This window comes from Liolophura sinensis, chromosome 1 (assembly GCF_032854445.1).
Source record: "Liolophura sinensis isolate JHLJ2023 chromosome 1, CUHK_Ljap_v2, whole genome shotgun sequence".
Taxonomy (NCBI): Eukaryota; Metazoa; Mollusca; class Polyplacophora; order Chitonida; family Chitonidae; genus Liolophura; species Liolophura sinensis.
Window position 1 is genome coordinate 48,261,722 of NC_088295.1, and position 283,534 is coordinate 48,545,255.

A 283,534-nucleotide genomic window follows, 5' to 3' on the forward strand; every position below is an offset into this window, starting at 1 on the left:
CCATTCAGGTCTATGGAATCACCATTCGGGGACCATTCAGGTCTATGGAATCACCATGCAGGTCTATTGAATCACCATTCAGGTCTATGGAATCACCATTCAGATCTATTGAATCACCATTCAGGTCTAATCTGAAAGTATTCCCCGGAACTTCTTATGCGTGTTTACATACTTGTGGTTTGTTATGTTCGTGTTTTGTTGAAAAACCTGAAAACCATTGGAGAGAAACCATGTTTTGTTTTCATGTGTGAAGCAGGACTTCAAGTGATTTTTGCGCTGAAAATTGATGGTAAATCAATGTCCAGACTGTTACAATGTATCTGTTTCTACTGTAATGTTACAGTTTATTTAATGTGACGTCTGGAGGGAATGGTGGCACACCGCTGGTGCAATTGTAGTCCTAACACTGGCGGGAATGTAGTCCTACCACTGGTGGGAATGTAGTCCTAACACTATTGGGAATGTAATCATTACACAGGTGGGCAATCAAACCACATGTGTGAATACAGTAACACTGGTGGTCATGCAGTCATAACAGTGGCGGAAATGCAGTTGTAACAAGTGGGAATGCAATCATAACACAGTTGGGAATGCAATCATGACACAGTTGGGAATGCAATCATGACACAGTTGGGAATGCAATCATAACACAGTTGGGAATGCAATCATAACACAGTTAGGAATGCAATCATGACACAGTTGGGAATGCAATCATGACACAAATGGGAATGTTGTCATAACAGGGGTAGGAAGGTGATCATTGTTTATTTGATTGGTGTTTCACACCGTATTCAAGAATATTTCACTTATACAATGGTGGCCAGCATTATAGTGGGAGGAAAAGAGGGGATAGCCTGGGGAAAACTCACAACTGTCTGCAGGTTGCTGGCAGACCTTCCCACTTACGGCCGGAGAGGAAGCCAGCATGAGCTGGACTTTAACTCACAGCAATGCATACATAGTTCCGCTCACTGTAAATCAGGGATGTTGTTGCTGTCATTGTGAAACAAGTACTCTGTATGAAATAAAAGGTCTCAAAGGTATGAAAACTAAGCAACTTAAATCTTATAGGTGATCAGCAGAGTGCAGTGCTATCCCTTCTAATCTTCTCCATGTGTTGTTTTACGTTGAAATTTTTTTGGAATGATGAAGGCAAAATGACATTGTTTTTGTGTTAAAGAAACACAATGATCAAATAAATAAATACCATATTTTGGTATGAATATTCATGATAGTGCGTATTGTTGTTCAGTTAGATACTAATTGTCTTCATTGTGTTCATGGTTATTCTCTGATCAACAGTTTAATGTTATCAGATAGACTGGTGTTCAGGTGTCAGTACAAGCGCATGCCCTTCTTGCATGGTGTCTACCCCATAAGCGACATTCGCATTTCAGGATATGTGCCACTACACTCGCCACAACAAAGCAGCCATGATCAAATTAGCACCCATTTGTGGACGGTGGCTCTTCACTGCCAATAAAATGGCAAGCTTTCAAAGTAACAGTTTTTACTTGGTGTTTTCAGTTTCTTCATTATTTTTACTATAAGTTACAGCGGATTGGGACATGATTACCAATGCAGAATTTCAATGAAACAGATATTTAATGTAGCAATGGCAGCGTTCTGAAATGCAAAAGTGACTTATTATAGCAGTACTGTACCATGACAACAATGACGTGTATATATTACAGCTAGGATACATATGCTACAAGAGCAGGCACCTGTGGTGGGAGTCCTTTCAGTTTGAAGGAAAGGGGATTACGCACTAAAGGAACTATATCCACCAGAAAGGCTTTGAATTTCTTGAAATGTAAGTTACACTGCCAATCACCCAATGTCAGGAACCCTTTAGTAATATGCAGAGAGCTAAATTAATGGTTTGCTGCGACTTACCCTCTACCAATGAGGTCATGTGTTTGAGTGAACAGAACTCTCACTGATCTGGCTGCAGAGTCAGGAGGTTTGTGAGGTATTTAGTTAACGTTGATGGTTTACTGCGGGCACCCGACTGCTCTCATATACGTGAAAAATTCTTAATTACATTGATAAACATCAGTCAATGTATACATCAACGTGAAATGATCATGTGGTTTACAGGACAAGCCTTGGTGAAACTAAGCTGTCAATACCCCTAGTCAGTATCATGCAGTCTTACATGAAGCCCGACACCAATATGGCATACACACTGAGCTAGCTCTTGTGGTGAGACTCTTTGCATCGCAAACCAATGCAGTCTCTTTGAGATCATGTCCAACTCATAATGGCTTCCTGCCAGAAATGTGAAGATGGTCGTAGGTGTCCCGCGGGTTCTACTTAGTTTCCCCTCACCATACAGCTGGCCCCCGTCCTATAAGTGAAATATTCTTGAGTACAGCATGAAACACCAATCAGCACAGTGTTAAACCTTAAACAAATGAATCATAAATACATAAGTAGGTTACAAACCCGAAATAACATTGTTTACTGAGTCTGCCCCAGAAATGATAGGCCCATTGTCCTACTCCTAATGCAAAAAAGATTCTCCTCTCTCTTCGAACGTAACGCTGGCTTTAAAATAGCTACGCTGAGTCCCCAGGCCCCAGGATCACAAAGTGACCTTAGACTTAAGAATTTATGATGTCAAGCAAAATTGGGGCCTCCGTGGCTCAGTCGGTTAGCGCGCTAGCGCAGCGTAATGACCCAGAAGCCTCTCACCAATGCGGTCGCTGTGAGTTCAAGACCAGGTCATGCTGCCTTCCTCTTCGGCCGTACGTGGGAAGGTCTGCCAGCAACCTGTGGATGGTCTTGGGTTTCCCCCGGGCTCTGCCCGGTTTCCACCCACCATAATGCTGGCCGCCGTCGTATAAGTGAAATATTCTTGAGTACGGCATAAAACACCAATCAAAAAAAAAAAAAAAAAAAAAAATCAAGCAAAATTTTGAAAGTTTTACATCAGAAACAACAATTTTAAAGTAATTTAAAATTCTGCCTTCAGTCTAAGATCATTTCTTTATCCCAGGGCAAGTGGTCAGTTGAGAAGTTAAGTAGCCTTCAGTGGTGACATAAACGATGATAGCTGTCGAAACAACTCTGTCGAGGGTAGAGCCCAAATTCAGGATGCTAGACCAGTACCCAACAAGTTCACTGATATCATCTCTGACATCAAATTTCTGGCCAGTGTCAGCCTTTCCACTGAAAATATAATCTTTGTTTTAGAGTTCCTTTTCATGTATCCTTCAGCAGTGAAACCAAAGGAGACACTGGTCGACTTCTGGTATGGAAGAAATGGTATGTCTGCTGAAGCTAAACCAGAAGTCTTGTTCAAATCGTTAAGGCACCGAGTCCCACTACATCCATGTGTCCATTGACCATTGAGGTCATGTCAGGGGCCGAAGAGCCAAGCCATGCCCCCCCCCCCACTTTCAAAAAGGGGGGTGGGGGGGGTTTTGGCTTTTCAGGTTCCGGAAATTATACATATATATATGTATATATACTTCTAACACAAACCCCTTCGCCGAATAAAACATCACACTAGCGCAAATATATTTTCTCGGTAAACTAAACATGGTGAACTGCAATTTTCCCAGTGCACATTACTACTGATATAGGGCCTACATGTTTTTTCCATCCTTGGGCCTACATATTTATATATGTTCATGAGTTAGCTCCCTTAAATGGGACTCGTCATTCGAATGAAATGGAGCCGCCTGACAAAAATTGTCGAGTTCAACTGTCGATAGATTCGAAGTTATATATACCTGTTTTTCCAAACTAATGTGCCAAAATTACATAGGTTTATGTAGGTTTGCTTGTTTTCACTTTCAGTACACATATAGGAGTAGTATATATTAATACATACAATTCTCCAACGGAAGGGCAAATCATCTATAGTGTAATGTGACAAAAGTGGACTCATTTGTCTCCAAGCACAATCTTTTTTTCTAATTTAGTGACTTTCAATGCGATGACGTTGCAGTTCTATTCATCCAAAAAGCAGAATAATTAATATATTTGAACAATATATGCGCTCACTGGTGTTGAGTTATTTCATTATGGTTTATCGTCATTCCAAGACCATTTCACTTTGGACGGGTTGCAAGATTCATCAGTGAAGGAAACATAAGTAACTGTTGTAACCACCGACTTTGGCGCGTTACTGACTATTCCCCTAAATCAGACGCACGCCATTTTCTGAGCCAAGGCTTGATCAAAAAGTGGATGTATACATGTGAATGACATTCAATCGAAAGCAAGCCAGCAAGAATAGGCTGGCAAGTTTACCACCAATCCCCAGTGAAAACATGGATGTTTCTTTCCACTGATTCTCCTCCATACGAGTTAAATGCTTGTATTAGTCAATCCACACCAACCTTTCTCCAACATGCATAAATTTTATGTTTAATTCTGGATAAATTGTTACAATGTTCTTTGTTGACCCGTGGTTCTCCAGGCAAAGCGTCAACAATTGGGCTAAACGTCTATTTCAATTTTTTCAGGCAGGCTTAAATAGTCAATAACACCTCAATTGGCATATCTAAGATACGGCAAATCATCTCTAAGGCAATATAGCCCCTTCAGAGCTTCTGGGGCCTTGGCGTCCCCTGGACCCTCGCCTTTTTTGCTGGGACTCTAGGCCCCCTACTTTGAAATTGTTTCCTACGCCCCTGCATGTTTTAATACAGCTCTCTCTGGTTTGGCCGCAATTTTACGGAAACACAAATGTTGGTGTTGTTATCATTTGACCAGATTGTCAAAGTGGAAATTTCTTCAGTAGAGCAAAAAACAAACAAATAAATAATAAACCAGAATCAAACACAAGAGTTAGAGAGTTAAATTTTCTTTTTTTTTCAAATCTCATCACTAGTTTCAGAAATACACGTATGATAGAATCCTGCCTAAGGTACATGATACAAATGTACACTGCAATTTTACACTATGATACATTTATGGTGTATAAAAAATACACTGTACAAATAAATACACTGTACAAAACATACATCCTGTGTATTGTGTGGTACATAGATGAATATTACGCCCTACACTAAAATACAGTACAGAATATACTAAATGACACATGGATGTCTCAACAGGCCACTTCACAATGGTAAAATTTCACGTTTACTTTCAGCAAACAACTAACGGAAGAATTTCAGAATATGGACGGTAAATACAAACAACGCTCACTGGTAAGGCAGCATTTGAATTACATGAGTAATGGGATAAACATCTGCACCTACAACACCGAATCCGCATGCATTTACAAATAATGCCCACCTAACATAATTAATAATAATAATAATTGTTGGTTTAAGTATTCATAAACAACCATATCACAGCTTCGTTCACTATTAAATTTATGTAAAAGTTAACACATATAATGAAGACACATATATGAAACACAATGAGATAACATACCATATATAACACTTTCAATAACGATGGATAACAAAAAAATGCATCCTTCTCCAACAGAATGAGGGGAATATCAAAAGGAAGTACTTATTATTATTATGTCAGTTGTAACAGGTTAAAAATTTCATGAAATTACAACAATGTTTAACGGTGATAATTATTCAGTCACATCTTAATTCATGCACACTGTATGTTTACAAATATGCGGGTATTTATTTTGAACAAATTACACTGAATTGTAGACCTTTGCAATAAACGACAGCTGCTCCATTTGACATTTTAATTCTTGACCTTCCTGTGTCATTGCAAGCACTGTGGAATGATGTTGTCATCCAGAAGGCTATCATGCCATGACAGAAGCAGAACATCATGAAGTCTGTTATGTCATTGCATATGAAAACTTGTATTTATTCTTATAAATGTTTAGAAAGGTTATTATTAATTTTACTATCAATTCATAATGTTTACATAAATGTCTACAATACTTGTAAGTAATGATAGAACAGAGTTGCCTATTAATAGTTACACTAGCAACAAGCATCAAAATGTTGAATAGTCCTTATTTAACATTCAGTTTAACAACATAAAGTATTATGCCTTCGTATTAGTAACAACCAGAAAGTTAATACAATAAACAAAGTAACAGTGCCCGGTTAGAAGCATGTAAAGGATGCAACAAGATTGTTCGTATAATCAATTTACAGTAAACTTGTTTACTTGTTTAAAAACCTACTGATTTGTCTTCAAGGTGAGTGAGAAAGATGCATAAACTGTACTTAAGCATATGTCAAATTGCAACAAATCTGAGGGATCAAAGTATTAACTTACATAAACCTACAATACAACGGTAACTGCTTCTAGAACACCAGTTCAATATCAGGTCTGATAGCCAGAAGCTGCGCTGACTTGTCACTCCCGATATCTAAATATCCACCTGTGGTTATATTAACTACAGTAACTTTCATTCTTCCCAGCACGGCTTTCGGATATTCAGTTCATGTGGAGGTTACACTGGGAACATGGCCAACTGATCTCAGACCTAAAGGTGAACTGTAGGTATTTGAAGTGAAACATTTTAGTCATCAGAGTAAATGAGTGTGTTGCATTATTGTAATATTTTGCATATCTGTACGCAATGTAGAGCCTATGTTCAGCCATACCTGAATTACACATATCAGGACAGTCTACAATTTCCTCAACACGCCATGCCTTGCTTCCCTTGGATTTTGAAACATCATTACATTTACGCTGCCCTAGTTCGCTCATACAACAGTCAATGTCGTCCCAGAAACGGTTACATTTTTGTTAAACATGAATGCTGGGTAATATGAGCTAGCATTGAAAATACCTAATGAATTATTATCACAAAGACAACTTCCACAAACTTATATATTGACCGGGAAAGACTGTTTACATGAAATTTTACAAAAATTTAAACCTTTGCAGTTGGGCCTCCCCTAATTGGTGAGAAAGGTCAACCCTTAGTACAAATCTGAATCAGAGTCGTATTCCAAAAACAAAACAGTAAGAATCTGCTGAGACGAAGTGCAGACAACATACATGTATTATAGAGTACAATGTAGGTGTTCTTCACATCCAATCAGGGGCAAGTCAGTCTGGGGAGTCATTGCTATATCTGACTTCAGTGAGACCAGAGGTGATCAATTCATGTGCTGTTATAAGCATGTAAGATTTTCAGTGAATAGACCTATCAGTAAAATGCAAATATATCAGTACATAATCAACCTAGGGTCAGTTTCATGAAGCATGCTTAGTGTTAATTAGCACTTAGCTAAGTGCACTTTATCTCTCCACAACATATGTTGTCATCGTAGTTAAGAGCATACTTAGCTTAGTGAGCTTCATGAAACCGGCCCCAAGATTCATGTAAAGGGATTCAATCAACTGGTTTCACCACAGAGCTTGATTCCAGTTTATGAAGCATGCTTTCTCAACTTGACACCAGTGTCTTAATGCAGACACAATTCATAGCCTTATGATATAGAATGGACATGGGCTAAGTACGAAGGAATATTTTTAACTATCTGCGGTTTTAACCACAAATACCACAATGACACCAAATACTACTGGAATATGATTAATAATCAAACTGTCAAAACAAGATAGGCACTTTTTCAAAATCTGTATGTATGCAACTAACAAATGTTAAAATGCTTAAGAAAGCTGATTTCTGAGGAAGTTGAATGAATGCAGAATTGTCAAAATAATTTTGTCTCATTATTATTATTATTATTAGGCAACGGGTGATCTATGATTAGTAAATCAGGCAAAGACAAATATGAGAAACAATTTCAATCAAAACATTTCTCACAAAATATGATGACGTGTATGATTTCTACACTTTCATAAAAATATATATATAACCTCATGAAAAGCGAAGTGATAAGAGACAATATGTCAATCAATAAGAATTTGTCAGGCAAGATGACAAAACCAAAACCCCCAGTCTAAACTAAGGAGTCCTGATGTATGTCAACAACCAACAGCCAGATGGGTAAACCATTGGTGTAAATGCTGAAAGATTATCAACCTCCCTGCAACAGTGTTACTTTTGCCTGAAAAAAAAAGCCTGAAAATGCCAATTAAACTAACAATTCTAAACAAAAACTGAAACCAATACTGTATTTCACCTAAATGCTGTATGTAAAGCTACACTTTCAGAAGCACATAAAGCCCATAAAAATGACACTTTATTATGATACCAACTTAATATGTTTTTCTGGGAAGGAATTAATCAACCTACATTAAAACTCTAAAGTGGTGGATGGATCAATAAGATTCAAGCAAATGTGTGACTTTAAAAATGCTAAACTTAAGGTGAAATACAGTAGTTTCTGTCATTGTATATATTGTCCAATGCTAAACTAAACAGATTAGCTCCACACGCTCTGTTCTAAAGGGAGGCCACTCTGTTACAACTCTGAAACACATGTATTAGCTTACTGGTATACGTATGTAGAGGTTGAAAACACCACCATCATGACTATGGCCTAGGTTCACTTTTTAGCCCTTCCCACTGACTGCATGTTATACGTTTACAAAAATCACTCAGAAAATAAAGGTTAATTTATGAGAGACTGTTTAAACTGAAATGCATATTCTTCAGAATTTTGTATATGAAAAAGCCAAAGTTATAAAATGAAACTTTAGTAAGTGAACAGGTGATCTAATTAGTTATAATGTCAAATTTGGAATTAGAAAAGTGTAGCTTTTTTTTTAAACTATTGACATATTTACTTATTAGACTGGTGTTTTAAACCTTACTCAAGTTGGGAAGAAACCAAGGTTGGGGAAACTCATGGCCATCCCCAGGTTTTTACAATTATTGAAGTATATGCTATCAGACAAAATATTTGTATAATGTGTCTAGTTACTAAATAAAGTATATGTTAAATGTGAATTCAACAGATCAAAATAAAGGCATCACATCAGATCCAAAACAGCTTACAGTGACAGCAAAAAAGGTCAGAAAAGAACAGAAATCTGCAGGTTAAAAATGTGACAATAGTCTGGTAATTGTATACCTTCAAAATCATTTTATAACAAGCATGCATAAACCATCAATCAAAAAAAACCTAAAATAACAAAGGATCTAAAAACAACTGAACGCATAACTGAGCAACTGAAGTAGTATATATACACATGAAGTGTACATTGTAAGTCCTAGCAAACATGTGCTCCATGTACAAGGCTTAAATAAATACTACCAACTGAAAAATATATTACTGATATACTTGCAAAGACATATACATGTACATTATCATTACATGTAAACTGGACGGTTTCTTCAATGATCTCCAATACCACATAGCAGCAGCTCACGGTTGCTGGCAGGTCTAGAGGCACATACTGGAGGCACGCTGGATCACAATATGGTACAGGTCCGAGACTGAAATGAAAGAATAAAAAATAGAATAACTGAGAACAGCCATGTCAGAAAGATATATGTACTTGTGATGAAAGCAATTTGAAAAACGACTGACTTAATTTTTGATGACACATATTATAATTTTCTCCTCAGCATTGTTCATGAAAGCAGCAGTGTCATCATGTAGAGGCAGATTTTTGGTTATGTTGAGGCAGAGCGGATTTGACTAAGAAAATTTGAAGCTGAAACAAAAAATGATCACCTTCTTCACTGGTTTCTTTTCTTCTTCTTGCTTCTTATCCTTATCATCTTTGTTTTCTTCCTTCATATCCTTCTTGTGTTCTTCATTGTCTTTGTCATCGTTGTCTTTGTCACCTTCCTCTTCTTCATCTTCTTGATCTTCATCCTTATTCTTCTTGTCTTCATCCTTCTTTTCCTTATCCTTTTTATCCTTCACCTTGTTCTTTTTGTCCTTATCCTTTTTGTCTTTATCCTTATCTTTATCCTTTTTGTCCTTTGATTTCTTATCCTTCTTATCCTTATCTTTCTTCTTTTTCACATCGTTGTCATCCTCTTCCTGAATCATACAATAGAATAAATTTGAGAAAATCATATTGATGAACAGCCATCATTTCACTCTTTCTCAACAAACCTTTTTTTTATTAAAACACTGAAGTTTGTTTAAGGAAAATACAGAAAAATGGAGGTCTTCATTATCAGACACAACAAAGAGAACCTTTATTTATTTTTCTAAACTTTCTTCAATAAAATTAAATACATTGTAATATTTTAATTCTATGGTGGGCATTATGGACATATTTATATTACAGAGTGTGAATGATGTCAAAGGGCAATTATTTCCCTTATAAATTTGTTTACAAGACAAACTGCTAGTGAGTGGATTGTGTATCGTACACCAATATATAAAAAGTGCATGACACATACTTTTAACCCATGTGACATATACATTATATAAACTCTAAAGAGCCAATTCCCCAATGCCACAACAATCAAGGACTTATCCAAGATTCTTACATCTTCTTCATCTTCCTCTTCCTCTTTCTTCTTATTTTTCTTTTTATCCTTCCCTTTGTCCTTCTTTTTGTCTTTCTTCTTTTTGGCTGAAAAGTTCAATACAAAATATTAAAACCACAACACATATCCATAAGGAGGTGGCTGGCAGACTTTCCTACTTACCACCGGAGGTGAAGCCAGCATGAGCTGGGCTTGAACTCACAGCAACTGCATTGGTGAGAGTCATTGTGTGGTGCAGGCATGCTAACCACTCAGCCACATGTCTTCTCTTATGACTTTTGGTTAAATGACCAGCATGTGAACAAGTTATGCAGAAGATTCCCACACATATGTTGTTTCTATCTTCCAAAGATAAACAAGCTGTAGTTGTTACAATACCTTTATCATCCTCTTCTTCATCCTCATCTTTTTCATCCTCTTCTTCATCTTCATCAACTTTGACTTTTCCCTTCTTCTCTTTCTTGTCCTTTTTATCTTTCTCTTTTTGTTTTCCATTTTCCTTCTTCTTATCCTTCTTTTCCTCTTCTTCTTCATCCTCCTCCTCTTCATCTTCGTCTTCTTCCTCATCTTCAGATTCTATTTTTTTCCTTCCAAAAATGCCACCTGTTTTCTTTTTGTCTGAGAACAAGTTAGCGAGAAGATATGCCACATACTGGTGTCAGTTACAGCTCAACTGTGGTTACTCATGTAGAAAAGGCAATTAACAGATCTATAAGTATCGCATGGATACTTCAATTGTTTCAGTATGATATCCATGTAAGTTAATAAATAAAGGCAAAACAAACAAGACTTGGCAGATACATCAATATCAGACATACAATCATAGGTCTTAACTGAAAACATTTCAGAAGAGAAAAGAATACACTGAAACCCTAAATACTGTTTATTTCTCACTCAGCTATGGGCTAACCATGACATAGCAATGGGGAAAATTTCCCGGCTAAGCTACAGTGCTACACTGCTTGCGAACTACTTCTTCATTTACAACTACACAGAAACAGTGTAAGGGTGTGCCACCTGAATTAACTTCAATTAGTCAGGTTCACTCAATTTATGGGGGAAAATCAATGAGGTCACAGAACCACTTTCCATTACCAGCACTGAATTATTGTTAAACAATCCAATTATTGTTAAACAAGCCAATAAAGCCTTAGAATGAAACCCTCATGGAAATAAAATCATCCAGTTACTGTGTATTTCACAATATTGCTGCTGTTTTAGTTAGACTCCAATCATCATCACATTTTACCTCTGCCAGGGAGGTTATGATTTTGCCAGCCCTGAATTGCTTGTCTGCCAGCAACTTTATATAAAAAGTTAACAAAACATTTTAGAACATTTTGGGTACAGCTTACGACAATGCCAGACAGGACATATATTCCCTTTTTTTTTTTTTGCCTTGTAATGGTGCCTAGCAGAGTACTGTCCCTTTGTTGGTACTCGCCGTGCGGTCAAGATGTGTGTGCTTTCGGATACCTAATTCTGCTTAAACTATGGTGCTAGGAGTTGTATCAGTTGCTACTAAGCACTGACGAGCAGCTGGAATAAAACCTTCAGGAGTAAACTGACAAGAGGCTGGGTTTTGCCAGTAGCATTTGACCATGTGTCAACCATCATATTTTCGTAACTGCTCTAGTTTTACTCTCAATGCTGAAGTCGTACCTTTTTTCTTTTTCTCTTTCTTCTTTTTCTTCTTGTCCTTCTCTTTGCTTTTCTGTTCCCTTTCCTCCTCCTCCTCCTCCTCTTCATCTTCCGACAACTCCTCTAATTCCTCCTTGTCTTTCTTCTTTTCATCCTTTTTCTTGGTTTCGTCATCACCATCATCATCCTTCTTGCCTCTGTCAGATCTGGGTGAAGGTATTGGAGTTTCTACCGTGTCCTATCACAAGATTTCAAAGTGAGCTAAAGCCGTTATCTAACCTACTGTGTTTTACCTAAAATTTCATCCATGGCTGTGTTACCCATTCTGCCTCGTTCCAAGAATTCTATTCATCTTGGAAACGTGTTTTGAGATTTTCCTAAATGTAGGATGACATCCCAGGAAAACTGTCAGTTTCACCAGCAAAAGTCATATTTTATGTATTATGATTTTAATTTGCCCCTAAAAATGCACTTTCAGGATATCTACTGAATAAAAAAAGATTTCCATGTACAGGATTAACATTTACATGCTCATTCACTGCAATCTTGAAGTGACTGAACTGATTATTCTGTATCTTGGCTTGAACAAGATACTAATTATTTATCCAAGCTCTGTAAACTTTGATTCACAATTATAAATCACCTTAATAAGCCACAAATTAAGCCATAAATTCCATCTGTTTAGAAGTCCAAACTCAGAACAGGAAAGAACCAAATACTGTGCTTGATACATTGTTCTGCAGCAAAGAATCAAGATTCTGATCTCACGTCATGTCACTTTTGGGGTCTTCAATGACACAGTGTCAGAGATGGATAAGATTGCCAGTATACATGTAGCCTGTCTACAGTGACATTATCTGGGATTCCATTTGCTCCACTCTTCATATACTGGCCCTCATGATATAAGTGCAAAATTCTTGAGTACACTGTTACACAATAATTAAAAAAAGAATCAAACTGGTCAACTGCTTCACCTTATCACTGGAATGGCCATCCTCTCCATTCTCCCTGATGTCAGAATTAGCCCTGCTGTCTTCAGAACCTCTCTGCAAACATAAGCAAACTTTCTTATTTTCTTACATTATTTCATGTGACACCAGTCAGGTTTATGGGCAGAGGAAATCCAGAGAAACACTCCAGAGAAAGAATTTTGTCAGCAAAAAACTGGAGATAAGCAATCCGATGTTTGAGCAACAGACATGTATATTGGACCAAGACTAATCAACGCTTCTAGTGGCTAGATCAACAGTTTCACATTGCCATATTTTCACTTCTGCAACATACGAAAGATCGCGAAAGCATCAAGTCAAATCCTTGTAATATTGTACCAGCAAAAAAAGACAGGATTAAACTGGGATATTTGAGTTTGATCGCTTTCACCAATAAAGGTAAAAAAAAAAAAAAAAAAAAAAAGAGTCCTCCTGAATCATGTGACTTGTGAAAAATGAAAGCAAGTTTCATTGGCAATAATATTTTGATTTAGCCGGTTCAATGTGTTCTGGAGGCAGACTTGACATCTCATTCCATCAGGAACATATCAAGTTCACAAATGTTTAGCTTCTCAATTTTCTCCCTTGTCTATCTAATCTGAATAAGCTTTTGTTTTGGTATATGTAATCAAAAACTGTTGCCTAACATTTTCAACAGATCACATGGTACACTAGGCCTTTTTTTACCTTCGGTGATAAAAGAGCTCAAAACCAAACTCCTCTATAGTAAATTCCTGTAGAGATTAAAACTGAAGAGATTAAAGGGTCATGACTTGCTCATATTGTCAGACGGTCAAAGTTATTCAGCTTCACCACAAGAATACTGCATGTATTATAACTTTTGTATCTTTATAGTTTATTTCTTTTAGCGAGTGACCTACATTAAGCTGTCTGTAAAATCAGTCATATTCGCAACCAAAATTGCCTTTAGTCAGTGAAACCTAACAACACAAGCTCTACACATGGGTATGTTCGAAGTTTATGTTCTTGCAAGGAAAATGAAGTTAGAACACTTTTTTCTAATTCTTAATGTTAAAGTCCATAAGCTTAGTTTAGACACCAAGGAATCGTTGACCATAACTGAGCTTATGGTCTCAATTTCCAGTTGGCCACTTCATGAATTACTTTATATTTTAGCTTTCCTTCACTTTTAACAATAAACCTTAACTTATGCCTCATTCATATCATTTTAATGTGTCAACTGTAAATACTTGTGAGAATACACTATCAAAGCATTCTGACCTTCTGATCCAGCCTTCTCCTGGGCAGTGGTTTAGGCTGTGACCTGGGAGCGCTGTGCACATCTGCTGTGGTCACCTTCTGAAGAAGTAATCATATAAATGTGTATTTATATATTATATGATTAATCTTTCATTCACTAGCAAAGAATATTTTCCTTTATATGTTACATCAGTCAGCTTTAATAGGTGAAGGAATCTAGACTCCCAGCAAATTTCAATGCCAAGAAACTTATTTATTTGATTTATTTGATTGGTGTTTTACGCCGTACTAAGGAATATTTCACTTTTATGATGGTGGCCAGCATTATGGTGGGAGAAAATTGGGCAGAGCCCAGGGGAAACCCATGCAAATCTGCAGGTTGCTGGCATGCCTACCCACATACCGCCAGAGAGGTGGCCAGCATCAGCTGGGCTTGAACTCACAGCAACTGCATTGGTGGGAGACTCCTGGCCTTGCCGGCGAGCTAATCCCCTCGGCCATGGAGCATTACCTAGTTGACTGCATCAGGTTATATCACTATCACAGTATTTTGAAATTTTGGAAAAAAAAAATACAAGCCCTAACACCTGGAAAAATGAAGTCTTTGAATTATGATAAATTAAAGGATGATATATCATAGCAGATATGGTTGGAACAAAATCCAAACAACATGGAACTCTGACTGCTGAAACCTGAAGTGTCAAAATAGATCTCAGCTGGGTATTAAAGATGTCTAACCTGAATAGAGTCATTGACTCCACCATCTTCATCACTGTCAGATTCTACCTGTTCTGTTTGCTGTTGTCTCTTTAGACCTGAAGGACAAGAAAACAAAACAAGTTTATAGAACGTAAGAATGTTAAGCTCTAAAATTTTCCATGAAGTTGAATGATGAAACTCATACCACAATTTTAATCATGATGTAAAGAATTCAATACAGTAATCAAAATGTCAGAAATACTGTGCAGTCAGTGACCTTCAACGTGTATTAAATATCACGACATACTATCATTCAATGGAGAAAGACGATGAGGATTTAAAAGTTAGCACTTTGGTGGACAATCTATTCATTACCTAGGAACACAACAGATGAAACAAATCTGTGTAGAAATACAAATCCAACAGATAAAAAGTAAGAAGTGCTAAAATGCAGTTGTGTTTCAATAGCACACAAATACATCACAAGAAACTGTGCACTGAACGCAGAGGTTGAAAATTGAGAATCTAAGAGTTAGCACTTTGGTAAAACAGTGGCCAAGCTATCATGTATGAAACTTAACAAAAGATGAAAGCTGTTTGTGATAGAACAAATGTGTGTAAAAAAAATCCACACAGGGCTCACACATTAAAAGTATTTTTTTGAAAGGATACGAAAACATCAAAACATCAAAAACATTATGCATGTTAAGGGGGCTAACCTTTATCCTTGCTTATATCAATGTGAGGTAGTAAAGACTTGCTGAGAGGATCGTTGGAGTTTGGACCATTGCCCATGGTGGGTAACGTAGAGTTTAGGGGTGGTAGACTTTTCATGGAGGCAAGAGTTGGAAGAGTGCGATTAAATGATGGCATAGGACTCTGAAAAATGACAAAACAAATCCAACACATTCAATGCCTTATCGTCTACAAGACACTAAAATTATGTGAAATATACAATGTTACAAGACAATTCTTTGATCATAGTAAGCACAGTCTTCTTGTATACATGCTATTTAACACAACAATAGCTATAATTATTATAATATCTGGTTAAAACATTTATTTATTATAAATTTGATTACAGTTTTGTGCTGAACTCTAGAATATCTCACTTCTAAGATAGAGAGTAAGCTGAAAAACTACGGGGCATTCCTCTTGCTTTTATCGAAAGTGTCTGCACATCAACCCTCTATAACTTGTACATAGTACACACATTTACACATCACAGAACTGTGCTGTGATCTGGGCAGATAATTTATGTATTTCTGTTAACACGTTAATGGCCCCTACCAAAGGATTTTAGTCTTCAAAATGTCTTCAGCTTTCCTCTCTTGCTTCAGTTTAATTGTTTGATTTAATGAGGATTTAGGGTATGTCATACTTGCAGAACATATGCAGCACACAACTTGATACGTGCAAATCACAGCATGTACACAAAAATTATCAACTATCTTTTATGGACATTTCATTAACACTCACAAGAAAAGGATTATTAAATTTGGAAATAGGAAATGTCTGAGTGATAATTCCACGCTATTATTTACAATCTGTCGTCGCCTATCCCTGGCTGATATACTGCCATTCAGGTCAAGCGAGTCGGCTTTCAGGTTGTCGATTCTGGGTGATTTTTTCAACTCCGTTTCCTCTTCCTCCTCATCATCTTCATCACTGACTGTGTTACCATTCTGCAACTTCGGGTGTGCCAGGGCTAACATGTGACAGCCTCCACACGATACCTGACGACACAAAACATGGCAAACTATACATGAAGAGGGTGGTTACTCTGGCAAAACAGTGCGAAAACTTGTCCAGTTCAGATTGATCTCTTACTTTCTGCATTGCACCAAAGCATGGAACGGTTAATCGCACGCTTAATCTGTTTTCATTTATTCATTTACTTGATTGGTGTTTTATGCTGTACTCAAATTATTTCACGTCTATGCTGGCAGACCTTCCCACATACAACCAGCTGACCAGACAGGAAGCTAGCATAAGCTGTACTTGAACTCACTAACCACTGGGCCACAGAGGCCCCACTTAATCTGAGTGCCTGGGTAAACCAAAAGGCAATCAAATTGTAAAACTTTCCCCGAAATGAAGTAATTCCGGTCTAAGCTGTGTAGAGTATAGTTCGATCTTGTCTTTTCAAAGATATTTTGCAGGCAAACTGCTACCGTATTATAGCATTCGTCACTGCATGAGAACAGTGTATAATATTCATCCTGGACCCAAGTCTCCATTTCTCAAGGAAAAAGCATTCACAGGCCTATCTTTGAACAGTATAGTAGTGCTGCCCTTACATTTGTATATCTAATCATCTTGAAACAAGTCTGATTTCTTGTGAAGAAGTATGCTGGTCTTGAACTTTAGTAACATTCTCAACCCTGTGGTGTAACACAGGTGCACTTCCCTCAACCACATAAATACAACCTGGTTTAAACACTGTGCCCTGAAGACCCATGTTAAAAACCTGACAATCAATACATCAGTGTACAAGTAAATGTTTCCCTCATACTGTAAACATACATACGTTCAGTCAACAATCACACAATCAATACAGCGTTGATTTGGTTTGAAGTTATTTTTGTTTTTTTGGCCTTAATTTTTTTTTTCTTTTTTCAAAATACAAAACACATTGCCTTGAGCACAATTTTCATCTTAGAGGTTTAGATATTTACTAGCAGTCTATATAAAATATTAAATACATCTTTTTGCAACAGAATGTTTTCAGTAATTTAACTGTTGTTTTTTTTTTTTGAAAAGCCATCAATAAAGTTAAGGTACCCGGCCAAGTGTTGCTGTTTTATATCCAGTTACCTCTCCAGACGCAAAACTAACTGTTATCAAAACTAGTGTAAATGAAAACTGCTAGAATATGATAAACATCAATTGAATACATAACAAAAATGCAAGCTACTCTCAAATGTCATGCATACATACCTTTTCCACAAAAAGCTTCTCAAACCTCTTCACTCTACAGGGTTTGAACTGGTTTGCAAAACTCTCCATACCCAGGGCAAGTTTTCCATGTCTGCCATCTCCAAATGAATACAAGTGACCTTTCTCTGAAAATGAAACTCTCACATTTGAATCTGGATTTTAACGGTGGCCAATAATGTATTTTACCTGAATGTGAACTCGGAAACATGATATGAAAGAAATATAAATACCCGTAGTCATGATTGTCATGCACATTTTTTATTTCAATGCAATTGAATATGCAATTTATATCTACATATGTTTGGCCAAATCTGGACTGTACACTTCTGCTCAATATACCATACCATGTTCACAATTGATTTTGGCATGTCAAACTGTTTCCTTTTTGTGAAATATGAATGTCATGGACCACTATGATGTCATGGCATTCTAAAAACGTTCAACGATGACACGTGACATTTTCCATAAAATGTTACCTTGAACAATTTATTTATTTGTGTTGATTTTATACCAAAACTAATTAACTATTTTCAAGAAGAAAACTTCTATAATCTAAGACAACAAGTTTTGTGCTAACTGAAAACGTTACAGTTCACCTTTAAAAATACGGCTAACACCGGTCATAACACCATAGGGTATTTCACTTGGATTAAGGCTCAAAAACTTTCCTCATCGTCCTATGACTGAAAAATTGTTAAGTACGACATTAAACCACAAGCATGCACTCACTCACTCACTCACTCCAAAACTTTTCACTTATACAACGGTGATCAAAATTTTGGGTGGAGGAAACCAGAGCGCCCAATGTAAACCACCAACCTTAAAAGTTACTGATATGCTTTCTCACGTGTGATGTACAGATTAGCACTCCACATTGGTGGAGGAAACCAGAGTGCCCAATGTAAACCACCAACCTTACAAGTTACTGACATGCTTTCTGACGTGTGATATACAGATAAGCACTCCACACTGGTGGAGGACACCAGAGTGCCCAATGTAAACCACCAACCTTAAAAGTTACTGATATTCTTTCTCACGTGTGATGTACAGATAAACACTCCACATTGGTGGAGGAAACCAGAGTGCCCAACGTAAACCACCAACCTTAAAAGTTACTGATATGCTTTCTCACGTGTGATGTACAGATTAGCACTTCACATTGGTGGAGGAAACCAGAGTGCCCAATGTAAACCACCAACCTTACAAGTTACTGACATGCTTTCTGACGTGTGATATACAGATAAGCACTCCACATTGGTGGAGGACACCAGAGTGCCCAATGTAAACCACCAACCTTAAAAGTTACTGATATTCTTTCTCACGTGTGATGTACAGATAAACACTCCACATTGGTGGAGGAAACCAGAGTGCCCAATGTAAACCACCAACCTTACAAGTTACTGACATTCTTTCTCACGTGTGATGTACAGATAAGCACACCACACTGGTGGAAGACAGGAGGTCTTCAACAAATGTCGTCAGCCTCTTCACGGTGATATTTTCAATTTGAATGGAATGCATATACTCTAATCAACAGACAAAGCGGTGGAATCCAAACTGTGTAGAAATCTTGACAGCGGATCATTACCTGTGACTAGCGCTGTATGGTTCTCTCCACACGATGAGTACGCCACCTTGAATTCAGGGGAGGTAAGCATCTGGGGTAGGGACAACTCCAGAACCATAGTACCATGCCCTAGCTGACCGTTAGCACCATTTCCAAATGTGTACACCTTGCCATTTTCTGAGGGTAAAGCATGTTTAATACAATATTACAACGTTTACTCACCAGCAGTCAGAATACAAAATGCATACAATAAAATATCATAAAGAAGACATCAGAAAGCATTTATAATTTTAAACAAATTGTTGAATGACTGTGAGGCAGGAATAAAGTCTGAGCGAACTTGTTCTGTTGTTCTGTCCCATTTAAGTTAAATTTATATTTATCTATAGTATATTACTGGACAGGCATGCATATATTATAACATACTGTAATTCTTCAACCTTTTCACATGTTTGCAAGGTGTTATTTCAAGCCTATTCTCAAAACATTACTCTGTGTATACTGATAAAATTATACTTTTCGTGAAGTCCTGAAACTTGTCAACTCAACCAATGTATATTTATCTCTGAAAATTAATTTGGAAATAAAGAGAGTTGATAGTTTTAAGATATTGGGGAAGTTTGTTCCATTCTCGAATGGATTGAATATGTGATCTATACATATATATGTATAGAGGAGTTTGTTCTTGTAAATGGTCCATGGGGATTTAAAGTGAACATAAAGTCAGCCACTAAAGCTGAATTAATTAATAAAGTATTATTCCAGAAATGTTCTGAAAATTTTTTAAAAATTCTACACTGCTTATTAACAAAATAAATAGCAAACAATCTTTAAGCACCTCGCCGCTTATTTGGTGAAACCATTTTGCCACGTTACAGCTATCTAGAGTGAAGTCACAAAACCTAGGAGCTCTCCCGTATGATTGGTATTAAACAATGTGACAATGAGAAAATGATAACAAAAACACCGGATACCCAACCAGAGTATCAGCTCTGTTCTGTGTTCAAAGGAGCGATGTTTTTTTTTACTTTGGCGCTCGGTCAGAGCGATGTTTTAATTTCATTTTTACCTGCTTGCAAACTTATATCTTAGCTCTTTCAGAAGATTTATTTTACCATAAGACATCACAGGAAGGGACCTGTTCCATGAAACAACCATAGCCAATGCTGAATGTAACTACCATGGCAACATCTGTCTTTACCATGTGTTACCATGGAAGTTACAACAAACTTGGCCAGCGACTGCCTTTTAGAACAGCTCCCAGACAATGTTATCCAGCACATACATACACACGATTCACACTACCCTTACAGACTTACCTGTGACAGCGACAGTATGTGACCCCCCACACGACACCCACTTGACCCTCTCGGAGATGGTACTAACGTGCTGTGGGGTGTCATATTCATCTGGGTCCTCCCCCAGCCCTAACTTCCCTCCCTCACTCTCCCCAAATGTGTACAGCTCACCGTCTTCTGCAATGCACAGATCATACTTGGGTTCAATGACTGGCAAATCTAGATTACGCAAGAACCATCAAATCTTGGAGTACCTAATTCAATAATGTACATGCATATCATCACTATTTACAGCGACATTCAGTTACATTCAGCATATTGCTTGGCAGGAAAATGTGACAAATATTGAAATGGACAAGCTATTTCAACACAAATTGGTCGTTGTCGGAACGGTAGCTATGTTGTAGTATTACTCAGAAAACAAAACATGACAATTAATTTTAAAAAATGATTCATTAAATTAATCACAATGATTAATAGGCATTAGGATATATTACACACCTGACATCAGCTAAAAAGCAAACATATCAAAAAAAAAAAAACATCATGGGAGGCAAATTTCTGTTCTAGTAGATCAGCTAAACTTTCTCCTTTTGTCTATTTAAATTTGTCAAATGCACTGCACATGTGTGATAATAAATATCTCAGCTTTGTCAACACCCAGGGAAAATAATTCATGTACAGTAAATAGATACTAGAAATTACGCCACAAAATGGCACAGCCAACTTACTGAGGACCCTACTCAGCAGACAATGATTAAGTCTAGCTATGCCTACATGTAAGCAACAAAAACGAAAACTGTATCACAACAGGTTCTTGTTTGTATCGCTCACTAACCAAAGGCTTATCCTAAATGTTTAACCTACCTGTAACCAGTGCTGAATGGTAATAGCCACAGGCGATACACACCACCCGTTTGTCAAAGAGTAGCCATTTGGGTTTGGGGCACTCTGTCTCTGCACCCAGCCCCAGCTGGCCTTCACTGCCTGACCCCCACACCAATACACGGCCCTCCGCTGTAACAGGCATTAGCAAATGGGGAGTTGAAACAGTCAGACAGAGTCACAAAATAATAAGCGTAAAATCAGTAGTAGCTGTGACCTCCTGCAAAACATTAATGCTATCTTACACAATCTTACACCAACGGATTGACTTCATACACCGCTACTTCTCACACCTGACAACACTGATACGCTTACAGCAATAGTCATACACAGGGACCCAGAAGACATTCACCAATGCAGTCGCTGTGAGGTCAAGTCCAGCTCATGCTGGTTTCCCCGGTGCTCTGCCGGGTTTCCTCCCACCATAATGCTGGCCGCTGTGGTATAAGTGAAATATTCTTGAGTACGGCGTAAAACACCAATCAAATAAATCAAATAAATCATACACAGGGTAAGTTCTGCAGTTTATCTCTGAAATAACACAAACTGAGACTGGTATTAGAAACTTTAGCTCGCGTTAGCATTCCAAGATGGCCAACAAACTGCACCAGTTATGACAGCACATGACAAGGTAACATTCATGCACAGAGCACTGCACACAGACTTACATCCACAATTCACTAGGTATTTAACATTATCCCTTCAGATATAGCACAATCTAGACCACAATTTTGAAATGCTAGTTTTAGTTCACCCTAGTCCAAATCAGCAATTAACATTGGTTTCAGTTCATCCAAACAATAGAATATCTACAGTATAAAGTATCCTCACATATCATATCACCTTCTGAGATACTTTACATATGCCATTCTATTTTTTTTCTTTTGGGTATTCTTTTATCCTTTGCAAACCTGTTAGTGCCATTGAGTGGTCTGCCCCTGCTGCTAACATCTTGTACTTTGTAGGTTCTAGTGTGTCTATTCTTTTAGGGTCATTCGTTCCTGGCACATCATCCACTCCCAACTGGTGTTCACTGTTAGCCCCAAATGAGTAAAGCAACCCTGATTCTGCATATAAAGAAAAAGCACATCCATTAAATCAGTGATTCTATATAAAGAGATTTGTACAAAACGATACACAGCACATCAGTCCGAACAATTCTAATCTATGGTCTTGGCATATCATCCACTCCCAACTGGTGTTCACTGTTTTGCCCCAAATGAATAAAGCAACCCTTGTTCCGCATAGTTACGAAAAAGCACATTCATTAAATCAGTGATTGTATCCAAAACTGAAAACGATAATACACAGCACAAAAGTACTGTTCAGTTTTGAAAAATATGCTAGTGTTCAAAAGTAAACTAGGCTGCTGCTGAGTATCATCTGGCAATTTTATGTCGGCACTGCACAGCCAATGACCTCAGGGTACCGCACCATCAGGAACCTTGCACTACTACACAGTATTCCAGTATTCCAGTACAGCCACTTAGTGCCGTATAAGCAGCTTTTCTATACAGTGAGGCCATGAACTACACAGTAACGTGCACCAGTTAAACAGCAGCGCATGGTAACCGTGGACAAATGTGCAGCTAACAAAATCATTATCAGAAGACAACATTTTAAGTCATGGTTTCTTGTGGGTTATATTGTTGAGTGTATCACTCTATACCACTCTGCCTGCAATGACCCATTAAGGAAGTTCGCTACAATTAACTCAAAACTCTCAGATTATTTTTAAAATTTGTTATGATAAGAACAAATAATATGAAATTAAAAATAGTAGTCACAAAAATACTATTTTTTTTGTCTATACCTGAACACGTTATGTGTCCTCACATAACAAAAATATCAAAAAATAGGGGGCACAGAGTTACTTTTTGTCTCGCATGAGATCAAACCATAGCAGTTACATAGGATGTCTGTAGACGTATGGCATTATCTTAATGACACTTATAACATTATTTTAGTGACACTTGCCATTCAGCTTCTATATGCATGTTAATTTGATTATAAAAAGACAGAATCTCCTGCCTGCATGCAGATGAAAGTATCTTAAAATTGCTACCTTCCAATGAGACAAGACTCAATGCTCTGTCTGTAACACTATAGTATATTAACACTTGGCTGAACGGCATGCTGGTCTATCATAATAAGTACCAAGATTACTAAGTACAGTGTGGTACAGTGAGTCTGAACTGAATTATGATCCATCACTTTAACAAGAGGCAAACACTTTATTCTCTCAGTTATCACATTTCAGTTAATAGAAAGTTTTCCCTACCTGTAGCTACAATTGTATGTGTTCTCCCACACGCCGCTAATTTCACTTTTTCATGCTTGAGAGCTGTAAGAGAGTGATAAAACAAAATGTGAGATGTACACTCTGGTTAGTTATAATAACAAATTGCATCAAATGTGCTTGATTTATCTTCTTATGCGGTTTCATAAAAAATGTCACAAAGAAACATGTAAGGATTTTATTTATCTAATACAAATGCAAATGAAAGTGTTAGGTGAAAAAATGTGACCAAGCACTGACCACTGACCCTCACTGGTGACAGACTCAGTTGCCACCAGATGACACAGTGTCACATCCCAATGTTCTGAGAGTCGTGTCAAGTTACAACACATGCCACCGACTCAACCGAAGTTGGGCAGCGGTGTCACTGGTCTTGTTCAGTGGCCAATGGAAGGACACATCGGTGGTCACAACCTCCCTCAAGTGGCCCAGAAGATAATCTAAACACATTCAGAACAAAATTCAGAACAAAATATACAATGTCTTACATTTAACACAGCTGGGTTTAGTAGCTGGTTTTGTGTGACCCAGTCCCAACTGGCCCCAATCATTGCTCCCAAATGTAAATATACGTCCACTTTCTGAAAAACCACAAAAAACAAAAGTTGCCAGATTAACCATGCCAGCTCAGCAGTGGGGCTGTTTCAGAATACTGCACTTCTGGAGAGATACACATGTGAATGTTCTTTTCTCTAAAAATCAATTTAACTTTTTATGACAGCTGCTAATGGGAGAAGAAAACTGGGCAGAGCCTGAAGAAAACTACATGTACATGTGCCTCTATTTATCAGGCACGTGACAAAGTCCCTGATATGCATGTAGCTAGACTGAAATATGTAACAGCATTGGTCAGGGGCTTGGACTTCAACGGTTTCAATTCTTAACCTTTATAACTGTACAGGATTATCACAAACCATATATAAGGAGACATGGTCAAACTATTACAGGGATCTTTATAGTCATGCAACAAGTGTCACATCTTCACAACATTTGTACGCATAAAACCTATACACTGAATTATCTTCTTTTTTTCTTTTTTTTGGCATGTGATTTTGAAGACATGTTTTCCAATCTGGCATATGTTCACAACAGAATTAAATGTACTTATGAAAATGTTTCAATAATTATAAATTTATCCGCTTGAGCACAAAAAAAAAAAAACATTTGTGCGGAACAGAAATGTCAGGAAGGTTGACGAATGGTATTGTGAACATTAACACGTCTAATATGTACTTACCTGCCACAAGGGCTGTGTGTTCGTCGCCACAGGCTGTGAGAAAAACTTTATCATTTCGCACCCAGAATTTGTTTGGGACATTTTCGGCAAACTTACTCTTCCCAAATGTAAATACTGCCCCAGTTTCTGGACACAAGAACAAAAAAAAAAATAAATACATGGATTACAAATATAAACTATGAACTGGTTTCCGCATACATTTATACTCATGACCTCTTTAAATATTTCATGAGGCCTCCATGGCCAAGGAGGTTAGCATGCATTTAACAATGTTTTGCCGAGTTTTTTTGCCATTTTCCTCATTCTTTCTCGCTGGTTCTATCAATTCCGATTTGAAAGTATGTTTTGTTTGGGGCTGTTCTTCTAATCTTATTTTTAAGAAGATTATTTTAAGTCACAAATATTTGATTTCTTGTCAACCACACCCATGTCTCTGCTTTTTGGGGATCACAAATAGAAAGGTCAAGATACCCCTGGTTTATATATATATTGCTTTATTTTCTGAGGGTGACAAATGATAAACATTTACTCTGTCAGTTATAAAAACTGTTCTTCCCAGAGGCCCTCTGACAGGGTGACAAAACAAACACGACATTTACAAGTAAATATTAACAGTGACCAGACAAATAGTTTACACACATAACAGTATCAAAATTACGCATAGATTCAGTAATTATGCTATACAAAGCAAAACAAAAGGAACACAATCAGCAACGGAGAGATTAAAATCAAGATATTAACTGTGTATATATTTAAAATGGGTGTTCAAGCATTATACAAAAACGACTCGGAGATAATACATCTTAATCTACAATTATCTCATGTAAAGTGTTATCAGGTACACCACACTCTCTGATAGGCTAATGCATCACATTATGTTGAGTAATTTCAAGTACGAAACGCTGAAGTGTCATCTCAGTCAAACTCTTAACTTATCTCACCAGAGATATTTCCCTGAATCTTCCACTGTATACACTATATTTAGCCTTCTGCAAACTAATAAGCTCTAGGCTTATCTTGAGATAAAAGATACTGCTTCACAATATTGTGCTACATTCATCCTCAATGAAAAATGTCTGTCAAATACTTATTATCGCACCCGATGTACTAGATACAATAGTGTAACTCTCTTTTTCACATGTATGCATGCTGATGGACGGAGAGAAAGCTGTAGACATTGGACGCACCCAGTCAGCTATAAAGCTAGGCTAAATGGTGATATGGTGGGTTTCAGCTTCAAGAAGAGGGTATCTTATGTGGGTTAGTAATATAAGCAATACATGTATATGGAAGCTGCATAGTCACAATTTAGGGGCCTCCGTGGCTCAGTTGGTTAGCACTCTAGCGCAGCGTAATGACCCAGGAGTCTCTCACCAATGCTGTCGCTGTGAGTTCAAGTCCAGCTCATTCTGGCTTCCTCTTCGGCCGTACGTGTCAGCAACCTGCAGATGGTGGTAGGTTTCCCCGGGGCTCTGTCAGGTTTCCTCCCACCATAATGCTGTCCGCCGTCGTATAAGTGAAATATTCTTGAGTACAGTGTAAAACACCAATCAAATAAATAAATAAAATAGTCACAGCTTTGAGTCACCAATCACTTAGCAGAATCACCAAACGCAGATTTCACCCCTGGTTAACAGAAATAAAAGACTTGACTCTTAGGTTGTTTACAAACAATATGGAGACACCATAATTTCAAATTCAGCTGACGCTCCTGATAGCTTCGTGCGTGTGTATTAATAAATTGTACAATATCTTTTGAATTAGCATCCGTAAGTCTGACTGTTTATATAACTCTACAAAATTAAAACACATGCTCGGAGTTCTGAGTCAAGTTCCTAACATTTTTTGAATGTGCAGGCTTGTCTGGTTTGGGTTATGCTTTCTACCTGTTTCAGCTTTAAACTTACCCAGAAACTCTGGTAATAACAGCTGGCCCTACCCCTTACAATGCATGCATGTAAGGAGTACGACAGCCAACGATCAAATGATTTGACTTATCAGGTATATGATAACAGTAGATTTCAAAATGAAGCCAGGCAATGTTCTTTTAGCCACAGAGACAAATACTAGTGCTACCTAAGGTAACTTTATTACATTCATGATTTGCTGCTGCAATATGGTTTATTGGGGTTAAGTTGACAAAATGTGTCTTGTCAAGCTGGAGGTGATTAATAGAAAACTGTGCATGCATGCATCTAGGCAGTGTCTTGGTAGGCGATCAGGATCTGGATGAAGATTTGTATTTCATCAGCTTGAAACAGCGGCGCTTCACCATGATGGAAGAAAAGGCTGACTAGGATTGATACTTTATATATCTGACTTTACCACAGTACCAAATTTATGGTGTTTTGGGCGATATTGTAAAGCACTACATAAGTGATATAGGCCTTGACTAAAATTTTACCACCAAAAATGAAAAATAAAGCTTTCAGATAAGAAACTCTAATCTAATATGAATGTGTCTAACCTTCAAATATGATAGTTTAAATGATCTGTATCACATAAAACTTTAGAAATCGGCAAACATCAAAATTTTACAGTTTATCTATCCACACTCCTTGTTACAAACTTCAATGCCCAAAACTATAAATAGTTATCCTGGGCTCATCATACTGATCTCTACCAAGTGAATTAATGATAAACTCTACCGATGTAAAACATGAAGGGATGCACTATGCAACTGCATGACAGCTGATCAGTGTGTTATTTTAACATTTTTACATTTCCCATAACAACGAGTCCATCCCCATCTCTCAAAAACATGGTGCAGATTTTAAACTCCATCTCCTTCCCACTCAAGGCAATCTAACTCACCTTCTCCATCCATTTCTATGTAATTCTCAAACAGTCTCATCTTACATGTAATTTAGTATACTCATCAATGAAACTAATTAGCTTACAGCCTTTTGGTCACATGGACTGCTAGAACAGTCTAAAGTGCCATGCCGCCATTTTGAAGTGTCATGTGACTTACTTGTTGGTTTGAAAACTACTCTAAAGTACTTATTATTCACTGCAATTTATTTTCACGGATTTTCTCCAAAAATATCTTCGCGGGAGTTATTTTTCGCGAATTTAAGTGACTCCTGAAAAAAAATCTTGAAATTTTAAATTTTTCCAAGATATAATATGCCCGAAATTATTCAAGCACATCAAACAAGTATCATCATGGCTGGCTTTAATCCTCCTTTGTTTCCTGCAGTGTCACTAATCCTTGTGATCTGGGTCAGAGATTAAAACAATGGGGGATGGATTATCACTGCGTAAGACGATAACTTTCGCACCGACCATAAGCAGTACTCAAACATGTGTCACTTCTTTTCGAACGACTGATGAGTACTTTTAAACACCTGGCAAAGTGACCTGTCACCTTTTGAGCAGTTCAACGCAAAACATATGAATTCACTATTATCAGCGCCAGTCACCCAGTTTTTTTTATCAAGCAACACAGTAAGTTTTGCATTGTTTTCAGTTTTAATCGTCCTCTGTAGCAGGTCAGACATTGCAAACATTGCCGTAGCTGTCAAACGGCCATTGTGTTGTTATACACACACCACAGTTTGTTAGAAGCTCACACGCTGGTAAATAGGAGAGACACAGCCAATGACATGGCATGTATCAGAGCGACATTCATTAGAAGCCAGCATGTGCTGGTATCTACTTTTCTTTCGCTTCACCGGCAGTGACCACTAATCAAACTAACGTCAAATGAACTCCCACTTTGTTTTATACCCACCAAGCCTTAGCACCAGAGTGTGTATATATTTAAACCATAATTTTCCTTCCCTGCTGGCCCGTTAAGGTTTTCTTAGCGCAGTTCCCGTCAGCCTGGCTAAGATTTCATTCCATTATTACTGCTACCTGTAGTATATGATTTAATATTGGACACTTTTCACTGGAATTATTTTTTGCGGTAAAATATTGACTGCAAAATCCGCGAAAGTCAGTTCCACGCAAAAATTAAGTACTTCACAGTATTATATCTCCATTGCTATCTGTAAGCACACCTTCAATCCTCTTAACTAATCCCAGAATGGCATAAATAAGAACCTGTATTTTTAGTGCAGGTAAGTTAGGGTCCTGTCAGCATGGACTTCATTGGTCTATTTATTTATTTGATTGGTGTTTTACACCATACTCAAGAACATTTCACTTTATACAACGGTAGACAGTCTGCGGGTAAACCCACAACCATCCACAGGTTGCTGACAGACCTCTCCACATATGGTCAGAGAGGAAGTCAGCATGAGTTGGATTCACTGTGACAGCATTGCTGGGAGGCTCACACTTTTCCTTGCGCCATGCTGGCACACTAACCATATCTGACACGGGGGCCCCCAGACCTCACTGGATTCGGTTTCATCAAGTCCGAATTCGGGAATATGCAGTGCTTTTTTTGTTCAGAGGATGGGATGGACTCAGCGTCGAGATGAAAAACAAAATATTAACATTGGATCTAGACGAATCAAAATCAAGACAGCTGGCATTTTGACAGTTCATTTTTTTTGTAAGAACTTTATGCATGTATCTGTTGTTATTAAAACTGAAGCGTCGAGCATATGTGAAAACACCTGCAGAATCAGCTAAGGGAAACTCCATGTCAAATCATATAGACCAGCTAATCGCAGTAACGTGGTGACATTTATCGACAATATGATGTTGTTGTTGTTGTTGTTGTTCCTTGATAATGCAAGTTTGAGCGAGTCAACAATCGACGAACTCATCCAGAAGCTTCTACGGGAAGAAATCTTACGAAACAACCATAGTGTAGTGTTAGATGAGACACAACTGCGACGTCTGAACTCATAACACGCAATTCGAGCGGAATTTAAGCGTGAAAACACGCAAAAATCATTACACGTACCGGGAACTTCTGAATCGTCTTCGGGCGCCATGTTGGTTTCCTAAACAACATCAACAAGTACCCGGATAAACAATAGCTAGCTCACCTGAGGTCGCTGCGGACGCTAGCCATGTGCGTGTGTTTACATTTCTAATTACCCGCTTAACACATGACAACCGCAGCGTAGTTGTTGTACCAGTTTGACTTCATGAGCAAAAATTCTGAAAAACAAGTGTGACAGTCTAGAAGGAAAATACTCATTTCTATTCCGTCATGCTTGGGGAACTTTAATCCGTCAGCGGTTACAAGACAGTTAATCAGAACAAATATAGTTTGACATTAATATACGACAATAACTAATGCATTTAATCTCACAGATAATATTATCAATTTAAAGTGTCATATTGCAATTATATCTTTCGTTAGAAATGGTCTGTTTGGTGCACAGGGAAATTCATCACACACGGAGGTGCTTAAGTTTAAATCTTAATAGGTGCGGGGCGTTTTTTTACGACAAATTTTGATTTACACGGTCCCCATCTTGGTAAACTAAATATTGCTCACTGGCCTCGGTATAAAGAATATACGCTAAGACTATTAATTTTAGGAAAGACATTAGTAGTGCTGAAAGCAAAGAATTACGTTTCTCTCCTGGTGTAGGAAAAGTAAGGATATGAATGTGTTATTCATTAAATGGACTAACAATGTGAAAAAAAGAAACTAAAGCTACATGTATATTGGTTTAAAAGAGCAGATCAGATGCTCCCAAAATGACAAGATTTAGGGTAGTGTGATGACATCAAAAAGCCCGAATTAGCTTCATATATAAATGCTGGTGAAATTCAAACAAGAACCGGCATGTGATCTCATTCGTGATTTGTTCTGGATGTACATAGAAAATGTAGCTTTAACTTTTGTATCTGTAAAGGACCAAGTCGTTTACAGTTAGGACTATGCATGCCCTATAGGTTTTACCATCCATGTATGTAGCCCACATTAGCTTTAAATTTACCGGCTGAATGGGTTGTCGATGAGCCTAACAAGATGTTGGACAGCATGTCAATTATTTGGCCATAAATAAAAACAACACCTGAATAGATTTCTACATCAGTTGTCTGTTGGCTGTACATAGGTTTTCTATAAATACTTTACATTTACTGCGGACCTGACCACAAAAAAAAAACAGAAAAATCAAACTATATTCGGTATCCTTTGTGGGTGGGAGGGGGGAGTCTTAACCCTATTTCTTAACCATGTAATTCTGTTTTATTAATAACCCTTTGTTTCATTTTCTGCTTATTAATTATTTCCTGTTATTCTTGTTCTGGATTTTTTGTTCAACAAAATTTTATACAAATATCTAAATAATGTTTGTATATCTATTATAAATCTTAATTTGTATACATACATCCCATGAACCAGCAGGGTGGTTTTTATGCTTTTGCTCTGTCGAGGGAAGAACTGCCTTCGTCGGCTGTAAACAAGCATGCCTATCTTAATTCATGGTTGATTGATTTGGAGGACACACACAGACGTGTACGAATGTAAAGATAACCTTTACCTCAGTAATAAGCGCAATCAAACACATCATGTGTTACAGCATCAGTGATACGTTATTAGAGGCGGGCTAATTAACCTATCCTTTTGTATATATTCTTTTGTATCTGAACAAACATATTTGCATTAACACAGGTAAGCCTGTAGTATTATGTATAGGAAGTACAAAAAATAATAACTATATGCGTGTACCGATTTAACACCGAATGGTGTTAACAGCCGCACTAAAGAATTTTTCATTTATACTAGTATATTGCATAATGGCTGTCAGGTTTATGAGTATGGGAACTGGAGTACTGGGTACAGGTATGCTCATCTTCAAGTACCCGACAACAAAGCCTTTGTCGAATGCGTCAGCGAGGCCCCCACTCATTATTTTCCCGCACGTGACTTGTTTTATTTATTTCAGATAAGATAATTAATAAATCAATACTTAAATTTGTTGTATAGCACGAGATTTTGTGTCACTTTCAACATTATAATTCCATTATATATAGCACTATAGTGTTTCCTTATAAATTACAGCAGTTATTAAGGTGTTAGTTTGGACGTCTTTGTGATACAGCCGAATCTCCGAAGTACCAGAACATCAGACAAGACATCCTTACCATCGATTTTTTAAGTAAACGGTATAATAATAATACTGATGTCTGTCAGTAAAGTGAAGTAATAATAATTGTATTTCGCATACATGGAAGATAACTTTATATGCGGGATGAATGTTTTTCATTTTATCTCCTGTTAGGCCTATTCATTCAGAACTGGTAGGACGGGATCTGTGGGTTGTGTACACCACTCAAGCATGCTGCACTCAGAACACCGCATCAAGTATACCTGACAAACTACCCCGTTTGCATTAAGCCAAATTGTAGTCAGCATAAGATGGTTTCGAACTCGCGACCGAGCACATCTTTAAGCAACAGGTTATGATGTATTTAAATAACAACTTAGTGGTCATTTGGTCTGTAATACATGTACTTAGATCCATATAAAGATTATATGGCATAAAACATCAAATAAATAAAGAAATAATAAATAAATAAATAAATATCATCTCTTATCCTGAATCGCGCAATGTGATGTGTGCTTTATAGAGTCTAGGATATTTTCAATCAAGAAAGCTGTTTTCTGTAATAATGCTTTTAGGTAATCTTATCGTATTTATATTCTTCATCGACGTAAAACAATACAATCATAAGAAGAAAAAGGTGGAGAACCAGTACTGCCTCCTATACAATTTAGTAAAATTCGAATTAGTAATAATGCACATAAACAAATGGGTCAAGTATAACAAGTCTGGTTATAGCTTTTAATCTTAATTTAAATGTAATTTATGACCCTTAGGGTTTCCATGACTTATTCATTTAAACATGTATGGTTTGCTATATTTGTGGCTTTTTGTTACACAATACAAATAAGGAAGTGGGGCGGGGGAGGGGACCATAGAAGAAACCATAAAATGACAGTTTAATGGTGACAGATTCGCAGTTAATTTCCCCACGTCTTGGCCGTCGAGTTCGTGTTACCGCACTTGTGTAGCAAGGGTGACAACACAACGTCCGACTACAGTTATAGCACGGTTTCAAAACAATTTCAAGACCACCCTTATTCCTTTACATGCCATCCAAGTTTCTGTTTTAGCAAAGCCTTGAGCGTATACGGTTATATCGTTCCAGATGAACGCTTTGGTTACATTCAACATGCAGTTATCGCAGGCTTGAAATCCGTGCATGACCTTTACAAGAAAACCAACCGCCTTGTTTCACGCCTCCGGCCGTGTACCTGAAATGAACTTCTGAGCGTACATGACTATCTTTCTGCGATTTTGCGTCCGCTTTGTTTGTCATGTTACATAGTTTTTGTTAATTTTTTTAAAATTTAGATTGCTAATTGGTTTTTGAGCTTTTGAACTAGAGGTGAACAAGGCTATTACACAACAAAAACAGGTTTCAAGATAGAGTTTTGTATGAATCAAGGTGAAGACAAATATTTATGTGATTATAGGCATGTATATTTTCGATTCATATAATGTTCTATGATGTACTTTACTGATATATCGTTTGTATCAAGCGGCCTGCTGCATGATCATGAAAGAAACAATGCTTCTTGCAAATTTTAGACTATCGGTATATAAAAACGATAAAACTGATATTTAAAAACCTTAAAAATATTCTCCAAATATTCTTCATAAAATATACTATGGCAGGAAGCGATGACAAGTTGGCGCGAATCGAAGGTACTGTACTAGCATAGTGTCATCGCTTCGTGCCATCGTCTCAACGCTTCATGCTATCGTGTTTTTACTTCGCGCCATGGTGTCATCGTGCCATCGCTTTGCATCATCGTGTCATCACTTCGTGCCATGGTGCAATAATTCGATGGTGCCATCGCTTTGCATCATCGTGCCATCGTTTCGTGCCATTGTGCAATGGTGCCATCGCTTTACATCATCGTGCCATCGTTTCGTGCCATCTCCGGGTGATGGTACGATGATGGCCTTAACCGGCTTCCGTAATGAAGCCCTCCGGAGACGCTTTGTAGAGAACATGACATCAAGCGTGTAACATTTGTTAAGAGCAGGCATGACGCCATAAATCACAAAATTCAGTATAAAAGCAGTACAGGTTATACTTTAAAAAGATAGTTAAAAGGGTGAAAAATAAACCATTTTAGAAGTCTACTGAACCTTAATTAGCTACAAATGAAATATGCGGTTAGAATTCCATACACAATCATACGGCAAGAAACATAACATGAACCACGGCATATATAGCTGAATCATATCTTGCACTTGCTGTGCATGCATCAGATAAGGGGAGTTTTTTTTTCTGTTTTTCTTGAATATTAATCATCTTTCCTATATACTGAACAAAAACAAACGATTTCTTTGAAATCATATATACATACCCTTTAATTAATTTGAGGCTCTATTAAGTAATGTAACCTTATCAATGAATGTGTAGCACGATAAAATTTCGCGTTTTTTTTTTTTTTTTTTTTCTTTCTTTCTTTTTTAGCCATTTTGAAATATATCCTGCAGGTATAAAAGATGTTGATGTAATCCTGGTAAGTAGGTTTTATACAAGCTCGCGTGTTCTGAACGTGTAATTGACGAGTTCTGGTGTAGCGCTTTGCTCACATCAATTATAAGGGACCCATCCACCTATAGCGATATAGACCAGACCTAAAAAATAGTTTAAAAAAGCCTTGCCGGTATTATTTATGGTATTTACTACTTCTATACGTAAGCCCCAGGGTAGATTTTTCTTTTATAGATGATGAATATTTAGTTGCTTGAAAAATACACACAACAGCACTGTATACAGATCTTATCGAGAAAGATAAGTGCGCTGGCTACAGTCTGCCTTAACAATCGCATTACAGCATGTCATAAGCTGTTGTCCACTTAATTTGTCAGCGATATGCATTGCTCTCTATAAAGGCTGTACACAATGAAATCCTATTTACCCTTCGGCTTGAAAATTTCAAAATCAAAAGATTCACACCCCAAGCCAGGAAATGTATTTATATATCGGTGCACTATAGTTGTCATGCCTTGTTACCTTGGAATAGGTTAAAGCCGGTGGAAACAATCAAAATAAAATTTAATTATAAAGACGCCTTTTTCTCATTTGTTCATGCAGGTAGAGTTTTTCAGAAAGCCTTGTACAGCGATGTCAAATGAGTAAAACAAAGGATTCAAACCAATTTATTTTCTTTAAGTTGACCAAACAGTGTTCGCATGGATTGTTCGTTAAATGTGTGTAAAAGTAGCCGCAGGTTTAAGATATTATAAATAAACATGAGAGTTCCCTTGATCAGTTTGTGGGTTGGGGATTTTGGGGAGGGGGGTGGGGTAGGGTGAGAGTCATCGTCGAGTGATTGTGGAGCTTGTTGTTGAACACTGTCCCGGCTTTGATGTGTCGAATTTCTCCGCACCCAATGCATGCTCTCTGGGTAGGGTGGCACTAAACGGCCCACAGAGGTCCTATGGCACTTCAAGTGTTCTTTCATCAAGTTACTTGAGGATCACACTTACATTGAGTTTGTTGCTGCGATGAAAAATCTGTGTAACCGACGTCTCACGATGGTTTGTCAACAGTTTTGTTGTGCATTCGATTGTCACACGTGCTACTATGTTTCTGTCACTGGATTAATTATTTATCACATCTATTGTCATACGTGTCACAGTGGTTTTGTCGCCAATTTCATTCTTTGTGTATCAACTGTGATATGTGCCACGATTGTTACAATAACATGATTTTCGGTGTTTTGGGGTTTTTTTTAAACTTCCTTCGTCATACGTGTGCTTTCCTGAAATGTGTACCTGCATAGGACAGGAATATATATCGATTGACTTATGAACTATTTCGATCATCTTCTTCGAAGCGATTGAAAGTTGCATGTATTAATTCATCTACAGGTATTTCCCGCGTAATGCCCCCAATAGGCCATTTTGATCTTTCAATGTCTGTTAAAATACATTTACGTTCCTTTGTGAAAATGCAAACCTATACTGATGACATTTTCCCTTAGCCAGACTGTGGTATTTTGCACTAACGGGAGAGCATCTTAACCTATATTTTAATGTTGGAAAGGCTTCCACATGGGAATGTTGACAAGACGCTTTGGTTGAAAACTTTAGCTTACAATCAATAGGAAAAAAAGACTTGTTTTGTTAATTTTAAGCCTCACCCAGTCACATTTCAAGACTTTAGACCCCTTTACACAAAATGCCTATTATGTAATCACACTGAACTGTATTATTTATTCATTTATTTGATCGGTATTTTACGCCTTACTGAAGAGTAAGACTTATACGACAGCAGCCATGCAGTATTATGGTTGGAGAAATCCACGACCATCCCGTAGTTTTCCAGCTGACCTTCCCACATACGACCGAGATGAAGCCAACAAAAGCTGGATTTGAACTCACAGCCGGCATTATATACATTGCATCTCATTATATACTAACACCTTTATAATATACATGCATATATACATGTATAATTATTTTCTGGCTTGTCGGAACATCCGAGGCGAGAGGATTCACTGGAATCCAAATACACTCCGTAAATGTGTCTTTTGTTTGAATAGTTAGGCTTATACATGTAAGCCTTTCCTGAGTTTCAAACTGTCGAGTTACCGTAGTTCACGTGTTATGCGCGTGTGTCTTTGGTTTATAATTCGCATCGCAACATATGTATTCTCCTTCAACTGTATATGTACTGCGCATGTCAGCGTAATGTTGCAATGAATACCGGAAGTCTAATCTCTCTCCAAAATGTTCCTGCCTCTTTGCATGTTATGAATATTTCTAATACTGAACGTTTCCGCCAAAACTAATTCGAGCTCCGATATTTGTGTAGAATATTAAATGTTTATTCCTGCCCTCGCCATGACAATTTCTTGGCAAGCTGGTAATGTAGTACTCATGTCCTAAGGGAAGAATGGTCAATCCACTTTGGAGCCGAGTCGCCAATGTGCGGGAAAATGTACCCAGCTGACATCATATCCACCACTCCAAAAACTGGTGGGAGAAATGCCATGTCATGTATACATTATCCAGGCATTTATCTAAATGTATGACATGTATACGATTTTCTCCGTATTACGAATCTAACTTAGGATTTATTTGTTTATTTATATGATTGGTGTTTGACGCCGTACTGAAGAATATTTCGCATATACGACCGCGGCCAATATTATGGTGGCGAGAAATCGGGCATGCAGAGCCCGCCGGAAACCCACGACCATCTGGAGGTTTCTATCTAAGGACACTATATGCCCACAAATAGTCGGCCATTTGGCTACGGTTAGTTATGTACTTAGCTGATTGGTGATTAACTTCATGAAAAAGTTTTCTTCAAGAATTTTTCACTTGTGTTGCGATGTAAACCACTGCACTTCGCCATGCAATCCGGAACAGAGAAATCTGGATTCGAACACGCGACAATCCAGCGTGTTAACCACGTTTGAACCAGCAGTTGCCTAGTTATAGTAAAGTTAGCTTACGACGTGCTCAAGAACTTTTCATTTAGACGTTAGTCAAGTTTATAACAATATAACATCCGTGTCATTCGAATCAGGCTGAACACGGTCTCGATGCATGGTATAACACAGGAACAGAGTTCTCAGACAGGTGGTGCTTGTAGCATGCAATTACATGCCAAGCTGGAATTTTAATTAAATATTTCAGTGATGTATATGTAAGTGCTATCAGTCGAATCTAAACCTCGACGCAGAATGCATTTCATCACTAAGGTTAAGTATTTATCATCGCTTCGGAGCAAGTACTCCTAGCACGTATACGGCAGCCCTAATTAAATCCTTGGGAACTATATAGACAGCTGTCATGAGTATCTAATGATATTTGCCATTGTACTCTGAATTAGTCCCCTGAATATGTATACATATCACAGAGTGTCTAATTAATATGCATAGAATGTCTAACAGCTAATAGTCTTTAACATGCTACACATGGTAGATGTAATTAATGAAGAAATCAGTCCGTCAACAGATTTTTTTTGCTGGTCCTGCTGAGAAAAGTTACAAACCAAGGTGAAAGCTGTCTTTATTTATTCAATCAACGCCAACAGTAATGAATGTATTCATTACCGACCCATTCACTTCTTTAATTACTCGATCGTTCATTCACGTGTGACGTTTTTTCTCTTTTTTCTGTTTTTTGCTTGTGTATAGATTCATATAAGAGACTTAAGTCGTCCGCATGTCGCATATCCTCTTTTACGGCTCTTTACAATCACGGTTAATATACAGTTCCCGTTTATTGGTAAAAACGTTACTTTCTCGTATTTCCTTTCAAACACTTCATTCAATCAGTCAATCAGTCGTTCCTTCATTCTTTTTTCTTTTCACAAACTAATTCAAATCGTCTTTCATTAACTATATGTATATTTATCCTGGTCCAAAAATGGAAAAGGACGTGACTGTGATTTATACATAGCGGTGATCACATACCATCACCCCTCAGTCCCGTCCCTCGTCGTCAGTATGTTCATGCCTGTACATATACAGCGACGAGTTTTCCTAAATATAAATATGACTGCAATCATATGAGTATGGCGTGAAACAATAACCAAATAAATAAATAAATATCACGGTAGACATTCCGACAGATACATGTATCAAGTAGCTCAATATCGCGTTAGTGAGAGTTCGCAGTTTTTTGAAGGATGCTCACGTTAACAGTCGTCCTATCCAATGACTAGCTTTGATACCCTTGGTATTAGTCCCACTACCCTTAGTTTTGGCCCCACTACTATTGTTTTTGGTCGCCCTACCCTTGGCTTTGATCAAAGTCCCACTGCCCTTGACTTTGGCCCCATAACCCCTGACTTTGGCTCCACTACCCTTGGCTTTGGTCCCACTACCTTTGACTTTGGTCCCACTACCCCTGACTTTGGCTCCACTACCCTTGGCTTTGGTCCCACTACCTTTGACTTTGGTCCCACGACCCCTGACTTTGGCTCCACTACCCTATGCTTTGGTCCCACTACCTTTGACTTTGGTCCCACTACCTTTGACTTTGGTCCCACTACCCTTGACTTTGGTCCCATTACCTTTGACTTTGGTCCCACTACCCTTGAATTTGGCCACACGCACAGTTTGGTTTTCCTTACTATTTATACTATGTAGCATTTCGTAAAAGTCAACTAAAAAGAAATTAACAAAACTCAGTGAGAGACAAATGCAAATAAAATCATCAAAAATTGGCGTGAAATACTCAACCCTAATACAAGTTCAACTATCACCTGTATTGCTCCTTGAATCGAATAGATTAATTTATTTTAATTTGATTGATAGTTCACGCAGTAGGTGATAGTATTTGTTCACCACGATAACCTCCAGGGTACAGGAAAGTGTTCAGAAAATCTTAATTCTTAAAACAAATAATAAAAAAACGTAAACAATAACGGGCGTATTTTAAATGGTTACAAAATAACAGAACAGAAATAACAGAACCAGTATTCTTCAGTCCTTCTGCAGATCTAAACTGCTTTGGGCATGTGTATACTATTATCTAGCTTATCCCATGCTGAAAACTTATGTCATGTATGCTCTAAAGCTAAACCCTTGTGTGTTTAGGTTTGTATTGTATGGTGGTCTTTTCTGACCATATAACTGTTTGACATTTAATATATACGGTTTGTCATAGATTTCTGAATTTAAAATGCATGTGGGCCTACATAAAGAGCAATGAACGCAGTCGCCGAATATATTTTGAAATGTATACCCCTTCAAATAAAAAAAATACTGACATGAGGCGGGTGTTTTGAAAGTAATTTGTTAGATTTGAAAAATTACTTTATAAAAAAAAATAGATAAATCGAATTATTTTTCTAAGTGTTGAATAGTCTTTCATCTGCATGGTACGTACTTCATTTTAAATTGACAAATTTTATATCAAGTCGCCTTTCTGGTAACATAACCTTAAAACGGTCTTGTGCCATTAGTTGAAATATACACGAGGTATCGCTGTTGTCACACCAGATGTGGCAAAGGTCAACTCACCCTTTGTTTATGATCATCAAATTGACTGCATGGTTAAACTCCACAATATACTGCAAATGGGGGATTACCCAGGCAAAGCACCATCGTGATTCCGCCATATACAGAGACTAATAGCACAGAACATTCCGCCTTCATGGCTAAGCTCAAGGTGATAAAAGTCTAAAGAAATGAAATTTAAAATGGCATCTTTTACATTATGCTCATGTTTGTAGTTTTAGGACACTCTATAAGCCTTTTGTAATGTATGCATGCGAGATACTTTTGTCGGATTTGTGCAAAATATAAATCATTTCTTCCCGCAAACAAACAATCTTAGTTTGACTTTGCTAACAAACAGTCTATAATGAAACGTACATGACTGTGGTAAAACACTCGGGTAAAATGATGAGGAGATTTGCTCCTCTGGAATACAGCAACGTCTTAACTACGCAGACCACATCAATTAACATAACACATTCAGACGTAGAATCAGACTTTCATAAGTACTACAACCTTCAGCAGTTAATCACAAATTTCAGATTAAAAACAAGATCAAATAAATAAATAGTTTAAGCCTATACCTCACGAACTCGTTGGCTCAGCTGTTTAAAGCGTTATTCAGGTCATAGCTGGTTGGCCTTATACCAATAATACAAGTACCCCCCAATTTTGTCCATGCAGGTGTCGCTGCTTAGGCTGAGCCTTTAAGTGAGTTTTCTCAGATAGTGAACAAAGCGAAGTCCTTCAGCATAAACCTGACTCTCTTGAAAGCAAGATAGTTTTAATTTTGAACGATGTTAACCCCTATACATGAAAAGATCAGATAAAAAAATTCTAAGAAAATGTTCAACAAAACTACGAGGGCTTATATAATGCAAGAGGAAGCGGATCGTGATGATTACCTTTCAATGTCCAGGTCCCACGAAACACGGACTGAATTCTGTGTGGAATATAAGTATCTGTATATCCATGTTTCACTTTTAATATGCCTTTATCGCAAAGTCGCGAGAGTACATTCCAGAGCAGGTAAAAAGGGGACTATTGATTTAAATATAGCGTATGTACCTAAATTTCCCCTCAAACTTCGCCATAGAATTCTATGTTCATTGTAAACTACAGAATGAATAAAGGAACTTGGAGTTAAGGATCACTTATTCAAATAACATGCATTTCAAGTCCATAATTATCATACACTTGGTCCGTGACTCTAAGACACAGAGCAGTTTTACGTGAGTAATGCCGTCAGACGTCAAACCAATTTCCAAACTTATAAGGCGGTGATCAATTTTCTGTGTGAAGAAGTCAAAATGCCTTATACAATGTTCATAGAAACATATACAGTCAGATGTATATGTATTCCCAAACGAAACAGCTAACATCTTTAATGAAAACCTGAGCGAAATATCTCCATCCATCAACTACAGGACGTGGCACTATGCGACGACTATGCAGGGATATAAAAGGGTGCCGCATGCGCATTAAACCAGAACAACTGGCAGAGGGTCACACATAACCGGTAAAATCAAACCTGCCGTCAGTTTACCTCAGTTAGGAAATTAATTCTAAATGTTCATGTAAATTCTTTAAAAAGTATCGACATAAAATTCTCCTGGCATGATGGTTTAAGCAGAGTAAGAAGAAAAAACCCTGCAGAGATGGTATCTGACTCCTGGTTATAGGTATAGAATTCCTGAACTTACATATTTTATATTTGGTTTCAAATGGTTTTAGAGCCCCGCCCCCGCCCCCCCCCCCCCCATCCCCCGCCCCCGTCATTTCTTCACTCACAAAAGAATAAAATAAAACCCGCACAGATCATACGTGGTCCTTTCAGGCTTCTGCATTTGTCGATCGACATTTAACAAAATGGATAAGCTTAAGGACTGCTCGGTGTGGTTTTGTTTGCTATAATGCGTGCTGTTTTAGTGAGGAAGCACTATACAAACTACAAAATTCCATCCCTCTTCCGTAAAAGACGCCGGGAACTGATGCTAAAACAGACAAGCGCAACTACAACTCGAGACCAAAACCGTCAAAGTCGATCCGGAAAGTCGATACAAACTTTCTTGTGGGCCTCCATGGCTCAGTTAGTTAGCGCGCTGGCGCAGCGTAATAACCCAGGAGTCTCTCGCCAATGCGATCGCAAGTCCAGCTCATGCTAGCTTCCTCTCCGGCAGAAAAAGGTACGCCAGCAACCTGCGGATGGTCGTGGGTTTCCCCCAGGCTCTATTCTTGATATACGGCGTAAAACACCAATCGAATAAATAAATAATAAATAAACATTCTTAGAAGATATGTCCAGTGTATTCTATATAGGAAGACGAAATTTGTAAAAAGTGGGAAAGATTTTCAAAACTTGATCTTTTCTGAGTCACCTCTCATATCTTTTATCTAATATCACTCTGTGGATTACAAAGACTGAAGTCTTTTTGATCAGAATTTCAATCAAATAAATAAATTTAATTTTTTGAACTACAAAGCTTTTTTTCACCTATGATGCATCAGCATTATTTAAGTTCTATCATGATGGTGTCTCATAGTACAGCGGATCAGTTCTAATGCCACCATATTTATACCGTTGCCTCACTGAAGTTTCAAACCGAAGAAACCAGACACGACACGATCCACCCTGTGCCAATGTATTACGACTACATGGGGCGTTATATCTGGTGTCTGCGCTTCGCAATCTTTGCATGAATGAAACCATGTTGGGCGTGGCGGTATAAATCAGTCAAAGAACCAGGTCGGTAACAGGTCAGTGGCTCATGATTGATGTACATATTTGCGGGACTAAACACTTTTTTATCTGAAGCCTGTAGGTGTTATACCATAGCATTTATTTTTATAAATAACAAAAAATCGATTCCCTTTCTGTCATTTAATTAGGTGGCATTTTAAAATGTTTTCACACTCTAAAACGAAAAGGACTTATAAAATTGGGCTGATAAGACAAACGGACTTAGTTAGATCACGAGATACTGGTAATAATTCAAGATAAGTTCATAGCTCTGCACACTATTTTAAATACGGCGTGTTTATTTTTATCGCTTTTGGCGAAAGTCAGCAAAGCGGAACATCCTTCTTGCCCTAGTCTCTCTAGCTCTCCCCCACACTCGTCACGTTAGCCTGTCGACTCTCCCCCTCGGGACAAGAAAACATCAGACAACACTGGCTGATCTAAGCGGTAGATGGGTCTGAGTCGTGGATGAGGTCTTCTCGGTGTGCTACTGCTATAAGTACAAACCACATGACGATATCTTCAAGATGCTTGCTCACGTAAGACGACTTTGTCTCGTGGAGTCACGGAAGGCACGCCAAGGAATACCGGTGCTCTGTTCCCAAAGCTACCACGCGATGCATTCCTGAAGGATCGTTGTTTCTAGAGGAAGCGGTTCCTTTGAGGAATGTGCTAGGTCAGTGACGCCATGTTGTTTTGACTCCAGGTTGAACCAGAGAAAAGTTCAACCTACGGGGACGGCCGTTTCACAAACCTTCTTCAAAAAAAAAAAAACCGTTCAGTATGTCAAACTGGTGGATCAGGTCGCACAGAAACTTGTTATTTTGTCGAATCTGGATAATCCTGAGTTTAAAATGGACGACAGAAGCCTCTCGAGGCCAGGCTTATCTAGGTAAGTATACATTTCTTACTAGCTTTTCACCATGTTATCAGTATCAGCTAGTGATACTGCTGTGTAGTGCGCTTTGTGATACACACTGTATAGTGAGCTTCGTGATACAGACTGTATAGTGCGCTTTGTGACACAGACTGTATAGTGCGCTTCGTGATATAGGCTGTATAGTGCGCATAAAAAAAACCACGGCACGGTGGCATTCATTTTGTGTTAGACGCTCATAGCAACAATCTCTTATCAACTTTAATCAACTCCCCGTGCTGACATTCCATTTAAAAATAAATAAACTTTAATCCGCTAATCCATTGTGTCGCTCCCATGCCAACGCACGAATTCATTATTTAACAATTTATAAAGTATTTCTCGCAACGAGGTCCAAATAGCACCCTAAGGTGACTTTCAGTGTTAATATGGTTTTATGATTCATAAAACCTCGCATAACAAAAAGGAAGTCGAGGATATCACGTGTGCACATGTTTTAATTGTATGCCTCAAAGGAAACTTACACCTCGACCGCACAAAACTAAACCACTCTATAAATCTATAAATGGTGCAGATTTGCGTTATTTCGCTTTCGGCTGAATATCATTCCGTTAACATAGCTATTAAATTCTACCCCTGGCTGTACTTATACTAATGGAAATTCAGATATAAGTTAAATTTAGTGGAACAATACAGGCATAAAACTGTCCCCTGCTAGACACAATCGCTGAGCCCTTAAAGCCAGTTCTGTGAAACACCGTTTAATGATATACGGTGAAACATTAAAATATTCATGATCCGCACTTATGGCCGGATGAATTCAGAAGAAAAAATGCAAAGATGTTTTAAGACACACTTTTAATGACCTCGGCGGTTACAAGGTCATTCATTTCCGCAAGTATTAGAGCTAACGTACAATCAACCGAAAATGTAAAATAATTGCAAGAATTTGTAAACTCTTCTAAATTTGTAGCAGCATTACAATTGCTTTACCCGAAAATGTAAAAAAAAAAACACCTCATAGAAAAGTGTAAACGGGTAAACCTATGCATTAGCAATTGTAAAAAGGTACCTGAAAATGTAAAGTCTAGCGGTTTAAAAAGTTTAGAATCTAATGGTAAAATCAAGCAATCGCTTTCAGTTCCATCATCCAAAATGAACGTGTGAAATAACCATTAAAACGACAGAAAAAAGAGTGTAATGAAAAGCTCCTAAACACAGATAATCTCACGTCCGGTTCGGATCCAGTAATCGCCAAGGATTAGTGTGCAGGAACTAGATACTGGCATTGACCTTTGACCTTGATTTGTACGTTACAGGGTCCAGTTTCACAAAGACGTCGTTCGATAATCACAGATCGCATGGTAATAGTCACGTACAAAATATCGTATGACATATGTGTGATAAAAAAATATGTCACAAGGGAATTTATCCTCTTACTTGTTGTTAAAAACGGATTACTTGGCTCACGCAATAAACTCAGCATGTCTGTTGGAAAGACGTCAGGAAACGTTTCATACAATATTCCGGTGCCGCAAGAAAACACCATGATGGTTAAACATTTTCGAGAAAAATTTGGACAACGTTGCCTGTTTGCATTTTCGGGTATATACTATACAGTTTTAAGAGACAAACATTTTATTCTTGTCCGGTCATAAGGTTTTTTTTTTTTTTAACTAATTCTATGATTTTACGAATTCTTTTACATTGTTATTATCATCTTTATTGTTATCTTTTGTAATTTTTTTTTTACATTTTTGGTTTGTACCAAGTATCTCCAAGAAAATTTCCTGAAGAAAAACATGTGTTAATGTAATGACTTTATCATTACGTTTAACAGGATACTCCAAGAATGTTCTGTCATTTTGAGATAATGTGCAAGCTCATCCTTTCAAAATAAAATGATTCTACATAACGCATGTGATCAAATCCGGGTCGGGTCATACCAAAAATGGTATAGTTGCTACATCGCTTGGCGCTCAGCACTGAGAGATTAGAGCAAGGAAACGGGACTGGTTGGCCCCTTGTCAGTATTATGTGACTGGGTGAGGTGTCATGTCTGGTGTCTTCGGCTTGATACTTCAGTGACGGCAAAGTTTTGGCGGCATGGAGTCGCCATGCCAAAAGAAGACAAAGAATATGTACACGACTCTTCATTGTCTGATAATATAAAAAATGAGTACGACATTAAACCCCAAGCATAATATAAAACGCATGAAATTGATTGCATTTCAGATATCCCTGTACAATGGAGTACATCTGATGTCTGTTGTTTATTCGTTTCCATTAATACGGTTAAGTGAGATTATATAAAAGACTCTTGCCTGCAGGGGGTCTAAAGTTTAAGTCTTGAAATACATAATTACGTAATTGTGTGTCATGCAACAACTGGCAGGGAACATAAATGGCATAATTGAATGCATTGTAAGTTAATTAAATGGAAATTTTGATTAGATTTATTGAGACAGTTTTAATTTGTTTACGTGAAATCCAAATATAGACCTATCAAAGACAGCGAGAGTAATTTCTGACGTAGGGACAAAAATGGCCTGTCGAATCCAGGAATCCACACATTTTAATGTTATTTTAATAATTACGTTTCCTTATTGATCCGTTTAAAGACTTTGTTAAGTCGGGTTTGCCATTTTCAAAAATTTTTCATGAGCCTTCAGACTTACATGTAATTAATAAAACGGATATATTACTTCTGTAAACATGTAATTGTACTTTTAATAGTTCAAAAGAACACATTTATAGACTTAACAATCTCATTTGGAACTTTGGGAAGTTCATTTAATTAGTATAATTGTCGTTCCTTGGAGTATCAGTTTCAGCATATGGGTATAGATATACAAAGATTTGTCAGTTATGCACGGAGATATGACTGCTCACAAACTGTAATGAGTCGCAATAAATAATATATATATAAATATGGGACGCTACTGTGAGCAACCCCAGATTGATGTACATAGGTTCAAAGCTCATCGCATTGTTTTAGGCTAGAGACGATATTGCGAAACTTATTTACCTCCAAATGATAAATACATATAAATAACTATATATGGATATATGAATGTATATGTTCAGGCTCTCTGCATGCGTAATGGCTTTGTAAGAACTTGGATGTATAAAACCCGGACCTTAGTGTTACATATATGCCTTTGGTAATCCGATGTTAATTCTTTATAATGCATCTGCCAACGAAACAAATCATCAAACATTCGATGTTCATTCTTTAGGATGGGTCTGCCATCGAAACAAATCATCACCATCATCAAACACCCGATGATCATTCTTTAAGATATCTACCATCGAAACAAATTATCAAACGTCCGATGTTCATTCCCTTAAAATGGATCTGCCATCGAAGCAAATCATCACCAGCTTCAAAGATCCGAAGTACTTTCTTTAAGATGGATCTACCATCGAAACAAATCATCAAACATCCGATGTTCATTCTTTAGTATGGGTCTGCCATCGAAACAAATCATCACCATCATCAAACACCCGATGATCATTCTTTAAGATATCTACCATCGAAACAAATTATCAAACGTCCGATGTTCATTCCCTTAAAATGGATCTGCCATCGAAGCAAATCATCACCAGCTTCAAACATCTGAAGTTCATTCTTTAAGATGGATCTACCATCGAAACAAATCATCAAACATCCGATATTCATTCTTTAGTTTGGGTCTGCCATCGAAGCAAGTCATCACCATCATCGGACATCCGATGGTCTTTCTGTAAAATGGACCTACCATCGAAACAAATCATCAAACATCCGATATTCATTCTTTAATTTGGGTCTGCCATCGAAGCAAGTCATCACCATCATCGAACATCCGATGGTCTTTCTGTAAAATGGATCTACCATCGAAACAAATCATCAAACATCCGATATTCATTCTTTAGTTTGGGTCTGCCATCGAAGCAAGTCATCACCATCATCAAACACCCGATATTCATTCTTTAGCAAGAGTGTGCCATCGAAGCAAGTCATCATCATCATCGAACATCCGATGGTCTTGCTGTAAAATGGACCTACCATCGATACAAATCCTCACCACCCTCAAACATCCGATGTTAAGACTTTAGTATGGATCTGTCGTCCAAACAAATCATCACCATCCTCAAACATCCCATGTTAAGACTTTAATATGGATCTGTCGTCGAAACAAATCATCACCATCCTCAAACATCCCATGTTTTTTTCTTTAAGATAGATCTACCATCGAAACAAATCATCGCCATCATCAAACACCCGATATTCATTCTTTATATGCCATTCTTTATGCCAACGAAACAAATCATCAAACACCCGATATTCATTCTTTAGAATGGATCTACAAAATGGAACAAATCATCGCCATAACCAAACATCCGATATTCATTCTTTGTTACTGAGGGTGGGGTGGGTGGGGGTCGGAGGTCGGACAAACGAACAATAAAATTGTTGGGGCGGACACAAATAAGGAGCTGAAAATACAGGTTGTAAAATATACAACTGCTCGGGATATGTCGATGTTATCTATATGTGAAAAGAAAAAACAACTGTATATATATATATATGCATGACAAATTCATGCAGCGTCGAGATAAGGGATAACAAAAAGGCAAGAAAATGTCTTTATTTGTATTATGTGCTGACACGTGGCCCTCGCCGCCATTTAACGATGAAACATAAATATCGTTTGTCTTGCAAAATATGGTGAACAAAAGAAATAAGCTGTAAGTCCTTGAGGACAGAGTATATATGCTATGGCAAGACATGTTGGGGTACGGATCATACACGATGTAGGATGTGTTTTCATCATACAAGATATGATATATTCTATATTTGCAAAGAATGATTGGTTTATGGCTCAAAAATGCTTCCCACGGTTCCATACAAGGTATAGGAATTTGTATTTTATGCCAGGTATGTAATGGTTCTGTGTGTACAAAGAATGGAAATTTGTAACTCTAAAAAAGAAATGACTCCGGTTCTATTTATGCAAGATATATACGTTGTGATTTTATGTTACAGGTATAAAGTGCAATACCGTAGGCCTCCCGTGCGCTTTAGTTAGTTCATATTTACGAAAGTTAATTATCTGACCCATGCATGACATACATTAGAAATCGTTCAATGTTGGGGTTTTTTTCACGCTTTTTACGCGACATTCCAATCCGTAAACATCAGTAGAGCGGTCACTAATGCGCACTGTACTGGAACGCATACAAATTATTAGGGTATACCGGCAGTAAATGGGCAACGCTATACACACAATAAAAAAAAACATTTTATTTTTCTTATTAATTTTTTTATGTTATCATTTTCATCACATTAATAGGCTACTAAGATGATGCAAATACAAGTGAGGGAAGTGTCTTTTGAATAGTTATTAGCTATACCTGATAAAATTTATTTATTTAAGTGTTTGACCGGTGCTTTACGCCGTATTAAGAATATTTCACTTATGAGACGGACAGCATTATATTTGTTTGAGGAAATCGGGCAGAGCATAAGGGATAACCCACGACCGTCTGCAGGTTGCCGCAAGAAACCTTCCCACGCATTGATAAAAATGTAACTTCCGAGATATATACGGTTGAATCTTGCAATTGTGTGTGATCCTTTTAACAGAATCTGTGACATTTTTATTATAGATAATCTTAATATAGAATCTGTAACATTCTTGATCATAGATTTTCCGGCCGTCCTAAAAGAATCTGTAACATTTTTGATTATAGATATTCTGGTCATCCTAATGTAATTGTGACATTCTTGATTATTGATGGTGTAGCCGTTCTAAAAGAATCTGTAACTTTCTTGATTATAGATATTCTGGCCATCCTAATGTAATTGTGACATTCTTGATTATTGATAGTGTAGCCGTTCTAAAAGAACCTGTAACTTTCTTGATTATAGATATTCTGGTCATCCTAATGTAATTGTGACATTCTTGATTATAGATGGTGTGACCATCCTATTCGATTCTGTAACACACTTGTTAAAAGATATCCCGGCCGTTTTAATAGATTGTGTAGCGTTCTTGATTATAGATACTTCGGTCATCCTAATAGATTCTGTAATATTCTTGATTATACAGATAATCCAGACACCCTAATAGATTCTGTAAGATTTTTGATTATAGATAATTTGGCAATCATGTAAAGCAATCTGACATTCTTTAGCATGGGGAGAAATACTAATCAATCAAACCATTTTAAATGCCAAGCTGCATACAAGCACACGCGATGAACATTCCAAACTTAAGTCGCACTTATGAAAAGAGTTTTCAGTGTGTTTGCTTTCGCACTTTCTGAAACATTTGTTAGAAAACTTAATTCAGTTTAACGATATTCACCGAGGCATGAGGTGGTTCTGTTATATCCCTGGTGTGCACCGAGTTAAACCCGTGTTAATAAAGCACATATATAACAGTAAATAATAATAGCTGGTAAACTGTTTAACCGTAGATCTGAAACTCGGCGCTTCCAGCTATGTACATATATGGTATCTGTATATATGTTAACACAAAATGCTTTGTCGGTAGAAAAAAAAACAGAAAGCCCCAAATCTTTCGGGTGGAAAATTGTAGATTTTGACACCCTTACAGTTCGATAAACATGATTGTAGTTGGTCTTTAATCAGTAATATCGTACATTAACTTAAAATCCGTTTGACTGTGAAGATTAGCCGACTTAATTAGAAAATGGATACAATCTAAAGCAGATGCAGCTTTGTCTGGTGTTTTCTCATCATTGTTGATGGAGACAACATCAAAATCGAAGACAACGTATTCAGAACTTTTTGAATCTATAATAGCTTATGCCAGATAATATTTTAAATCTTAAACTAAAAGCCTCGATTCAGACATTCGCGTAAATACAACCTGCAAGCTGTTGAATAATTCACTGTGGCTAATGACTGCGGTTGGCAGCTAATATTTCAACCACATCGTGGCGATACGGTTATTTTTTAAATGATAAGCGATCGAAACTCATCAATCGTAATAATGGAATGATATAAACGTTAACTTTTTCTGACATTACATGATCATACTTGTATCGGAACACAGTAAACAAAAAAAAACACAGTAAACTCCTCATTTACACGAATTCGTCTAAATATACGATATATTCAGGAGAACAAGTACATGTGTATATATGTATATAGCATTGCTAACAGTATGATAAATAGTGGGTTTTTGGGGATTTTTTAGGGGGGGGGGCTCTGGACTATATGCCCAATGCAGCTTTTATCGAACAACTTTCGGATTGACTTCAGTACAACCATGGTACAAATACTCAGTGCAGCTTTCATCGAACGATTTGCAGATTCACAAGTGTTAATGTCTAATTGTTCATATAACAATGCTTAAACTAAAGTTTTGAGCACGCCCTTTACCATTATGGCTTGCATGTAAAAGACTAATATGTATTCTAATAAGCAAACATCTGACATGAAATATGTGGTATAAATATAGCAGGGAAATTTGGTGCATGCTGTCATACAAACTAGGAACCAACGTACTGTTAATTACGGCTGAAAAATTTTTACTGTTGTATATAATTTCCTATAAAAGTAATGCAGTCATATGATTCCACTGCTGCCAGAAAGAAACAAATATATTATATATAATGAATATATATGGGATATTATTTTACATAAACGAACACAGCCAGTAGTATTCAATATCTGTGAAGAGATAAAAAGTTTAACTGAAATGTCTAATGGAGGAAACGATATACCGCGACAAGTTTTATTGCCGCGATTTTTATCAGTCAGATGTATGGAAATTGGATGAAAAGTTTGCGTGCAACGAGATGAAACCAAACCAGGATCACCGGCATGTTAAGCAAAATGACATTGCATGGTGTTTTAGCGAGTATGATGTCGTGGACGGGCAGTCTAACTGTTTCTTACAGACACAAAACGCGTGTTGACATCTAACACAACAACTTGTAATGTTTTCATTCAACACAGAGATTTATTACCCCAACACAAACATGTGTTAAATAAATGTGAAGTACACATGTTTCTGCTACAAAGTAATAAAACACAAACTTGTGTTGAGAGCCAGAGTGAGGTCATTTATGAATATCGTATAGTATTCTGTATAACATCCAATACATCGTGTGTTCAATTCTTTCAACATAAGAAGATAGAGTTGTTCAAATATGACACAAGGCTTTTGTTGGAAAGAGCACAGGTTTGTGTTCATACAACACAAGTGTTTGTTGTGTGTATTTATTTGTTTATTTGTTTATTTGATTGGTGTGTTACGCGGTACTCAAGAATATTTCACTCATATACACGACAGTGGCCAGCATTAGTTGTCGTAGTTTCGTGAAAAATCAGCACGAATTGAATATACCGATACTTTTCGTGAATCTTATAATGACTGTGCCATTTTCAATCTGGTCTTCCTTGACCTCGTATATAGCATGCATGTAGTTGTGTATCTTTGATACTGTATATGACATCCATTAGGGAAAGAATTTTTCAACTTAATATATACTGTTTTACACAGAAACCGTTATATCGAAACTTCCATCTATGCTCTTTTTGCAGATAGGAACAAAAGATGTTCTAAAACAATAATATATTTGTGTTAAAAAGGCTGTCGGCAAAATAAACAGACGTTTGAAGATTTTGATCTTTGGGGAAGGAACTTTCGACTTACATATTCTGTTACAAAGAAACAGTTATATCGAAAATTATATCTATGCTCTTTTTTGCAGACAGGAACAAAAAATGTTCTAAAACAATAATACATTTGTTTTAAAAGGATGTCGGCAAAAGTAAATACGCGTTTTAAGATTTTGATCCCAATGATGTCCTCTTTTGACAATTTGCGTTTAATAAACAGAAGAAATATAACTTATTGTTGACAATACATTTATCAGCGTTGACAGCAAATATTCCTATAATAGAAAACGCTGGTTTATTAAAATCTCACACAAAAGAGCAACATGTGCATATAAGTGGTCAATCAAGGTAGTCTGGCTTCTGTTATTTTGTCTATTTTTCTTCTGGGAGGCTTTTTTATCCCACTACTTTCTAGGTCAGGCGTATCACTGGTTTGAGTTGTTTGTGGTTTTGATAATGTACGTAATTATATTACATGATTGACTGAGAATGCACATACACGTGCAAATGTATAGGTGATATAATGACGGTGATTAAATTCTGACTTCCTTTGAGTACAAAAATAAAGAGCCAATGAACAAACACAATATGACCCTTATGTCTACATCGCCTTCTCGACCTGCGCTAATCAGTGACTAGATCAGCAATAAACAATTAGCTAAGGGTTGACAGAACAATGTATCATCCTTATGCATCATGCGCTGCTATCATTGACCTTTTAAAGGTCAAAAATATATTTCATTGTTTTATAATTTACTTACTTGCGAATAGAAGTGACATGTGGCGAATTAAATTAATTAGGCCTACCACGAACAGAAACGAATGGAGAAGTTCGTACAAGCGTGAAATGCCCACACAAAAGCGGTCTCTAAACATACCCCTAGCTTCTTCATAGAATGGTACCGGTATGACCTTTGAAGATGTACCGTAACCACTGTATCTCTATACTGTTTGCTATCTCCTGGGGTTATAGAACTCTTCAATTAACACTTTGGTCAGCAAAGGTGTCCGTAGATGATAAACCTATATTTCTGTGTGAAAATAAAAAAAAAACAAAAAAACAAAAAAAACAACGAAGAAATAAAAATAGAAAAAATGAAACATTAAAATATGCAACAGCATTTGAAATAAATGTACCTTACACGATATAGTGTCGGCATCCTGTAGGCGATAAAAATAAGCACTTACAATAAATGAGGGCGTGTTAAGAGAGATCAGTGGAAGAGGGCGTGGTCACTTTGTCACCACTTTTGTCGCGACAAGTGCTATTATCTGTTAACTACACTGCAGATCTCAGCCATGCGGAATAAGGGTGCGTGTCAAATTACTCTTGCTATTTTAAAACTAACGATTTCAAAAGACGTCTGTCTTATATTGCCAGTCTAGCAGTATGACATAAATCCTATAAAACTTTGTGGGAGCAACATTTTCACACCTTTTATTTCCACATCAATTATTTTCACATTTTTAAAAATATGTTTCACATTACAATGGCCTGTTTTCACAACTTTCATGTTCCGCATAATTGACAAGAGACAACTTCCACCAAACTTGAATGGCATAGTAAGCGTTATAGCGTCATAAGGCGATGCTATTCATGAGAAGTTTTCTGAAAGTGGACCTTGTCTAGTACACATTGTTGCCGTCAACTAACCAAATGTATGTTATATGCATATATGTAATTTATACATATTATACATAAACCCTGATATTCAAGAAAAGGGTGCTCTCTATGAACAGGAACAATTACTAACACTACCATTAATTCATGCTATTAAAAAAAAATTAACAGTTTTTTTGTTTTTGACTTTCGTTTTTCAGCAATTCGAGGAATTGAAGTCTCCAATGCTTGCTTCGGTGTTGACGGGCTGGACAGGACAACCAATAAGATCCACTGTAACAGCGACGAGAAGATCTGTATCTGGGATGTGGACTACGGCATGAAGAAAGTGCTCCCCAACATGACATGTCCCCACGCCGCGGCCCACAATGTCCCCGAAGAATGCTGCTCCCCTGATATCGAGGACTGTGTGGTGAAAGCGGGGTTCAGAAGAAAACAGGATTTGATCATAGAATGTCAGTACTTGTCCACAACCAGCTGTGATCTCCACGTGGATCGGATTGATGTAGAAGGGAGCTGTACCGTGCGTCCAGGGCTAACATTTACGACGTTCAGGTCCATCACCTATGTGTGTGCACCAAGTAAGTATAACAACGGTCTGATCTATCTACAAATCAGGAGCTACTTTATCAAACTTTGTAAATGAAACTTTGCATATGGCATAACTTTTTCATCGATCTATTCACAAATATGATGCTATATCTTAAACAAGATCATTTACGAAAATGGCTACGCGAACGTTATTTACAAAATTTGGAAAGCTTCGTAAATGCATTTCTCGAAAACTGTTTTCATCCTAAATGATGCTGTAAGGTTTATAATATTAAAAAAAAAAACAAAGTGATTAACGATAAATGCATTTCCTGATAACGTTTTTCTTTCTAAATGATATTGCTTGTAATAATAATAATCAAACGACAAATTGATTTGCGATTAAGTTACTAACTAGGAAGTTTGTACGAAGTTTGGTTAAAATGGCCGTTAAGTAGAAAATACACGACTGTTGTCCACAACGTCGAATTTTGTTAAAAAATATATACGTGTGTCAAAAAACTTGAGAGATCAAATTACATTTGATCACATGTATTTATTTATGATTATGTAACATTCCAGAAAAAATCTAACGGGCGATTTAAGTACAGACCCATTTTAAAGTATTTTTCATGCACGTGACCCTCGATTTTCCCAGACGCCCTCGCCGAGCCTGATGAGGACCCGTGTAAATTTTTGCCCGACCCTGACAGTACGTTCTGGTTGGATTTAGAGGAGCGGAAGAGTGAGAGAGAGGAGGCCATGAGACGGATGGCTCTGGCTGGGTCGGGGGAGGGTAAGTGCCGTCACGTCGTCAACTGTCCCTTCGGGTGCATACGTAATACATTGTCTCCGTCTAGACGGCCAGAAAAGTTGGCTTAAACAAGGGCGTATATTATAGACCAAAGCTAAGGCTATACTGCATGCCTATTCCATCGCCCCACAGTCAAAACGTATGGAATATGTAAATGAAAACAGTGAGATATAGCAATGAGACAAGCAAACATAGACATTTTTTTTTAAAAATATGATTGATTCGAAGGAACTGATCTCATGTGATGTGATTTCTACTGATTATAAGATAGTGGTAGTTTGTACAGACACTACGCAATCCCAAAAGCTTGTGAAATTCAAACATGTAGTAAAGTTATTAAACCAAAGGAAAATTTTGTATATTTGGATTTATTGGATTTATTTGATTTATTTGATTTATAACGCTAGCTTCAATGCCCTAATTTAACAGTATAGCCATGACATCCGTCATGACGATTTTTCTCACACTGATTTTCTGGGCTTATTACATTGCAGAATCAGCGACGGTTCTCATTGCCAGCATCATCGGTTTCTCGGTTTTCCTCGTCGTCTTCATCCTTTTGATGATTCTTGCATTTAGGTGCACGGGATGGTATGTATACCAGTTCCAGTCTATACAACACCAGTTGCTACTAAAGAGGCGCGTATATTTGGGTTGAATTAATATGCCCTGGATGTGATACCCTTAATATGTCATGAATCAGCCGAAAAAATGCCGAAAGTCCACTGTTGATTATCACAAGATTATAGGCCTTGATACAAACTATCAACAACAATTTTGTTACAAAAAAGTTACAGTTTGGAATCTGAATGTAAACTGGGAATCTTTCCCGCCTAAAACAATTCAAGCCACTACTGCGAAGTCTGCTGTTCACTTCTACTGTTGCAATGGCGATTGGTGGGCCAACTGGTCATGTGGTACTCGAGTATTACAAGATAACAATGGCCAGTCCAGCTTGAACCCGAATACTGAATTTTTGTAAGAAGTATCAGGGAAAAAACTGGTATGTGATTAATGGAATTCCCACAACTATTTAAAGTCAAAGTAGACGTGAAGAAAAAGAATGGTAGGTTTATTGTATTTGTCACTGGTGTTGTAGCTATTGCATGTTTTTTTCTGTTTGACGGCAAAGTAACCATTAAATTTTTTGTTTCTTTATTAGGCCTGGTTATGATCTGGTAATATATCAAAAATAAAAATCGGAGAATAAATGTACGAAAAATATTATTACATTTATAAAAATAAATAAACTGTTTTTTGGTTCAAATCCCTTTTCAATCACCCAAACACCAAACACTTATTTGTGCATAAGTCATGGTGACAAGGGATGTGTAATTTGCTACTATTTATGCATTTAAGTGAGCAGTTAAAATAACCCCCCAACCGAGGTAAACTGTATTTCATCGGTTACAAATGACCATTTGCCAGCTACTAGTATCACACTGTCGTCCCTGGTCTGATTTTGCTCTCTATGTTGTACGTCTTTGATTATATTAGTAAAGTACTTTGTATGGTTCCGCTCTGTCAACTAAGATGGAAGTTGACAAAATATTTTGAGTATTAGCTGATTGATGACTTGCCACCCTGAAGCAGTGGGCTAAAACGCATCACTTTTATCCATCTTGCAGGATGGTCGACCCTCAGGATGACGTGCGCAAGTCGTCAGAGCGGGAAGCTGCCTTTAGCTATGGTCTGCACAGCGTTGACTACGGTTGGAAGCCATTTCATCAGACTTACAATGTCTATGTGCCATATCCTCGATATCACGAACATAAACCAAAAAACACTGTGTTCAGCAGCAACAACGAAGCCAAAGCCAACAAACGCTTTTACTACCAGACGAAGTACCAGTCATCTTACATCAGCGATGAAGCGTCTGTGAAAGGGCTCAATCCGAAGAAAAATCAGCTCCAATCCAGCGAAGGTAGTCGGGAAACCAGCGGAAGGTCGTCACCGCCATCTTACAGATCACGCATCGATAGTCCCACAAACCGAACGGATCAGTCCGAGAGCGAATGCACGGCTGGGTCGAGCCGGGAGCTTTGTGACCACAACCGAGCTCTTAGCATCCAAGAACGATTCCAGAAGATGTTCTATGGGGACTATTTCGCACCGCGTCGATTTCAGTTATAACAAAAGTCTTGGGTGTATGAATACGTTGTCATGGGACTTCATCGCGTATGATGATAAAAGAAACAAACTACTGTGATTTTAGTTTTATACGTCACATCGGGTTAATGTTCTCAGTGACGACACTAACCATTTGTTCATTATTATGAAAACAGTATTGGAAAAGTTTTCTGTCGTTTGCAACGAACAGTGAAGTGATCTTACGCGCGTGTAGAGTTACCCTACACAGAAAAGCTAAAAGAATATAGTACAGCTAAAGGGAAGCAAAGGTATTTTGTGCTACTCCCTGGTTACACCCCACAGAGTGGTTTCTAACGGCAGTAAATGGCTGAGAAACCGCATGGAAGTAAATAAGAAATCAATAACCCACGACAGACTGTTGTGAAAGGATGTAATTTTACATAATGGTGTCAAGGGGGAATAATCTGAATATCGTATATGAAGGTCTGTGCTCACAACGATCTCCACATATCTATAAGAGTTAGGCCTCGTATTCTACACTGCACAGAAGACACCCTAGATACGTCATCTAGTCTGAGACACCAACGGTTCAGAGAAGATACACCGTTCGTTTGATTCCCAGCATCCGAGACATGCAACTGGCTGACATTTGTGAGCTGAAAGATATAGGACAATTTCCGTTTGACAAGTGTTATCACTTTAAAACCTATTTGGTTTGGCAATATATTCCTTGGCCAAAATGACATTGAATGTATATGATAATTGCATTACAAATTTAATACATGTATGGTTGTAGCCTCTTTGAACAAGTTCTTGGACCCATGTATGCATATGTGCATGTGTATATTTGTTGACTGATAATAATTCAGGTTAATTGGTAAAACTGTTATGTTTACCTTAAAAAAAAAACACCGAGAGCTTCAAGATACGAGGGAACAGTTCCCCCCACGTTTTTCTTGGCTTTGATTTATAGTTTTATTGGATTGTTTGATGTGAAGCCATATTCAAGCGAACATTTCACCAATTGTACGACGGAAGTCAGCTTTTCAGGCTCAGGAATTAAAGCAGTTAGTTTCGGAAGCAAAGCACCGCATATCTCCAGGTACGTGAGGATCCTACTGACGTAAAGCCACATCCGGACAACTGGGGACTGTATTATTACACGCTCGGGCTAAATCTTGCTTTTCTTGCGACATTTTATTCAACTTGCGACATTTTATTCAACTTGTGACATGTAGGTTATTGCTTTCAGCACTACGTTAATCTTCATACGCATACGTTACGTATATTTATTTCCCTTTCAGTGTAAAACGTATATGAATGTGTAATTTATTCCACGTTTATGGTTGCCCTATATAATTACTGTTTTGGTCTTAGCTTCCTTGTGAATGCTTGTATTTGGACTTTTTATTTAGGTTTTAAAAGTATTGTAAGAGTTATACCTAATTTACATGCATGCTAATTTACATGCATGCGCAACAAATATTGTATAACATTGAATCAAGTCCACTCTGAATAAAATTTGTCAAGTTTGTATATATGCTTGGGGTTTTCCATCGAGGTTTTGCCCAGTTTCTTCTGTATATATATATATATATATATATATATATATATATATATATATATATATATATATATATATATATATATATATATATATATATATATATATATACGCCGCGGGGGTTTACGTCAAACTGTTTCGGTCAATGTTTCAGTCATATGACGACGAGTAGTCATTTAGGGTGTGTTCATACGTTGTGTCTTCTTGTGGCAGGGCGAGTCCATGCCGTCTAAGTGCTGTAGCCACTGAAATGACTATCAAGGCACCCAGTCACATGAAGAATCATGTCGTCGAAGGCCCTAGGCAGGACACCCCAATCTGTTACATTATACTGATACGGGACCAACCAGACCTGTTTCCTTGCCCTAACCTCTCAGCGCTGAGCTCCAAACGAGGAAGCAAAAAGTATAAATTTTGAAGTCTTTGGTGTGACCCGAGACGGGGTTTGATCCCAAATCACTAAAGCTCTAAACACTAGGCCACCGAAGGTGACAAATTTGTCAAGTGTTTAGCCCTTCATTCTATGACTGAATTCTAACACAAATACTGGTATTCGTTTTCCTCTAGTATGCCCTACAACTGTTTGATTGAGGAGGGCATATCTCTCTACTGGGGCATAGTGTACCACGCTTTCAGTAAGAAATCAAATTAATATTTTACTTCACGCTCAAATTATGAAATCACCGTTATATAGTTATTCACCCTATGTATCTTCACGGACTACTTTCCCATAATCTGTTTCAGTATGTGTACTGTCTTTGTTACTGAAAGATATTCAAGAGAATGGGCTACTATATCTTACAGTCCAAGATGTTCTTGGTAACATTAAAATTAAATTGTTATATGTAAAAATAAAATAACAAGAAAATATCTGGCAAGAAGAGTAACGGGTTTTCATAATAAAATAAATTGTAATTTACATCATTACGTATAAGTTGCCAATATTTCAACTTTTGCATGGTCGGTTAGACAATGATCTTCCAGATACTGGTGTAAATATTCTCATGTAAAAATGAGGTACTTCGAACTAAGTGAGCGGGACGTGGCATAGTCTTTACAACATTTGAATCTCAATCGCTAGGACACAAGAGATGCGGGTTCGATCCTGGCTGTGGAAAGATAATTTGTAGAATCGCGAGCTCTCACTGTTCGTTAGAGCTTGGTGACAACACGTGGCCGTTTGTACCGTCTAATATCCCTTTATTGTCACGTCCTCTAAATAAATATGGTGTGTCTGTGTGCACATCACGCTTGGAAAAGTTCGTCAATAGCTTGACAAAGATCGGTTGGTTTACTACGGGTTTCGGTATAAACGTTAAACAACAACCAAATGAATATATATGCATGGTCTTAAAGTTATGGATATGGTTGAGAAACGGCTTAGAGCGACGAAAAAATATAAAAAAATAACACTTAAAATAGCTACCACCATATATGTAGTTTGAAAATAGTAATCAGGTGTGAACAAAAGATTTTAGAACAGATTGTCGAGTTAAGTTCTCGTACCTTTAGGCTAGTCGTAAGGTGTCAACGTTCAAACTCCCCGTGGGCAGTTGAAGGGGACAACTTCCTGTTTTGAGAGGGTGGGACGAATTAAACCTTATGGCTATCCAGCAGGCAGTATTAGACATATTCTACTTACCGTAGATAACCTATTTAAATAATATGATTTCGTCTGGAATTTCCTGACATTCTAGACTGACTACAGTTAACCGGTGGTGTTGGCAACCTTTGTTTATCTCACGAACAAAATCTCGTAAATTTACTCCTACTTATTATAAACTGAGCGTTGCAATGGCAAGGCTGTTTGTTATCGCTCTTTAATAGGAAAAAAAGGATTTATACCCTATGTCCAGATTGGCGTTAACTCTGACAGTGTTCACCTTGCCAGAAAACGTACATGTTCGTTACCTACCCACTTTCACAATTAAATACTTCGCGTTAATCGTTTGATTATTTGAAACAAAATTTTGGTCGCGAGACTTCAACCGAAACAAATTCTTTCTTTCCAAAAAAGAAAATCCATGAATTTCTGAATGTTTTTACCTTTGGGCCTGTGGGCGAAGAAAGTTATAACATAAGATAAAATATTATGATTATTTTCGCATTACTTAACTTTACTTTCAGCAAATACTTTCATTTTTTTTATTTATTTGATTGGTGTTTAACACCCTACTCAAGAACATTATACAACGGTGGCACTTTATCCATAAACATGAACAGTTGAGATAAATTGGTAAGAGACCAGATATCACCGGTAATACCGAATATCATCAAGTATCACACTCTCGTGACTACCCTGGTTTTAATCTCTGTGGTGTCGTCTTTTATATTTACTAACTTGACAATTGCTCTCACACATACTGTACTTCTTACGCTAGGTGTTATCTCACTAATACTAATTAAGTGATAAAGGATGCGAATATTTGACAAACATGAAGATAACGAAGTGTTCAACGCCTTCGGTATACAGGAATTACGACTTTTGTTTTAGGAGACCAAATTTATATCTTGTTAAGTATGGTGAAAACCAGGTGTCAACTCTTGGCCTTGAGGAAGCAGAAAAGTGCTTGTTGTCCTCCTTCGCAAAAAAACAAAAACAAAAAAAAAAACAGTAGCTCCCCAAGACGATTTCAGTGGTATGCGACGAGTTTAGCTACTTGAATGTGAGCATTTAAATGTTTGGTAATGTTACGTCTTTATATAGGTTACACTCATAGGCCTATCATTTCACTTTAGGCAAGGAATGTATGAACGAAGAAGGGGTTAAATAAACACTGTTTTGTTGAAATAAGTCATTACAATAAAGCGTAAACTATGTATTACGTTTATGTATATGCGACGAGAAGATATTCTCATTAGTATACAACTATAACCAGCCAAAACGAGGGAAGGTCTCTCAGCAACCTGCGGATAGTCGTGTGTTTTCCCCCGGGCCCTACGGGTTTCTCCCCGGGTTTCTTCCACCATAATGCCGGTCGCCGTGGTGTAAGTAAAATATTCTTGAGTACGTCGTAAAACACCAATCAAACAAATAAATAAATAAATAAATATGTAAAATAAAAGGCAAGTTTTTCGAAATCTGGCTTATCTGGAAAACTCAGTGCTATTTACTATGTAGAGGCATAATTTTTAGAAAGCCCGAAGGAACATAAAATGTCATCTAGAATTACCGCAGATCTATAAAACATATAGGCCTGCATACATAACAACTTCAAATACAGTCTCCCATCCAGAACAACAACCAAAAATCTCGACTCATGTTTCAGACCTAAAATTATTATCCAGCGCGTAAATCGTTTTGATAGTTCAATACTTAAACCTACATGATTTTACAATTACAATGACGAATAAGAAGGGCAGAGGTTGACTACCAGAGGAATTTTACGAGGTTTGATGGTGTGCAATCCTTCGGTGGTCAAGGGGACACTACTCGGTCAAATTTTAGTAAAAGTTATCTCCACTTGGCCATTATATTTAGTTATTTCATTAATAACTGATGTTTAAACAGGATGAGCAAAAAATTGAGGCAATAAAAGAGGAAAAAATTCTTATATACCATAGGCTTATTAGAGTCCACACGACTTGGGCCTTTCGTGTCTGTACACCATAAAAAAAAAAGATATAGCTCTAGATCTACAGCTTTCATAGATGTATTCATTTTGTCATAGATTGTTTTTCTTGTTCAGTGTTATCTCGATGTCTGGAGTCATCGGTATGACGTTTTTATTGTTGGGTGTATTAGGCCTAAATAAAAGATGTAAATTCAAGTGCGAAACGCCCCAGCCGAGCCTCATTTTAAGATAACTATGTTCCTAATGCATGGATCTGTTCTATCAAAAAAAAAAATAATTCAAGTCAGGTAGGACAAAAAGCGGTGGTGTTTTATTCTTTTACCATTTTGCTCGATCCACGGGCTTTTTCAACACTTAGAACTACCTGGCAATCCATAATTCGATAGTCCTAAACGTGATTTTCCGATAGAAGGCGCACATTTTTGGGGTTCCTGTTTTTACATTTTTTTACATGTTCCATTGGGCCTATCGTCTAGTCAGTGGGGCTCAGTAGAACCTATTGCTTGGAACGTCAGTGTATCGTTAGATCAGCTGTTCCACATTTATTTATTTATTATTTATTGGTGTTTTATGCCGTACTCGAGGATATTTCACTTCTACAACGGTGGCCATAATAATGGTCAAAGGTAACAGGGCAGAGCCTGGGGGAAACACACTACCATGCGCAGGTTCCCACGTGCGTGAGAAGGTTTGCAACAACCTGCGGATGGTCCAGGGTTTCCTCCCACCATAATGCTGGCTGCCGTCGTATAAGTGAAATATTATTGAGTATGGCGTAAAACATTAAACAAATTTGTGAAATAAATAAATCAATTTTACCTCAATCAAGTGATGACCACCTGGCATTTTCCGATCCATATGAGATTGTAAATGGCATTTTAACAGACCAACGATTTTCAACTGGGTTTCAGTTGTTTCTAAATGCTTTTTCATAAACAGAACACCAGCGCCCATTTAAATCAGTTTTATTATAAGCGAGTAATTAATTAACCCTAAAACGAAAGTGAAGAATGTGGTGTATGTAGGCAGAACAACAACAACATAATACCATACTGTCAGCATGCATACAGTGTCTGGTGATGTAATGCTGGTCTGTGTTGTAGCTATTTGCCAAAATCTATATGCATCGGTCATGTGAAAGACTTGTTCCCAACACCTACGTCATTCACATATTCTGGATGCGTGTAGTGTTATTCAGGCCTACATATAAACCTGCATAATTCCACATTTTACCCAGGATGGACTCTACACGGGATTTAGGCCTGTAACCCGCTGGGGTAGTGTTTGTAGCGTTTCGAATGTTTACTTGCAAACGGTTGGATATAGGCCTATACCGCAGGCCGTCAAATCAGTTTTATTAGACATACATGTGCATAGGTTCGAAACACTGGATCAGACAGCATTTGACTTGCTGACTGTTTAGAATCATACTAGGCCCATAAGTCTTTTGGTGTATGGCACGGCATTTCATGCCAGGCCATATTTCATTAGAGTAGGAAGCCTAGCCTGAATTTTATATGCTTCGGTTTCATATCTGCCCGTTCACAGTGCACACGTTCACAGTGCACACGTTCACAGTGCACACATCTTATGACGAAGTGACAAACTCATATCCACAGTTTGAAATATAGTAGTGACCGGTGAGGTGGGTGAAGTGGATAAAGCGTCATTTTAGGTACTCAAACGTATGGTAGGAATTGTTATATGACATTTAACTTTTTGTCTATGTGACATATAAAGGTATATATATATATATATATATATATATATATATATATATATATATATATATATATATATATATATATATATATATATATATTATCACCCACCTTTTGGATATCTCGCTTCCACTGCATGCGCACTATCATTTTACATTTGTTCATCTGATCATACACATGTACCCAATATCCATAAAGCAAATCATGGGGAGGCTCAAAATTTAAGTATCACATAGGGGCCTATCTCAGGAAAGTGACTAACCCTGTCTCACAGTGACTGAGAAATGAAAAAAAATAAATAAATACAACGTCTTTGTGGTGAAAATGTGGTGAAATCGATGTAAATCAGGTATGACTGTGTAGTACTTTACTGAAGTTGGATAATTCCTATACGATTGTCAGATATGCGATTTGGTTGAATAAGAGTTGACCATATTTCGCTGAAATAACGTAGGTTAAACTTTCTGACACTAAGTACCTACATGTACCCTTCTACATAACATAGAAAAGACAGCTGTGCGGCTAGCATATACTGAGCAACGTAAACCGTATTGGGTTTCGCCAGTAAAATGATCAGCTATATCATAATACATTATAATCTACAGGTCTGTAGCTGTATGTATCAGATCGGTTACACGTAATGAGCAAGATGTGAATTTTTGCAATTTTTACAATCAACTGTATATACACATCCTCATGATGGACGTTCTTTTAAGTACAAGGAAATGTTCGATATGAGTGACGCATATAGGTCTATATTTTCGCAAATAGCTACAACACAGTTCTAATTTATCAGATTGTGTGTGCTGACAGTAGTTTTATGTTGTTGTTTCACTGTCTATATGCACGACACGCGTCCTTGTTAGCGTTTATCAATTACTCGCTTATATTTAAACTGATTTACGTGGGCGCCGGTCTTTTGTTTACGAGAACGCATCTAGAGACAACTGAAGCCCAGTCGAAATTCGTTGGTCTCGTCCTTTCAAACAGCATCACAAAATAATCCTTTGTGAATAATATCATGATTGCAATAAATATAAATTACACTTACAGACTGTGTGAACGAATACATAAATGGACAAATAATTGGGTACAGTGACAAACAAGACGAAGGATCAGCAACGGGAGAAAAAATTCAGACGTATTATTTCAAAAGAATAATAACCATCTCTTTTAGTATGTCAGATGCAGTAATCTCCCTTTGCACACATTTTCTGCGATGTTAAATCGTTATTCACAAAATGTGCTACCAGTAATACTCTAACAGATGCACTGGCTTGTTCCCATGGAAATTAAATCAGTATTACCTGGTACAGATCACGTGCTTTCAGAACATCTAATAAAGTTTTCATCCTTCGGACTTCAGCAATTATGTGTCTGACTGGGATAAATTTTAATTTGGATTTTAGAATTAACGGGACAAAATCCGTTCCCTGGAACAGTATTTTGTAAATGGTACGAGATGCTGTACCAAAGTAATCATTTACTTAATCATGGTAGGTGTTTTGTTAAGAAATTTGAAATTTGTTTATAGGACTCACTGGGAATAAAACTATGCACAATACTGAACTTGTAAATTTTGACTTCAGCCAAAAATCGTTTTGTAGAATGCGCTTGTGACTGGTTTCGGGCAGCGTACGTATATAACAAACTAGGCCTTTGCCCTATCTACACCATGACAATGCGCATGCCTGTTCTACAGATATATGAAGTGCACTTGTCTACCGGTTACTTACACTCTAAGTACGCTTTATGAAACTAATCCCTAATACTTACAGTTTCAAACAAGCCCAAATGTACCAGTATATATCGTATGTAACTAGCTGTACGTTTCCAGGTACACTTATATCATTCTGCTACTATACGTGAAAGTAACGGCTACTGTTTACACAGTCTTCCATGTAGCGTCTTCTGATTCATGAAAAAAATTAGCAGATATTGTACATGTATATTTAGAAGTTACCGCTATGTGGTCATTTAGACTATATTTCGTGCAGTACCCTAAGATTTTTACTTACAAATGGGCGATCATGTTTGTGGATGTGTGTGTGTGGGCGGCGGGGGGGGGGGGGGAGGTCGTCCATACGTGGTCAGGTATGTGACAAATTTCCTGACGGAAAGTCGCAGCGGTCATCGATAAATTTAAACGCGCAGTCTAACTGACCAAGTGCCAGTTGCCCTCAAGGATAATCGACATTGATTACACGATGCGGTCAAGCCTCTCAATTACAACCATATATACTTATTCTGTTGAGTCTAGGTGAAGTGAAGAAATGATATTAAAACTGGTGAAGGTGTGGTTAGAGGCGCTAGCCTTTGCGTTGGTAGAAGAACACGAGGTAAGGATTCAATCCCAGACTTGGATTGGGAATTTATCGGCCGCTCTTGTGTTCATGAAAACTTGGTGGCAATAGACGATCTAAAATATCGACCATGCTCCTGTGGCCGCTTGTATAGTATACCAATATTATGTTACACGTGCGAAAGCTAGTCAGCAGCTCGCCAACGGTCGATGGTTCACGGTTTCGCCCACGATTATAGCTGACCGCCATCGTATATAAGGTTAAAATCTGGCATACGACGATTAAGTAAGAATAAAGTTAATAAACAAACAGAAATTTGTGAATAAAGGTCATCTGTGTTTGGGCGTTCCGTAACCTGACGTCATGTCTATCGTACGTGAGTGCAATAACTCAACGTACTGCGTGCTTCGTGATCTTCGTGACAAACACAATCGATGCTGTTGACAGACACACGCCATATCCCTCTCAGCGACGTTTTACACGGACACTTATACAAAGCATTTTTTAAAAATTACGATATACATGATATAAATAGGCCTGGTTGATCTCTTGACCACGCAAATTCAGCGTGTGTCAACTGCGTTTTTTTTTTCTCTAATCTTTGCTTGCATTACAAAGCAGAAACTTTATGAACATCATTAGCTAAACACAGATGACAACGGTAGTTTTTCTATTAATCTTTCGTCACAGTGATGCGCGTGATGGGTTATTTAACCGGTGAGCAGATTTAATACATATATAGTAAATGGCAAAACAAAATTAGCACAAGCTGGGTAACAATGACTTACTATAATGTGTAAATATAGGCCAGTAATGTGCATGACATCCATGATGGTCAGTTGTTACTTTACGAAATTTGTGTTTATACATACCTAATATAATAATTTACAATACATGTATAACTCCCATGGCTGTTAAGTAATACTATGTGTACACTCAAATAATTTCCCCTTACAGGATGCAATAAGGTCGATGTTGTGTGTGAAGAACACCGAATTTCCTAGGGTGTAATACTTTACCATATAATGCACCAAATACATGTACATGGTGCATTTTGATCGCCTCGGTGGCCTAATGGTTAGAGTATCGTAGAAAGCGGCAGACTCCGGGATCAAACCCAGGTCGGGCCATACCAAAGGCTTGCTGCTGCCTCGCTTGGCGCTCAATGCTGAGAGGTTAGAGCAAGGAAACAGGACGTTGGTGTCAGTATAATGTGACTCGGTGGGGTGTCACGTCTGGGGTATTCGGCATGATACTTCAGTGGCGGCAGGACGTTGGTGGAATGGACTCGCCCTGCCACAAGACGACACAGTATCCGTACACACACCATTTCGCCAGGGTCAACCCTGGGTCGAATCACAGACTTTAAAAGAGGAATGTTGTAACTTCCTCGCATGCGTTAAGCATTAAGAGCATGGTGCAACGACTGGTTGACCCGTATCAGTATAATGGCTCGGGCGGGGCCGCTTACTTGCCTTCGGTTAGTCATCTTAGTGAAGCCGCACTAGATAACAGAGCGGTGGAAATCCGTCCTGCAACAAGTAGGCACATGACATGCACTCTAAGGATTCCTTCGTCGTCATATGACTGAAAGATTGTTAAGTACGACATTAAACCTCAAGCTCTCACTCGCTCACTCAAATGACTGAAAAACTGTTACGACGTTAGCACGACGTTAAACCCCAAGCATTCACTCACTCACTCACTCACTATAGAGGTCCATAAAAGCAGTTGTGCAGCTGACAAATACAGTGAGGTCAGCATAGAACCTGGAATCAGATTACAAGAAAAAGTTCTGACTTATTTTCACAACCGCTTAATTTATACAGGTGCACTCTGTTATAAGTTGATAAAGTAAGATTTGATTCATTTTGATATTTTCCATTTCACCATATTTCATTTGGATTATTTTGCAATGTCGCGCAACAAATTTAGGTTGATGGATAGCACGCGTGAGAAATGGGGTTTTGGTATCACATTATGACAAGCTACGCAGGTAAACTTATCTTTAATTAGATTGTGTGATCATTTCACAAGTTACGTAATATACGCCCCACAAGTTCAAACAATCACCAAGAATATAAGCGACATTATTCGGTTACGTGACTATTTATACTTGTATCAGTGCACACAGCTGACGTCTTTGTAAAAACATTTCCAGTGTGCGAAACATTTGTTTTGCGTGATAATATCATTGGTACATGAATATATTCTCGTCCTGAGCACATATTTCATTTCACAATATTATGTGTGAAGCCAAAAAATCTGATGATGGCAGTATAAACCAAATTAACACTTGCAACAGACACACATGCAGGTCTTTAGACCTCGCGTTAATCGCTCTTCTTCTCATTCTTTGTCACAATGGAGTACACGTGACGAAACCATGGTTTCACGCGAGAATCACACATCCAGTATCCGGAATAAACCAGACATACTTTGGCGTAGTCGACTCTTTTGTAAGGTAGACCTTAACGACCAGTAAAGCCTTTGAAAAGATGCAACAGGTTGAAAAGGGGTTGGTTTGGTTTACACGGTAAACTGAGGACGTGCAAAAGCTTTATACATGTTAACCATAGCACCGCTGACGCCTTTTGCAAACATCTCCTCGACCGTGATGTAACGATGGGACTAGACTTATAGTAGGCCCGAGCAAATACAACATGCCTGCGCTCTGTGTGAATACTTTGGAGAGAGAGAAAAAAACACGTAGTGATGCTGAATAATTGCAATGCTTCAATTCAATTACAATTCAAGATATCGCTTGAATATCGCTTGAAAATTGACTTCAACTCTAAAGCACACAAAAAAACCCACTATCTATTCGAAGTGAAGACCTCACATATATACTTATAAAAGATAACAATGTGAAGAGTAAACGAAGAGTAAACGGAGAGCAGCGACGGCAGCGTGATAGTTGCCCAGTGGTGAAATCTGGCCTCTGATTCAATTTACCTGAATTAACTTTTTTCCATCTGTTTATGTAATGGTTATATTGTATGATGCACCTTATACGAACCCCCCATAGCACCATGACTTAAGCAAGATTAAGTGAGTGAGTGAATGCTTGGGGTTTAACGTCGTACTTAACAATTTTTCAGTCATATGACGACGAAGGATTCCTTAGGGTGCATGTATGTGTAATGTACCTCCTTGTTGCAGGACGGGTTTCCACCGCTCCTTTATCTAGTGCGGCTTCACTATACGACTAACCGAAGGCAAGAAAGCAGCCCCACCCGAGCCATTATACTGATACACGTCAACCAGTCGTTGCACTATCCCCTTCATGCTGAACGCCCAGCGAGGAAGTTACAACTTCCTCTTTTTTAGGTCTTAGGTGGGACTCGACCCAGGACTGACCCTGGATCTACCGCCTCCCGAAGCGGATGCTCTACCAACTGTGCTATTGGGGTCTGTCAAGTAGGATTAAGGTAAAAAGCGTACAGTGATGTTAATTGTAATTTATTAGACGTCAATGGTCTTTATTACTCAAAATGCTGTGTTGTGATCACATTTGATAAGCAATAACAGGAAAACAATGTAAAGCCTTACAAAAGCAATAGGTGTTCTTGGTGAAGACGTCTGTACAAATAACTGTTCTTAGTGAAGACTTCAAAGCCTGTACAAATAACTGTTCTTAGTGAAGACTTCAAAGCCTGTACAAATAACTGTTCTTAGTGAAGACTTCAAAGCCTGTAAAAATAACTGTTCTTAGTGAAGACTTCAAAGCTTGTACAAATAACTGTTCTTAGTGAAGACCCCCAAAATAATAAGTATTATTTACAAAAGATTTCAAAAGTTCAGGCCATTCAACCGTTTATCCACATATTGGTTTCAGAGTAGCAACTTTCTGATTGGGTAAGAAATACGGTCTGTCTATGCGTCGAAACAGAAATTCATATACCAGACATGAACAAATATGAACGTTACAGGTCAATAATATCAAGTCCAATTCCCAAAACGACGTTTAACACAAACCACCAAAGTCTATAAATTGTTAAATTAGGGCGGAATCCTGCAACTAGAAGCGGTCGATAGTTTTCAATGATGTTAGAAAGAGGCAAGAAATGTCCTATGAGTGAATGAGTGAATGAGTGGAATCAATAAGCAAATCGTGTACCATGCTAGTATGTAAGATGTCGATAATAAACCATTTATCTCAGTTGCGCTTTCATAGCAATAGATCATTTATCCAATGTGGCGGTTTAATTGAACACAATGATTTATTTTATTTATTTGATTGGTGTTTTACGCTGTACTCGGGAACATTTCACTTATACGACGGCGGCCAGCATTAAGGTGGGAGGAAACCGGGCAGAGCCTGGGGGAAACCCACGACCATCCGCAGGTTGCTGGCAGACCTTCCTGCTTACGGGCGGAGAGGAAGCCAGCATGAGGTGGACTTGAACTCATAGCGACCGCATTGATGAGAGACTCCTGGGTCATTACAGTGCGCTAGCGGGCTAACCGACTGAGCCACAGAGGCTCCTTGAACACAAGGAATATACGTCCCCTAGCACCGGGTTAAGCGGAATTAAACACAGTCATGAAGCACAGTGCCAAAGATTCTAGACGCACTGTCCACATTTACTTACAACAGAATTACACTCATGGTAAAACTTAACAAACGTAGAGTGAAGGCTTTTGATGGAATAACCTTGACACACTAGTTTTTGTATTAATACGTTGTGGTGATGATCGGAATCCTCACATCACACACAGGGTCTAACAAATGGTACTACGTGTAATGACACACTGCTTGGTTGGTTTACCTGCTTTAAAAATTGACCTAGTCCCAGAGATTGTAGTTATTTCTGTAGTAGTATTTTCTGATTGTAGTTCATCGCCATACTCGAGAATACAGAAAGTGCACTTCGCTAGGTAATGCTGGAATGTATTATAACATAGCAATGTGTCATATTCAACATAATATCCTGTTATTCTAATATAATCTTTATGTTTAATAAACAGAATAGGTGTGCTATATTTAACAGAAGGATTACTATATTTAACACAATAATCTGCTGGAATAAGAGAATATATTCTAGCATCACTCAAACAACAAACTTTTTGTTAAATTGTTATATTTCTAGAGCAGGCTTAGAAGCCAAATTCTCTTGTTCTAAGTAAACTTTCATGCAAGCGGCCCCTGGAACGTCCATATTGGTTGAAGACTGGAATTCGAATGTCTATTTCGAAGCATAGATTTGTTTCATTGGAAACGCTGTGTTTCTTTCTGAACATGGCCAACCAAACGCAGGATTCTGCGATTAAAAGTTTTATATTTGCTGATCTTGAACAAAAACATTTGATAGAAATGACCTGATCTTGTGTGACCAATTATTGCACAACATGCATAAGTGAGGGTGGACGAAAAAAGGCAAATTCTCAGTAGCTATGAAAATACGTTGACGCCCTGTTGCACGGACGCCTCTCGTTAAGTGAATGGCTCGTGTTTAACGTCAAGGATACGGTGTTCAAAGTTTGATCGATCGGTATATATAGTTGTTGGAATGCTTTAAAGTGCGGGCTTTTCCACTGAGAAAAGTGGAACTTTTACACGGCATATGCAAGTGGTGTTACTCAAATTGATTACAGTGCTGTTTGTATTTAGGATCCAAACTTTAAGCTTCATTGTTGGCATTCGTATACAAACCCGTCCAGCTAAAGAAAAGGTGCTGCAAATCAACAGTGATATATAATACAACCAATTCAATCACAGCTTTTATAATTACACTAATTCTCGTACAAACACGTAATGATAAAACAACGCTACTTATCCACATAAGCTAAAGAGACGTTATGAATAAGAGGTCAGGAAGAGCTTGTCGATGACTTTACAATTACATAATCAAAGTCAGATATTTGACTACAAGTCCTCGTTTCAGCTAAGGTGTCGTTCTCGTCACAGTTGATTGGTCTCTGACCAGTGATGTACCAGGAATCCCAAATTTACAACTCTCCCATTACACACAAAGGGACAAAACTCAGACAAAGGGACAGCACTCTACATTTATGTCGTTTTTCCGCCATTGATGTTTTAGGCCTCAGTCATGAATACGGTCAGGCTTGGTTTGAGAAAACCTGGTAGGGTCAAAAAGAAATCGGTGCTCATCACCAGCTAGCAAATAAATTTCCTGATACGTTATAGTAAGCCGCGCTGCTGAAAATTTCATTTATGTATACATATGATGACGAGTGAGGTTATGGCTGGTGGAAACATGGCAGATTCAAGAGGAAACCGCTGCTCGTCACCAGCTAACAAATAAATTTCGTGATACGTTTTGGTAAGCTGCGTTACTGAATATTTCCCACATATTATGCATGATGAAGGTCAGCTTTATAACTGGAGAAAACTTGGCAAAATCAAGAAGAAACCAGTTCACCTGACCAAGTCTAGCAAACAGATCTCCTGATAGGTGAGGCCGTGTTAAATATTCATATTTCTCTTAAATATGATGACGGTGAGGTTTATGGCTGGAGGAAACCCGGCAGAATCACGGAAAAGGAAACCACTGCACCTCGCTGCGGACGGCAGCGAATAAATCTCCTCATATCGTAATCAAACCGAATCCCAAATGCCGATGAAAAGCTTAAATATGCATTAATTCATACTGTCCAGATTGTTATTAAAATAGGCTATAAACGATCTTTCATGGCCACATGTAATTTAACTTTAGACTTCACAAAATATACTTACCGGTAAATATAATTACCATATATTCTGTGATAAAACTGCGTTGTCTGTCAGGCCGTTTGTCAATTTAGAGGCTTCACACAGCGAGGCTGTCAGATCGTGTAGAAATATATTCAGAGGGTGGGAGCGGAGACGAAAAAAGCATGGCCTTTTGGCTCAAATGAAACACAGGATGGGGACGGGCGAGAAAGTGAGTACAATGGCGTAGTTGTGCCCGACCCTTCTTCAAAAAAAAATATGGCGATTTTATGGAGATTAGATTTATTCTTACACCGTAATCACATCAAGGCTATGCCTTAAATCATATTTGTCTATAGCACAAGCCCAAGGTATTTCTAAGGTTTACAGGAAACTTATCGTGAAATCGGTATTGTCTGGCAAACATACGAATCCTTCAAGCCACATAGAAACTATCTGTTTTTCATAAATAAAATATGCCAAAGCGAATTCCAGTAAGAAATCAACAAACGATTGGCCCTCGACAGCGGAGGTTCAAAAGTGAAGCTTCGAGATTGTGAGATTTCTCGTGAATAAAATATCTTACGGACCATTTCGATCACGATATATAACACTAAAACCCGACGAAAAGCGAAATGGTATTATATTTTATCGCAGGACACTAATTAAATAGTATTATAAAGACACAATCAAAAAACATTTCTTGTGTAACTTACTTTCCTCGCACCATGTAGAGCCTCATAGAGTAAAGTCCCAGACATTGTCAAAGGCCCAAACAAACTCGGTTCTCCTTTTTTGTTGCTGCTTTATCGTGCTGTGTGTGTGCATGCGTGCATGTGTGTACCGAATAGCCCGTTCAAACTGGCTAACACAAGCTGGATGTATAATCGCAGTGGCCCGTGACACAGTCAAAGTGGTAGGCTGATAACTAGTGAAGACAGTTCAACCTTAACGGTTCCCGCACCTACCTCCTCCAGAGCTCTGATGAGTTGCGGTGACCGTAGACTAGGAGAAATACAAGGGCTTATTTACAGGGGACGAGAGAGTATCGTTCACGGAAAGAATTCTTCGTTTACACGGGACTAGCCTCGATCTGGCCCCTCACCTGTATCTATACCTGTTGCGGGGAGAAACGTACATAGCCCCTTGGATGTGATATCGACAAGACCAAGGCGATACAAGTAACTGCTTTGATCGTCGCTGAATATACACGGTCGATCGTATACAGTTGTTAAACGGGAAGTGTGAGATCACTAACTGATTTTCATCCTACTCAGGTTTTGTCGTCACTTTTATTTTTATTACATGGAAATAGCTGTGGCAGGTATTTGAATTTAACTCAAGCCGTGCGTCAAGTAAAAAACGAAGCTGAACGTGGATTCGCGTAACCAACACGTGAATACCTGATTGAGATCAAGCCAGGTGTGCTGTGCCGGCCAGGTGCACGTACGTACGTGGGTTACAGCGGGCACTTCGTACTGTGTCCAATTCATATCATGTGTTTTATGTGATTAGCTTCACAGGTGCAACCGCGTCATGTGAAAGTTACGTGAAACCAACAACGACAAGTGAGCCAAGTAGAAATCTACATGGCAGGACTATGACAACAGGCGCATGTCACCCATGTTCATTTCATCGCTTGCAGTTTGTAAAATCATCATCATTGTAGTCAGTTTAAAGATTCATGGCATAGACGGAGGGATTCCAGGTAAGAGATAATTGTTTACTGTTTTTTTTTTCTTTCTTATTTTCTTATTCGTCTGTGCAAAACTATAGCCACTTCTACACTAGGAAAGTCGCATTTCTATACCTGTAAATTTTTGTCGCTCAAGTTAAACTCAGTGCAAGGATAGCCACTGTATTTGCATATATAATTGTATGTATGTTTGTACGAGTGAACAGTTGAAGTGGACTTGATCGTATTTAAAAACCGGTTTATTTCAACACGAAATCATGTGGAGTCCAATCCGTACACGTCTTGATGTTTGTAAAGCCAGTGTTTACATGAAAAGCGACGGGTGAAACGTCGTATAGCGCAGGACATCCTATTTAGAAATCAACTGACTCAGAGAATTTGGAGCGTTTGTTCCGCTTGAACTGGTTCACTCTCTTTCTTTCTCTCTTGCCGGTGTCCAGCCTTATTGTCTCGTTATAGACACAACATTTAACAGGTTGAGACGAAACTGGGTGGCGATTAAAGTCTATATATTTGCCCGTAGTCCATGTGCGAAGATGTCGACCATGGAAATATATCTGGCTGACCAGTGAAAATATTGGCCAATTCAGATGCCCGGAACATATACATATAATACATAAACATGATAGAAAACATACACATTTTCATCACAAGTTACTTTCAATCAATTCCCTATGATGAAAAAGACATATGTTAAATTCTGTGTATTAACTGCGTACAAAAGGTATACGTCCTTGGGGTATTAAAATGAGCTATCGATTTAAGATCATTTGCTAACCTCTCGAATTATAATATCTAATAATAAATGTGATAAAAGTGATAAAATTTACATATGCCACTAACACCTATTTCAGTGAGTCTCTTCATAACGCCCAGGAAGGTGAGAATGGTGCGTATTGTGTGGAGTACATGATTATTTTTGATAACGCCGAAATAATCCTTAGATAAAATGATTTTGAATTGTAACACCCATCACACTTCGGCTATTTTTCTCAACTTTTTACGCGTGCTATTCCAACAAGACAAACCCACCCAACCCGACCCAACCCGACCCAACCCGACCTTAAAGATGTTTTGACGTTTGTATTATAGAGTATTATATTTGTATTATGTTGAAGCACTGTCTATTTGACGTAACAAGCAATTCCCACTCTATCATTCCATTTCTAAGAGAAGAAAAAAAAAACAGCGATGGTATATTGAGCTGTAACATTGGTGGAAGTGAATATTAAAACTTTTAAAACCCTTTCACAAGTTCAGCCACCCTACCCCCATCACGTTCTTTCTTCAACTAGGATATATGAAGCAAAGTCCTTACTGACAAAACAGATTTTTTCTTGTTTTTAAAGTTTTTGTTGATGTTTTAGACTAGGGTCTTGGATACGGTGTGTATACCAGTTAGTAGCATTTATATATTGCGCACATCTTCTTGCGAACTACTCGTCTTTTTCAACGTTTTACTTTATTACAGATGGTTATCTGGCGTGTTATATGTTTATTAATATGACAAGGTGTGGGATAACACCAATGACTAAGCAAATGTTTCCACATTTGTATGTATTGTATTCATGTAGTATATTTATACTACTTGTATGTCTGTATACCGCTGTGGCCTACCGAAACGTTATAATCCTCTCAGTGGGGCAAATACTCCGTTGTGGCTACCCGCTTTCCTTTTTCTTTTCAAATGTATTAAGAGTTCGTGACATAGTTTTCAATGGCCCTGTCTTGTTCATTATACTTAAATGAAGGTTATGCAGGTATTATAATGGCATGAATGCTCATAGTAATCGTGGGGCTTTAAAAAAATTACATAAATCGGATTGCTATATGCAGAAAGGTCGCCTGTAAGATGTATGGGTTAAGGTTAAAGGAATTATAGTACGATATCACGCGACAAAAACTTTTCAGTTAAAGCGTTTTAACACGTATAAGGTTGCTTGTTTTCGTTTTTATAAGGTAGAATGTTTTCAGGGATTTTCAAGGTTTGCGCCAGGTAATGTTTTCTCGCTAATAGAGTAAATGGCATTTGTTTGCATATAAAATGCTATTTTGTAGCATTCAAAAACTTCAAGAAGCGAAGGCCAGATATTTAATTGCGTATGCCACGCACGTAATGAAAATAACAAAAGTGAGTATGTATGTATATATGGGCACGGATATACAATTGTTGCTCTCAGTCGCTGATACACACGATGCGGGTTCAAACCCGGAATTTGTCAATTTCCCTGATCCCACCGTTCAGGGGGCATTGGTGATCGCATGAATTGGTCAACGGCGCCCATGTGACCGTTTGCACAGGTAGAAGGCCTCTTGTGTTGTGTAATATGATTTGCATATACCTGTACATCACACGTGGGAAACTATCTTGCCAAAGGTCGATGGTTTTCCCCGAGCACTTCAATTTCGTCTATCCATAAAACTGGCTGGGGACGTATAAAGTGAAAAATTTTGAAATTTAACAACAGTTCTTTAAATAAAAAAACATTACAATTGTTGCAACTATCGAATGCACCTTTTTCAAATCTAATTACATTGACCTAGAAATGAGCATCGTCAGACTCGACCCTATAATCTGTCCACGCGTTTAAGTCTCGGCAGAGTAAGATTACAATTTGCCTCCAGACTGTATATATATATATAAGCATATCTTGTTTACTTAACAGTCATTTTAGTGTATTCTCATTTTTTGTTATGACGTGTTTAAACTGTGCAGATGAGAGATAAAGCTATTCGTGTGTGTGTAAAATAAGCACGTATATATGTGCCTGAGACTGTAGGGCCAGATAGCTGAGTATTTCATTTTCCCCGTAGCGCAGTTTGGCTTAGTTTTCATCTTGAACTTGTCAAAATGATTAAAGAACGTAATTAAGCAAACTAAAGTATATTCTTACATTTAACTAATATACATGTCCCGAGCTTCGCGCGCTTTTACACGTTTATACATAAACAAAACCAATATATTTGTCTCGTGCCGTAAGGCCAATATAAATCTTTTTTTTTAAAACTGTTTACAAAAATCTTATTGTTTTAACATGATATGGAACTGTGAAACTGTCCACTGACTTATACTGTTGAAAACTGAATTGCCCCATGACCTCATGACCAACTAACAAACGTGGTGTAAATCTACGCATATTAAACGTTCATAGTAATATTACCTCTAGATTTACTGTAGCTTAGCTTGGGAAATTACGTTTATCTACTATTTTTATGTGTGTTTTTTTTGTTGGAATGATGACTTGTTTGATCGGCCAGAAAGCGTGTGTCCACTTATGGGGCGTGTGGCGTTAGAATGTGTTTAGATATACACGGGTAGAAAATTTTGCAATTCTATTCTGTCCTATTTCGCTCCGTATTTACTAACTCGCGACGCTGAAACTTTCAAATCTGGAATTTACTAATTGCTTCGTTTTGACGCTGGATTCAGTGTGAGGCCCGCTGGCAGATAATTACCCTTTAGCACCTAATTCAGATAGCGTCCCACGTAAACAGTCATTTGTTTGAGGCAGCCTGTGAGATTTACCTTTGACATTTAGTTTATCGAATTGGACAGGTTTTCTACAGATACGTGGGAAATACTTTCAAATCTGCTTCAGTTAGGATCAGGTGATCACGTGAAGAACCCTATCTTAAGAAAGTCGGAAGACACCTGTGTTTTTGTCTCTCTACGTGCAATAAAAGTCTGGCTACACCAGTTACCGACGACACACTGTCACCTGTCAATTATAGACAGTTACACCATTTATCATCGACATGATCAGGAGGTGATATCTATAGATGTACATTTCAAGATGTCAAGAAGAATAACGCTCAACACCCGAGGCGTCTTTGTTGGAACTAGCCATCTGGATTTTGCAAGGGAACCGGATAAAAACCGGACCAAGTATAGCTACCCTTTCACAAATGGAAATTGTGTGCTCACTTTGTAGCTACTGCATATGTGTGAGCATTTTTTCGGCTGCTTTCATACAAAACATGTGGCCTGTGAAAATTGTACGCTAGATACTAGTAGCTGTGTTCGCATGTACGATACCATGACGAGTATCTTAGAAAACAGACTGAAATTTGATGTTTTTTATGCATGATCATCACGTCTCCGGGACTTACAGGCGGTAATTCTTGTAGTATAGTTATAGTATGACATTTGAAATGGCTTCTGAAGTGCTCTTCAAGCACTTTTGTTTCTTGGCCAGATTTATACCCTAAATCAAGGAAAAAAACCAAGATAGTAAATCTATTGGAACGTAAGCTACCGAAAGCAATAAGAAATGCGATAGCCCTAAAAAAAAATCCTTGAAATTTCTACAGCATTCCTGACCAGCTCCTGAAACTTGGGAAAACTGTATGGATTACAGTGTGTAGGCCTAAGCGTTTCTTGTCCGTTGAAGTTCACTTTCAACATGGATGAGCTTAGCATTAACAATCTCGATTACATTTTCATCGGTACAGAGTTAACTATTTTAGGTTATATACGATGAATGGGTCTGTCAGGGCGACCACATGGAACATCCTTGGATAATAGGGGTGTTTCGACTTGGAACTCTTTTGTCATCAAAGGTAAAACAGTCCAACAGTCGCCTGTGATAATGGAAAATGTTAGGCAACGTTGTTGAAATTGATTTGTTGATCACATGTCTTACCCTTTTCCAGAGACACAAATGACATCTCTTTCCTTTAGGAATTTCTCCAGTTCACAAAACGTTCGGATTTTAAGTCTTATAGTTGAGCCATTCAATGTGTCGATGAAGACAGAAAACTATTTCACCTCAATACTCGTATTTCGTGGTGAAATATATCTTTTATGTCCATAAGTACATATTGCATTAATAAATTCAAAGTAAAAATGAAAGTTAAACAAAATAAATCGTATTATATCATTGGCAGCCAAAGTTATCAGTCATAAATGTCGTCTTTGAATGGAAGCATTTGACTGGTTATTAACACAGTGGAAGAAAATCGAAAAATAAAAAATGCAACTAAATGTAACTCTATATCTCGTTTACATTGTCCTTTAAGCTGAAGTCCATTTCACATTTTGGTTTCTTTCTCTTCAAAATCTTGCTTTCTTTCTCTTCAACATCTTGAAATGAGTGCAACGATCGAAGGCATAAGGTAAACAGCCATTGTGTCTGATGAGAAACCGGTTCAAATACGATATTACCTTGATTTGTTAGGAAGCGGATGCCAAATTTGTGTGACCAAGACGAGCGGAAGAAAAGGCCACATGGATTTTTGAATGGTAAATTCAACATCACGGAACAAAAGCTTTCGATTTTACAACAAAGTGACTCGGCCTTCGCTTCTTTATAACCTTATCACACCCGGCCTGATTTGAATTTTCTAGTTATCTCCAACTAAAACTCGTGGCCTTTACATCGGAAACTGCTGACTTATAGTTCGTAACTACTATATGTATACCTCACTAGAAATCGAACCGTGTTCAATCAGAAAATGAGAGATTTCTCGACCACTTGGGAATTCTAGTTCATCCGTCATTGATCCCTTAGCATGAAGGGGGTAAGACAAGCACTCCAGCCTATTTCACAAAGCCAAGTTTGACTGAAGTCAATGTTTAAAACTTAAATATGTTGCGTAGTTTATACCGTAAGAAGTTCAAATTGTGATACTCCTGTCTGAACATAACATGTGTTAGGTTTTCTCAATTTTAACTCTTTCTGTCCAAAAATAACCCATTAAATCAAATTTTTACATTTTGAGTCAAAGCTGTCTTAATGTATAGTCGGTCCTTGATCGCCTCAGTGCCTATATACTGCGTCTGGATGGGTGTCATGTTTGGTGTCTTCATCATAGTGTAACAGTTATGCAGCACTAAATAAGTCGACAACGAGAAGAGAACCCGTATATGGTGTGACCGAAAGAGTCACCAATGGACACAACCCCCAACCCTTATCAACCGATAAGATATCATCGAAGTTGAGTGCTGAGTGCGACAGACCAGAGACAGTGTGATCTGACCGAAATTGAGAGCTGATATCGACTGACCTGAGACCGGTATGATGTGACCGAAATTGAGTGCTGGTGTGATAGATGTTTGGTGCTGATATCGACAGACCAGAGACCGGTATGGTGTGACCGAAATTTAGTCCTGATATCGATTGCGGCCGGCTCCCACCCCCACCCCCCATCCACAAGCCACCAAACAAACAAGCGCTAATAATATATACAGACTGCACACAGTCCCACAAGTAAAGAAGTTCTATACTTCCACCAAGATGGCGTGCAAGTCAGTATGTCACATGTGGGAAAGTTCGTCAGTAACTTGTTTTATGTTTGGTGGTTTATCCCGGGCGCTCCAACATCCTTCATTCAAAAAAGTGACATCAAGAGCAAAAACTCTTGAATATTGCGTTAAACAGCAATCAAACAAAAAGAAAAAATCCTGTAGATACGTTATAGCACAATATGACGACCTCTACAGCTTTATTCACAGCTGGAAAACGATTCCATTTTTGTAGGAATAAAACAACAACAAAAAAAACAGTTCATTTTCGTTATAGGAAGAATAGCGAAAAAAGCGTGAATTTCGTTTCCTGTCCTGTTCCTTGGCTACTTCTGAATGGACTTCTTATAAATTGATCAATGTGAAACTCCGTCGTTGTTTAACATAGTGATGTATTGGCTACCTATGTCCGTGGCTTAGGTAAACGTAACGTCTCCTTAGTCAATATGTCGAAGTTTATCCTGCTTACTCCAACACTAAGAAACGATTGCCTAGGGGTTTCAATCTTCTAAACTTAAACATCCGGATTGAACGGCCATGTATAGACATATGTATGATGCTGATTTTTCGCATGCCTTTTTTATACGTTCCTTAGAGACGTTGTTGTCGCTCCGTGCCCCTGTTCGTTTGTCCGCCATTTTCTCTAAGAAAAATATACTGAACCTGTATTTACTTGATAAATATCGTACACCGTGAAAATTACTTTACTATACTTGTTGGAAGGTGGCTAGGTTTGATAGTACAAGAAACTAAACAATGGCTCGTGAATAAACTCATTTAATAGCTGCCAAATCTCACGGAGTCCTTCCACACGCAATCCTGCCGGAGCTGGTTTCGAACTCAACTTGTCGATTATTAAAGGAATGAGCGAGAAATTGCATGATTTCTGAATCATTGTTGTTGCTATCATCAACCATAGACTTTAAGAAAAAAAACACCTAATTCTTGTATGTTTCTTGTTTAAAACTTTCTCCGTCCATGTTGTCGCCGCTTTCAAACGCACCAAATGACTTTACATTGATTACCGGTTAACGACAAAAATGTACTTGTATATTAAGAATGTAACCTTGTGGATGAAAAATGAAAGCAGAAAAAATTGTCGTTTTTTTTTTCGTTTTAATACTTATTCATGTGGGATAGTAAACCAAGAGAGGGTGGAGGATATATAGCTTCAGGTATAGGGCATATAAGCACACGAATATATCCCATCCACAAGTATGCACTTAACGTGCGGTATTTGAACGACTGCTGGCTGTGGGTTTTTACGCAGCCAGAAATACATATTTGTAAAGTATACACAGCGCGCCCGGATTGCCGGACCCTCTGTTAAAACGACCCGAGCGTGATTCACCAGGCTCCTCATTAAAAACTGTTCCCGGTTTAGCGCTCGTGTGGTGAATCTGAACCTCTTTCTGGGCGATGAGCCAGTTTTCTCTTGAAAATAAGCTGAATAAAGCTCGTATACCTCCAGATTCGGAACGTGCTTCCCAAATGGGTTCATTTTGAGAAAATGAGGTGATCAAAGACGTATGTTTCATGCAGACATGTTATTATACAGAGCAAATATGGAATACTGGGCACGTATCAAGACAGGAAATGTATGAGTCTCCCTCAGATACTGCATGTGGAAACTAAATAAACAAGATCTCCATTATCAGTATTTTAATTAACTACCCTATATGTTACTCAAGGAGAACGTGTAGTGCGTGGTATTACCCCAGGATCACAATATGCAGACAAAGTAAGATATGTGTCTGTTTACTGCATATAGGTTTTCTCAACGTTTTTATCGCCTTCTAAGTTAGATTCTATCTGTCACCCGATCAAACAGACGGTAAAGTTTTTTTGGCTGAATCGAGCTTTTGTCATGATATAATATTCTTTCACATATTTGTTCGAAATATCAAACTGGGAAAGTTCTTCTGTCCTTGGTTTTTGTCAGTTTCGTTTTATTCTCTTACTTGGGTATCCTTATCGTGTGGTTATTAAATTCAGGCACATAACGTAATAATGTGATTCATGTGCTTTATACCATTGTTTACGAATTTGTTTTCTTTTGACATATCAGCCCTTTCACCCTTTCGATTTTTCGCCTACCGTATGATCGTGTGTACCTGTTCCTTGACCTTTTGCACACAGTACAAATCTTTTCTTTTGCAATCATTCATGTAACGTATCTTCAAAAAAAAATTTTTTTTTTAATTATCTGTGATTTTCGTGATAGATATTTCTGGTCTATTTTTTTCTGTAATCTAATTTGCCCAAGTCCGGTTCCGTTTTTGTTGACGCGATCTACTGATAATGTTGATGACCACAAGGTTTTTTTCCAGCCTACCCAGGACCTAATTATCCCCAGGACCTAATTATCCCCAGGACCTAATTATCCCCACGAAACCACTATATCATTGGGCTGTCCTTAAATCCCACCGAGACGTTTGTTAAATCGTCTTTTAGAACAAAAACTCCCCGTCATGTCAATTTGAACCGTGTCCCTCTTTTTGGAGTACAGTGGGCTAGGGGGCCTTAACCGACACAGCAGTGTTGTTTTACTGACGAGATTGGCAAACACACGGTGGCTTGGATTATCAGTGTGTTCGTCAGTCCGTCACGACATTGGCCCCACCGTGGCCTCCCTAGTTTACACACCGGTATACGACGTCTTAAGCAACAGCCCAGTCCCCCAAGCTCCTCAAAGGCTCTCCGCGCATGAAATATTTCAATAATTCAAATAATGGACCGCGCGCTCTCTTCAGCTGGACTGTTCACCGCATAGCGCTATATTTGAAGAATGTCTTACAAGATGCTTCTAGTGGGAAGGGAACGGTTTGAAAATTGGAAAAGTAAAAACACAGCAGAACATTCTGTGAAGCACGTGAATAAAATCATGGATGTCGTTGCTCGAAGTCGGACATATCGCAACAACCTGTAATGTCGTCCCAGCGGCAAATAATCTGTTTATGACATTTGATTTATAGCATTGAATCTGCGATTTTTTTAAACGGAAACAAAAAAAACCAAAAAATATAGAGGCAATCCAAAAAAATAGCCCGACCGTGTATTTGTATTTAGAGGCTAAACGTGTATAGAGGATAATCATTCAGCCTTTTTTATCCTTGTTTAAACCTGACATTTTCAATTAAGACAACAATGGGTTTAGAGAGATTATCTCTCAACATCTGTCAGACAAACGTTTGGAATATTTGATATTCACTCTGTTGTAATTCCCATAGACGCTCCCAGGGGGCAGTTAATCAGGTATATGACGTCATAGGTCAGGTGCATGGCTTAGATTTTTATTCACCAGATAATCATTTTGCTTACTGGATTTCTTTCTCTATCCTCACGAAAAGAATTATTTTTATGCTGCCAGCCATTATTGTTAGATCCAATAAACCCTGATGACAGATAAATGTTTAAGGAAAAGAAATTGTGGAATGTAATTCGTGTAATGAGAAATCTGGTTTTCCCATTGCGAATTTTCTTGAACACGAGACTGATAACATCTGGTCAAACGTGATTTCGTTTTACATGAATTCATGCCGAAAGTATACTAGTTTTGAACCTGAAATTGATTTCTACGCCAAGTCATTACTTACAAGGATATTTACACTAATCTCAGCAGTAGGGCGCCATTTTTAAGCCGATGTAAAGACGTCGGGTGTGTTGTGACAGTTGAGTCGAGGTTGGTCATGCAGTCATGCGCAATCTCCAATTTGCATGCATTGCAACAATTAAAGCTTTACGTTTTGACAAGAAACACAGCTGTGTAATTTTTTTTTATAAGTTATGGAACAATCTGGAAAGCTAAATGCGTAATATTTTATTCATGCATGGAGTTAAATGCGTTGTATTTTAACCGACACGGACTGACAAGCCGTTCCCAAGCAATTACATCGTATCTAGGTTGAGATGATGTCTCCTGTTGTACCGTAATTGTATTCACGCTCGACTTGACACAGTTTTAATGTAAGATAGTAATTTTAAATGACGTTGAACAAAGAGGAATAGTGTAGAGAAGGCTTTGTAGTTTAGGGTGGAGACTTGGGCTTATAGCTTTAAACTTTATTTACAACTTCACATAGAAGAACATTAGTACACATAAACATGTGTGTATGTACATATGCTCAGTGCCTTACTGTACAAAAATGTTTTATTCTTTAGTGTGAAAAAGACATGCTACATCTTCACAACGTGTGATAAAAGAATATAGATATGCTCTTGCGTGTAGACTTAGGGCGTAGTCCGTATTGAAGGTAGCTGTTCAAATAAATTCAATTACGTGTCACAAGAGATAAAGATGAACCGCATGGCTATTACCCGTGGCTGTTGAGTTTTGTGGGGAGGGATCTTGCATACCATAAAATACGCCATGGCCGTGAATAAGAACCATATACAGGCTGTATGCAGGTGATACATCACGTTGTATCGCTGGGTGATGAGGCGAACAGCAATGCGTTGATCACTATTATCCCTTGATATATATATGAGGTCGTGTGTGCGAATGTTTCAAAATTTCAAAAAAAAAAAAATTTGTTTCAAGCCATAAAATGTCATGCAGTAGCCCAGGTCGTTGTGTTTTGTTTATATATTAGAAGGCTACATCCGCATGACCAAAGTACATGGTTTATATTTGCTCGCGTTTTAAATATCCAGTCTGAATCAAGACCTTCCAGCATGTAGTTTTTTGAGGCCATGTTTAATAAAGAATAAATTAACTTCAAAAGACGAAGTTCTTATACCGAGAGAAAAAGCATCAGATGGAACAATCGTCTAATACTATGCTGCATGCTCTATGTGGTGTCCTTTATACATCTTATGTTTGTATGTTTGGGCATCTATTATCGAAAAATACTGCTGTACAGTTCTTCTGGAAGTTCCACTCTATATGAGATTAGCTTTGTCTTATCTTTATCTATTACTAATTTATAAAACAAACTTGCCAGTAAACAAGATATTAAAGCGTTAATATTTTGTAAAAGCATGATGTTCAATATCAAGCTTTCATCGATAGCAAGGGCGTATATCGACTGGCTGTCTGTGTTGGCCTATACCCTAAGGCTTTTATCCTTTTTAACCAGGCCTGTAGGTTTGGTATTACTCGTTCGATGTTGAGTTAATGACGTTTGTTTAGGCCCTCCTAAGTCACCTCACGTGAATGCCCTCTGGCCACGGTCATGGCAGAACAAGCGCAAATGCACAAAAACTGCAAGTGGGTATATAATTATATTTTCATGCTTTCTTACATTGTTGTTTTTAGTAGTATTATTTTTTTGTACATTTTTTTTACATCTTCGTTTTGTATCATGACTAAAATTAGAAGGTGTGTATAAAGTGAAAGTTTCATTATTATCTTGCTTGACAAGGTACGAGTCATGTGTATGGCTATGCACGTGGCTGTCATTGGAAGCGGCCATTCCAAGGTCGCTTAGTTAACAACTGGAAAAGACGTTCTGACTACAGTGTATATACTGTATATAGGATGGAATGTGTCCCCTTCTATCTAGTTATCTTTCGTTTTATTGGTAACGTGTTCGAGCTCATCCATTTGAATTTTTTATCTTCCCTGCGGACGGCATATACTAGTATTGTCCACTCGGGAAATGAGTGTACGTCCCTATTGTCGTCATTCACCTATATGCAATCTATAAACCTCCTCCCTTCCCACGTTGATAATGTTGGCGATTCGCATCCAGCTAATCAACATGCCACATCCTGTCAATTTGAATTTCAGATTTTTGTCCATTTGAATAATGACATTTACATCTGTTAATGTGTGTGAACCATCTGGTGTTTCTTTGTAATATATACCAGGTCTGATTAGTTTGTTCAAGCTAGCGTTTTCACCGGAAGGTTTGGATATAGAAATGAAACTCACCAACTTTATTTATTTATTTGATTGGTGTTTTACGCCCTACTCAAGAATATTTCACTGATACGACGGCAGCCAGCATTATGGTGGGAGGAAACCGGGCAGTTCCCGGCGGAAACCCACGGCCATTCGCAGGTTGCTGACAGACCTTCCCACGTACGGCCGGAGAGGAAGCTAGCATAAGCTGGACTTGAACTCACAGCGACCGCATTGGCGAACTCGCCAACGAAGTATTAACCCACTCAAGATCGTAGACTTCATGTACACTCCAAAAAAAGTTAATATGTTAATTTTAACAGAAAATCTGTTGTTTTGAGTGATACTAGATTGTATTGTTATTATAATACAATATTCATGCATATTCGACAAAATATTCTGTTATTCTAGCCTAATCGAACTGTTATGTTCAATTAATAGAATACATATATTATATTTAACAGAATAATCTGTGCATTAACAGAATATTTTCTCGCAACTCTACTTTTTGTTAAGTTCAACAGACTAAATTTTAAGCGTAGGCGCATAGCCCACTCCTCCTCGTAGTACAAAAACACCTGTCCATAATGGTTGTCATGTTTTTAAAAAAATCTGTCTTAGGCCTATAAATAAAATGTAGATAGATCCTAGTTCATACATGTATGTAAGATATATACGCTGACTGATTGCTACGGTGTACAGTGATTATGTACAGCGATTACGTACAGCGATTTTACGTTAAAACCGGATAAACTCAATGTAGGGCCCAAAATACTTATTATATCTTGATATTTGTGGGTTGCGGCGTAGAATTTGCTGGAGGTGGTCGGTAGGGGTTGGGATGGGGTTGGGATGGGGTGGACTGTGGTTGGGATGAGGAGGACTGTGCTGACCCCAGCAAAAAAAACAATATTTCCCAAACTGAGTTGGTGTGCCATATGGACACTCCTGCCTGCTGGACCCGCTTGTACGAAGTCGTTTTCGCTTTATTTTTTTTATTTATTTATTTGATTGGCGTTTTACGCCGTACTCAAGAATATTTCACTTATACGATGGCGGCCATCATTATGGTGGGAGGAAACCGGGCAGAGCCCGGGGGAAACACACGACGATCCGCAGGTTGCTGCAGACCTTCCCACGTACGACCGGAGAGGAAGCCCTATGAGCTGGACTTGAACTCACAGCGACCTCATTGGTGAGAGGCTTCTGGGTCATTACGCTGCGATAGCGCGCTAACCAACTGAGACACGGAGGCCCCCGTTTTCGCTTTAAGTGCACGAAAGCATACCATGTATGCGAACCTGTGACCAGATGCAAAAATTACTCGTGTGCGTATAACTATACCATGTCTGTAAACCTGTGACCCGATTCACAAAGTACTCGTTTATGTATAACTATACCATGTTTGCGAACCTGTGACCAGATGTACGAAGTACTCGTGTACGTGTAACTATACGATGTCTGTGAACCTGTTACCAGGTGTACGAAGTACTCGTGTGTGTATAACTACACCACGTCTGTGAACCTGTACCCAGGTGTACGAAGTACTCGTGTATGTATAACTACACCAGGTCTGCGAACCTGTGACCAGATGTACGAAGTACTCGTGTACATATAACCATACGATGTTTGCGAACCTGTGACCAGATGGACGAAGTACTCATGTATGTGTATTGACTATAGCATGTCTGCGAACCTGTGACCAGATGTACGAAGTACTCATGTATGTGTATTGACTATAGCATGTCTGCGAACCTGTGACCAGATGTACGAAGTACTCGTGTACGTATAACTATACGATGTCTGTGAACCTGTTACCAAATTGTCGGATCGATTTCAATATTATAGTTACTTCTTTTATAAGGTCGAATGGTCCCAGTGGGTTGAAGAATATTCAATTGAGCGAATAAACCTTCACTCGGCATATCCTGCATATAGTAAATGAACAATATACATATCAACTTTGTTCAATTTCAAGTATTTCGAATTTATTCACAGCTGTTGAAGATCCTGTTTCTTTCTTCTCCACCCCCTTCCCCGACCTCTTTGTTGTTAATACATTCAATGGGTTTTTGCAAAGTTATAGTCAAAGGTTGCTTTGGCTGGTACCTTTGTACCGTCTTCTGAATTGCCCATAAATGGTTGACACCTGAATGCCAGGACATGTTATATGTATGACAGTGATACCGTATAGATGTATAATGTTAATATGTAGTGGTAACACACGGCTGGTGACACATAGATGCTTATACTTTGTCACCAGACAAGTATTTGTCACTAGCTGGTCAACGGCATTCAAACCCAGAAAAGTCTCGTCTTATAGTGACATAATATCCAGCATGTTACTCAATTTAGGTAGGCCTTTTGTATGGAAGCCGGTTAGGGTCTTCATCGTTCCACCGCCCGGTGATGGAAAGATGGAACGAAACGATAGAACAATAGTGCGAAGCGATAACACGATATAATGCAATGTGATGGAACTATAGTGCGAAGCGATAGAACGATAATGTGGAAGAAACGATGGCATCCGGCGTTCCATCGTTTCCCAGCATGCACGTTCCATCTCTCCGCCGTTTTATTCTGCCGCCTTTCCAAGGATCCTCACACCATAAACCAGTGGATAGTGGGTTTTGCTGTCTATTTTCTGCACTGACACCTGTCTTTGGTCTGCATTTTAAAACAGGGAATGTGATTAATATAAGGCACGAAGTGCATGATGCATTGTTTACATTTCTTCCCACAATGCATTATACCGGTCGCTGTCGTAAAATATTCTCGAGTACAGCATAAAACACTTATCAACTGAATAAATGAATGTCTCCCTACGGCACACTGGTCTCAGTGTCAGCGCCCTGAATGCTTCCTAACACAGCATCCCATCCACACAGTGATTTTAGACATCAGGGTAATAAAAAACAATAACTAGGAATTTCAATTATTAAACATTAACTGGATTTTAATTGTCGTTTTCACTGAACTATGACAAAAAGAAGACAAGCCTTTTGAGAAAGTCACACAAGTCCCTCTATTCGAGCCCACAAATACACTCTGTAATCGAGCCTATACAGTCTTTACTGGCGCAGACATGGACTCTAGGGTGATTTACGTGTCCTTGAAGTGAAGTCGTTTTCCAACTTTTTCCACCATCGTGTAGCTGCAAAAAAGTCTGTAGATATGAGTAAAACAACAAATAGCTGCATGTCTGTCCACGGGGAAATACTGTAGACCTTGACGAGAAATTTTTGCCTCACACATCATTAAAAAAAGATCCCAGCTTGTGTCCTCATATTTAAACTGGTCCAGGGTGAAGGGGTATGTGTCAATGTGAGTTATAATGGAAGACATCTCAACAAATAATAATAATCACCATAATCGTATAAGTGAAATATTCTTGAATACGGCGTAAAAAACCAATCAAATAAATAAATCAATCAATCAACAAATATTTCTCAGCTGTGCATAAATCAAGGTTTAAACATATGCCTGCCTATTGGAATGCTCATATACCAACTAACAGTTTCAGATAAGCGGTCTAAACAGTCATTCAGCCATTTATTTAAAAATAAAACACATAATCCAGTAACGTCACTTGTAACACAGACTGAACGATGGAACGAAGCTATAACGCGATCGTGCGAAGCGGTGGAACAATGCGATGAATCGTTACTGCGCACCCATCGCTTCGCATCATAAAGCTGCATCGCTTTGTACCATCCTCGGGCGATGGGGTGATTGAACAATGAAACGACGATGTCCTTAACCGGCTTGCATACTTTTATTTATGCAGTGTATTATATGTGAGCTGCCAGAATGGAAAGCGACTTTCAAATCTCACTCTTTACTAGAACTTCACAAACCAGCATAATTTTCCATCTGAATGCTAAATGTAGAGGGTATGTAGGGAGCTACCTTGCTCCAACAGCTTGAATAAAAGCATGTGACCCGTAATGTAAATAATCCCACCAGCTTTGGAATTTCTTAATTACCAGCGTGACGCAAGAAAAAAAATGATGATTAATCCAGAAAAGATACTAAGCTAGGGCGGAGAATTTTGCAAATGATATAATCTTGAGTGTCATTTTCATTATAAAAAAAATGGGGGCCTTCGTGGCTCAGTTGTTCAGCGCGCTAGCCACGATGTCACGATGTCACGATGCCACGATGTGATTGAATTATTGCCAATTTGGCGTTATTCCCAACTGATTCATTCATTGTAACATAACTGACGTGAATACCCGGTATAGGTGTAGCTTTGGTTACATTTGTTTGAAAATTGTAAGATGTTTTGGACTTCAATACACTTCCAGTTTATTTCCGAGACTTCAGTTAAAGCCCAGCGTTGAATGACATGTGTCTGTGTATAATTACTTATAAACAAACTAATAATTACTTATAAACAAACTAATAATTAACGTTTAACTGAAAACCCAACTAATAATTAACGTTTAACTGAAAGCCCATTACTCTCAACGTGTCCTGCTAAACTTCCGTGTATGGGCTTTGCTAAGGCATGTGTTCAGTAAGTGCTGTGTTTTACAGTGTAAGTACTTCTCTTAAGTTAAATGTCATCGGAAACAGGAAAGAAGCCCTTCACAGTACAAAAAGGTCACATTGCATCGTGTAGGACTGTATAGGACATCGTCCTATCTCCTATATCGCCCTATGTCATGAGAGGCATAATAATTGATTTTTGAGGAAGAGGGTTTTTTTTGAGGGGGGGGGGGGCGGTGCCGCGGTGTGGTGGTACAATTTTAGTTAAGTTTGACCATTCAGCTTCAAATATTTTCTTTTGTAAAGAAGATTTAGGTTCTGGACTTCAGACCAAAATGGGGGCCGATTTGGTTAGCGTGATATATAATCTTCCTCCCGCTAAAATTGACTGACGTTGTACTGAAAACAGCGTCAAGTTAAAAACTATATCCTCCGAATTTAGACCATGCAGCGATCGTAACATCCGACAAATATATGGCGTCACTGTGACTCACCGCAAGTAGAAAAAGTTCGATAATAGCGAACCGCCTATGCGAAGTCCGCTTTCGTGTCTCCCAGATCTTCATTCTTAAATTTAATAGTAGTGGAAGCATGTTTGCGCCCAAGGCCGTTCATCGGGCCTCTTCCACACAAAGGTGCAGGTTATAGCGCGGTATGCTCAAGGTGTATTGGCGGATCAAAAATATAGGATCGGTAAACGAAAGCGGATGATGGAGTGAGATGTGGAGCCGTAATGCTGGTTTAGACTTTAAGAACAGCCTTAGCTGAAGAGATTATAAACATAAGAGAATTATTGTATGTGGATTCACCTCGGCAATAACCGGGAACTTAGCAGGTCTCACAGCTTCATTCCCACTGAAGAAAAAAGCAAACACATTTGCGGACAACACCTTCTACTGAAAACGAATATCACATCGACAGTTGTACAGACTGGTTTTTTGTGCCATCATGTACGTCAGCAGTTTTGTATGTCCCAGTTCATTTGACTCATACAGCCGAATATTTATATAAAATAGCTGATGCATTTCAAGGTCAAATTATAAACGCGGGCGAGGTTAAAGGGATATATGAAAGACACCAAAAGTTTTATTGGTACCTGAGCGTTTTGCATAAGCCTAGGTACAGACGAGAGTTTTTACTTCCCGTTTGCCTACTTTTCACGCAGACTTCTCCGATTGTGTTCCGTATTTCATATTTGAGCATGCGGTTTATAATAATTAACTTTTTCCCATTAAAGTCGTGGCAGGATGGGATATATTCGGCATCATCAGAAATTTTTATTACGAGATCGGAAACACGGGCAAACACCGGCAAACGCCATCCTTTATAAACGCTAAGTTTTAAAATTGAAATACCATATATCTACATGACATATCCCATGAAATTCCTGAGTACGGTGTAAATCAGCAATCAGATAAATAAATATTTAACACTATATTGCTGTTTGAATGCATTCAGAATTTTGACATTCAAATTCTCAATACCTTTAACTCTTAAATAAGTAGGATGTCTTAGGACTTTAGGAGATGCTGCACCAGGTATTTTCGAGCTGAACAAATTTATTCAGCGTGTCTGTGTGCGTGTCTGTCTTTATGCGTGTTTGTCTTTATGCGTGTTTGTGATCGTGAAAGGGGAGACTTCCTGAATATACGTCTATTAAATAGGATGGACATTGTGTCACCAGACATATTTGTGCGTGCTGTCTCAAGCTGAACACGTTCTTTTTGAATTTTGAAAGGGGTTGTCACGGCGTTCTGATATTCATTGGGTTTCTATAATAAGGTCAAGTTGACTAAGGAATGGGTTTCTGTGGAATTAAAAAGCTTCTGAAAACTTTTGACACTTCGAAGACGAGTTTATCTTTGTTGGTTGTGTCTGCTTATTTTGTAATATACACATATATGTCTATACACACTGTTGCTGTTTAGGCCTAAGGTCTGCACCGATACTTCAGGGCCGCATTATTTAGCGAACCTCGTAGCCTTTTGCCCCGTGAAGCTAATTCATTCAAACATTTACATACAGGAAAGCTCAATAGGTAATGCGTTCGAACAAACGCAGCCTAACGTAACTTATAAATATAAATAGGCGTTTGCATCTGCATGTCTATAGCCACCAGCGGGCTTAGCTTGAGCAACTGATTCCTGCAAAAGCGAGAGTGTGTAGGAGAGATCGCTTTTAATCTTTCGTCTGCAAACTTGTTTTTGAACGATGAAAATGTATAGTGCGTGAATATGCTGTTTTTGAATCAGGTCATTCCACACGTGTCAAAGTAAGCATTGTGTTTACAATCTTGTTTAACACGCTCTTACACAATTTGTGTTGTAAATGGACGGTAGCTGTGATAATCGGGTTAGAACTTTAGTTAATATCTGAGTGAATAGACGTGTTAGACTGGTGAATGTCTTCTATACCCCAACAGAGACGGGAATTTTTCATGTGTATATAAAACGCATTTATATTAAAATCCTTCATCATTTCTTGGTTTTATTTAAATGCATAGGAAATCTGACTTGTTCCAAAGCTATATATCAAGAAACCTTTTATATTTTAACGGTTGAATCTTGGGCGCAAAAATAAGCAGTTTATATTTCAGAGCCTGTAAGATATTTTGTGGAAACAAACACTTTGACATTATGTCTGCATTTCTGAGCATTCTTAAAGCCAGGCTATGAAGAGAAATGTCTAAATAGATTAGAGACTTTATCAGTTTACATGGAATTGTCTCACAATGCTGGAGCCGAGCACATTTTGATGACCTATATAGCATTGTTTCGGTACAGATACACTTTTATGTTGGTTATTTGGATGGTTAAAATATGCTTTAGTTACTCCAGATGTTGAAAACCACCAGTTTTTTTGTCTTTCTTCAAACCACTTCTTTCCACGATATTTCTAATATCTTGTCAGTGTGACCTTAAATCTCATTCTTTCATTACTCTCATTTCAGATGGATATCGACAAGCCGTGGGATGTTTCTCCCACGTGTACAACAACTTTCTGGAGTTGTCATGCCCACTCGGACAGACGATTTCCGTGGAACGGGTGATGTTCGGAGCTCATCGGGATGTGGTCTGCCCTACTGATGGCAGCATCAGCGCCGCGGAAGCGCACTGCTGCGTCCCGCGCTGTGGAGACTGCGTGGTGGAGAATGAGCGAGATTCGGAGAACGTGTTCAACTGTAATAACAAGCGGGAGTGTTCCATCTGGACGAGGAGCTCATACGTTGACGGATGTTTTCCATTGACTGTCACCACATACATGGTGGTTCTGTACAAGTGCAATAATACTAACCGTAAGTACACGTGGGATGATAGAATAAGTAAGATTACTGTAATTCTTCAATTTTTTTTTTCAGAACACCTGGTCTGATCTTTTTAGCTATTATACATGTAAACGTAATCGTAACAGGAATGTTTATTTTCTCTGTTTTACATGGTAAGTCCATCTAATGAACAACACAATCATATTTTCACTTTTCCAAAAAGGTGGAGGATTCCTTTCACCATAATACTGGTCGCCGTCGTATCCGTGAAATAATCTTGAGTATGGCGTAAATATTAAATAAATAAATAAATGAATAAGTAAATAAATAAACCAAAAAGCTGGATGAGAAATGTAATTGTTTACTTTCAGCACTATTAATATCTGTCTTAAAAAATTAGAATAATTAGAACATTTTACTTAAAAAAAAAACCTCTTTCTCATTCAGAGTATTGCAGGATGTTATTGTGTTACATGGTGTTAGGAGGCTTGTGAGCTGGTACTGTTAACGCATTTACATGAATAGTTAGAACAAAAGTATAGGGATATTCCATTTCATGCTGATATTTCTGGAAACTACGATTTTGTAAATGTGAACGAATAAGAAACGTTTCCCCCTACCATAATGCTGGCCCCCGTCGTATAAGTGAAATACTCTTGAGTACGGCTTAAAACACCAATCAAATAAGAAGTCAAATACATAAAACAAAAACCCTAACTGAGGTATATTGAAAAGAGAGCCGGATTTGGCCCTCCATGTGTGACCATTTGCCAACTGTCACAATGTCGTGATTGCTCTGGTTTTACTCTTTATGCTGTAGTATATTCGCGTAAAAATTTCCTCTAGTCTAACAACTGTTGGTCTCGTTTTCTTATGTTTCTCCTGCGTTTGGTCACAAATACAAACAACACAGAAGAAGTGAAATCAAAATCAATACTTCCATTTTCCTTCAGAAACTATACCCGATACATCTGTAACCAGTACTACCCCGTCTTTCAACCAAGTCTACTGTAGCCATAACGAAGGTGACCCTGGCGGCAAAGGGCAGGTAACTCCCTCGATCGAACCAACAACTTTAACGCCAACGCCACCTATTGGTAAGCCGATATTTAAGTTTCACGTTGTGCCTAGTAATATACTTTTAATATACCAAACTGATAAAAAAAATGAATACAGAATTGTGTGGTTTGATTATACATGGCCTGGAACTTTACGCTTAAAGGACAGTAATGACTTTGGTTTTGAAGTTAGTTAACAGTGTTTTTACAATTTTTTGGTTGCTTGGGTAGATAAATGTATGGATGATATCATGTATGCCAAGAAAAAACACTTCAAAAATGCCTATATCCTAAAAAACCTATATCTTTGAATCCAGACAACAAGCGGTTACGATGATTCTTTAGAAGAAGGCTCACGTTTGAATATATCCCGTACTTTCTCCGTTTCAGCTGGCCCACGTCAGGCCGTAGGCTGCTATTCTTCCTTCTACAAGCAGAAAATAGAGATAAAGTGCCAAAGAGGAGAAGGCATCGCTATATATGGTGTTTTCTTTGCGACAAAGTCCAACAGCAGTTGCCCGTCATCGGGATTCATCAGCACGCCAGAACAGACTGGCTGCTGTGTACCGGCTTGTGGCGACTGTGTCATCTCTCAGTCTAATGACGCCAGCTATATTTATCAGAACTGCAGCGGTGAGAGAGAGTGCTCTCCCTGGACGCAGCTCACGCATATAGAGGGCTGTGGGAATCAGGAATACACCTCATATATGGTTGTGCATTATGAATGTCTGAGAGGTAAGCCACGCTAATGTCTCCTCTGACAGTATTGAACAGGTGAATCACCACGGGATAATTCTAATGCGGCCGTACAGGAGTATAAAGCGATATTTACGCATATGCACTATCTCAACAAAAACACTATTCTTATACCTCAGGCACCTAGATCAGGAAGCGATCTTAGACAAGTCAATTTTTCAATCATTAAGCTTGGTATGTTACTTTCCGTTATTTTAGCAGAAATTTGTTAACTCACCCAGAACTTACTTTGTAAAGCACTGTTTGACCTTGTTACGTAAGAAATAGCGATTTTGAAGTCAGTTCATATTTTTTCCTAAATCTTAAGATCGCGTCGTGATCCTGGGGTTATGGCCAACTTGCACGAAGCCCTGTTAAAGTTAAGAGCACTTAACTACCATGATGACGTAACGCCTATTCAGTGCTGGTTGCCATGGTAGCTACAGATTCTTAACGTTAAGAGGGCTTCGTGCATGTGAGCCCAGGTCCTCAGACGCATCAACTTGGTATATCGTTACATATCGTAGTGAACTGATCGTGTTGGCAGTTGCATGGCTTCGAGCTCTCGTTAGTTCCACTGTACAGCCTGACGTCAGTTGGACTGTAGAGCCTGACGTCAGTTGGACTGTAACAGTCTTACGTTAGAGGTATATTGCGTAATTGATACAGCCTGGTTTACCCCACCAATAAACGTCACCACCATTATTCAGAATAAAACATTTCTTTAAGTACGTATTAAAACACTAATAATATAAACCAAAATAAATCTCATGATGAAGTCAACAAAAGCAAAAGTAAGTCTGATGAAGTCGACAAATATGTCTACTGTTAGGGTATCTTATTACTGGTTCTTGTTATTAACTGGCGTTGAATAGTATTAGAAACAAAGTTTGTTTTTAAACTAACACCCTAATGAACTATTTTTTTCAGATTTTAGTCATTCATTAACTTCAGAGGCTAACGGGATGTTGTTTGAAGAGATATACGGATGCCCTCTACCATCCACGACGCCACCGCCAGCAACAACCCTTCCTCCGCTATCATCACCGACAAAAGAGGCACCGACTGCAGTCAATACAATCTCACCGACTGTAAAATCCACGATTCAGAAAGACAGAATCCGTGTTACTGGAAAACTGGCGACTCCAACTGTCCGCAAAACAACGACTGTAGCACCGACCACAACACCACCTGTTCCGATGACAGCTGAAAAACAAGGTAAGTTTGTTGGCAGAAATAGATGTCAATCTAGTATATATATTTCTACGCAAGGGAGCCGGAATTATGCTCGTCTAAGAAATTTTGAATTTTTCAGAACAGGGCGAAAGGGTGATAAACTTAGTATGATTAGGGAAATTTACCTCCATTGATTTGTTCAGGAACGTTTTGTGGAGCTGCAGTAAGATTTAGTGCTAAGGGGAAAGATACACCCAAAATAGGAAACGCAAAGGTTGCATAACGTGGTGACATCAGGCGCCGAGACGTGCGTCCAGTTGTAACCTGAGAACGTCTTAAGACATAAGTCAAACATTCGAACACAGCTACAACCAAAAATTTGTTGCTCAAGGAGGTTTAAACTTTGTGCACTGATTCTTTATTGCAGAACAATGTGCCAACCACAATTTGAGTTATTTCCTGTTCTGAATTTGTTGTTTTCACGCAGCCATGAATATGGCATATCCAAATATTCCCCAACCGACAGCCATTGAGCTCGCACTAATGTTTTAAGCATTTGAAATCTGTGACTTAAATTTTGAAAGTTGCTTGATAAATACGAACCCAGGTACCATCGTTGATTAAGCTTATGTTGCTTATTTTATGATTCCAGACATTCCGACTTTGTTTTTGTAACTTGACTCACAGTGTATTAAATACTCTTTACGTTCTGTTTCAGATGGCACTTATGTGGCCGTAGGGTGTTACTCTAACTTCTACAAACCCAAGGTGCAGATCAGCTGTGAGGAAGGCACCCTCATATTAATCAATTTTGTGTTTTTCGGTACCCGCGATGTGGCCATGTGCCCCGAAAGTGGGCTTATCGAAGGGGGCAGCGAGGCCTGTTGCGAGCCCAAATGTGGAGACTGTGTGACGTACGGTGGACACGGTGAAGTGAACAACCTACTGAAGGAGTGCAGCTATCGTCAAAATTGCTCAGTGTGGACACAGAGGAGCGTAATGCCAGAATGTGGGAACAAATCTTTCACGTCGTATATGGCAGTGCATTATCAGTGCACGCAAACAGGTAAGGCTGTGGAATTTACGTCGATTTTCGGTCCTTGACTGTAGTAGGCATATATGATTGTCGGAATGATGTGGAATTAATCGTTATCATTTCCCTTAATCTAGGAGCGGTAACAGACATTCGCATACTAATCATCAACCAAAATGGACGTTCGTTGAGGCCTCTTACAGAAGGAGATCTTAGGTTAAGTTGATTATAACTTACATGGCAACATATGTTTTTAACATATGTCACCATGGTAGTTAGAGTCAACTTAATCTACGATTACTTTGTGCAAGCGCAAGATCAGTTTCCAAAGCAACGTTCAACACAACACCACCCAAGACATAACTAAGATGGAAACGTGTGAAGAGACGCAGTCAACTGATTTCAGTGATACAGATACAGTTAATTGAAAGACACAAGGAATGTTCTAAGCACATATTTATTTATTTATTTATTTGATTGGTGTTTTATTGGTGCCGCACTCAAGAATATTTCACTTATGCGACGGCGGCCAGCATTATGGTGGGAGGAAACCAGGCAGAGCCCGACGGAAACCCACGACTATCCGCAGGTTGCCGAAGGACCTTCCCACGTACGGCCGGAGAGTCTGAGGACGTAAATTTATTTTATATTTACACGACTTTCCTCAGGTATCCCTCGAAAGGGAATAGTGTACTGGCAATCCAGTTTCCTCCACCCATAAGCCTAATGACCATCGTATCAGTGAAATATTCTGACCACACTGTTAAACACCGGTCAGATAAATATATAAATGACCACCTTAGGGAAGTACATAAACTTGAAAATAAAATTAATTCACCAAAGCAGTTCTGAATGAAATACTTCAATGCAGTCACAAGTATTTTTTTCTATCACTATAGAGTGCAACATGTTTTATTAGGGCCGATGGCCGAATAATTCTCAACGATTGAGTCCATTTTATGATAATTAAAATATTTTATTGACAAGGAAAATCAATTCTGACAAACGCCACAAATCGAGGTCAATATTAATATTGGAAAACCTTGCCAGTTAGTGTGACATTGAAATCCTCCCATTATTGAATAATAATACTGTTGTATCGGAATTAATCGCATGATGATATTGAGTCAAACATACACGTCAATATTCTCTAACCGAACCTCCTTGCAAATAAAGACAAAACCTTGAATAAAGATAAAGATAAAGATCGAGAAATGTTAATACAATCCGAAATGATCAGAATGTTTTTTGTTCGGTCGCCAGCGTTGCACATTCTGGGATAATATAGTGATGTTGACGTGGTCGTGTATGTCGACGGGTTACTCACTCAGATTCACTATATAATCTTTAGGATGGGCCTTCATGCGGCGACGTGGTTAGCCAGCACGGCGCAATGATTCAGGAGCGGGTCATCAATGCGGTCAATGCGAGTTCAAGTACAGCGTATGCTGGCTTCCTCTTCGGCCGTACGTGGGAAGGTCTGCAGCAACCTGCGGATGATCGTGGGTTCCCCCCGCTTTCCTTCCACCATAATATTGGCCCGTCGTATAAGTGAAATATTCTTGCGCATGGCGTAAAACTCCAATCAAATAAATAATTAAATAGTCTTTAGCCAGTTTCTATCCAATCAGTCAATGAGTCAGCTGGGCAACATGGCAGAAAATAAAGTTTCCGCTTGACAGCATACCCACCTTGATTAAACTGATTTTCATTTCGCTGATATACAAACGTTTCCTCTATACGCCTGAATTATGTAGTTTTTTTTAACTGATCTGTCCTTTGTATCTTTGTTCTTGTGTATTTAAAGTATAACAACCATTGATTAGATATGTGACTAGTTCGAATCGAGCTGTTATCGGATTATCGTAAGCCGTACGTCAGGAGATTTGTATGTTTTGTGTATTCAAACCACTAAATCTTGATCCGGAATAGGAGTTCGAATCCAGCTCCCTCTGGCTCTGCACAGGCCTAACATTGGGCGATTTGTCTGGTACTTGGTAAAGCCAAGTGTTTTCACACGGACTTAACCCATAACCTTTACTAGAGTCTCGTTTTTAAACGAGATGAAATAGCCAGGAACGAGGCATGTTATACTTGCCATAGACCTGTGGTTTAACGTGCTAGAGCAGCGCAATGACCCAGACACCTCTCACCAATGCTGTCAGTGTGAAGGTATCCCTCGGCCTCTGCCGGGTTTCCTTTGACCATTATGCTTGTCATAGTCGTAGAAGTGAAATATTATTGAGTGCAGCGTGAAACACCAATCGAATAAATAAAGAAAATAAAATATGACTGAAGACATAGAGAGTAAAACCAAACAACGAAGACAGTGTGATAACTGGCCAATGGTCACACGTGACCGATGAAATACATCCTCTTGTCAGTTTACCTCACTCAAGATTTTAATTTAATTGTTCGTGAAATAAATAGTAGCAAATTACACGCCCTCTAGGGCCATGGCTTAAGCAGAGTTAGGTAAGAAAACAATTGCCGTTTTGTTAATTTTGCAGTTCATTAGACATTATTGGTTTGGGAAGGCCCGTGGTTTACTCTGGACACTATTGTTTGGACCATACGTGACACTGATCTCGCTTGTGAATATGAAGTTACACGAACCATTCCATTAGTCAGTCCTGAGAATCGCGTGAAACAGATAAACAAATCAAAACGTTCCTGTATATTTTCAAGATTCCATTATTCAAGATTCCATTAGATTGGTTGAGGGGACTTGCCCAGTATTCACGTACCAACAAGGTGTATAGAAGCCATTTGTAATTTGTAGCGACCCTTGCTGTCTAGCACCGTTTCAATAACATACCATATCAAATGTAACCTGCCGCACAGCATTATATATTTATACATATATTATTATTTTCGGATTACCTGACCCACACATTTTGTTTATGTGCAGGTATGGACCCCGCAAAGCCGATGTCCTTCCAAGAGTTGTATTGTCCACCTGGAAGTTTTAACGTCTCCGAAGTCACCTCAGGTCGCCCGACTCTCACAACGTCCATAACCCGACCGTCAACCTTACCAACGGCAACAAGTCCACCCTTAACCAAGCCGACTGTGGAACGCAAAACCACTTTGAGTGGGTTCTCTAAATCCAGACCGCCCACAAGGAGCCAGCAAACAGCCAAGACTACCCGTAAGCTCCCTGGATTTGGATCACCTAGTAGTATCCCTAAAGCATATCCGGACAATTCACAGGATGAAGAAACGGAAAGCAAGAAAGGTGAGAGTCGAGTGTTGAGGTCAAACATATGTAAACTACGGAACTGGGAACATTTCACGCTTGAAAATAATTTGAGTTTAAGCTTTGTATTGTGTTCTTTGTTGAACACGAAAGCACACAATTTTCTGCATAAAATCTACGCTATTTATTCACTCAGATCACTTGATCAATCACATCCCTGTGATTGCGCCATCGCCAACTACCTTCCCATCACCGGAAGTCCTTCTCTTCAGGCCGGGGAGGCGGTAAAATCAAGGGACGCAAACAAACCAGTGTACAGAGTAGGGAGAGAACATCTATCGTGAATTTACCAATTTAAAATTATTCATTCCTCCCGGTGCGATGACGTAGGCAAACTTGTGACGTATAACCCACATAGCTGTTACGAGTGCGCATGACATAGGTTTACGGGTTTTAAAGGCGGGGTAGGGTATAAACAACAGCACTTGCCCTGCTAGTGCTAAAGCTTTGTCACCCAAGGTAGTGGGCTCAGAAAATTTCGCGCAATTCATGTAAATCCTGTTGATACCTGAAACTTCACAGCTCAAAATCAGAAAAATACACACTGAAAGAAACTAGAACAGAGCTGAGTCAAGGATCCAGTTACCGGGTGTAACGCTGTAATGTGTATATGAATGGAATAATTAGCCTCACTGATTTCCGCCATCGACAAACCTGAACACCATATTATAGGTGACATATTCTAGATTTTACAATGTATCAATATTTATTTATTTATTCACCAGTGCTGATTGGAGCAGTGATCGGGGGAGTGGCTAGCGTCCTCGTGATTGGCATAACATTTGTGGTCGTGTTACACCTCAGGCGACGGTAAGCAACGGTTGTGGTAATGGTGTAAGCGGCAAGTTCGGTCCTAGGGTAAAATAGCAACGTCATCTTATACCTGACGTAGCAGTCATTGTGCACAGTCAAACAACACAGAATTACATTCCATCCACAAACCTAACTTCTGGTGAATAACAGAAGAAAAATTGAGTGCGGGTTTAAGTACTAATCAAATACACTTTATACGCAACTAGATATGCGGCTTATTACGTGTGATCAGTCCGCCATAGTCCAGTAGACATATTTGTCAACATGGTAAGACTTGCTGTTTTGCACATTACTTCTGTGTTGCTAAAACTATTTTAAAACGTGTATCTATAGTAAAGGGAGGTAACTCACTACCACAAAAGGCCCTTGCTTTATTGACTGAAAGTACGTCTACTTGTGTACGCAGAAATGAAGGCTTTTAATGACAATCAGGAAGTAACTTATGTCCTTACTGATAATTTCTCCATAACGGAATCTTTTGAATCATATGGCTCTTTTCCGTTGGATGCAATAAACTGGAAGTATCAAAGATACTTCTTAATAGGACCATCTGCCATGTGATAAATGGGAAAGTGAGGGTAGCTTTTCACGTTATAATTAGCGGACAATTTCCGTTCAGTTGGGGGCACAGCAGAATAATCGCATACTGTCTGAAATATTTTACTTTATGTGGAAGACAAATCTACATCTTTTATTTTCTCAAACAGGGAAAAAACGGTTGTTACCAGAAGACAGTCACTGGACAGGAAAAGGAAGCGAAAAAGGAATTATTCCAAGAACAACAGCCAGTGTACGAATAGCACTCATCTGAATTCAGTAGCTGCGCCGAGCAACTTGACGACGATTAACGTAATCTTTAACCCAGGTCGCTTGCCCGGCAAGGGAGATTATAACCACTTAGAACGATGGCTAGGTGATTTGGAAACATCGCCAGACAACTTCGACTTGCCGAGAATATCCGAAGTCTCGGAGAGTGACACTGATGCAGATATCGAGAGCCGCGTGAGGAAGATCACCACGTTACAATATCATCCACCTGACATTCTCCATGAGAGTGATTCCTAATTAAACACAGACCTATAATCACAACTGCTGGTAGAAATTCAGGTTCATCGTTTGCACGTTTCATTGAACTGGATCGTTTTTTTTTCCGTGAAAGTCTTCCAGGAAAGTTGCTTCTTTGAAAGAAATTACTTCCAGGAATGTTGCTTCCGTGAAGGAAGGCGCTTCGAAGAACGTCGCTTTCATAACGACAACACTTCCAGGAACGCTGATCGTAGGTTGTATTTACAGCGGTAGGAAATCCAGATCAAGACGGATAACTCCTGTCGTCTTCTTCGTGCTATTTGATCTCCCTGAATTGCTTTCATCCCTTTGGGGCATAATCTTGTGTCCGGGCAGATAATTCCAATTTCTACAGTGATCTTTCTGAAGATGTTTTGGACTTTTATCAAATGAATAGATAATGCGGAGTGTGAAAGTTACATATGTCCCTGAAGCGTGCTCTATAATCCTGGTCAACCACTGCAACACTCTGTGGCCTGGGAATCTCATTGAATGGGAAGAATCTGTATGTAGGACATTTTGCTTACGTGGCAAGCATGGACCCCGTTCGACCGAAATTCTTCCGGAGCTGTATTGTCCACCAGGCAGTTTTAATGTCTCCCATGCACGCTGTACGCTCGGCGCATTTCTTTCAGCAACGATCCATGTGGACAGCGCGTTATTTCATGTTGTGCACAATTATATGGTGGGAAAAAGTTCTGAATTTAGAGGGGCCTCCGTGGCTCAGTCGGTTAGCGCGCTAGCGCAGCGTAATGACCCAGGAGCCTCTCACCAATGCGGTCGTTGTGAGTTCAAGTCCAGCTCATGCTTTCTTCCTCTCCGGTCGTCAGTGAGAAGGTCAGCCAGCAACCTGCGGATGGTCGTGGGTTTCCCCCGGGCTCTGCCCAGTTTCCACCCACCATAATGCTGGCCGCCGTCGTATAAGTGAAATATTCTTGAGAACCGCGTAAAACAGCAATCAAATCAAATCTGAATTTAGATTTATTGGATTTCCGTCTGTCACCATATAACTTATCCGTATGTGATGTACATGGCGAGAACGTGACAAATTCAAAAAGAAGTGAAAAGGCAAAAAGGCTTATTTAAGAAATGGTTTGTCTGTTTAATAAAAAATACTGTTGATAGTATGGTACATTTATATGTTTTTCATTGTCTGCTTTAAAAGTGGTACACTTATCTGTTCTTCTCTTGCACGAATGAGTAATACGTTACCAGTTTGGTCACTAAAACGTCTTCACACAGGCAAGACTGAACACCCTAGTTGAACCCCAATTAGTTTCGGCGGGAAAAATTCCCGGCTGGTGATTTATAATACCTTTCAGTGCAACTTATTTAAATGGTTAGATTGCAAATTGTTTGGAAGGGACCCGTTTAAAATGTGCTCACAATTTGCTGTTTCACTTGGTGCCTGTCATATAGTGTCATATATTTATTTTTTTTACTTGCACAACTGGGACCCATTCCACTCACCAATACTGACTCAAGTCAAAACGGCCATGATGCTTAGTTTCTGGTAATTTAAGCTGAAATTTTGACACATTTTCCTAAAGAGAACATTGAATTGATAAATAAGATTTTAACTCTTAATATCCCCAAATTAGCCCTAAAATCATATTTCAGATTAGTCGGAAAGAGCTTTGTGGAATCGGTCCTCGTTACTTTTGCACCATGTCAATGAGCAATTACAATTGGTGGGTTTTAGCTTTTCCTGATAATGGTATAATATAACCAATGCAAATACTTCATCCGACTCACATCACGTTTCATGCAAGGTTGATCATCTTGCCATCGGCCATCATGATGCTTCCTGTCACCATCATGATTCACATATAAAACACAACGTACAGATTATTATGTTAATTAAGTTAAAATCGATTCAACTCCTTAATGTTTGGAAATGTACAGTAGTCGTTTCTTATTACTATTTAATCAGCCGACTGTAATGCTCAATTAATAAAACTGACGTGTTATAAATCTATGATGCACATAATTTGACTGTACAGAGATTGCACGTTTTTTTGTAAATAAGTACTCTATGACTTTTCTATGAATATTTATCTCTATATTTGTTTAAAAAAAAATTCTCGGAAATTATTCCAAGGGGAATTTTGTATGGATCATGATGGCTAATTTTGAGAAAACTTCATAAAATCTGCTTCACAGATCCTGTTTACTTCGTTAATGCCTTCGCACAATTCAAGTCAAAGGAAGCAACTGCGAGAGATCACTGTGGGCCATTTTTTTCTTCAAAATCACCAACTGCACTGTTTGTAAATATGTTTTTCAAATGAAATAAACTGTTTACAAAAATAAACTACATAAAGATTTTGTGGCTTATTTCTTGTACACACAGTACCAACCAGTGGTGCAACTGGAAAATGACTTATACTGAAATAAGATTCGTTGACGGCTCAGTTTTAGTACCTCAACAATTTATTGCAAATGCGCCGTCATATCTGTTATCAGTTAACTCCCTTGATAACAAGTTAACGCGGCCATCCATGACTGTGTAGTACAGACTTCGCCAGTTCAAGGCCATTTATCAAATGCATTGGGTGTTCACGTCAGGATGTCGGCCAGGCACAAGACCAAGCCCTGTGGTTTCCTCTCGGTGGTTCGATTCTGGTGGTTTGATTCTGGTGGTTTCTTCTCGGTACTTTCAGATTTCCCCTACTCATAAACCCGATTGATATATAATGCCAAATAAATATATGTTCCTTAGTGTGGACCAAAATGTTAAACAGGTGGTACTCACAAACAATGAGGGCAATTCCAATGATATTCAAGTCGAAGTGGGCCCGAAAATTGTTTCGCATTTTTCAAAAAGTTAGATGAAAATGTAGTTCGCTGAAAGCTGCACCAGAAATACACTGTACATAGTTGTAATTACCGATAAGTGAATAAAGTGGACAAAGAAAATAGAGTGAAACAATCCAGCAAAATTGCAAATCAGAGTGTGAAAAGAAACCAAGAACAACGACGTCTTCAGGATCTTTATTGCTGTGGCATATGTTGTATGCAAACATTTATCTGGAGACCAAAACACTATCCCTAGAATCTACAATACTGTGGCTGATGTGGTGTACCAAGCAACTTAAAGATGTTTCTATTTAAGCATTTACATAAACAGTTACAATAAAACCCTAACTGAGTTAAATTGACAATAGGCAAAATTTCACAAGCTACTTGTGCCCATTTGCCAGCTACTTGTGCACATTTGCCAACTACTTGTGCCCTTTTGCCAACTACAACTGTATTACACTGCTTGGCGTATCTGCTCTTTTACTGTCTATGCTGCAGTCTTTAAGATATGTGGTACACTAAGGTTTAGATGGAAACCAGTAACCCAAGCTTCAAAATCTTTCTTGTGGCCCAGGTGGTATACTGCCAAAGAATTGATTGCCCCGAGGGGTCATAACCACAGCATTGAAGGTTCATCACTGAACATAACCCTGAAAAACCTCGGTCACGCGTAGTGAACTGGTTTGATGGTACTGTGTGATGGTTGCAGCTATATGGCGACCGTTTCTGTGTGACGGTTGGAACTGTGCGGTGGATCAATATCACCGTACGTGTGTATCGTATGGCAAGCCACATCGTACTGGCAAACTTGCCGAGTGATATGTTAGGCAAAAGTCAGGTTTTGGCAGTTTGGCTAGAAAAGAATTGTCAATGATTGCAGTCAAGTTAAATTGACCACATCAGAGTGCATCTTGTGTATGGCAGTCAAAAACAGTCAGTCGTTATAGTAGTAGTATAGCGACCTCGATTCATTTAGCTTTTGCGTAAAATTACGTATATGTTAATGTTGAAAATTAACATACCCTGAACAAGATTTCACAGAAATATGCTGTTTTCCTATCATAATGACTGACCTCCACAACGCACAAGAATAAACAAATGACACCACTCCCCCCTTAATCCCGCCACGATCAAGGACAAGAAGATCACTCCCGATATCGTAAAAGCTAAACTCCGCGCTCGAATAGATCTTACTCGTCGGAGCTTAGAGAAAGGACAAGAAGAGACCAAATGTATATGTGCATGGATAGAGTATTCTGCGGGACGTTTAAAAAGCATAACTGGATTAATTTTTGCAATGTTGCACAACAGAGATATCGCAATTCAAATTAGGCAAAACCACGCATGTTGATCGTTTGTTATGTCATCAGTTTAATCCAGTCAGGTTATTTCTATAACCCTAGGACGCGCCTGTTTCCGCTTATGTCACCCGAGACCTGTATTGCCATATGTGCTTGGGGTACGAGTGACGCGACATGGTGTTTCTGTGGTTGTCCTAACTTGGCACATCCCATGGCCCCGTAAGCATTCCTTATTGGACTTACTTATTATTTAACTGGTGTTTTACGGCTTTAGAATACTCAAGAATGTTTCACCTATACGACTACGACCAGCATTAAGGTGGGAGAAAACCGGGAAACCCACGACCAGTTGTTAGTAAACCTTTCCATGTGTACGGCCCGAGAGGAAGGCAGCTCCTTATTAGAAGCTGATTTACAGAATTACCAAGCGCGTCGGAAAACAAGTGTCTTTGACCGCTTAGACATTTTTTTCACCCTTCGTCTTAAATAATTCAGGTTACATTATTTGTTGTCTTTTCCCTTAAAATGACGTGCGATGTGGCGCTAAGCCATTATGATTCATTCATTTAAAATGACGTGGCATAAAACTCCTAGTTAGGTTTTCCCATGTGCCGATATCGTCACAAAGAGACGCTTGTTTTGTATATGCTGATGGGTGTACGAAGTGTAGTGCATACTGATAATAGGAACGAAGACAATGTCCTCTGGAAATCGCGAGCACATGACAGAACACTTCACTCTATTGTCTTCCGCACAAAGGTTGGCGCTGCTACTAACGATTAGAACTCGGGAATTAATGAACTGCGCTAATTAGTTAAAATAAATTGCTTGTTGACACACATGTATGTGAGTGGGACGTATACAAGACTATTGTAATATCGCTTCAGCCAATGGGAGAACCTTTCACATGGTAATTCGGCCACTAGCTTTACAGTCTATTGTTCATTCGTCCTTTGGGATGACGATTTGCAGACAAACTGGTGACATAATGACTGGTGTATTCTGTTATTGTAGCACAATATTGTGTCATATTCAACATAATATCCCCTTAGTCTAATAGAATCTTTATAGTGAATTAATAGAATAAGTGTGTTATATTTAACAGAATAATCTGCTGTGATAACATAATACATTCTAGCATCACTCGGACAACAGACTTTCTGTTAAATTTAACAGATTATTCTTTTGAGAGATCCCCTTTAAGGATTACTCAACTGTGCCCATGAGGAATAAAACAGAGGAGAGATCAGTGATCTCTGAGGTTGTATGTGATCTCATCCGCAACACCTTATGGTGGGGTCAAAGAAAGTTTTGCACATTTGACTATTTTGATTTCCTGTTACCTCCAATGGGCTCTCAGATCAGTGTCTGTCGTGTTTTTCAACCCTGATACTTCCTGTGGGCAAATTTTGGCCGACTTAATTCGCCTACGACATTTCTTGTGTCTTGCTATGATGAATCCTGCTGAGTGCTTCTCTTTACATGATCAAGCAAGAGGAACTGACCTAGTGATTTTTGACCTGGAACAACCCTTTTTCGTTTAAGGCCATATACTTAAACCAGAGGGATATGCATTTGAACAAATACAACAAGTTGGCCATATTTGTAGCGCACAACCATTTCGGTAAACGTTATCCACCATAACTGATTGAAATGACACTAAATAGTCATAATGCAAATACCGACTGACATTTAGTCTTTTATAGTGCATACAAAGAGACGTACAGGCCGACGATAAGCTCATTTCATTTCCTGTGAATATAGGCGTATTGCTTGGAGCATTCAGTTCCTGATCGCCTCGCGTTGCATTGTGGTACAGTCGGAGAGAAAAATAAGGGAACATATTATGAATTGTCACATTAAAACCCAATGCAACATGAATCTACTGGAGTGATCCAAAGCTGATAGACGAAGGTCTCAAATTTGCCGCGACACCCATACAAGACAAAAAAGAGTGAATGCATGTTCGAGATTTAACGTCGTACTTTAGCAAATGTTCAATTAGATGACGATGAGGAGTCATTAGGTGCGCGTACATATTCTGTGTCTACTTGTGGCAGGGTGAGTCCAAGCCGCCAAAGTGCTGCCACCACTGCAGTATCATGCCGAAAACACCAGACATGACACCCCACACAGTCACGTTATACTGACACCGAGCCAAACAGTCCTTGTGTGACCCTACCGGCTGCCGACTTCGAGGACGCTCTAACCATTAGGCCACCGATGCAGTCGCCCCATACAAGAGAGCTCATGCAGTCTGTCAACAACAATACGAGAAATCATGTTCCACAATTCCTCAGTATCACCTTGTTTAATTTTAGTAACATCTCTCCACTAACCAGTCACACTGTACGGAGTACAGACTCGTGATCTACAACATCGCAGCGGGATATTACTATTCTACTATGTTCTTATGATAGCCTCATGACCATAAGCTGTTTTTCTTCCACACTGTACCTCGAGTGCAGAATGTAATTCAGTGCCCTTCCCTTATCTTTACATTATGCCGTGCAATGCCTAATACCTGGTGCTGAGTTGAAAATGTGAACTGTGCACTATGACGAGTATCTTGTGAGAAAATCTAGTTTTTATATTAAAGCAAGAGTATATTTCCCTATTTATTTTCTTATTTAAGACTTGCCTTCATCGGGACATTTTCACGTTCAGGTTTTGTTCGACACGTCTGTTCACTACCGTCTTAACTCAATTCATAGAATTGATCTCCACTGAACAGCGTTGCTTCAAAGTCTTTTTACCCTCCAGTACATATATCTATTTCAGTTCAACGCATTCATCTTGAACGAGTGAGTGAGTGACTGGGGTTTAACGTCGTACTTTACAACTTTTCAGTCATATGGCGACGAACATCTTGAACGAAGTTTACTGTAAAAAGTGGCTTAAATAAAGAGATTTAAGTTTGGATGGTAAACGGGCATGCGGGCTGCAGATATTCAGGTATACAACGTATCAGTCTGTGGTTTGGGGGCAATTGAGTATCATACATTATGCTTAGTCGTTAAAAAAAAGAACAGAACAATGAACAGAAAGTACTCTAAACAGCTCTGCCTGAGTTGAGATCAGTGAAATCATCTCCATTGTACCTTAGCTGTAAAGCTTTAAATTAGCCTACATGATATCAAACAGAACATTGTTTCAACCCACCCTATAATTAGGTCACAAAACTCCACGATGTAAGTCTGCAGGCATGGGTCTTCAGTGCTATTTATAGTTTGTTTGAGCTCTTAATTACATTTTTATGTCCGTGTAACGATGTGCTGAAACGTAGAAGGCAAAAAGTTCAATTCTAACTTACAACTATTTAAAGAATGTCGCAGTGTTCTATAAGTCTCAGTGGCAAAGACGATGGGTTATTTCCTCATATTCCCACCCACCACTCCAGAAGTCTATTACCTAGAAAAATCCAACTTCCCTAAAGCTAGTCTCCACGGCACTTTACACATTTCTTCGATCTCTAACACTTGTGTGACGTATATTCGCAGCCTCGTATGTTTTTTTTCTCTATTTCGCAGCAAACGTTTGAGAAACGGCTGCTATCTATTTCAGCCGTTTTAAACATTTGAGCAAAAAAGTTCCAAACCCGTTGGTGTTGAAATAAACTTAAAAAAAAATTACGACAACGGAGATTTTTGTAAAAGGACAGAAATTTTTGATAGTAATTGTTTTAGAGTTGCTTGGAAATATAAAAATAGTCAATGGATTTTTAAATGCATAGCAACAATGATTGGCGAAATCGTAGTTTTCAATACGGAGATTCGGTTTCAAGGTGTGGCAAGTTCTTGTAGGAGCCGTTTACATTAGATATCCCATGATTCAGTTCACAATTTCCACCAAAGAGACTGGCATATTTCTCCACCACCTGTCGCGAGATTCTACAGATAATGTAAAATGTGTAATGTGACATGGAGATTAGCTATACGGAACGGACTTCTGGCCGCTCTCATCGCTTGTGGGGACCTGTTGACGGTAAGCGGACGACGATGCTCGTGTGGCAATTGGTCGTGGGAAAGTTTGTCAGTAAGTGGCCAAAGGACGATGGTTTACGCTGGACACTCCTGTTCCTCCATCCATGAACTGACCTTCAGTGTACAGGTGAAAAATTCTTGATGGCGTTAAACAACGCTTAAATAAATAAATAAATTATATTTGTCCACATGTTTATGACTTGCTGAATCTGTACATCTCGCCATCAAAATTCCTGCACACGCTTATTGAAGTGTGTCGAGTCGAAGGCAGAATTTCTGATTGACTCTCCCACTGTTTAGTTTAATTATACTCTCATATTGCTTGAAATGTTAGTCTCTGTGATAATGTGCAATGCACAAAAGGGTTATTTTACGCACCCACTGCACAATACCAAAGATATTATTTATTTATTTATTTATTTATTTATTTATTTACTTGCTTACGTACTTACTTATTTATTTGATCGTTGTTTTACGCCGTACTCAAGAATATTTCACTTATACGACGGAGGCCACATTATGGTGAATGGAAACCGGGGAGAGCCCGGCAGAAATCCACGATCACCCGAAGGTTCCAAAGGTATAAATATATGTTTTATGTGTATACAAATAAGGAAAGAATAGTTATTGAAATCAATATTAAAGCAATAATCAAATCCTCTTCAATTTACTGGGTTTTCGGACGTTTTCCAGCTGATGGAAAATGAACAAGATTGATACACGATTGAAAGATTAGTTTTACTGGGAATGGCTAAGGGGATAACGTGTACAGAGAATTGAAAGGAACAGTTTACAGTAATGAATGAGAGATCCATACAATCTGGATATTTTTCTCAACATCACACAAGTCAACTGAACATGGCCTATACGTACTGTACAGAAACAGGCCGACCATTAGGACTTCATGTGGGGGTTTGTGGCATGGTCTCAGGCTAGGAATATACCCGTACAGTTCAGAGAATATTGTCTAACCACATTCTTTCTAGTATGGCCGTGAGTCAAGTGCAACCTTAAAATCTTTAATCTTTAAAGCTTCCCCCATAATCAGTTTTATTACCCATAATTTGTTGTTGACCTCAGTCCTCTTGTTATAAATCCGACCGCATATTCTGGACAAAATTTACCCAAGACAAAACTTTCTGTCACTCAGCCTATATCAGAGGGAAAGATACAATCTTGACATAGTCAATTATCCTTGTTAATTGGTTATTAATACACCGAGTCCTGCATATGGCGTTCAAATATCTCACCTCGAGGCATCTTGGAAGATCTTGTGTGTTCTGTTAAGATTTTATTTTTGGCGGCTTTTTTTTTCATTAGGTGTGTGTACATATACTGTGTCTTCGTGTGGCAGGGCGAATCCATGTCGCCAAAGTGCTGCCGCCACTGAAGTATCATGCCGAAGATTCCAAACATAACACCTTCCTAATACACATTATACTGGCACCTGGCAAACCGGTCTTATCTTCTTGCTTTGAAATCTCAGTGCTGAGTGGCAAGCGAAGCAGCAACAAATAACATTTTTAGAGTCTTTGGTATAATCCGACCCGGGTTTCATCCCAGGTATCCCGCCTTCGAGGAGGACGCTTTTACAATTAAGCCACCGAAGCGGTCTCCGAAGACAGGTATGGGCTGCTAAGCTGTCACCATTGTCCTGGTTTTGCTTTCTATGCTGTTTTGTCTTTTATTCTGATGTTGCATTGAGCGTTGTTCTGAGCGTTGGCCTGGCGTTTACTGATTGTTTATTGGCTGACGATTGGTATAAGAATATCTGTTACGATGCCTTTAGACTGCTTGCCCAGTGAGGGACAACTTCGTAACTGCACGATGGCTGCCTATATAGGCTTACGCAAAGAAATCCCCAACAACTCATGTTGATAATTGCTCATTTTTAAGCTTTTCAGTTTTTTGTTAATTGTGTGTTTAGTATTCGCTATAGGATATCTGCTCCGGTTTACATATTCATTTTCTCATCACATTAGTTTGAAAATACAACGTGGTCATTTACACTGAACTTGATAAATTATGCTCATTTGTAAAAAATAAATTGCATTTGAAACGAAAACTATTGATGACTTCATTATAAGGACTTTTGACACCAGTGTGAACTGATCTGTGTATTGCAATGAAACAGTTTATATATTCATAAAACTTGCAGAACATGAGTACGCCGTAAAACAACAATCAAATAAACACATAACTTGCAAAATAACTTTCCGTATAACACAGACAGACATATTGACACGCTATGAAAGACAAAAGGTTCCACAAACCGTTTGGGTGAATATGTGAACACGTCTTATGTATTTTTAATCAACAATTGTCCCCCTGAAGCCTGAAGATGTTAAGTGAAGCATGCAGAACTAGGCCAAATGCCTACACACATTTCTGTTTTTGTCTCGTGTGTCTTCATTAGGAAAATAAATTTTAATCTTGATGTTACAACTTTCAAAGTGGGGCATTTGCGGAAAAACTGCTAAAAAAATGCAAATGACATTTATGTCTCTAAATTCAGTAAATTTGTTCACTGTAATACGGAAAGTTTTTTGTGACAGATGTTGGGCTTTTCATTTCCTCTTTCATGATAGAAGCTTATAATTTCCAAACGACCATACATCTTTCTATTATTCCTACCCGTTTTTTTTTGTTTTTTTTTTTTTTGACTTAGCTCAACCGAGAGAGTCACCGCGACATTATAAAAAGGGTTTCTAAATGTACTGGCAGTCTTTATTCTACTTTCCCTCACGTCATATTATGTCGTGAAATTATGTCCTCTACAATTAATCTGGTTTTAAAGAGTGTTTGCGAGTGTCACAGATGATTGTGAACAAGGATAATAGCCTGCTTTTAGATTCGTAATCATGCACGTCTCGCTTATACACGCATGTACGCAGCACGGAACCTACCCCGGGTGCTATTCAAAACGGGGAGAGGAATATCTGACGATTCTTTTGTGGAACTGTGGCGAGGATAAAAGATCTTTTGTCCTGGCGAGTCTTGGGCGAAAAATAAACCCTTCAGTTGCTTATAGGTCAACGGTATAGCCAGGCTTACCTTTGCGTGCTCATGTGGCCTTATCTTTAAACATTTACCTACTCTATTTCAGTGCGACAGTACCCCCCGATTGTTCTCAGGGGTTTTACACGGACGTCGAGCAAATTTGAGCAGCAAAGTGGAACGGATTTGCGCTAAAAGTTCGCACTTATGCAACAACCTGGACATCTGAGAAACTTAAGCTATCAGAGATGTGATGTGGGCTCTCCCACTTGCTCGAAAACATCGGAGATGTAAAATTGTGTTTCAGATAACCCTGTGACACGCCTGCGTGATTTGTGCACCCCAGGTCGCTTCCCGAGGAATAGTAAGGTAAGGGTGCATTCCTTTTATGTGGTGGATACGGTGAGATTTGTGACTATCTCGTCGGACTCCTAAGAGTATAGCTAAACTATCAAACATTTCTGTGTTGTAAGGCAAAATCACAGTGCAGGCTGGGCAGTTAAGATCGAATATAAAAAAAAATACAACAGCATGTAGATAGTGAAAGCCAGAGCAATGACGACGGCGTGACAGTTGGCAAATGGTCACACGTAACCTTTGAAATCCGGCCTCCTAATTGCCAGTTTACCTCAATTAGGGTTTTATTATAAGTGTTCATGTAAGTACTGAAATACTAACAACTTACATCTCCCCGAGCGCAATGACTACGGTCCGTATTACGTAACACATTCAATACGCTTCATTTACAGTCTCGTAACTTCCGTGTGAGGAGATCTCGTGCCACCAGTCATACATGGAGTGCATAACTGCTAATACAATAACATCAGGATAACACAAACTTAAAATTCTTCAGAAAATTTAGAAGAAGGATATTCCCAAAGCCTTTCAAATCCGTATTCAGTAAATTTAATATCACATACACCGGACAGTAACTATATGGTGTTTAGAAACAGGACCATTTATCGCTGTCACAAAGCAGGTAAGAGACTCCCATTTACCCTAGCGTTCACTATGCATGCTTCACCACACCCATGCGTTGATAGTTTTCCCATATATGCCCTGAGCACTCATGAATATAGAACATCTTGTTAATAATTATGAATTTACATGTCGGTTATTGTTATACTGTAAAGGTAAATTATACGGTAAACACAAGTTGTAGGTTCTGAGGCAGGTTTGTAATTAGTATAACTTAATAGACCGGTCAAAGCATTGCTTGAGGTCACTTCCCAGTTTCATTACTGTACACGAATACTTGGTTTTGCTGGTATTAAATATGACTTCAAGTGCACAGTCCTACATCTGATGTTTTTTTTGCACTGTCTACATCGTTTCGCATGTTTCACGAGCTGTCTATTTTATGTCTGATATATGTCACTGATGCATTCTTTGTAACGTACCTGCACATACTGCACGTGGCGATGTTAAAATATTCATAAGTGAAGTATATGCTAGTCCCAGGTGCTTTCGTTGTAATTTATTTACACTATTCAAAAGCCGTATGTGTGATACGCACTATTGAATGAATAAATGGTTATGGCACATGCAGATGCATTCGCTGTAGCTTGTTACAACTCAGGTCTTTTGCTTGTGAGATATTTACAAGTGAGGTATTTCAGTGCCAGATTATTCGTTGCGCCTTATTTGCACAGTCTGTATGCCTCACCTGAGATATTCATTTCTGAACGAATGAATGTTTTAAGAAATAAAACGTAGATTACCATGCTCAAATCACCAAGATAATGCACACCATACAGGAGTTGTCCACTGAGAACGACTGTCCTTGTCAGAATGCGTACATGTTGGGCAGGAAACTGCAGTAACTTGTCAGGGTGATCTGGCAAGAAAACCGCGTCGGGAGAGTCATTGCTTGAAGAAAATTATTGTGCGAAATCAGATTTATCACGAAAATATCTTCCCAAAATCTGAGTGAAAAGGTCTGTTGTCAATCAGAAGGCCCAACTATGTTCGGTAAATTTCCTGATGTCGGTACAGTCAGCTCGGCCAAATGCTTACACCCATGCAGGACGGGTGCGACTAGGACGGCCAAAACTTGTGTCCACGAAGATTGCCCTGAACGAGCGACAAACTAAAAGAAACATCGGCCCTTTAAACATGGAACAGAGCTGATACTCTTTGGGTATCAGGCGTTTTTGTTTGTATTTTGTCATTGTCACATTGTTTAATACCGATGGTACGAAAGATCTCCTGGGTTTTGTGACGTCACTCTACGTAACGTGGCAAAATGGCGTCACCAAATGACTGGCGAGGTACTGACAACTGTTTGCTATTTATTTTGTTGATAAGCGGTGCAGAATTTTAAAAATATTTTTAGAACATTTGTGGAATAACTTTGTTCATTAATTCAGCTTTAGTGGTTAACTTTATGTCAAAACATAAAATCTTATTAAAACCCCTGTTTCTCGACACTGAATGGCTAAAATTGTGAATGCAACCAAGTGCTGTGTTAAAGATAGATTTGCATGCTCTAACTGTAATGTCTTGAGTCGTGAAGTATGCATAATATGGAAGTTTTAAATTTTGACGTAAACGTCAAACTGGTATTGGTATAAATAGCCTCTTGTTAAAACGACCACACACAAAAAAGTACCTAGTATCTGCTTTAAAATGCTTCATGGTTCGTGCACAAGCGTCGCTATGATGTAACAAATGTAGAAAACAGCATAAAAATCTGTTTAGCTTTAGTAAAGTTTCAAACTTTTGTTAGCCTTTAGTATATATATAAGGTCAGAGCAGGAGTTTCTCGAGTTCGCCTTGTGTACAGGAGACGGGTATACCGGTTTGTCCGGTAAAATATGACATTCTCAATGAACGTTCAATAGGGATTCCTTTTATAGTCAACGAAGACTAGAGTGTTTGCTCTGAGCCTGTGGTATCAGTGGTGCATAGGGTGGTCACATTTTATACATCTCACCATACATTTATGTATAGAATGTAGACCAGTACTGAGCATACAAACAGGACGAATGGTAACTAGACCTACGACAGGTCTCTGTGGAACTGTACGAGATGAAACGTGAATATATTCATGTTTTGATTTAGGATATTAAACTCAGTATATCGTGACCCTGAACAGCTTAGCGGCCGTTTGCACAAAGGGATTGTAGGTTTTAGCTGATTGTAAGTTACTACGATCACGACTGTAACCTTAAATTATAATCGACATCCTCTTGCACGAAGGGATTGTAAGCTACAATAATTCATAATTTACCATCAAACTTTCGGTTCGACCCTGTTGTAAATATTTACAATTGCCATAAAAATAAAGTTAAGGAAAAATACTTCCTCTAGGTAAACTGGTATTTAGTAATTTTCGATCCGATTTTCAAAGGTGTGTCTCAAGAAGATATCACGAGAATTTGTTCGCATGTTGATGCTGGTATCTGCTGGATGACTATGATTTAGAACTCTTTTGAAAATGAAGGCAAGAAAAACTTCTCTGGTATATTGTCTATTCCTGCAGAACGCTTTCATGTACGTGTAAGGTTTGGCCTACGATCGCGATCGTAAGTGATTTATCACCTTACAACTCCTTCGTGCAGGCAGCTTTGCTTATTTTTACAATGGATTGTAAAGTCAATTCTAGGGTTTACAATCGATTGTAGGTACGGTCTCTTTGTGTAGTCGTGCCTGACCTTTAAATTGTCTTTGTGGAGATCAACGAAATGATACGTGAATATTGTCATGTGCTTAATATCTGAATACTGGGTTCTGTATGGTGATCTTGAACAGCTCAACATTTGATAGTTACACAGTGTCAAACACGAAAGTGATTCAGTTAAATTACTTCTTTATAAGTAACTATAAGTTACGGTAGCTATCTCTGGTGTGTAAGCGAGTTAATCAGCGAAAGTTGATAATCTTCTTTGTGTATTAAGATGTCGTATTAAGCTTACCCATTTCGTTTATCCGACAAGTGATCTGTATAGTTCAAATACATAGACTTGGTTTGATTTTTTTTTTTCAAAAAGTCTTTTTAATTCTTTTCTGTAGAGAAAATTATCCACAAGAACTATAAATATACCCTCAATTCATAATAAACATGCAATCAATCGTATATGCTCTCAGAGGATGGAAACTAATCACGCTATCGCACTGTCATCACTACTCTGGTTTTACACTATATATGCTGTAGTCTTTTAAATTGTAAAATGTTCATCTATCCTCTACATCTGTCACTTTTTGGTTCTGTGATTTCCTCTACGCTTATTGATCGGGCAGTGTTACTCCAATGCAGAGCCCTAAAGAACGGTTTATTGCTGGCCGCCGTCGTATAAGTGAAATATTCTTGAGAAGGGCGTAAAAGAGCAATGAAATAAAGGAATAAATAAAGAACCGTTTATAGGAAGTTAGTATAGCGTTTGTACACGGAACATTTCAGTCTGGTAATAGTTTTGTGGAACCTGAGTATTGTTGTCTGACAATTTAGGGATGTATCTACAGCCACACTGTATATGCCTACGATACCTTAGATTATTCCACTTTATTCCATTGTTGGTTTATCGAATTTAGAACGACAAATAAGACAAACAAATACTACATACGGAAATCGCAAAATACTGAATACCACCATACGTCGTATGTGTAACCTGCGCGTGCTTTTGTTATTTGTTTCCCTTCTCATTTGGTTCTGGCTTCAGCCTTCTTGTACAGACAAGTTTCTATCACGTTTCTCTGATGGTTATTTTACGCACCTGACCGGTTAATTAATAACAAAGACAAATTCGATTATGGATTCTGTTCCAGGAATCTAGAACAGTGGAATCTCCACTGATACAGACCTGATTAACGAATTGATTAACCAGATATTTGAAGCGTTGCCTAGTTTACAGGTTGCATGAGACATAAATGCATCTCGTTATAATTCATCGTTTGATATACCATGGAGACACATTAGTCACATTATAGCAGCTGCCCTACATTTGGTGAAGATCATTTTATCTGAGACGGACATTTAACGTTGTACACTACAATCTTTATGATTAAACCAGGTGGTATTTGTAAAATGCACTACCTACTTTTTTCCCTAACGTTTTTCTGATCTGATGTTTGAGATTTAGTGTATCGCCCAAATTTCAACGAGCCACAATTTTATGTTTCTGCTGATAGATCACATGACGGTGTTGCGACCAATCAGATCCAGGCTTTACTTTCTCGCAAAGTAACGAGGAGTACTCCGGAGAACTTGGACGCGATGGCCTTAGAAAAAGTGCACCGTGAGTATTCATTTTTCAATGGTTCAATGCTACAGTAGTTTACCTGACGGTTTATTGATACTACAGACTGAATCTGTTTCAAACAAGAACATATTTACAATAAATGATTCAAAATACAATATTTTTCAGACTGACCACGTGCTGAGAAACGCTGGATAAACAGCAGCTATTACTGATTTAAGTCAGATTTTACAGAAAATTAACAACTTTTCGATGTAGAACAACCACCTTTAATAAATCATTTTTCCCACAACCTGTGCGTGACTGGAACAGCTTCCTATATTCGATTAAAAGAAATAAGATTTATCAAGAATTCAAAATAGCTCTAGAAAAAATGTTATATCCCCCAGCTCCACCTGCATGGTATTAAGTGTCATGGTATATTATTAATATGTTGTTAAGAGGGAGAACATGTTTAAAAACATCAGACAATCTGGTTATTTGGACAACATTTCTGCTACCACTCTCCTTCATAACTGTAGCCTTCTATCCACTGAACTGAATATAATGATCTGTTTAGAAGTCTGCTTCTACATTAGCTATACCAAAAGGTTCTAATGTTTACCAAGCTACCTTTGTGTATATAAGTTCGTGCATACACGTGGCTGCGCGCGCGCATATATACGTGCTTTTATATGTATATGTGCTTATTTGTGAGTATATACACACAGGCACGTGCGAACGCGCATGTGCGTGTATGTACGGGTTTATTTATAAATGTTCATATATGCGTATGAGTTTATGATTTGTGCGCATGTATACACAGATCAGTATACATGTTTCTGTGTGTATATATAAGTACAATGTTTGTGCCCGATCTGGTAAACAATTCCTGTCAACTTTCATAAAAATAACAAAATGCAACTTTGCCTTTTTACAAACTTTTACAATGTATGTATTATTACGAATATTACGCGATATAAGTCTATGGCTTCCCGTGTAAGCATTTGAAATAAATACGTTTAAACCAAGTCCAGTTTTGCAGCTTATTCTGTGACCCTATAAATTATGAAGAGAAATGATACCATGTCAGTATTATGAAATGTGTCAAACTTTTAACTTCTATGCACCATCAAAAACACTCAGCACAGTGACGAAGTCTTTAATTAGCCCCTTATTTCTGTGACCGACACCGGTGTATACATGTACTTTCTAATATTTGATTATATGGCATATGACACAGATATATCTGGATTTCTGCTTTCCTTATTTGGATATTTTATGGCGATTTAGTCGGATTCTTATGTTAAGAACATCTCATGAAACAAAATTACATGTACTCTCAGTTTCTTACTTTTAGATTATAGTATCTAAAGTGTGTATAGCAATCTACCCTCTCTTGCAAGAAGGGATTGCAAGCTACGATAGTTGTAACTTACAATCAGAAATTTAAGTACAAATAATTGCCTGAGGTAGGCTGCTAGTATTTTTCAACTCTGTTTGCAACGATGGACAATCTAATTATCTCAGAATGATGTTAAGGGGATTTTTTTCACATGTGTTGTTGTTAGCTGCAAAATCATTATCATGTAGAACTCTTTTGAAAATGAAAGCAAGAAAAGTTATTGACAGGTACATCGTCCATTTACACAGGTCACCTTAATGCAAAGGCCGTTTGTAACATAAGTAAAATGTTGAAACCTCTTCACAGTGCTCAGTTTTTGGTACTGGAAATTGAAATTTAGACACATTTGTCAACAGACAACACTGATAAGGTGAACAAAATTTGAATGCCTAATGCCCCAAAAAATAAGCTTTAAAACTGCATTTTAAATTTGACTTAACTCAAAAATGGCTTTGTGGAATCGGCCCCAGGCTGTATTCTGTTCACAGTAGATGTTATTTTGGCTGTATTCTCTTTACAGTAGGTGTTATTCTGGCTGTATTCTCTTTACAGTAGGTGTTATTCTGGGTGTGTCGGGCACAGCCGTGTTACTTCTCATTGGACTGGTCATTGTATGCTGTTACTCTAGAAGAAGGCGGTAAGTCTGAGCTAAGAGAGGTTGTCTTTCAAGTAGACGTACCAAAATATAACTTTATGACAACATTTAATTTTTTCTGGTTACGTCTGTTTAACACGGACAAAGTGGTGCAGACCCTGCCATTTATTTAATTATTTATATATCTGCTTGGAGCTATACACCGTCAAGAACATTTTACTTATATGACGGCGGCCAGCATTCCCAGTGGATAGCCAGGGCCTTCCCACTTACGACCGGAGAGGAAATCATCATGCGCTTTATTTGAACTCACAGCAATCGTGTTGGTGAGAAAGTCCTGGGTCATTGTGCTCGCTAGCTTAGAGACCACGGAGCCCCTGCTGCCATTCAGAGCGCCAAAAACAACCAAGTCTCCAAAACTATTTTTAATTTCACGATCAAATTAAGGTGAAAAACCTTTTTAAAATTTGGCCCCACCTTTGAAAATAATTGCTTTCGTACAATGTCTTGGTAAGGAAAATAAATGTAAAAAACTAATTTCAACTATTTCTGAACACAGCTATCTGTTGCCGTTCATTTGAGGTACACATTTGTTTTTACTTTTTATTCGCTGTAAATGTGTAACCGTCATTACACGGCTTTTCCAAGAAATTTCCACATTATGACAAAACCATCAAGCTCATAATGGATTTACTTGACTGAATATGAGAAATACGTAATAATGAAAACTGCATAGTGCTTCCTTTCCACTTCAGAAAAGCTACATTGAAGGCAAAAGATCCAGAGAATCAGAAGATTCAAAATGCTGAAAAAGACAAGATTGATGGAACTGTGGTCGAAGGTGGAGTAGATAACCCTGTGAAAGGGGAGATAACTGAAATGTCCAAATCAGTTGTAACTTCTAAAGAGCACAGTGAGGTCGGCACCATGGTAATCGTAGAGGACAGTGAAAACATCGATGATTTGTATGCTAAGGTGAACAAAACGAAGAAGCCTCAACACAGTGGTGATGGACAGGAGAAAGATACGGTGAACACCGATACCCTGAAGAGCTCCGCACATAATGAGAGTGTGGGACAGGTTTCCGATCAAACGGACGTGTCTAGGAACTCACCCGATGGCGCCCCGGATCCTTCGCTGAAGCGCTTAGATGAAGAGCCTCACGTGATGGTGGAAACACGCAAAAGCAGCCACGGCGAACAGCGTCATGTAAGCAGCACCAGCACCGACGTGGTGTCAGTGGACGAGGACATAACAAAGTTACAAGCAAATGGACAATATTTAAAAGTCAACCACGAAATTTCGTTTTCGTCCGAAGACGAACGGTCTTCCAACGTTTCCAAACCTTCTGTCGCGTTTGGGGAAACCCGCTTCAGCGATGACTATGACCGCCTTAGATTCCAGACAACAAAAACAGCAACGTCACGTCCTCGCGCCGTGGAGCGAGAATACGTATATGACAAGAACTTCTACAGCTCTGTCAATCGCCACGATACGTTCATCATACCACCAGATTCGTCTGGCATGGCTCGCGTCTTCGTCAATTCTGACACGTCTACTGTGAGGCGTTTTGAGACAACCCAACAAAATGCCCCTCAACGCTCCCGGGTCGTCGGTGATCACGACGAGGTGTTCCTTGACCAGAGTTTCGACACTCTCACGGGAATTTCAGGGCATAAGACAATGCCCCTAAAATCCGCAAGGCATGGAGACGTGACCAACCAAATAGAGTGGACGAGGAAAGTTCACCAACAGCAACGCCACCACCCAACGCATGATCACATGGGAAGAAGGTACAGGGTAGATCTACGAGACAATGTATCCTCACATACTGATGGCGGTTACACTCTGTCAGAGTATGTGATTCCTCCCCCACGATATCGCTACACTTCCATGTCCACCTTGGAATCTGTGGGACGGGACAGATCCCACTCCATGGATGAGCCCATATACTACATCCCGTCACGTCGCAGTAGCATGGCCAGTGGTGCTTACTCTGTTGTGGCGAGTACGTACTACCCCCGACGTCATGTCCACAGACGCTACGTAACCCAAGGGAAAACCAAGATACATAAACCTCTATCCAGGATGGACTTGCATCGGTTGAAGTATAGGTCTTACAAAGGGAGTTTACCACCGTTCAATGTCCCTTTGTAGGCTGATGACAATTGACCCCCGAAAACGCCAAACATGCGTCCAGTGTTCCAAAATCTAGCTTATACACCTTGCATGGATTTAATAATTTCATATGAAGAGTTTTAATATTGACACTGAGAAGCTGAATGCTTAGCGCCATTTGATATGTTCAACGTCTTTCAACGTCTGTTCATTTTCGAAACTTACGTTCTTATCGCGGAAAGTAAAAAGGCCTGCTGGTTTGAGATAATGTGAGGCTCAGACCTCTGGTGAGGGATGCAAAACATGTGACAGTACATGTCCTCTACCTAGTATCATTATAACAATACCACCTACGATTAACCACCTTCACTGTTATTGAAATACCTGGTAATGTCATTCAAGAAGGTACATGCTGCGGCCGTTCCATCAGTTACAAGATTTGAATCCCTTTTTTCAAGGCTGGCGACCCCCGTTTGTAGTCTTGTAGTCTTGAAGTAAATGCTATTCACAATGGACACAACATTTACTCTCCGCAATGCTGCCCCAGGCAAACATATGGAAATTAATATCCGAGAAAAATCCTCATCGGCACATTCTTACATTTGTAAAGAGGGTATTTTTCAGGGTAGAGTATTCAAGAATACTCACTTGTCAATTTGTTTGATCTAATCGTACTACTTGGTCAGATTTATCAGATCCTTTTTCTGTCGATTAAGATTTAACACGGAAATCCAGAAAGTAATTTTTTCCCATTGTTGTTGTTGTCATTCTTGTTGAACTTGTTCTTTTGAACAGGACATACTCATTTTTGGCCAGATTTAAAATTTAAAGTGCCAGAAGCTTGCTGAACATAGCTACTGTTATGATATGTATCAAAACTATATATTATGCATGCAGTGAAACCATATTATATTATGCAGTAGAATATTTTATTATTGACAGAATAAAAGTATGGGCGGGTTCCGAGAAGGTTCCAGAAACCAAGCCTAGTTAAAAATAAAAATTTAAAAGAGAACTGAACATTTTAATTATACGCAGACACTGTCATAACCAAGCATTTCATGAGAGTAGTTTTTATATAAGAACCTGATCCGAGAGTTTAAGGGAAAGGCACCAAAATACAAATATGGTATCATCCAATTCGAAAAAAAAAACGTTAGTAAATCTTTTTTCAAACTTTTTTCGGTGCAAATTAATAGCAAATAAGACATGACACTTTAAGATGGACAGTTGTGATCAATTTTTTTTATTTGAGCGTCGGTGACGTTACGCCACTTGTAAGCATCGAAGTGACAATAATGACACCATGTATTTGCGTACCCTATCACTGAGTAACCATGTAACGAAATTATCCTGACGTTTCGCCCAATATGGGGATTACTGTCACCATATATTTGCGTATCCTATCACTGAGTAAATATTTAACTAATAAAATATGTATGTTGAATATGCATATACAGTCATTTTAAGTTTATATAATGGCTGGTCACTGAAGCTCGCGTACATACATATATATATATCGTATATCGTCCTTAAAATGCATGACTTATTTTATTTTCTCTTTTTTTTAATAAAGAAAAATGTTCCAAAATAATGAAAAATCTTTCGAATCGGAATCCTGCCATCTTTCAGGTGATTTCAGCGTCCAGTTTCGCTGCCATTTGCGTTCAATATTTACATGGACAAGACAAATGATGAAGACAAACGCATATTTCCACATATTATATCTATTTATGGATAATCTTACTGTTAACTATGTATATATTACCGTTAGTTTCTTGTTTAACATATAGGTGCCTTAGGTTGATCATCAACAAGATAACAGAATTACAACGTATCCGTTTTTTTCTGACCTTGGTTTTCTTCACAAAGAGATAAAATGCATCCCACCTACAGTTTTCTTAGTTTATTTCTCACAAGTGCTATACTACTGGGAATTATATCTAAAGTATGACCGAAATTAAATTATATCATGACATAAAGAACACCAGGGAGTGCTATATTTTGTCACAGTTGGTACAAATCTTTTATAAGTAATAAATTTCATTTTCCCTGATACCAGTTTATCCTGAACAGAATGTCTGAAAACTGGCATAGGATGGATTATGGTCATGTCGTGATTTCAAGCTGATACAATTCAAAATAAACTGTGAAATGTATCTCATCTGTCTTGGCTATTCTATGGTTATTGTACCTTTACAACCATTATTTCATAGTTTTCTGTGAACGGCATTTGGAAAATTTACAACATAGCTTCTGAACAATGAAATCATTGCGATAGAAACGTCCCTTCATTGCCTCTACCATTTTTCCTGAAGGCCTTAAAAGCAGTGCTGTTAAAGGCTTGTAAAAATCGAACTAGGCATCACTAAATAGACCACTTAAAACTGTGCATAAATATACTTTCATTTACTTTATTAGATTTATGTAAAAAGATTTAAAGGCGTTCAAACATTTGGATTCTAAGGTGGGCTTTATGGACCATACTATCAGAGTTTAAGAACTCCGACGTCACAAGAAGTTTTTCCAACTCTAATCACGACAATGAACGTTGGAATATCTCTTTATACCCGTCAATACGGAGCCTTGAAAGTGACATAGTGAAAATAAAATTTTTGAAAGAGAAAAAAAAATTTTTATAGATAAAAAAAAAATACAAATTTTGGGGGAAGAGAAAAATTTTCTTTTAACCCCCGACTTTTGACAAGCCGGGGGTTTAAAAAAATTTTCTTCTTTTCACTTTTACGGCTCCGTACATGAGTAAAGGCTTACTGAAATAAGTTTTCCAAAAATTCCTTCCTTCTGGGGAGCTTCAGGAAAAAAATTTGATGTGACGTCATAGTTCCTAGATTGCGTCAGCATGGCTCATAAAACCCATCACAGTAATCAAATATTTGAATGCCTTTCAACACTCCTTAAAAAATCTGGAAAAAAATGAAAATTTTTTTTACGCATAGTTTTCAGTTGTCTGTATGATGAACCTTACTTCATATTTTAGCTTTCTTTTACTATAATCTATTCAGACAATGGTGGTGGTTGATAAAGATCGACAATTTCCGTTGAATGTTCCATAATTTATATACTCTGCTGGCTCGGTGGAAGCCATTTGTCACTTCCTACAATCCCATGTTCTGTTTTAGTTTTTATCAATGTCTCTTATCGTATCTTCCTGGTTGGTTTACCGGCGACGCTGTGTTTAGACGAAGTCAGTAATCATGATGACGAAATATATGTCGATCTTTGCCGATGGACCATTTAGACTTCTTGTGGAGTCTGAATCTCGTCAGTTATTAAGACGTTTTGATAAAGCTGTTTGATAACCTGATGTAGTCGAGAGCTTTTTCACTTATACGATGACCATTCGTTCTATAGGTGAAGGAAACCGGTCTGCTCGGCGTAAACCACCGTCCATTGGCAAGTTAATGATGGATATGCTAATAAGAGCGTAACAATGCTCAACCCTCCTTACACAGGCTGTCGACTGTAATTCAAGATTTTTTTTTAAATTTGCAATTGGTGGCATGGATTTAAAAAAAACCTATCGTATAGGAAGTGAAGGGGAGTATGTCTTAAATCTAGTGTTGGCTATTAACACAATCAGACAACGTACGCCCAGAATGTTCAGGGCACGTACTTTGACAGAAAATTTCTAGGTCTCCCAAGCTGCCATTACACACAGAGCCTTGGTGACAATAAGCGATAGATGTAGTCTTATTTTCTAACATGATTCACTATCCTGCGATACGAAAAAAACTACCATTATATGGTGAGGTCTTTCCGAACAAATGCTGAATTTCAACCTTCTGTTCAGGCAGCGTCATTTTGGGCAGTCTGGTATCAGGATCAACCCAGTCTTTTGCCATGTAGTCTGTAATAGGCCTTGTCTCCCCATAAAACACATAGCATTAAGAGCTGACGCATTATACTGGTGTGCACGGTCCTGTGAGCATTCAGCTAAACAAAAAGCATGCAGTAAATTATTTATCCTCAAATGAGTACGGATTGCATCAAAGCATGTCTGTTTACGACACTGAGATATCTAGGGTTAATATTTCTTTCTAAGAAGCCTGCACTCCAGTGATAAGGGATTAACAGCAATTGCTTTCCACTGACATTCACTCGCTTCCTCTTTCCTCCCAATAATCCACCCACGGCTAAGATGAGGGTTGCTGTGATTTAAAACAGAAGCGTTGTTTTGATTCAAGGTTTCTTCCTGTAATACTTGGAGTAAAAAATGTGAGGACTCCTATATATATATATATATATATATATATATATATATATATATATATATATATATATATATATATATATATATATATATATATATATATATATATATATCCAACATCCATCTGTAATAACACCAATGATATCATCAAAGTCATCCGCCAGCTAGCCAGGTAATCCAGTAATCCACAGGAATCCCTTTGGTCCAGCCAGAACGGATCCAGTCATTATTGTGCGGCTGCTAGGCTGCTGATGGTTTACATCAGAAAGGAATGGTACACAGCATAAATCCTCTGTATATATCTATAATGATTTGCTGGATTTTAAGACAGAGACAAAAAAACTGCACATTCTTTACATAGACAAAATGAGGTAGATCAACAACAACCAATATATAAATACAAGTACTATTTCAAAAAGATAAACCGAGGTAGATCCGCAGCAATCTGTGTAGAAATTTAAGTATCTGCCGTTGATTTACAGTATTGACTTGCTATCGTATTATGTAGACTCATTTGAGCTGTCACTTTATATCATCTCCAGCGTCTATCTGTGGGTGCGCTGGTGTCAGCCTGTAGTATGATAAGCTTCTTGGGACACGTTTTAATTAAATTAGGCGCACAGCTTTACCATCTGTCCTCGAGATTGTTTTGTCGTCTTTCTAACCACATGCAAACTCATTTGCAAGGCAGTGATTCACACTGTTTCACACTCCACTCCACATTTTTCATCAATTCAAGAGCTTAATCTCGCACGGATCAGGTGCGCCTCCTCATGAAAAAGTTTCAGGCGTAACGCACCTTCTCCTATTTTTCTTTTATACGATTTTAAACATGTCTACGTCTACGTCTATGTCTATGTTTCTGTTTTACTTTTGATGTTCATATTATCATATCGAAAACCTTAACCGTCTCGCGTTTTCACCTTGTTCTCGCCACGATATGGCTGAAATATTGCCGATGTGGCGTTAAGCCATAATCATTCATTCATTCATTCTTATTCTGCAAGACCCATTCTAATTCTGCCAAATATTCAAATAACCCTTCATGGTTAAACAAATTTCTTCTCTTTCAAATAGATTTTTGATGGATATTTAATGTAATTTTATGTGATTGTTTATTAAATGTGATGACAACACAGCATTTTAGGTAATTCTATTCCAGTAACACCTAATCAATTTCAATTATTATCAATGCATATTTTTGTACCTAAACCTGTTTAAGTTTTAGTGTCGCGTAACGGTCGGATTTTGCCGTTTATACATGTGGCCATTTACGCGTTATCCCACTGTCGTCGCTGCTCTAGTTTTACTCTCTATGCTGTATATTTCAACAGTGACGACAGTCACCAATGACACGGGCGACTGGTATCTAATCTATATTTTGGTATATAATGATGATTATCAACGATATCCCTCAATTCTAAGAAACTCAGCCTTCCAGGTAACAAAGATTCCAAGAAAAGGCAGTCTCACGACATGCACAAGATTCTATCACCTGTCGCCTTCCGCACACAAATAGTAATTAATTTAACACAAAAAATAATATTTTCGTGATCCAGACCGTGGACGTATGACTGAACAGTAATCCAGGGTATTGTTGGCTTTGGGGTAAGCGGTATCTGAGGACAGCGGGTAATTATTAACTAAAATCGGCTCACCGAGCAAGAAAACATAAAATAAAATTATTGGCATTTCCATAACAAATGCAAATGTTTAATCAAACCGGCTGATGAAAGGAATGACTAAGACAACAAAAATGTCCCGAAAACAAGGTCGGAGTATTACCCAAGGGAAAGGAAAACTGAACAAATGAAATGTAAAGATTTATAAAAGAAACGGCAATAAAATGAATGAATGAATGAATGAATGAATGAATAACCATGGCATAGCGCGACTTCGGCAATATTTCAACATGTTTAAACTTGAAGAATTCGAGCGCCAATTCAATTGCCAGTGTCTGGAAAACAGAATTTGAGTCCATTGATGAGCTTTCGTTCCACTGCCAAGGAGATGCATCCATCAAATGGTAAGGTTTGTCAAAAGCGTTATTTCCATAGCCACCATCGATGATCAAGTACGATAAGGTAAATATAGCAACCTTTGGGTCTGTATTGAAGGAATTTTGCACTCTTTATTACACATACGTTTATACCACGGCTCTTCGTCTTTACATGAATTAAAATACCAGTGGTTTGTCATTCTGTTCATTACAGTGTTCACAATAATTCTGTTAAACATCCTTTGACAGATTATGTACTAAGCTGATAGATACAAGAATATAATCCAGGTCTATTCATTTCAATTGCTGAGTAAACTAAACCTGTCAGAGAATGAACGACTCACACTTGGTCTGCTCTTCTTAGGCAATACACGTGTAATTGTAGCATGAATATTTAGTTTCTCTTTTTTTTCATATGGTTAGTCGGTCTTATGAGCAACATATTCATATCTTTACTTTCTCAAAAAAGCTCGGAGATAAGTGTAGTTCAGCACAACTAATATCTGTCCTAAAAAAAATAGGGTATGTGTGTTTGTGTGTGTGTATATTTGTATGCTAGGGTTTTACGTTGTCTTCCCCAGTCGTACGTGGGAAGATCTTCCAGCAACCTGCGGATGGTCGTGGGTTACGCCGGGTTGTGCGCAGCATCCTCCACTATAATGCTTGCCGCCGTGGTATAAATAATATATTCTTGATCACGGCGTGAAGACCAATCAAATAAATAAATAAATTTTCCGTCGTGCTTAGCAATTTTTCAGTCATATGACGATGAGGAGTCACTAGATCTGTGTCTTTTTTTTTAGTCCATGCCGACAAAGTGCTGTCCCCACTGAAGTACCATGCCAAAGACACCAGACATTACATCCTATCTGGTCAAATTATACTGGCAACGGGCCAACCAGTTATGTTTCTTTGTTGTAACTTTCCAATGTTGAGCGCCAAGCGACTAAGTACTATTTTTATTGTCGTTGGTATGACCAGATCACAAGACATTGAGGAGGACGCTCTAACTACTAGGCCAGCGAAGCAGTCCCCTGACATCAGTAAATTGACCTTCCACGGGTAGAAGATGGTCAAGGTGTCCGGCATCTACCCGATAATACTTTCAAACAGGCATGTCTAAGTTCCTTGCTGCTGAAATTGTACAGGAAAGGGTTTAGAGTAGAGTTCAGGTAAGTCATCCAAAACGTCATCGTGTAGATCTCCTTAGGAACCAAATCCGGAGAAACACAGCTAACATCAAACACAATATGAAACGGCAACCAGCAAATCACATATCCTGCGATGATATACGTCAGAGTCACAAAGACTTTCCTGTCTCTGGAATTATGCGAAGATTTCGACCTTTCTGATGTCCCGACAATTACATCAAGTTGTTCTGGATGAACTTGTATTCGTCCAGTGGAAACCTCCGTTCTTCTCTCATTGGCTGGTCCAGTCCTCATAAAACTTTCACCAACGTCTATAACTGACAATTGCTTATTAGCCAGAGTGACGCCGTCTGGATTTACAACCTTCTGCTTCTCGATGACGTTGACCCTTCTCCTGCGCATGAACAGCAGCACCCGGATGTAGCAGAACATGAGCACGAGGAAGGCTCCGTGGTGGCCTACCACGGCGATCACGATGACGAATTCCCTGTTGAGGGACGGCTCCCAGATACACACCCCAGGTTTTCTGTGCCGTATCCGGTCCACCACACACGGCGGCAGCCAAAGGACCAACATAAACAACCTGTGAAAACAAAGACAAGGAAGCGTTAGTAAAAGGGCAATCAGTCAATCACGATTCTCTGGAAACAATGCAAACTTAGTCATCTGCTACATTACACAAAAAAGAGATGGAATATCTTTGTCCGAAGATTTCCGAAGACGTGGGAGTTAGATGTAACGATTACCAAAGAGGGGTATTGTAGACCACCTTTCAAAACGAAAGGTTTGGCTCTAGAGTGTCGATAGTTTCAAGCTTACAATCCTGCTCCAAGATATGTCAAAACACATCATTCTCTGCTGTTAGCGTATAAGCCACCTTCTGGCTTTGCGAGCATAACTATACAGAAAAGAACCCTTTTATAACTTTTACGTTCAAACACTAAGTGTGCTAAGACAATTAATATCACTGGCTTCCACAGTGTCTCCATTCGTGACCTCTGTGCCTGTAGCTTCGTGTCAGATCGAGGTTTTTGTCGTATTTGTAGGCCACAAAATCACAAAAAATTTACTTGAGCATGATCGTCTATAAAACAAGAGAAACCTACGATAATATGAAAAATAACGTCCATTTCATTGGATAAGCTGCATGTGCTGTCTGGTCCTATCCTGACCAATTAATTGCAGGTTGGCGCTATTCAAATGTCAACTTACTGAATAAATGGTGTGACTCTTCACCGGCATCTTATGTACATAGAGAAATAATGATGGTCGCTGCGACGAATGTAGAACACGAATGTGGTGGAGTTAAATCAATTTTAGGGTGCATTTTCTCATTTTCTCCAGGTACATGTGACTCTTCACCGGCATCTTATGTACACAGAGAAATAATGATGGTCGCTTCGACGAATGTAGTACACGAATGTGGTGGAGTTAAATCAATTTTAGGATGCTTTTTCTCATTTTCTTCAGGTAACCAAGGTATTCATTGCCTTTTAGACCTTATTCATTTTACATAAACAGCTGCTGTCTGTTTCTTTTAGAGAGTCGCCTATATTCAGCTGTCTGTAAAATCAGCCACACTTGCTACCAGAATCGCCTTTTAGTCAGTGGCACTTAACAACACAAGCTCTACACATTGATATGTTTCAAGTTCACATTATTGCATGGAAAATGAAGTTTGAACACGTTTTCTAATTCACAATGTTGAAGCCCATAAGCCCCGTTTCGACAGCAAGAACCCTTTGCCTTATCTATATATAGGCGACTCTAAAAGAAATAGACAATAGAACAGTTTATCTGAGGTAAACTGACAAGAGACCATATTTAACCCATTGTCTGTGACCATTTTTGAACCATCACACAGTCTTCGCTGCTGAGCTATTATAAACTCTCTTCATTCTAGTCCTGTATATTCATCCCGGTCTGATCATAGCTTAATATTATATCTAATTGGTATTTAACGCCCTATTAAATATCTTTTTACCTTATATGACGACTATCTGGTTTATGTGTGAAAGAATCAGACGTGCCTGAAATTGTTATACAGGACACAAATTTTTTATACAGGACTTAACTTCTCTTCATTGCTCTGTTTTGCTAAAAAGCACGTCCCTACAAGTCAACTGCTTTCGTATACCCCGTTCACATGGGCAAAGTTAAGCTGGTTTAACTTGCGAAAGTGGCTTTGAGCCAGTTTGACGTCGACCATGTGAACGCAAAGTGGAGCATTTAATCCGGTTTATTGCCCCCGCCAGCGAAGTGGCTCGAAGCCAGTTTCAGGGCTTGAGCCGGTTTATCTTTGCCGTGTGAACGGTAACCGGATTAAATGCATTTTTGACGCGCATGCGGACATAGCATGGTTGACAAGGTCGACAATCAAAGATGGACAGTTGAGAGATAAATTGGGGCGGCGAAGAAACGATGGCACTAATCGCTGTTTGGGGCGATAACATCATACAATAACAAATGAATATTTCTGTAAGAAACAAGAAGGTGTGGCACAAGATGCAAGTCGGTGAAGCTACGTATAAACCGGGCATGACCCTGCAATTACTAAACCGGCTTAAATGTGACGGTATGAACGGGCAAATCGCTGAACTGGCTTCAAACCGGCTTGGCCTCATGGGCGTGTGAACGCACGCATGTTTACAACCGGCTCAGCCGGCTAAGAGTTTATCCCGATTAAATTTTGTCCGTCTGAACAGGGTAATAGACAGCCCCAAGCCGTTTATTTCACCTCTCGAATACAGCACCCGTTTTCTGTAGGACCATGTAGGATACTTGTAACTTGTAGAATCAAGAAAGTGACAAATGTATGTACTAACGTTTACGCAATTATACCACATTGTTTTTATTTCCTCTCATAGAATCAAACTGTGAAGACATACTGCCGTGAGATCATACAGCTCATAACCGGGCTTAGAGTAAAGTGGATGACAGTTTAGGTGAATGACGTCAATATCCGCCATTTACCCAGCATGCCACTTGCTTTTGAACAAATATGATCTCACCCGAGAAACAAGTTAAAAGAAAGATAATACTATACATTTCTAACACTATCACTTAACAAAAATATCATACATACAACAGCGATGATAACACGTAAAATAGTCAGCCCTTAAACATCGATGATAATACCTAGTACTGTCAACCATATAACAGTGATGATAACACTTAATATAGTCAGCCATTAAACATCGATGATAATACTTAGCCCTGTCAACCATACAAAATGGATGATACTGCATGATAATATCTTCAACCGTATGACAACAATGATAACACATAATAGCTTAATAATAATAATAATAATATGTCAACCATATAACAGCGATGTTAATACCTAATACTGTCAACCATACAACAAGGGTGATAACACTTAATACTTTCAACTGTATAACATCGACGATAAGACTTTGTGCTGTCAACCATATAACAGCGATGTTAATACCTAATACTGTCAAGCATATAATAAGGGTGATGACACTTAATACTTTCAACTTTATAACATCGATGATAATACTTAACAATGTCAACTCCATAATATTGACGATAATACTTAATACTGTCAACTCTACAACATCGACAATAATACTTAATACTGTCAACTCTATAACATCGATGGTAACACTTAATACTGTCAACTCTATAACATCGAAAATAATACTTAATACTGTCAACTCTATAACATCGATGATAATACTATCAGCTACATACTCACCATATCGCACCGATGATTATAAGGCACTTTTTGCGAGTGTGGTGAGTCCGGTAATGAAGACTCCATGTCACAGACCAGAAGCGGTCCAGAGAGATAGCGATGAGGGTGAACACGGACGCGAACGTCATGCCGTAGTCACAGAAGATCCAGATGGCACACATGATTTCCCCGAACGGCCAGTACCCCAGGGTGACGTCCAGGGTGTAAAACGACATGGCAGTCACCGCCACAGCGATGTCTGTCACCGCGAGGTTGATGATGTAATAGCTGAACAGGGTTTGTAGCCGCTTCTCTGCCTTGATGGCCATCAGCACCAGGACGTTGCCGACGATGGTAACAATAACGATGATGTAAAAGACGACGCAGATGATGATTTTGTCGGCTGGTAAGCCCTGCTGTTCTGTCACATCTCCCGTAACGTTAGTATTATTCGCTGTCTGATTCTCCATGACACCTGTACTATATACATGTATACCTGATTAACGGAAGCTTTACGTCTTGCTCAATACATGCACTACGGACAGTGATCCTGCTATCTGCATGATGTATGCGAGTCATCAGCCTATCATGACTGAGAAATGGTCAATTTTACCCATAAAACCTCGCTCACGTATCTCCACTATTCTCATACCAATCGTGAACCCCGGTGCATGACAATACTTACTTTACTATTGATAATCGATAGTTGGCTCAACATATTTAAACTGGCTTTAACCATAGTAATGTCTGTGGATTAGGAGTAGTTAAACATTACATTTTGGACAAGAAATGATTAGGGTTTTTTTCAATTTACTGCTCAATTTGGTGTAATTTTGCTCGGATTTGTGTGTGTGTGTGTGTGTGTGTGTGCGTGTGTGTTTGCTGTTTGAATTTTGTATGCGCCTTGCTCAGGACTGTTTCCTTAATACGACTACGCAGGTTTATGACCATAAGAAACCATTTTCGGGATGTGACGATCTGTCGGTGTACTGTTGGTATTAATGATATTATAGTTGGAGAAGATGTGATGTAAAACGGCATTTTAGATCTGATTAAATTCTATGTCACTGTCACTAGATCTTCATATCCTCCACAAATGTAGTGTTATTCACTTCTGTCTTGCACTTGCAAAAATACAGGATGCATGATCAACAGCCCGTAAATCATGAATTTGCAAAAATTATGTGTTTATTTATTTATTTGATGTTTTACGCCATACTTGAGAATAATTCGCCTATACGACGGCGGCCAACGTTATGGCGGAAGGAAACTGGGCAGAGCGTCAGGTTACTGAAGACCTGACCACGTACGGCCTGAAAGGAAGCCAGCATGATCTGGACGTGAACTCACAGCGATCGCATGGCTGAGAGGCTCCTGGGACATTGCGCCGCGCTGGCGTGCTATTGGAAAAATTAGACTAATGAATAAATCTCGAATATACAGCGAGAAATTCGGTTACAGTGCATATTTTGCCTCAGTCCATTTGTTTGAGTGATGGGATTATTGATTATTATACCTGTCGAATGAATGCGCTTATTTATACCTGTCGAATGAATGCGCTTATTTATACCTGTCGAATGAATGCGCTTATTATACCTGTCGAATGAATGCGCTTAACCTTCCACTAAGACATTGTGTTCAGTGCCTCTTCGGCTAACCGCGTGTGTAAACAGGTTCGGGAATCAATGTCCATTCCACAGAATATATGTTGCCCTTGTCAGAACTAAACTTAAGTGTACACTTGTGCAACAGGCTGTAACAGTTTGCGCATGTATAATTGAATTGGTTCCAGCCAACTTCAGCGTTTAGAGAGCAATAGCAATTCATGCTTTCGAGACAAAACGTCAGGTTGAGATAAAATGCCTCCGCGGCATATTTGCTTTCAGACTTGCCTTCAGTAAAATGTCAGGAGTTGTTGGTGATACATTGATCCACATAACTCATTGTTCAGTCTCTTCAACCTTTTACTCGCTACGTGCGTTATTGGCCTTAATAAGGCTTTAGCAAGTAATGGAGCATACCGCAAAAGTTGGCCGCCTTGGATCCTTCTATTCATACTCGGTTTAACACCCTCAAGGCAAGCCATAGCTATAGTGATGCAAGAAAATTATCCTATTACAGGAAGTCCATGGCAACACATCAACTTAAAAACACCTCATCGAGGCATTATTGTTTTCAAGTATTTTTCATAAATTTAATGCAAGGATTTATTGAAAATCGAAGCCGCTGAACACATGGACGTTCCCAGGTGTTGCTAAGTGGTACGGGACGACAAGTGGCACTTTTTTGGCAAAAGGGTGTATTTTTTATTTCTGTCCTTCCACTTATCTATCGCATAGATATTGCTAATCATCTTAGGTTTGCCATAACTGTCAATTAATGTGTCAGTATCTCAACATTGTGTTTTCTTGGAGGATTCTCAAAATATCCATGTTCATGAACTGCGCATTGATTGTGGCTAAACCAGAATTAATATGAAAACACTTTAGTGGGAATAATCACTAGTCGGTTTATACAAATAGGTTGTTGAAAGCCGTAATATTGCACATGGCAGAATTCAGACAGTGTATAGTTTTCCCACTTAGCATTAAGCCACGAAATTACATGAAATGTAGTGGAAAATGACGTTAACTGGTTATTGCCTCGTCATAGAAGCATGAGCCCGGAAGGTAAATTGTGTATTGGTCTACACTGCAACAGTAAAGTAAAACTAAGAACCTGACAACGTGATACCCACTGGTTGCTACAAAGCAGGGCTATATTTTATTTACGTGAACAGCGGTAATAAAATCCAGAACTAATACGAACTGTGAGACCCTTTGTTCAATGGAAATTAATTCTGAACAAGTGCATAATCACGTATTTACAATTACGCTCTTCGTTAATTCTATGACCTGTTTAGAAAATTTAAAAAATGTCCACACTATTGTTTTTTAACAACTTTTACCGCCATAAATATTTAAAGAGTTTGAACAATACAAGGGTTCTTTGGAATCACAAATGCAGCCGGGAGGAGCTCGGTGCAATGAGGCACATGCTGTGCTTGTAGAGATGTCTGTTCACTTTTACATCCGTTGACCACCACTTGCCTTCTGCCATATCTGCAGGTCACTAGTGGGTAAGTTCGTTAATATCTTAGCACAATTCTTCAGTATAGCTTTAATCAATACTCAGTCGATCAGGCATTCTAGTAATATGTTCATCTGAAATTTCAGTTTTCTCAGAAGCGACTCTTCTGGTGAACAAACTCAATACAAGTAAACAACATTAATTAACGATTACCGTACGTGGGAAGGTCTTCCGGCAACCTGCGGATGGTCGTGGGCTTCCCCCGTGCTCTGCCCGGTTTCCTCCCACCATAATGTTGGCCGCCGTCGTATAAGTGAAATATTCTTGAGTACAGCGTAAAACACCAATCAAATAAAAAAAATTAAATTAGGGATTAAGACGAGTATTTATGAAAGAAGTGTGCTTATAGAACCGGCATCAAGAAGCACGTCTCCAAAAAATAAACATTACTTTCATTTTCATTTATTCACCAAAATATGCGCAATGTCTTTACAACACAGATTATTAATATTGACAGAGACAACAGACTATAAGGGTCTGTTCTGCCCCATAACGGGTCAATAGAAAAGATACATATATTACGTGTAATGGTGATAACATTTTGATATCCAGTTTAATTCCTGAATATTAGTCTAGGTTGTGCATAGCAAATTATAAACCCTTATCTGTAGAATGATAAAGTGGGTCATTTCAAACCTACTAGGAGAGAATGGGGTGAAGTATCTTCGTTTAATTTAAACAGAGTTAAGTTGTCCTCTTAAAACCAAGCTGATATAGTCGCAAGTATGCAGGACATTAAATACTTATGATGAAATTTGGATTCTTCTGAAGCTTTGTAGTATCTTACACAAAAATGTCTGAATCTGGCTAATGCGAGGAACCAATTTTAACTACAAACAAATAAAAAATGTGCTTATATTAATCATTTATGGGGTCCGGGGTTCAAACTGTAAAAGTAAGTTTCTTTTAAATATATATATATTACTTAGATAAGGCACTCATAATTTAATAGTATATTTATTGGTGTGTGAAAGAATTTATTTTATGTCATGTTTAAAAGCTGGTTTGATCAAACTGACACATGCATAAAGCTTACGTTTTTACTGACTGCGTGGTTGCACGTCCATCTAGCTGGTGTTGGATTTTGCATTTTCGTTGAGTATGCCAATTTCCGACATACCATCACTGTCCACTTTGAATTTTAACAATATAAGTCAAAAGCGACCATAAAAACGAGTTTTTCTATGTCACCATAGTATTGGCACGACTCGACCACCCAAGTGTGGAGTTAGCCCGGCTTCCCCACCCCACAGTGGAATTGGCCCTGCTGCCCCATCCCATAGTGGAATGCGTCCTGTGGATCACTGAGTTGCTGAGAGAGGAGGCAGTCCGACTGGTGCGTCGACTCTGGGAAATTTTCTCGTTGATCTTCTTGAAGAACATGTTGTGGTGCTTCCGGTCTAGAACAGTTACTATGCAGAATAGAATCAGGAACATAACCAGACCGGTAGCAATTCCTATTCCCACCATTCCACCTCGATCTGTAAGAAAATGGTTACAGTATAAATAAAGACATACAGCATAGAATGTTAAACCAGGAGATATAGTTCATGTAATGCGACATTTAATTCAAAATGGTAGCACTAACAGTGTGAATACGTGTCGGTCCGATAGCCTGCAAATCTCGCTCTAAAGCGTGGTTTCGCCTTACATGACTGATACGCCAAAAGCAGCGCAAATGGCCACACTCGAAACACATTTTGAAATCTGTTTTATTCTTCGGAGTCGGTTAATGATGCAATAACTCCGGTGAGTCACCTTCTCGACATTGCAGCTCTTCACATTTTCTACTGTCATAAGACATTAAGTGATGTAATCTGTGAAAAAAATTGCATTCACTTCAAAGAAAATAAGCAGTCAGATTTGCATCAAAATACATTAATAAACTTTTTACACAATTAATAGTAGTAATATAGAGCAAAGGAGAGCACGGAGGGTAAACCCAGTGCAGCTAAGACTGCACGATAGTTGCCAAACTTCTGCAACCCCATTTGACAGCATCCACACTGTCGTCGCTGCTCTGGCTTTACTCTCCTTGCTGCAGCATATTGGCGATTATGAATTGTGCTTAGACCTCACCTAGGCCCGTACCCCCACAGCCGATCTCGTCACAACCTGCTGAGCAGCCACAATCATTGTCCCCGTCACACCGGTATGACATTGGTACACACTCCCTGTTAGCGCACAAATACTCGAACCACTTACAACCTGCCGAATAAGAAGTATAGATCCGAGGTTCAATCCCGAATCGAGTCATACCTAAAATTTCAAGATCGGTTATATTGGCACTGCTTCGGTTAAAAGGTGCTCAGCATGAGAAGAATACTAGTAGGCAAGGTACAGCTTGGACCGGTGTCAGTATCAAGTGGCTGAGCGGGGCGTCGTGTCTGGTGTCTTCGGCATGGCGTTTCGGTGAGTCAGCATTGGACCCAGGCTGCTGTAAGGCACCTTCGTGATATAACCAAACTACTGTTGAAAGCGACGTTGTAACCAAACCAAACAAACGAAGTTCTTAATAAGGACTACAGTAGAGAAACAGGCCAAAAAGTGAACTAACCCAGGGATAAACTTACATGTATATATGTCGTAGCTGTTACTGTGTCTCTAACATCTTTGGTGAGGTCGGAATTAGACTTAATATAAGTAAAGACGTTGGCCTGAAAACCTGAAGATGATATAAAAATATATCATATGGGCGAACTTTAAAGGTTATTTAAAGACAAAGAATACACTAACTTGAAGTATATGTCAGGTGAAAAATCATTAAGCACTGGGCATAAAAATAGTTCGATTTAATTTTTTAGAATTTTTTCACCCTATATTAAAATGCATTTGATAGTTTGAATTCTAGGATGGCCTTTTCAGAAAATATTGAGTTTTTGCCACTTAACCCGCAGACTGCCACGTTTCATCAGTTAAAGTGCATATGCATATAGATTTAAAAATACATTCACCGAATTGACCTTGAAACGAGCTATTTCAAGCCTAAAGATATAAATATGACGTCCCCGATACCATCTGGTTCAGTACAGACCACAGTAAAATCGGATGATTTAAAACTAGGTTACTCGGGTGGAAAAATTCTAAAATGATAAATCGAACTATTTTGTGGACATCGTTTAATGGTATTTCATCTGATATGTACTTCATTATACCCAAGCCTCGACAACTGCTTTGTCGGATACACTTCCATACTTCTCAGAGTATGAGCGCCATCTACATCACTGGCGAGAAACTGCATGCATACGTTACTATCGAACAAGATAACCGTCGTGGAGCGGATAAACAGGAGCGGATAAACAAATCTAACGGGAGACTTACTGGTGATTGGTGATCTTACTCCACTGATGTCCGTACCTGTAATTAACAACATGAATCAGTTTCATTACCAGGTGAAATTATATATCTTTGTCTTACGACAAGTGTTCCATGCAAAGCACATATCCCGATAATGTCCCGAAAATCCATTTTCATTACTTTTCTTTTAGTTATTACAAAAATGTAACATTTCTACGTTATCTCACGCGCATTAAATTACCCAATACAAAAATACAGTGCAGTAAAGTACGGGGAAATGTAAAAGCGATAAGCCTACTCGTGCAGAAATAACTGAACTAATCATAAGGTAAAATGTCGGATGTTCAGAGTTCAAATCCTTAAACGGAATCCTCACAATCCTTTTGCAATGATTCAGTATTTCAAATGAGCCTCTCTTTTTAAAGTGTTTATATAAATACAGCTCTGGAGTTTAAATTTTTCCGTGGATAGTCCAGGTTTGCTTACAGAATACACGAAAAGGTATAAAAAAAAATATAATAAGAAAATTATGGTTTTATGGAAATGAAGGTATGACCAAGAAATTGAAAATGTGAATTTTTGAAGCATATATTACATCTGCTTATAACCCCTTTACTGTAAGCATATTTTCCGTCAGTGGTGGGAAATATTCGGAAATGACGTCATCGATGCATGTACTGGGAACGCCAGTCTTAGCTTAGCGTTCCCTATTCGAGCTCTCCCCACCACCATTAAAGTTGACGTCACCACAGCAGTATTCTTAATTTCTGGACTGATCGCTGGGGAAAATTTTAGCTTTTACGCCCAAAGAAGAAATCTGAGAACCATGTTTGTACTTTTATATGTTAGGTCACATCATATGTTTCGTCTTAAGAAATATATACCAAACGTTTCCTGTATTCTTTAAGTAATACTGTATTACTGTATAAGTAATACTAAGCACTGCAGCACAAGGATCATGTGGAAGGCTTTCATTCATTACAGCAACCCAGTTTTATAATAATGTCTTTTGCACTTCGTAATATAAGTCGCCCGAAAGCCAGAGAAGGTGTTGCTGACTTACTTGCAGCCAGTGTAGTATAAATGTCCCAAAAGGCAAAGGGGGTGCTGTTAACTTACATGCTGTCAATGTAGTATAGGTGGCCCAAAAGCCAGAGGGGTTGCTGTTAACTTACATGCTGTCAATGTAGTATAGATGGCCCAAAAGCCAGAGGGGTTGCTGTTAACTTACATGCTGTCAATGTAGTATAGATGGCCCAAAAGCCAGAGGGGCTGCTGTTGACTTACTTGCAGCCAATTTAGTATAAGTGGCCCGGAAGTCAGAGAAGGTGTTATTAATGTATTTGCAGCCAATGTAGTATGGGTGGCCCTGAAACCAGAGAAGGTGTTGTTGACTTACTTGCAGCCAATGTGGTATAGGTGGCCCGGAAACCAGAGAAGGTGTTGTTGGAGTCAGTCTGGAACATCAGCCATAACCACCGTGCACCCGACGTCACAGAGAAGCCCGTGTCACAGAACTCTCCCAGTATCCCCTCATTTCGACTGCCATTGCGGAACTTCAACGAAAGAAAGAGAGAGTAATGAATCAGATACTGTTATGTGTAACCGTATACATGAATTCAGTATTTTACGGATATGATAATTACTCAAAATACGTTAAAGGACATAAGAAAAGTTTAGTTTACTTTTCTTAATACGTGGTATATGTTGTTGACTAACGTACAAACATATTAAAGTACAAAAAATGCCTCTCAGCTTTCTTCCTGGGGCGTCCATGGTGATAGCTGGCAATAAAACCTTGTTGGGGCTGAGCTCGAAGTAGGGGCGCAAAGCTGCTCCAGCGTTCCCTATATGTTCACCGTTGATGGTGTCATTTCCGAATATTTCCTAACATTGACGAAATATTATTAATAAATATAAAATATGCCTCAAAAGAGAAAACAAATTTTCAATTTCTTCTTCATTTCTCTTAAATTCATACTCTTCGCTTTACAGTGTCTTTTCATGTATCCCTTAAGGCTACTTCGTGAAACGACCAATCAGATTCTAGAACCTACAAAAGCTGTGTTCATTTTGCTTCACTCCTTAAAATAAAATTTATTTATTTTTAATAATGAATAAAAAAGATGTTTTGTATGGAGGAATAACATCACCTCGCATATAAGGACATTTTGTTCCCTTGTGATGTCTGTATATAAATATCGCTGACGCCGTTAGACGCAATTTACGTACAAAAAAGTCGCCTTGAGACTCCAGTAGCAATATAAACAGCCTTTTGATTGTCAACGTTTGTGTCAGCCCCTTCTGATTGCAACACTGTCTATGTTGTCCTCAACAACGAACCTGCCAATACCGCATCGGGTGAAGGGTATGTGTATACTCACGAGGTTTTTATCTATGACAAGTAAACAATCTGACACTTCATCTAAACGGGTAAACGGGTATCTGCAGAAATGAAAGACTTCAGAAAGCATCTGTTCAACACCCTTTTACTCCACGCTTTTATCATCTACTTATGGTTGACTTCCTTGGTGTTAAGAAACTTCTAACAGCTCTTGTCATTGGTTTAATGTCCTATAGATATTATTTTGTACAAGATCCAGTATAATCTGTTGTCTTTAATTTGCCCTTAATTCTATAGACAAACCAAGGGCTTGTGAATCATCATTTCATTTGGGGCACGTCATGATAACCCAGTACTATAAATAATTCTAGGCCATTTACGTATGATACATTGCAATTTACGTCGCTGCATTTTTTTACCTCATTCTAGTTAATGAATAAAACCCTAACTGCACGAGGTAATGTGACTAGATGCTATACCGGTTACGTGTTATCATTTACCTATTACACATGCATCACGCTGTTGTTGCTGCTGTGGTTTTTACCTTTGTGCTTTTATTATATTCTGTCTACGGCGAGATGAAAAGGATCTTCATCAACAACAAAGTTATCATTCGGCCATTTTTAATACCTTTACTTTATATGCACAAACAGGAATTATTGTGAAAATATTTGTAGCTGTTATCCGTATCAAAATTCATCCAGATTGCAACATAACAGTACTTCAACCACACACTAATAAAAAGAATACCAAAATTTCCGAAAATGTTAAGCTAGATATCTTTCAAAACGTAATTCATACTTGGCAATGAGGCCCATCGCTCTCAATGAATCACTTTTTACAAAACAGTGACAAGACAGAAAACTGTCCAAATAACCTTGACCAGCGCTCACATGTTAACCGTCACATGTTTACCTGAAGAAAGTCCCTACACTCGCCAGCCCGCCTCTCTCCTGTCATGCTAGCTGCCGTTATGATCACGTGATGGTTGGCCGGTGCTTGGAACCTCCAAATACATCTGATGGAGTTTGGGTAGTCATTGGGGTAGTTTGGAGAGGTTATCTCCCCTGTCTGGTTCACAGACAGCGTCAGGAAAAATCCACAGTCTGTAACAAACCACACTGGCTTAAAAAGATAACTTCTGTACTTATTGATAGACCGTACCGAAGATCTTCCTTTCCACAACGGAGGTAAAAGGTCTTACTGTTTTAGTCGGCACTCTATTTTTGTGCGTACTTTCTTAAGGATTTCTGATGACAAATGGTTCTTTGTCTAACCAAGAGTTCCTCAAGTAACTGATACCTCTCAGTTGAAGCTAACTTAAAATTGAAATGTCAGCTTTGAAATCTTTACAGAAGACGAACATTGAAATGGTATAACATAGTTAATCGTGATTAAGCTCATTACTTTTAAGCCTATTTAAAAGCTTTTAAAACTATTTTTGGAAGCAAATAATCAAAATTGGTTGATTCGTTGACCAAAATGGTAATTACTCGATATTTTTTTTATTGTAAGACTTACCTATTATATTTGTGGACGAATTACTTGGAATGATAAAGGCTAAAAAGAGAAGTTCACATTGAAATAAATAAACTGAGTTGGGCCTTATTACTCTTTTTACTCTTCACTTAAGCACTAATAAAATTAGATCACTAACTCCCATTCTAAAAGAGTTCTCTGTCTAATTAACGATGAAAAAAAGGAGTTATCTGGGTAGCAAATATGCTTGTTAACTTCGGCTACATTTAAATTAAGTATATTACTAGTTAGTGTATTTCAGGTGGTATGTATGAGATTGATTGATTGATTGATTGATTGATTGATTGATTGATTGATTGATTGATTGATTGATTGGCTGTTTTACGCCATACTCAAGAATATTTCACTTATACGACGGCGGCCAGAATTATGACAGTAGGGAAACCGTGCAGAATCCGGGGGAAACTCACGATCCATCGACCATCTACATGTTGGCTCTCGCAATAGGCTGGAAGGGAACAATTGCTATTCTTTCCTTAAGCTATTTTTATCCTTATTTTAAGTTCTTATTTTTTGATATATTTATGTCTTTTACCGCAGTATTCAAGATTTTGTTTTCATTTACACGATCATTTTTATGGATGGCCTTAAACTCTTAGTAACGCGAATTACATTAATACCCATATATCTTTTCTTCATAAAACTGTAATCGCATTGTATCTACACCTACTACAAACCCCATATGATTTATTTATTGGTTTGATTGTTTTTTTACGCCGTACTCAAGAATATTTCACTTATACGATGGCGGCCAAACTCAATATGGCAATGTATATACTTGTACACATAGCACAAATAAGAAGTCTACGTGACATCTTTACAACCGCTACGGAATTGTAGCCAAATTGAGCTTTTTGATATTTAAAAAGGTCTCGTAGATATATTAATTGTGTAAACGTACCTGAACTTAGAATCAGTAAAACAAAATAACAAGCTTCTACTGCCATCATACAGCCTACCATACGCCCTTGCGCCATGGCGTCTCCAGTTAGCCCAAACAACAAACATGGCGGAGTAATACTTAATATTCAGGGTCTGTCTAGATTCATACATCGGTGTATGAATATATAAATTGTCATTGTGCCTGTGTCACACATCTGACCTGTCCATGGAACACGGGCACCAATGTCCTCTCCCGCCCCGTCTCCTAGGGAAAGGTATGTCGTACCATACACGTCCGAAGCGATCACGTGACATATTAGCTTTCGGTTGGCCATGTTCGCAGCTCGACTTGTACATTATCCGCTCTGAATCGTTACATTCACTCAATTGGAACTCGATCCTATCAACCACGCTCTCCTCATTGTGTCAAAGCTTTAATAGCTTAAAGTTAAGATAATAAAGTCGCGATTAACACGAATATAACCGACACAATTAACCACTTGGACAGCATCCGAAGTTCACAAACTGGCAGTTGCTAGGGTTGGACACGGCTGCTCTCCCAAAATTAAGATCATTTTATTTTGCTACATTGTTGGTTTTAGTTACTTCTGTTCATTATTAACACCGCCCTGGTCGTTGGTTTTCCCCGGGCTCTGCCCAGTTTCCACCCACCATAATGCTGGCCGCCGTCGAACAAGTGAAATATTCTTTAGTACAACGTAAATCACCAATCAAATAGATAAAATAAATAAATAAATCATTATTAAAACAAAAATTAAAATACATGTAAAGATTCCCAAACAAGTTGTCAATCGCTCTTCTAATTGTGTAATCTTCTTACTTTCAATCCAAATACGGCCGAGGTGTTTAACGCGCAAGCGCAATGCACCGACGCAGTAGCCTCATCAATGCGGCTGCTGTGAGTTCAAGTGCAACTCATGCTGGCTTCTTCTCCCGTCGTACACTGGAAGCTCTTCCAGCAACGTGTGGATAGTCGTGGGTTTCCCACGGGTTCTGCTTGGTTTCCTCCCACCATAATGCTGGACGCGTAAGTGAAATATTCTTCAGTACGGCGTGAAACACTAATCAAATAAATTGAGACACGGGATGGTCTAAATGATCCCTGAATAACTTTTCGCAATCTGAAGATGAGATAAGAACATGCGTATCAGTGCGTTACATGAATGCCTTATCATTTGTCATGGTGACATCTGAAGATGTGCCACCAATTAACTGTGGATTGTAGTGCATCAACTGTTTTATCAGTATTATTAAAGGCTTCCAATTCAGTTTATGTGATATTGTGGAAAGGACTTAATCAGAATGTTCCGATTGCCGCCTTCTCGTTGGTCCTGTTGTCTTCTCCACTTAAAATGAAGCATTGAAATGTTGATTGGACCAACTGTCTGTCCTGTATTTAATATCGCACAAACTGAACAAGAAATCGTAACAAGAACTTTAACACAACAGAAAGGTCAAAAGTCATTCGACCGTTAAAAGTAGAGATGGGCGAGTCCGAATCTGAAGAAACTCAGCTGGATATGTAGAAATATTTCTAGATAACCAGCTGTGTTTATTCAGATTGGGCGAGTCCTTGTTCTCGATGTATGTACGATTGGTCAATAAGGTTAGGCGTTCAAATCCAGTTCTTGGTGGTTTCATTGCTGCCACATACACGTCAGGAAGTTTTTAGCAAAGGATGGTGGTCTCCACCGAGCTCTATTCGATTTCCCTCGATCACATGCCTAACCACCTTCGTCTAAGTGAAATATTCTTGAGTACAGCATAATACTATAGTAAAAAATGGCTGAGTTTTTAAATCAAACTCATTTGTCGCGAAGGTAAAGAAGTCCCCGCTGTGATCATGTGTCAAAAATGTTAAGTATTTGTTTTCTGATCTTCATTTGTGGTAATAGTAATTTATTTATTTAATAAGTCCTGTAGGAAAGCTACAGGAACTTGTTAAGCAAATAAATAAATAAATATGGACAATCTGTCTCGACTAATTTACACGTGGCCAATTTAACCAAGATATCGCTATACACTATGTCAAGGACGGGTGTTAAGATGTTTTTTGGTTTCATTATAGATGTAGTGACTTCAAGGTGGCCTGTGTCAAATCACTGATTAAACTAGGGAGCGCAAGGCTAGAACAAGGGAGATGACTCTCAAAGACCCTTGATACACTGAGTACAAATACGGTAACCGAATCACGCGGTCATGGAGGGTAATAGCAACACATTTTAAAGCCCATCTTGTCGTACTGCCATATTTGCCGACAGGAATGAAATTTAGAGCGTAGATCTTCAAGGTAGATATTTAGCTGCCGCTTAATCGGTAAATCCGCTTTCGTAGCTCTAGAAGGGGCGATTCTGGGTGTGTGGGTTGTTTATACCGCTTTCCACGATAGATGAGCGATGTTATTCACAATATACTAAATGAGGGCTGGTGTAAGCAACGAAACGAAACGAAACGTCCGGTAGTGTTATTAAAGAAGTCAAATAACATCGGTATATAGAAAGAAAATGATGCTTACAATCCAGTTATAAAGTATAATACAACGGTAAATTTGTACAGCACTTTATTTCCGCAGTTTTCATACGGTTATTCAGGAACAAATAACCAGGTACACCAATAAATAACATTTTTAAGATTGAGAAACTCTAGAAAAATTTGGTCCCTGGCCCCATTATCCCAAGTCTTCGCAGAAAGACTTCGTTCTGTGAATGGTGTCATCTTAATGACGTGTTAAATCCGCTAATGATACAAGCGCAGGTTTCATACGGTTATTTAGGAACAAATAACCAGGTACACCAATAAATAACATTTTTAAGATTGAGAAACTCTAGAAGAATTCGGTCCCTGGTCCCTGTAGAAAGACTTCGTTCTGTGAATGAAGTCATCTTAATGACGGGTTACATCCGCTAATGATACAATGGAGGAAAGGATTGAAATAGTGAGGTTTAATGACATATCTACAGTACTTTGACCATGCCTTTGCAAAACATTTTCCCCAAACTTACGAGTTAAAAGAATTGCCATGTCGGCAAAATATTTTCTTGGTGGGTATATCCCCCAAAAATGTGTTTAAATAGCAATGTTGTAGAGTATACATCTAGCGTAGACAGACTTCTAACGATATCTTGGCAATTACAGTCCCAAGAAAAATGCATTTCAATATAAACACCTCAATAATCTCGAAACAAAATGCACTATTTTTCAAAGACTGAGAAATTTCCCACAAGGAAGCTTTGTGAAGGAGGATCGCTGTGTTAATCTTGGAGTGTAACAAAGAATGGTTTAAATTTAATAAGCCTCTTCGGATTTCGGTCTTTTGTCCGTTCCCTCATGTGCATCTCCGGGATGACATCGCTTTCCCGCCGGTTGTTCTTGCACATCCGTCATATTCAGCTGAGTGTCGTCCTGCATAACAGTCCTACAGCTACAGTCACAGTGCAGTGACCTATTATGACTTTGCCAGGCAGGAGATGACTGGCACTCCAGAGAGCTTCCAAACCCACGGCTTCCACACGTATGCATAGTCTTTAAACTTGAGCTGTACTGTTGTAAAAGCAACGTGCTGGCAGTGAAGTCGTCCCGTTCTTTAGAGCATAGTTCCAGCGAGTACAGCCCCGGGACGTGGGCTGGGGGTGGAGGGTATACAGGGTCCTTAAAACCACACCAGGACAATGCTACAGGGTGGAGGAAACTGGTACTGGGCGGAAGACGGGAGGTTGATGGTACTGTCGTCTGTTCCTGTAACTGTCCATGGTTCACGCAAAATGCTGAAAAATATGGGACAAAGTTCGTGGGTTGAAATCGATTTATATATACATATAAGGCCTTCAACAAGATACCAGTCCTACTCCATCACTACAAGCATAGTTTTTCAAAGTTTTTTTTTTTGAAAATTTGGAAGACTGTTTTACCGATTAATACTTTTCGGACCCCCTTATTTCTCTTATATGGGGAGCCTTTCCGTCCTAAACTACTTGGCTTCAGAGACTGTATTCAACAGTTTATCCCTCCCTTTGCAACGATGACGGATAAATTATTAACTTAGTACTAATGTATTACAAAAGAACAATGGTCTATCCAGCTTGGACCCGAATCACCACTGCTCAGGAAAAGGGCACTGCTTGAGGTGATGCAATAGCTGCCCTAGGCTCTACAGCCTAACCCCCAATAGCATTCTTCACGGCCTATAACATCTGAAATATTCTTAAGCACGATGTAACCATGCAAAGAAGAATAAAGTAATCTTGTTATACAAACCATTAAGTATACAATTCCACCAGTGATGCCCATATATTATAATATAATAATTCCTCCAACTACGCATTGCCCCATCAAGCAAACAAGGAAAAAGTAATCTTCACACGCAAACCAGTTGAAGATCCGCTAAACTGGCACTAATCCTATAAATATGCAGTTACCAGTGGTACCCATGTACGCTTACAAAACCCAGAACGTCGTCATCTAAGTGAAGAATTCTTATGAGGGCGCCAATCAAATAAGCTGTGAGTTCAAGTCCAGCTCATGCTGGCTTACTCTCTGGCCTTACGTGGGAAGGTTTGCCACCAACCTGTGGATGGTCGTGGGTTCCTCTTGCTCTGCCAGGTTCCCTCCAACCATAATGTTGTCCACCGACATATAAGTGAAATATCGTTGAGTACGGCGTAAAACACCAATCAAATAAAATAAATAAAGTAGAATAAAATAAGCAGATATTCCCAAACACAAGTGCAGTAATTCGATCGGTGGAACCTACATGTTTATTTATTTCTTTTGAATATTCATTGGCGTGAAAGTTGTCTTTTAGCCAGGAGCCATCTAATTGGCGACTGTGTTTAGTGTATTAAACAAAAAGTTGTGTGCTGTGACTGCAGTGTTTAATATCAAGAAGGTGACAATAGTAGTTTTATTCATTCGCCAGCATACCGACCTTCAGATTTGATATGACCGAGTTTATCATCGCGTAATGACGGCATCTTGGAGGATAATGATAATCTGAATGAAGCCATGATTGCGTCCAGTGAACTTCTGAAAAGAAATTATTATAAAGATATGATTATTATGATTATTAAAAATTCATTCATTTATACTTTTCACTGCATGGTGCTGGAACGATTTGCGTTCCTCAAAACTAGTAATCACTTATACGATGTTTGTCAGTTTTACGAGTTTTCGTGTAAAAAATCATTGCAAATGAAAGCAGTATGTATTGATCAGGATCGCGCCTACAATGTGCATTTACAAAATAAATTTTTCCCAATGAAGAGTTCAAGAAACAAAAATGTTGGATTTCTTCGTCTACTATTATTTCAATCATATGACATCAAAGTGGAACCAAACAAGTGACTGTTATGAAAACATCAAAGGCTGGATGATATACGGCAAAAACTTTCTTAACATCGAGACAAATTCTTTGGAGGGGCCTCCGTGGCTCAGTTGGTTAGCGCGCTAGCGCACCGTAATGACCCAGGAGTCTCTCACCAATGCGGTCGCTGTGAGTTCAAGTCCAGCTCATGCTGGCTTCCTCTACGGCCGTACGTGGGAAGGTTTGCCAGCAACCTGCGGATGGTCGTGGGTTTCCCCCGGGCTCTGCCCGGTTTCCACCCACCATAATGCTGGCCGCCGTCGTATAAGTGAAATATTCTTGAGTACGGCGTAAAACACCAATCAAAAAAAAAAAAAAAAAAATATTCTTTGGATACGATGACTTGTCTTCATACGTAATATTATTGAGACTAATTTGATATAACTTCAAAGAAACAGACAATAAAACAGAATTAATACGGAGGTAAATATTTTTAGGCAATTTTTTTTTTCTCCAAATCAAAGCTGATTTTAGAACTGTCGAGAGATTAGACAACTGTGCTAGTCGAAAAAGTAAAATTGTTGACCTAAATATTACGCCTTTTGGCAGCCAATTCGATCCATTGGTTACAGCAATTATACTGGGCGAATTTCGTGTATGTGTCTTGTTTCGTTACTGATCGTATGTCACCTTACTGACCTAAATTAAGGTCAGCGGTATCTGGGTGACCGTTGGAATTAAGGTGATCACGACTCGAGCTCATGCAAAAGCTATAATCCACGATCCGATATTATACCTTAGATTTATCATACCCTATTCCATATAGCCATACATCACATGATTGAAGAAATGAAGATTACACACCATCAATGAATGATGATTGTATTGGTTATCGCTCAGAACGTGGTGCGTTGTAATCTATCTACAGACATTACTTAAGCGGACAAAGGCATTTATACCGCTATCTGTGCATATCTGCACAGACGTGCGGCACTCTACTAGTGATCTGTCAATCAAACGTCAGCGGACAGCCCACTTTAAACAATGTAATAACAAGGGTGTGGGTATTGGGCCAGGCGCCACAATAGAGATAAGTAAACCATTTACTTGGGTTCTTTTTATATCTGAAAGGGTGCAAAAAAAATAGACAAAGACAAAAGCAAACAGGAAACATAAGCTCTTGAGCTATCCCCCCTCCAGGCGGTCGCCCAGTCTTATCAGGGCCGTATCATAGCTACCTTGTTTTTCCGGCCTCACGAAAACCCTTGGCGAACGGATTCCGAGCAATTTTTAAACGGGTAATCTGAAAGAAATGACATAATTTATCATAATATTTTATTTCATAAATACTTATGAAATAGTTATGATTGGTACATCCATCTTTTTTCTGTTCTATATCTTGAATAATACATTCATAAGAAAGTCCAACAGAAGTGCCTCTCTTTTTATGTTATCTGAACTGTTATAAAGGATTTTGACATCAAAACTCAGTTTTATCTTGATTTCGTGTCTGAAAAATCAACGACGTCATCCTGACGTCACTGAAACATCCTGTTTGCTTTTCTTATTCTGTGAACCGTGTTTCTTTGTTAAATGCGTTAAAGTTCGTTTTAACTAATCTGATAAATTTGTCAAATGGGAGGGTTTTCATGTTGGACGAGTATTACACGAATGTAAGAACTGAAGCTCTAAGCTGAGGAATTTCGCTCAAGGTTTGGACAAGGTTTAGGTTTGGGGTCTGTGCCTTAAAATGCAAAGCTTTAACAAATAAGAATGCGAGTAAGAATATAAGTGTGTAGGAAGTGTTTTTGATCATTCCTGCATACATTCAAGTAAGTTTTTAATTCACCAAATATCGGTCATCTAACACTGCAGCCGACAATACTGGACAAAGATTGTACTTTCCGAACCACTTTTTTAAAAGCAGGTTTCGCAGTCTGCTTAGTTATCATGTTTTACGTACATATTTAAGAAAAAACGCATTCAAAGACACTCTCTGTCAAAATACGACAAAAATGACTAACTATAATGAACATTTCCGCAAATCGTCAGTAATCCAAAAGTCAGCACATTTCTCTGTGTGGAATGGACTTTAATCATATCGGGCACATATAGTCTTAAAATGACTTTTTTTTCCCACGGTTTTGTGAACGAACGCACATATGTGATATCTGGGGTGTTAAACGACCAAGCACTCATATCATCACCGACCACTCGACCAGATAAAGGTTAGTCCTTGTTATCTGAGACAAACCTAGAGCATCCCGTTATCTATGTCTATCAACAACACATGATGCGTCCAGGGCCCTCGTGACAGACCGGTTTTCTCACCTATTGTCTATATGCCAAACAAAAACCTCGCTATACCTGTCGAAACAGTGCAATGATATGACGTGGTGCAAAGCGCTCGGATGTCACCGTGCTGCTATACCAGATAGTACTTAACGCCTGGTCACAGAGGGTCTTTATTGACAGCTACCGATCTATTTTATCTAGATGTTTGTTATATGAGATAACCGTTCATAAAAGAAAACAAGATATCCGCACTCCTTTGGTCGGCCCAAACTAAACATTGAACTGATTCATGACCTGACCAATACATAAACGAAGTAGAATTCAAGTCCAGACAGTACTGTAATGTTTCTACATTAGTGCAGACAGTATTGTAACGTTTCAGTACGTGGACATTTGACTTCATATTCTGAAAGGCAGGAGTGGCATTAAAAATTCTTACACCATTATTATTTTTGTTATTTTATTTCTATTTAATGTAATATTTAGTGTTGTAAAGATATTTCATTCAACATTCCTGGTCAGTATTTTTAAAATGATTTTGCACTCAAATATGAATTAAAAAATCTGTTCTGGCACTCGTTTTCATATCGTCGTTCCGAGTCAGCTCTGATAAATATGCGTAAATTTGTTTAGAAATTAGATCCATGAAGTGCGTGACATATTGCGCTGTAATAGCCGATTTTCATATTGAAAGGTAAAAAGGTCAAACAGTCAACAATGCGAAGGAATGACTGATATAGACAATAGCTCTTATACTGTATCATAGGAAGCCTGGCGTTAATTTCTGTTGTATTTCTTTCATCTATTTGTTTTGTTTATTAGATGTTTTACGCCGTACCCAAGAATATTTCACTTATACGACGGTCGTCAACATTACGGTGGGACGACAATGGGTAGAGCCCGAATGAAACTCACAACCACCCGCTGGTTGGTGGAAGACCTTCCCTTGTACGACCGTAGAGGAAGCCAGCAAGAGCTGGATTTCACTTACAACAACATGTCTAGTCAAACGTTTTGCCACAACAGGCAATGGAAATTAGCCATTACACCCCGTTCCACTCTCATTAAGCCTAGGTTAAAAATTCCTCGGTTGTAGTGATTCGTTTATAATGAAGTTGGGGCCGTATTACCATCACGGACTATATTTAAATCAGTTTGTTTTTTAATAATTACGGTATATTTTAAACTCTCATTGTTCACTTGTTAATGGAAGTTGCATGGTTTCAATTTATGTAACGACTTATACCTGGTTTCTTTTATACGAAGAAACTAAAGGGAAATGGGTAGATTTCAAGAGGAACGCCGCAAATCACGAGGTATAAACCAACATGACCTAAGCTGCAACCTCGAATAAGCGGAGGCTGGGTTCGAACTCGCGACTTCACTGGTGTTGAATTAATCATCCTCCTTGGCACCTCATTAGGCAGCTTGACAAGCAAAGCGCACTGTGCGGTATATTTACAGACAGCTTTAGTTTAGATTTATTTATTCATTTATTTGATTGGTGTTTTACAACGTTCTCAAGAATATTTCACTTAAACGACGGTGGCCAGCATTATGGTGGGAGGAAACCGGGCAGAGCCCAGGGGAAATCCACGACCATCCGCAGGTTCTTTAATTTAGAAAATAAATCCATAACGTGAGCGACTGCTATACGGCATCCGAAAGTCAAATTTGACGTGAATTATTGTAAACATCTGCTAACTTTTTAAATGTCTTAATTACTGCATCATTTACCGGGCGATTATAGATCTTCGACTCCAGACATTAACAGTTTAAATACTATATTTGTAAATTCCTCAAAATGGCAAATCCGCTAAATAAAGCGCGTAAGTAGTCTGATTACGAAGTCCAGTCTCCATAATTACTTAGTGAACATATGCTTGCAAATTTTCTTTGCACGAACGCAGGCTCAGTTATAAACTTTATATCCTGAAAAACCTGGATTCCTGCTGGTTTACAAGTAATATACTGATTCACTTTTGGAATTCCATTTTTGTCTCTGATGACATCTGTGATCATATTTCATCTCCTACTTTTGTACTTGTTAAATTGAACTCACCTCCTGATTCTGGTAGGCGGTCACCGCCATAAAAGAAGTCTGCGGAAATGCGAAAACGAGGTCCTCGCCTGGTGATGTCATTTTCTCTGCGTTGAGGTTTCCTGGAAAAACCTCCGTAATTCGTATACGAGGTTGAAACTTCTGCATGGATACCAGGGAAATCTGGAGGCAAATCAGATCAAATTTAGTTTTCGGGTACCGGTAAGAAATATAGCGTGCAAATGTACCAAGTTTTAGTTCTGCATGAAGACGAAGCTTCAGTAAGTTTCTTTCAACCTTAGTGGAGCCGTGATGTGCACATTGGATTATTACTAAGTCACATCTGTGATATAAGAAAAATGAAAATGATATAAGAAATTGATTTAGCATTTCTTGAAATAATGCTTATGGCTTAGCACCTCACCACATTGCAGCCATAGTGTGGTAAAGCATATTTGGAAAGATAGGATGATAGCCATACTGACAGTTAATGCCATAGTCACGAATTTCAAATCAAAATTCAAAAGTCGCGTGATCGAACAAATGCTAGACCTACGGTCCATTCCACCATGAAGAAAAAAAAAATGAGGCGCTTTAACTGCAGTTGTTTACAGGCCTACGTATAGTCCATTTACGTCAATGTTATTTACGGTAATGCTATTGCTATGTGGTTCACGTTGCCGAGTAAAACACCACAATATCATACACCTTTTCTTGGAATATAATTTATATTTACCAATTAGATTTACAGTATTTGTTTTTATTCCATTGATATTTATATAATGTCGAACTGTGGAATTTTTCTCTAAAGAGACAGCTGTCAAAGTTATGGGTGGAAGAAATCGTATTTTCACGAGAGAGTAATCAACCGCGTTTCGTCAATGCAGACAACCAACTAATTTAACCAATAAAATTAAAGTAGCCTTGTAGACAAGCAATCTCATATGCCTTGAAGTATAGAGGACACAACAGGTTAATAAACCAAGCTCTCACCTGTCCCTCTTTTGGAATATTACTGTTGGTCAATTTGATCCTCTCGAAAGAAACGACCTGTCCGTCCAGGTGAATGCCCTCTAGTGGAGAATCAGAATGTTCATAAACTTGTCCCGGCATCATCTGATCTCCTGGACCTGCGACCATCCATTTGGAGCTGTCGTATATAGTGCAGGTATAAAATTTTCATTTTAGAAAAACGAAATAAAGGATGTAATGATAAGAGATTATACTTTCTGATGAAACATTATGATCTGGTTAACAAAAAACGTTGATGTATTTATTTTTAACGCTTTTTTGAGTTAATGAAAAAATGCATTTTGAGATATATTGTTAAAAATAGTTTTAAACTGTCTTAACCTATAGTTGTAATATTAGTCACTCAAACGCTTAAGGTAAATATCAGTGTTCTTCTCCGAAGGAAAACTTAATATAATCAGGGGAAAATGAAATAATAAATGATTACAGAAAAAAATACATTAAAAATCTAATCAATGCTGTATGCCGATTGCGGATAATTCGATTACTTGCTAACTTCTATCGATCTTACCTGTGATAGACGTATCGATATTTGTTCTGATCAATAGAGACGAAGTGAATAGAGATACGATAGCAGGAGTCTGGCTTCAGGCCTCTAAACTTCACCCTCAACGCCGGAAACATCCGTCTTTAAACAAAACAATTACGCAAAGTTACATCAAACAATCATGCATGATACTGTGCTTTTTCATTTTATGCTTATTTATTTACTTATTTGTTTCATTGAAGCGTGTCTTAGTCGAGTGGGCGAGACGCTTCAATCACTATGGGATACGCAAGGTGCGGGTTCAATCCGGGCCTTGGACTGGGACTTTGTAGATTGTCCCGCTCTCTTGGGGCCTTGCATGGTGGCAAAAAGCTGTCTAATACCACTTGAGTAGTCTAGAAACCACTGTAGGCCACTTGACTCCAACCACGTGGTGTGGTAAATCTGTTAGTACGTTATACGTGAGAAAGTTTGTCATTAACTTGCCAAAAGTCAGCATTCAGTTGACGACAGGCCCTTCGGTGCTCTCCATCTATAAGGCAACATAATTGCCATCGCATAAATGAAAAATTTTCGGGAATGGTTTTAAACAACAATAAAATAAAAAATAAATAAATTTAATTGGGATTTTACGCGATACTATTTCACTTATAGGAAGGCTGTATAAGGTTTATAAGTGGAAGAATTAAAACCGATATACCCGAGAGACCTTCTTTAATGAAAACATACGAGCTGGAAAGCGTTGAATTCGAACCCTTAATCTAACCGGCATGGCAATATAGTGATCTGCTTTGCTCTGAATGATCGTTGGCTGAGATATGTTTTGATTGAATAATTTAAGAAGTTTGGATTAATTCATTTACCAAGGTTATATAATTATTTTTCCATTTCTTAAAATATTTAGCCCTGCGTTAATTTTTGACGTGATCGTTAAAATATAAAAGGCCTAATATTTATTTTATTTTTTTTTAAATTTATTTATTTATTTATTTATTTATTTATTTGGTGTTTTCCGTCACATTTCAGAACTTCGGTCAGTATTATGGTGGGAGGAAACCATACAGAGCCCGGGGGAAACCCACGCCCATCCGAAGCTTACTGGCAAATTAACCTTCTCATACGACCGGAGGGGAAGCCTGCATGATCTGGACTTGAACTCAGAGCGACTGCATTTTTGAGGGGCTCCCAGGTCTTTGTGCCACCAGTTAGACAGGAGTTTATTCTTTTAAGTTATCTCTTTTATTCTTTGAAAATCTCTTAGCGAATGAGGAACCGGAATGTTTCCGTCGGCTGGAACAACCATACGGCCCTTTGATCCTACTGCAATGAATTATGGTATGTATATTTATTTTTATTATTTATTCGCACAGCGACCGCATCGGTTAGCCGCTCCGATTGTGGTATGTTTATTTATGCATTTATTTAATTGGTGTTTTCACTTATACGAGGCGTTGTAGTGGGAAGACAGATTATGTTATGTAAAGGTTTACCACTTAAGTGTTAAGAGCACACGTATTTTATCTTCTTATTTTTTACCTTCCAGTTTTGGTGATAATCATTTCCGTGCCCAGCGCGTTGAAGGCCTGCCATAGGTCACCATGACACAGTTCCGCCGTGATCTGACAACTGCCACGCGATTCTGAAAAGCAAATCATCAAGGATTATTTATTGATTGATTTATTTATTATTTATTTTATTTCAATTCCTGCCCAGGAAACTATAACAGACGACAACAAATACAACAAATCGACAGTCCAATCCACATCTCCACTGGGATTCGAACTTTCAACTTCCCCTCTCTGTATGATTTCTGTCAGACCTCAAGAGTCCTCAACTTGTGTTCATGTCACTATAAGCCCTTAATAGGTTAATTTTAATAAAATAAATAAATGAATTGAAGAATTCTATACACAAATCCGCCCACTCGTGATCTCTCCTTTAATGTACATGTTCCTTTATACTTCCATTTAAAGTAATGGTGAAAAGTACTGCAACAATCCATCCCCATAGAACTGGGTTTTTTTTTCAACATAGAACGTTATCGAAGGCCAGATTTGTCTTTCACTTGGAAATCGACGTGTTGTCCATCAAAAGGCATTATTGTATAGGTTACAAATGACTGTGAAACAGCCAAAACGTTCCCCGATTATGTCCTTGATTGCTTATTTATGATTACCCAAATTAGAAGTCGTGGGCTTCCCAAGAATTAATTAGGAAAGCCTATATGCATAACAACTTATTAAAACAAGCTCCTGAAATTTGATCAGTGTCTATGCATTTTTTTCAGAGCGCTAAACGTCAGGTTCAAATTTCTATTAAGTATAAGTGGTTGTTAAATGTATGTACTAATTTAAACGAAACCAAATATAAGGACGTTCATCTGCTAAAAAACAATATAGCATTTATGCTATACTCATTGTTCTCCACATAAAGATATAGCGAAAATAATTCTAATCCCAAACAAAGTAGCAAAGGGTATCAAATATATATTTTGGTTTGGCTAAGTCACATAGATACATTTTGACTACTTAGCCTTTATAACGTTTGTAATGTGGTTATAATTATCTTGTAATTCCAGAACTCACCGAAATGACACGTCACATACAACATAAGTAATTAAAACCAAACACGTGTCTCATTTTGACATAATGCCAAGATAAAGACCCGCATGGTATTATAAGTGCAGGGTCATCGGCTTTAGGTTTTTATCACTGGGGTGATAATTATAAAGCTGATGAGGAACTATTGTATCCTATTTCTCCACAATTAACAACTATAGCTTCCTGTTTTGGCTATATCAGGATATTGCAAAACTACGGTTCATGTGTCAAAAACAAGTATGTAAATAGCCTTCACGCAAGAACAAACAAAAGTATAGAGAGAACAACAGGAGCCCATGATAACGCTGTATAAGCTACAAATGCAAGTTAGTATTGCAAGTTGCTAGGCATATAGATGGCCATACATATATACAGTATATAAAGTATATAAAGTGAAGATATTCATGCATTTCACAAAGTTAAAAATGGTTGCATAAAAAATCATGCGCAAAATATTGGCAATACGGGACAAACTCAGAAATTTCTATCATGCATGTAACCAAAATACGGCATTGTAGATGACTCATTATTTCTTTGGAGGAAAGATTTGGTTTTCGATTTAATATAATTTTGTTTTATTTCTTCCACCGGTGTTTTACGACGTTTACCTAAGAATATATCTCTGTTACAGGAAGGTCAGGTGTAAAAGCGATCTTCAAGAGTAAACAACCCGAAGAAAGTGCTTATAATTGCCGTAAGATTCCAAATCAGCACACCATATTTCAGCTGTAAATTAATAACTTTTACTGGGTTTGTGATAATGTGAAATGCATTCTGCATAAACAGACCCGACACTGCATTGTACACTTCACCTGCGTGGTTTAGCCATAAACAATCTCAAAAACATCTCAAAAGTTTGGATCTATTGAGTCGAACAATTTAGGGGACAATGAATCACTGCCATATCAAGGGCGGGAAAATTGCTCTGGCATAAAGAAATATTGAAGAATGCCAATTTTCGGATTAACCATTTAGAGTGTGAAGGGGGACAGAAAATAACGACTAAGTAACCACAGTCTAGACGACCTATATGAAATAAGACTGAGTACTCACGCAGTTGAATGTCCTTTTACTGGGTTCTTCTATAATGAAGAATTTCCTCTTGTTCTATTATTATTATATTAAGTTTTTTCACAGCAGATGTGCTAGAATAGTCCATTGACAAGTTGCTACAGAACAGAATATATATCCTGCCAATTTCAATGTATCATTCTGGGTGAATTTAACTTTTAATTTGATTCTCTTCAATGTTTGTATAGTTAGTTTCATTCTTTTGACAAGAAACAGACCTAGTTTCTGTCTGGTCAAATGTAAGTCTATACAGTCAACGGTGTTTCACCAGGAATGGATGCCATAGATAAGGCCTTTAGTACCATGGTTATCTTGACTCAATTGTATATTTATCGATGTAAAATCTTCAGCCTTGAAACATATTCTTAGATAATAAACTGGGAAGCTGATATCCTTTCTACGTACGGGGAAAGGATTGTCTATTAGCAGATTATGGTAAGTTTGGACAAACGTATTTTTGACATATGAACCGTCTTAAGGTGGAGCACCGTAAAAATGTTACTGTACTGTAATTAAAGCCATGTATATATCTTTTCAGTATAAAAAAATAATTTAAAAAGAACTATTCCTTGGTGGTAGTGCGCCGATCATTTGAGTCGAACAATTTAGGGGACAATGAATCACTGCCATATCAAGGGCGACCTCACCTGACTTACGACCACAAGAATCTTCTTTTAACAGGCACTCAATGGAGAAAGCCTTTGCTCTTTGGCTTAACATTGTTCACATTCGTCTGGCTGAGTTAGAAAACTCCGTTTCTTCAACCTTTTCCGGTTCCTTGTACACAAAACGATGTTTCTTTCTTCAGATTTTCGTGATGAGACACCTTTATACCTGGAACCATTCAGCAAACCTTTCGTCTTCCTGTGCCGCCTTTATTTCCCGGAAGCCAAATTTCCAGTTGCTGACGGTTGGATGTGCACAGTGGTTCTGGGTTGACAAACTGCAGGAAAAGTTGTCAAGGCGTGTCGTGCTCCTGTCACACCTCTCCTGTCTACATGTGGTGTGTGTTTCTCTGGGACACTGGGTGAAGCCTGTTTACGCGACCAGCCGTGCGTTGTTTTACTGATAACAATGCCCGATGTTGTTTAATAAGCGATCTCATCCATTATCTTTGACCCTTACAGAACTATGGCTGATAACCAAGTGCACCCTGGGTAATTGTTCAAATAATGCTTTTGCCCGCCCCGCGTGGTGTCGGCCTAGCTGCATGATGACCCTCTTGGTTCTCCGATATCTGTGGCATGGGCCTAAATACCTTAGTTAGCGCAGGAACTGATTACATGAATGATTGATAGAGTGACTAATCATTAAATGACGAGAGTCGTTCGATTTGTGATAGATGATTACCGGCTCTGTGGTCATTGGTTTAATTCAATTTTTATTTCACTGAATTACTGATTGACGTGTTGATTAACATCAAATTTTTGAATTATACGAGCAGAGTTTTTGTTGTTGAAAACACTGAAGGTAAAGATTTGCTAATACCTGGTTTGGAGTCTGGGAATTTAATGGAGATCAAGTGTTGTCGGATTTCTAACAATGTGATGCCGCACCGACAGGTGCTGTAAAAAATGTTATTTCAGTTGGTAAGAATATGGTAACACCACGTGTAGGCGTTTTGGATAGACTACTCCGAATAAGGTTAATCTTAAAGGTCTAGTCAATATTCGCTCAATTAATTTGGCCATAGACAGAGATTCGCTTAACATCAAAAGGAGAGCCAGCTCTCATGACAATCAAGGGGTGTACTGAGAGTCATTTTTCACCACAAGAAGAGAAATTCTATATCAGAATTACGGAGAGTCATTTCTCACCAAAGGAGAAAAATTTCTATGTCAGAATTACGGAGCCATTTCTCACCAAAGCAAAGAAATTTCTATATGAGAATTATTTCTCACCACAAGGAGAGAAATTTCTATGTCAGAATTATGGGGAGTCATTTCTCACCACAAGGAGAGAAATTTCTATGTCAGAATTATGGGGAGCCATTTCTCACCACAAGGAGAGAAATTTCTATGTCAGAATTAAGGACAATCATTTCTCATCACAAGGAGAGAAATTTCTATGTCAGAATTAAGGACAGTCATTTCTCACCACAAGGAGAGAAATTTCTATGTCAGGATTAAGGGCAGTCATTTCTCACCGCAAGGAGAAAATTTTCTATGTCAGAATTAGGGACAGTCATTTCTCACCCCAAGGAGAGACAGTCATTTCTCTCCTTGTGGTGATTATTGACAAATAACCTGGAGTCATTTCTCACCACCAGGAGAGAAATTTCTGTATCAGAATTGAGGTGGGTAATTTCTCATCATCAGGCCGTCATCTCATTTTGTGATCTGTATACATCTGTCCTATGTACAGCGTTACATATGACGTCATGTAGGACCTTTATGGAAAGACAACGTTGTATGTGCTGAACACAATGCAAGCACTATGCAAGGACGATGCTTCGTTTCAGTGGAATGGGTGGAATTTCCCGAAGTTTTCAATGTAACTTGATAAAATATCTGACGTATTAATAGCACTAATATTCACAAAACACCTGGTAAATCTCAAATATGAAACCCCAATATTCACAAATAACCTGGTAAATGTTTCAGGAACTCCAATACTCACAAATAACCTGGTAATTTCTGACATGAAACGCCAATATTCGCCAATAACCCGGTAAATTTCTGACATGAAACGCCAACATTCGCCAATAACCCGGTAAATTTCTGAAATGAAACCCCAATATTAGCAAATAACCTGGTAAATAACCGATATGAAACCCCAATATCTGCAAATAACCCGGTAAATTTCTGACATGAAACCCCACTATGTGCAGATAACCTGGTGAATTTCTGACATGAAACGCCAATATTCGCAAATAACCCGGTAAATTTCTGACATGAAACCCCACTATGTGCAGATAACCCGGTAAATTTCTGACATGAAACCCCAATATTCGCAAATAACCCGGTAAATAACTGATATGAAACCCCAACATTCATAAATATCCCGGTAAATATCTGACATGAAACACCATCATTCACAAAATAACCTGATAACCGTCTTATATGAAACCCTAATATTTACACATAACCCAGTTAATGTCTAAGGAACCCCAATATTCACAAATAACCTGGTAAATGTCTAAGAAACCCCAATATTCACAAATAACACGGTAAATGTCAAAGAAACCCCAATATTCACAAATAACCTGGTAAATGTCTAATGAACACCAATATTCACAATGTCTAATACAAAACACATATATTCACAAATAGCCGGTTAAATGTCTGACATGAAACCACAATATTCACAAAAAACCTGGAAAAGCCCAATATTTACAAATAACCTGGTAAATGTCTGATATGAAACCCCAAAAATAACAAATAACCTGGTAAATGTCTATTTATGAAATCCCAATATTCACAAATAACCTAGTAAATGTCTGAAATGAAACCCCAATATTTACAAATAACTTGGTAAATGTCTGATATGAAACCCCAATATTCGCAAATAACCTGGTAAATGTCTATTTATGAAATCCCAATATTCACAAATAACCTGGTAAATGTCTGATATGAAACCCCAATATTTACAAATAACCTGGTAAATGACTCGTATGAAACATTCAGTTCCAGGTAGTCAGTGGCGGGTTAATATTTATCAGGCTTATATTTATTTACTTCACATGGTTAAACTATTGTGTTGTGATTGTGAGGGCATCAGCCAACGATGTGACATGTTCCAATCCAGAGAAAACTACTGCCCTCTATCCAGCAGGCTAGATTCGAACCTCTCATCTCAGTTGTCGAAGGCCTGTCGAGAGAGGGAAGGTCATCGCCTTTGCTAAATTTGGCGGCAGGAGATCACAGAAATATACATGCTTTATAAGAAAAAATACAAAAATTCGTCAGGATAACTGAACAGGTTTTTTTTCATATAAAAGTCTATATTCTTCAAGGATCGTACACATTTTATGTCTTAATTAATTAACAGGAAAAAAAACAATATAGCATGCGTAATTTAAACTTAAGCGGGCGAAAATCACGGAAAGAGAATTTCAGGCTTCCTTCTTTGTCTTAGAGTTGATATAATAAAAGCTTCGTCTTTCGGCGTATTTAAACACTTAGAGTTGGTTTGCATCGCTATTAAATTGTAATAAATGAGATAAATTAAATTGCAATTGTTAAACAGACTTCAACGAGATAAAAAATGTTTCGCACTGTCAGTTTTGAAAGCGCTTTTTCATGTTTAAAAATTAGGGTGACGTACGGGGTGTTTGATCTGCCTCGTGCTGTCAGCATTCGTAAACCATTCAAATTAAGTCGTCCAGTGGGACTGGAAATCAAATCCGCTCTTATTGTGTGAATTTTATACCGGGACCGGAATTAACAGATTAAAAATAGTGGTCAAACACGAAGATTAGAAGAGAAAGAACAGACAAAGCTAGACATCCGTGTTTGGGGAGTAGCGACACACGCTATTAACTACGAGATTACACCAAGGGTGAGAATAAAGTGTTGATTTTTTGACTGGATGAGAGATCACAACAAGGTGCCTTAGACGTATCAACCATCATCGATGGTATCAGGACGTCACGTGAGCTGTCGATTCCACGAGGTATCCATGGTGGCACGCGATGACTGTTTGTCATGTCCGGTGAAGTGTCGTCAAGGACTCTCGCCATAACTCCATTGTCACGATATCTTACCATTACAGGAGGGAAATTCAAGCTCCTTTACACTGTTAATCAGCAAATACCTTATCACAAATTAAAACCTGATGTTTTCTATTACTTAAGGTGTATTTACAATTGCTCTGGCGCGAAAAGTAACGTTGAGTAACTCCAAATATACATTTTGCTTGCGCCATGCATGCAAGATTTTTTATTTTTATAAATTAATAACGACATCACCACCGAGCTATAATGAGCAGAGCACTGTTTCACAAATGTCCTAAGCTAAACCCTACGACTTCAAAGCTCAAACTTCATATACCTTACTAATTTCTTTATTTATTTCATTGAAGTTAAACGCCGTCGAGAATATTTCACTTATACAACTGCGGATATGCCTTAGTAAGTGACAGTTGGTAAAACATATTAAGATCTACGACTTAGAATCTTTTAGTGAAAAGAAAGTCCGACATGGTGCAGGACGTATATTCCTAAAAGTTGATGTCGTATTTCTTATGCTTTTCTACTCTATATTAAAAAAGGTAAATGTAAGGGGATATAAGATTTAATCAGACCAGAAATTTGGAAATAATGGACAGAAACCTCCACAATGCACCTTGATTGCAATTTTATGTGACATAGTTATTAAATTTGATTAACACTCGTGGAAATGTTTGGCTGTGTTTATCGTGTACTTGTTACCTTCATCGAAAAGCAAAGCCGCTAACACGTACCTGTCTAAAATCTGGTGAAGCTGGGAGCTAAACACATGGTGTGCTAATGTAGGTTTTGAGTTTAACATCGTACCTAGCAATTTTTCAATCATAGGTGTGGAGTCGCTAGGTGTGTGTATTGTGTCTTCATTTGGCAGGGCGAGTCCATATCGCCAAATTGCTGCCACCACTGAAGCATCATGCCGGAGACACCAGACCAGGTCACATTATACTGACACAGGGACAGTAAGTCATGTTTCCTTGCTCTTACGTCTCACTGCTGAGTGCCAAGTGAGGCAGCAGCAAGTACCATTTTTAAGGACTTTGATATGACCCGATCCGGGTTTGATCGAGGGTGTCCCGTCTTCTCGGCGATCGCTCTAACTATTAGGCCACCGAAGCAGTCCCCTGCACACAGCAGTACATGCTTTTTGAAATCGCTTAAATTTGTTTGATAGGTAACATAAGACAAAATTTTCAAGCGTCTCAGCACAATAATTTTATCTGGAAGGATCATAAAAATGAGTTTTTTGGAAAGTCTGCAACTTTTTTCCGTGTTTCCTCCAATGTACAACGTATCTGTACGCCACATTGCCCCTCTCTTTAATGCAACATAAACTCTAACTATAGTTTTCGTCACAGACAAAATCCAATGGTAATAAACTCTTTTCTAGAAACAAAAATGCTCCTTTTCCACTATAGCTATATTATTCCCTCAAAGGTTTCAAAATAAAACTGAACACGACTAACAAATGTCAGTGATGGTGTTACACCTAAGCGAACACGGTGTATATCTCATCTCCCCCAATCGTCCACCCCACCACAACCTCCACCCCACCCCTACAAATCCCTCACCTCTTTCCATCACATGCTGTTATCACATCTGTCTCTCAGGTAACCCACTACCCGCGGGTTCTCACCCGATTAAGACGATGCCCATATGAAAAAAAAAAACTCAATTAGGTAATTGGTCTTAGTTTATTTTCCCACCCGTGTGCTGCCGAGCGTGTATGTGTCCGCGTGGAGCCTTAAACGAGTACGGTAACTCAAGACGCGCGGTAGCTAACCGCCCCCTTGTTTGACTGCATCGTACAGGTGCGCTGACAACGTTGACACTCCGTGCGGGTTCCCTTATCTCACATCCTATACCTTTCATTTTATTATCATCGCGTGCGGCCAGGCTGTGAGGGGACGTAAACTGTATCGATTTATAACGCTCTGTTTGGGTCTCGCAAGTGTTCGTTACTTTACCCCTTGCCTGTGTAAATTGCCTGTTCAGTTAAAACGACCTTAACTTAAATGGAGACCACATAATTACATAAACTATATAAAATATTGGATTTTTAAAAAGAAATATATAAAAAAATTACATGTTTATGTGATGAAAGGTTATGCAGTTTTTTTTATCGTTTCTTTACCTTTTCATTTCAATTTCTAGTTTCGCCAAGCCAGAATTAAGACACTGATATAGACAATCCGGGTAAATCGTTGATAAATCAAGTACCGTACAATGCTAGATTCATGTTGGATAGTGTTTATTCTTCAGCTAAAAGTACACATCCAATGTGAGTTCGAACTTCTCTGGTACTTTTTCAAAGAAATTTATTTTTTCTCAGCATTTTGAATACATGAAAAACAAACTGATGAAAAAAAAATTGCAGAACAAAAACTGTAGAACGGACCTTTTCACTAACACTTTTGTTCTGTCACAAATAAAATATTACATAAACTTCCTTGAACACATTTAAGATCTAAAAATGTCATATTTTCATTTTCACTGGAATCGATGAATAAGGTTTACTGTCGCATTGGCAATATTTCAACCACATTGTGACGACCTATTCATGAGATCTTCTCCATATCTTATCACCACATATAAAGCCTAACAAATATTACCCTTATTTGATTCGGGTTTATATATATGGGCCCTATTTATTGGTTTGATTTGCGTGAAACGACACACCCAATTGTCATTCATACTATGGCAGATAAGCTCATGGAGGGATTGATGGACACCGAATTGCCCCGAATAGAACACCGCCCTCAGCCAGGTATATCTGACAAACGTCTTAAACTTAATATGCGGGATTCGACTCTTGATCAGACCTCACTGATCAGTGGTTGATCGATTAAATAAATAAATGCAAAGTTCTTGTCTCTTGTTTCTTTCCTCTGAGTTAATGACGCTTTCATCATGATTTCCTTCCAATCATGACGACACATGACGGTCTTCACAGACTGATCCTTATGTCTAATTCCGGTCTGGGACAGCATATTCTTCCTGCTGAATGAGATCGCCGCGTTAGATATATGAACGGTTGCAGTGAAAGCAAAGCCGAGATGCGCATACTGATTATCGACAACTTGTATAGAGCATGGTACACGATTCTGATACTGATTTAATTCGTTCGCTTAGAACATTCCTTGCGCCTAACATCATTGAAAACTGTTGACTTATTTTTGTTTTATATGAATTTGTCTTAATTTCCTCCTTGACATACTTTCCTAATTCTTTGCCTGTTTGTGTTAAAGGTTGTTTTGGGAACTGGCTATTACTGACCGGTTTACGTCTGTTTTGACGCCTAAAATTATGGAAGGCTACATGCAGATCTTGTGCAGATCGTTTATAACCACAAAAGAAGTGGGGGGGGGGGGGGGGGGGGGAAGTGGGCTCGGTATCCTGGGATGGAGTGGGGGGTGATGCTAATCTCGAGGATTACATGTTCACGGAGGGTACTGGATCAGCGTTTGGTGTATCCTTTTAATTGAACGCCGCCATCAGGAGCTGCCCATAAAGGACATGCTGTTGTGACAGGACTAAAGTATTACAGGCGGCAATAAACCAAAAAAATTCACATAACAATTTTAGTCTCTAGATCGAAAAGCCGCGTTAAATAAATTAAGAAGTTGTATGGTCAACATCCTGTTAGTGTACTAAAGGACCCACCCACAATCCATACAGACATCTACGTCACATCAGCGGTCGGAATAAAGAGGACAGCCGACTTTTTGTCTGATGGACAACTATTTATGCTTTTTCTTACAGAACTTCTTTCATTGGGGGTGACAAATTGCGGCTAGCCTATACATCCTTGCCTTGCCTTGCAACTAAATAGACACATCCGGCTCTTCGTGAAACGCCTTTTCCTTTAATTCTTCAGCCATGATCGGTAAACTTGTTGCGAAAAGTGAAGATGAACAGGTATCAGAACTCGCATCAATTCTGGACAGTTAGTCCTAAGCACTTACATGTCAAAAGCATGATTGACTAAACAGTCTCTCACCTCATAAACACAGCCTTTCCCGTCACGATCAGAGTCCAACTATCCTGATACAGAACTAATGCTCATTCTAATGTCCTCTAGAAATCAATCTTCAAAGCCACTTTATTCAATCCAAATAATAGGTTGTAAGGTTGTTTCTTAAAGGGACACAGAATCGATTCTGACTGGCTGGCTTGAGAGATAGGCAAGTCCAGGCCATGATTTGCCTAAGCTGAATTTTAGGTATGGTCCAGTTATTTAAGCATGACCAAGGCTGCAAGGCTTAACACCCGAAATCCTATCTAAACTGTCAGCCAATCAGAGTCGATTCTGTATTCCTTTCAGTAGGGCAGAATTTCATCTGTCTAGCGACATTGAAATGGCAACTTATAATTCACTGCTGCTTCTTTGACAATTACAGTAAATGACCTACCCCCCCCCCCCCTCAAAACAAAAGATGCATATTTAAGGACTTTTGGTACCTACATTTTCCCAGCAGGATAACATCATACATGTACCTTCCCAACAACCCTTTCTAACCTAATAACTTTCTGCCAACAAAGAACTCCTGCAATCAAGCAAAAGGTTGAAGCACATACAAAGTTTAAATCTGATATTTTTCTGAGGCTATTTTGTCCCTTGGCAAAATCAGGAAGCTTTACCTTTATTTATTTATTTATTTATTTGATTGGTGTTTTACGCCATACTCAAGAATATTTCACTTGTGCCCAGCATTATGGTGGGATTAAACTGAGCAGAGCCTGGATGGAAACCCAACACTCTCTGAAGTTTGCTGGCAGACTGAATCTTTACCTACTCATACAGTGAAAGAGTAGACATATTTTCAAGATTGATGCGGGCCTAACATGAAGAAGAAATTGGATGAAAATCTCTCCTGATTCACATGCTACATTTCTGCAGACTGCAGCACGCCATCAGCCATATTGTCCCTGGTGATTACTTTTAATGATGCAATGACTTTGATGATTTTAGATCTTATTCTCTCCTCAAGATGTCTCCACAAACCACAGATGAACTTTCTTATCTCCACCCACAGCCACGACAGGCAGCCGGAAATGCCAACTTAGGCCATTAGAGATTTGTAGTGTTTTATTCACTGCTACCTGAAAATAAAAGAAACAATTTTTCACCACACATACCTTTTAAATTTTGTTTGTCAAGTTACATGCTAAACAAATTTACCAGGCACACTTGTACATTAGTACAATGTGAAGGACCCTTAGCTGTTGGTCATTAACACAGGAGCCTGTTATAACAGTTCCATTTTTGACATTCAAAAACTTTAACATTCTAATCTTTACGAAAGAAATTTTTTGAAGCTGGATGGTATAAGTTGGGTTAAGCGGTACTGCACAGGCCAGAATCATTGGTCAAAGTTTTATCTATCTGAGCCATATGTTTAAGATTTTAATTTGGCTTACAATTTCAAGTTAAAGCCAGGTTTCATAAAGAAGTTTCTAACTCAGGCTCAAAATTCTAGATCTACTAAATTTTTCTGGGTAAAAATGCTCTTTTCGACTGTGCAATCTGTAACACTGCATTTCTCTGATTAAGCTTGAATTTTATATTCAAAAATGCATAATTGACTCAAGTCAAAAACTGCATCTTGACCTCTTAGGGATAGAGAATTGAAGGTGATTGGCTGACAGTGGATTTCCTGGGTTAGGGTTTCCAGCGTTAAACCCTACAGCTTTTGTAACACTGCCATGCGTAAAATTCAGCTCAGGCTTGGGATAGCCTGGACTTGCTTATATCTCATACCAGCCAATCAGAAACAATTCTGTATCCCTTTAATAAAACTTCTGAAACAGATTTGTAAGTAAGTTTTCACACAGATATATTTGAACAACGACCATGTGGAAAACTCAATACGAAATCTTTATGCTGTAAGCTAGTTGTCAACAAAATGAGATATCCTGAGATATTCATGTAAGCCACAGGGACCAATATTAAAGACATGCACATTTTTCAGAAAGTAGCTTAAAGGATGCAGAAAAAAGAGCAATAGCAAAACAAAAATCATGGTTCTAAGGGAAATGAAGAAAGTTTATGCCAAAAAAAGAAGAATGCAAAAAAAAAAGTTTTGGGGGGTTTTTAAGGCATATTTTGCCTTTCTTAATAACCTACATCTACCAGGTATCATATGCATTATATCCTTCAATGGTCGAAAATATTGTCATTGGTAAACGTGGAACCAACTCAGCCCCACCACCCCACCCCACCCCCTCCATTCGAGCTCTTCCTTCTAGTTTGACGGCAATTATTGTTGACATCACAACTGCAGGCTACTTAATTTCTGGAGTGACTGCTGCCCAAGGAGCAAGATGAGTAACAGTGAACTATTATGTGAACTTCAGACAACCTAAACTGCATTTTAAGACTTGAAAACTTCACATATCCTTTAATTAAATTATCTGAAGTTTTATGTCCAGTTAATTGTCAGCTCAATGTACCAGACAATGGGTATACATTTATTCCAGCCATAAACTGGCCTCACTAGTGACTGTCGTATAAATTCTTTAGTACAGTGTAAAACCACATAAAATAAATCAATCAAAAATGTAATCTAATGGCGAGACAATGCAGGACTAATTTGCAACATGCAAACATTGCAACAGTAAGTCAGTGACTACAGATTATGCTTTAATATAGCTTGTGAGACTTACTTTTTGGTTCCGCAAATTGAATACTTTCAGCTGACAGCCTGGACGCCCTGTTGATGCAATAAGGTTCTCACTGGACTTTGACCACCGGAATGACCGACAACCCTCTGCATGAGCTTGGTGACTTTCTATGGGTCGGCTGTGAACAGTACATCACCCACGAATCAAGAAAAACATGTAAAACTACAAAAAACCCTGAATCACCCACGAATCAAGAAAAACATGTAAAACTACAAAAACCCCAACATCATCCACGAATCAAGAAAAACAAGTAAAACTACAAAAAACCCTGAATCACCCACGAATCAAGAAAAACATGTAAAACTACAAAAACCCCTGATTCACCCACGAATCAAGAAAAACATGCAAAACTACAAAAACCCCAGCATCAAGAATGCATCAAGAATAACATCTAAAACTATAAAACACCTGCCCAAAAAATCCATTGCTTAATTAAACTCTTTTCATTAAGAACTGTGCATATATAAAATAGAACTCTCTTGTCATTGCTCAAATCATGACATGGGTGTGTAACGAAGAAATGACAGCTACCCAGTGTCAAATCATTACATAGGTGTGTGATGAAGAAACGACAGCTACGTCAGTGTCAAATGCTGTTCATCTTGAAAGCAGGGTGAAATGAAAAAGTTTTTCATTATAAAAACTGCTATTATATGCTTCAGAGAATCACTGAGAAATTTCAATTTTTTTTGTGTTACCTCTTTTGCCTGGTCACACAAGAATGCACGGCATCCCCCCATTTCTGACGCCCGGCCTATGACCCTATAATTCCAACGCTTATAATGTCATTCCTATAAACTTGCCTTACTCCCTGTCATATCTGCCTCATTCAATGTCGCATAAGAATATTATCACATGGGATCAGGCAATTTTACGTAACCTATCAAAGGTTTGTTTGAAGGACTCCTCAGTTTTAGAGGATTAAATAGTGTTATTCTTCTTAAATCCTTTCGAAGCATGCTGTTGGCTCAGTTCCATATGATTTACTTCATATCATTTTCCAATTTCAGCCTTGTGTCTAGGAACACAAATTAGTAGTTCTCCTCCTGCCACATTGGCAGTATTTCACCATATAATGGTGACTTATAAAGTAACGAGTTTCTGTATTTAACAGAAAATTTCGTATGTAAAAATGCACTTTTATAAGCACATAAAGGGCTTTAAAATGTTTCTATCAGTATAAAAAAAAATGTGTCACCTGAAAAATGCTCAACTTTAGGAGAAATGAAGTACTCCAGTCACAGATGTGTACAGTAAATGTGAGTAATGAGAATAACAAACCTGAAAATTTATTATTACCTTGACCTGGATGTATCAAATATAAACCAATCAGGTCCTGTTACAACCCCGACTGCGAGGCAGTTATGATAGCACCAGTCAACAGCCATTAATGGAGAGGTCCCACAATCCAAGGACATGATTGGTTGCTGGTTGTGTAAACTGTAGATTCGTACTATTCCATTCTTTTGGGCAACCAATATCTAGGCAAGATAAATTGTAAATACAAATATCAGTTTCTTATCAAGCAGATATCCAACCAATATTAATAAACTGCAAAAAAAATTGTCTTTTTTGGAATTTCCTAAAGAAGCCAACTAGACATGACAATTCCTCCACACTACTTTATGTAAATTTACACACCTCAATAATATTAGAGAAGATTTTGAGAGACTGATGAATCATGTGGGTATTCCATATTTATACAGAGTAACAAGCATGTAGAGTACCTTATACACACTTTAGGTGCTTAGCGTGCAGCACGGCACAGCGTCATGACCCAGGAGCCTCTCACCAATGCAGTCGCTATGAGTTCAAGTCCAGTTCATGATGGCTTCCTCTGCAGTCAGCAACCTGCTGATGATTGTGGGTTTTTCCCAGGATTTTACCCAGCTTCCTCCCACAATACTGCTGGCCGCCGTTGTATAAGTGAAATATTCTTGAGCATGGCGTAAAACACCAATTAAATGAAAAAAACAAATATACACACTTTAGATCTATCTGACATCAAAGTCCTGCTCTAAAGTGTGATTTCACATTACACAAATTCCATACCCAGTACCTTCATGGGTTCCTCATGATGCCAGCATACCCCCATGCCAGGTGACCCCAGGGGGAAGCAGACTGTTTGAACCCCATCCTCTCCCCACACCCGACATGTCTGGTCATCCCCTACACTGGCGATCTGATTACCTTTGTCAGGGTCAAAGGTCACCCCATTTACGTAGCAGGTGTGGCCCTCCAAAAGCTGTAAAAATCAAAAAGTTATGTACATATAATTTCAAGGAAAGGAAGTAAATTATTATTTCAAATTTGCCTTTTAAACACAAAAACAAGTGTTTATTTCCTTTTCTGACACATACTTGTGATGGAAAATGGTTCAGTTAACTTTATGAGCGTGGGGGTCAAGTACATCTAACTTAATATCCTCATCCTCATGTTGTCTAGTTACACTCTCTGATGCCCTTTTGTATTTATTCCTTCCTAACACACTGAAAACTAAACCTTGCCCTGGTTTATTGACCATCATAGTAAAGGAACATCTCAAACAAACATCTTTGGGTGAAGAAATGTATAAAAAAAAAAAAAACAAAAAAAAAACAATCGGCATAAAATATTCCCTTTCTCTACAAGACAACATACCTTCACAGAGTCATCATCCTTCAAATCTGAAGAAAATATTCTTAGCTTGTGATCTGCTCCTGCTGTCACAAACCTGAAATACATGTATACAAGTGTAAGTTATGAAAACCACGCCAGCTTACTTTTGTCAAGAAATAGTGATCACTATACCATTGATGTGTCCCCATCTTTGGTCAAAGTTTCAAACTTTAACACAACCTTTAACTACATTATCCCCAAGAACTCAGGGTTCTTTACCAGATGATCTGGGTACAATGAATCAGATGTGATAAACATCAAGATGCAGATTTGTTAGAATCCATTTTTACAACATATAACATTTTACAGTACTGTACATGTACTGGCAAATCTTATACAGGCCTCTTGAGTAAACGTGGACATTGGTTATCTGCCCTTGAGTTTTCCCAAAATGATTAATTACCCTGATTGACTATAAATTTCCTCCATGACAAACTTGTCCATTTTTCCTGATTGGAACATGGGATGATACTGTAGTGGAAAGTTTCAGCACCAAAAATAATATTTTGTGACATTTATTTGCCTCCAAAAAATGCACTTTTGTGGGCGGGATTTTAGGTCAATTAAGGTATTTTATTATCTGACCGCCTGTTTAATACCATATTTAATAAGGCGTATTTTACCTATATGAGGGTAGTGAAATTTATCCGTTATCAAGTTTGTTTGTCTCAATATCAATGACGACGTCTACTGATAGTCAATAAACAACTGCTTCTGTAATATGTATGTATTACAGTACCTTACAAGTTTTGGCACGATACTTAGAGAAGTAGCTGGACTCCATGAAAGTGCTGTCACTCTTGTTCCATGGTGAAACTGTCTAAGCTGAGAGTACTCAAAATCTTCAACTTCTTTGCTCTCTTCCTGGAGGAAAAAGAAAAACAGTAATACAGTACAATGCAGCCACAATAGAATACCACTATGCTAGTGGCATAGAGTTAAAAGTGTGTCTGCAATCAGAACAAGTTTTTGAAAGAAAACATGTGTAATTTAATATAAAGATATTTTATTGTTCTTCTTTAAAGAAATTAAGTCATGACTGCCTTAATCTCAAATTAAATTTTAAAAAAAAATTCGATTTTTTTGCCTTCTGTCAAATACACATTGTTTCAGATTATTTAAGTTATAAATACAGAATTTCCAAAATCTGTTTATTTATATGTATTAAAGCCTTTGCACCCACTGCTTTGTGCTAGATATACTCTAGATTCTGACGATTAATAAAAAAGTAGTGCACCTTATAAATATGGCTATCACCTGATGTGGAAAATTCCCACGTTCTGCTAACTTTATTCGTCCTCCATCACATCAATGTTTTTTTTTCCTCAGTCCATGACAGTTTAAGATGGGGTCCACAACAGTTTTTTCGGCCAAAGAAGACAACAAACCAACATCAAAGAGTGCTCCAGTTAAAAACCTGATGCAGTTGTTGTGGTAGTTTGTCAGGGCGTTTGAGACAAAAATTACCCATCAAATATTGCTTGAAGTTTGCAGATGGTTTACCAATGCTGGTTTTGACATTACATTTCGAGGTTTTTAGGGAATCGGTGGATCGCAAAAATAAGGTAGGATTCGAGCCGTTTCTTTTAGTGAAACTGTCCGCGTGGAAGTCTATATGACCAAAGCTAGGCGTTACGGTAGGAACGCCTGGCTTAGTTTAATGATCACCAAGACAGTCGCACCTGACTGTAGACAAATGTGATCTAAAAGATGCAAATACTCTTTACTCATTTATTCAAATCACTGTATGTCGTTGTTGTTACCGGTACCTGAAATCGACATGCTGTAATAGTGACCGTGTAATCCGTGCCGATTGCAATCAGCTGACTCGACCACTCATACGGAGAAAACTCAATAGTGTGAACGACTTCATCACAGTCAATCGTGTATGTACTTTCGTCGTTCGTCATGTTATCCAACTGCAATTGAAACCCTTCGGTTTTTTTTATGTTTGGCGGTATAACTGATACACTGCAGCATTTATTTGCCTCCACAGTTCTTGAAGTTTGTCTAAGGGGAGAGAACTGATGAACTGTGATGTTTTTTTAATGTATGCATATATATTTTTGGAAAGAGTTAATTTTTTTATCACATGCAGCAAAGTATTAGGCCAAAAAGCTATAATTCAGAGATGCGTGTTACTAAAGGTGATATATGTCATCCCAATGCTCACAACGAACAGATTCAATAACGTGATGACAGAGACCGGGATTTCACGGGAGAACACGAGATCTGCGGCCGAAGCTTCGAGGTGTGCATGTGAAACTTTTCTGTCGATTCATTGTAAATTTTGTTGCTGGGCCAAGAAAACACATTATCATGGTAAGTTTCGTTGAAGTACAGGCATAGTAAAAATACAATTAGTCCATCCAGGCCGACGCTATGGGAAAATAGTAGCTGCGCTTGAGTGAATCACACGTGTCTTGACAGATCCGGTGAACTCACGTGGGTTGACAACAACAACAACATAACTATTTCTATGACTACCGAATTCACTGAGTGAAATTAGGACAAATTCCACCCCATTGAGCCACATGATTCAAATTATTACTTGGCTGTTGTAAAGACTAGGTTACTGCCCCCTTCTCAGATGTTTTTTTGAAAACAGTCTGGGTCTGGTCACATCCAAAGACCTTAAAAAAAGAAGTTGTGGCTTCCTTGCTTGCGTTCAGCATTAAGGGGATAGTACGACTGGTTGACCCGTATCAGTATAATGACTCGGGTAAGGTGGCTTACTTGTCTTCGGTAAGCCGTCTCAGTCAAGCTGCTCTAGATAAAAGAGCGATGGAAATCCGTCCTGCAACAAGGATGCACATTACACGTACGGACACTCTAAGGACTCCTTTGTTGTCATATGACAGAAAAATTGTTAAGTACATTGTTAAGCCCTAAGCACTCACTCACTCTTCAATAGTCTGAGATTGCTCTGATGTAAGGTTTGGCAAAAATTTTGTTGATAAGTTCTTTCTTATATCGTGAGGGCTTGAGATTATTTGGTAATGCTCAAAGCCACCTGCTGTACTGACAGCATTGACATATTTGGCAACTTGTAAATGCATCAGCTTTTTAAATGTAGCGGACGACAAATTCTTCAGTGAATTGACTTCACTCATGTTACGGCAACCACATCTTAACAAATCTCTAAGCACAAGTATCAGAAGCATTTATGTGGACTGTAATATGGACATAGGTAAAAGTTAGCCCCAGGTGGCTACTTCAACTCCTCTCTTTATACTGCGCTGGTGGAGTATTGTAGCCACACGGGCAACCAACGGTAAACCATACACAGATTCATGCCATGTCCGTTAAGTCCTTTATCAACAATGGCAGTGTTCCAAAACTGTTGGCAACTTTGGCTCTTTCCTCTCAGCTTGACCACACACTCAACATCCCAAGTATGTTCCACTCTGAGATGGCTCACCAGCCCTGTATTCACAGCACGGCAAACCATTTCTAAACAAGGCGGCGATTATGCTTGTCTTTACAGTTTTAACATGCATGCGCCATCTCGGAACAATAACTTGTTCAAGAGCAATAGCTGTGGTAAAGGCAGAATGGCTGCTGTGTTAGCAATGACTGTCATGTGAATTTGGGTGTCGTGTGTCCTTACAAAGTGGAATATAGATGAGATACTGCATGTGCAGGCGAGCTGAGAGGTAAGAGCCAAAGGTGTCTTTGGACCACAGCCATTGTTGAGAAAGGATTTATCGGGCATGGCATGAATTGATGTATGGTTTACCAATGGTTGCCCTGTGGCTACGACACTTGGCCAGCCCAGTATAATGAGAGGAGTTAAAGTAGCCACCTGGGGCTAGTTAGAAGTCTCATATTGATACTAGGCTTCTGTGAATACTGTGCATCTATAACAAACTATTGGACTGGGGATGTTGTGGATGCTAGCTGTTTCCCCAATGCTTCCCCATTCTTATGGGCAGACATTGCTCAACATTCTTGCTTTTGTCAGCTGGGAATACAGACTGTAGCTTACTGCTTGAGCCATTTGGTAATCAAAAACGGCCCAGTCCAATATAGCAAGTCGTTTTATATACACACAATGGGGTCCTCCGTGGCTCAGTTGGTTAGCGTACTAGTGCAGTGCAATAACCGAAAAGCCTGTCACCAATGTGGTCGCTGTGAATTTAAGCCCAGCTCATTCTGGCTTCCTCTCCAGCGGCAAGTGAGAAGTCACTAATATTTCCTCCACATTTAGTTGATGTGGCTCACAAGGAATAAAATCTCTGCTACTATCTCATCTGAGCATACCACCAACCACCATGACTATGTTGTCACCTTTGCAAATTCAAGTTCAACTCCTGATACCGTGCACCCAGGACAGAAGTAACAAGATGTTTACTATCACACGGAATGTGAATTCTGAAATTCACAAGATCGTGGCAAGAAGCCTGTTCAACAGCAATGTTTGAAAGTATTAGAGATTTTGTTTCCCTGGAGTTTGTGCTTGATGGGAAGTGCACCTGCTAAATTAAAAGGTTGAGGAGAAGACGTCATATTCCAGGTTTTATAAGTTTATCCTCTTTATTCAATATAGAATTACAATGGGGCATACTTATTTTAATATATATTCATTGTTGGCAGTTGGGGCCTCCGTGGCTCAGTCGGTTAGCGCGCTAGCACAGCGTATTGACCCAGAAGCCTTTCATCAATGCGGTCGCTGTGAGTTCAAGTCCAGCTCATGCTGGCTTCCTCTCCGGCTGTAAGTGAGAAGGTCTGTTAGCAACCTGTGGATGGTCATGGGTTTCCCCCGGGCTCTGCCTGGTTTCCTCCTACCATAATGCTGGCCGCCGTCGTATAAGTGAAATATTCTTGAGTACAGAGTAAAACACCAGTCAAATAAATAAATAAATTGTTGGCAGTTTGACTGGCATGATACAAGGAGAAGTTCAATGGCTTTCGTGTCAAAGATCCAGCATCATTGATTTAGATGTGAGTTTAATTCTGGGTGTTGAATCAGTGTCTGACATATTCCATTCGCTTAACAAGGCTCTTAAGTGTAAGGCAACAACCACTTTTTGTCTGATTCCTGTTACAGTTGTTGGGACTTTTGCTTGTTTTTCTGTTTTTTAACCATTCTTTTTGATGTTAATTTTGTGAGAGAAAGGAAAAAGCCCCCCTGGATAGATGGTTCCCAGCCTTGTACGTTGTATGTTATTGTTTGTGTGTTAACAGGCGTCCTTAAACCCTGTCCAGATCTTCAGTGCTGGAGCAGAAGAGGAGAAGGCAGAGACTGCAAGACTTGTGAGTTTAATTGGAAAAAAAGAAAGAATGAAACACTAACCATTTATGCTATAGTCCAAAGACCAATAGTTAAGTTCAGCTCCCCCCAATTTTTGATCAGCTTGGTTGAGAAGTTGGATTAACATATACAGTATTGATTAATTGAATGAGGTATGGAGTTTTCATTCAAGCATACATTTTTCTCCCCCATGAACAGAACCTCATCTCCTCAACATCATAGACACGAGTAGGATTTCAGTGATACTCATCATTTCGTACTGCATGGTGTGAAGCACCAATCTAATAGAACTTCGGTCGTTTCTGGAAAAAAATCCTACCAAAAAAAAAAAAAAATACTATCAAGAGGGCAATACAAAATTACAAAGGGCCTTTTTTGGGGGGTTTTGGGTTGAAGGTTGATAAGTTTACACCTAACAAACATATTCTTAATGGTGGCCTAAATTGGATACAGTGACATTTTTGGAACGTATGTATTTTAAACAGGTAATAAAAGGAAAGTATCAGTTGTTAAAGATGATGTGAATTTACTGCACTTTATGGAAAATACTTGAAAATATGTTGATGATTTACAACCGTTTTGTTTCAGTCATCCTTTGTTGGCGCCATTGCCATTGGGGATTTGGTGAAAAGTACTCTGGGACCAAAAGGAATGGTATGTCAACGTTGTGCGAAACTAGACTAATTGCATAGGAATAGAAAAATGTGCTCATATATATCATTATATCATCTAACATATGTTTTGCTTACCGTTTCCTGTGAGTGTTAATTTCTTAAAGGCAGAAAAAGAACTCATCTGACAAAAACACAGATATGTGTGTGGCTTTAAATATTGTGGTTGATTTCATTTTGCCCTTGAAAGTTACTTTTGTCACAGGTATCTGTTCCTTTCGTATATATGCATGTCCTGTATAGTGAAAACACCTTGTTTTCTCATTTGCTAGGACAAAATTCTGACAGGGAGTGGTATAACAGACACAATTCAGGTGACAAATGACGGGGCCACCATTCTGAGGGCTATAGGAGTGGACAACCCTGCTGCTAAAGTTCTTGTGGGTATGTGAAGTGTTTTTATCATTGTGCACGATGTCACCTTGTGATTCATCAGGTAATGACAGGGCCACATCTAGAGCCATTTTAGTCCCAGAAAACCTTTTGGGCGCCTAAACTTATCAGGCTGTATTAAAACGAACAAGTGAATTGAACAACGTGATGGTTCACCAATAAAAAAAAATTTAGTTTTCAAATTTATTAACTGCACACAGTTATTTTGAAATACAATGTGTAAAAAATTGTTTGTGTCGCATTTATAGTATGGGATATGGCCCTGAAAGGGGATGGAATGTAACGTAAAATGCTGAGGTGAATATAAATTAAACCATTATTAAAAAGAAATATATTGGTAGTGTTTTTGAACATGATGTTAAATTTCAAAGGGATTATTTATCAGTAAAAGGTCAGTAAGGTTCAGCTAGGCCATATGTGTGCCTTTTCTGGCTCAGTTGATAAACTGTTCCTTCCAGTATATGGCTATTGAGGTGGTTTGTTAGAGTCATAATACATTGCTAAAAACCATGTGATCAACCTGGAATTTGTCTGGGTTTGTTTACAGACATATCCAAAGTTCAGGATGATGAAGTTGGAGATGGAACCACTTCTGTGGTGGTGTTAGCAAGTGAACTCTTAAAGGTAATGTTTATTTTTTTTTTTTTACATTTTTAGCAAAATATTTCTTTGAAATAATACTTTGGAAACTGCACAGTGACAACATTACACATCAACATGGTAGCTCTTTTTATTTGGGATTTACCCAATTTCTCACCTGCCAGAAACCTGACGGTGAAAGAAGTGAGAATGTCATAAAACCACTAAATAAATTAATTTCTTCAGTTATTGAAATGATTAAACATTTAAATCCATCAGTCCTCTCTATTCCTGTATTAAAGTTCAGTGGTTTAGCTCAGGTACTCCAGTACTCCACCCTTACAACGTTGGTTAATTGGAAAATTTGTGAGTATGGCTTTAAGCACCAATTTGTCGTATTGTCTTTTCCCGCAGGAAGCGGAGAAGCTTGTGAGCATGAAGATTCATCCACAGACGATCATCTCAGGCTGGAGGAAAGCGACAGACGAAGCAAGGAAAGCTCTGACTGACGTTGCTAAGGACCATGGGTTAGTAGATCTTGTGACTTAGTGGTAGGAGTTATGTCCCTTATCTAAAAGGATATTTCGTAGAGCAACAAGCAAATGGTTGTGGGTTTCCACCAGGCTCTGCCTGGTTTCCTCACACCATAATGTTGGCTGTTGTCATGTAAGTGAAATGTTGTTTTGTGCAGCGTAAAACTCCAATCATTCAAATAAATAAATACTCTGGGTAAATATTCTGGTTTGTTCCACTGATAAACCGGAGTAGATGTGAGTGTAAAAAAATCTTATATGCTTTTTAAGTCTTGTAATGCAGTAAATAAATAAATCAAAAGGATGGTGAAGTTAGGGAATGACAGGCAAATTTCCATCCATCTCACACTGTGTAGATATTTTGTGTTATCAACTCCTCCCAGTCTCATTCTATCCATCTCACACTGTGTAGATGTTTTGTGTTATCAACTCCTCCCAGTCTCTTCTCGAATGTACAGTATATCAGTCAAGAACATAGTTTCAGTCGTTAAACTCACACAACAGTCGTTGTGAGTTCAAGTCCTGCTGCTTCCTTTTCAGCCATATGTAAGAAGGGTTTCCCCAGGGCTCTGCCAGGTTTCCTCCTATAATGCTGGCTATGGTCATATAAGTGGAATATTCTTCAGTATGGTATATCAAAAAATACCAATCAAATAAATCCAATAAAATACAAACTCTGGTTTTCTGCATTGTAAACATGAATGAGATTGTATAATTGTATACTTGTAATTAATTGCATAATTGAGAAATTCTTGAGGAGAGATGTATGGGTTCCCTTGGGCTTTGCCCGGTTCCCTCCCACCATAATGCTGGCCACTGTCGTACAAGTGAAATATTCTTGAGTATGGCGTAAAACACCAGTCAAATAAATAAATAAATCAAAGAAGTATGTATTATGTAAGATGGTTATGAACCATGCTGACTGTCACATTTAAATAAGCCAGAGTCACCAGAGGAGCCAGAGGAAAAAAATGGTGGCTTCAGGTCGGCTTAGATGTATATAGCAAAAAATGACCTAAACTAAGCCAGCTCCATTTCGGCCTGCTATTTCTTAACCACCAATTTTGGTGTCCTAAATTTATAGAGTGCCTGGGTTTAGTCTACTGTTTTTGTCGGTGTAAACATAATTAGCAATTGGTGGTTCATATACGTACTAATTCCCCATGTGACAGGTACCTAACAAGCAGGCAAATCAAACATCAGATTTATTGATCAACGTATAAACAGAAGCAGCCTTAGAGTGGAGAACTTCACGAAGCTGGCTCCATTGCCAGACTTTTTCAATCCGGCAAATCTATGCTGGTGTATCAGGGGCTATAGTACTTTGTACAAGTTCATCACTGTTCCTTGCGTGACATACTTGACCTCTCAAATGTTTTGTTACGATGCACCACAGATTCTCATGTTGAAATTAAACTTTTTCTACTATTTCAGGAATGATGAAAAGAAATTTCGAGAAGATTTGATGAACATTGCCAGAACTACCTTGAGCTCTAAAATCTTGACCCAGTACAAGGATCACTTTGCTAAGCTCGCTGTGGAGGCTGTGCTAAGGCTAAAGGTGAACCCAGTCTCAATGATCATTTACGTGCTGGCACAGCACAATGCCTCTCAATAATGCAGTTGCCGTGAATTCAAGTTCAGCAAACTCTGACTTCCTCTCCGGTCATAAACAAAATAGTCACCAGCAAGTTGTGGATGGTCGTGGGTTCCCGCCCCAGTCTGTGCCTGTGACATGAATTCATTTTTGATTAGATTAAGGTGTACTATTGCAAAAATGTTAAAAATAAACAAAAGAAAAGACTTCATTCTTTTAAGCTGTACATAATGTTTAATCTTGATTCTGTTTTAGGGAAGTGGTAATTTGGATGCTATCCAGATAATAAAGAAGTCTGGAGGTGGTTTAGAGGATTCATTCCTAGATGAAGGTGGGTGTGGTCAGAGGGATTTTCATCAAAAATCCAGGTTTTAGAATTAAAGAAAAAATGTTTGTTTACATAACTGATGTATGTAAATCTTTAATGTGTAAGGGCAGGTTTATGTTGACTTTGTAAGGGCAGGTTTGTGTTTACTTTGTAAGGGCAAGTTTATGTTTACTTTGTAAGCACAGGTTTCTGTTTACATTGTAAGGGCATGTTCGTATTTACTTTGTAAGGGCAGGTATATGTACTTTGTAAGTGCAAGTTGTGTTTACTTTGTAAGGGTAGGTTTCTGCTTACTTTGTAAGGACAGGTTTGTGTTTATTTTGTAAGGACAGGGTTTGTGTTCACTATGTAAACACATGAAGGAAACTGAATGTACAATACTCAGTATAGGGCATGTGCTATCAGCGTAGGGTTGTGTGCTATCAGTGTAGGGGGGAATGCTGTCAGAGTAAGATGTGTGCTGTCAGTGTAAGTTGTTTACTGTCAGTGTAAGGTGTGTGCTGTCAGTGTAAGGTGTGTGCTGTCAGTGTAAGGTGTGTGCTATCAGTGTAGGGTGTGTGCTGTCGGTGTAAGGTGTGTGCTATCAGTGTAGGGTGTGTGCTATCAGTGTAAGATGTGTGCTGTCAGTGTAAGGTGTGTGCTGTCAGTGTAAGTTGTTTACTGTCAGTGTAAGGTGTGTGCTATCAGTGTAAGGTGTGCTGTCAGTGTAAGGTGTGTGCTATCAGTGTAGGGTGTGTACTGTCGGTGTAAGGTGTGTGCTATCATTGTAGGGTGTGTGCTATCAGTGTAAGATGTGTGCTATCAGTGTAAGGTGTGTGCTGTCAGTGTAGGGTGTGTGCGCTATCAGTGTAACGTGTGTGCTATCAGTGTAAGGTGTGTGCTGTCAGGGTAGGATGTGTGCTGTCAGGGTAGGGTGTGTGCTGTCAGTGTAGGGTGTGTGCTGTCAGAGTAGGGTGTTTGCTATCAGTGTAAGGTGTGTGCTATCAGTGTAGGGTGTGTGCTGTCAGGGTAGGGTGTTTGCTATCAGTGTAGGGTGTGTGCTGTCAGGGTAGGGTGTGTGCTGTCAGGGTAGGGTGTGTGCTGTCAGGGTAGGGTGTGTGCTGTCAGTGTAGATTGTGTGCTTCAGTGTAGGGTGTGTGCTGTCAGGGTAGGGTGTTTGCTATCAGTGTAGGGTGTTTGCTATCAGTGTAGGGTGTGTGCTTCAGTGTAGGGTGTGTGCTATCAGGCAAGGTGTTTGCTATCAGTATAGTGTGTGTGCTATCAGGATAGGGTGTTTGCTTTCAGTGTAAGGTGTGTGCTGTCAGTGTAGGGTGTGTGCTGTCAGGGTAGGGTGTTTGCTGTCAGTGTAGGGTGTGTGCTGTCAGGGTAGGGTGTTTGCTATCAGCGTAGGGTGTTTGCTGTCAGGGTAGGGTGTGTGCTTCAGTGTAGGGTGTGTGCTATCAGGCAGGGTGTGTGCTATCAGGCAAGGTGTTTGCTATCAGTATAGGGTGTGTGCTATCGGGCTAGGGTGTTTGCTATCAGTGTAGGATAGTCCTAGCAGCAGCTGATGCATCTGGGCTTGGGCAGTTTTATTAGGAGATAAAAAAAACGTTACATAAAGTTATTATTCAGTCAGTCAGTTTGAAAATTTGACTATACACTATTGTAAAAATGTGTTCCATTTCAAACCTAACTTAATCACATATGCACATACCTTGATATCTTCACTAAATTAGGATAGAGTTTTTACCATTGTTCCTTTTTTTCGCAGGTTTTCTGTTAGACAAAAAAATTGGTGTGCATCAACCAAAGAAGATAGAAAAAGCCCAAATTCTGATTGCTAACACTTCTATGGATGCCGATAAGATCAAGGTATATTTTTGTATTTGTTGTTGGTGTAATGATAGTAGCTGGAAGTGTACTCCATCTATACCATGATAGAAAAACCGTGTTATGATTAATCTGTACATGCATTATACCTGTTGATGATTTCATTGTCTAAAATATTGGTGGTAATCTCTGATTGTATTTTTATGTAGATTCGAGGTGCTTTGAATGAAATTCGTGGAATTTTTTTTTTAAACTGCAGTGTCTGAGACCGTTACCTGCTTTCGACAGTTTAATTGCGTGTAAGTGAAATATTGTTGAGTACAGCCTAAAACACCAATCAGATACATAAATAAATTATTCAGTTGGAACTGTTTTGTTTTATCTTCATGTCTTTATGTTTCTGTCAGGTATTTGGTTCAAGGGTAAGAGTTGATGCTGTGTCAAAAGTGGCAGAACTGGAGCTGGCAGAGAAAGAGAAAATGAGAGACAAAGTCAACAAGATCCTTAAACATGGCTGTAATGTTTTCATTAATAGGTATACATCCAGTGTTAGTTTAGAGTTAAACGAATTGATTATACTAGAAGAAAATTTAAGATCGTGATCCCAAATTTCGACCTCACATCATCACAGTGCAGAAAGAAATTTTAGGAAATGCATATCAAAATGATGCTCTCTGAGAGCTTTTGAGTCATGAAAGAATGAAAGAAATTTGTGTGGAAGCTAAACATTTTATTGGTAAACAATGATGTTTCTTGTTGAAATTATTTTTTAGTTTTACTTCAACTTTGTGCTTCCAAGAGCTTGAAGTGAAACGTATTCCAGAACGAAAAGGTGTTCAGATATTTGCTTTGTTTTACATTCCAATTTTATACATTCCAATTTTATATTATAGAAGTAAACACATTTTTACAATTTTGACATGTACGAAGTTGGCCAAGCTACAGTTTTATGCACTAGCCTTAATTTGTCATGTTTTGTCTTAGCATTTATCTTGGTTATCTGGTAAGCAAAAATTGGTTTGTCTGGAGATCATCATTGCCTGGCCTTAGTAAGGGGAAGTAGTTTACTCTGAATGGGCATTGAAGAACCTCCGTGACCTAGAGACTGGGGCGGGAACCCACAACTTGCTGGCGCAGCAAGATGACCCAGGAGCCTCCAACCAATCAAGCCCAGCTCATGATGGCCTCCTCCCCGTTGGTATGTGAGAAGGTCGTCCAGCAGCCCAGATGGTGATTGGTTTCCTTCCACCATAATGCTGGCTGCTATTGTACAAGTGACATGTTCTTGATGGCAGCATAAAACTCCAATCAAATAAATAAATATTCTGAACATTCTGGTGCCCTGACTGGCGATGTAACCTTAAAATCACAAAAATATATGAAGTGAAAAACTCATAAATATCTCTTGACAATGACATATTGTATGTTATAACACAGACAGCTGATCTACAACTATCCAGAGCAGCTCTTCTCAGATGCTGGGGTCATGGCCATAGAGCATGCAGATTTTGAGGGAGTTGAAAGACTGGCGCTTGTCACAGGTGAAAAGAAAGTCCTGATCAAACTTAACTACATGAATACCAACCCTACGTCATCTCTGCATGGCTTCTTTCCAGTTTCCTTCAGTCATAAACCCGAAGACACTTATCATACAAAATCTACTACCAATGCTTTAACAGTTGGACTGAAACCAATTTGTGAAGTAAATTCTTTCCAAACTCATAGTTTTAAAAAAATTTCCCTTATCTTAGAAGCAATCATCCCTTTCATTTGCTGTTATTCTTGTTTTCCTGTTCCAGCATGTTGGGTAATAGCAGTTTTTAACATATACTCTAATTCCTCAACCCTTTTGTGTTTTAAAGCAATTTGTATTGCGATGTATGCACCTTTTTAATTTGTGTTTGGAGACAAATCTATATTGCTTGGGTAAGGCCAATTTCAGGCCTTCAAAAAAATAAATTTTATCAGTCTATACAGAATAATGCTCTCAGATTATGCTTCTGTAAACATCTTGCAAACATGTGAAAACAAAACTGTTTATACCTTCATTTGAAAATATTCCCACATGATCTTCAATTTCCCCAAAATAAGAAGATGATGTGATGAGTTAAACATGATTCTACATGGACTGTGGCTGTAGACATTATTTCATTGCGATAATGTTTTTTTTTTTCTGTTTGCCAGGAGGTGAAATCGTTTCAACATTCGATTCTCCAGATACTGTCAAATTAGGTCGCTGTGACTTGATTGAAGAAGTGATGATTGGGGAAGACAAACTGCTCAAATTCTCAGGTAGGTTTGTGCTTTTGTGGAGTTTAGTTGGAATATATGGAGTAAATTCTCCATATATTTCTCATTTTGGTCTGTCATGTGTATGTTTGATTTTAGGTCTCTGCTTCATTCTGACATCTGTTCCATGGTAAAGTCAGTTTCTTTGTGATCTCTGCTTCATTATGACCTCTGTTCTATGATAACCTCTGTTTCTTTGTGATCTCTTCTTCGTTGTGACCTCTGTTCCATGGTAAACTCAGTTTCTTTGTGATCTCTGCTTCATTGTGACCTCTGTTCTATGGTAACCTCTGTTTCTTTGTGATCTCTTCTTCATTGTGATCTCTTCTTCATTGTGACCTCTGTTCTATGGTAACCTCTGTTTCATTGTGACCTCTGCTTCTTTGTGACCTCAGCTCTGTTGTAACTTTTGTTTCTTTGTGATCTCTTCCTCATTGTGACCTCTGTTCTATGGTAACCTCTGTTTCATTGTGACCTCTGCTTCTTTGTGACTGTTGTTTCTTCGTGATCTCGTCTTCATTGTGACCTCTGTTCAATGGTGGCCTCTGATTCATTGTTTCAATATGACCTCTGTTTCAATTCCCTATAGGAGTGGCCCTGGGAGAGGCGTGTACCATTGTGTTAAGAGGAGCCACGCAGCAGATTTTGGACGAGGCTGACCGGTCAATACACGATGCCCTCTGTGTGCTCTCCCAGACTGTCAAGGAGACGAGGACTGTGTATGGGGGAGGTCAGTTTATCCTTGGATGTAAAGTAGAATAAGTGTGCAAATATTATTGTTTTGTGTAGTTGGGGAAGGATGATGATTTCCCCCAGGATCTGCCCAGTTTCCTCCACCCATACATATGACTGCCTTCATACATGTACAAGTAAAGTATTCTCGAGGATGCAATAAAACCCCTGTGAAGTAAATTATATAACAAAATGGAAAAATGCAGTGCAGGGATATGAAATCAGGATTAAGATTGCTGTGATATTGCCTGTTTTTCAAGAGATGTCTCAGGCAGAGATTAAATCTGTTGTTTGCCATTTGATTGCACTTCTGGTTGTCCTATCCACCTAAACCAGAAAAGTTTGTGCTGGCTTACTGTGACTATCTCACCACTGAGGTCACGTGTTCAAATCCAGCGCTTGCTGTTCCAGCTTTGGGTTCAAGTCAAGTCCGTGATTTACTCCAGCACAATGATTTTCTCCATCCATAAACCTAACCATCATATAAGTAAAAAATTATCTAAGTATAAAAAATTATTAAAGTTGTCATTAAACACCAATGAAATAAAATATAAAAGAAGAAAAACAAAAACACAGACTTATTTGGATGTAACAAAATGTAATTACTTACTTGCCATGAAAATTTATGTTGAAACACCTGATGATCCTGTATTGAGATTTTTTGGAGTCTTATCCAATACAACATATATTCTGTCTGCTAATTGTCCCTCAAGCTTTTACTGGTTTCATCTGTAGGATGCTCAGAGATGGTTATGGCCAATGCTGTCAGCGCATTAGCAGCCAGAACTCCTGGAAAAGAAGCTGTTGCCATGGAGTCCTTTGCCAGAGCTCTTTGCATGGTAAGACACACTATCCTAGAGCAGCAGGAGATTAAATTTTCCAAATTTGGTTAAAGAATGTATTTTACAAGTAGTTTCATCATGTTGATAGTGTCTCCGGCCGTAAGTGGGAAGGTCTGTCAGCAACCTGCGGATGGTCGTGGGTTTCCCCCGGGCTGTGCCTGGTTTCCACCCACCATAATGCTGGCCGCCGCATAAGTGAAATATTCTTGAGTACGGCGTAAAACAACAATCAAATAAATAAAATAAAATGTTGATAGTGACATGTATAAGATGTCCAAAATTTAAAGCAACACAAACATCTGTCTAATCAATAAGTAATTAAGGTCTAAGAGTAATTGCTTGTTACATCAAGCAGTTTAAATTTTCTGAAATATTTAATACCATTGTAGCATTGGATCATTCATTCAAAACAGTGTATTGGAAATTTTAAAGGTTTAATACATCAGAATTTGGTGTCTTAGATTATTGAATTTGGGCATCTGACATGCTTGATATACATACTATTGTTAGAGATAGGAAATAATATTTCACACTAGTATATTTCACTTGACGCATAAACCTGTTTTGTTCAGCGTGAATCACAAAGTAAATAATTAACCCAAAGCTAATGTTTTTTTTTTTTGTTTTGCTTTTTTTTTTAATGTTAGAATGTTAAATAAATTAATGGTCATGGTTTAATTCTCCCATTAAGATCCCCACGATCATTGCTGATAATGCTGGATATGACAGCGCTGATCTGGTGGCAGAGTTGAGGGCTGCTCACACTGATGGCAAAAAGACCAGTGGATTGGGTGAGTTCCATAGGCAATATTATTTTAGCGTTATAATATTTTTGATTTAAATTCTTTTCTCAGCAGAGGATGTACGTTCAGAACAGATCTATATGATTTATTTTGTGATGGGTTCTTGTGGCAAAACTGTATTAAAAAACTTATTCCTGGTACAGTTTAAAGTGGAATAATTTAGTGTATGTCGATCGTAACCCCATAGCCAGATTGTTATTTGTTTGTTATTCACTGTGAATCTTGTATGCAAGGTGTGTCCTAATGTTCCTAAGCTCTAGTTCATTTTGGGTCCTCAGTGGCTGGGTTGTTAGGGTGCCAGCACAGATCAGTGACCCAGGATCCTCTCATGAATGTGATCACTGTTAGTTCTTGTCCATTTCATGCTGGCTTCCTCTTTGGTCACACGTGTGAAGTATTCCGGAGAACCTGGGCACAGTTTCACGAAGATGCGCACATGTAGGGAATATGGTTCGGTAATAGTCACATACAAAATATCACACAACAAATGTACCGTTAAAAAATATTGTAGGCCGCTTTGTAAAACTGAGCCCACTACGGCGTAAAACACCAATAAAATAAATAAATGAATAAATCTTGTTCATGTTAGTTTTCTTAGTATTTAGTAGTTTTGATAGGAATACCACCGATACATGTACCCTCTTTTGTCTGTTACAGACATGACCAATGGCATAGTGACTGACGTAGAAGAGCTGGGGATCACGGAGTCATACCAGGTCAAGCGGCAAGTGTTGTTGAGTGCAGCGGAAGCTGCCGAGATGATCATCCGTGTGGATGACATCGTCAAGGCCGCACCCCGACAACGAGCCCCCGACGACAGATGTCACTGAAACAAAAACTTCGCATTGTTTCCTATACCCTCTAAACCACGTCACGGACAACTTTCTCTGTGAAGTTTCGTTCCAAGCCATATTTGTGCCATGTTTGTTTATAATCTTTTCATGTCTTCATTTCTCTCGATGGGATGGATTAAATTAATGTTGATGTCTGGGATTAATGAGTGATCTTGCTACAGCTGCAGGATCCAACTCAGTCATTTCGCAGTCGAAATTTTCCCCATCACAGACACTAGTGCTATTGTAATCTTTTGATATGACACAGAAAAAAAAATAATAATAAAAGCAAAGATCAGATGTGAACGGTTTGTTGTGGGTATCTACATTATGTCTGCATAATCAGAATTTGTTGCTGTTCTTTTTGTCGAAATGAGAAGTCTCTCAAACTTTAATTGCATCAGAAGTCTTTATTCTATCCAATGCACTTAACGGTGTTAGGGCACTAATACTGATTTAAGAGGCGGTCGTGTAATTAAGCTTATTCTTTAGCACGGCGTAAAACACAACTCCAATAAATAAATATAATTAAACTTTGGTGTGGACTCTGGGCCTAGTGGTTAGTGCTCTGGTGGGGACTTGGGGGGCCTAGTGGTTAGTATTCTGGTGGGAACTCCGGGCCTAGTGGTTAGTGCTCTTGTGGGGATTCCGGGCCTAGTGTTTAGTGCTCTGTTGGGGACTTGGGCCTAGTGGTTAGTGTTCTAGCGGAGCACTATGAGGAGCGTTAATCAGGAGCCGCTCATCATTGGGGTCAATGCGAGGTCAAGTTCAGCTCAAGCAGGCTTCCTCTCCATTGTTACGTGAGAATGTTTCCCAGCAATCTGAGGTTTACCCCTGACCCTGCTCGGTTTCCTCCCAACATAATGCTGGCCACTGTGGTATAAATGAAGTATTCTGGAGCACAGGGTATAAAACTAAAGCGAAAAATGTGTACACCACGTTTGATTGGTTGTGAGTATCGGGTTTAATTAAACCTTTTTGCGCATTGAACCGCAAATTAAATTCAAATTTATCCATCTTTAGATTATGGCAGTCATTTATTTTGGGTTGTACCAACATTATGGTACTTTACTCCCACGGTACAAGGGTTTCACTTTTGGCAGAGAAATGCGCTTATAAAATCAGCGGGTATACCTCAGCAGGCTTTTCGTTTCGCCGAAAAGCCAGCTGAGGTATGCCCATCGATATTGTGAGCGTAGGCAGAGAAATGCGCTCAAAATATGCTTAGAAAAACATCAACCTTGTGGACATGTGAAAAGGTTGAAGAAATAGTGTAGGTAGTCCGCTTTCTGTCGGCCATAAAAAAGACCGCAGTCATTGAAATTTAATATTCTTCAACGCTGCCAATCATCAGTTAAATGAATTTTGCTACCTCTGAACCTTTCCCGTTAAAATAACTTTCGCATGCATCACAGATCATTAATATCTAAATAATAAAAATAGTCCGAGAAACTATATAAGTAATAAAATGTTTTAAGTAAAATATTAAAGGTGAAAATTTACGGCTTAATACTACATTATCTCCTCGGGCGATTCATCTGAACCAAGTGGAATTTTGGGTTTAAGGAAATAATTAATTTTGGAAACTGATAGCATCAATGTTTGCTTTAACATGGGACCAATTTTGATTGGACTGAGATTGGATCTATATCTAAGCTTATTTGAGGAGCATCTTCTGGAATCGTGGAAATTCAGCTTACAGCTGTTCGTCATTAGAAGCTTGTTATTTTGGGCAACTGTGGTCGAAAGGTTAGCACAGTTGAGCTATTGACCCTCCCCGTTTTCCACCCGCCATAATGCTTGCCGTTGTCGCATAAGTGAAATATTCTTGACTAAAACATAAAACACAGTTCAAATGAATAAATAGATCTTCATGAAATAAAATTATCTATTTCGGCTCTCTGAAAAGTGCCCTATGAGTGGTGTTTATATATGAACGTGATACTTATCCTATCTAAAAGAATTCTTTCAAGCAATTGGAAAATGCATATAACATCGGTAACTCGTTTTGGGCTGCACAAGTATATATATCAGGAAAACTTCGGTTTCGACAATATCGTCCGAATTGTGACTCTGGAATTAAGTTAAAGGGGGAAAGGGCCAAATCAAAAATAAAATTCGAGTTTGTCATACGTTTTTATTGGACTATTCGATATGACAAATAGCACCACGTGAACTGTGCTTTACATTATAAATTCGTCGATGTTACATACCGATGCATACAGTCCAAAACAAATTTCGAAAGGAGTAGGTTCCTGAAGCCTTTTGAGAGTGTATAAATATATTACCTCCATATGGCTTTTTAATTCCAAAAGAAATATGCCACCTTCTTAACGGTGCAATTATCCCAGGCGCTTCTCACCAATGTGGTCGCTGTGAGTTCAGGACCAGGTCATGCTGACTTCTCCTGTCGTACGTGGGAGGATCTGTCAGCAACATACAGATGGTGGTGGGTTCCCCCTGGACTCTGTCCGGTTTCCTCCCACTGTAGTGTTAACAGTCTTCGTATAAGTGTGTGCTGGATATGCAAGAACTTAATATGTAAATTTTCAGTAAAATCTCGAAAACCAACCACACCATTTATTTTTCTATTGTTGAAGGATTTTTGCAGATATCAGCGATTTTCTCTGTAATATTTCATAACTCTATATGCTCTGATCTGCACTACCAAGCGTTCACTGTCGGACAGGATGTTACCACTGACTAAATAAGGTATTTTAGGGCCCTTTCTGATTGGCTAAAGATAATTCAAGAGGCGTGACCGTCGAGACACAATGCCTCCCATTTTTATCACTGCATCTTAAATAACCATCTTAAGGTTCTCAGTATAAATATAATGAGACAATGGTTTGGAGCTCAGTTTCATTCGTTAACTGGTAGATCTCTATCTCTCATGTTTTGTTGTTTTTTTGTTTGTTTTTTTTGTGTCACAACGTCGTGAACGATGTCTGCGGCGAAGAAAGCCAAGTACGGTGTAGTTATGGTGGGATTTGGACTGGCTGCAAAACTGAGATTGACAGAGTTCCAGGAAACTATCAATAATGAGATAACGGAGCGAGTACAGCTGAACGGTTTTGTCTCAAGGTTTGTCAATCTTAAAAAATCTTTGTGTTGAAAAGAGAATGAGTTACAGGCGCAGCCGAAATAGCTAGAAATGGATTCGACCACGCAACCTAAGTGGTCAAAAGCCTGACAATTGCAGCCAGCCAGCGGTTCAACCGTCTGAGCAAAGGTGCAAAGACGTAAACTGGCCATTCTCAGGAAATGAGCAAAGTTTTGTGGAAAGGTCGTAGCTTTGGCCAAAACTATATATGCTCAAAGTTTTTGATATTAAATGACACGGTGTTATAAATAGGACATGTTTTCAGAATTGCACAATAACTGGTTTCCGGTTATAATTTTTATTACTTGATGATTACATTTTGAATAGTTTGAAATCGAGAAAGCCTGTGCGCTACCCTCGGGGATGGTCTAAATGAGGACGTTTATTCGTCAGTAACTTGTCAAAGGTCAGTGGTTTGGGAACGGGCACCACGGTATATTTTACGACAGAATAAAAGGTTGCTGTAAATAGGTTACCGATAATTAAATTACTTCTGGACAAAGATTACTGAACTCAGTTACCACTGAATGACGTCTACGGATTTTAGCTGTGACATTACATCATGCTGGTGTATGTTTTTACCATTACAACACCGCGGCTGAAGAAAGAAAAACATAAGGCAATTTTGAGGATTTACAGCACCTTTTGTTGTAAACCTGTGCAATTAGGTGTAAATTTATAGGCGGATGTGAGTTGTTTAGCTACAGAAAATGCACCGTATCCCACTGTCAGTAGGTTTCGGTAAAACTCCACCATTTTTATGACAGTGAAGTCGAACAAATTTGGTACATTTAACACCTATTGCTTGATTAGGATTGATTGATCTACCTTATATTATCATTTAAGAGTTTTGTAAAGTCGTGGTAATTTCCCATCATCAAAATTATCATTTTACGGCCTTTATGAGATTCTGAAAGAACGTTTTTACATACCAAGCTTTAGGTAAAATACGGTACTCCGATTTGTTCACAAGGAATGAATGTAATCTCTTCGTCTTCCCTACCAACGGGAATGTTAGAGATTTAAGTATTTAAGAGATTTAGAGATTCATATATATATTTACATTGAAATAGGAGAGAGGGATCAGGACAGTAATTCATAAGCTGATTTGAATGATATGTTTTGAAGCTGTAAAAATTCCGTATACGTAACAGACAGTAGAACAGCTATTCTTCATTAACGGTCTGTCTGATTACATCTTTATAGATTGAAATATATAGACCTATACAAATGCTGTTCGTTCATCTCTAAACCTGCCATCGTTATGCCAGGTTAGATTCCCCCAGGTTAGTTCAAGGTGTATCAAGATAAAGCGTTTTAATCAAACTGGTGTAATAAAATTGTGCATTTCATTACTATATTTTAAAAAAGTGGGAAGGTCTGACATCAACATGATGGGCGAGGATTTTCATTAAGGCTCTGCATGTTCGTATAAGTGAAATATTATCGATTACGGTATAAAAATAAATAAATGAATAAATAGATTTGAAAGTCCCCACAGTCGATCAGGATCATGGCATTAGTGGGGTAAGGTGAGATGCAGTGGTGATAATCGCAATTTAATAGACAATGATTTAGAATTACTCAGAATGATGTGTTATGTCATTTAATACACGATCACACGGAGACACTTGGTTTTGAGGGAGAGAAGTCGTTTTTAAATATTTGTGTTCATAATAGGCTCGCTATACAAGACAAAAATTGTAAGAGATGAAGATCGAATTCACGGTGTTTCTCTACGGGAGCTGAACAAGTGGTAAGGAAGACCAAAATATGTACTACAATAAATTCAAAGTTTTGCATCGTTTAAAACTGAATGTTCATCAAATCATATAGGAAAAAAGAATACATGTTAACAGGTCACAGCTGGAAAAGCTCGTGTATTTGTCCGTTCGTTAGAATCTTGATATTGTAAACTGTATTTCGGTCAGAATCTTGATATTGTAAATTGTATCTCCGTTAGAAGCCTGATTTTGAAAATTGTATCTCCAGCAGAATCTTGATATTGTAAATTGTATCTCCATCAGAATCTTGATATTGTAAATTGTGTCCCCAGAACTAGTGAACCGAATTTAATTAAAATTGTTTTGATTTATTTATTTATTTGATTGGTGTTTACGCCGTACTCAACAATATTTCATTTATACGACGGCGGCCAGCGTTATTGTGGGAGGAAACCGGGTGGAGCCTGGGGGAAACCCACGACCATCCGCAGGTTGCTGACAGAACTTCCCACGTACCGCCGGAGGGGAAGCCAGCATGAGCTGGACTTGAACTCACAGCGACCGCATTGGTGAGACTCCTGGGTCATTACGCCGCGCTAGCGCGCTAACCCACTGAGCCACGGAGGCCCCAAAATTGTTTTGAAGCTGAATTGCAAAGCAAAAACTAATATAGCTACGTATATGCCGGATACAAGACCATGACAGCCATCGTGTAGATGGAAAATTCCTGAGTGTGGCGTTATAGACATCAATCAAGTAAATCAAACAATAAATAAATATTAAACATACAGGAAATAATGATTGTAAGATGTGCCATACACAGGAGCATAAAACCATTTCTGTTCCACTGTGTATACTGTCTAAATGGTACAACTAAAATAATGACAATTATTTGACCCCAGATTTTAGCTCGGAACCCAGAAATGTATCAAGGAAGTCTCATCTACATTTTTGCTTGAAATGATTCAATTTAAGGTAAATTCGCTGGATGCAGTAATTGCCCCTGATGTACATATTTGCACTCTGAATGCCGTCCTTGTGTATTAAGTGGTAGAAAACCCATGCGACGTCATCACTTGTCACAATATGAACAGCAAATGCCATGCACTTTTCAATCTTTACATGTTTCCAATGCATGTTATTCGACTGAAAATAGTTCTGTTGTCCCGGAGAATGTTTAAATGCCTTTCGTTTGACATATACTTTAGATTAGTGACTTATATGTACACATACAGTTTAGCTGAGGTGTTGTGTGGAACAAGGATGTACGTTGTGTCAGTAGGCCTACTCAATCTTGACTTGGAGTGAGTGATTGCTTGCTATTTAACGTCATACTTAACAATCTTTCAGTCATATGACGACAAAGGAATCCTTAGAGGGCATGTAATGTGCCTCCTTGTTTCAGGACGGATTTCCACCGCTCTTCTATCTAGTGCTGCTTCACTGAGACGCCTTACCGAAGGCAAGTAAGCAGCCCCACACGAGCCATTATAGTGATACAGGTCAACCAGTCGTTGTACTATATCCCCTTCATGCTGAACGCCTAGCGAGGAAGTTACAACTTCCTCTTTTAAGGTATCAGGTGTGACTCGACCCAAAACTGACCCCGGATCATACCGCTCCCGAAGCAGACGTTCATTTTGACTTGGAGGTCAAATTTAAATTATAAAATTATAAAACTTGAATGTGAGTTACAGATGTTTCATATAGACACATATCAAAAACAAACGTAGCCCTTATAAGGAAACATTTGGAGAGTGCAGACTTGCTGTATTTATTTCTAAAATACACAAACCCCCACTCGGTTAAGGTCTGTCAACGTTGATCTCTCGTCTAATGCCAAAAAAAGAGACCTTCATGACAAAAAAACAACGAAATAGAAAATAAATCTGTTTAATTTTTTAGTTGTTAATAGCATCGCCATCAGCTAATAAGTTAGATGCATCTCACCATTTACACTAAAATCTGCAGTGTTTATCGTCATAGGCAAGAGTGAAACCAGTCATGAGTTACATCCCCTTATTCCGAGTGATGCGCATCAGGGGAGACAATTCAATGCCATGTTGCGAAACACGTGGTTATGTTTTCATTGCTAGCAAGTAACTTACTCAAGTTTCAGTCGATTGTACATATCATCAGGTGTTGATGTTGAGTACAGCATCAGTTATTTACAACAAATAGCAGGTAGATTTAACGCCTGTGAGTTATTGTAATAACGTCAACGTGAACGAACGATGTCTTCTGCAATACAGTCTATGTACGGTGTTGTTGTTGTGGGACTTGGACGATCTGGGAAACCCAGAGTGAGGGATTTACAGAAAACTTTCGACAATGAGACACTGAAACGTATACAGCTGAAAGGTTTTGTTTCAAGGTTTGTCGTTTATACTTGTGTTTAAATTAGAGCGTACATGTACGATAAACTTGTTTCCGGTTGTAAGTGAGGCCTAACGGCCGTATGCTGATACGTAGCTCTATGGGGCTATGTTTATGTAAAAACGTGCATAAACATAGATGGTGTAATAGTTTCAGATTCTGACATTCATCGTGACAGTGAATCCATCCCTGCCTCTCAAAAAATTCGCCACAGATTTCCGAACTCCAACTCGATGGAGCCGATCTCATTGAGGTCCACGCTCACTTCATGATGAATGTCAGAAATTTAAATAGCACACTGACTGACTGTCTGGTTTCATGTGGATAAAACTCATTCATACGTAGTCGGAATTTTTTGACTAGAATTTGTCCATTCCCCCCTTTTTTTGTTCCTGCCATTTTGTGAGTAAGGGCTGCTTACATCCCATGTGCGACATCTAACAAACTGCAACATGCTATCAGGTTTATTGCAATATCTGCTGAAAGTTCTAGTCAGAGAATTCAGGCTAATTCATACATTATAATATTAGCATACCCAAATGATTTTCAAAATTAATAGAAACCACAACAAACTATATATTTTTGGAGAGTTCAAAACATTGCCTAAATATTTCATTCATGTTTCTCTGGGAAGTATATAGAGTTTATAATACTGATAGAAGATTGGTAACATTTAAGAAATACTGGCAGATTTAGGGGTATAAGTCGCAAAAAATGCAGAAGTTCACCTATTTGGGTACCTCATTTTGATTTCCAGAAGCCCGTTCTGGAAAAAACTTTCAGCTTTGGTTAATATGTAACAAATAAAAATTAAGTACTAATACAGTGTTTGAAAGTTTTCATTTTTAACTCAAAATTAAGTAAGATATTCTTTTGTGAAGTCTACCCTGTGATTGCTTGCGGTAAAAGAAAGTACTGTCATATTTGTCAATTATTTTACCCTAATATTAACAATTATTTATTTTGTAAGGTTACATTACACCGTCCAAGCAAGTGCCGTAATCTCTTCACAAACAATCAGCTGTGAACTATTTCTGGAATGGGAGACACAAGGACGAACTACACAGAAGGTCCAAATGACAATAGAACGCATCGTTTTCTTCTGTGACATTGCAGTGTGTTTGTACTTCATATGTTATATGAGCACACGTACACTGATAATTACGGCGTAATAAAAGAACGAACATATGACTTTGCAGCTTTGAAACGTCTTGATACAGACGGAAAGGAGTTTTACGAGTCCCCCATTGCTTCTTGAGGCATATAAATTCCATCTTCTGTTGTGCAGATTTATTTTCTTTGTTTAATCACAAACATTTACTTACATCACATAGTTTAGCCAATAAGGTTGTCTTTCGTTTTAAACTGTTATCAGCTGTGTAATACACATAAAAGCAGCATTTGTATATTTCGAAAGTCTGTAGCGCAGAACCCTGGGCTTTGCCCACACTGTTTCCCACTGCCCAAAATGATGAGTACACAACCTCTAACACCTTGTTCTTCGACCACCCCCCCCCCCCCCCCACCCCCCCAATATATCGGGTGCTATTTGGATGTAATGATACAGAAAAACGCGGTGCAAAAAGGGTTGTTCAACCGGGTATCTTGGGATCAGTGTTCAGCCATTTAACAAAACAAACTGGTGGCACCCCTTAACGAGTTTTGGGAACCCTAATAATATTGAGCATGGCTCAAGTTGAGGTCTGTTTTCAATAATTTCTGATCAGGTAAATATTAGAAATTGTTGAAAATAGACCTCAACATTTAATTTGATTGAACTTATATGGTCTTGCAAACTGCAAAAGAGTGACAGAAAACTTCAGATCATGTCCTCAAATCTAAAGAAGGGCCAAAAAAGATGCCAACATCTGTCTCCTCTTCTTCCCTCCTAAAATATAGTCCTGCATTTGTCCAGTGCATTAAGTGTTGAAGTCTGTTTTGAACAATTTGATGTTTGCTTATATACTTTTTAAATGGATTGAAAGAAGGGAAAAAATGAAACAGTACAATAGACATTTTGCAAGATTGGTGATAGATAATGATCTGTTACTGTCACTGACAGCTGTTCTTTATTAGCAACCTATCTGATTAGATAAATTGAAATATGTACATACTCTTCTTTTATCTCTAAAGCTATCTAAATCTATCTTCTTTATTTTACTCCAAATTCCCCAGACAAGTGTTTTGTATCAGTATTATCATTAATAAATACTCTCACAGCCAGACTATGCGTCCAGGAACCATTAAAGTAAAAGAAGGCTAACATAGGTCGTAAGTTTCATCATATAGAGTGAGTGAGTGAGTGCTTAGGGTTTAACGTCGTACTCAACAATTTTTCAGTCATATGACGACGAAGGAATCCTTAGGGTGCATGTACGTGTAATGTGCCTCCTTGTTGCAGGAAGGATTTCCACCGCTCTTTTATTTAGAGCTGCTTCACTGAGACGACTTACCGAAGGCAAGTAAGTTGCCCCGCCCGAGCCATTATACTGATACGGGTCAACCAGTCGTTGCACTATCCCCTTCATGCTGAACGCCAAGCGAGGAAGTTACAACTTCCTCTTTTAAAGTCTGAGGTGTGACTCGATCAAGGATTGATCCTGTCATCATATAGACAACTGAAAACTATGCGTAAAAAAAAACTATTTTTTTTTAAGAGTGTAGAAAGACATTCAGATATTGGAATAGTATGGTGGGCTTTATGAGCCATACTGATGGGGTCTAGGAACTTTGTCATCATATCACCTTTTTGATTGAAGTTGGAAAAACTTCCTGTGACATCAGAGTTCCTACACTCTGATAGTATGGTCCATAAAGCCCACCTTAAAATTCAAATGTTTGAACGCCTTTAACTCTCTTAACGAAAATCTCGAAAAGTAAATGAAAGTATATTTACACATAGTTTTAACTGGTCTGTTTAGTGATACCTACTTCAATTTTTAGAGATCTTTACCTTTAAGGGAAAAAATACATTAAATTATGTTTTGATACATCATAAAAATAACATTTTAGCTGTGTTTTTTTTATACCATTAATCAAGCTTTCATGCATAGAATGATAAAGCAACAAATATTCCAAAAAGTTTATTTTGTTATCTAGTTCACTGAAGTTTAAAGTCATGCTCAAGAATATGTCAGCAGAATTTTGAATGGCAGTTCAGTTTGCATGTTGAGTAAACTGGTGCGAGACCAGGACCAGACCATTCCCATTCAGCAGATGCATTTTGTGTCAGTGTTCTAACCTCATTGACAAGTGGTTAGCTATTTAGCACAAAACAGTGGCTTAGGAGCCTTTCACAAATGAGGTTGATGTGAGATAAAGTCCAACTCATGCTGGCTTCCTCTCCAGTGGTAAGTGGCAAGGTACCTGTGGATGGTCATGGCAGGCCCCTGCCCAGTTTTTTCCTACTACAATGGTGGCTACCATTCTATAATACTCTTCATTATGGCATAAAATATCACTCAGATAAGTAAATAAATCATCAACTCACATGTATCTTATATCATGTGTGTCAGTTGAACTGCTTTGGTTATTCTTAGGTATTCTGATCCCAAAGATAGTCTACAGACAAAATGTCTTGCCCCAAGGCCAACAACAGTGTGTTAAGGATGGATTGGGTTGTCTTTGCTATATCTAGAATATTTTCTTGAGTTCTCTCAATCATAAAACAATATTAGAGAAAAGGACGTTTCATTTAACAAATCAAATGCGGAAAACTGTGCAATTAATACCAGAAAGTGATCTCTTGCTAAACTATCAAAACTTAATGTTGAAAGTTTATTTCAACTCTATGGTTATGCCCTTTTGTTTTTTTGGAAAAGTGTTATGAAGACAACTGCATAGAGCAATGATTTCACACATTTTTTTTTTTTTTTTTGGCTAGAGATTATCGTAACTTTCACAAGCTCTTTCTAATCCTAAATACCGGCCACAATGGCTCAGGTGGTGGAGCATCCGATTGGTGAGTGGGAGATCCAGGGTCAATCCTGGGTCTTGTCAGACCTAAGACTTTATAAGAGGAAGTTGTAACTTGGCGTTAAGTATGAAGGAGATAATGCAACGACTGGTTGACCCATATCTATATAATAGCTCGGGTGGGTGGCTTACTTGCCTTCGGTAATTTGTCTCTGAAGCAGCACTAGATGAAAGAGCAGTGGAAATCCCTCCTGCAAAAAGGTGGCACATTACATGCTCTCTAAGGACTCCTTCATTGTCATATGAAATATTGTTAAGTACGATGTTAAACCCCAAGCACTCACTCACTCTGAACCTAAATAGGAGCAGGGTTTTTGTGAATAAAGATTGATGTGTTTGCTGAAATGGCAGTGGTGAAATTGACAAGAGAGCTGATTTCATTGATTTTATTGGCCGTTTGATAAGTCACACTGTTGTCGCTGCTCTGGTTGTACTCTCCATACTGCAGTCGTTTGTATTTATTATTATTAATAACTGACAAAGTTTTAAACCATAAATGTTACTACAAAAATGTCAGCCTATCATTCATTGAAAAAGTTGATAGCATTAATTTATCAAGTAACCATTAATTAGAGAACTCGAATCAATCAAATTAAATGCGTTGACTTAAAATTTTAAAATAATATTCAGAAATTTTGGATAAATTCAAGATTTTGACATTTTCTTGTTTTAGGAGAGATGTTTCAGAGGACGGCTTATCAAAGCTAAGCCTGGATGAGGCTTTGTCCAGGGATGACGTGGACATTGTTATTGTAGCTACAGAGCCTAAGATGCATGAGCAGTATGTCAGGTACATATACATGACTGAGCCCTTACTGAAAGTCAGTAAAACCATTTTGCTTTATAGTATTCCCTGTCTAACTTTCTGCAATCTTTGTTGGAACCCCTTTTTGTGTTCACTGTGTCACAGACTCACTGACTCATCACCATGTATATTTGGGAGTTTGTCAGTTACTGGTGCGTGTCAAGATTTTAGACAGACTCTCAGAATGTAGTTTATTCTCTATAAACACATTGGGTTGGCAGGGTTAAATTGTGCATCATGATGTGAAAAAGTGGAAAACTTTATTATTTAGATTCTTCAAAGGTGTGACATATACATACATACATGATTTTTATTTCTTGTTTAGGATGTAATCTTACAAAGATGGTACAAAAATGCTTCTCTGGCGTCTTCGTGGAGCTTAAAATGGCTTTAAGTCACAGTATTCTTAAGTTCTCAACTGGCAGTCTCTAAACTAAGTACATTTACTTGTAAGCTGAAGCCATGACCTGATTTGAGTGATAGTTGTCAAAGCAAACTCTTCGGCATCAGATATTTTAATATCAGGCGGTGGGGAAGTGACCATGTTGTTATTATTATTGAAAATTTGTGGCTGAATTTTTGAAAAATTTACAAAATTCAGCAGTGTAACTAAATATTCAAATGGTGTGAGAAAGAGAAACAATTTTGATGACATAATAGACTATTAGCACAGTCTTCATTTTAATTACATCTGCATGTATTTAGGATTGGAAATTTAGTGATGTGATAACATAAATTACTTGCTTCCATGTATAATTAGGGTTAACTCACTGTAATTATCAGAAATATGTTTCACCAATACATTTCATAATTAATGGTGAATGTAATGAATAAATTTTATGAGTTTTTATGCGTATTATTATTATTTGCTCTCTTTTCATTACTGACTGTATACCTTCATTTATTTTTCTGACATCAGGAAGGTACTGGAGGCAGGAAAGCATTGTCTGGTGGACTATCCTCTGGCTCTAACCTCCGCCGCAGCCAAGGAATTGTACCAGCTAGCCAGGACAAAAGGTAGAACACCTTCATGACAGTCATTATAACACAAATCATTACAACTTTTAAGTAAAGGGGGCCTCCCTGGCTGAGGTAGTTATCACGCCAGCTCACCCCAATGAAATAAGAGCTTCTCACTAATTTATTTATTTATTTGATTAGTTTTTTACGCCTTACTCAAGAATATTTCACTTATACGACAGCAGCCAGCATTATGGTGGGAGGAAACCGGGCAGAGCCTGGAGAAATCCACAACCATCCGCAGGTTGCTGGCAGACCTTCCCACTTACGGTCGGAGAGGAAGCCAGCATGAGCTGGACTTGAACTCACAGCAACCGCATTGGTGAGAGGCTCCTGGGTCATTACGCTGTGTTAGCGCGCTAACCAACTGAGCCACGGAGGCCCCTGCTTCTCACTAATGTGGTCGCTGTGAGTTCATGTCCCTCTCATGCTGGCTCCCTCTCCGACGGTTTGTGGGAAGATCTTTCAGTAACCTGTGGATTATTGTGGATTTTCCATGGGCTCTGCCCTGTTTCCTCCCACCATAATGCTGACCCCCGTCGTACAAGTGATATATTCTTGAGTGTGCCTTAAAACACCAATCAAGGCAATAAAATAAATATTGCAATACAACATAGCGTTAGCTCTCAAATTTTTGTCATTGTTGCACACATCTGTACATGGTATTAAAAGTTTCACTCAAATCTTTTAGACATTTTTTCAGATTTTGTATCCTCTTAAGACATGTTAGAGGCTGTTGTTATCACAGTTTTAATGACAGCCACAATATAATACCCACTAGCATACACTTAAAATCTAGCATCAAACTGTGTGCAATTGTATATTATTCATGTCATGGCTCACAAAATTTTCAGATCTCTGGTAGCTCTTCAGACAAGCTACCTGGAAAATTTGGTTGCCCGAAAAACTTTCTGGTAGCCCAAATTCAGCGAATAAAATAAGTGAAGTATTTGTTAAATCAATTTTAGGTGTTTGCAGAGTCATTTAAATAAGAGGAATTCATTTAAATCAGAGGAATTCATATCCAGTCCACAAACCTGTGTCATTAATGTTTGAATAAAGCTTGAACGGACAGTAAAGTGTCACGGTTTTTGTTTTTACACCTGGAATTTCCACTAGCCTGACAGGCAGGTGATTCCACTTTATAGGTTGCCTGACAAAAATTTCTACATGTAGTTGTCCTGGGATGTCAGATTAGCAATTTTACAAGCCACCAGTGGTTAATATACAGCACACCACTTGCATGCATTATATGTACAAAGTTAAACCCCACACACACACACACGCATACGCACACGCACACACACCATGAGGACCATCCTGCAGGTTGCTGTCAGTCCTTCCTCTGAACAGGCTCCTTTTCATTGGAGCAATAAATGTCATTGTGACGGTATTGACAAAATATGGTCAGTAAAGCCTACATTACAACTGAAACATTTTTGTGACATTTATATCAGTAAGGAAGACAAAGTAAGTAAAAGTTTTTCAGCCTCAAACTATAACTGGATAGGGCATCACAGTCTGGTGTCTTCAGAATGACACTCCAGTGAGCCATGAGTATATAGCCATTGAGACCAACCCACAAGGAGGTGCTACCATATTATCCAGCTTGGTGTGACCTAAATAATTTTAATGTGACATTTAATCTGTCAACAAATAGTCATGTGGGTGCTGTATTTTCTTGTAGGTGTATCATTACATGAAGAAAACATTGGCATCATGTCAAAAACAAGTCAATACCTGAGAGAGGAGCTAAAGAAGAGGCCACCAGTAACAGAAGTAGACATGCTTCTGCTAGGTAATGGATGCATCCCTTCCTACCTTATGTCCAACCACCCCTTCACATAACAATGCTAATTATTGTTTTCAAAGTGTTGGCCTACGAATGGTGAAAAGAAGGCCGAAAATTAGGCGTAGCAGACCAACTTGAAATAGACCTGCCAACCCATCCACATACACCCCCGCACCTTTCAAATAAAATCGCAGGCCAAGCCTGTGATGTCATTGTATGCACAACTATAAATTTTTCTTTCTAATGTTTGGCAGCATGACATAGATACAACAAATTTATTATTTGTTGCAGGACGGATAGATGTTACAAGAGATAACTTTGAGCTACTTAACAAATTATCTCCCTTTGCTTATGTGCGCTCTCATTGCTGCATGCACTTACGTTTTTGCCTCAACTAAAGAGAAACTAGTTGACTTTTTGTGTGGATTGACCATAAAAGGATCCTTTCAGTAACTCATACACATTTAAATCCATTTCGCACTAGTTATATGCAGATAATTTGATAAAGTGTTGACCTCTTTCTCTTCAAAATCTGTTTTTTTCTCTAAGGCAAACGGCAGAAAACATGGATGACGAGACTGTGAGAAAGCTGTGCAAACGATACACGATAGCTACAAGCCTTTACTGAAAGCTTTGGAGCTGACTGGGCAAAATGTTCTTTCAGTTTTTAATCCATGATGACTGATGAAACCATTGCTAAACTTGTCATTTAGGTCTGCATGGTCCAGTTAGTTGATTTTGCATATGTTTTGGTGTGTGGTTCCAAAATTTTAGTAGACCAAATTTGCCATGACTGCTAAAAATTATTTTGACCATTGAGAAGGAAATATCTCTGTGGATATCAACAATGTTTTGACGTAGAAGTGGATTTATACTTGCAGGAGTGATAAAAGGGGTCATATTCCCTGAAGCTTTTGAGTGAATTTAAAGGCCCACTTCATTCCGCAAAGTGATTTTTTGGAATTCAGTGATTAAATGTTGAGGTAGGCAAGTATCAGAAATAGATGAAAATAGATCTCAACGTCAGGGCCTTGGTGATCTTTCATGTAGCCTTACATGAAGTTCTTTAAGGGACCACTTGGTTTGAACTGTATATTACTGTAATTCTTCAACCTTTTAGAATGTTTACAAGGTGTTTATTCAAGCATATTCTGAAAGCATTATTCTGTGAAGACTGACCCAAATTTGGCCAATCAAAACAAAGTAGTTTTATCTCCAAAATCTAATCATATATATTTGCATAAATTGCTCAGAAAGCTACTGTTTCATATGTGAAAAGGTTGAGGAATTGGGGTGACCAAGACAGTGAACACCAGATCTGCTTATAAAGTGCAGTGTGAACTTGTTCAGATGTGACCTTGTGCAGATGTGACCTTTGGCAATGGTGACCTCATGCAGATGTGACCTTGTGTTGATGTAAAACTAGAGTGCATCAAACTGTAACAGGTTCTGGTCTGAATGGTCTTACTCGCAAATAATATCAACTACTGCTTTTGTGACCGTAGGTAATTACAACGGCTGGATTGAAGACTGGGAGAGTTCGGGTGGTCCGTTTGTCACGGGTAATGGCATGCTACAGACAGCTCTGTCCCTGTTCGGCCCCCTGGAGGTGGACGGAGCTAGCTTACAGCAAGAGGTGGACAAGTATTCGGCTGTTGGACATCTCTTTATGACCGAGAAAAGGTCAGGACTCGCTTCACTACCTGTTGAGACAACCTCTGTAGTAGTTGTACGATTGGACATGATCTGTCTACTGTCTAATAGAGAACAAGAATGAGAATTTTTCTTTTTTTTCTTTTTTTGCAGATTTTTGGATATCATTTTTTTGGGGGTACATTTTGTTTTCTTTAGGTACATTAGTTGGATTGGCCAGTATCAGGGTTTAACACAAAGTATAGTCAGTGTACACAGAATAATGCCTTCAGAATATTCTTGAATAAACACCTTGCAAACATGTCAAAAGGTTGAAGAATTAACACATTAACACTGTCATACTAAATAAACACAAATGTTATTCATGAGAAAGTTTATGCAGTCTTTGGCTTCCTAACATCTGAATGCCATTAAAAGAAGCTGTAACATTTGAGATACATATGCATGTTAGATGTGAAAATTGGGAATAGGCATGTAGAATGCCATTAAAAGAAGCTGTAACATTTGAGATACATATGCATGTTAGATGTGGAAATTGAGAATAGGCATGCAGAATGCCATTAAAAGAAGCTGTAACATTTGAGATACATGTGCATGTTAAATGTGGAAATTGGGAATAGGCATGCAGAATGCCATTAAAAGAAGCTGTAACATTTGAGATACATATGCATGTTAAATGTGGAAATTGGGAATGGGCATGCAGAATGCCATTAAAAAAAGCTGTAACATTTGAGATACATATGCATGTTAGATGTGGAAATTGGGAATAGGCATACAGAATGCCATTAAAAGAAGCTGTAACATTTGAGATACATATACATGTTAGAAATTACATGTTAGAATACATGTGGAAATTGAGAGTAGGCGTGCACTGTTAGGTTTTGTCTTCTGGAAGAAGAATTCTGCCAAATTTGCGCATCTTGCTAAAAAAAAAAATTTTAGTTACAGTCGACTGTAAACATTAAAATTTACTTAACAATCAACTGTAAAAATAAGTGACTTAATAAAGAAGGTGCTTGCACGAAGGAGTTGTAAGGTGATAATATATATTTGAAGTTATGACTTGACTCGTTCGAAAATTTACTATCTACTAGTTTTTCTAAGGTACGTATTTGTACGTAACATTTTTTTCGGGTGATTGTAAATATTTAAAAATGGGTCGAGGCAATTGTAATCTTTGATGTAATGGAAATTACAACTATCATAGGTTACAATCCCTGCGTGCAAGAGGGGGTCAGCTGTAAGTTAAAGGAGAAGAAAACTTAAATATCAATCAAATACCATTGAAAAGAGTATGTATTTCCTCGCAGGTGCATGCCATAAAAAAAATTCTAATATGTACCTCAAGTTGATAAAGTATAAAAAAAGTGAGTGCCAAAAGCCGTTGTGGGCGACTCCATTTTGCCTAAGAACTAGTCCTGAAGTCTTCTGTGTTAGGAAGAGAATTGTCGTCGGAAACCGCCGAAGTGCAATCTGTACATTTCCGGTAGAACTCTTCTTCCCAGAAGGTAGGGAACAGTACAGTTCGTTTTCTGCTGATCAGGAAACCGAAATGCTGGGCGTAGGTTCTGAGTTTACACGAACAAGCTGGCAGTTTTAACGACTCTCATTGGCTGAGAGGCAACACACCCCAGCATAAATTATGGGATGTTAAACATGGAGGACGCGATGGACTCAGCGATTTATGCCAGCTTTGCCGTTTTCAGGCTTTGTATGGCGAGGAAAAATCGCAAAGTTATGCAGCAGGCACCACCAGATAGAAAAAATGTGCTCTGTTCAGCCTATAGTGTCATTTTTTAAAGTTTTCTTCTCCTTTAAGGCTACGATGTAGTGTTAGCCATTTACTATGATCTTAGGCTTACAATATTTTTGTGCAAGCAGGCTCTGGTAACCTATAAATATGGATTTATTTTTTTCTTATTTTTTTGTTCTTCATTGAACTGAGAAATGATCTCAGCCATGGATTGATCACTTCAGGGCATGTATCACAAAATCATTGTCGTCCATTTATCAAATAAATAAATGAATAATTTTCAAAAGGTTGTATTTCTGAGTGTGCTTCTGATTTTTTTCCAGACCTTTGAATTTAACATTACAGCGTGTGAAGGGAGAAGCCCAGAGGAGGAGTGAGTATGTGATTAAATTTGAAGATGGCAGTGTGATTGACAGCTTCCCCGATCACATCCTACAGCCTCCTAAGCCAGGGCACGTAGGTGAGAGAGTAAACAAGAAAAATATCCCAAAACTTAGACCCACTCTAACACAGAAATATTGCCACAGTAGAGAATCAACATCAGACAGGTGGTAGGTGATACATCACAAGACTGTGTGAAGTAACTCGTTGAGATAACATAAAAACATGTGTTTCGTATGAACGATGTACTCTGTGGAAACAGAAACTCAGGAGACCTGCCTTTGGGCTTGTGATATTTACGGACTTTAGGCTTGTGATATTTACAGACTTTAGGCTTGTGATGTTTACGGACGTTAGGCTTGTAATATTTATGGACGCTAGGCTTGTGATATTTACAGACTTTAGCCTTGTTATATTAGACTTTAGGCTTGTTATATTTAATGACCTTTATTCTTGTGTTTTTTACTGACCTTCATTCTTGTGTCTTGTACTGACCTTCAGCTTTGTGATATGTATTGACCTTCAGATTTGTGATACTTACTGACCTTCAGGCTTGTGATATTCACTGAAATCCAGATTTCTCTCTGTTTTAGGGTTATTCATGCAGGACTTGATCATGTTTGTGGATGAGATTGAAGGAAAACGAGATCCCAGTGAAAACATAGCCAGGACAATAAGGTCTCTAGAACTGGCACAGGAGATTCACTCTCACGTAGGCCTCTGATGGATTGTCAAGAAGCTTTACGTCGTGCAGCATAGAATGACAATACTGGCATAATTTAACTTTAAAATAAATTTCAGTACACAAAACCGATAGCTAATTACTGCCCAAATTCATTTGAGTACACAGTATATATTCTTTATAAATATATATGTATTCAAGGGGCTACATATACATGTGAACAGCTTGTGAAGTCTTTGTCAGTTACATGCATTTGGATATTGGTATGTTTGAAAGGTGTACAGGTATGTCAGTATTCATATTGTTAAGAAGTGGGTAGATGACTAGTCTTTTTTAACTCCTTATCTATTGTTGAGGGTTATTTTTTATATGAATATTGAACAGATATGGTTGCAATGTTGGTGTGAATTGGAATATTGTTATGGAGGACATGTTGGCAGAAAATGCCACAGCAGAATATTGCATAATTATTATAATTGGCCATAATTCAGAAACGCTCTACACATTTTGTTTTGAATGTTTAACCTACTTCATCGTGAATATTTAAAGCATTTTGTCGTAAATATTTAATACGTTGTATATTGAATTTAGCTGTACTGTGTGGCTGTTGCGGAACACCCTCAAGTATATGTGCAGGAAAACATTAAATAGATGTACACTTCAATCAGACCGGCCCGGATAGCACAGATGGTAGAGCGTCCGCTTCGGGACCGGTAGATCCAGGATCAATCCTTGATCGAGTCACACCTAAGACTTTAAAAGAGGAAGTTGTAACTTCCTCGCTTGGCGTTCAGCATGAAGGGGATAGTGCAACGACTGGTTGACCCGTATCAGTATAATGGCTCGGGCGGGGCGGCTTACTTGCCTTCGGTAAGTCGTCTCAGTGAAGCAGCACTAAATAAAAGAGCGGTGGAAATCCGTCCTGCTACAAGGAGGCACGTTACACGTACATGCACCCTAAAGATTCCTTCGTCGTCATATGACTGAAAAATTGTTGCGTACGACGTTAAACCCCAAGCACTCACTCACTCACTTTTGGCAGGAAAAGAGATGAGAAATTTTCCCATAATCTCAATCGATCATGCCAATTATCACAGGACAGTGATTATTCCTCAGTTAACCAACTCTCTAACTCTGAAATTCATGTTCTCAGCAATTTAAATAGTGTTTTACCCTTTCACCTTCAGCCAAGGGGCGTGAACCCCATTTGCACAACTTAAAAAGCCCTGTCCTCAAAACAGTTTTACATGCCCTACTATGAGCTACTGTAAGTCTTCAACCATCTCAAATATTTGTAAGTTATTTATTCAAACATATCCTGAAGATATTTATTGTGCTTAAAATTATGCTTTTGTCAAGCCCAGAAATTGGTCAAACATCATTCAATGTAGTTATATCTCCAAAATGGGAATTAAAAATACACATAAGTTGGTCTGAAAGTTGCTCTTTCATATTTGTGACAAGGTTGAGGATTTAGGGTGTATAATGCAAGTATATAGTATGTTAATCATTATGAGTGTGAATAGACAAGTATTGTTATATCCTCCGTAATTTTATAATATTAGTACACGTACTGTGTATGTGCATTTATTCATTTTTCGAGGTACGGCTACCATGTGTACGTACATTTTATCAACATCATCAGCATGTTAACTTGTATGTTCCTTACATGCCCTCTTTGTTACCCTTTGTTTCATTTTGAGAAGGAACAAAATAGAATGAGTATTAAAGCGCAACAGGCATATTTCTTCACCTGTTGTTGTTTTTCCAGTCACATGACAGCAGAGGGGTTCAAAAATGGAGGAACCCACTTTATGATCCCAAGTACCTTCTGATAGTAACTATTTAATTTACAGTGTTGTTTTAAGAATATTTCACTTGTGTCATGATGGCTGCCAGGTTTATGGGTAAAAAAGGAAAACCCTTGACAGGGCCTGGCAATAAAACTACTGTACTTCATCTGGTACCTTACAAACCTCCAGATGTACATGTGAGCTGTGGCTGTAGCAGTTGTAACTGGCATTTAACCAACCTGAAACATTGCTGAAGGCTTTAGTGGTATTCTTGGCCTCTGTGGCCGAGTTGTTAGCGTGCCAGTGCGGCACAGTTGAACAGGAGCCTCCCAACAGTGCAGTCAGTTAGAGTTCAAGTCCAGCTTGTACTGGCTACCTCTGCGGTTGTACATAGGGGGGTCTGGCAGCAACCTGCAAATGGTCGTGGATTTCTGCCTGATTCTGCTGGCCGTCGCCATGTATCTGAAATATTCTTGAGTATGGTGTAAAACGCCAATTAAATAAATAAATTTTGGACAGCCCATTTTACTGCATGGCCAGGATGTATCTGAAAACTGTTACATGTAAATCCTGTAGAAATGGAAGACCTACTAGAGACCTCTTTTCTCAGGTAAATTTATTATTTGAAGTCATTATCAGATCATAAACGTTTGTGTCACTTTATTTATGAAATTAGAACAATAACAGATATTTCTTACAAGTACAATCTTAGGAATGTCTAATATGCAAGAGCAAAAAAAAAAAAAAACAAACAAAAACAACCAGCTCAGCAGTAAAAGTAAAACTGTATAATTTACTTAACCAAATATATCACAGTCAAATACAGCTGCACTATGGGTCTGTTGTCCACTCAAGAGAGGAGCTAACAGGAATGATTCGCCTCTTTCGACACAATGAGCAAGTATTACAAAATCTTTGGCAGGATGGAAACAAAGTAATACATGTCACAACATCACAGACACAAGAATGTACTGTAGGTATAAGCAAACCCCTTGGTCCACTATAAATGAGCCCATTAATTGTGATACTTGTATGTACATGTATTTAAAAGGCACAGAGTATAAAGTGGAACGCATGTTTATACAGAGCAAATTGTATAACCTTAGTGAAAGAGTTACACAGACAAACGTAAAATGGCTTTCAATAGGGAATACAAGTCAAATACTGACAATTCACAAGGCAGAAGCACTTCAGGGAAAAGTGGGAAAGCCACTTGGATGGTTAATTTAAAAATTTTAAAACCTCAAAATCTGCTTAAAACACTCTGCATTAAAAAACAGCTATCCATCAACATTATTGGAAATTTTGTACAACCAAGTTCAAATCAATGGGTAATGCTGAAACTGACAAATACTGTTACAACAGGAAGATTCTTATGTAGTCTCATTTATATTAGAAATATGACAAATTCATTCTAAAAAATACTAGGAATGTTTTTAATATTATGTATAAACTGACTTTCCATCTCATTAATGCGAGCACAAAATAAATAGATTACAGATACAGATTATGCACCTTCTGGTCAGTGGAAACTATCAACTCTTACAACACTGTATCAACATCCTTATCCAGGCACTTTATGCCACCCAAGTCTGTGTGGGCTCAATGCCCTTCAGCGCAAAGAATGTCTCTAGTTTAGAGTCAAAGTCCTCGGGTCTCTCTCTGGGCTCCTTGTATCGTACGGTCATCTTGTCTCCTAGATAGGATATCAGATTACACGTCTCCTCAAACTTCATTAGCTTCTGACGGTACTTCTTCCTCACATAGTCAGAGTTGTTTGGGTTGTAGGCTGGAATGAAATGCATGGTCATTATTTTATATGATCTTTTAAGTTGGTCCCCGCGTATGCTATAACTTACACGCCAGCTATGGAGGAGTGTACTCCTTTGTTCTTTTCTGTAACACGTCACTGCTTCTATATATTTGTGCTTGTGAAGCAAAGAGCTACCCTAATTTCCCAACCTTTTCACATATGAAAGTGCAGCTTTCGGTGTATGCACCTTTTTACGTTGATTTTGGAGACATTGGTTGGTTTAGCTTATTTCAGGGCTGCACAAATAGTCTATCCACAGCAATGCCCTCAGAATACGCCTAAATAAACACCTTGCAAACAGGCGAAAAGGTTGAAGAATTGCAGTAGCACACTGCAATGTAACAGCAGAGAATGTTATGTTTTTACACACATTAGAATGGGCTTGTGTATTTGTAGGCAACTGGACACATCACCAAGCTCCACACTGCATCTTACCATCTCATCAAGAATATTCATGCTCCCACAGCCAGCATATTGGTTGATTTTGCCTAGTATTATAATTCATGATTTACCCAACGAACATGCTTAATAGCAAAAGCAAACAGCATACATGTAGACAGTAATCAATGGGGTTTTGCAATAAGAAATATGTTTTTCAAGGATCTTCTAGAATTCATACTATAGTCACATATGTGTGGATCTTTCAGGCAAAGAACTACAGTATAACAGCAGCTGAAATTCCATATGTTTTTGAGACCATTTCTTTGACCTATATTACAACCTTTATTGAAGAATCTTATTTATTTTATAAAATAAATGTCAATACGAAATCTAAAACAAATACGACATTTTCAGAGGTAAACATGCAAGTCTTGGAATCAGGTCCTTCACACCTGAATACTTCACAGAATTTCAAACAACCATGAGTACCGGTACCCTACTACATGTATATATCAACCTAACTTCACAACCTGGGAAACAAATTCATGCCAGCTTCCATACCTTTCAGGTAGTAAGCCACATAGAGCAGTGCTGATCTGCTGGCACTGAGGAAAGGGTACTTGGGTTTGAAGCAGCCAACAGCCGTGAGGGCCTTGGTCAGGAGACCAGCTGTTGTCTGCTCCAGGAAGCCCAGCATCGGCAGGGCTGTTGTCTCCATGTTCTCCTTCCTAGGGGGGAGTTTGTGAGGCAGTCGTAAGTTCCAGTACTTCTCTGGCAATCTGTACATGACCAGGAACCAGAATAAATATTAACTCCATGTACTTGCCACTACAGCTCCGAAACTCCAAATTTTTGTTCAAAACAAACATACATGAAAATTTTCAGTCCAAAACAAGTTTTTGTTTTCAGGTTTTCCTGCTTTGTAATTCCTGAGTTTTATATACATTCTTACTTTTATAAAAATATCTTCAATTTAAATACACAAGAAGATATTCGGTTTAGCAAACATAAATAACTTTAAGCGACAGGAGTTGTTATTTCAGTATGGGGTACATCAAAATGAATCTTTGCTATAAAATTGTACCAATAAATACAGGTGCCACACATTACTGTAATCAGCAGAATCAATGGAAGATGAGCTCTATTGACTGAGAACAAGAATGCAGCTACGAAATACTTTCTCACCTCATAAATAAGTTGAGCTTGTCCTCTGACTCTAGGTGATAGAATTTCTCCCTGTATTCCACAATGAACTCTTCCGATCCAGGTACAATAGCCTCATACCTGTTACAAATCACAGAGGACAGTGTAGAAGGGCATACTGCCGCTCAATTGTTTTCACTGATGTCAACTGGGTGATCCTCGACAGAATAATAAATCTCCTTCACCATAAAGCATACATACAAGCCATATATTGACCATCAGGGTTACAGTTTATGAAAAGGTATGTGCATGAACTTAACTTGTATATTTACAATCTGTTCTAGCTTAGTAAAGACACAGGTCGGGTTTGATAGTCAAAGTTCATCAGAATTATAATTTTGAATATATAAAATCTAGACCTAAAACATTTATTGTTAAGATTTACTTCGGCTTAAAAGAATTAGTCTGAAAATTCCCTGCACATACCTGCACTTGCCAGAGAGGAAGGTGACTGGGCAGTAGCCCTTTAACTCGATCTGTTGACCAGTGGTCATCTCTTCCGCTTTCCGTCTGCGGGGTAGAAGTTCTGGAGGGGGCAACTGGGTTGGGGCCAGTGGAGGGACGTACTTCTCTGGGCCAGCCAAGAAAATGTCCAGCTCTTCTTGACCAGCCATCTTATAATAATGACCTGATAGATATAACGATACATTGAGAGACATTAGTAATAATGACCTGAGCAGAAATAAATATACATTTGCCGAGAGACATCTTGTAATAATGACCAGGGTAGAAATGAGAATACATCAGCTGAGGCATCTTGTAATAATGACCAGGGTAGAAATGAGGATACATCAGCCGAGGCATCTTGTAATAGTGACCAGGGTAGAAATGAGGATACTTCAGCCGAGGCATCTCGTAATAGTGACCAGGGTAGAAATGAGGATACTTCAGCCGAGACATCTGATAATAATGACCAGGGTAGAAATGAGGATACATCAGCCGAGGCATCTTGTAATAATGACCAGGGTAGAAATGAGGACACATCAGACGAGGCATCTTGTAATAATGACCAGGGTAGAAATGAGGACACATCAGCCGAGGCATCTTGTAATAATGACCAGGGTAGAAATGAGGACACATCAGCCGAGGCATCTTGTAATAATGACCAGGGTAGAAATGAGGACACATCAGCCGAGGCATCTTGTAATAATGACCAGGGTAGAAATGAGGATACATCAGCCGAGGCATCTTGTAATAATGACCAGGGTAGAAATGAGGATACATCAGCCGAGGCATGTTGCAATGATGACCAGGGTAGAAATGAGGATACATCAGCCGAGGCATGTTGCAATGATGACCAGGGTAGAAATGAGGATACATCAGCCGAGGCATGTTGCAATAATGACCAGGGTAGAAATGAGGATACATAAGCCGAGGCATCTTGTAATAATGACCAGGGTAGAAATGAGGATACTTCAGCTGAGAGATCTCCAGCAATAATGCCATGTGATTAAATGTGGATACCTGGCAGCTAGACATCCTATAGTGACAAAAATCTGTCGGCTTCATCAAACCAAGAATACATGTATGTTATGTCACATAATGCAAACCGTCACAGCAACTTCCAAAGCCTTAGTTTTTGAAGACACTTCAGTTTACAGATTAAATGGTAGAACATAAATCTGTTCTGTTCTGTAAGGCATCCCCATACCACTTTTAAAAATGCAGCTTGTTTCTAAAAGGAACTGGTGCAGCTTTATGAGATTTTGAGACACTTTATGGCTTAATAACTCTAAATGTAAATCTGTTCTTATACCAGGTGAAAACTTGATATTGTTCACCTTGGCAGCCAACATGAGGGGATATAAGACACTTTCTGAGGCTAGGAATCAAAGGCATGCTACATATTGTCACAAAAGGTATCGCCATCGCTCATGACCTATGCAACATCAAAATTTATAGAAGAATGAAACAAAAAGTAGGCATCATTTCTTAGAAAATGTACAAACCCTTGTCTATAATACCACTTTTAAATGTGAATTCTTCATCATTATCTGGACACAACTACACAAACACCTGTCCATATGCTATGCAATCTTACCCAGGCTCTGTGAGTTGCTATGGTAACCAGGTAAGCTGACAGGTGTCTTGCTAAGTGATGAGGATGTGTACCCAGTCTAATTAAGAATCAGAATTCCAACCTGTACCTCATGATTAGTGAGGGATCAATACAGATTAGTGAACTGCTCAATATATGGTATACTGAGAATTGACTATCACATTTGAAGCAAGTCTAACCCGCTATCACTACAGCCTGCACAGTCAGTCTCATCATCGGCCTACTGAAGTTCCACATTACCATGGTCAAATGCACAAATGTTGTCTCCCAAAAACTTGACCTTCCCTTTTTCTGAAGGAGTAGAATATATACTTGTACTGCAATGTTAATCCTATTCTAATAATTGAGAATGAGTAAAGTAAAACATTATTCTACTATAAACAGAAACAGAAAAAAAACTACTACTCTTACTCCTCATCAGTACAATTACAGTAAAAAGTTTCTTTGTTTGAAAAGTTCAGCATTTTTATTTTATTTTTTTTCGGACACAGATATAAATTTTCTGCATTTTTTTTTCATTGATGTTGATTACTAATTTACATATAAAACATTTCTGCAGAGTTAATAATGATCTAGATGGCACCCTATTGTTGACTGCTGGCTACAATTTAATGTTTGGGGATACAAAGAGCTGTACAGTGTACCTTGGCTTGGTTTCTGTGCATTTGTTGTGGGGGGGGGGGGGTGCATGTTGCTTTTTATGCTATCTCTGATCATCTCTTACCTCTGTACTCTGCAGCATACTGCAGTGTTGAGTTTGTGGAACAGTCCACCAGTTCTCCCTTGGCCAAGCTTACAGGACAGTACTGACCAAAGTCACCCATACGGACCAGGAACTCATTTGGGGTCACACACAGGTTGGCGATAGGGGCAGCTTTACCTGGAATACACATGTGGATTATAGCAAGAGACTTACAAAATGGCTGAGTTTTATACTCATGTCTTGAGGCACTTGAGATATTCTGCACTGCCATTTTAATTATCTCAACATTGTCTTAAAATGAGATGATGAAAGAGGATAATTTCAGAAGGAAATATGTTTTCATTATGTACATGCAATTTACAACTTTTTTCAACAAGGTGAGTCAGAACCCAATGTGGCACAATGAGACATTTTCTCAGAACTTATCTATATAATCAGAAAGTGTTAGTCAGACATCTGTTGCCCCTCAATTTCAACATTTTGAAAAAAATTCACACTGTGAAGCAGAATTTTGCCATATTATCACATGTCTCCCCAGTTATGCCTCACTTACCATTCTGTGTTCTCTGCAGGTAACCCTGGATCTGTTGGACACTTTCTTTGCCCACCTCCAGGGCAGAGTTCCACACCTGCCACTTGGACTTCTCCCCATCTATCTTCTTGTAGTTCATATGTTCCTTCTCGTACCACTCCCTCACACTTATCACCTGAGCCTGGTAGGCCTGTAGCCTGGACAGTAGGATCTTAGCACTGTCGTGGAGAGGCAGGACCCTGGAGGCACAAATTTATCTGTCACACTGTATGTACATGTATATGACCCACATATCACTTTTTGTCTTATCTTTCACACTATGTGTATGTATATGACCCAAATACTACTCAATTGTTATAGTCTGTCACACTGCATAAACACGTATATGACCCAAATACCACTGAGTTGTTACACTGTATGTCACACTGTATGTACATGTATATGACCCAAATATCACTCCGTTGGTACAATCTAACCAGTCACACTGTATGCATATGTATATGACCCAAATATCACCCAGTCATTATAATCTAGCCTGTCACACTGTACGTACATGTATACGACCAAAATATCTCTCAGTTGTTATAATCTAGCCTGTCACACTGTACGTACATGTATATGACCCAAATACCACTCAGTTGTTATAATCTCGCCTGTCACACTGTACGTACATGTATATGACCCAAATATCACTCCATATCACACTGTATGCATATGTATATGACCCAAATACCACTCAGTTGTTATAATCTAGCCTGTCACACTGTATGTACATGTATATGACCCAAATACCACTCAGTTGTTATAATCTAGCCTGTCACACTGTATGTACATGTATATGACCCAAATACCACTCAGTTGTTATAATCTAGCCTGTCACACTGTACGTACATGTATATAACCCATATACCACTCCGCTGTTATAATCTAGACTGCCACAATGTACGTACATGTATATGACCCAAATACCACTCAGTTGTTATAATCTAGCATGTCACACTGTACGTACATGTATATGACCCAACTACCACTCAGTTGTTATAATCTAGCCTGCCACACTGTATGTACATGTATATGACCCAAATACCACTCCCGCAGATGGGCATGGTTTTCTCCCTGGGCTCTGCCTGGTTTGCTCCTACCACAATGCTGGCTGAGTCAAATATTCTTGAGTATGGTGTAAAACACCAAGCAAATAAATAAATCAAATAAATTAGTTGCACCTACTCCTGTTCCCTTGCCCATAAAACTGACCTCAATCGTATAAGTGGAAAATTCTTGAATGTGGCGTTAACCATTCAAATAAATAAATAAATAGAAGACATAGTCTGAAATCAATATCAACGATGTGACAATATATTGTTCTAGTTAACAGCACGTGCATATCGGATCACAAGCATACTGTACATGCCTTCCTTCTCTGGTGGGATGCTTAGTTACGGAAAAAGTCTTTCAATGTGTAAAATTCAATTTTCGTGTTGTGTTACACAAATGTTACATGTCATTGCTCACCTTTCTACAGAGTTCCTGTCCTTGGTCCCTCGCACCATGAGCTCGGTGCTCTCTACCTTCAGCTCGATCACCCTGACAGGGATAATGCTACGCTCAGTCATCAAATCCACCTGCTTCCTGGTCATGGGATACCCATCTAAGATGTACCTGTCGATAATAGTTAAACATGTGTCAAGACCTATGTGTATACAATGGTGATTTCTATCACGTAGAATAAAGAGGTGACCAGGTTTGAATTAAAAGGGAAGATAACCTATGAAAGCTTTAATTTCTACAGGTGTCTATAAACTTAATCACTATCATTGTATCACTGCAGTTCACAGCTAACATATACCCTTGCAACTTAATTCTTGGCCTTGATAGGTATGTGGACAGAAAATTACTCTAGAAGAATTATTCCTGGATTCTGCTTTTTTGCTTTAAACTATGATGGGGTTTCTCCACTTAGCAAAAATTGTAATACGTGTACTTATAATGAGTTACACTGCAGGTGGCATAATGCTGTGATTATATGTGACAAATGGAGCGAGCTGTATGCAGGTGCTGACAAACTCAATCATACTGGAGCTGAATTTCTGAAATAAATTTTAATAAGACAATGAAAAGTTTTCCGTTTGGTATGAGGCATGCCACCAGTCGCTGACTTAAATACTCTGTTATTGTGACTTCATGTCCAGCAAGTCTGTCTGGCATGGATTGTAAATGATGACTGAACCAGTTCTCTGAGGATCTTTGCCATGCCACTAGTCACTGATGACTTACCCTCTGGTTTGTGACTTCATATCCAGCAGACACACGTCTAAGGCCTGTACAGCTAATTCATCTGGCACGACCAGACCTTTCTTCAGGTAACTTTCCATCTGCTTGGCCAGCTCAGTGTTGGGTTGATACTCAAGGATACTCCTCATGGCTTCCCCGATGGACAGGTGCAATAAGCCATATTCCTCGGCAAAACGAGTTGCCACTAAAAATCAGGAAAAATCAATTTACTGACGAGTTTTTTTGTAACTCTATACTCAATAATTTATCACTTATACGATTTCAGTTATGAGTGTGGAGGAAATCCGACTGCCTGTGGAAATCCTATGGCAATTTACTGATGAACCATCCCAGGTGTGGAATACTCAGATACTGTAAATGTGTTCAGGTGTAATATTTTCCAAAAATTAATGGTGCCATATTCACAAAGCTTTTCCAGGTTCAATTTCTCAGAGGTGACATGACCTAAGCTGTAGCGTCGAAAGATGAAGTGATTTGATTCTGACGTAAGTACAAAAAGAAATATTGTTCTATAAATTTTGTGAAAATGAACCCATATGTCCAATATAAAACAATCCTTCGTGGACCTTTCATTTAGATATGGGTGAACTGACCCTTGATTTTACAGTCACCAAAAATTATGAATGTGGGCAAAACAATTTGATGTACAAATAAATAATTCAATATAAATATATATATATATTAAAACTCCATTAGTACTCACAGAAATGTTTGGTTACACGATGCAGTGATTATGTGGAAATCATAACGAACGGCTTTAATAACGCCATTATCACAAAATCAGTAATAACCAAAATCTGATCATGAACAAAAGCTAAACACACGACACCTTCAACAAAGTCACAATGTCATCAATCGTCATACAAAATTGTCTTGAAATTACTCACATTACTCACACTGCTTTATACAAGTATGGATCTATCATTATTATTACTTACAAGAAGTTTTGCCTGACTTGGGTGGTCCTAATATAGCCATCCTGATGGGGACCACAGGTTTGGGACTGGGCTGGTCCAAGTACTTGAGGGGGTCTAGCGTGAATTTTTCCCTGGCCTCTGGTGATGAGAGGTAGTAGAGGTGCTGTCTGTAGATACAGGGGTAGGTGTTGTACCCAGGGCCACTCATAGGCTGGACACACTCCCCATCCTTCAACTGCAAGGCACATTTAATTGTTTTGTTTAATAACATTACACTATATTGTAATGCTGAAAATTTATCAGGTTGGAATTTGAATTTAAGGGTAGTTGTATCAGTCTATCTACTGCAAAAAATAAACAATGGCAACACCACAATTGAGGTTAACGAAGGAATAGGTATATCACAAGTCAATAATGGATATCAGCTCCGTCAGGGTGCTTCAGGATGGAATTGTCACAGTTCAGCCTTTTACTTACTATGCAGGTTTTTGAGTCGTTTGTACTATGCTGTTTTTTGACACAAAAGGGCAACTTGCCTATTTTATCCTGGCAGCTTTTATGTTTAGACAAAACTACGGTCAGAATATCATTATCTTTACAATATATGACACCTAATAGCAAACTCACCTAAAAATATAAATCAGACCATTATTTCATTTTTTTTTATGCAGCATTACAATCTTCATACCTTAACTGGGCACCATCTTCCAAAGCGACTGGGTTGTTTGTAGCCAACTTGTAGCATCTTTTTGGCCAGTTTCTCGCTGATCGAGTAGACCCTCTCAAACATACTGTTTCTGAACTCCGTGAAAGGCTTTATCTTTTTGCTGATTGTGTATCTCACAATATGAGGCTTTCTTCCTCCATCTATCTCAACACGAGGGACTAGCAATTCTTCTAGAGTATCCTACAAAACACAAACATGAGATAATCACTATGTGGCACTCACAGCGCTGATCTAGATAGTTTGGCAATACATGTCAAGCTCCTAAAAATTATACTGGAACAACCTGCCATGAAAACAACTCTTGGATCGAAAAGTATGAAACTATAAACTGGTATTGCCTTTATCCTGGAAGAAGATCCATCTGAGGCCAATTCCACGAAACCATTTCCGACTTAAGTCAAACTTTGAAATACAATCTTAAAACTTACTTTGGGGCTTAACACGTTACAGTTCTGTCCATCTCATCAATGTAATCTTAAGACAAACGAGTCCGAATTTCAACTTAGTGTACCCAAAACCAAAAAAACGTCACACACAGAATCTAAATTCTGACTTAAGTCAGAAATGGCTTTGTGAATTGGCTCCAGTTGTCTTTCAGATTTTCAACAGAAAGATGATAGAAAAAAAAAAACTCACTTTACTTTGACTTCAATCTTAAAACACAAACACACAGCTCTTGGTAATTCAAGTAATCCAATTTGATCTTTTTTACTGAATTCTAATTATCTTTCATACTGGCACTTCTTCTCATATTCGAGCTTCCCGATTTGCAGCATAACTTGTTTGATGTCTACCATAACTGCTTCATCCAAAAGCCCTGGCGGCTGATTGGTGATGCCCCTCACCAGAGGATTGTTATATCTAGATTGTCTCTCCTTACCTGTACGATGGCCAGCCGGTTGGTGTCTGCATCATACACTTCCTCCAGGTCATTCTTCAGCCTGTCTGTAGCATCCTCCTCTAGCTCTTCCTCCTCCTCTTCCTCGACTTCCTCCTCCTGAAATGTAACACAGACAGGTTAGTTATCCATCGTCATGTTACACATTAAATATGCTATTTACATTATGGAAAAACAAGAAACACATACTCTATACCCTCTTCAGAGTCAACTCTTATCAAGTTAACAATACGTATGCTCCATAATGCAGATAACAGAGCATGCCTTATAATGCATAACGCATGCTCAGTATGCCCTCCATAATTTTGTTAAATTAATTCTGAGCTGAGTTTCAGCTGATAACTTTGATTCTATTCTGTCACATCCTTTTTATTTAAGCTAATATACTTCCTTTCTTCTTATCTGCCCTTGCTAACGTTATGAACAATATGCACAAGCTGTCCTTGTAAGTGACTGACCTCAAACTCCTCCGATAAGATGACTTCAATATCTTCCTCTTCCTCGTCTTCCTCCTCCTCCTCAACATCCTCTTCATCGACAGTCCCAGCATCACTATCACGCTCTTCCATTCGAGCCTGACCACAACAACAGCATGGGTTATGACAATACATGACAACTTCTAAAAAAATTGTTTGCTTCTCCATCACTGTCCATTCCAACTAAAACCAATCACCATTCTTTAGTTGTTAGTGGTGAGTGAAATGTATGTTGATGCAATTAAGCAAAGGTATTTCTGATGGCTGTAGGGGTGTAACAGTCAATGATCAGCTTTGTAAAGGTCTAATGATCAAATAGGCATTGATATTTCCAAACTTCTGAAAGGAGATATGCCAAAAGCACATTTCTTAATATTTCTACATTGTACATGTAACATGTATAAAATAGTGTCATTATTAAATATCTGAGAAAAAAAAACAAAAAAAAATGAATAAGATAAGAACTGCTAATTCAGAACTCCTTACAATTCTCCTCAGAATTATTACACCTGGAAGTGAGTTCAATTTTGTACCAAGGCTCTGATTACTGGATTGACTAAAATACAGACCATCCACATTTTCTTACTCCAATTGGTTGGGTTGTCTGGCATTAATTCATTAGCTACTTGGTTAACTGTCACTTTAAGTTTTGTTATGAATCAACATTTAAATTTAATCAGTTACCAATATTAGCATCCAGTTAAGTGTCTAGCTTCATTTTGATAAGTTGACAAAAGGAACATAACAAGTCAAATAATGATGCCATACTTAGGCCTGGTCAGTTTCCTGAAACACACTATCAAAGCTAAGTATTTGTAAAACACATGTAATACCATATTGGTGATTGACACATCTACATCTGCATGTATACTGCAGGTGTCATACATTCCATTTTGTTTATTTATTTATTTATTTGATTGGTGTTTTACGCCGTACTCAACAATATTTCACTTATACGACGGCGGCCAGCATTATGGTGGGTGGAAACCGGGCAGAGCCCGGGGGAAACCCACAAACATCCGCAGGTTGCTGGAAGACCTTCCCACTTACGGCCGGAGAGGAAGCCAGCATGAGCTGGACTTGAACTCACAACGACCGCATTGGTGAGAGGCTCTTGGGTCATTACGCTGCGCTAGCGTGCTAACCGACTGAGCCACGGAGGCCCCCATTCCATTTTGAGTTCTGAAGCAGAATTTGTCTTAGTTTGTAGTATTTCTTTTTTCACAAAATCTTGCCTTTTTCTGCGCTAATTTTTCTTCTCTTTCTTTTGTCAATTCTTCTCTTCTCTTCTGAATAGCTGCTTCCTGGAAAAAAAAAAGCATTATCACAAATTTACATCACACATGAAAACACTATACAGCTCTTTCTGTTGATACTAGAACTGGACATTTCTTCGGGAACATTTACAAAGACTAAATACAGAACATATTTCTTGTACAGAACTGTTGGATTATGGAGCTGATTTAACACACATACATGTCCATGTTTAATCGTTTCAAGTGAGAAACTACTTCTTATGTTTGACACTGATCAGTTAAAATAATACAGAACAAAAGCAACCCCATGCACATATAATAATGAATGTTTTTTCTTGTCTTAAACTTGTTACCATCGGGACGAAATCAGTTGGCCAGCCAGGGGGTGATGACTTTAGATATTAATATAATAATGCTTTTGTATTTCAGATCTGGAGTGTTGGCGATGTGGCATTAAACCATAATCATTTCATTCAATCTGGAGAGTTGATATAAGGAATTACAACATGCACCGAAGATTTAATTACAGGAGGACATGGTCCAGGCTGGTAAAGTGTATTGTCACATAGAAGTAATTTTCGCTTTAGCCTCAAAGCTTCAAGTTTCAACTATGTGCATTAATGACATTAAATGTTAACAAAAATGTTATACTGTAAACAATTTAAAATCTCGTCCAAGAGATTGCATTTTAAGAGGAAAATAAATGTCACAAAATGTTACATTTGGTGCTAAAACTTAAATAATTCTAGTAGGATACCATCCTATTTATCAAGCCAACCTCAGATCAACAGAGCTCTCAGATTAATCAGGGGATATGAGCTCGGACGAAATTGTGGGTCAACTACAGTACATTTAAAAACGAGAAATCAGAAATCTTACCCTCTTTTTCCTGGCCTTTTCCCGTTTCTTTTGTTTCTTGGCCTCCTTCTTGTCTCTCTTCATCTTCCACTTGTCTAACTTTGGAGGTAACAGCCTGCCAATGACATCTGTGTCATCTACTGTCAGCATGATAGCACAGTCAGGGAAGAGTCCCATCTCTGCCAGGTACCGTGCCTCCTCCCCAGACCTTGGAAAACCCTCTAATATAAAGCCTGTAGACCTGTGAGGTAAACACGTACAACGTTGCAACATGGATACTCTGACTAAAAGGCGAAATAAGGAAAGCGTACATATGCATAGACTGACTCACTAGTAAAAGAAGGAAAGGGTGCACATGCATGCATAGACTGACTCACTAGTAAAAGAAGGAAAGGGTGCACATGCATTCATGGACTCACTCAACCATGAAATAAGGAAACTGAATGCACACATGCAGGATATGACAACTTATTGGGGAAAACGACATCAACAAAAACATATACATTAATGATGATGATACATATAGGCCTACCTCAAAATCTTACAAGGATATATAGATATGAACAAATACAGAAAGACTGCCACTGTCTGAAATTTTAATTTAAAAGTCCTCTTAAAGCTATAACACCAAAGGATTTAGTGGTCTATCCAACTGTTGTGTTCCTACCTTGCCTATATCTGGTTTCACTATCTTTATAGTATGAACAGTTAACTCCAGGTAAAATAAACAATTAACTCACTTAAAAGGCTCTTTGTTCCACCAGTCAGGAATGATTTTGTCTAAGATTTCAGCTGTCAGTGGGTCATCATTCTGCAGATTTGCCTTGATATTTTCTTCTTCCTCAGTCAATTCCACTTCAACTTCCTCAGTCTGTAGAAACATAATTCCACCACACTGTGAGCCTAGTCCTACACCCATTTGATCTAGGAAATCTAAAATTTCTATTCAACCCAATACATCTATTGGTGCTTCTGTTTTAGGCACTTCATTAATATTCATTAATATCATATTCATAAATATTCATATTCCTTGTGGATAGTGTTTGTAGTTTGTTTCACTACATAGATATGAAATCACAGCCTAAATATTTCTTACAAATTCGTAATATACTTAATCTGAACCTCATGGACAAACAATTATTTAAGGCAAAGAAAACAATAAAATTAAGTATATATCAGAAGAAAGACCAGAGAAAAGCTGTCCAGTAAAATACTTAAATTTACATGAATTTTTAAAATTTTTTCCAGTAAAATGGTTTTCAAACATCAGATGGTCTGTAGTGACCCAGAGAAATAAAATATAGCAGTCCACGTGTTAACTGCTTAAAGTGACAGTACTGACGTAGAACATGAAGTGAGGTCTCAATATAGTCAGAAAAGATCACCATAAAATCTAAAGTTTCAAACGCATTTTACCGGGTTGAAAAAATTATAAACAATAAATCGAACTATTTTCATGGACAGTGTTTAATGGCCTTTCATCTGACAATTATGGGGGCCTCTGAGGCCGAGATGGTTAGCGTGCCAGCGAGTCACAAAGGCACAGATGTCTCTCACCAACGTGGTCACTGTGAGTTTAAGTCAGAAGTGTGAGCTTATGCTTGCTTCTTCTCCGGCCGTTAGGAAGGTCTGCCATCAACCTGGGGATGGTCGTGGGATTCCTATGGGCTCTGTCTGGTTCTGCCCACCATAATGCTGGCCTCCATTGTCTAAGTGAAAAATTCTTGAGTACAGCATAAAACACCAATCCCATAAATAAAATTAATAAATCTCACCTATATATCATGTTAGTGTAATTTTCTTTGCCTTCAATACCATATCTCTGTCAGTTTGGTACGGAGCAAATTGTATCAACTCTTACCAGTGGCTCAGATATTCCTGTGTTCTCTTTTTTCAGCTCACTGGTGGGTTGTCTCTCATCAAAGGGTGTCCCATCTGGGCCTATCACCGCCCTTTCTTCTTCCTGCTCTTCACTGTACAACGAAAAGAAATCATGCGTACAAACAATAGAACATCTTTCCATTATACAGTGGGTAAACCCACATTTCCATAAAGCACAATACTAAAGTAAAATCTAAAAAAAATAAATGAAATGACAATTTAATGCATAGTATTATTAGCTGTCCATCTGATGAGCCTTACGTTACATTCTTAGAATTCTTTCACTTTAACCCTGAACAAGTGTTAAGTGATGGGTGAGACCTGGGGGGTGAGGACAACAAACCACACATACTCCTCCTCTTCCTCTGGCTCCTCCTCTTCCTCCCCACTGTCCTCGTGCTCTGGGCCCACCTTCTTCTTGGTCTTAGCGATGATCAGCTCCTGCAGTCTCTCCCTGAATGAGATATGAAATATGCCCATCTTCTTGGCCAGGTGTCTGCCATGTAGAGTCTTACCCGCACCTCGTGCACCCAGGATTAACAGACGCAGGGGAGGGGCCTGCAGGGAGATGCAAATATCACTGAATTCTTAATTCAGTATTTTATAAAACATCACTTAATCAGCAATTTGACAACAAGCAAAGGAATAAATCAACTTGTGGTTTATGTAAGTAAATTCAGAGCAAATGCTTCCAAAAAACTTCTAAGATCTATGACTGCCATGAAAAAGAGTTTCAAGAAGAAAGTCAACATTTATTTCTGATGACATCTTAACATTTATTTTCAAAAATGTCAAAGAATTATTTGTAAGAATGGCTGACCCTTAATTCTGAGAATCCTAATACTTATTTCCCAGGGCATTTAACATTCATTCCTGATGATATCTAATATTTATTGGCAAGATTGTCTAGTATCTACTTTTAGGGTAAGCAACATTCATTTCAGAGGGTATCCAACATTTAGTGGCAAAACTGTCCAATATCTATTTCTACTGTACCCAACATTTATTTCTGAGGATATCCAACATTCAGTTCTGAGGATATGCAACATTCACTTCTGAGGATACCCAACACTCATATCTGAGAACATCAAATACTTATTTCCAAATTCCAAGTAAATGTACAAATCTTTATTTTGAGGAACTCCCTTTTCTGTAGGGATCTAGTATTTAACATTCTGAAAGAACCTGACCAACCTTTGGAGCCTCAGTTTTGGGGAGGAAGTCTTGTGGGCTGGTCAGGAACTTGTCCCGGGCCTCAACTGTTGACAGGTAGTACACCTTTTCACGGTAACGAACTGCTATCTCAGGGTTACCTGGATACAGAATCCCAGTCTCCTTAAGAGCTACCGGGCAGAAGTGGTTTGTGTCACCTAGAGGCTTCTTTCGATTACGGTTAGGATCTTCCTCCTGTCATTCAGCAAGCAAACAAATTACAAACAATGATAGCAAGATCAAGACTACATGTAATTATTTCTTTTCATGTGCATTCTATTTTGTACAGCTGTCAACGAAAGTTTATCTATGGCAATAATGCTTTAATTGATACAATTCGTAAAAATATTTAATTCATACAGAAAACAAATTTAAGTCAAGAAACATCTTGACTTAAAGTAGACCACATGATATGTTCAGAAGAATTTTCATTTTGGTGGGGGAGGGGGTGTCATTTTATCTCTCTTTTTTTGGTGGATGATGGGGAATAATTGCTTTTTTTGTCAGTTTTTAAGTAAACTAAATGTGTAATTTATGGCAGTAAAAAAGTAGTTTCTAAAGTCTGCAGCTCTATACCTGTAAAAACTGATTTACCCCCACTTTTTAAGTCTTCACACCCTTGTCTTTTCATAGGGCTCCTGGAACAAAAGGCTTAAAAAAAACACAGATACGGTGTATGATGATAACAAGGGAGATAACTGACCTCTTCTCCCCCTTCCTCCTCCTCCTCTGCCGCCTCTTGATCAGCCTCCATATCTTCATCCTCCTCATCCACATCTATCCCAGAGTATTCCCAGCCAGCGTATTGGAACTGACCTGCCAATGTATACACAACATATACAAGTACTTGTACACTATGCAATTGTAGACAAGTGTTGTAAAACTGCACATAGCCATAGAGAGCCATCAATATACATAACAGTTTGCTTTCCAATTCCCTTTTTTATGAACTTAAGCCATCATTCTTTTAAATGTTTTAAATTAACACACCAAAAACATGCAAAGTCAGATACTACAATCCATAATGACTGCCATAAGCTGAATTTTTCCCTTCTTCGATCCCTACAAATTTACAAACTACAGTCAGAATGTCCTGACATATTTTGTTTCCTGCAGTGCCATTTTATTTATGGTTTGTCAAAGGTCAAGGTCCACAACCACAGATGGAAATATTAAAATTTTATTTAAAATAATTATTTAAATAGAAACAACATCATGTATATATATTCTCAATGAATCCAGTGCAGAGAGTCTTTCTGAGTTGATCTTTATGTAACTTACAACATTCTTCTAGTTGCAAAAAAGCACTTGTTGTCTGGTAAGGAAACGCTTAAGATACCAGTCCAATCAAAACTACTGTTTCCCTCCCCTTCACAATCCATGTAACTACAAGTAACTTTTAAAATTCATTCATGCCAAGACTTTCAAAAAATTTATTTCAATAAATTGGCTTTCCCAAATTTGCAATAGTCAACTTTGTTACCCCTACCTTCATACTACTGCATTCCAAAACACAGGAGGTAAATACCAAATTTAATTTGATTCAAAATGAAAAACTGAAATTGATTTGTCTGTTTTTGCATCTTAACTCTTGTGTAATCTTACAGCCCTGTTTTCCCAGAAGCAGCATATAACCTGCTATATTCTATATTCTATTCTCCGCTCTCAAGCCGAGTGCATGTGAAAGCTTACTTTCTATGTTTGTGATGGCCTCCTTCAGCAGTTCCTCCTCTTTCTTGGCGTCAACATCAATCACAATGGGGTCAATGTTGGTGCTGCCTTGTATGGTTGCCTGGACAGTGGGCATGTCCTTCTCGTGAGCTTTACGTTTCTCTTTGAATTCCTCCACCTCAGGACCCTCAGGAACTTTTATCTGTGCACAAATACATAATATGCTCAGTTTTACATTTGATGCACTTGCCTTTCCTCAGCTAAAATTCAATAACTTCAATAACCACACTGATAGCATGAGCTTGCCCTTCCCTTTTGTAGTTACTCAAGGACAATATCTTTTACAGTAGGTAGTTTAGACCTGCTCAATGGTGTAACAATAAAACCTAAATCTGTAAAATGTGTCAAAAAAAAATGAAAGAATACAGCAATGTTCTTTAAAAATTAACAGTTATATGAAGTAAGCGTGTTCTATATTTGAGGAGTCTTATCTAATTAGTTTTGGGGATATTTTGCCCACAACACTACATGTACATGTACATGATACACATCTACCCACTGACAGGTGCAAATCACTGACTGGATTCGCAAATACTGCTTTTATATTAAATAAGAATGATTTCATGTGAACAGTTGAGCTTGGTTTATTTATTTATTTATTTGATTGGTGTTTTATGCTGTACTCAAGAACATTTCAACTGTATGACGGCGGCCAACATTATGGTGGGAGGAAACCAGGCAGAGCCCGGGAGGAACTCACGACCATCCGCAGGTTGCTGGTAGACCCAGTTGAGCTTGGCAACCATGACTTTGCTACGTTTATCTATTAATGATGCTGGCTGACTTGCAGCTGTATTTCAGGAGATTTCTGTGTACCTGAACTGGTGAAGGCATTTTCCTGGGAGGTACTCATTTTCTTCCATGAATATGTCAATAACAAATATAAGACACAATTTTCTTCCGAAGAGATTTTCAAAAGGTAGCCAAAATGTAATTCTTCAACCCTTTCGCATGTTTGCAAGGCGTTTATTCAAGCATATTCTAAAGGAATTAATCTATGTAGGCTGATAACATTACACTTTTTGTGAAGCCCTGATATTGGCCAATCAAACTAACGTAGTTTTGTTTCCAAATATCAACATAAACATGTGCATACATTGCACTGAAAGTTGCTCTTTTAAGTGCCAAAAGGTTGTACTATTTTTAGAGCTTGTCATATATTTTAGCACCTGAGCACGTCAAGTGCTATGTACATGTATAACACATACCTCAGCCTCCGTTTCAGGAGTTATTTCCTCTTCTCCTTCAACAGCTAGTTCTGTAGATGGCGTTGGGGCTGTATCAGAAAAGTATAAAATAAGGCAGACTGTTAATAATGCTTTAGCAGGACTTACATGTATGGTCTACAGGATATCTTCAACCTCTGACAATGATGTACATGTGGTCATGTTTTCATACACATTTGTTTCACCGTTCCTTTGATTCATAAACCTTAAACATATTTAAAAAAATTTCACTGGAAATTTATGTCACTGGCCAAGACAGAAGTGAATATAGTTTTTCACTCCATTGGATATTGATGCCCGAACTACTTACAAGACTGCATAGCACAGTGAGACAAGGAAAAAAGGGGTTGATTTTTATGTTACCCTGAGACATATATCAATGAAGGTGTGCATTGGATATGTGCCTTTAAACTAAGGAAATGCTCGTCTTGTACCTGAGTGGAGAATAATATATCTCGCTTGGCAGGCTAAAGGATCTCACTGGCATGCTTCTATCCCACCGCTAGCCCACATTCGACAGGCTGTAATCATTCGACTCTAATTCCTCCAGGTGTTGTTTATGAGGCAGTTTGGGGGATTTTTACTCATACTGCACAGCCCATCCAAAGATAACCCTTGCTATATGTTATTAGCTGGGGAACTCCTAGACAGCTTTCAGCCAGGTTTATATACTGTACATTTGAATGGATGAAATTGTGACATTAAGGTTCAGATTAATACTGTAAATTCCCAGCCAAACTTAGTATTTTGCACCCACACTACACGTACCGGCACTCTGTTTGTCTTTCTCTGGTTCTGGTGTATTTTCATCCTCCACTTTCTCTTCCTCTTTGTCCAGATCATCTGTGTGGTCGAAATAAAGTCAATATAAACAGAACTGCTAAAAATATAAGGCATATAGATAATGAAACCATCAGGAAGACTGAAACCTAACTATGAGAGGAGTATTTTTCTCTCTGTGGTTGTTTAACTACAATTTAGGGAGCGAAATTTACATATTCTGACAGTATTGTTTTGTTTGAAAATCCTTAATGTGGGCCAGAGGTTAATTTTACAGTGTCTGTACCATATCATTATATACGCACAATTACAGATCCTACCAGAATATCCTATCCTGCAGTCTACGTATGGTGGGCCGACCACACCATCTGCACAGGATCCGACTGTGGCACCATCTTGAGCGTAAGATCGCCGTATGATTTTACGGCATTAAAACAAGTTTGTATAAATGTGTATTTTGCAACAACAACCATCAGTATCAGTACTTTTCAGTGGCTTCAAATGTGAAGCAATATTTAATTACACCAGTCTGTATGCCTGTAGAATTTGTCATTAAAAATGACCCTGTACAAAGTCAGCATGAAAACCATACAACAATGTAACTATTTCAATGTCTGCACATTACACCCTATCTACAGTAGCTAATGATGATGTCAAGGTACCATTTGTGTATGTTCCCAATCTGTACAAGTGTGCCAGTTTAAAATCTACATTGTATAATATATGTCTGCGTATACATACTTTTATCACAAAAGAAAACAAACACCCGCACTATATACCCAAATTTTGTCAGAAATTGTTCTGCAGGAAAAATACTTCATCTCAATACATTAAGACACGACGGATTTGCCATAAATAAGTTTGTAACACACACAGCCTGATCAGTGGCAAATTCTGATCAGGATGATGGTACCACGATGGTCTCACCAAATGGCGGACAATCATGTCAGGATGGCAGTAAGGAATGGATCAGGGTCTACGTATGATGGGCGTAGGGTATTCGTCTAGGATCGGGCTGTACCGTAGTGTACATTATATATGTACAAAGACATATGCTTGCCATACAACTTATGGGCTCACAATGCCACGGATGCTTTGTAAAACTAGCAGTAAATGCATCCACAGTACTAGATGCCCCTGACGTCTTGCTATGTGCTAAAGTACAGGGAAGAATTGGGTCAAGTGAAATACTGTATGTCACCTAAAGTTTAACATTTTTCAAGTGACACATTTTGTTTGATTCTGATTGGTTCATCCACCTAATAAGATTTAAGGTCTAATAGTGTTTATTGAAATCTGATTAATTTAAAACACTCATTTAAAGGCTTTCATGTGCTTCTGAAAGTGTGTTTTTTTTTATTTTCAAAGCTTTAGGTGAGAGTATTGAGTAGTTCAGAAGGTCTTCACCATATGTACTAAACTGACCTTCACTGAGATCTTCTCCAGCATCGAGTCTCCTCTGCCTCTCCTCCTCAGCAGCTATCCTCGCAGCCTCCGCAGCAGCTAGCTTGTCCTCCTCATCCTTACGCCTGCGAAAACCAAGGACCAAACTCACCAGTTAGAACATCTCCGTAACTAAACACTACATATAGCACTTTACAGAAGAAAAAAAAAAAAGAATTTAAACAAATTTACTTTCAAGAGTTAGGTATAAGTACTAGCCTTCCTCGGCCAGCCAAACCTTTCCTCTGACCCTAGCCTCAATTTTCCAGCTAACCTTTCCTCTCAGCTCGCCTGACCTTTCTGCCTCAGCCAGCATGATCTTTTCTCCTCAGTCAGCCTTACCTTTTCTCTCAGTCCGCCTAACCTTTCCTCTGACCCTAGCCTTAATTTTCCAGCTAACCAATCCTCTCAGCCAGCCTGACCTTTTCTCTCAGCCAGCATGACCTTTCCTCTGACCCTAGCAAAAGTTTTCGAGCTCACCTTTTCTCCTCAGCCAGCCTGGCCTTCTCCTTGGCCTCCTCCTCCAGTCTCAGCTTGACCTTCTCATCGATAGCCTCTTTGTCCATGAGGTACCAGCGTTTGGTGAGGAAGCTGCCCTGCTCACTGCCATCTGTCAGACTGACTACCTCATCGGGCAAGAAATTCTTCTCTATCAGGGCGTTCCACTGCTCACGAGTATTGGGGTAGTTATCCAGGATCCACCCCCCAAACCTGAGTGAAAATTGCATATATAGTAATTTAACTACAATTTACTGAAATATTTTCTCTGGTAATATTTCAGTCTTGCATTCTAAAATGGCAGTGTTATAACATACCATGAAGCCCGAGTAAATAAACTTGAATTCTCACTGGAAACATATGGAATGACTGAAACACTGACATCTTTACAAACAACATGTTCAATCAATAATACAATGTATTGTTCTGCATCTTAAAATGGTACAAATATTTTTGAAGCAATGATCCACATGGATAAATTTCTTGTCCATAATATGCTATCTCAAAAAAGAAGTTATGAAACAACAGATTCACAAATGTCCACGACAGAGATCTCAGGAGCCTGTTTTACACAGATGGTATAATGTGACTACCATGGCAAGATATCTCTACATGACAGTTGCATTTAACAAAAGTTACACCCACTTTATAAAACTGACACCTGGACTAGCTCTTTCATCCCAACCTGTACTTACATTGGTCCGTCTGTTCTGTCATGCCTCAGCTCCTTTTCTGCAGCTCTGACTGCCTCCACTAGCACCTCTAACTGCACCTCAGGGCTGAGGTTCACAGGCTCCTTCTCAGCTTCTGCCAGAGCAGCCTCCACGATAGTGACCACCTCTGGGTGGTCGGCCTCCACCACCACCTCAGGAGGCGGAGGTTTCTCCACAGGCTTCTCCACAGGCTTCTCAGATGATGGCTCTGCCTCAGATGCAGGATTATCTCCCCCTGATTCTCCTACAACCATGCACAGAATGTCTAACTATCATTACGTTAAGTCAGGATCAATATAATTTTCAAAAAAAGTATAAAACATACCATGCCGTCTAAGAACACTGATTGTTCAGCTTAAAGGCAAACTTTGGGTAATTAGCTAACTTCTGCCTATCTAATTAAAACATCATCTCAAAAATAGATACCTATAATAACTTACAATGAAAGACATATACAACATCCAGGAATATCACTCTGCACATGGGAATTTAATTAATGACTGACACATGTACTTTCAAAGCCCACTTCATCTTCCATCATGAAAAAAAATTAAGAAAAATGTTTTGCAAGCAAAATACCATATACACTGGTAATTTAAATTATGTAAACCCATGCATTACAATAATTTTATTTCTAAATTCTACACACATGAAAGATATCAAGTGTCTACTTCACGACAGACAGAGAGTTTTCATCAGCAAGAAGATCTTAAGTATTAAATTATGTACAAGTTGGTGTGTATTAATGATTAAATGGCGTGAGCCAGTATAAATTAATTATGAGCCACACACCGTGTTACTGAGGTGAAGTCACACCTGCCAGCAGGTGGATTATAAGATATAGATGTTACTGCCTATTGCACGGCAACAGCATGCAGACAGTTCAGGGCACTTCAGCCTTGACGCTTGGCTCAGGGGTACACATATTTGTACACTACCAGTTTAATGTACATGCTAGATGTGCCTGTGCTGGTCATGAAGAGAAGTCTTATGGAGAACAACTTTATTTAGAACATGATTTCATCAGAATGGACACAAAATGATATACATATATAGTATACTATGAAAGGCATTTTCTGGGGAGCATTATGCATGAAGCTAAATTCTGTGGTACATGTAATCCACACAGTGTGGCTATTTCCTGGTAACTGGTGCTAAAGACTTGGTCAAGGTCACCAACCCGATGTGCATTTCAGTGTTGCTGACACACCATGAAGCCCATAATCAGATGAGAAACTGGAGAGTCCACTGTATGAGAGAATTTATACTGTATTATCCGGATATGCAAGAGTAAGTATTTGTTCATTTATCATGTAATTGAAGTGTATATTACACCCTAAAGTCAAATTTGTGCTTCCTAGCACTTAAAGACATGTTAACACCACAGTATTAAACATTACTGAAGATTCAGATTATGGGAATGTACTAGGGTTGTACTCCACACGAAACTGGATAAGTATGTGGGTGTTTTCTTGGCCAAGAACCTTTCTTTCTCCTTCTCTTTGTTTAAATTCATTCATTTGACTTCTACTATTACTGTACAAAAGAATTTCCCTTTAATGTATGATGCCAGCCAGGTATAGTAGTGGACAAGCCTAAAGTGTCTGGAAATCCACTGTATAATCAATAATCCAATATTTGCTTAAAAGATAAATGGATCACAGAATGACACAAGTTTCAATGTCAAGAACTGCTTGGTTCTTACCATCTGTCTTAGCTTCTGTATCAGTTTCTGATTCCTCTTTTTCTGTAGTTGTTCCTGTAATGATAATTATACAACATTTAAAAAACAAAAAAAACACAAAAACACAATACACCTTCACCTGAAAACTGGAACATGTAGTTTTGTTAAACAAAACATTTTGTATCTACCATTGGTGATTTCAAATATAGAGAAGAAATTATTCGACATCCAAATAATCAATTAGGACATGTGTAATTAATAAGTTGGCACATCAATTAAACATGACAAAATTTACACAATCGTTCAGTAATTTTTGGAAAACTTTAAGATAACAAAACCAGGACGATCATAGACATCGATGCAAGCGATTCTAAATTGATTCCACAATAAAGAGTCACTGTCAAAGTAAAGTCATTCAATGACACCAAAAGCCATGGATGCAAACAACATTTCAACAACAGACACATAACGTCTCAACAGAAGAATCAGATACGAAACAATGGAAGACTTCTGTCAAAGAATTAATGACAAGACATTACATGATACAGGTAAATACATGTTAGTACCGTGCAATAGATCTGACATACATATAGGGGACCTCCGATTGGTAAGTGTGCTTGGGAAGCATAATGACTCAAGAGCCTCTCACTGGAGCAGTTGCTATGAGTTTAAGTCCAGCTCATGCTGGCTTTCTCACCAGTCATACAATCTCCAGATGGTTGTGCATTTCCCTCCGGTTCTGCCCGGTTTACCCCCACCATAACGCTGCTCTCTTTAGTTACATGAAATATTCTTGAGTACGGTATAAAACACTGATCAAATCAATAACCATGAAGACAATCAGTCTGTACTCTGAGCTCTCTACATGTAGTCATATACTGGTTTTCATTACAAATGTGTATGTTGCATGCGCACATAATTATAACATGACTGTTTGTGATTCCTTCATACTGGCCAAGCCTTGCCTTACCCTCCTTCTTTTCCTCCTCAATGGCATTCTCCTCTTTTTTCTCAGCTTTATCTTCCTCACCTTCATCGTGATCCTCTGAATTATCTTTGTCATTGTCCTCACTTGCCTTAGACGCATCTACACAATGGGAACACATGCAAACAACATACAGACAACAAACAGTACATACAACATGCAGGCTCACTTAGTAATGCGGAAACTCTCATCGTGTTACGTGCAAGTAAATACCAGAAACGTTGTTGTCTTCAGTGCCCTTAGTTACATGTATCTGCGGGCAACACTATAATGTCCTTGTGAAAGCCCCATTCGGCAAATAAGCGGCGCCAGAGTTTACACCACATACTGAAGGACAGGAGAATTACATGGAAATCTTTGTAACCCAATTTTGTAAAAATTTGTAAGAAAGAAAATGTTTCTTTTCAAAAAAATTTCATGTCCAGTGCTCTTGGTGGATAATTATGTAAGATTATTTTTAACATGGTTACTTAACAACAAAAAGAAGCATAGCTATTTGCTCTATAGGTCAAAATAGTTTCCAAATACTAAAAAGCTAATTTTTACAATCATCTGTGGCATGCATGTGCATCTTCATCGGGAACTGCATCCAACACTTACATGAATGTATAACAAGGAACAAGTTACTGATAAATAGTACATGTATATTAAATACCCTAGGCACCAGAAATGTTTGTAAACATGCAGGTTGACATATGTGTAAGATGTATGTTATGCAGATGGGTGTGTGGAATAATAGGAGAGTTCTTGCAGCAATAAACAACATGTGAATAACAAAGATTAACATCAAAACAGCAATGAACATGAAAGAAAAAAACAACAAAGCCATAAAAAACAAGCAATCATTTCTGTCTTACCTCCCTCTGTCTCTGAAGTCAGTGCTGCAAAATGACAGAAAGGAAACAAATTACAAACTATTTTATCCAAAAACAGAATTATATTCAGGAATTAGATGACACACATTTCTTTATTTATTTGAATGGTGTCTAATAATGTACTCAAAAAATATTCACTTATGAGCTATGAGAGTTGTGGGTAGAGGAAACCAAAGTAGCACAAGGTTTAGCTTGATAAGCACCTTCCTGACTTCTTAATTTAAAAACAAAAGCACATGGAGGCGGATTTTAAGTTTAATGGATATTCTTTTATCATTTTTAATTGTTTGGACATTTTCTAGTCAGGGTTAAAAGGCCACATAAAACATATCAACAATTCCAGCATATAGTACATAATCAACAATGATTTTCACTAACATTCACATTATTGAGGCAGTTTAAATTTTCCAAATTCCCACCATTAATACAATAAAAATAAAAGGAAAAAACAAAGATGGATATTTTAAAAAATTGCTACCCAAGGGCTATCTGACCAACATGTATTTAAAAGAAAACACAACACCAGATTAAATGTATATATCTACTGACAAAGTATCTCACATGATTTATTTATTTATTTGATTGGTGTTTTACGCCGTACTCAAGAATACTTCACTTATATGACGGCGGCCAGCATTATGGTGGGTGAAAACTTGGCAGAGCCCGGGGGAAAACCCATGACCATCCGCAGGTTGCTGGAAGACCTTCCCACGTATGGCCGGAGAGGAAGCCAGCATGAGCTGGACTTGAACTCACAGCGGCCGCATTGGTGAGAGACTGCTGTGTCACAAGCTGCGCTAGTACCCTAACCGAGCCCATATATGCCCCTATCCTACATGAAGTTTAAAAACCATAACTTTTTATCTTTGTGATGAGGTATAGCTGAGAAATCGCAGTTCAAGGTAAGTAAAACCACACACTTTGAGAGAATCAAACGCACCACCGTGTTACAAATTTTATTTAAATTCAGGTGCAAGTTATCTCTGTAACACAAGAACATAGCTGTTTCTGCTTATGTCACCTAAACCCTGGTTTGCCTTTTAGCCATATACGCATGAAGTACAAGTTATGTGACATTGTGTTTTCGGTTCTTTTAACATGGTACATCCCGTAGCCTCATACGAATTCTAAAGTAAGAATTGATTCATTTGTTGTTTCACCCCTCTTCTTGAATATCTCAGGTTATAACATTAGCTGTCTTTTCCGTTAAGATAATTTTAGAGCCTCCACGTGCACACAAACATGGCCAGCTTAACAGAGTCACCGACCTTCCGTGGCTGCTATTGCTGCTGCCTCAGCATCCTGCTTCTCTTTGATCTTGGCCTTGACTGTCTGGATAGCTGTCTCCGTAGTGGTAGCTTTCACTTGCTCCAGGGTTTTCCTCTTCTCTTCTTCTCGTCTGGGTTTCAGAAGCTCTTCCATGTTTAATACCTACAAACACCAGACACAATGAATATGAGTTATATATGCAGGATTAGAATTATTAGAAATACCATTTATATGGAGGCTTTTTCTCTTTAGTCCATCCCTTTAGATCCCTTAATTCCGCAGCCATTTCGCGTATATAAGAGCCATTTTTCAGTGCTATTTATTCACCCTTTTTACCTAAGTACACTGGTTGGGATGGATTGGCAAATTTCAGGGCTTCACCATATGCATTTTAATTTGAAGACAATTAAAACAATGCCTTCAGAATATGCTTGAATGCAAGTATCCGAAAAGGTTGCAGAATTACATTATGTATAGTACATTTTTATATCGCCTAAGGTTTATTGTCAGATCAAAATCTTGATTCTATGTCTGATAATAGCTAATGTGAAGTTAAATACCAACATTTCCATACTAAGAAAATATTGTTAGATTCTTAGGTATTTCTTGCAAATAACAGCCTGACCAGCTATATTGAACCTCATAGTGTGTAGCTGCAAGATATATATTGTCATTCCTATAATATTATTTGAGAAATAAATTTTGAATGAATAACATTAGGTGAATTTACTCTCTCACCTTTGCACCATATTTCTGAGCCAGTAAATGACAGAGTGTGGTTTTCCCTGATAGTGGTGGTCCCAGCACTGATATCTTACATGGGGGACGGGGTTGAGGCGGCAGCAAATAGGGCCTGGGGTTCTTTAGGAATTTCTCCAGAGCTACAGCACTTGACAAACAGTACATTTTGTCCAGGAAACTGAGAAAATGATCAAAACACATTTTTTTACTTAAAAAAAAAACAAACAAAAAAAAAAACATCCTAAATAAAACATATTTGAGATTTTCAAATTATTAAATACAAAATGAAATGGTATAATGAAACAATATCTTGCTTATGGCATTCTAATCAATAAAGTAAAAAAAGGCTGCATTGTGGTTCTGAAAATCACGAGAGAACATCTGCACACAGAAGATGAAAAATTCCAAGGTAACGTTTGACCCCTACATACATAGTTTCAGGGGGTAGGCCCTGTTAAGAACTTAACATATGTGCAATATTGGTGAAAAAGTTAAGGGTTCAAAAGCGCTGACTGATGTATTACACATACATGTATATATCCCAAAACTTTAAATGTTGCAATAAATGCGATTTTGTGTAAATTATCTTTTTAAGTCTGTGAATGAAGGAAATCTGTACGAAACCCAAATTTTTTATTGGCAAACAATATTTCTCTTTCCCCACGACATGGCTAAAATACTGCCAAGTGGCAATAAGCCACAGTCATCCATATTTTTGTTTAAATTACTTCTTTGTTTTTTCCACAATTTGGTTAGTTGGTGACATTACCTGACAGCAAACTCTGGTTTTCCTGGCAGCACATTGCCCTCATACAATGCCACAGGACAGTTCCTCAGCCACCTGCTTCTTCTCCACCTAAACCTGGGCGCCACCATCTGCCTGGGGGCCAGCATCCTCATAAGCTCATCAGTCTCTGTCTCTTCGGGGATCTCTTCTTCCTCTGCATCATTCAGGCGCTGCAGGACAGCAGCTGGGCGCAGCACAAAACAGCTCAGCCGTGACATCATTTGCTGCAAGTACAGATGATTCAGGTGTGAAAATATCCCCTGATATCCACTGACAACTGGGGCAAACTGCATAAAGTATCTTTCTCTCGCTACAGTTAAATCCTCAACAAATTCGATCATAGACATAGTGTATGTTTTAGCATAGTAGATGGCTGTTCACTGAGCTGGACAGGTTATTTTAGAATTTTTATGAAGTTCATATCTGCCCCTACCTGAACAATACATTTTAGTCTTCAAAATCTTATGTAAATTCAATCCAAAGATATATTTTACTAGTCGATTTTATTGTGGATTTAGGGTACTTTCGGTAGTCATTTTACCAGGACATGTACTTCTTTACTTGACTGGTGTGTTATACAGTACTCAAGATCACCTAACTCAAATGATGTCAGCCTGTTTTAAGTTATAACTGCACTCAGGAATCTCTCACGTTAATATATGACAGTGTTGGGATTTATGAGTGGCAAACCACCACACCAGGTGCCTGACTAATAGCTTTGGGTATCCAACTCAAAAGAGAAAAAGAGGCTTTAACTTGATAATTAGCACATGTTGGAGTGCTGGAATACTATAAGAGAGCAAGCCAATTAAACATTTCTGTCAATACCCTGAACAGATTGTTGACTGGCTGATTCCCATCCAATTCAATGAGATACTGCTGGTCATGATCTGCCATGTAATCCTGAAATGTAATATAAATTTATTTATATAATATCCACTAAGACTTACTTGAAATAATCTGTATATTTTTCATCATTTGAAAATAAAAGAAAGTAAGTTTGTAAGTTATTACGAAGCATAAAGTAAGGCACAAATGAACAGCAAATCTATGATTTGTCACACTAGTTCAGAACAGCCTTCACACATTGCATTTGGACATGTTCAGACTGACACTCTTGGGCTATGACTGCAGTTTAGCTGCCTATATCTGTGTTATGACATCACTAAAGTAAACTTCTTGTGCACTGACAAAGAGATTTGCGGACTGAACAACAAATGACCACATAACTATTCTGAGGGTGTCGGCCAAGGGGTAATCACTACTTGTAGTTTGTTTCACCCCTTGGCCTGATAAGATGAGCACCACACAGTCTATGATACCTCGTATATCCTGAGAACGTTGTTTTTGTAGTTTCGGATGTTGTCGGACACTTGTGTGGGGAGATCTTCTGGTCGTGTGACAAGTCGCTCCAGCACCTCTGGGGGAAGCTCAAGGAACAGGTCTCCTTCTCCCTGTCATAATTTTATTATAATCATTTAAATAACAAAACAGTAGGCTACATTTTATCTGAATCCTAAATTTATATCAACTAGTTGTCTATTATTTACTCCAAGAGCTTGATGAGCATGTACAAGTCAGCTTGACCCAGCATGTAAAATGCTGTGATAAGTCCATGTTTGTTCTCTTGTATTATGAACACATATGAGCAAGTACAAAACTGTGACATATTAAAGAAAAGTGTAACTGACAACTGTCAAGTCCTCCATGACCTGGTAAAACTGTCACATTCAGAAGCAATATTCAGTGGCATAAATAGAAAAGTGAAATAAAAATGGCTTCACTGCAATAAGCACAGAACTGATCGCTAGGTGTTTATACAGAATTATGTAATATTTAACAAATACTTTAACAAAAACTGTTGTGGTAAAGCTCAGCTTGTTTCACCTCATTCATAAATTCATCAGTTTCTTCCTCTTCATCATCTTCTATTTCATCTTCAACCTCTTCATCAGCTTTCTTTTCCTGAACAAACACGCCAAGCAATCTTGAACATACATTTTGAGGAAGACTGTGGTCATAAAATTTAGAAAGAAGCATAAAGTTGAAGTACAATTCATTCATAACATGTTATCATACTGATTTAAATGATGCTCTCTGTATTCTAGTTCTGCATGTCATTTCTTATCAATTTCTACCACTGTATCTTATATCATGTACATCTCATTATTTGCTGTTATCTCCCTGTTAATGGGATATATCACACATTAGTGGAGGAGTACAACAAAATAAAATAAAATAAAAAAGATCATGACGATGAAAATGAAATATGCTGAAAATAACTTTCAATAATAAAAGAAAGTCTTACAATTTTCTCAGGCTTATCTGGAGCATATGTTTCTTTGGTGAAGACCTCTCCAGTCAGAGAATCCACTTTCTGGCCACATCTCCTCACTTCTAAATCTTTATCTGGGATCTGAATAAAAAAGTAAAATATTCTTTACAGACCATTGTTCTTTTCATAACTACATGTACATGACTTCTATAGATTTAAAAAGAATATCCAAAAAAAAAAACAAAAAACAAAAACAAACCAAAAACACACACACACATGCACCCATGTATAAACAAATTCCTTAAAAATTATGAAAACTTAAGTTGTTCATTGATCTTCTCATTTAAATGTTAATTTGAGTTTGTATTTTTCAATTCCAGATAAAGAGTGGTGTGTGTTTGATTGTGGGGATGGGGGTTGGAGCAGATGGAGAGGATAGAGTTAGGCCAATACCAACAGGAAAGCAATGACAAATGTTTTTTGTTATGTGGACGCTTACCATGGTTACACTGACAAATTTTTTTCCCCAGTCACGTGGAAAGTGCATTCATGTATTTCACTGACCAAGATGGCAGGTTACCCAGCGAAGATCAAAATAAGGGAGAATGTGTATAAATATCAGACTGACATACAGTTCATAATATAAGGCTTGATTTTGACTTGATTTTGAAAGTCTGATAAAAGCACCAGTGCATGTACACTGATGTTTTGCCTTTACAGAGAATGTATGTGCTGATCTGACACACTAGGTAGACTACCATACCTTGATATTAATGATGAAGTCTGGCTTCAGCTTCCAACTCTTCACCAGATCAAGCTGGTCTTTTATACTTAAACTGGCTTCACTCAGACTTGGGAAGTCATCCAGGACATAACCTGTACAAATGAACGAAAAGAGAAAACTTACACAAATTAATGAATGTACCTCTGACAATATATAGTTATTGCATGTTACAGGGGACGTATTGTCACGTGTCAGCTCAATTAAGACTGACAGCTGATGTATGACGAGTGAGCAGCGCGAGTTTTAAATGGCTGTTACAGTCAGGAAATCATGATGGTTCACTCTGCAAAGAAGCAATGGTTATTTCAGTTTATTGAATGACACATGGGAATCTTATACGCGACGCCATATTGTTTTCAGTGGTGTTTTATACACCAGAAAGAATGAATATATACAGAAGAAAACAATGTGAGTAACAGAATACAAGCCTAGGGTCGCACAACTCAAGTTGCAATAAGAAATAAATGTGATGTAGTTACATAAAAAGAAGACATGAATGAGGGGGAAGAGAAATTTACACCAGGTATTAAAAAATATTAAAATATACAACTGTAAACTCACCATGATGAATTACTTCTGGTGAGTTGATTTTATCCTCAATAATCTTTGTTACCACATCTTCTGGGATGGATTCTCCTCTCAACAACATCTCTAAACATTTCTTGCCTTCTTCTGTTTGCAGTTCTATGTGTTGAGCGAGCAAGTCAGTGGCTGAAACGACAAGAGACAAATGAATGGTCACAAGGCCACAGTATCCAAGTTAAAAATCAAAAGGTTCGGAATGTTTATTACAGAGATCACAGAATAAGTTCACAATATCATTTAAATATTTGCTTTAAATCAGTGACAAAATTCATTTCATCCACCAGTGTATCATTCGTTTGCAACCTGCCGATGGTCATGAGTTTCCCCTGGGCTCTGCCTTGTTTCCTCCCACCATAATGCTGGCTGCCGGTGTATAAGTGAATTATTCTTGATTAGGGGAGTAAAACACCATTCAAATAAATAAATAAATAAAATTCATTCATTCAAATTTATACATGTAGGCTAGCACTATTATCACCTAATCCAGAGATCAGTTCACCTACATGTACGTTATGGGTTTACTTACGATTCACACATTCACACATCCATTCTGATGCCAGTCGATGGGCCAGGGCTGTTTTCCCAGAACCAGGCTTTCCAATGATAATAAAACATGTTGGCTTGGAGTGAAGAAACCTAAGCTCAGACTGAAAAACACAAAGGTAAAAGAATTACAAAAAATATATATGCTACATTCAAAGGGAATGAGGAACTCATCATTTTCTTTCAAAAATTTCTACCTTTATTGCATAAACATTTTTCGGTTAACAGGATGAAGAAAAATTATTCACACCAGAAATAAACTTTTAAAGGAATTACATGTTTTTGCAATTCTTGTCCAGGAATTCTTGAATGAAGATAAACTCTTTGCTGCACTGAGGTCTTCAGGAAAAAAATTACCTTATGTTTTAATTAAAAAGAAAAAGTACATGTATTGTGGTCCTAAAACCTAGTGCAAATCTGTTATAATAATAATTTTGCAAAGTGTGCAGATCATTTACTCAGATGTGTAAAACACTTACTCGAACTTGTTCGTATAATGTTCATTATTGTTTCAATCTGGATTGTTTTAATATTGAAAGATTTGACATTAGAGGAATCTTAAAGTATCATCAAACTTTACCTCATCCTCATTATAAGCATCCTTGTCCAGATTTTTTAGACGAGCTTCTTCCTCTTCCTCACCAAGAGAAGGGTTTGTGATACTCACTGCTGGTTCCATCACTTTGTCTTTCTCAATGTTTTCTTCCATGATTGCTTTTCTCCGTTTTGTTTTTTACAGATGTTATGGATCCAGGGCTATGGTAACACAAACATATATGCATTCCAGAACATTAAAGTTCAAAGTTTTGTTTTGAAAAGTTCTGTAATCAGGTAAAATTTTGATAGATGTTTTAGTGTGTGTTTGGAAATACTTTTATCTTACAATATATATATATATATTTCTTTTTTCCACACTCATCATTTTGGTGAAAGTATTACTGGTCCCTGAAATTGAGTTCAGGTTCTGCTCTTTTGCAAAGATCCTGCAAATTCAGTACTTACTTGCATTTAAATACATGTAGTTTTGTCCAGGAAAATGAGTTGAAAAAGATGGAAGTGGACAGATACAAACTAAACCATTGACTCAACAATTGTGAGGGAAATGGCATTCAAGATGTTGACAACCAAAATGATGCAAGAGCTCACAAAAAGTATTAATATTAAAAAAGGAGATAAACATAATTTGTCCATTAATTACTATAAAACTATGTTCAAAAGTATTGCTTTGAGATGAAAATGAACTCAGGACACATATGATTTGTAGAACCAACCAATCTTATTTGAGAAAACTTTTAAATGCCGAACACTTACAAACACAAATTAAGTACGTGTTTCAAACTGTGACAAAATCATCATTTGTAGATTAGTGTATCAAAGTTACTTCCACAGGGGAAGGAGGGACATATTTATAACTTTTATAAGACACACGAGTCGATTAGCTTTACCGTGGCAGTTAGATTATCATGAATATATGCACGCAAGAAATGCACTACTCATGGTTGCGCTATACTTATTTTGCCAAGTTTATATAAATAACATCATTTAGGTTACATAAGTAAAGAGTAAAATATTAAACATCCCAAAAGTACGAACCGCACACGGTGTCATACACAAACTTGACAAGCGACAAACAAAAACAACCAAACATCTATTACCTAGTGTTGTTGTTGAACGCTAAGCGTTGTTGGGTGTCATCTGTCATCAGCTACTACATTATTTATTTAAACCAAAGCTGATAACAGCGCTAAAATATATGAAGACTCAAATACATACTTGCCCCCAGGACAGTGGAGTAATTCCCTGAGCTCAGCTCCTTTGAAAGATGTATTAAACATCCAAACTTCTTAAAAATCTATATTAGTCCGCGGTCTTTGCTCCAACCTGTCCGCCATATTTGTTTGGTCGCCAAGGAGGTTCGATGTCACCGGAAATTACCGAGTGACAGGTATGTCCAGGTATAAAGTAAAAGTTTGGTTAAATGTTATTGTGTTTGTTTTTAAGAAAACACAATCTTGCTATCAAGCATTTGAAGTGTTGTATGATTCGAATTTTACATTTAACGTGGAGAATTAGTGTGTTGTCGCTTGTCACTGTCAAAGTACGTCACTGGGCGGGCACTTCAAACTATGACATCACCCACTGCGTGCTCGCACCTGTAGCAAAGTACCACATGTGACCGTTCCACTGATGCGACACTTTCACAGATTGTAAATCGTTTATTAAATTAAAAAGAAGTAATTGATTAATTATTTCCACATGTATTTTATACCAGATAACATGTAAACATTTAGCCAAATTTCTCTTCAGCTTCAGTTATTTGTGCCTGCAAGTTATGCTATCCCTGACTTGGTCATTTCGTTGCTCGTTCCATTATTCATCAATTTTATTTTCCAATTTATTTATTCACAGTTGTGTATGTGAAATATTCTTGAGCATGGCGTAAAACTCCAATTAAACAAATAAATCATATATACAAATGCAAGTGGCTCTTTCATATGCGAAAGGGTTGGGGAAATATGGTACGGCATCATAGTAACAGAGCTGCACTGTTGGAACCTCGTATAGGAGACAGGAATGGTTTCCCCACACACATTCCATATTTTCTTTGTACACAGGTTACTTCCCTTCCCATGGATTATGCCCCCTTGAAGATAGGTGTCAGTTCAACTATTCATTGTTATTGGATTTTCAAGTAGGCCTACTGGTGTACTGGAATTAAAACACTCACAGTAATCATCTGTGACTAATCCATTTGTAATACTACTTTTGAAACACTGCAGTTTGCTTCTGTGCATTAAGAAACTGACAAAGTAAATGGCAATATAAGTCCCAAATGCTTTAATACTTAAATGGAGGACAGAAACATGCCATCAAGGGAGGTAAACAAGGCCACTTTCATTTACGTGAAATACCGGTACCATGGAAGACAAATGCAATATGTGAACATAATTTATTATTACCATACACAATCTTTCAGTTTTAACTTTGGTCCATTTACAGAATACATGCATCCATATTTCAATGAAATTACATGAAACTTACCAGGGAATTTTTTTACACACTAATACTTAAGTAAAGTAATAAAACATATATATCAGGGACTTTGTTACACACTAATACCTAAGTAAAGCAATAAATCATGTGTGATGCACAAGTACGCTTATTGCAGTATCAGCTGTGGATTCTAATAAAGTCAGATATTTACTTAACCTCCTGACCAGCAAGAGCTGGCTTTGACAATGGCAGACAGTTGCTGTGTCAGTGCATTATTTGATTTATTTGATTGGCGGAGCCCGGCGGAAACCCACGGCCATCCACTTTCCACGACCTTCCCACATACTGCTGAGAAGGAGCCAGCATGAGCTGGACTTGAACTCACACCGACCGATCAATGCATAAACGGAGTCAGAAAAGGCCATATACACGTGTGAGGGTCATGGCAAACTTAGATGGCAAAATTGCAATGAAAAACCACGTAAAGCCAGGTGTAGCTTGTCTGGGCGATCCAAAGCAACTGGGTCCCATTTGACAAAGCTGACCTATGCCTAATGCTTACATCAAAAAGTGTGACAATACCATGGGCATCAAGTCAAGTCCAGATTCATCTTCATTGAGCATAACAGCTGCTCCTAGTCATAGACCCGGCTGCAGCGCTTTCTGACTCTTCCATTATTTAAAGTGACATCAATTTTATTTTGTCACCACTAATAAATTCAAGAAATTGAAAACTGAAAATCCACTGTTTTACTTTGTCAGACCTTAATGTTGAATTTCAGATTTTCCTGATTTTCAAGGCTTTGCAATCATGTACATAATCATATCTTCTGCAAGAAAAAAATGAATAATCCACAAGTCCCACAAGTTAGATGATTTTCAAGTTTAATTATATATCCCCCGACATCAAAAAATGATTTATTTCACCCATAAAACAAGAATTTAAATTGGTATGGTCTAAAGCAGGTGTTTAGATACAAAACACAAACTTACATTCAAATAAATGTCATGTATCACATGCTCATTTGTAACATTATTATGCAAAAGCAATATCTACCAAACAGTGGTTCCAAAAACACATCATACAAAAATTATTTTCAAATGTCCTTTTATCCTTAAAATAAAATTCAACACCATATTCACAAATAACTTTTCACACCTTTTCATCTGAAGTGTGAATTATTTTCATGTTTTTTTCATGTTTTCTCCTTTAAAGGACAGGACAGCACCTGGCTAAAACATATTGCAATCGAAAGTAGGATAGTCAAGCTTTCACCGAATAACGTAGAACAAAATGACAGTGCTGCACAAATGACTGGTGTGAGTCAAGGCAGCCATCTTGAGAATTTTATCCAATCAAACGCCTTGCTATCAGGTTGCATGGCGTAAGCTGTGGCATAGCCTTTATCCATACACTTCATGAAGTGACATATGGTAACATAGAATGACTGCATAAGACATCATTTTGGGTCGCTTACAAATGTTTATTTACGTGTAGCCGAAGGGCCACTTCACACAAGTGTTGTGGAACAGGTCAGAATCATTTACAGTGTATCAGTTGATTTACAAGACGAAGTTTCACTAAACTGTTATTGGGTTGAAAAAAATCCAAAAGCAAAATTTAATACCGGTTTAGGATAGTTTGAGTGGTAGTCTTTCAATGGACATAAACATCAGTCAGGTGATGTTCCTTATCATTCTTACAACAAGGCCACTTTCATTTAAGTGAAATACCATGGAAGACAAATGCAATATGTGAACATAATTTATTACTACCATACACAATTTTTCAATCTTTCAGTTTTAACTTTGGTCCATTTACAGAATACATGTTATTCATATTCTTACTGAAATTACATGAAACTTACCAGGGACTTTGTTACACACTAATACTTAAGTTAAGCAATAAATCAGTCAAAGTCTTAGAAAAACAAAAATGAGTATGTTCAAAATTTGACACTAAGCGTACATAAATTTACATTAATTAGTGTAATACATATCACAATAATATTACTAATACGGAAAAGTAATTATACTACAATACATGGTGCATAATATCAGCCGCATCAGGAGGTAAGTGGTGTTTAGTGAATGTTAGACTGCACCAATAGTGAGAGAATTTGCTTTTAAATGTTCCTTCATGTAATCAATGATCAAAAGCATAAACAATTCTTTGCACTCAACAGTGCATTTATTTATATTTATTTATTTATTTATCTGATTGTAGCTGTACTCAAAAATATTTCCCTCATTAGACTGGGACCAGTGATGTGGTGGAAGGAAACTGGGCAGAGCATCTATTTGTATGTAGTACATGTACATATGGGGAAACAAACTTGCTTGCAATAAAAACAAAACTATAATGAATTCAGTTGATTTCATCTGTATGTGCTGCACACATGTATGTAACAGGTATTACTGGCAGTCGCAAAATAAAATTTTAATATTTGAATGTAGACAATAACTGAATATCCACCATGGTCTCATCATGGCAACTAACCAAACAGTACAACACTAGTGTACATGTAGTACATCAAACAATGTTCAACATTTTCAATAATGGATACTCGTACAAGTTTACTACTTTGCTGGCTTAAATTTTAATACATTTCTGGACTACAGATTCCTGAAACCATTTGTATGACCGAAAAATTGTTAAGTACGAAGTTAAACCCCAAGCACTCACTCACTCTAAAAAGGAGGTGAAATATTATTTAAGGATGGCCTGATCTTTCAAGTAGACAAAAGTAACCTCGACCTATATACACACCAAAGCCTTCAACGTAACTTCGCGTCCCAGATACATCTTCCTACATGTACATCGCAGTTTCCACCCTTCAGATTATGCATAATGGCTATAACCTACATGTAATTAAACAGTCAAAAATGTGGTGTATCACTGCAGAGAACAAAAGTAAATATCTAGATATCATATTGTCCTGGTCTAGTACAAAAAAGTGTGCTTCAATTCAGATAAACTGCATGATAAGACAACTTTTAATATCTGGCCCAATGATGGATGGAGCTTTATTTGATTGGTGTTTTACGACGATCTCAAGAGTATGTCATTTGGTCATATGACAACAGAAGCAGAGCACCAGTAGTAACGAACGCATCAGTTATACTGAATGGTAAGGTCAAAGGTCAAAGTTTTCCTCTTCCATTTCATCATCTTCGTTTAACAAAGGCACCTTGACCTCATGATTCATGTTGTTCACACTGAGGAGCCTTATATCCTCAAGGGAGATAACTCTACTGTGCATTTGTCGCTGCCTGAATGCACCAATTGTACATACACCAGTCACTAAGGCACAAAACACTGCAACGCAGAAGTCTGAAAAAATAAACCAGGATTTGAGCTAAAAACAAGCCAACCATACAAAAGATGCTGACTATTTATTTATTTATTTGATTGGTGTTTTACACTGTACTCAAGAACATTTCACTTATGTGACGGCGGCCAGCATTACGGTGGGAGGAAAGTGGGCAGGACCCGGGGGAAACCCACAACAATCTGCAGGTTGCTAAAAGACCTCCCCACCTACAGACAGAGAGGACAGTGATAGCAAAGATGCTGAATAATATTCTCTTTTGCATTAATACACATGTACACCTATATTACTTTAATTCTTCTAATTTTTGGTACAGATAGTGGTAGTGTTGAAAGTAGAATATTACATTTCTATACATGCCTTTTGGAAAAGTAAAGATATGACAATGTTCTCCATTAGATGGTCTAACCATGTGAGAAAAAAGGAACGCAATAATCTTGCTACAATTACATATATATATTGGCTAAAATGAGCAGACCAGGTGTCCCAATAATTAGAAGAAATAGAATACTTGATTAGTGTTCTATGTTGTTCTTGAGAACTATTTCACTTGTCTGACAACAATCAGGTTTATGGGCAGAGCAATGCTGACAGATCCCGGAGAAAAACACACCTAAAAGTTTTAACGAACCAGATGTTTATTAGTGGGATTAATACTCACAAGTAAGAAGAGTGTAGTTTGTTGCTCTTGTTGCATCACTCTCTCTCTCAACCAGGATGTGCTTCACGTTCTGGAATGACCCATTATTTGGAGCTGGGGTGAGCTCCAACACATGACACATGAGCTCATAGAAGTCTATGTTACTTAGCACCTCTGTCGTGTAATTCTTTTTAAAAGCTGGTCCATGTGCGATGAAAAAGGGATGCATATTCGAAACTGACGGGAAATAACCATGTAATCCCGCTGAAAAACATCAACAATATCATTTCAGCTTTTAAATGTAAAATAGATTTAATATTTAAATCATGAATTATTGTCTGTTTCACCTTCATGCGTTTTATATCCAGTTCAAATGACATCATAATATTTTGATGTATATGTATTATGTTGACATATGGATATGTTGGAATGGAAAATGTCAGTTTTCTGACAGCACACACTGACAGGTATGTGTCCTTAAAGTAAACAAATATTACAGAGTATAGTTTCTTGGAGAGTGTTCCTGGAGAAATTTTGGTTGTTGGACTGGTGCTTGGCTTTTCATGTTGTTAAAATATTTCCAACTTTACCTTGGTCAAATCACTCTGGCATGTCCTCAAAATTTCAACAGGTCACTTCATGACTGAAGCCTTATCCTGAGAAACCAGAACTGACACGGACAATCAGCCTGCCATTCCCTACACTATCTCTATAATTCTGATCACCAAGCAAAGCCAAAACATTGTAGTGTAAACACAAACAGCTGTAAATTAGTGAGCTTAACCACAGCTAGTGTAACTGTGGTTACATAATTATTTGAGTGAACTCCATCAATTAACCAGACATAAGATGTGGGTTAAATCCCATTCATGGATATAGAATTTAGCAGATTTTTCAGTCATTGCTCCCTTGTGTAGTTTTTCATGAACTTTGTGGGAGACAAACTTCCCTCTAACCAATCTGGTAAGTGACAACTGAGAGACTTTACCAATAACTCACCAAAGATCTGAGCCTTCCATCCATACAAAACTGGCATTAAATATGGCATTAAAGAACATGAAGAAATAAAAAGAGAAAAAAAATGAAATACATTAAAAATGTAAATAAACCAGCGCATTACCATCTTTATAAGAACCCAAATAAACATGATATTCGAATCTGCTCACTTGTGGAATATTTCTTCTCGTATTCTGCTCTTATCAGATAAAACCCCTCATCAACAGTTATGATGAGTGGACTAATGCGGTCATTACTACTGTAGTTCAGCTGTGTCATCAAAGCGTCAGATCTTCTGTAAACTTTCACTTCTCCGTGCTCGGCCTCCATCTTTTTAAGCTTTCTATAAACTTCTTCTTCCTTCCCTGAAAACACAGAAAAGTAATGTGACAGAGTCATTTGGTTTTTGTTTTGTTTATAATAGCTATCCATATAACGAACATTCCCTGTCCCTGACTGCCCCCGGTACAGGTTAGCTATGACGCGCCTGGGATAAGTCATGTTTATGATGCTGCTTGTATCCACTCCATCGTATGCAACTAACCTGAAAGGAGTGCTTTATGTTATTTTACTGCCCAGTTCTAAGCCATATCTCATAAGCAGAAACCATATTGTTTACACGATTCTGTCAATGTAATAATGAGTTTTAGTTAGTGTTTGTTAGCGTTTATATGTAGTCCTGATAAGCTGCGGGCTACTTATAACAGTTAGTATGACGACGTTTCGCTTGTGCTAGGTAAAGATGACTGCTACCGAATAACATGGCTACAGCTAGCCGAAAGTTTAAACTGGTGCGCAAGTTGTACAGGCGATCATCACATGTTCAATGTCATTTGCCTATTTCTGCATCATAATGTTATGAATCTTGAATATCTTGAATTTTGTTATGACTTGATATTACCACTATTGCACATGTAGTTTTCAATGCAGCTATGTGACGATATGTTTCACTGCTCTGTCGTATAATTATACCAGACTTACCAGACATATCTGTTAATTCAGCTGTCGTGATTCACCGCAAAATTGCCCGATTAGGATTTCTTGTTTCTAGTACCATTCAATGGTTACTTTCCTTTACACAGTTAATGTTTGTGTATTTAGGCAGACACATATGTCATGACTGTGTGATGTAGCGGTATTCTGGGCTGGATATAATGTATCTCCTGGTCAACAGGGTTAATTAAGTTCATCACGATTTGTCTGATAATTTCTTTATCATATCATTTACAACAATATTGCTATACTTTTATGTGTTCAGCTTTATAGTTTGTGTTGACAAAATGTAATGGTGCGCACACTTTGCAAAGCATTTACTGTGTATAACTGTGTATATGAGACTGTGTATACTAGTAACTGTATATACGATAATAACTAATACCCATAGCTCTGGGCTAAAGATATTTAAACATTCATTATTCTCTAATCTACATGAATTGTTTACTGCATTTGTTTGAAATGAACATATCTGTGTAACATTACTTATGTCACATTCTGTGTTTATGTTCATAAGTTAATTCACGGGACCAGTGAATATAATTATACACAAGAAGACCTCGCCACCACAAATCATGTGTGTTTCGTTCTTTTACCATGTTACAGATAAAAAAAAACAAAAAAAAAACACAACAGAAACTTAGTCCAAAAAATGTTTTTGTCATGTGATGAATTTTTAGAGGTGAATAAATGTCAGAATATATTACTTTTGGAATGAAAAGTTAAGTGTCTCCAGAAGGACATCATCCTACCTTCCAAACCAAAAACCAAAGACATTTTATTAAGATGGATAGAGCTATGAGGCAAAATGTGAAATTTAGTCAAGGGCAAAATTTTAGGCCTTTTACCATACAGCTGAATATAAGAGATCTTCAGTTTATATTACATTGACAATACCCACTATCAAACACTTTTTGTCACAAGGGCTGTGAGAACAGCAGAGAAAGAAGAATCATCAAGTATTTTGTGTCTAAAAATGGGACTGAAGTAACAACTTAGGTAAATATGTGTCAGATATGCCAAATTTCCACTACACATGTAACTTAAACTTCATAACAGCTCATGTTTACTTGATCATGCATTTCTATAAAGTTAAGGTTTGAGTCCATGTTCTACTGGATATAGCACATACATTATAAGGGCCAAATAATACGTCATACTCCCTCTGTGAAAATGATGGGCAAAATTACACCATAAATATTTGCGACAGAAAATCTTTTTTTCCTTTTTTTTTTTTTTTTTGATTACTTTCCTGTTATGTTGTAATGTTCAACTTTTAAAAGAATACTGGTGCTTATGTTGACTGGGTTTATTTTACAACTTCTACAAAAAATATAGTCATAGTCATTCACAAATTCAAAATAACCAAATTCCCATCATAACAATTATGCTCTCTGTACAAGGAGTTTGTTTGACAAAGCAGCCAGAGCCACTTGAATATGCATACCTTGGACTGGATTAAGGAATCCCATGCTAGAAAGCTGATAATCCTGATACAAACTTCCTTCAACATACGGTTCAAGACTGATGGATTTGTTACTCAAAACTTCAGACATTCCATGGTCTGCAGTTACTAAAATATTCATCACTTCATAAAGCCCTTTATCCTTGAGCTGTTCAATTAAATATCCAATCAGACCATCCAGCGCCATTACTGTATCCTTCATCTGTTCTGAGTTTGGACCAAACTCATGACCAATTTCATCTGGTTCTTCAAAATACAGAAGTCCTAAATTAATTGGTCTATCGTCCTTAAGAAACCAGCTTATGACAGTGTCGATTCTGGTCCTGTTGTCAACTGTTGTGTCAAAAAGTGGAGGTCCCCTCTGATATGTCGGGGCGATTCCTTTGACAGCGGCTAATGAATCTGGCCAGAGCATTGATCCAGAGAAACGCTCGTTAGACTTCAACTGATTGGTTACCCAAATTGGCTCCACACCAGTATTAAACCACTTGGGGTCAGTCTGATCTGCATTGTCTGCCATGTGAAATTCACCAAGCTTCGGATCATAAAAATTATTGGCCACTATCCCATGGGATTCTGCATACATTCCTGTCAGAATTGTATAATGATTTGCCATGGTTACTGTGGGCATCACGTTTTGTACGTGCACAGCTCGCACACCATCCTGCATCAAGGTGTGGAAGTTTGGGGTGTCGAACTTGTCCACATAATCCCATCGAAACCCGTCGAACAATATCACCAACAAAAGTGGATGATTTGACACTGCTTGCACAGCACGCGATACAACAACAACCCAGGTGCATATTCCAACAACCTGCTTCCAACAGCTAACTGCACACCGCCTCCCCAGCCACATTTTCTTTGTGAGAATGCTACCCCTGTCCCGCACCTCCTGTCATACGCCTCTCCCTACAACTGCCCCCGCATAATACATTTTGATTTTTTTTCACAACGTCATTCTGCCATTGTTGTTCACCGTCTCACATGGTGTGATGTTGCTGATAACCTGCGAGAGAGGGCGCTTTACACGTGATATAATTTGACAGCTCGTCTTCGGTGAATGATGTCAGTCAACACTGAACAGTGCACGCAGATGTGCACAGACTTGGTCTGTCTTTGTTAAATGCCCCAAAGGTAGTATTTTGAACATATCAGCGAATCTATTAATTAAAATAAATAGGCCAAAACCTACGTGACTATGTCAGTAAAGTCCGTGTTCAGTGTTTTGGTACGTCTATCGTCTCTTCTCACGATTCGAGTTTCGTAGGGTGTTTGTAAATGCTACAAATGTGTGACTGAGGTAGGCCTACCTAAAAACATTTTGAGGTCGTAGTGGTTGCCAAAAGATGTCATGGCTTAAATTGTAAAGTGGTCTGTTACGTTTCGACAGACACGACTGAAGTCAGCTTTACAAGTGTGGTTAATTAAATGTGAATATTTCATGACTATGATCGAATTTTCTTGCAGCATCTACTGTCAACAAACGTTTGCAACAACAACAACCAATGACAACAATCCATTGTTTGCCATCAACACAACTCTGTCAAGCAGTAATATTAATTAAAAAAAATGTTACACGGCATAAAAGTTGAGAAGTTGAGATAGCGGGAGGTGTCACGTGGTAAAAGATATGGCATCATTTTTTAGGGAAAAAAAATGCACTTCTCGTTAAACTGTGTAATGAATCCTCCGAAAATGGAAAATGAATGGTTGACATTGACATCACCTTGAATGACAATGATATCACCTGTCATTTAAGATTACGACACAGTATAGGAACCATAGCCCAAAGCTAGGCCGGGCATTCCTACCGTAAGATTAGCTGATTTGAATTGCCGGAGGAGATGACAAGAGAGAGTGATCATTCCCCAACTGCATGTGCAGTAACTCCTCTATATACGAAGCCAGCAACTTGCAATTGGTTTTCCCCAGGGCTGTGACCATCATAATGCTGGCCGCCATTGTATAAGTGAAATATTACTCAGTACAATGTAAAACATGAATCAAATCAATAAATAATAAAAAAAAAAAAGTCAATCTTTCTAACAAAATTAGAGAAACTTATTATGTATTTCCACAGACTTAAATACACGCATTGCATTCTGTTACAGGTTCACACATTTTGTGATCATGGCTACTGAACGTGCAAAGTCTCGCAGTGTGACAGAACAGTTTCGTATGGGACCTTGGCTGATCACAACCAGAAAGAGTCACATTCTAGAGTCAGAAGGTCCACAGAGACAGACGTAAGACAGCGTATCACTCATAAGCCACATTTGTGTTTCAGACAGCACGCTTCTACACTGGCCAAATTACAGCAGCAGTGATCAATTTAGCACCTAGTCATGGACAGTGTCCCATGAAGTTTGAAGCTGCAGGTGCTTTCTACAGCCCAATAAAACAACAACATTTCAAATTACGTTTAACACCTTCCACTTGGTAGCGTGAGTTTCTCCATTGTTTTTGCTTCAAGTTCCTGCGCATTGGAACACTATGTGGTATGCCGAATTCCAATGAAATGGATATTTAATGCATTGAGTGCGCCGCAACTAGGTTAAAACATACAGCCAGGGGAGTGAGAATCAGCATCCCGCTTTGGCCTACTGCCTGACCTTTCAACCAAAAAAAATGGAGTGAATCTGAAAAGAGAACTTGACTTAATAATACTGAGATCCATTATCTTTCCACTAGGATATATTTCAAACAAACTGCAAAAACTTTCATTTACAAGTAACTTCATCATGGACATAAATTTAGGTCATTCACAGCATTTCTAGTGTTGTTTTGAAAACTGTCATTAGACATTAATGGGAGACTCGAAGACAAGGTACACAAAAGGTCAAAATCGCAGTTGAACAAATCATTTTCTAATGTGATGTTGCAGCAGTTGTGTACTTCCTGTGTGTTTTATGAGCACACATACATCAATATTTGTGATGTATTAAAGGAATGAGTTCAAGAGCTCATAGCTTTGGTCCGTTTTGTTTCAGGTTTGAGGGAGTTTTACGAGTTCCCCATTTTTGTCAAGTCTGTTATACCTATATTGTCTGTATCTTTTCAGGTTTGAAAGTAGTCTGAGATTGCCACAAGTACCTGAGATGATATTTGCTGACAATGTTTTACGCATTCAGCATGATGATGGCTTTGGTCTGGAGTTCAATGCCCTTGACGCTTTGCGGCGCGTGGATGCTGATCACGATCCTCTCAAGGTGGCTGTTTCTGAGGCTTGGAAGGAAGCCAGGTAAAGAAATAATGATAAAGCACTTGTACAATATACTAAAATATTTCAGGATTTGATGTTGGATTGTATAAATGGTTAGAAAATCCTGTTTAATTATTTTGGTTTCCAAATGATGAATTAAAGTAACAACGAGCATATTTAACACCATTTGCTAAGATTGAGAAAGTATTCCGGTAACTTATGAACAGCCAAGGTTTATATTCTGGGCTAAACTTCATTTCTAACGTGACATCATAGTCTCTTAAAGGGTTGATGATGTCGCAGGTGATCTGCCCCTTACTTTTATGATCTTTATTAAGGAATACAGTTCTTGCTGCTTTAGTTGTGTCTTTAAATTTGGAAGATTGTCCGGCAGTTTCCTCTGCCCATGAACTCGACAGCAGCTATTTCACAGAGAAAATCTAGAGCATTAAACACTAGCCACATAAATACTATGGAATTCTGTACTGGATTTTAATGAAGGAACATTAGCAACCAAGGAGTTTTCTCTTGTTATTTTCTGTAATACATCACTGTGAGGAAAGAGGTTCACAATCACTGTGGCATAACAGCGGGTATTTTTCACCAGTTGGAACTAGCTTCTGTAGGCAGGCATTGAGAGACCTGTGAATAGGTAGCCTTCAAATTCAGCTGCCTTGGTACTTATCTGTTAAGGTGCTTTGGAAGTACTATACAGGTATAAATGTGTTGGCATTGCAGCTGCCCACTACAATGAGACACCATTGTGAGTACACTGAAATGTTGTAAGTCAGTGTAAGGATAATGTTGTGAGGACTTGGGTGTGCTGTGACAGGGGGAGATAACCACACTCAGTAGTCCAGGCCTGCATGGTTTCTTGTATATCTGGGGCCAGTTTCATGAAGCATGCTTAGTGTTAAGAGCCAATTCCACAAAGCCACAAATGAAGTGAAAATGAAGTCATGAAACGAATCATTCTTCTGTTGTAGAGCTGATTGCGAACACATCAACGACGTACACAAACCATTTGATTGGACGTATACTACAGACTACATGGGCACACTGTTACACAATGGAGACCACAAACTGAACGTAAGACCTTCAGAATTCTTTTTCGCTGATTCTTCATGTGCTCTGTGAATGTTGATGTATTGTTATCCATATTGCCATTGCACTTTGAAGTTTTAAATCAAATATATTTATTTGTTTCATTGTTTCATTTATTTGTTTCATTGTTGTTCAATGTCTTAGTCGAGAATTTTTCAGTTAACGACAACGGTCATTTTTATGGATGAAAAACGGTCTAGTGCACAGGGAAAACCACAGACCTTTTGCAAGCTAAACGTACTGCTAAATTTTTCGACGTCAACCTGCGGATGGTCGTGGGTTTGCCCCGGGTTCTGTCTTGTTTCTTCCCGCCATATTATACGTGAAATATTCTTGAGTACAGCGTAAAACTTCAGTCAGGTAAATAAACGTGTAAATTTCTACCCACAGCTCACAGACAAGTCTGGTGTAGACTCTGGATGTATTTAATTCTGTAGGCTCTGTCATGAATTAAATAAATGTTTTTTTGTTGTAAGGTCTAACTGAAACTTTTTTTTTCCCCAAAATTTGTTTCATCCAAAATTATAATGTGTCTGAATTCTGCTTCTTCATGCACAAACATTTTTTATTTTAAAAAAAATGTTGTTATTTTATTGATCTAGTGTTTCTGTACCATTAAAATTGAATATTTTTATCTTCTTGTGTTCTATCCCAAAAAATATTTGTGATATATATGTGTTTTTTTGTAACTGATTCTGTTGAAGGTGACAGAGACGTCTGACAGAATAGATTTAGAAAAACTTAAGCAGCGGGAAAAAATTATGTTCTATGATGACATTGTGCTATTTGAAGACGAACTGGCTGACAATGGGGCTTCAGTTTTAAATATCAAAATTGTAAGTTATGAACCATAAATGAAATACATCATGTTACTCTACCAGTTTTTAGATTTTATCTGTTGCACACACAAAAAATAATGATAATAAATAAAGCATTAACTTGTAGATATTTCTCAAGAGGTGTGCAGGCCTTCAGGTATACTAAATTTCAATGTAATTTTTGTTGACATTGGTCTGTTTGTTTTGGTCAAGCCGCCTTAATGTCTTACTTCCTGACCTCTTGACTGATGTTCACTGTATTTGCAAAATGTTTCTATCTTTGCACTAATTAACTCATTGATGATGGTAGTGTTAAATTAAAAGAAAGCTTAACTATGAAGAAAGGTTCATCATGCAGACAACTGAAATTACTTATATTATTTTTTCAGACGTCGTTTAAGAGTGTTGAATGGCATTCAGATATTTAAATATTGATGGGCTTTATGGGCCATATTGACGGTATCTAGGAGCTCTGATGCCACATCACCTCTTTTTTCACCTGATCTTCACCAGTAGAAAGAATTTTTTGGGGACATTATTTCAGTAGTATTGTACTTATAGATGAAAATAGTGATTCAAAACATTCATTGTCGTTATTTGAGTTGGATAAGCTTCCTGTGACGTCAGAGTTCTTAAAATCTGATAGTATTGTCCATAAAGCCGACCGTAGAATTCAAATGTCTAAGCACCTTTTCACAAAAGTCAACAAAAATAAATGAAAGTATATTTATGCATAGTTTTAAGTGACATATTTAGTGGCTTCTGTTGATGTTTAATGGTTTTCTCCCTTTTAAGTATTCAGTGTGGAATAGGGGCCTGTTTTACTGAGCAGGAACTGAATGGGTTTTGCTCTAATCTTCTTTTGCAAGTTGAACATGAACTGCTTTGTACAGTCCTGTAGTTTAGAGTTATCTGAAATCAGTCTCTCACTAAGCTTATTAATTCACTGGTTTACATTGTTTTCAAAAATATATGGGCTTCAACTAAAGAATTTGCTCAAAGATTAGAAAAAAGTAAAAATCTGATTAATATAAATATGCTTGAAAAGATTCTTCGTGTGCATATTAATTTTAAGTCTTTTGTAACGTGATGACTTGGCAGACTTAGCGAGAAATATTAGAAGGAAATATTACTGAACTATGCATTCGTATATAAACTGAAAATTTTATTCTGTGGTATATATATATATTGTTTTGTTTTGTTATGCAGAGGGTTATGCCTTCAAGTTTTTTTCCTCTTGATGCGCCAGTTTATGAGAGTAGATAACGTGATGATACGAGTCAATGATACAAGAGTATATCATGAGGTTAGTTGTGAAAATATTTGACTTGTCAAAATTGTGAGTTCATACAGAGTGAGTGAGTGAGTGAGTGAGTGCTTGGGGTTTAACGTCGTACTCAACAATTTTTCAGTCACATGACGACAAAGGAATCATTAGGGTGCATGTACGTGTAATGTGCCCCTTTGCTGCAGGACGGATTTCCACCGCTCTTTTATTTAGTGCTGCTTCACTGAGACGACTTACCGAAGGCAAGAAAGTCACCCCGCCCGAGCCATTGTACTGATACGGGTCAACCAGTCGTTGCACTATCCCCTTCATGCTGAACGCCAAGCGAGGAAGTTACAACTTCCTCTTTTAAAGTGTTAGGTGTAACTCGATCAAGGATTGATCCTGGATCTACCGGTCCTGAAGCCGACGCTCTACCAACTGTGCTATCCGGGCCGGTCAGTTCATACAGATCCTGGGAAATTAAACATTTACTAGACCCGTATGAACTAAAACTCCTCAGTGCTTAAATGAGGCATTATGTGATTTAAATTCAACTTCCATGTCCACATTTTGTGTTGAGATATTCATATATGTCAGGTGTGTGTATGAGCATGAATTTATTGATTTTATTTATTTCCTTTATGTTTTACGCTGTACTCAGGAATATTTCCTTTTACAACGGCGATCAACATTATGGTGAAAGGAAACGGGGCAGAGCCCTTGGGAAACCAACAAGGTTGCTGGCAGACCTTCCCTCATATGTCCGGAGAGGAAGCCAGCATGAGCTGGACATGAACTCACAGCTACTGCATTGATGAGAGGCTCCTGGGTCATTGCGCCAAGCTGGCCCGCTAACCACATTTGCCATTCAGAGTAAAATGTACATGCTGTTATAACAGCAGTTTAATTTTAAACATAAAATCTAAAACGTTTATAGCTAGTGTCATTTTTATGGAAATCCACTTGCATTTTATCTTTTTCAGGCAGACAAGAACTACTTTTTACGAGAATTTACCAGTAGAGACGATAAAGTAACTGATATAAAGGTGAGCACTATATTTTTGTACAGTTTGCATCTAGTTTTCTTATGGCCGAATCCCACAGCATTTCACAACTGCAACAACAACTGTTAAGTTATTAACTGTTGTAATGACAGACTCAAATTTTTGGCCCACTGGAAAGAACAAAAGTATTCTGTAGGTAGCACTGATGATTCCTGGTAAATAGCATTATGTATCTAGTGACCTCCTTGAATGGGTTCATATAAATATTTGGTAAAAAAAAAAATAAATAAAGATATAAAAATCGGAGGAATACATATATGATCTGTCTGATGATTTGTGAAGATAGACATCCATTTCCCAGATTTCAAAAGTGTATTAGCAGTTAAACTTGGAATTAACTTTAATCCAGACTAGGGGCCTCCGTGGCTCAGTCGGTTAGCACGCTAGCGCAGCGTAATGACCCAGGAGCCTCTCACCAATGCGGTCACTGTGAGTTCAAGTCCAGCTCATGCTGGCTTCCTCTCCGGCCGTAAGTGGGAAGGTCTGTCAGCAACCTACGGATGGTCATGGGTTTCCCCCGGGCTGTGCCTGGTTTCCACCCACCCTAATGCTGGCGGCCGTCGTGTAAGTGAAATATTCTTGAGTACGGCGTAAAACACCAATCAAATAAATAAATAAATTAATCCAGACTAAAGTCCAAATGGTTTTGTATTAAAACAACACTGGTGTTAGGATTTAAGCCTGGCTTAACTTTTAATACGCTGTTGGCCCACTGGACTTTAAGCAATGGATGGTTTCCTCTCACTCAACCATTGTAACAGTGTTACTTTTTTTATTGCATTCTCTGTTCAATAAAGAAATAGACCCTTCTCAACTGTCAGTCAAGAAAATGCACGTGACCAATCCTTAGCAATATTGTTGCATGTTGGTGAACCAGATGTCCCACACATTGGTTACAGACGTTCAAACTTTCTTTTACATTATTACATCACAGTGGGAAGCTCTTAAAATGCTACTTTAGTGTCATGAGATACCAGGCAGAAATGTTACACTGATGTGAAAGATACCCTGTGGAACAGAACTAACAGCGCAGTTCACAAAGATTTACCATGGATAATACTTATGCCTATAAGTGAAGAGTAGTCAAATACAAAATCTTTGGCAGTTTCTGTAAAATTTTTCTGATGTGATGTGATAATAGTCATGATGTGAGGATGACTCAGGCAGATGTGACGATGAATGAGGCAGATGTGACAATGAATCAGGCAGATGTGACAATGAATCAGGCAGATGTGACATTAAGTAATTCATTTACGCTGGAGTGATGTCATGTGCATTTGAAAGTATGTCATTTGTAGCTGTACGTCAGCCAAGTGTTCTTGCCTGAGATCACAACAGGCAAAATTGGAACTGTCAGAAAACTTTTGTGTCTGTAATTCCTGTAATTCTTCAAAATTTTTGCTCGTTTGCAAGGTGTTTATTCAAGCATAATCTGAAGGCACTATTCTGTGTAGACTAATAAAATTATACTTTTTATGAAGCCCTGGAACTGACCAATCCAACCAGTGGAGTTTTGTCTCCAAAATCTTATTATAAATGTGCATCAATTGTACTGCAAGTTGCTCTTTCATGTATGAAGAGGTTGGGGAATTTGGTTTACTCTGAAACTAACAATAGCGATTCTAATACAATGCAAGTTTGTCACTATTTTGGAAAGCAATTTAGAAATCTCCATTCTTATCATTTAAACCTGCTTTTAAGACACAGTTCTTTACACTGGAGTAGCTCTTTAAAACTCCTTGTCGCCTGTAACAAAACAAAGTTATGAACTCTTGTTCTGTCTTTTATTGTATCACAATTTTCAATGTATGTGTGCTCATAAAACACCTATGGCCTAAACAAGCACTGCAACATCACAGAAGAAAACAGTGTTTTTACACTGCGATTTGGACCCTTTTCTGTAACTCCTCCTCGGTCCCCCACTGCTTTCACTGGACTGGAATAACTAGTAATGTTGTCATGAGAAGGGGTGATGGTACATGGGATGTAGTGGATCTATCCTTGTGAGGCCTTGACATCATTGAAAGAATGAACATTTGTAACCAGTGTGCGGGACGTTTGGTGGACCTAATTGCAAGAGTACCAAGTAGGATTGGTTAAATGTATACTCAATGAAAATATAAACGCACATATCAATTTTATATTGTTTTCTCTCAGTACTAAATAATGTGTCAACTCAACATTTAGGGTGATTATTCATTAGCAGTTGTGGTTTCCACCAGATTCCAATAACTCAGGAGCTATGGCAGAGTGGTGGGTAATCACATTTCACGCTCCGTGTGATGCTAACGGTGGACAAACTCGTTACAGAGTATATATTCTTGATTGACACTTGGGAATGGTTAATGGTGTCACATGTTGGAATTCTTGCTTATTGAACTGGGCCTTTAGGACCGGCTTCCTCTCCAGTGGTTTATCAAGCATTTGGCATTGCATAGGATCTTTTATGGATCATAAAGTTAGTTTGATTGATATAATACGTATATGCATAATAGATATAAATATTGGTAGTACTTTTATTAACCAGAAATAAATGTGTTGGATATTTCCTTTTTCAGCTTAAACCACATCTGTTCACAGACCCGAATGAAATGGCAAAATGTTTGACAGTGAGGAAGGAAGTATTTGAAAAACTAGAATTTCCTTTGCCTGCGAAACAGAATACAGCCGTGTCATGACGTTCAGCTGCATGTTATAGTTGTAATTATCGCATCGTCTCATTTTAGTGTACATGTAGCTTTAGTTGAGGCGGTTGTGTCTCAGTGCAGCCTGGTATGATCCGTGCATGAGCCTAGTTTCTCCGAGCTGTCTTAATTTTTGAACGGTTTTGAGATAACAAAGTGTCATTGATATTTACGATTCTATTCCTGACCAAATATTGAAGTAGAGGAAAAGACTTTTTAAGGACCTTGGGGCTGGTTTCATGAAGCTCACTGGATAGTTACGTAAGCTCTTAACTACCATGGCAACGTATGTTGTAGAGATATAGTCCACTTAGCAACGGGCAATTTAACACTAAGTAAGCTTCATGAAACTGACCTTTGGTCTTGTCTCCCTGCAGCAAATCGTCCTTCGACCAATGAGATCGCAGACCTGCTGGTTTGAATCCAGATATTTTTTGTTTGGCTGCAGCTTTAAGGCAGGGTTTATGCTGGTGCTGGGCAAAGAGCTGTGGTTACTCTACATACAAACTTTCTGCTGTTATAAAATTGGGCAATTCTTACCAGTAAGCACCGATGAAGTACATCACTAATGATCTGTACTATGAACTTTTCCTGAATAGCAATTGTCCTCCCAAGCCAGGAACAATAGCAGTTTTCCGCACATTTTCACAAGCTCTTCAGCTTGAATATCGCATGCTAGTTTAGGTGTGAAAAGTGTGTCTTTTTTTTTTTTTGTGACATTCTATGTAGAGCTGTCTCAACATTTTTGCTGTTACCCCTTTCACTTTCTTATAATTTGATTAGAGCTCTTCGGTGCTCATATATGTGTCTTAAAATGTCTTGAAATCATTTGGCAGCTTCTGTGGGAGAGTGTTGTGCGTGCTAGCGCAACACGTTGACTCTGGAACCTCTCACCATTGTGGTCAATATGAGTTCAAATCCAGGTCTCGCTGGCTTTCTCTCCCGTCATGTGTGGGAAGGTCTGCCAGCAACATGCAGATGGTCATGGGTTTCGTCCCACAGAGAAGCTGCTTGCTGTAGTTTTAAGTGAAATGTTCTTGATTGCAGTGTAAAACTCGAATCAATTAAGTAAATAAAATAATCATATTATGTAGATCTGGAAAAAATGAATCATTGAAGACACATTTATGTACAATAGATTATTTGGCATACATTGGTTACAATAATTGTCATCTATTATTATTTTCATGTAGTGAATGAATTTTCATGTAATTGTACATTATAATATGGGAACATTTATATGCTTTACACAATGTTTCATTTTTTACACCCCAGTGCTGTCTCATTCTTTGTACATTATTTTTCATTAAATGGGGGACAGTCTTTGTGTTTGTGCCATGTGAACACATTCAGTCTAAGTTTGCAGTCTCTGGATATTAGGCATGTGTTTAAGCGGGACTTGATATAACAGCTTGCTAATGGGTGTGCTTTGAGTTCAAGTCAAGCTCGTGCTGGCTTCCTCTCCGGCCATACGTGAGAAGGTCTGTCAGCAACCTCATTGGTTTCTGTCAGCAACCTGCGTATGGTCGTGGGTTTTTGCTGGGCCCCGTTTCCTCCCACCATAATGCTGGCCGCCGTCGTAAAGGTGAAATATTCTTGAGTACGGCATAAAACACCAATCAAATAAATAAATAAATAAATTAATAAACGCTAATGGGTGAAAAGCAGGCCAAAATTTTAGCAGTAGCAGGCCTGTCAAAAATGACCTGCTTAGGCGACACCAATTTTACTTTGTGTTTTATGGGTAAACCACCACTAAAAAATCGAAAAATTGAATAAAAAAAAATAAAACAGCAAATCCCCCTTTTTATTTTGTCCAGTCTTTGTCTGTTTATTTATTATGATTTTGCTGTTTTGACTTTCCAATCCAGTAATTTTCAAGTTCCATTTTTATACCCTCCTCTGGCATAGGTTTATCCCACCAGTAAAGCTGCAATTTAAGTTGGTGTATCCTAATTATAAAATGGAACATAGAAAATTGCAAGCGATTTTGTGATTAAAATCGTCTCACTGGCAGATGTATTAACAAAGTGTGTTCGGACTTCAATTTGCAAACCGAAGAAGGTACTACGTGTTGCGCCGTGAATTTTAGCAAGTCCTTCATTTGGACTGCAGAATATCAGCAACTAAATAAAAATGGCAGGCTGTCAATGATTTTCTAATTGGAATGCAGACTGAGGTATCCCTGCTTTTATGGATACTTTGTCAGGTTGTCAATAGTTTGTGATTTCTTAAGGTTCAAGATAGCGTCGTTCACTGATAAACCTCTTGACTGGGTAAATGCAAAATACAGTTGAGCATTGCGTGAAACCCCAATCAAATAAATGAGTTAAATTCCATGCCCCAAATCAACCTGAAGATTCACACCAACAGAACCATATCATGTGAACAAGCTAAACTGGGAATTTCATTTTGTTTTCAGAGCATTATTGTCTTCATATGTTCTTCACTGGCCTGGCACTAGATGTCTATAGCATGAATGGTAACAAAGTTTGGTTGGGTTATCATATTTGGTATGTTTAGCTCATACGCCTTATGTTTTAAAGAGCTGCAAGAGTTGCTGATGGATCTGGTACCTTGGTGGGTCCATATCTCTCCACTCTCTGTGGCTTGACTGAGCCTCTAGTCCACTAAAATCAAAATTTCCGAGCTTTCTGAGATTGCCTTGCATGAAGTTCTTAACACCCTTAGAAAATAGAATGTTAAAGGTTGATCAGCTGACTAACCGATGGACAAACAGACAGCTATAAAACTCCCAGGCTAAATAAAAAGGGTGGTGTCAAAGACGTATTACAAGGATGAAACATGATCTGGCTTGAATTGTCTAGTTTTATTGTTGAAAATGACAAACATTTTTTTGGGATCGCATTTAGTATGCTTTGCTAAAGACTATTTCACTTAGGCCATTTAGGACGTCATTCAGGTTTATGGATGAAGAAATCAAGCAGAACTCGGAGAAAACCATTGGCCCTCACTATGAACCTGACAAACCAAGCTCCCCACGAAGCTTGGCGCTGTTAAAATTAAATATTCGTTCGAAAATATGACACGCCAATCAAAGGTGTTTACAGTCAATGAACATAATAAGTATTCATCACTTTGAACATGGCCTTCACGCTGCTTGACATTTTTATCAGCATCGGTGACTTCAGTTGTAGTTTCAGTGTAAAAGAAGATGTGTCTTACCTCAGTATTTAGTGAGATTGCCTTTCGTGCGTATCACTTCCTGAATTCGACCTGTGAAACTTGAAAATAAATCTCGAGGTATTTTTTGCCACAGCTGGTATCCATTGACGATGTCTGTAGCCACAGCTTGAAGGTCTCGTGTCAGTCTAAGCTAAATATTTTTGATGATAGTTAGATCGGGGGGTTGTGCTGGCCATTTAGTAATTTTTATTTCATTTTCTTCCATAAATTCACGGACTACACGGGCTCTGTGTGCAAGTGCGTTCATCCATGAAAACGTAATCATTATTTGGAAAAAGGCAGGCTATAACAGGCCATAATTATTATCAATTATATCAGTATATTTCTAACCATATATATTACCATCTACCGCCAGTAATGTTCCAACACCATTATGATAGACACAGCCCCAGACAATTAACGTTATCTTCCTCCGAGATGGCGGGCAGACTAAGACGGGGACTTTTAACTTCATCATGTTTTCTCCATAAATAAACGCGATTGTCCACCCCTATCACAGCTTGACTTTCGTCAGAAAATACCACATTTTCCCTCTCTCGATCATTCGTCCAGTTCCTCCTTTCCTTACACCATTTTACACGCTTTTTTTTGTTCACCTCCATTTTCTTCTTTGCAAACCGTCTTTTGTACCCCGCTTGCTGTAATTTTCTTAACAGTTTTCTTACAAAATTGATGCTCCTTCCCCTCATTTAGCGTGTTAATGACAAAAACGTAATCGTCTGTTACATTTCACAAGCCCAATAAGAAATGTGTGATCTCTTACTGTGACGGGCTGTGCCCGGTTTCCACCCACCATAATGATGACCGCCGTCGTATAAGTGAAATATTCCTGAGTACGGCGTAAAACACCAATCAAATAAATAAATAAATCTTACTGTAAACATTTTTTTCTCCCGCTTCGGGGCTTGTTTTCGTCGTTATCGTCTGCTGGAAAATTACTTAAAATGCTGGTAAGTGTTGCCCTTGGAATCCTAAACGTACGTGCTAACTCTGATTTACATGGAGTATTAAATGATGCGTTTAAAATTATTATTTTATCGACTACATCCACACTGGTACTTGTATTACTTAATTACTTAGTATGTGTATACATACATGTGTGTGTATATATATATATATATATATATATATATATATATGCACACATAAAGCATTCAAATATATAACAAATTCAGGAGCAATATCATTTTATTGCAAACAAAACAAAACTGGGAGATAAAAAATACAAATGCCTGCCAGAGGGCTTTAGAGCTATGAGAAGAATCGGCTGGGAAGTTTCCTTATGTTGGGTTAAGAAAAATACAATCGAAAATGTTTGTATAAAGCACAAGGAAACTACAACACCATGTTTCAAATCACAGAAATAATGTTGATACCTGAGATATTTTCAATTATCTGTATAAATATATCTAGTTCAATCCCTTCAAGAATCTAGGAATTACAATCACAAGAGTATTGGCCCTTGACCACCAGAAGGCAGAACAGTTCGTGGGTGGACTAATAATGCTGATTATGATCCGTTATTTCCTGGTTGAGATTAAATGATAGCATCCAGAAGAAAAATTTCCTCACATGAAATTTTCCTGCTTGCTAACCATGACATGATCGCATGACATAATTTCTGTTCGGTGTGATAGAGACACACATTTCCATTATCCAAATAAACATACCTTGTGTGTGCCTTAAACAAGTCTCATCTATACATCTAGCCATCTGATTAGATGAGAAAAAAACATTAATTTACACAGAACTAAAACCTCCTCCAAATGCATAATACTGTCTGTATGCACTATATACATGACGATCTAAAAAAGTTCTAAACAAAATATTTTATAAGTAGGATTGATACATGGATACCAGAGTTATACATGCGCATGTGTATATAGTTCTACATAATAAAATAACATATATATATATGTAGAATTGTAAAAGATTTAGAAAAAGCACAAAGGCAATAGGTCTACCAGTAGACCATACTTTGCTGAGACATACAAACTTTTCACATTATCCTAAAATCATTCAGAGGGCTTTTCAAAACAAAAATCAAGGCAAGACATCAATTATTCCATAAAAACCAGCATTTTGCCAAACTATAAACTATAAAAACTCCAAAAATGTATCAACTTATGCTATACCTAAATTCTACGCTGGTATCCAGGTACTCGTCCTCATCAAAAAGCACTGAAATCTATTTTTCCTGGGGAAAACTTTCTAACGTGTACATTATAAAACCTGGTTTTTCTGATGCAAAATGTATTAAATCAAAACAATTAAAACAAATTCACATAGCACTTGACCAGTTTTGTGTAAGGTGTTAACAACTATTTTTGTGCAACATGTGCAAATTTCCCTAATTTCACAATACAACTACATACACTTCTAACTGTACAAATACACATAGGCTTTTATATACCGGTGTCTATTTAAACCTCAACATGCTGTATTTTCCTGGGATTTTTTAATAAAAATTAGCAGAGTGCATTTGTGTGGCATAACTTTTGATAAATTCATTATCAAAGAACTCTAACTGCGCCTCCACGGCAGCTTGATTAGTTTCCTTCCATCGGGCCACTCAAAGCGTGTCTGGTACTCCGTGAATCCTACCTCATAGACAGACCGTCCCAGCGGCCGCCCGTGGATGGCGAAGTTCGGTGCAGGGTTTATGGTGAAGTCGCTGGTGGGTAAGTCCATCGGCGGGCGAGTGTAGCGCTTCGTGTACTCGGTCTTCCCTGGGAATGTGGTATTAATCCCACATTGCTCCTGGACAGACATTGTCGTGTAAGCTCGCTGTAACCGTGGCTGGGCTGACTGTGCTTCTCTGGTTTTGCAAGCATCTGATGCATTTAGCTTGTTCAGGAAGGCTGTCTTTTGCAGGGTGTGATTATAGGTGGCTGGACGGTCGATGTACATTGTGTTACTTCGAGGGTACAAGCTGTCAATTGTTTGGTAACCTGAAATCGCGAAAGCTTGATGTACAAAATGTGATTTATCCTAACTTTGCCTACAAAAGTGCCAATAAATGTCACACAATTTCATTTCTGGTGCTGAAACAAACAATTTTCCAGTAGAATGTCATCCCATGTTCTAAACAAACCTGAAAACACCTTTCTAAAATCAATAGAACTCTCAGAATCAGGAAAAATGGATGAAATTTAGGGTATGTTATATCTCCATTAAGTAGGTTATGTTCTTGAAAGAGTTTATTTCTTAGTATGTATGTTTGTCTGTCTGTCTGTCAGCAACTTCATGGAAAAAAGTTATGCATCTATCTGGGTGAAATTTTAGGCACAGGTTAGCCTTGGGCAAAGGACCAGTCCATTAATTTGGTGGTGATCTGGATCTAGGAATTATTTGGAAAATTTTTCGCCACTGACAAGTACGAAGGAAGTGCGAAGTATTGTCCTTTTGTTTGTGGTGCATGGATCAGTACATTTATCTGCCTTCTAGTATATTTATTTGACTGTTCATTGTGTTGATGACTTATGTGCTATCAACCAGGAGCTGCATTGTGTACATTAACACTGCTTCCCCATAGTGGACAATGGATGGAAATAATTCATGACACTTGGATAGTTCTCCTTACCTCTAAATTCACACTGAGTAGGGAGATGCTTGGAGTTAAATCTTTTCTACATCAAATAATTGACGGAATTCACACCACTAGGATGGCTGATTCTCCTTACCTCTAAATTCATAATGGTTAAGGAGATGCTTGGTGTTAAATCTTTTCTACATCAAATAATTGATGGAATTCACACCACTAGGATAGCTGATTCTCCTTACCTCTAAATTCATAATGGTTAAGGAGATGCTTGGTGTTAAATCTTTTCTACATCAAATAATTGATGGAATTCATACCACTAGGATAGTTCTCCTTACCTCTAAACACATACTGGGTAGGTAAAGCTTATCAACTAGGAGTTGCTGGGAATTAACAGCTTTCTACATCAAGCAATTTCTTACCACTAGGATACCACTCCTTACCTCTATATTCATACTGGGTGGGTAAGGTTTTGCCTAGCTGTGCTCTGTTCAGGGTGCCAGTGAGGTAGACTGGTTCCACACTGCCATATAGTTGTCCTGGGGGAGGGTACAGGCGCTCTGTACCCAGGCTCTTGTGTAATGGCACGCCTGAAATATGCAACCAGCAGAAATGACCAGAAACCATTATCGTATTTCATTAGTTGTATACAGGGGCAATACCTTAATTTCTTTCAGTGATAAAAGTTTTATTTTATACAGTTAGATAGAACTTTTGTTATTTCAGTCCATGATGTCAAAAAAGAAACACTTTGTTTTGTGACATTCTAATCTTAGCTCAGCTGGATGATGTATTGATACATGTAACAGTTATAGCATGTCACCTGAGCATATTTCCATCAATGCTTGGAAATTTTTTGGAAATGACCTGAAGTTTAGTGCCCCGCATTTGGACTCTTTCCCCAACAGATACACTGTGACACGCATGGCTGCAAGATACTTGATTTCTAGACTAATTCTGAGGGCTTTAAATAGGAGAAACGGAGTTTAAAGCTAATTTTACCCCCCCAAAATAGGCTCAGAAGCTCCTTTGTACTCTGATATGCTAGGACACATCTTAAACCGCATATTAAGAAATAAAAACCATGTGTTTCATTAATCTTTTAATTTAACTCCAGCACAGCTTACCCTTATATGAGCTTTGCAAGCAGAGTTTGTTTCTGAAAGGTTTATCTTCCAGGCAGGTTGTGCTGCACAGGGAACCCTTGAACGAGTGAGGTTGTTCGGTAGCCAAGGTAACGATCTGTCACCCCGATGTGATCGCTGAATTGCTGCAGTCGTTCATGAGCACCAACAGCATATGGGTTTACTCCACCTGAAAGTTTTGAAAATTAAGGATAGCTGAGGATTTCTTTTCTTCACAGATACCTAAATGTATATTCATAAGGTGTTTTTTTTTTCAAATATTAAACTTTCGACTTTTTAGTCATGCCAATCAATAGAAACTTTAAATAAATGATGTATGAGCCTTAAGCTCGGCACATAGGAGAGCTGAGACCCAACTCAAACCAACCAGCCTCTTGCATCAATTCGTTGGAGCACGTGTATGTGAAACAATGACGAGACTCAACTGGAGTTGATAGTTTCATGCAGTTGAATCTTAAAGTTTTATGTCCCACCATAATGCTGGCCGCTGTATTTATTTGATTGATGTTTTACGCCGTACTCAAGAATATTTCACTTATAGGACGGCGACCAGCATTATGGTGGGAGGAAACCGGGCAGAGCCCAGGGAAAACCCACGACCATCAGCAGGTTGCTGCAAGACCTCCCCACATACGGCCGGCTGTCTTATAAGTGAAATATTCTTGAGTACAACATAAAATATAAATCAAATAAATCAAGTCGAAGTTGTATGGCCATCAGCAACTGGAAACAACTCCATATGGTCTTTGAATTGAGATGAATTGCGTCTTAAGATCTGGTGTATGCTGAGCACTGAAGGACTCATCAGTAGCTGAACTGAATCAAACGGATTCCAGGAAAGTGTGATATTATCTGTAATTCCATGTACTGTATGAGTATGTTTATTGCTAGGGGCATTTCAAGATGATTAATTGAACCCTTGTTTCCCCATTGCTTGATGACTGCAGACAACTTGTCTGGGTCATACATTTAACAGTTGTATACATGTAACTTTGATCTGGTGTTAGCACAGTGTCCTCACTGACTATAGACATATAAAGAATGAATGAATGAATGCCCGCGGCTTAATGAGTCATAAGATGTGTGTATATATACTGTCTTCATGTGGCAGGGCGACTCCATGCCACCAAAGTGTTACCAGCCACTTAAGTATCATGCTGAAGAGTCACCAGACATGAAACACCACCCCAGTCACGTAATACTAATACTGGGAAATCAGTCCTGTTTCCTGCTCTAACCTCTCAGTGCTGAGCAAGGTATCATCAAGTACCATTTTCAGTTCCTGGTTCGACCCAACCTGGGTTTTACCCCGGGTTGCCTGACTTTGAGGCAGACAATCTCGCCATTAGGTCACCATAGCAATGTTTATAGACATATAATCAAGCTGAAATAGACTTAGGTAGTTGTGGTTGGAGAGCTGTTTCAAATTAAGTTACATTTGAGACAAAACATAATGTAACAAAATCTCTTTGGCATTTGATGTCGCAGTATCTTTGTTGTTAAGCAGGGAAGTTTCACTACACTGCTCAGACTACCTCATAAATAATACAACTGATTTCTGTTTTTTAATGGTAATCGCAATATTTCAAATTAAAAAATAATTAGACATCAAAGGTGCATATTAAATTTGAAACATACAAAGACAATCACCATAATGTGGTCTAATTCAGGAGAGATGCTACTTAAATTTAAGACAGAGCACCAGAGAGGTCTATGGTACTCTCCTTACCTTTTGGATGTTTTTAAGGTTGGACATTCCCCAGTGGTGCCTTTCCTCGTAACGTTCATTCTCTTGTTGTGTGCTCACATCTGGCACCTCATCTGCTGTTTCACATCATTTAGACCATTACCCACACTTGTGACAAAGCTGTGTCTACTCCTTATGTAAAGTAATAAGATTTGTTAAACATTCAGGTCCATTTCTGCCAAAATGTCTAATGCAGGCATAGCAGGATGTCTTTCAGACATTTTGTTCATTTCCTTGTAGTGACTTTACTTGACCTTACTCAGAGATATTACTCGGTATGATTAAAGGTGAGGCACATCTATCTGACTGTAGAACAATATAAGTGTTCACTGTGGAAAAATCTGATTACCACTAGAGTATAAGAATAAACTAAAAATTTTAAAATGTATTATCTCTGTTGAAGAATTTGCTACATGTTGGGGGGAAAATATGATGAATAATTTATAGCCTACACATACAGTGTACATCTATCTTTTCCTAAAACCACACAGTTACAATGGATATATTGCTTTTAATATTTTATCAATTGAGTTTTGATTGTTTTTCAAATTTCCATCCAACTTTTTGTTACTGATTCAAATGCTCCTTTTGCTTACTTAGTAAGTTTTGTCTGATATTTTGGAATCAAGCTGAATGCCACTAAATCAAAGACTGAAATGAAGAATTCTTTGGATCATCTGACATGGAGAAAACTCAGAAAGTATGTTAATGTGACCACAGAATTTGGCTGTAAGTTTATTACCCTGATAGGTCTCTGCTGGGTTATGTTTCTTCTGCCACTCCTTGGATGAGTTGGTGATATCTGCGTCTAGTTTCATGTGTTCCAAACCACTGTTAATGGCAGCTAACTCTCTAGACATTTCATCCGTGCAGTAATAATTACCGCTGGCAGCAAAATCACGGATATTCTGTGTGACCGAATTTATCGGTCGTCTGATTTCCACGGCTGCCATGTTGACAGAATAATTTGTTACAAACAGTCGATTAGATCGCTGGGATAATAGCGAGCAGTGTTGTTGTTGTTGTAGTTGTCACCGCTTGACAACGGGTCACTTTCACGCCTTTGAAGACACCTCAAAACACTGGGAGTCTGGTGGGTGAAAAACCATTACCACTGAAAGTATCTCTTACTTCCAGGGGTTTCTGTATTCCCCAAAATCTCCCCAATTAGCGCGAAAAAAAACCCAACTGGTGCTACCACCGGCCTGTCACAGTGCTTGACAACCACGTCTCGATGTCAACAGAGTAGAAGGGGCTCGCCCACAGTGCTACGGACGGTTGACTTGGACGAGTTATTCCCCCTGCTGTGCCCCATAGTGTGTTTTGCGGTTTGAAGCTGGCAGGCGTTCCAGGTGGTAAAGTCAGTTGATGTTATGTTTTTTACGCAAAGGACCTAAATCCATGCTATACCCTTAAATGAAATAATTTTTTGGGTTCAAGCCTTTGGCTTTGCTGCTTTAGTAGCTACATTTGTTTTTGTGCTGAGTGCAGTCAAATTTAATCGCTAAGGACAAAGGGAAAGTTCCAATGGGGCATGTTTTTTAAACCCGAGAGGGGAGGCGCTATTGTGCAGGAGGGCCTTGAGCCATTGTTAAATTAAAGTTGATTGTAGCTCAACATGTACAGTGTTACAATATATCAGTTTCTAATCAACATTATTCGTCTTTAATTTGAGTTGAGAAAGGAATGTTCCAAGTTAATAAAATGGTATCTGGGTCCTGTTTCCAGGTGCCCATTATTGTTTCAGTATATCATAGATGCCTTGATTTATTTATTTATTTATTTGATTGATGTTTTACGCCGTACTCAAGAATATTTCACTTATATGACGCCGGCCAGCATTATGGTGCGTGGAAACCAGGGCAGAGCCTGGGGGAAACCCACGACCATCCGCAGGTTGCTGAAGACCTTCCCACTTACGGCCAGAGAGGAAGCCAGCATGAGCTGGACTTGAACAGTGACCACATAGGTGAGAGACTCCTGGGTCATTACGCTGAGCTAGTGCACTAACCAACTGAGCCGCAGAGGCCCCTGGTTGCGTTGAATAGGATTAGCAAAGTTATAGACTTTGCTGTGATAATAGGGAATTTCATCTCAAACCCTTGTCAGTTGGCCATATACATGTAATTAATTTTTGCATGATTTTTTTGCTAAACCAGCAAATGGACAGACTTGATATTGGGCCGTTAGGCCTATTCCTGCTGTAGCTTGCTCATGGTCCAGATTTTCACCAATGAAAGTTGAGGTTATCCTTGACAATATTCGTAATTTCATCTTTACAGAATGTTCATTAGTTAGCCTCTGATCTCTGCCACTTGACAGGTTCCTGACCAACCTGCTTCGACGTGTACTTGGAATTAGGAAGCCTTTCATTGGTCTCAAATGCATCCTGCTTGAAATACATCATTTCAGCATTCTGTATACAGTACAAAACAGCCACCAGATTCAGTCACTGTGAGTCCACCTCATCCTGGTTTCTCCTCCTTTTGTACGTGGGAAAGAAGCAACCTTTTGATGATCGAAGGTGATCCTCACACCATAATGCTGGCCTTCATCATATAAGTGAAATATTCCTAAGTAAGGTGTAAAAAAAAAAAAAAAAAACCCATAAATTAAATAAATCAAAAACGTAGAAAAAGGTTGCATTTGTCTGTTTTTTACTTCACAACAAAACATTGCACAGATGCCTTGACATTTTCATCTATGTGGGCTTTCATTTACAGATGCCTTATCACCGTGTTTAAGTGACTACATTCTAGACAAACCCAATAAGCAGACGCATATTTTCATCATTGTCAGAACTTATATCAACCATGACAAACAACCACATGTAGTCTTTACAAATACACATTCTAAGCAGCTGTAAGAAGTAGATGAGCAAACCTATGTACATACATGTGTATTTACATTATTAGCATGCTAAGCTGCTATAAAAAATGAAAGAAAATAGCATTGGCTTTTTTACTGAGGGCAAGTTACACAGTTTCAAAACTTACCATTCTATAAATTATTGATAAATTTAAGTATGTCTTAGTGTCGCCATTATTGATATGACCTTAATATTTGATATAAAATTCTATGGTGTAAATATCAATACCCATGCAAGATGCCTCCTTTTAATGACTTGGCCATTACCTCATCTTATAGTAAATTACCTACAAATTTACAGTTTTATCTGAATGCCATTAAGATTTTTCTTTCAAAAGCCAGCCTTCCAAACTTGATTTTAATCTTTCTATCTGGGTCCTAAAAATCAAGTTTCTGATTGCAGAACTGTCACAATTGCAGATCAAAGGATCATAAATTAATAGAAAAAACAAAACGAACAACTAGCTTAAATACAATGTACCTTTACTTTTTCACAAAACTTCTGAACAGAATTAAAAGCATTCAGATCTGTTAGTTCACAAACTGAATTCATAGTACTGGGTGTCAAGGGGGTCATAAATCAGAGGACTTACCCTGCCCACTAATACCCTATGACACAAGCCAAGTATAGCTTTTGACAAACTATCCTTAATCAAACTTACATCAAACGCCATCCAAATCTAGAACGGATCAAGTTTACATCGAACCCATCTAAATTTTGAATGGATCAAGTTTACATCACACCCCATTCAAATCTAGAATGGATCAAGAAACCAAAACAGATCAACATATTTTGATCAAATATCTATATTTGGAAAGTAGATCAGACTGAATTGAAAGGGGTATGACAATGAACCTAGTTTTATGAAGCTCTGTTTTAACATGCTATACAATACTGATCTTAAATCTTCAGTACTGGCTCAGATGGAAAATTATGAAACCCAAGCCCAGTCCCAAGCACAGTATCTGATCATGAATGATGACAAAAAACTAAAAATAATGCTGTCTAAGGAAGATAAGTCGTTTCTTGGAAAAAGGTTTATCAAATACAATAAGGACGGTAACACCATAGAGCTGTTCAAGATCAGATTCAAGTAATAAAATCTATGTTACCAAATGTAATAAATGAGGCCATTTAAAATAATGCAAACAGCAACTCAAAGCAACACATATCAAACATCAGCATTTCATGTCGTCGTTAACATTTAAATACACTCTACAGCAAAAGGTGGTGAAAATTAGTGATTTAAGTCATTGTTAATATTTCAAATACAATTTATGTTTAAAGCAAATTTGCAGTATAAGGAGATTCTTCTCATGCCTGTCTTCATTAAAAAACATGACAAAATGACAGATATCTAAAAATGTACTAAGCCAATGTATAGAAGAGATCTGTATTGAACAAACCAAAATGAAAAAAAAAAAAAAAAAATACACGACAGGACATAACCTTCAAATCGGATACATGATACCAAGAAGCTAAAACTATAATAACAATACACGCCAAAGGTTTGACATTAACAAAATTTAACAAAACAGTGGTTAGAGCCTAGAGCTGAAAGTTGAGCAAAACTTTTTGTATGCACTATTCTTTTTTAACAAACACAAGCCACATTTTGAGCTGTCTAGATAACAAAGAAGTGATGGTATTAAAATTAAGTTCTAAATAAATCTCTTGGTATTTATAATACGCTCAATCATCACAGATTTAAACACTTAACAATTCAATAGGAAAATTAACGAGAGGTCAAATTTTAGCATTAGCATTTTTTTTGGTGGTGGGGGGGGGGGGGGCGGGGTGGGGGGTGAGGGGTAAAAAGTATCAGGAAAGTATTCTATGTATGACCCAAATACATATCCTTATCATACAAAATAATATTATATCAATTCACTTGTCCACATAAATGACACTTCTTACTTTCCAACCCAGCCTGCCTCGTTTCTAAGCAAACATGTAATGGAGAGACAGAACAAAATGCAAAGCAAAGTTACCAGCATGTGTTTTTTTATTCATTTGTTGTTTTATGCCATAATTAAGAATATTCCACTGATACGAGTGTGGGACGCGTTATGGTAGAAGGAAACTGGGCATCTCCCGATGGAAACTCAAGACCCTACACACGTCAGAGGGCGAGACCTTTCAACAGGCGGCCAGAGAGGACGCCAGCATGAGCTGGACTTGAATTCACAGTGATTGCATTTGTGATAGGCTCCCGAGTGTTAGATCTGCGCTGGTTTGATAACCACTTGGCAATTTATTATTGTCTTCATCTATCCTAACTTAAATTCATATTAAAACTACTGATCCAGTTATAACTTTCATTGTGAAGATAAACAGTACTGAACCGGCAAAGATTGTGAATGTAAGAAACCTCAGAAAAAAAATACACGTACATGTAGCAATGTGTTGACTACATGTATGCACATGATTTGCATCATATACCTAATTATAATATTTGCTGATAAATATGAAAGGAAGTTGATGTTGAACTTTTTTTGTATTTCTGCTTAAGTTTGGTATGTAAAAATACACTTTCAGAAGCACATAACGGCTTTAAAATGATAATTTTGATGCCAACCCTTAAGTTTATTTCATAAGAAATTAATCAAATTTCGCAAAAAAAAAAAAAAAAAAAAATCTTTAGCGGCACTATAAGGTCAATGAGTTGGTCAGAATCAAACCAAATGTGCCACTGGAAAAAGGGTAAAAATCGGGTGAAATACGTTGCTACAAATTATAATCAGCATGGGTGCTAAAATTAACACACATGTAGTTTAAATCTGCTATAATGTAGTCTTTGGCTATGGAAATAAATACTGTTAAATATGTCCTTTATTCTTGAGGAAAAAATGGCCATGGCTATCCCACACATAATTGACAATGACAGAGTAATAATGAAAATCTGACAGTTATTCAGTTAAAACTGGTTTGCAATTTCATTCTCAACAATGCGTGCTATGACATATCAAATTATTTGCGAAAAATAAAAAAAAGATTCTGAGTAACTGTAACACTGACCAACCTCTCTTTCTACCTAACATATCTAGAATACTTATTCATAACTTACCTTGGCCTTTGGCCTACAAGAGATTATTTCCCCTTGACTATTTTCAAAGCTTTGCATACATATGTTTAGCGGACATATCAACTATGGCCAGACATGAGGTGAAATATTATATCAAATTCAACTCGTGACAAAATTGTGCTATATAAAATCTCTGGATAATTAAATAAAGTACAACACACATTTTGTAATATGTCATAAGTTAGCTACTGTAAAGCCATGCTTTTTTT

General features: G+C 38.3%; 12 protein-coding genes across 13 annotated transcripts; 5 read left to right on the plus strand and 7 right to left on the minus strand.

The window, feature by feature from the left end:
• Positions 1 to 4,642: 4,642 nt before the first annotated feature.
• LOC135461578 (X-linked retinitis pigmentosa GTPase regulator-like) lies at positions 4,643 to 29,989 on the minus strand. Its single transcript, XM_064738743.1, has 19 exons — positions 29,959 to 29,989; positions 25,095 to 25,220; positions 24,346 to 24,438; positions 23,840 to 23,902; positions 22,470 to 22,625; positions 21,541 to 21,690; positions 20,695 to 20,850; positions 19,397 to 19,552; positions 17,809 to 17,933; positions 16,413 to 16,604; positions 15,588 to 15,747; positions 14,908 to 14,984; positions 14,191 to 14,268; positions 12,934 to 13,005; positions 11,981 to 12,197; positions 10,697 to 10,936; positions 10,319 to 10,404; positions 9,546 to 9,860; positions 4,643 to 9,304 (listed from the first exon to the last, which is right to left on the minus strand). Exons 1-19 carry the CDS (start codon positions 29,987 to 29,989, stop codon positions 9,281 to 9,283), a joined length of 2,517 nt encoding a protein of 838 aa, XP_064594813.1. The 3' UTR covers positions 4,643 to 9,280.
• Positions 29,990 to 69,866: 39,877 nt separating this feature from the next.
• Positions 69,867 to 106,126, plus strand: LOC135473890 (uncharacterized). Of its 2 annotated transcripts, none has more exons than XM_064753832.1 (9): positions 69,867 to 69,914; positions 94,365 to 94,709; positions 95,633 to 95,776; positions 96,128 to 96,472; positions 97,403 to 97,690; positions 98,367 to 98,714; positions 101,593 to 101,919; positions 102,666 to 102,750; positions 103,461 to 106,126. In XM_064753832.1, the coding sequence occupies exons 2-9, from the start codon at positions 94,463 to 94,465 to the stop codon at positions 103,816 to 103,818; spliced, it is 2,142 nt and encodes a 713-aa protein (XP_064609902.1). In that variant the 5' UTR covers positions 69,867 to 69,914; positions 94,365 to 94,462; the 3' UTR covers positions 103,819 to 106,126. The 2 variants fall into 2 exon arrangements, with proteins under 2 accessions (XP_064609902.1, XP_064609894.1); XM_064753824.1 differs by lacking the exon at positions 69,867 to 69,914 and adding an exon at positions 74,004 to 74,846.
• A 13,990-nt stretch (positions 106,127 to 120,116) lies between these two features.
• LOC135461586 (uncharacterized) lies at positions 120,117 to 126,243 on the plus strand. The gene is made up of 3 exons (XM_064738754.1): positions 120,117 to 120,138; positions 122,036 to 122,120; positions 122,834 to 126,243. Exons 1-3 carry the CDS (start codon positions 120,117 to 120,119, stop codon positions 124,233 to 124,235), a joined length of 1,509 nt encoding a protein of 502 aa, XP_064594824.1. The 3' UTR covers positions 124,236 to 126,243.
• Positions 126,244 to 131,499: 5,256 nt separating this feature from the next.
• On the minus strand, positions 131,500 to 135,747 carry LOC135461596 (muscarinic acetylcholine receptor M4-like). Its single transcript, XM_064738766.1, has 2 exons — positions 135,299 to 135,747; positions 131,500 to 132,160 (listed from the first exon to the last, which is right to left on the minus strand). The coding sequence occupies exons 1-2, from the start codon at positions 135,745 to 135,747 to the stop codon at positions 131,500 to 131,502; spliced, it is 1,110 nt and encodes a 369-aa protein (XP_064594836.1).
• A 13,299-nt stretch (positions 135,748 to 149,046) lies between these two features.
• LOC135461604 (T-box transcription factor TBX18-like) lies at positions 149,047 to 162,034 on the minus strand. Its single transcript, XM_064738780.1, has 8 exons — positions 161,962 to 162,034; positions 159,180 to 159,282; positions 157,668 to 157,784; positions 157,118 to 157,274; positions 156,146 to 156,307; positions 153,027 to 153,091; positions 151,414 to 151,511; positions 149,047 to 150,253 (listed from the first exon to the last, which is right to left on the minus strand). Exons 1-8 carry the CDS (start codon positions 162,032 to 162,034, stop codon positions 149,775 to 149,777), a joined length of 1,254 nt encoding a protein of 417 aa, XP_064594850.1. The 3' UTR covers positions 149,047 to 149,774.
• Positions 162,035 to 169,359: 7,325 nt separating this feature from the next.
• Positions 169,360 to 177,328, minus strand: LOC135481925 (nucleoporin Nup37-like). The gene is made up of 7 exons (XM_064761704.1): positions 177,092 to 177,328; positions 176,062 to 176,186; positions 175,305 to 175,377; positions 174,724 to 174,909; positions 173,964 to 174,145; positions 172,647 to 172,782; positions 169,360 to 171,083 (listed from the first exon to the last, which is right to left on the minus strand). The coding sequence occupies exons 1-7, from the start codon at positions 177,230 to 177,232 to the stop codon at positions 170,967 to 170,969; spliced, it is 960 nt and encodes a 319-aa protein (XP_064617774.1). The 5' UTR covers positions 177,233 to 177,328; the 3' UTR covers positions 169,360 to 170,966.
• A 214-nt stretch (positions 177,329 to 177,542) lies between these two features.
• On the plus strand, positions 177,543 to 192,486 carry LOC135478428 (T-complex protein 1 subunit beta-like). Its single transcript, XM_064758622.1, has 16 exons — positions 177,543 to 177,644; positions 180,510 to 180,578; positions 181,165 to 181,230; positions 181,520 to 181,631; positions 182,188 to 182,264; positions 182,634 to 182,746; positions 184,187 to 184,313; positions 184,605 to 184,680; positions 186,428 to 186,528; positions 186,894 to 187,021; positions 187,924 to 188,027; positions 188,671 to 188,778; positions 189,365 to 189,505; positions 190,243 to 190,346; positions 191,041 to 191,140; positions 191,810 to 192,486. Exons 1-16 carry the CDS (start codon positions 177,642 to 177,644, stop codon positions 191,980 to 191,982), a joined length of 1,602 nt encoding a protein of 533 aa, XP_064614692.1. The 5' UTR covers positions 177,543 to 177,641; the 3' UTR covers positions 191,983 to 192,486.
• Positions 192,487 to 198,883: 6,397 nt separating this feature from the next.
• LOC135461257 (biliverdin reductase A-like) lies at positions 198,884 to 212,953 on the plus strand. The gene is made up of 7 exons (XM_064738262.1): positions 198,884 to 199,186; positions 203,837 to 203,953; positions 204,888 to 204,985; positions 206,676 to 206,786; positions 208,286 to 208,463; positions 210,510 to 210,646; positions 211,161 to 212,953. The coding sequence occupies exons 1-7, from the start codon at positions 199,047 to 199,049 to the stop codon at positions 211,289 to 211,291; spliced, it is 912 nt and encodes a 303-aa protein (XP_064594332.1). The 5' UTR covers positions 198,884 to 199,046; the 3' UTR covers positions 211,292 to 212,953.
• Positions 212,954 to 213,653: 700 nt separating this feature from the next.
• LOC135461612 (adenylate kinase 9-like) lies at positions 213,654 to 249,068 on the minus strand. The gene is made up of 40 exons (XM_064738791.1): positions 248,943 to 249,068; positions 247,750 to 247,925; positions 247,153 to 247,273; positions 246,603 to 246,752; positions 246,021 to 246,133; positions 245,291 to 245,398; positions 244,870 to 244,947; positions 244,305 to 244,436; positions 243,811 to 243,885; positions 242,965 to 243,206; positions 242,193 to 242,373; positions 241,454 to 241,616; positions 240,168 to 240,191; positions 239,296 to 239,478; positions 238,347 to 238,400; positions 236,624 to 236,885; positions 235,911 to 236,141; positions 235,413 to 235,516; positions 233,976 to 234,050; positions 233,190 to 233,257; positions 231,943 to 232,123; positions 230,954 to 231,066; positions 230,233 to 230,445; positions 229,391 to 229,596; positions 229,019 to 229,130; positions 227,898 to 228,028; positions 227,179 to 227,398; positions 226,279 to 226,347; positions 225,026 to 225,142; positions 224,550 to 224,666; positions 223,631 to 223,849; positions 222,964 to 223,177; positions 222,008 to 222,209; positions 221,246 to 221,392; positions 219,755 to 219,972; positions 219,223 to 219,378; positions 216,866 to 217,067; positions 216,422 to 216,520; positions 215,798 to 216,015; positions 213,654 to 214,831 (listed from the first exon to the last, which is right to left on the minus strand). The coding sequence occupies exons 2-40, from the start codon at positions 247,876 to 247,878 to the stop codon at positions 214,620 to 214,622; spliced, it is 5,859 nt and encodes a 1,952-aa protein (XP_064594861.1). The 5' UTR covers positions 247,879 to 247,925; positions 248,943 to 249,068; the 3' UTR covers positions 213,654 to 214,619.
• Positions 249,069 to 250,000: 932 nt separating this feature from the next.
• Positions 250,001 to 258,554, minus strand: LOC135473465 (ectonucleotide pyrophosphatase/phosphodiesterase family member 5-like). The gene is made up of 4 exons (XM_064753319.1): positions 257,572 to 258,554; positions 255,302 to 255,496; positions 254,157 to 254,399; positions 250,001 to 253,497 (listed from the first exon to the last, which is right to left on the minus strand). The coding sequence occupies exons 1-4, from the start codon at positions 258,443 to 258,445 to the stop codon at positions 253,301 to 253,303; spliced, it is 1,509 nt and encodes a 502-aa protein (XP_064609389.1). The 5' UTR covers positions 258,446 to 258,554; the 3' UTR covers positions 250,001 to 253,300.
• Positions 258,555 to 259,713: 1,159 nt separating this feature from the next.
• Positions 259,714 to 269,369, plus strand: LOC135481845 (TIP41-like protein). The gene is given in 8 exon segments (XM_064761579.1): positions 259,714 to 259,835; positions 260,651 to 260,830; positions 261,778 to 261,880; positions 262,600 to 262,731; positions 263,923 to 263,940; positions 263,942 to 264,019; positions 264,967 to 265,029; positions 267,606 to 269,369. Coding segments are annotated over 8 exon segments (810 nt in total). The 5' UTR covers positions 259,714 to 259,719; the 3' UTR covers positions 267,726 to 269,369.
• A 2,746-nt stretch (positions 269,370 to 272,115) lies between these two features.
• Positions 272,116 to 278,511, minus strand: LOC135461623 (uncharacterized). Its single transcript, XM_064738803.1, has 5 exons — positions 278,114 to 278,511; positions 277,354 to 277,448; positions 275,607 to 275,682; positions 274,923 to 275,069; positions 272,116 to 273,889 (listed from the first exon to the last, which is right to left on the minus strand). The coding sequence occupies exons 1-5, from the start codon at positions 278,322 to 278,324 to the stop codon at positions 273,462 to 273,464; spliced, it is 957 nt and encodes a 318-aa protein (XP_064594873.1). The 5' UTR covers positions 278,325 to 278,511; the 3' UTR covers positions 272,116 to 273,461.
• Between the last annotated feature and the right edge of the window lie 5,023 nt (positions 278,512 to 283,534).

Excerpts from the sequence above, each read along its gene's own strand:
- LOC135461578 (XM_064738743.1), bottom strand. The coding sequence starts at position 29,989 with ATGGCGCCCGAAGACGATTCAGAAGTTCCCG. Across the intron at positions 21,691-22,469 it reads CCACTCAATGGCACTAACAG|CGGAGGGCCGTGTATTGGTG; the intron begins GTTTGCAAAGGA and ends TGCCTGTTACAG. Across the intron at positions 14,269-14,907 it reads GAGTCAATGACTCTATTCAG|AAGGTGACCACAGCAGATGT; the intron begins GTTAGACATCTT and ends TTACTTCTTCAG.
- LOC135473890 (XM_064753824.1), top strand. The coding sequence starts at position 74,753 with ATGTCACCCATGTTCATTTCATCGCTTGCAGTTTGTAAAATCATCATC. Across the intron at positions 74,847-94,364 it reads CATAGACGGAGGGATTCCAG|ATGGATATCGACAAGCCGTG; the intron begins GTAAGAGATAAT and ends CTCTCATTTCAG. Across the intron at positions 101,920-102,665 it reads AGAAACGGAAAGCAAGAAAG|TGCTGATTGGAGCAGTGATC; the intron begins GTGAGAGTCGAG and ends TTTATTCACCAG.
- LOC135461586 (XM_064738754.1), top strand. The coding sequence starts at position 120,117 with ATGGCCTTAGAAAAAGTGCACC. Across the intron at positions 120,139-122,035 it reads GGCCTTAGAAAAAGTGCACC|TAGGTGTTATTCTGGGTGTG; the intron begins GTGAGTATTCAT and ends TTCTCTTTACAG. Across the intron at positions 122,121-122,833 it reads TGTTACTCTAGAAGAAGGCG|AAAAGCTACATTGAAGGCAA; the intron begins GTAAGTCTGAGC and ends TTTCCACTTCAG.
- LOC135461596 (XM_064738766.1), bottom strand. The coding sequence starts at position 135,747 with ATGGAGAATCAGACAGCGAATAATACTAACGTTACGGGAGATGTGACA. Across the intron at positions 132,161-135,298 it reads ATAATCATCGGTGCGATATG|GTTGTTTATGTTGGTCCTTT; the intron begins GTGAGTATGTAG and ends TTGTTTTCACAG.
- LOC135461604 (XM_064738780.1), bottom strand. The coding sequence starts at position 162,034 with ATGTTAAGCCAAAGAGCAAAGGCTTTCTCCATTGAGTGCCTGTTAAAA. Across the intron at positions 159,283-161,961 it reads TTCTTGTGGTCGTAAGTCAG|AATCGCGTGGCAGTTGTCAG; the intron begins GTGAGGTCGCCC and ends TTTGCTTTTCAG. Across the intron at positions 150,254-151,413 it reads CGGTCATATCAAATCTGAAG|CATTTTGCGTGAACCATGGA; the intron begins GTCGGTATGCTG and ends CATATTTTTCAG.
- LOC135481925 (XM_064761704.1), bottom strand. The coding sequence starts at position 177,232 with ATGACGAACGACGAAAGTACATACACGATTGACTGTGATGAAGTCGTT. Across the intron at positions 174,910-175,304 it reads AGGATGATGACTCTGTGAAG|CTTTTGGAGGGCCACACCTG; the intron begins GTATGTTGTCTT and ends TGATTTTTACAG. Across the intron at positions 172,783-173,963 it reads TTTGATACATCCAGGTCAAG|CCGACCCATAGAAAGTCACC; the intron begins GTAATAATAAAT and ends TACTGTTCACAG.
- LOC135478428 (XM_064758622.1), top strand. Across the intron at positions 186,529-186,893 it reads TGGATGCCGATAAGATCAAG|GTATTTGGTTCAAGGGTAAG; the intron begins GTATATTTTTGT and ends TGTTTCTGTCAG. Across the intron at positions 188,028-188,670 it reads AAGACTGGCGCTTGTCACAG|GAGGTGAAATCGTTTCAACA; the intron begins GTGAAAAGAAAG and ends TCTGTTTGCCAG.
- LOC135461257 (XM_064738262.1), top strand. The coding sequence starts at position 199,047 with ATGTCTTCTGCAATACAGTCTATGTACGGTGTTGTTGTTGTGGGACTT. Across the intron at positions 204,986-206,675 it reads CCAGCTAGCCAGGACAAAAG|GTGTATCATTACATGAAGAA; the intron begins GTAGAACACCTT and ends ATTTTCTTGTAG. Across the intron at positions 208,464-210,509 it reads CTCTTTATGACCGAGAAAAG|ACCTTTGAATTTAACATTAC; the intron begins GTCAGGACTCGC and ends ATTTTTTTCCAG.
- LOC135461612 (XM_064738791.1), bottom strand. The coding sequence starts at position 247,878 with ATGGAAGAAAACATTGAGAAAGACAAAGTGATGGAACCAGCAGTGAGT. Across the intron at positions 242,374-242,964 it reads AAACCAGAGTTTGCTGTCAG|TTTCCTGGACAAAATGTACT; the intron begins GTAATGTCACCA and ends TCATTTTCTCAG. Across the intron at positions 229,597-230,232 it reads CCAAAACTGAGGCTCCAAAG|GCCCCTCCCCTGCGTCTGTT; the intron begins GTTGGTCAGGTT and ends ATCTCCCTGCAG.
- LOC135473465 (XM_064753319.1), bottom strand. The coding sequence starts at position 258,445 with ATGTGGCTGGGGAGGCGGTGTGCAGTTAGCTGTTGGAAGCAGGTTGTT. Across the intron at positions 255,497-257,571 it reads ATTCCTTAATCCAGTCCAAG|GGAAGGAAGAAGAAGTTTAT; the intron begins GTATGCATATTC and ends CTGTGTTTTCAG. Across the intron at positions 253,498-254,156 it reads AAACTACACTCTTCTTACTT|ACTTCTGCGTTGCAGTGTTT; the intron begins GTGAGTATTAAT and ends TTATTTTTTCAG.
- LOC135461623 (XM_064738803.1), bottom strand. The coding sequence starts at position 278,324 with ATGGCAGCCGTGGAAATCAGACGACCGATAAATTCGGTCACACAGAAT. Across the intron at positions 275,070-275,606 it reads CTTGCAAAGCTCATATAAGG|GCGTGCCATTACACAAGAGC; the intron begins GTAAGCTGTGCT and ends TGCATATTTCAG. Across the intron at positions 273,890-274,922 it reads CACCCAGTATGAATATAGAG|GTTACCAAACAATTGACAGC; the intron begins GTAAGGAGTGGT and ends TCGCGATTTCAG.